The sequence below is a fragment of the Ambystoma mexicanum genome, chromosome 4q, assembly GCF_040938575.1.
Source record: "Ambystoma mexicanum isolate Mex_15411 chromosome 4q, UKY_AmexF1_1, whole genome shotgun sequence".
Lineage (NCBI taxonomy): Eukaryota > Metazoa > Chordata > Amphibia > Caudata > Ambystomatidae > Ambystoma > Ambystoma mexicanum.
Genome location: NC_090928.1, coordinates 553,589,743 through 553,878,100, shown reverse-complemented (window position 1 = coordinate 553,878,100; position 288,358 = coordinate 553,589,743).

The following is a 288,358-nucleotide window of genomic DNA, read 5'->3' as shown; positions in this document are numbered from 1 at the left end:
CTTGTTACAGAGTTTATACCATCTGAATCAGTCGAAGGAGTGGGAGAGATGCTGGACTTTGATGCCCAGTCCAGTGAGTGTTGCTGCGTGTTTGTTGTGGACACGTGTGTTTCACTTGTTTGATGTGTTGTGCATGACTGCCACTACATGTCACGTGTACATGGTTCTGATGTGCAAGTAATGCAATGCTTTCTGATGCATGTCTGCTCTGCTGGATGGTGGACATGTGGAGTGGACGGGGACTGTCCGCATCACCACTAATGCACGCTACTCACATGCTGGTCACCAGGATGCCTCTGAAGTCCATGTTCCAGCTCACTGGCCCTTCTGCATTTAGCGTGGGGTGACCTTCCTCGCAGCCCAGGGACTATGTCATAGCATGACTGACGTGCATGTGTCCTGTGCCTGCATGCGGGTACTCCGTGTAGGCATGCTCGTTTGCCCCTCCACCCCCACCTCTGCACCCCAATTCCACCTTAACACTGGTATGCTTCAATTTTGCCGTTGAGTACTTCCCTGTTCATGCGTCCTGTGTACATGCTAACTTCCTGCAGCCAATCTGCCAGACATATGCTGTGTGGTTCATCCTTTGTACTTGATGAAGGGTGTCTCACTTGGACTGTGCACAGGCCAAATTCCCACCAGGGACATGAGTGCTCATCCATGCTCCATGTGTACTCCACTCATGCCCCTATGTGTCCTTGACTGGATGATCATTGGTAGTGGGAGTCCAGGGGGACCTACATTGCATGGCATTTCATCAGCCTTCCCATTTCCGCTGTGGCTCAGTCCTACGTCACACACATGTTTAGGGTGTGACAGTCTGTGTGGGTCACAGGCCTCAGCCTGTTTAATGGCCAATGACTCTGTCCAACTGGTGTAGTGTCTTCTTCCCAAGTGTGTGTACTCCAGAAGTTTCATCATGTGTCCTGCTTACTGTCCCATCGTCATTTGCTGTGTTGTCACTTGACTCACATGATGCAGTTGATGCTAGTCAACACTGTCAATACACAGGTCTATGTTCAGCCTTTTGATACCATGCTATGCATCCCTGCATTTGCACTTGGGGGGAGGGTCAGTTTGCTTGTAGACATGCTACCCATTGAATGCACATTGCAAGTGATTCCTGAAGTTGACCTTGCACTGCCTTCACATTTTCTGACACACATCATGAAGTTCTTGTACATGTAGATAGTGAGTAACGTACATATTTGCTGCACTGCATCAACCCACTTCAGTGCAAACTGACACCTTTAAACATGCCTAATCACAGAAGCAACTTCAAGTTGACCCAGCATGCATGGCAGGTTCTATGTTGTGTGTGATATGTCTGCTGGATGTGTTTGGTGTCTGTGTGTGTGTGGTGTGTGCTTCTAACATGTGTAGTGACCTTTATTCTCTCTACTTTTCAGATGATGACGCAATGGAGCCAGAGGATGGTGTTGTCATGCCAGGCACAGGGTTGTCATCACTACAGCAACCCGGCACAAGTGGGGGTTGTGCGGTGGTAGGCCACGAAAACGCACATGTGCTACAGTCCATCTTGTCTCTGGCTGGCAATGAGTCCAGCCCTGATGACCACTCTGACGTCCATGTCTTGTTGGATGAGCATCAGGTCCATATGTCAGGGGTGAGTGATTCTGATGTGGACACTCCTCTGTCTGCGACACCTGCACTGAGGGGTCAGACAGTCTTGGGACCTCCGCCTGTGGTGGATCAGGACGCAGAGTCACCCTCCGCACCAGTCACTGATGTACCTGGGCCATCACGTCAACGGGGGCATGTAGTCGTGCAGCCGCGGGCGGTGCCAACACAATGAGGACACCCAGTGCTTGGGTCCTGCAGGGGTCAAGCCCAGCAACGCGGTCACCGCGCGCAACCGCAGTATACTGAGTGGGAGCAAGACATGACTGCCAATTCTGAACGGCAGGGGGCAGCAATGGAGAACATCGCTTAGAGCATGGAGCGTGTGGCCCAATCCCTGCTCCCCCTTGCTAGGCAGGTGCTTCTCCAGCAGCAGGCGGCACGGTCCAAGGCCCGCTCGCTCAGGCTGGGCATGACGACCTCAGACAGGGCACGCCAGGCTGAGATTTCGTCTCTGCGTAAAGCAATTGCTGCTCACGCAGAGGCACACATGGAGGCCCTGAGGCAAGACTATGCTTCCCTCAGATCCACTCTGGGTGTCCTTCTGATGTCCCAGAGGGAGCGGGCAGAGGAGAGGTTTGCGCAGCTTGAGCGCACCATCTCGGTTGAGCTACATGCTTGCCGGAAGGTGCAGCAGTTGTCCAGCTAGGCCTTGCAGGATGAACTCCGTGTTACACGTGCTACCCTGCAAGAGGAAGCACGTGTATCACGGGAGGTTCTGCATGCAGACCTACGTGTGATCGCCGCACAGAACCAGGCTCACCCGTCCGGCATACTTGCTGCCGACGAGGGGCAAGCTGCGGCTAGGCGTGGTCAGGCTCCTGTGCCACGTCCTCCTTTCCAGGAAGAGCCAGACTCGGACGGCAATCTATCTCCCACATAGGTTGGGCTGTGCAGGCGTTCCGCCCATGGAGGTTTTTTTTTTCCTCAACATCATCGCATGTGGGTGTTGAGCAGCACCCTGTACCTCCCCCCTCCTGTGTGACCCCCCCGGGTCGTATGTGCAGCATTAAACTGCTCCTGTTACCGGACCTGAGAGTGCAGAGGCAGGAGGCCAGCACTCACCCCAGAGATAAGTTTCTGTTTGTCTTCTATTTGAGTAATTTGTTACTATGTGCTTGATTATCAGGTTTGGTGTACTTGTGTATGTGTTAATGTGAGTAGTACAGTTTTGTGTATTTCCTACTTTCCCATGTGAATCCTACTCCCCTCTCCTGCCCCTCATTCCGGTTATCCAGTATAGCAATGCCTGTCCCGACTGCATATCCCTTACCCTCCTTCCCCACCAGGGTCTCATACGCCTGTGTGAGTTTGACCTTGCAGGCACCCAGCCACGGTGGGGGTGGTTGGTTTGTGCCACTCCTGCACCTGACAGTACACATCAGTTTGTGGTGCATTATTCTGTGTTATGTACCACACATGGTACACATCCTGTTGTGACATTGTTTTACTGTGCTACCTTGGTTGTTACATCATTGTGGTAGTACTTGGGCTTTGTGACGTACTGCTACTTCAAGTCATCTACTGGAGGGTCTTCTGGTTTGTTTTGCTGCCTGCAGGCTTTTTGCTTGGCTTCTGTGTTGGCCTGCTTTGAGTTCTCTTTGATGTGGTGTTTTTGCAAGTCAAGGTGGCCTCTGAGGGTGCTGGACACTTTTTGCACACAAGGTGGGAGATGGTGACAAAGGGGAAGGGTGATCCTGTGGCCAGGTGAACTTCAAGGATGAAGGCTAGATAACCCAGGTGCAGTTGTTCAGTGGGTCATGGTGATTTGTGATGGGGGGGGGGTGTTTTGTTGTTGACAGTTGCCTTGCCCTACAGTGTGATGCACACCCTGACATTGTAATTGCATTATCCTATGTACATGATGTATTATGCTGATCAATGCCTGTTCATGTGTTGTGTTTACCTTTCAGCTGTGAGGGAATAGTTGTGACTTGACATGCTGGGGTGTACACATGTTGGATGTTCACAAGTGATGTGTAGAGGAAACTGATGGTCACTTGATTGCACATGCATATATTGAGTGCATGTCCTTACTGACCCACACACTCGCTCTATGATCCACTACATGTACAACCACCCTTCCATGTCCACATGTACACTCTGTTTGCCTTCTGGTGCCCACTGTGTCCCTGCAGCACATGATCTATGACCAATTGTGGATCCTGTACAAGCGTAATTTGATTTTTGATGTAGTTTGTCGCTTGGATGTGATGCTCAGGGTGTGCGTCACACATAATGGCTGTTCACTATGCTGTGCACTGAGCAGTGTGTTGCATGAGGTGGGCACGGCACACAGAAGCTGCAGTGTTGATTTTGCAATGCACAATGTCCATGTAGACAGGCATTCGTTGTTATGTTACAACTACAACTGTTGGAATGCATTTGGGTATGACTTCTTTTGGGTGGGAGGTTGTTGGTCAGACATTTCATCTGATTCCATGTCAGGCATCATTGTGTGATGCCACTTTACATTTTTCACATGTCAATGTGTACCTTATTGGTACTGCGTTGGTGTATAGCTATTGCTTGCCATGTCATGTTGTGGTTTGGAAGGGTTTGGGTGACATAGCAGTGATAGTCATGGCCTGTTTTTCAGGTCTGTGTGATTCACACCTTGCATGTGTGCCTTTTGGTCACACAGGATTGGTTATGTTTAAGTAGCTAGGGATGCACACAATGTGGCACTTCCATGGCAACATTCTCAGGGTGGTAAGGTTGTGACAGTTGACTGTCTCTTTGTCATCATCGATTGTCACCTGGTTTGTGCCAGGCCTGTGTGTAATCCGCAGGGGTTGGAGTTTAGGTGAAAAATGTGGCCACAAGCTGGGTCCGGGCTGCCTCCCCACATGCCCTGTCCCCTCCCATGGGCAGCGCCTGTGCCTGTGGTTGGGGATGTGGGGGCACCACCATGTCCACCGGTACGCCCTGACGTTTTTGCAACATTGTGCAGGACATATGCTGCCACAATGATCCTGCACACTACTGGGGATGCATAGAGTAGCTGCCCACCAGAGTGGTCAAGGGAGCGGAAGTGTGACTTGAGCACTCTGAATGTGCGCTCCACTATGGCCTTGGTTGCAATATGGGCAGCGTTGTATCTTACCTGGGGTGGTGGGCTTCCGGATTGGCGTCATCATGTGGTTTCTCAGAGGGTAGGCACTGTCCCCTGGAGAGGTGATGATGGTTGTGATTATTGGGGTTTGTGTATTTGTGTGTGTGTGTGACATGCATGCATGTGCACAGGCATTTGTACTCACCTAGGAGCCATGTGTCGCCATGCTGCCCAGCTTCCAGGGCCCGGCTCAGGGCGGACATTCTGTATATGAAACTGTCATGGGTGGAGCCAGGGTAGTTTGCATAGACAGAGGTGATGATTCCCTTTGCATCGCATACCACCTGCACGTTGATGGAATGCCAGTGCTTGCGGTTTCGGTAGATGTTCTCAGTGGCCCTAGGTGGACGTAGGGCCACATGGGTGTAATCTATGGCACCGAGCACTTTGGGGAAGTGTGCCACCCTGTAAAAGTCCTGGACAACGGCCTGCCTTTCTGCGGGTGTTCTGGGCATGTATATGTGCCTGCGGACTCAGGGGCGCGCTGTCGTGATTGCCAAGACCTTGTGTAGGCAGCGTGACTGCGTGGCATGTGAGACCCCCCCCACTATGACAGTAGTCCGCTGAAATGACCCAGTGGCCAAAAGATGCAGGACATTGAGCACCTTCTCCGAGGGGCTCAATGCTTGGGAGCAGAGGATGGGGGATGCAAGGTCGTCTTCCCACTCCCTGACCAGGTCTAGGATGATACTAGGTGGAAACCTATACCCGCCGTAGACCTGGTCGTTAGGCATCCCAAAAAGGCTTGTCCGGGGTGAAAAAATGCGTGCCCTGGCTATTCTCCTCCTCCTGCAGTGTCCCACGATCAGTGCTGCGACAAATGGGCATTCATTGTAACGGTATATACGTGTTTGTTGTTTGTGCGCACTTTTATACTGTGTGCGGGGACGCTTCCGCCTGCCTTCCTCTGGCGGAGGCATTGACGCCTATGCGCGTCTTTTGCCGTGCACAGGTTTCCCTTATTTGGATCCATGAATACGGGTTGTTAGCGTGCGTGTGGGCGTTCCGTGTAGTTCCCTGCAGTACTTCCCCAGTTATGCCTTCTTTTTCACACGTTATTCCCCATTCCGCGTGTTACGCCCACTGTTCCTCCCACTTTTGTTGTGTGTGCCGCGCTATGAGCGCTTTCGCTGTGCGCATAGCTTGTATACCATTGGTTGTGCGCCAAATCCATGCGCATAGCGCACAGCGTTTGATGACATGTGTGCCCGCGTGCGCCACGCATGGATTTGGCGCACAACCAATGGTATACATGCGCAGCTTCTTCCTTGAATCGCACGCGTGCGCTTGCTTACTCACGCTTGCGCCACCTTGCGCTTGCTTGCGCTGGGATTTTCGGCGCACGTTTGTTCCATGAATCGGCCCCGTGGGACTTTGGAATTGAGGGGGAATAAATATATTCTGGGGTAGTGGGCAGACGAAATAGTACACGTCCATTAGATAAATGGACACAATTTCATACCTGATGTTAATATTTGATGTTTGGTACAATGCACATTAAGAGGTAAAATATCCGACTTGTCTGTGTTCAGTTTGTATCCCGAAACAACAGAGAATTGTGAGATAATGTCTAAAATATGTGGCAAGGAAGTATTGGGATCTTTAAGTAGTAATAAGACATCATCAGCACATGCTGCCAATTTAATTTCTAAATCACCACATCTTATACCTTTTATATTAATATTTTGTCTTATTCTTTCCAAGAAGCGCTCTAGGGCCAACATAAACAGGAGAGGGGACATAGGGCACCCTTGTTATGTGCCTCTAAATAAAGGAAAATAAGGTGATATATGTCCAGTAAATGAATATGGAGGTCATCTGAATAGAGTAAAGAACTCTGACCATTGCTAAGAATGGAGTTTCATGCCATTTGAGAGCTTCCAACATATAGTTCCATTCAACCCGATCGAAAGCTTTCTCAGCGTTAAGGACAACCACTGCATAAGGATCTTTGGACCCAGAAATAGAGTTAAAGTGTCTAGAACCAATGTTATGTTAGAAGAGAATAATCTACCTTTAATATAGCCTACTTGATCCTGTTTAATTAGTTTAGGTAGTACCAATAGAAGTCTGCTGGCTAAGATCTTCGCAAAGATTTTATAATCTGTAATGATAAGGGAGATGGGACTGTAGCTTTGGGGAAATTCAGGATCTTTACCGGATTTGGGGAATATTATGAGCATGGCTTCCAAAAATGATCCCAGAGCCCTACCATCTTGGATAAATTGAGGAAAGAATTAATTAAGTTTAGGTTCTAAAATGTTTTTAAAGTGTGCATATTTATTTATTTATTTGTTTATTGTTGTTTTCAGTTAATAATAAAACTTATACAACAAAATACATTCATAAAATATCAAACTTTCTTAATATTTCCATAAATATTCATTGGAATATCTGTCAGGTCCAGGAGCTTTGCCTTTCTTGAGGTCTTTGATGGCTTTATGAATTTGACTAATGGATATGAGAGTATTGAGCGACTGAAGGTTAGCTAATTGATACGTTGAGTGAGGTGTATCATGAATGTCCAAATGAGCTCATTATTAGGAGATGTTTTGGAAGTATATAGTTTCTTATAGAAATCAGAAAAGACTTTGATAATTTCTTTATCCGAAAATGTTCTATTGCCTATGCATTCTTTAATAACTGCAATTGTGGCTTTCCCTTTTTTAAGTTTCAGGTAAGAAGCTAGGGACTTACTCAATCTATTAGAAAGTTGGTAGATTTTAGCTTTGTATTTTAAAAGGTTATCAGAGGTGTATTGGGTTGCGATTTTATTGTTTTGAATTCTAAGTTTAATGATGGAATTTAAGAATTTTTCAGTGTTGGCACGTGAGTATTGAGATTCCAGGGCTTTAAGTTCTTTCAAAAGCAACCTTTTGTATTTGCTACAAAAGGAAATAATGGGGGTCATTACAAGGTTGGAGGTAGCCATGCCGCTATTATTGTTCAGTTGAACTAACAATGGGAGTTCTAGGAGCTTCATTAGGAGAGTATTAAGGAACAGAATTGCATCATCTCCATCAATACCTTCTGGCAGTCCAACAATTTGTAATTTGTTCCTTCTGTTGCAACTTTTTTTAGTTTCGGTATGCTTCTGCAGGGATTTAACAGTATTCCTAAGCACTTGAACTCTACCTGTAACGTCTTCCGTATTACTAACTGGCTGCTCAACTTCAGAGATCCTTGCTTTAAAAGCAACCATTTGTCATCGATGTGTTGTAATTTGACATTGGTTGCCTCCATAAAGGGTTTCAGAGCTTTTATTTCCATAAGAATGGCTTGCATGGTAGAATCAGGAGTGCCGCTATTAGCGGCATCGCTACCCCCTTACTGGGTACCGGGTCTGGGTTCCTTAAATGAGGAATTACTGGGCCATTCCAACCTTGGAGGACCTGGTAATTCCTCATTTAAGGAACCCGGACCCGGTAGCTCCCCATTCCCATTCGAGCCCGCATAGGGCTCAATGGGAATGGGGAGGGTGCTAACAACGGGCCTGTTAATAATGGGCCCATTGTTAGCACCCTGGTCTGATCATGGGACCCGCTAAGGGTCCCGCGAGCAAACCTCGTAATGCAGCTGTAGGGGTTTAACAGAGTCTGCAGCTCTACCGGCCCTGTTAAACCCCTACCACCAACCTTTTAATGACCCCCAATGTGTCCTCGAAGGACCAATTTGTAGCAGTCCCAGATATTCCTAAAATAAGATATTTGTAACTGAGGTGTCTTGGCTTAAGTTTTCTGAGAAGTAGTTATCATGCTGTTGTGTTATGAAGGGAGTAAATGCCTCTTCTTTGAGGAGGGCTTAGTTGAATCTTCATCTATTAGAGTTTCTAGACTTTTGGGGAGAAGATAATTGAATGTGAACGAGTGCGTGATGTGATAATGCCATAGAGTCAATTTTGGCATCCAAAAGTCAACTTGCAAGGGGTTTAGATATGGGCCTCATCACGAGTCTGGCGGTAACCCTTAAATGCCGTGGTAGCGCTATTACTGCCGCATTTAAGGGTCCGCCAGATCATGGCTTTGGTGGAAGTCCGACGCAAAATTGCCGATTTTTGGCGCGATTACCGAATAATAGCGCAAATTTTCCCCATTGGGCCCAATGGGGAATGAGGAATTCCCGAATGGGCCCAATGGGGAATGGGCAATAACCCTTCGGCCAAACCCGTGTTCCGGCGCTAATAGCGCCGGGGGGTTTGGCGGTAGGGCTATTAGCGCTGGTGCTAATAGCGTTGGCGTTACCGCCAAACTCGTGATGAGTCAGAAGGATGAATAATAAGGCCTAATTCTGTAATAAATTCGGTGAACTGCATATGTGATTTGGTGAGTTTATAGCAAACATTGTATTTGCTATACAAGAATGGGTCCATTATCTCATTGCAGTCCCCACAAACAATAAGGTTGTTAAGATTAGAGAGAAAGATGTGCTTTTTAAGTTGCACCCAAAAGTAAGGATCTGGCGATGTAGGTCCATAGATGTTGAGGACAGTAAATTCAGTGGACTTAACTAAAAGTTTTACCATTACCCATCTACATATTTCTTATTAGAGTTATAACACAATTTGTCTTCCCATTAGCGGCGCTCGAGAGGACTTGACCAACCCAATGACGCTTAAGTTTAGGCGCTTCTGCGTTAGAGAGATGAAATTATTGAATACAGGCAATGGAGGGTTTGGTTCTGTTAAGATGAGAAAGACTTTACTGTCTTTTAATAGGGTTATGTAACTCTTTAACATTCCACGTTATTACATTGAATGTAAGAAATTACAGCTGGATAAGAAACATGAAATAAAACGTAGGAGTGCAATAGTAATGAATAGTACAAGAAACGCTGTAGGAGTTATATTGAACCAAGAACTATATATTGTTTTCAAAAAGGTGGTAAACTTCATGAGCACACTTAACAAGGACACATAAGGAAGGATACATAAGGGAAGTGGGGGGACCAACATGATCAACATTGATAACATCAAACCAGAGAAAAAAACATTGAAAACAGTTGTGGCTAACAGGAGGTTGCCACTCCAAACCATGCTGAGTAAAAAGAAGAAAACGGGGGTGGGAGAGCCTCTGAGGAGACAGCCATTCTCACACCCCACTCCGGTGGGGAAACATTATGGTGAAGATCAGTACATAAGTAGTAACGATCAAGTAGGTGGCCTCGCCGCATCCACATCATATGTCCTCTGACTTTGGATTAAGTGTCTTAAGGCAATTGGGCCTTGAAAGATGATGTGTGGCCATTAAGAGTCACTTTAAGAATGGCTAGATTTATGATGTCATATCTCACATTTAGCTGTTTAAGAGCAGGTCTAAAAGCAAGTAGTTCTTTCCTTCTAGCCGCTGTAGCATTGGATACCTCTTGGGCAATGAAAATCCTTCTACCGTTCCATGCAAGTTGTTTTATTGATTTGGTTTTCTCCAAGATCAGAAGCATATGAGTGTAGTCCAGTAGAGCAAATATGATGGTTCTAGATGAATGTTTGCTAGTACTGTTGGAGGGCTATATTAAGTTCGTTGGTCCAATCCGGTGAGCCCTCTGAATGTTCAGATTAACTAACAATGGGAGTTCTAGGAGCTTCATTAGCAGAGTATTAAGGAACAGAATTGCATCATCTCCGTCAATACCTTCTGGCAGTACAACAATTCGTAATTTGTTCCTTCTGTTGCAATTTTCTAAAGTTTCGGTATGCTTCTGCAGGGATTTAACAGTATTCCTAAGCACTTGAACTCTACCTGTAACGTCTTCCGTACTACTAACTGCCTGCTCAACTTCAGAGATCCTTGCTTTAAAAGCAACCATTTCTCATCGATTTGTTGTAATTTGACAATGGTTGCCTCCATAAAGGGTTTCAGAGCTTTTATTTGCATAAGAATGGCTTGCATGGTAGAATCAGGAGTGTCTTCTTTATGTGTCAGTGATTCACTTTTCTGTCTCTTGTTTGATGGAGGGATAGGTATTTCTTTAACTTTGCTTTTCTTTGATGTAATATTGAGAAAGTAAACCAAAGGCACACTTACGATAACATTGTACACTTGCACTCCACTTGTCTTTTGACCCGATTCTTATGCAAGCAGGTATCTCTTTCCCAGATACATTGCCCAAAGGCAATAGTATGTCATGGCAAATGCTGAGCGAGGGAATAAAGGTATTAGTCTTAAACAACTAAGCATGTAGTATTCAATTCTCTATGCAGCCTTGGTGAATGAGTCAAGATGAAAGAAAGGTAGTCCGCTAATGTTCAGCCACAAGTTCTTGAAAGCTCTTAACGGCTGTATTTGAAAGTAGCAGTTGTACTTTTATGAGAAATAATTACATTCCATCAATTGCTCATTAAATTGTTAAAGATACCTTCATATCAGGTGAGATGTCAATTCTCAAGGCTGTCCTGGTAACTGTGCAGAGTTATAAGAAAAAGTAGCCAGCTAATGTTCAGCCATATGTTCTTGAAGGTGTTTTACTACTATATTTTAAAATGTCAATCGTGCTTTAATGTGAACTAATTGTGATTTACCAATTGCGCATTAAAATGATATGATACTTTTAAAGCAAGCAAGTTCTCAATTTTCAGTGTTGCCTCACTGCCTGTGCAGTTATACAACAAAGTAAGCAGCAAAAGTTCAACCATGTATGCTTAATATTAACTGCTATAAATTAAAATAGCAAATATGCCTTTATGTGTGGCAATAATATTTTACCAGTTGTGCCTTAAATTGTAGTATATACCTTTAAATCCAGTGAAAAGAGAGGGTTGCAGAGTTACATTATGGAGCCAAGTCTGTGTTATTAGAGAAAGAGCCTGACGCTCTTTCAGTGTGCCTTGCCCAACACACAAACCCAAACAGCTGACAGGAACATCTGCGCTGAAGTTACAGGACCTCTCAGCTTTTAGGCCTGGCCCCCTGCATACGCAGGACATCGAGCACAGCCACAGCATGGCAATCAGGATACCCCACGGACTACCAGAGGTATTACCAAGGTAATAAAGGCATTTTACCACAAGTGTAAGGAATGTAGGATAATTTAGTGTGTTTTTGGAGTGCAGCGTCACTGCATGTGATCAATGTATTGCTATAATGCGGTACAGCAACCCATGTGTTGCCAGTGTTTGAAACAAAAGGAGTGGCGTCCTGCCACATATATTTATGTCAATTGTTCTTTACATTTTCATTTGCTGCAAAGATTATAACATTACGCATGCTAAGTATCAGAAGAGCTGAGTACTCATAGTTGGTAAGGGCAAGGATACACAAGAGAATGCCACAGGTGACTGTTGGCTTATTTATTCAGCTGGTGTCACAAATGATCTGGGATTAATTTTCCTTAGTGTTAAATAGTTTTTTTGAACAACACTTGCCTAAAAGTTGGCAGACATATTGAAAAGAGAACAGATAAAGAGCAGACTGAAGCCACAATTCAAATTCTCATAACATGGTCATAAATTTACTAAAACATGTACATAGAAGCAGGGTAATTTTTCAGTAATTATGTACAAAAGAAAACAAATAGAACGTGAAACTGTAGTTGGTGACCCGGAGTTTAGTCTTCACAAAAAAACCTCCTGATGGTTGTTTCCAGTGTTGTGCTGGATATTTTGTGGAGATAACCAAGTCTTTGGTCTACGTCTAGATATTTTTTCAGATGGTGTGAGGGGACGGGCATGATTGGCCCTGATGGAAAGATGGTCCTGTGACCTTTCGTCGTGGAACGCCTTCTTCAAGGGTCTTGACCCGGTCTTCCTAAATGGGGGAATCAAGTGAGGACGTAATTAGTGTGGATAAAACACTGCAGTGTTGTGGCAAAAAAACGGGATACTAGCATGTACTAAAACCAAATTAAAAACCCCCTGGGGGTGAAGAGTATGGAAACCATGCTCTCGCTTGTGTGCTTGTGCTGTCTAGTGACTGACCTGGAAAGTTAGAAGTAGGTGATGGAGATCGACTTCCAATGTCATTGTAGTGAATGGAGCCTTGCAGCAGTTGTCTGGGGAGCAAGGCTGTGCTCAGGGCATGTGTCTAAGAATGGGAGAAAAGAGACAGGGGAACAGATATTTGTTCAAGGCAACTAGAATGCTAGAAGTGCATGAGATTGCACGAGAGAGTATGCTGCCCGTGTAGGCAAGCATTGATTTATCATGAGCAAAATTACCTGATCTTCTGCTTTGATGTAGATCAGCTAGTCAAAGGCTTGTGGGGGTGTTGTGAGCCTTTGGCAGGATGCTCACAAGGAAGTGGAGCTCCGGGTTTTTAAACCGGTGGCGGCGGCCGTCTAGGAGGTGCAACCACAGATATGTGGATGCAGGACAGACCGCTGTATAAGGAGACAAATGTGGGGGAGAATCTAAGCTTAGCCAGGCTCAGCCGTGTGGTGGATAGCTTGCAAAAACAAGATAACTCGCAAAAAGAACCCAATCTGCGTGGTTGGGACTACGGGAGGAGAGAGCGCTGCGAAGCCAGCGTAGTACCTGCAATAGAATCGAGGTCAAGAGAAGTATGAATCAGCTCTGAGGAGGCACGAAGTTGCAGCGTCAGCTTCCCATGTCAAGCAGGTAGAATACTGCTGGAGCCGGCATATGACGCTGGAGAGAGCTGTGCGCCGGGTATAGGAGCGCATGCGCGGGTTGCATATGGGACCCACAGGCTCCTGGGCGGCAAGAGAGAGTCCTTGTGCGCATGCTTGTGGACGCGCCGCTTGGTAGCTAATACGCGCTGGTGCGCATGCGCAGGCGTAAAGTGTGAATCCTAGAGCGCATGTTTGTGGATGACCCGCTTGGAGGTTGCCTGGGTGATGAGAAATGAAACGGTGGAGAAGCACAGCAATGTAGGTGGGAGCGTAAGGGAATGTGAAGAGTGGCCGCCGATCAAGACCCTTATGTATGTGGTGTTGGCATACTGGTGTCAGTGTGTACAACAGTAGAGTGCAGGTACAAGAAATAAAATAAATTTGTTGCCCGGTCAATATGGGGAGACAAACCTAGATTTTCCTGTGGCAGCACGGCTTGTTTTACCCCAAAACCAGGGCAACATAATGAATGCCAAAGGGTGTTTGTTAACAACAGACAAAATCCACTTTTGTTGTTACATAGTCAATGGATTATAAATCAGATGGCATACTTAGTTATAACATTTAGCAAATGTCAACAGAGAAATTTGAAACATTAATGCAAAGCATGTATGCAGGGTACATGAAAAGATTCAGGCAACAGGCATGGAAAGGTGTCACATCATAATTGCATTGAGGTAGTCTAGGCTGGACCGATTTGGGAGGCAAGTTGATTAATATCCTTACCCAAGGAAGTGTATAGGGTTGGATGAGAAAATGCTCAGCTGAAGGTGCTGGGCATCGCCTCATTGAGGCCCATAGTGATAGATTTTAATTTAAAAATCCACCAGGCTTCCTTGTAGTTAAGGGCATTGGTGGTGTTGGTGTTGTTTAGGATAGTGTCGACCACCCACCATTTCATGTCATCCACTCCATGTTGGTGTTCTATGTAGTGTGTTACCAGGGGCGCTGGTGGACCCTGCACCGGATGCGTGACCTATGCTCCCCTATCCGTTTGTTCACTTGGCATTTCGTCTGGCCCACTTATCTCATCCCACATGGACATTCAATTACATAGACGACGTTTGAGGTTTTGCAGTTAGAAAAATGTTTTAACTGCCAGTTCTGTTCCCCAATTTTATAGGATGTGGTTCTTTTTGTTAATTTGCACACATTGCATGCACCGCATGAGTGGTGTCCCACAATCTCACACATACTCCAAAGCTCTGATCTTTGTGATTTCTTGTTGAGTCTGGAATGGGTGAGTATGTCTTTCAGGTTTTTTCCCCGTTTCAGTGCCATACGTGGCAATGGTTCATCAGGTAGGCTAATCTGTATCAAGGGCCAGAATTTCTTGATGGTGGCCTTCAGACGGGTGGTGTCGGAACCAAAAGTGGTTACACAAGTTATCTGTTGTTCTTTGTCCGGATTCTGTGTTCTGGGGGAGAGAAGGGTTTCTCAGGGTATATACTGCACTCTTTTCCTTGTGTTATTGACCAGTTTTCTCGGGTATCCTCTGTTCCGTAGTTTCATCTGTAGTATAGATGCATTGGCTTTGTATTGTTCTAGCTCCGTACAGTTGCACCTTAGCCTTAGGAATTGTCCAAATGGTAAGTTGTTTCTTAGATTGTTTGGCTGGAAGCTCCTATAGTGAAGCAGAGTGTTGCGGTCAGTTTTCTTTCTAAACAGGGAGCAGATGAGTTTGTCCTCCTTAACTGAAATGGTTAAGTCCAAGAAATTGATGCCTTGGTTACTCTTCTCTAGAGTGAATTGAATTTCACTGGTTTGTCCATTTATCCATTCCAAAAAATCGTCCGAAGATGTTTCATTGTCCCGCCAGAAGAAGATAATGTCATCGATGTAACGGAACCACAGTGAGATTTTGTCTTGAAACGGGTTATTGGTGTTGAGGATGAGCTGTTGTTCGTATTCTGACATAAAGATAACTGCCAGGCTGGGCGCAAAGGCCACGCCCATTGCGGTCCCGCTTACCTGAAGGTAAAAAGTTTCATCAAAGGTGAAAAAGTTGTTACGGAGGACCAGTTCAAGTAGTTCTACTATAAAGTTGGTTGGCACTCGGGTCTCTTTCATATTATGCGTCAGATGGTGCCGTATACATTCAATAGCAGACTCTTGTGGAATACTTGTATATAGGCTGGCGATATCCATTGTTACTAGTAGTTCTTCCGTTGAAGAAAAGGGCTGGTTTTCAAAAAGGGAGATTGTTGCCATCGTGTCCCGCAGATAAGTGGGTGTCTCCTGGCTCAGGGGTTTCAAGAAGTGGTCCACGAACTTGCAGATTGGTTCGAGGATTGATCTGCATCCGGATACAATAGTCCTCCCTGGTGGTTGGTGTTGATTCTTGTGAATTTTGGGGAGTGCGTATAAAGCGGGTATTCTGCCTTCTGATGTGGTGAGAAATGTCTCCTCTTTTTCGCTGATCCATCATGCTCAGAGGCAAAGTTCACCGTTTCTTGAATCCTGGTCTTGATTTCCATTGAGGGATATTTTTTCAATTTCTTATAGTTAGTTGGAACATCCAGAAGGCACTTAACCATACTCTTGTATTGGTCCATATTTTGGATGACTATGCCTCCTCCTTTGTCCGCTGTTTTTATAACAATCTGTTTATTCGCGGAAAGGCTTTTCAATGCTTTTTGCTCATCTATTGATAGGTTTCTCCTCTTTTGTTCTTGTTCGTCCTGAAGTTTGGTCATCTCCTTATTGATACACTTTTCAAAGGTTAGGATTGAGGGTGATATTTCATTCCCTCTTGGGTTGAAATTGGAGGGTACCCGAAGCCCTGAGACCTCTTCTCATTCCATTGGATCCTTATACTTAAAGTAGAATTTGCGTCGTACTGTTCTAAAGAAAATGGACAGTTCTTGATTGAGGTTAAACCAATTTGTCCTATTCGAAGGTACAAAAGAGAGACCTTTAGCTAAGACCGCGGTCTCGGCTTTTGTAAGCTCTAGGCCTGATAGGTTAAAGATTGGAATACTTTCTAGTATCTCCACTGATTGCGTCGTCTCCGCATCGGTGGGCCCCACTGCTGGTAGTTGTAGGGGTAGAAAGGCATAGGCATCGACGCTGACGGGCCCCAGTACCGTCCTCTGGGGCCCCCGCCCTATAAAAGGGACCTGGGGGGGTGGTGGTAGGAGTTGACCTCTGAGTTGCTGTCTTCCTGGATTTTGAGATGACCCATCAGAGGACCCTGAGCTGGAGGTGTCAGAAAATGTGACCCGTTTTCTTCTTCCTCTGTTCGGGGCTACTTTGCTGGCCGCTTTCTCTCTGTCTTTCCTATCCTTGTAGTCTGGTGCCAAATATGGATACACATTCTTAATCTTGAAGTTTTGAATGTCTTTGGCTAATTTCTTATGCTTTTTCTCCAGAGTTGCGGCCATGAATTGATCAAAGCCTGTGTTAATCTCCTTCAATTTGTCGCGGGCATTTTGTAGATCTTCATTAGTGAGGAATTTTTCTTCCTCAGTTGCCAGTGTAACATATGGACATGCAAATGTAGACAGGTTACACATTGTAAAAGCACATCATTTTTAATGGTGTAACATATGGACATGTAAATGAAGACAGGCTACACAGGTCAAAAACAAACCATTTTCTCATTTAAAAAGCACACCATTTTTTCTTTTCTCACCTGAAATGCCTCTATTGCAGGAGACACATTAGAAAATTAATGAACTAATATAATTAACAAGTACTAACACGATTTTAACTTCTTAATATTGTAATGTGTTCTCCATGTGCAAAATGTGGCAGGCTGAGGCTCACTTTAAACATGCATTCAGATTTTTTTTCTTTCTCTGTGCTTTTCACGGTCCTTGCTCAGGAAACAAAACTCGAATAAGCAGGAAATCAATTTTGTTACAGTTGCTTACTGTAAAAGTGAGCTATTGTTTAAAGAAGGAGGGTATGACATGATGGATTTTTATTGGACAGGCGTCACGTTAGGGGCTGTAACAGAGGTTTCTTGGTTCACCTCGAGGAGGGAGAAAGTCAGTGTCCATTTTGCATAGCTTCGGTGAGGACTTGGCTGAAGTGGCTGTGGGGTGGCCTGGCTGAGAGGCGTTGTTCCAGTGCACTGTTGACCTTCACAGGCTGGGGATTCTAGTCGATGAGCACCGGCTTGAGAATAGAAGATTGCAGATTGGAACTGCATGTCCTTCTGCATGTTCTCGCGGGGGTGCTCTAAAAGGAAGCCCTGAGCCATCTAAACAAGCGACCAGCCCAGAGATTTCGTGTGCTGAACAGCTACAAGTTGCTGGTAATTATCTGATACAAAGTGAGAGTGCGGTGTGTGAATGAAATCTATTTCAGGCAGGCAGCGTAGCAATAGTTTCCATTGAAGAAGCACTGTATTTAAACTCTACACTCTAAAATTGCCATCTAAATGCAAGTCCACTGATGCATTGTTTTCTTTATTGTTGCAAATAATCTAATGAAATGCCATGTATGTTGCAATTGTTTCTCTTATGTTTATTTTAGAAAAGACTGCCTCACAAAGCTGGTAATGTATGATTTTTGAAATGAAACTGATGTGAATCACAACCTGTGTAAAGGCTTCTTTTTGCTTCTGTTTTCTCTGGTGCAGTTAGCGCATATCACAGGATAAAAGGGGAGGTTATTAGGTAATATATGCCAAGCATCCTATGTGGAAAAAGTGATGTTATGAGTAATTATAAATAGCTGTGTGCGTGGTTCCACTCAGTGTATATGTGTGTGTGGCTTCTGAGTGGAGCACAATCCGATAGTCTGCTGGGCGTACATGAATCAGCAGAGAGAGAGGCCTCTGGAAATAGTTTCACTAATGTAAATAAATTAGTGACTATACCACATGTTATTGTGAATACTTTATGGAAGCATAGCTCGCTGGTGTAGATAAATCAGTGATAACAACCATAAGGTGCACTCCATATAAAAATGTGGTGTCATTGAATAATGTAGATCCTGAGGCCTCTAGAGATCACAAGAACAGTCTAAACAAAAGAAAGTGGTTTTGTATGTTGGGGCCACAAATAAAACAAAGAAATTATGCTCATCACTATACCACAACCAAATGTATACCAACTGAATGTATCTGTGAACTGAAATAATGCATAGCTACTATACCACTAAATACCAAACCTAATCTAAATACAAGGAGTGGTTATTACTAAACTATTTTTGTTTTTGGTGGTAAGAAAATACCGCTAGGCCCCAAATCTACACAAAATACCCAACATATTTATGGTGCGTTGCAGGCCGGGAAAGTGATCATAGAGCACCTACTGGGCGTGGCAAGTGTGTCTCACACCGCCATCTTTACATTAAAGGGAATCCATTTCATAATAGCAGTGTGTCACTAAAAACGAATTTCAGAATGTCTCAAAGGGAAACCACATTCTCAGACCTAGTGCAATATTTAGAGGCAAAGTTATTTGCACATGGGACGTGGTCATCGAATAGTACCTCAGAATGGCATGACCGCATTCATGGTGAGGTGCAGAAAGAAAAACTAGACAATATTTTTGCAGAAGGCAGCATAATTCAGGTGTGCCTTCTAAGGTTATTAAATGCAGCCGATAAAAATACAGAGAAAAACTGTTTGATACAGCTATGCCCCAAAATCTGGTTTATTTTGAATAGGTCTCTGCGAATGCAAGAAAATGACACCCAGATAATTAACAGGTTAAAGACTGACTTAGATGGGGCAAGTAAAAAAGAGGAAATGTTAAGAGCAGAATTGGATGTATGCCAAAAAGCATGCAGTTAAAATGCAGAGATTTTGATGTTCAATCGTCCAAAAGCAAGAAACAGTTTGAGGACAGTGAACAAGAATTGGTACACTTAAAAGCATTGGTGGACCACATTAGACAAGATAAAGATGAGGTTGTGTCAGAAATGCCGATTTTACAAAAAGAACATTATGCGAAAGAAAGTGACCTCCAAAATGCGGAACAAGAAATTGTTAAAATGCTTCAAGAAAGAGACAAGAGAAATAAAGAATTTAATGAATGCCAAATCTTTTGACCTCAATTCCAATGAGTTTAAAACTGCCTACTTCTATGGGCTACAGAAAGATATCATATCCCAATTAGTCCGTGAATTTGACCGTGACAAGTCCCTGGAATGGATTGTACACCAAAGCACAAAACTATATGAGGTACTCTATTGTCAGGGTAGAGAAAGTGATAAAATGAAAGATACTAGACCTAAATCTAAAGAACCCTCAGCAACAGTGATGGAAATCAGGTCAGCCAAAATGTCCCTTGAGTCTGCTCAAAGTCCAAGTAAAAATAATTTGGCACCTGAACGGAGGGGTAATCAACAAAGGTCATCACACCCTGCACCAATGTTCCAATCACATGATCCTAGTAATAGGGAGAGCTACATCAGCCCCAGGTACTATCTCCTATATGAAGGTCCTTATCAGACATTGGGCACACAAAGCAGATTTGATCCCAATACCATGATATATGGTAATCAGGATAGACCCCGATATGTGGATCGATTTGCTGATAATGGGAATCAACATAGGGGCCAGTACCCACAACCTGAGAGAAAGGACATGAGGCAGAACATGAACTACACTTCACGTCAGTACAATGATTCCCCACCAGGGGACTACAACCAAAGGGTGGGTGCACCCCGCTCCCCTCCGAAAATGAATCAAGAGTTCGGGAACCATCCTAATAGAAATCATTCTACTGAGAGGTATCAGAATAGATCCAATCAGGGAGAAAATAACCAATATCGATCTAGGCCACAGAGGGAGGATTCTATAGAGATGGAAAGATTCCAGTGCCTCAAGGACCAAGTGAAAATGTTAGCTGAGCAAATAGGAAAGCTCTGTACAGCACAAAAACAGTCATCAAAGAAGGGGGCAGAAGGCCATAGCAATGACCGGGGGGCTTCTGAAAAGTACTTATGATACCTGCAGCGCCAAAAAGACAGTTTTCTCTGATGTCATTTTGCATAATGACTCTGAGATGCCTAATGATTAAAAAGGGAAAATACCAGTACATGAACATGTAACAGAAAATGCAAATACTTCTAAAAGAGAGGTACGGTTTAACCTAGAACTAAATCAACTATTGGCGATCTGTACAAATGAAATAGGAAAACCTGAAAATCCAAAAGAACAAAGAGACAGGTTTAAGAAAAATGACTCATGCATGGGGAATACCAGTGAACTGGGAGTAAGTGGCGATGCTATAACTCCTTCCCTGGGCAATCAAAACAATGACCAAACACAGGCAGGAAAAAGAAATGCTCAAAAGGAGGGTACCGGTCAATCACCTGAAGAATTCTATGAACCACATATTTTTGAAGAGGTTAATAGGGCTGGTACCATACTGAATAATCACAAATGCACAGAATTAGACAATGACAAATTGCCAAGTGATGTTGTTACACATGTTCAGTTGGAGGGTTGTAGTGTGACCTCTGATGATACCTGGATGGATGGGCGAACGGTGGCCACACTCCAAAAAACCTCTGAACATGGGGAAATGAATAAAGTCTCTCACACAGGAATGAGCAAAAAGGAGGGAAAAATGTTTTTCCATTTACCAATGTGCTTAGCCAAAAGTGAAAAAGGCCTGAGAAAGGTGAGCCCTGAAATCAGTAAGAATTCACATTTCTTATGTGTGTTAGAGGAAGTTGAAGACCGGTATTATGCTCCCATCATTGTGGAAGAAAAATGCCATACATTTGCAATGATTGACACTGGCGCACAGGCCACAATTATGTCCAAAGAATTAGTAAAGAGTATCAATGAAGAGAGATCCCCGCAGAATCAGATCACAGTGAAGGAAAATCAAGGTCCAGTGCATAACTTTAACGGGGAGGAGGTGCTTATTATAGGCGTTACCGAGGTTGACATAAAGATAGGTAAACACAGAATGAAACAGGAGGTATTGGTCACATCCATTTGTGAAATACAATTTCTGATGGGAACAGATTGCCTAAAAAGATTGTCTCCTCTAATAGATGGGGTGAATGGAGTACTGTGGTCCTTAACTAAAAAAACATTGAGACCTAAGAAACTAAAATCACAAAACAGCAATATAAATGAATGTCACACCGTTGCAAAAACAAATGATGCAGTGGAGGTGTATCTCCAGAATAGTTGCATACCTAGTGGCACTGTTATATTAATGTGTCAAGACAAAATGCAGAGTCAAAATGGAAAATTACCTGTACAAATATACTTAGACCCAAGGAAAGAATGGCAAACTGCCATAGATGAGCACACCTTACGTTTTTATTTAAAAGAGAAGATATGCAAACAGAATACTGCTCCTAGTGCAGGTTCAGAAAAACAGATTACCACTCTTGCTGAAATACACATGGAAGATGAACAACCATGGGTTCATGTTGGGATAAATGACTATTCTAAAACAATAAAAGCCACTTTAGCGCTTGAGCAGGAAAGGAGCTTCATTAATGAGAAATGTTGCAAAAAAAAATGGAAAGGGAGGAGATCCCGAAATTTAGGATTAAAAACCAGTATGTCTCTGGTTTGGTCAGTCCAGACTTTGAAAACCGAATTGCAGGTAGATGCATGCTGAAAATTAACATTGGACAAAAAACAATTTACCATAATGTTTGGATAGTGAGTGGAACCCAAAATGACTTTTACATGGGCAATGACATCATGCACAGAATGGGTATGGTGTTAGATTTCCTTAATCAAAAGATATGGTAACGCATAGGTGGGCCGGCACCTGAATTTGAAGACAAAAGAAGGGCTTATCATTGCGCACAGCTGGTCCCTTATGCAATTGAATTACAAATGAGGAAAGATACTATTATCCCTGCATTCACAAAGCAGTTTGCAATGACACTGAAATGCAAAAATGGACAGCAGATGAAAGATTCTGATGCATTTGTGTGTCTGAATGAATCCATAAAACAGCAAGGCCTGGATTATGAATACATTCCATTGGTAGATGTGGGTGAAGATAATAAAGGTTGTCAGGATATTCATTTAGAGGAAAACTCCCCAATAGGAATGGCCATACAAAAATCACATTATACAGCAGATCTAAATACCATGGTGATTGGAAATATCCCTGAAAAGTATGTAGATGCTAAGGGTGAATTGCCAGAATACCTGGACTCTCAGCCCAACGGGTTATTTAAGATTCATTCTGTGTACCCTTATGATTCAAGCGAGACAGTGTGCTGTCATCAAGAGGATTGCATAACATTTAACTTAAACGAAAATGAAATAGAAAATCAGCCCATTGAAGTGGAAGCTGATATGCCAAAACATTTAAAAGTGGCAGCTTTACAAAGAGACACAGCCACCCAATTAGAGGAAAGCGCCGAGATTCCCATGCCAGAACATTTTCCAGAATTCTCCAAAATGGTAGAGGAGCAGATTTTATCAGCGGATGCATGTGACAACGATGAGGATAGAAATTAACTGAGGAGGATATTTATGGAGTTTAAAGATGTATTTGCAAAAGATGCTTATGATTGCGGTCTAACTGATTTACATGTGGCCACGCTACCGGAAGGGTGTAACATAAGTCCAATATTTGCACACCAGTATAGACTACCATTGGCGTGTTTAGAATCATTGGCAGAGATTATTAAAAATTTGGAGTCACAGGAAATTATCACGCCCATTCATAGCACATCTAATACACCTATTTTAGGTGTGTTAAAACCAAATGGTCAATGGGTTCTGTGTGCAGATTTGAGGGAGTTAAATAAAAGAGTGCCAGTATCCAGATGGCCACTGCCATTCATGGATCAGGGATTAGCTCAGATTCATGGTTCAAAAGTATTTACCACATTAGATCTCACCTCTGGGTATTGGTGCGTGCCATTGGCAGAGGAGATACAGAATTTATTTTCCTTTTCATTTGATAGGACTCAATACGCATGGGTTAGAACTCCATTCGGGTACATCAATAGTGGGAGTGAATTTGGCATATTTTTGAGAAAAGCTATGCCTGATGCAGCAGAAAGAGGAACCATAGTTTATGTGGATGATGTGCTGATAAAAAATGAAAGCTTGAAAAGCCATTTTGATGAAATAAGACATGTGCTTGGCCAATTGCAGAAGGCAGGCGCCAAAGTGTCTTTACAAAAAGCACAATGGTAGAAGAAAAAAGTGAACTTTCTAGGCCATGAAGAGACTGAACATGGACTAAATGCACAAAAGAAAAAAATAGAGGCTATACAAAAACTAAAAGACCCTAAAAATGTGAAAGGGGTAAAAAGTTTATTAGGAATGACAGGCTATAACAGAAAGTTCATTGAAAATTATGCTGAAATCACTCAACCATTGACTAAACTGCTTAAACTGAATACACCCTGGAAATGGGAAATAGAGCAGTCTGAGGAAGTGGCTAAATTAAAGGAATGTCTTGTAAAGGCACCATGTTTAGCATATCCCATAAAGGACACGGATTTCTTTATAGAAATAGGTTTCTCTGAACATTATATGTCAGCAGTGTTATCACAAAAACATGATTTGAATCACAAAACCATTGCCTATGCAAGTAAGGCATTTTCTCAAGTTGAAATTAAATTCAATGAATGTGAAAAGGCCCTATTAACCACTGTGTGGGCGCTACAACATTTCCGCCCCAATGTTGAGGGAGAAAAGGTGATTATTGAGACAAAACATCAACCTTTGCAGTTTTTAGAGAGTAAAAAAATTAGGTCAGGTAATCTAGCGCAATCCAGAATCACTTCATGGACGCTGGCATTTCAAGGCTTTCCTGTAGAAGTGAGATATGGCGAAAAATAAGAGAAGCCCAATTGCTCAAGGTTTAGCAGATTTACATGACCGTGCAGCTGAACAAGTATCAAACGAAATGGAAGTAGAACCTAATTTGCAGGAATTTGAACAATCACCACACAAAGCTTTTGATGAAAAATCATGCAAGGACTTGCCAACTGTATATGTTGATGGTTGTGCTTTTCACATTGAAAATGACAGTAATAAACAATGTGGGGGTAATTCATAGAATTCAGCGCACAAGTGGCGCACGCGGCTGGCGCACAGTGTGCGCGTGCGAATCCCTGCGCCAGCCGCGTGCCCTAAAATCCATTTCCGCGCACAGCGTATTCATGGATTCCAGCCACCAAAACCAGCCGTGGCGCACAGTGGCGCAGCGACCCTGCAGCAGCACCAGTTACGCCCCCAAGAACGCCTCTCGCGCAGGGAAAAGCCATCAAAATCCCCAATCCAGCGCAAAGGGCTGCGCTAACCCTGTACCAGCACGGCAAGCGGGCTACGTGTATCACTGGGGTGCGCAGGAAGTATCTCAAGCGATTGGTCCCGTGCGAGCAGGGTACGCGTATTTCATGGGTGCGCGGGAAGTTCCACATACGACATCAGCAGGGTACATGTATTCCAGGGGTGCGTGGGAAGTTCCACACACGATTACAGCAGGGTACGTGTATTTCGCGGTGCGTGGGAAGTTCCACACGCGATTACAGCAGGGTACGTGTATTTCAGTGTGCGGGGGAAGTTTCACACGCGACATCAGCAGTGTACGTGTATTCCATGGGTGCGCGGGAAGTTGCACACGCGATTTCCGCAGGGTACGTGTATTTCAGGGGTGCGCGGGAAGTTCCACACGCGACATCAGTAGGGTACGTGTATTTCAGGAGTGCGCGGGAAGTACCTCACGCGATTGGCCCCATGCAAGCAGGGTACGCGTATTTCAGGGGTGCGCGGGAAGTTCCACACGTGATTACAGCAGGGTACGTGTATTTCGGGGTGCAGGGAAGTTTCACACGCAACATCATCAGGGTACGTGTATTCCAGGGGTGCGCGGGAAGTTCCACACGCAATTTCAGCAGGGTACATGTATTACAGGGGTGCGCTGGGAGCACCACACGTGAATTGCACGTGTGGGTCCTCCCAGGTGTTCCCTCTACACCCTCCACGGCCCCTGCAGGTGGCTCACACCACAGGGGCCTACCCTGTACATGTCCTGCAGGCACCCCATCCACCATGGCCATGCCCCCCAGCCAACCCACATGTCAACTTGCACTACTGCCCACCAACGCATGTCCCCCTGCACCCCCAGCCACCAGGGGCAGCCTCCATCAGGCCCCCACTCATGTCTACCACCACCCCCACCCCCCAGCAGTGCAGGGGCAGCCTCCACCAGGCCCCCACTCATGTCTCCCATCACCCCCACCCCCAAGCCACCAGGGGCAGCCTCCACCAGACCCACACTCATGTCCCCTATCACCCCCACCCCCCAGCACTGTGGGGCACCTGCCAGCAGGCCCCCACCCATGTCCAACTCATGTACCCCACCACCCCCACCCCCAGCAGTGTGGGGCACCTGCCAGCAGGCCCCCACTCATGTCCCCACCACCCCCACCCCCCAGCAGTGCAGGGGCAGCCTCCACCAGGCCCTCACCCATGTCTCCCACCACCCCCACACCCCAGCCACCAGGGCACCCTCCACCAGGCCCCCACCCATGTCTCCCACCACCCCCACCCCCCAGCACTGTGGGGCACCTGCCAGCAGACCCCCACCCATGTCCAACTCATGTTCCCCACCACCCCCACCCCCCAGCACTGTGGGGCACCTGCCAGCAGGCCGCCACCCATGTCTCCCACCACCCCCACCCACCAGCAGTGCAGGGGCAGCCTCCACCAGGCCCCCACTCATGTCTCCCATCACCCCCACCCCTCAGCAGTGCAGGGGCAGCCTCCACCAGGCCCCCACCCATGTCTCCCACCACCCCACCCCCCAGCACTGTGGGGCACCTGCCAGCAGGCCCCCAGCCATGTCCAACTCATGTACCCCACCACCCCCATCCCCAGCACTGTGGGGCACCTGCCAGCAGGCCCCCACTCATGTCCCCACCACCCCCACCCCCTAGCAGTGCAGGGGCAGCCTCCACCAGGCCCCCACCCATGTCTCCCACCACCCCCACCCCCCCAGCCACCAGGGCACCCTCCAACAGGCCCCCACCCATGTCTCCCACCACCCCACCCCCCAGCACTGTGGGGCACCTGCCAGCAGACCCCCACCCATGTCTCCCACCACCCCCACCCCCCAGCACTGTGGGGCACCTGCCAGCAGGCCCCCACTCATGTCCCCACCACCCCCACCCCCCAGCAGTGCAGGGGCAGCCTCCACCAGGCCCCCACCCATGTCTCCCACCACCCCCACCCCCCCAGCCACCAGGGCACCCTCCACCAGGCCCCCACCCATGTCTCCCACCACCCCCACCCCCCAGCACTGTGGTGCACCTGCCAGCAGGCCCCCACCCATGTCCAACTCATATTCCCCATCACCCCCACCCCCCAGCACTGTGGGGCACCTGCCAGCAGGCCCCCACCCATGTCCAACTCATGTTCCCCAGCCAACATGTCATCACAATCTAGATCCCTGGTCCCTATGGTCAGCCTCCAAATGCAAAACACCCATCCGAGTATTGCATCCACCCACTCATAATTGGCAATTACATGACAGAACACCATTTCTGTTTCTTTATTTTTGATTCTATTTATGTTTCTTTTAAAACATATTTTTTATCGAACTTCAATGTGTAGTATCTCATTGGTTTCATGCATATCATGATATGGGTTTTGAGATTCACTGACACACATTGGGTGTATGTGAGGGAAATGTGTTTGTTTCGGAACTTGCAATTGGTGTTCTGTCATGTAATTGCCAATTACGAGTGGGTGGATGCAATACTCGGGTGGGTGTTTTGCATTTGGAGGCTGACCATAGGGACCAGGGATCTAGATTGTGATGACATGTTGGCTGGGGAACATGAGTTGGACATGGGTGGGGGCCTGCTGGCAGGTGCACCACAGTGCTGGGGGGTGGTTGGAGACATGGGTGGGGGCCTGGTGGAGGCTGCCCCTGCACTGCTGGGGGGGTGGGGGTGGTGGGGACATGAGTGGGGGCCTGCTGGCAGGTGCCCCACAGTGCTGGGGGGTGGGGGTGGTGGGGTACATGAGTTGGACATGGGTGGGGGCCTGCTGGCAGGTGCCCCACAGTGCTGGGGGGTGGGGGTGGTGGGGAACATGAGTTGGACATGGGTGGGGGCCTGCTGGCAGGTGCCCCACAGTGCTGGGGGGTGGGGGTGGTGGGGAACATGAGTTGGACATGGGTGGGGGCCTGCTGGCAGGTGTCCCACAGTGCTGGGGGGTGGGGGTGGTGGGGAACATGAGTTGGACATGGGTGGGGGCCTGCTGGCAGGTGCACCACAGTGCTGGGGGGGTGGGGGTTGTGGGAGACATGGGTGGGGGCCTGGTGGAGGGTGCCCCTTGTGGCTGGGGGGTGGGGGTGGTGGGAGACATGGGTGGGGGCCTGGTGGAGGCTGCCCCTGCACTGCTGGGGTGTGGGGGCGGTGGGAGACATGGGTGGGGGCCTGGTGGAGGCTGCCCCTGCACTGCTGGGGGGGCGGGGGTGATAGGGGACATGAGTGTGGGCCTGGTGGAGGCTGCCCCTGGTGGCTGGGGGTGGGGGTGATGGGAGACATGAGTGGGGGCCTGGTGGAGGCTGCCCCTGCACTGCTGGGGGGTGGGGGTGGTGGTAGACATGAGTGGGGGCCCGGTGGAGGCTGCCCCTGGTGGCTGGGGGTGCAGGGGGACCTGCGTTGGTGGGCAGTAGTGCAAGTTGACATGTGGGTTGGCTGGGGGGCATGGCCATGGTGGATGGGGTGCCTGCAGGACATGTGCAGGGTAGGCCCCTGTGGTGTGAGCCAGCTGCAGGGGCCGTGGAGGGTGTAGAGGGAACACCTGGGAGGACCCACACGTGCAATTCATGTGTGGTGCTCCCCGCGCACCCCTGTAATACACGTACCCTGCTGAAATCGCGTGTGGAACTTCCCGCGCACCCCTGGAATACACGTACCTTGATGATATCGCATGTGAAACGTCCCGCGCACCCTGAAATACACGTAGCCTGGACATTCGCGTGTGGAAATTCCCGCGCACCCCTGGAATGCACGTACCCTACTGATATTGCGTGTGAAACTTCCCGCGCACCCCGAAATACACGTAGCCTTGACATTCGCGTGTGGAAATTCCCGCGCACCCCTGGAATACATGTACCCTGCTGATATCGCGTGTGAAACTTCCCACGCACCCCGAAATACACGTAGCCTGGACATTCGCGTGTGGAACTTCAAGCACACCCCTGTAATACACGTACCCTGATGGAATCGCGTGTGTGACTTCCCGCGCACCCCCAAAATACACGTGCCCCACTCGCACAGGCCCAATTGCTGTATATTGCCACTTTTGTAATGCGCAGGGACGCTACTGCCTGCCTTCGTGTGGTGGACGTGTTTCGGCTTGTGTGTGTCTTTGGCTGTGCGTGGCTTTGCCCTATTCGATTCCATGAATACGTGTGGTTCGAGTGCATGTGGGCGTACTGAAGTGGGAGAATGGAAGAACAGGCTCCCGCCCATCCCCTCTCGCGCTTGGCCTAGAGGATCACGGCCTAGACACCCGCCACGAGAGGAGTTTGCCTATCTACCAGACAACGAAATACCCTGGTACAGGAACATACGGATGTGCCCACCTACCTGCCCAGCAGCCCGCCCTGTCCATGCCGACACCTGCGGCATGGATCAACTCGACTAAACCTACACGTCGTTAGAGATGCCATGACGACCTAGCCAACGGTCAGCACACCTGTGCAAACATGCACACCGGACACTCCCACACCAATCCACACGAAGAACATACTCAGTGCTATGACGTAGGCGACAGACATACCCACGGACGTGCATCTTTATTATTTTCCACATAGGCTCTCAAAATGCAGAAACGCAAGACGCATAATGAACTTATCTAAAAAGGCTTGTTCACGCTTCTTCTAAGAACCATATACCATAATGAAGAATATAACGGAGACACGATACTGAGGATAGAGCAATATGATACCGTAACCTAAAGCGCTCTGCATCAAACGGTTCCACCTATGCACCAGGCCCAAGTAGGCCGCAAGCAAAAGCTTCCATGAACATTGAATGAGCAAGAGCTCGGTTGCTGACCCTGCAGAATGAGCCCGGCGAAAGCACACCGCCAAAGGCACGATGTTGCAATCTCGCACGCCGCAAGCCAACGCCAAGGTCGCACCTGCAAGATAAACCAGGCACACAGTGGGAAAAACAATATTAATTGTGCTGAATTTTGCCTCAAACACGGTCCCACCTCACGTGACAAAGCCAAACCTGACAGGATGCCAAGCCCAGGAGGAAGGAGACGCCTGAATCCCATGTTTCAAGACACAGGCAGATACAATTAAAAGACTCATTGGACATCTGCAGCAGTGGGAGTAGTCGACCTCCCAACATATGAATAAATCCTCACATTGTTTACACCTACCCATAGTAAAACATTGTTGCAAATGACAGGTGCACCGCGAGCTGGGAACAGCGATAGTCTCAGACTGGGAGGCTCGCGAGCGGACCAATCAGAACATGGGGCTCTTATCACTGACGCCATTAACATTGACCAATCCTCAGAGGTCTTCATGTAACAATTTTCATGTATCAAATTGAAGGGACAGCCCAAGTATACCACCTGACTAACCCTCAACCACTAACACCGTTCTCTATATGTATGCTATACTAACCCTACCACTCGAGTAACCAATCCAGAGTGGAAATAGGTTTTTTGCTAAACTTTCTAAGGTGACGCAAGTTGCGCGTCATACTAAGGTAAAAAGGGCCTGCGAGCCCCACAATTGTGTGTGTGTCAGGACGGACGCGTACGATCCTTGACCCATCCCTGCCGTTTTGTCTAATAAACAGCAGAGTCACCTTGCTTCTTGCGTGTGTCTCATATTCTATCTCTTTTGGGATATACGGGAGGAGTTGGGGCCTCCCTGCCCGGAGGTCTACGGACGGCCCGGCCGACCCCGGCAGAATTTCCCCCCGACAAGTTGGAGGCACTGCTGAGATCTGTTTAAGATCTGCTTTTTTATTTTTATTTTTCCAGGTACTCCCGTTGCGAGGAGGCCCGGCGGCGCGGCCCCCTCTGCCGTTGCCCCCTTCTGAGGACTACAGGACCATCTCGGAACTGCGAGAAGACCGGACAGCGCAATCCGGATATTGGCCTTCGGGAGCCGGTTGAGAAGTATCCCGCCCGCGGTTGGCGAGTGTCCAGACGTGGTCCAGACGAGGGGAGGTGGCGAGCCGCTTGGAGGGGTGCACGCAGTCGAGCGGCCCCGCATCAAGAGAACTTGGTGAGCATGCCACGCACAACAAGCAATGTGAAATTGTGAGGGAGGGGGGAGGAATTAAATACGGGAGGTGGGAGGTGTTGCACAGGTGCGCGGCGAAGGTTTGACAATTTAGTGTAGGCAATGAAATGAATGGTAGCCGAACGAGTGCGAGAGCAGTCGGCTACGTTACGCGAGAGAGGGAGGTGGAGCACGAAAACATCACGTGCGGCAGCTCGTAGACACTGATTGGCCTAGGTCGCGACTACGTGTAAGGGTGTGTGTGTGTGGTTTCCTACGATTTGGCGTTTATTGATCAATGAGTAGATGAGGATCCCTATTGTTCGAGCAAGAAACTCGATAGGTAGATGACGTTTCCCTGTAGGCGGTAGGTAGTTAGTTGCCCAATACGGAAGATAATTGGCTGGTTAAGCCCTCCTGTCGAGGGGCGTATCACACGCGAGGCGACGCAGTGTGCGCAGTCCGATTATATTATTGATTACCTTGTTCCAGGAGTGACAGGAAGACAGCTGTGAGGTTAACGGGGGTAGATTGCAAGTGTATTTTGGACTTAAAGAATATATGAAGAACTTACCAGTAGTTCGAAGAGATCGGTGACGTCACCAGTAGGGCTTTCATAGGATATCCCGAGCACAAGGCATTTTTCTTTCTGAGAGTGGTGGGGAAGAGAACTGTGGTAAGGGAGTGGAAACGGAGATAAACGGTAATGAGTTGATCGGGGAAAGGCGAAACGGGGGACGTGGCTGCGCACGGAGAACGCCGGCCACGGCAAGTGTAGAAGAAGGAGGAGGAGCAAATGAAAATAGGACGACTGTATAAGAACGTCACAAGGGGTACGCAGCTGCAGGGGGCTACGTGCGCCTCGGCCGCAGGGGGCTGTAAGGGTGTTGTGTAAAGGAAGAAAGAAAGAAGAAAATATACAAATGTAAATACTATATTTTAATAATTTTCCTTAGCGGACTATCGCAAGTCCCCAAACTTACGGGGCCAGGTAAAGGTATAAGGCTGTGTATTGTAAGTGTTAGTAAGATAATAGCTACCAAATAGGGGAAGGATAACAAGTGAAGCGCTACTATGTCATACGGGACAGGATCGGGAGGGTGGGGGAACACCCTCACTACCCCACTACAACACATATGTACAACACTGTCACCCCATAGGGAGAAACTGATCAAGTATAGCATAGAATGGACACAGGGGACGGACAACAAAATGATAACACCATGGCCGCCTAATGGTAGCTTCAATCCATATACCCAACATTCACTATTAAACCATCTGCATAATACATACAAAGGGAAGAAGTTGACACACCACGTGGAGGTGTTTAACTTATGGGGGATGTTCCAAGGGTCCCGACCAGGACCAAATGGAATGTTCACTGTGGGGGAAATACCGGAAGAAAAAGAGATTAAGGAGGAAGGAGAGAATGGGAAAAAGGGGAGTGAAGACCCAAAGAACACGGGGAACGGACAAGAGGGAGGAGAAAAGAATAATAACTCAAAAGAAAATGAAATAAAAAAGGAGCAGAGCAACGATATACCCCTAGCAAAGGTAGTGAAAACAGAGGGAGGGGGGTTCTACCCTTTAAGAGAATTAGGAGAAATATAAAGAGGACAGTTAAGGGCGGCTGAGGGGTACTCGAACCCGGCATACAGCCCGCCACCATATGTGGCTCATAGGAAGATGCCAGCAGGGGAGGGGAGGACTGGAGAAGAACAAACTGTGGAAATAGGACATGATGAGTGGGTAGCTGCGCAGATACTATTAAAATTACGAGGTTCATTAACAGGAGAAGAGAAGGAGGTAGTAAGGAAAATAGATGAGGATAATACCAGGGAGAGTGGAATGCGAGGGGAAGAGCTGTTACGACAAAAGGAAGAGATTTTGGAGGAACGACTAGCAGAGTTAAGGGATGAGCAGAATGAACTGATCAAACAGCTCGAGAGGGAGGAAAGAGAGAGAGCGAGGGAAAGGAAAGAAGGTAAGAACGAATTGGAAAAAATAAGGGAACGAACTGAGGAGCAAAGGAGAGAAGCTGAAAGGGTAAAAGCAGCAGCAGAAAGGGTATCAAGAGCAGTGCTACGAGAGAGGAAAAGGGAAGAAGAAGAGAAAGAAAAAGAAATGGCAATGTGGAAGAAGAGATTACTATTAGAAACGACTAAGAAATACGAAGAAGGGAGGGTGATAGAGAGTATATTAGAAAGGGAGAGGGTGAGATGGGAAAGGAAGAAAGAGGATGAAAGGATATTGGAAAAGGTGAGTAGTGAAGTAATGGAGGAATTAAAAAGGAAAAGGGAGGACATTGGTAGAGATATGGAGGAGAGAAATGAAGGGGAAAGAGAAGATAGGAGAAGGGAGAGTGAAGTAAGGGGGTATGTATATAGAGACACCGAAGTAGCAACAACATCAGCGCAAAGGGGAGCGGTTGGTAAAGGAGAAAAGGGAGGACCGGACCTAATAGACTAAAAAACAGTAACAATCAAGGGGAAAAAGACAGAGTGGGGGCTGCCGTTTATGAATGACTTTTGTAGTGAGGAAGAAGAAGGAATGGAGAAGGAAGAAACAGTGAAAGGGAAAGCCTAGATAAACTATACACCACCCGGACCAATACAGACTCACCATGGATCTGTAGGAGAAAGGATGAACTGGAGAGAAGTGAGGAGGAAGAGCAAGGAATAGCGGAAAGACAGACACATGAAGCCACACCGTCACCATCACACCCTCTCCCATCCCACCCTACATGCTCAACCACCTCACGCTCATTATGTACAATCAAACTTGCGCCCTTCACAAACGAACTGACACCCTATGCAGGTCGGCTTAGAGACCTCCCTAGACGCAGGCAGGAAGGACGAATACACACGCCCACATTAAATACAGGAAATGATGGAAGAAGGGGAAAAGATGGAGAAGAAAGAGTTACGAGCAGGGGAAATACGGACGAAATTGACGATGTAGGAGAGAGGGAAGAAGAGGAGGGGTGTGAGGACTCGATTTTATGGAACCCAAGGGGTAAAACGAGACACAACTTAATGCCACTTCTGGAGAGGGGAGGGGTTAGACCACAGTACGTCCCTTGGAAGCATACAGACAAAGAAAATATAAAGTGCAGGCTCCCATCATTAAGTGGAGGTGCGGGTAAATGGATATATGAAATGGAAAAACACACCGCAGGACAGAAACTGGCAGTGGGAGATGTAAAGGGCCTTCTAATATCGATATTAGGGGATGCAGCGGATGACATTTGGAAGAGAGTGGGATTCCCTGGGGTAACAATAGCAAACACATCGCACGATGGGGCACCATTCGCAAACTGCAGACATGCACTATGGCAGGCACTGAGGGTACAGTACCCAGACACATCAGACATAGGAGCAATTACCTCACGCAAGATGCGTGAGAACGAAGATCCTGTTGAGTATATCCGGGAAATCCAAGAGAAGTGGCGCATGGAAACTAGAGAACAATGGGACAAAACACCAGCAATATTTTATCATATACTAGTACAAGGGCTCCCAGAAGGAGTTCAGAAACAACTGAAGAAAGTAGTGGGAATGGAAGCAAAAGCATGGCCAGAAATACAACTGACAATAGTGCATCATTGCAGGACATGGCAAGGAAAAATGAAACAAAAGGAAGAGGACAGGAAAACGGAAGAGGCTAAACTAGTACAGAAAAAACTTACTAAATACACAATGGAAGGGGCTCTAATAACTACACCTACAACAATGACCCAAAGCCCCACACAAGTAGTGGCTGCACAAGATCCCTACCAAATACCACCCTCACAGACTATAACACAACAGGTGCCGCCACTCCAACCATACACGACCAACATGGGAGGAGGATACTCAATGCCAGGAGCTGGGTATTATAATTACAACAGGGGAAGAGGAGGAATTATGAGAGGGAGAGGATACGGATATAACACACAACAGCAGGTGGGAGGACTTAGAAATTCCTACCCCACCGGGCAACCAGTATACCAGGACAACGCAGGAAGCTTTCCATGGCAGAGTAGGGAACCACCGGTGCGTTGGAGTTGTGGATTAGTAGGGCACATGTCACGCACGTGTAGAGTAAGACCAGGAACACCAGCATGGAGCAAACAGGGACAACCAAGGCCCACACAGGAACAGCAGGGCATACAGCAACAGCAGACTTTGCAACAGGGAAATGAACAGCAACAACTAATACTAATAACGCAACAACAGCCACAGACATATTCACTGCCACAACAACAGGTAGCGATAACACAACAACCCCAAGCACAACAAACACAACTGGGTAGGGTGACGGTCCTGGGACACAACCCTTACACAGGAAATGGTCAATCGTTGTACCCTCAATAGGACAGCCCACAGACGGCCTTGGTGTGTCCCATCCTGTCGGTAACACCTAATAGTGCGGAGGAACCACGCATAGAGGTAACGATAGGTGACAAAAAATTATCATTCCTTGTTGACACCGGGGCGACCCGGTCTTGCATAAGGGAAGGTAAATTTAAGATGTCGGGCGAAGCCATGAACACCCAAGGATTCTCTGGGGCTAGAGGGTTGGTTCCTTTTACTGATAACATTCCCTTATCTATAGGAGATTATGACATGTCAGTCCCACTTTTATATTATAGTGCCTCACCAGTAAATATACTGGGGAGAGACATCATGAACAGGTTGAATATGACGATCTCCTTTACGGAGGACGGCATAATTTGCTCTACTCCAGGAATTAACATGCTCACAGCACGACAGATCATGCAAGCATACTGCGGACAGACAGCGATTAGGGCTGAGCCAGTAGATGGCAAACTCTTCCAGTACGGGACAGACATGGCATTTGCATGGATGCCAGGGATAGAGGGAAAGATCTGGAGGAGGCCAGCAGCCTATTTGTTCAGACCAGAAACACCAGTCAATGAACCAGAAGGAAAGGTGGTTCCAGTGGACATTGAGAGCATTATAGCAACAGCTGATTACATTGCTGTACATGCCCAAGACAGAGAAGGAAGAGCATGGAGGGCAGTGATAGCACTAGCAGAAGGATGTAGACTCACCCAGGTGTTAGATGAGGAGCTGTTCTCAGAAGAAAAGGAGGAAGGTGAAATGGTGTTTATGATGAGTGTGGAAATATGGCTAATAGTGGCGTACAAACAAGTGGCACAGAAAATTGCAATGGCACTTGAGGCACCCACATCCACCCCAGTTCCCTTCTTTGAGGAGGATATGACAAAAGTACCCACATCATTATGGACTACTAGCCCCTATGACGTGGGGTGCATAAAAAGTATAGGGGGAGTAAGGATAAAATTGAAAAAAGGTGCAATACTCCCCAGAGTGAAACAGTACCCACTATCAAAAGAGGCAGATGAGGGCATATATGAAACCATAACGGCCCTTATAGATAATGGCATATTGGTCCCCTCAGAATCACCATGTAACACGGCTGTATACCCAGTGTGCAAGGCTAGAGGGGGGTCTTGGCGCTTCATACAGGATCTCAGGCCCTTGAACAACATAGTAGAAGCAGAATACCCCATAGCCGCAAACCCGGCCACAATATTGTGTGGCATTCCAGCAGAAGTATCACGATTTACAGTGATCGACCTTAAAAATGCTTTTTTCTCAATACCATTGCACCCAGACTCACAAGATCTGACAAGCTTCACTTACAGAAACACAAAGTGGAAACACACCAGATTGCCACAAGGGTACTGCGAATCACCCTCAATCTTCAACAGAGTAATACAGATGGATTTGGGTAACATTGAAGTGGAAAGCACAGTGTTGCAGTATGTCGACGACATAATAATTTGCAGTACAAACGAAAGAACATGCAGAGAGGACTCATTAAAGATGCTGACAATATTGGCTGAAAAAGGTTGCAAGGTAGACATGGAAAAGTTACAGTACTGTCAAGAACAGGTACTTTACATTGGTCAGCTCATATCCCAACATGGAAGAAAGATTGCACCACAAAGAGCACAGGCCATTTCAAAAACGCCAGTGCCACAAACAGTGAGGGAACTGCAGCAGTTCCCGGGTCTGTGCAACTACTGTAGAGCATGGGTATTTGATTCCAGCTCATACATAGGACCCCTGCTTGAGGCTTTAAAGGAAGCTAATAAAGGGGAGAAAAAGTTGGGGTGGACAATGGAAATGAAAGAGGCTTTTGATGAACTGAAAGATGCGATATCAACTGCTCCGGTACTGGCAACCCCAGACTATGAGCGACAATTCTTTATATTTTCACATTGCGACTCAGCAGTAATGAAAGCAGTGTTGGCTCAAAAAACAAGCATGGGCTACAAACCAGTAGCATTTTACAGCGGCCACTTAGATCCTGTGATGTTAGGTCATTTCCCTTGCGAACAAGGTCTCGCCGCAGCTGCTTTTGCAGTAGAGAAAGCATCAGCAATCACCATGGGGTGCCCAACTACACTGTTTGTGGAACATGCACTATTTGCAATATTGAATAAACCTAAGTCCACCCTAACCACGCAAAGGGCATCAGGTTATGAGATCATCTTATCCAGAGCTGAACTATCAATTGTTAGATGTAGCACGGTCAACCCTGCAAGGTTCCTAGCAGAAGTAATTGAGGAAGGAGATTATGCCCACGATTGTACGCAAATAACTGAAATGTACTCATGTACTAGAAAGATTGAAGAGAACGCACTAGAGGGAGGTGAGCTCCTGTTCATTGATGGGTCATCAACTATCGACCAAAGGGATGGTATAAGGAGGACTGGGGCAGCAGTGGTAAAAATGATGGAGGTACCGGTGTGTGTGGCAATGAAATGTGTACAACTACCACAGCATTATTCCGCTCAAGCAGCAGAATTAATTGCACTAATCTTGGCGTTGAAGGAAAGCTTTGACAAACGAGTGACCATATATTCCGACAGCGCATATGTTACATCCACTGTCCACTCAGGGCTGTCGAAATGGAGAAGAAGAGGGTTTAGGAGAGCTGATGGCACTCCAGTGCAACATGCCCTCCTATTGGCTGAACTAATTGAAGCAATAAATGACCCCCAAGAATTAGCTTTGGTCAAATGCACCGCACACACCAATGGTGAAGACCACATTTCAAAAAGGAATGCAGCAGCAGACGCACATGCGAAGTATGCTGCATATATTGGTGAGATATGGAACCCCCCAGACTCAAAGAGAGGGAGAGGGAGGGAAATGGCTAAGGAGATGTTGATAAGAGAAGGGTATAACCATCTCCCAGCCACACAGATAATGGAGCTACAAGCGGCTGCACCAATGGCAGAAAAAGAAATATGGGTAAAAAGAGGATGCACAATGTCACCAACTGACGCACTATGGCGCCAGGGTGACACTGGAAAGATTGTAATACCACTGGCACTATTGAACACCGCCCTGAGCCAACTACACCACCCAGCCCACACAGGCAAGGAAGTAATTGCAGCACGAATTAGGGAAGACTGGTTCTGCCCCGAGTTAAATTCTCATGTGTCAAATTTTATCAGCAATTGTCTCACATGTCAACAGTTTACGGCCGGTCACACTCTGAAGGTGATAAGAGGTACTATACCCCGGCCAGAGTGACCCTTCCGACATCTCCATATTGACTATGTTGATATGATCAACGTATGTCAAGGAAATAGGTATATGATTGTAGTAGTATGCCCATTCTCGAGGTGGATTGAAGCAGGGCCCTGTTCACACCCAGATGCATTCAGAGCAGCTAAATTCCTAGTGAGGGAGGTCTTCCCCAGGTGGGGAGTGTGCGAGGTACTGCGGTCAGATAATGGCCCACATTTCGCAAACGAAATGTTCCAGCACATCACATCCTTACTGAACATCAAGCATAAATTTGCATGTGCATACCACCCACAGGCCAACGGTATATGTGAACGCCTGAATGGCTTATTAAAGGATGCAATTGCAAAAATACAGCAAACAACAAAGAAGAGTTGGTTGTATTGCCTTCCACTAGCCCTATTTGAGCTAAGTAATAGACCAGGTTCCGACCACCACCTCACCCCTCACGAGGTGGTTACCGGACGTCAAATGCGCCTTCCCCTAACGCCAACATCAAGACCATTTACCGACCACGAGAGTACTGCAAATGTCCTTGGTGATGAAATGTACCAATATGTGTCTTCTTTGATTACTAGTGTAGTGTTTGTGTCTCAACAGCTCGAGCGCACGCGGGGCGGGTCTAACAGCGATCAACAAGAAGACGCGGATAAAGAATTGGAAAAGGAAAGACTGTGCAAAGTTGCTAAAGGTGACCACGTACTACTTCGCAATTTCAACAGAAAGTGGAACAGCCCACGCTTCACTGGCCCCCATCTGGTAGAGGAGGTATCATTGAGAGCAGTAAAGCTACAGGACAAACGTGCCTGGAACCACCTACACGACGTAAAGATCTACAAACTCCAGACCCGCCCCAGCGCCACCGACAGAACCACTGGAAGAACAATAACAGCGTCACCAACGGAGGAAGAGACTTCTACCACAATTAACGGCCTAAGTGTCCCCATACCCTGCCATCCCTCAGATTCCCCAGAGACAACTACTAGAAAAGAAAGGGGTGATCCCCATACCGCCCACCCCATGGTTACACGATTAAAGAGTAAAGAGACTTCCGCCAGTTGAGCCCCAAACCCTCTGCCCATTGACCCCCTACCCACTGTAGTAATAACTGAACTGAAGGACATTGTCTTGCACATATACACACGTAAACACCTGAATGTTCTCTTTCTTTTCTCTCGCACATGCAGGTACAGCGTATTATTGTACTACTAAGAAAGTAGATAACTAACCAATTCACTGCCCAGGAGTAGATGGTACCCTCAGACGATAATTACCTGGAAGAATTGTCACACAAATTTGTATATGAAATAAAAAGGCCAACGTACCTGAAAAGAAGGAGGGTACGTGTCTACTACACAGCATTCCTCTTGGCCATAGAACATTCAATGCCCCACCTCCAACCATACTTGCCTGCCCTAAGAGATAGATCGCTTAGATTGGCGTGGGAACAGCTCTTCGCCTGGGCACTGAATGACTACTTGATAGGGAGAACTTAAAAACGACAACTAACACTAATAACAAGCATATTAAGAATTTTCAGGCGGGCAACTGTAACGTCGCAAGAATAAGCTGCCGGACTGCAGCAAGGTAAGAGCAAAATGCCAGTGAAATTAGCATCTGTAATAAAATTGATAGGGATTTTAATGATCACCGGGTTCTTGGCTGCCTCTGTATGGCAGTACAGCTATGCTATCAATATTATTGCTGTACCCAAACCTAATACACCCCCACCCCCAGCTGCAACAGGTGTTACGTCAGGTGGTACTAGTAAAATCCCACACAAGGAAAATAGAGTTAAACGCAGCACATACTCAGATAATAAAGGTATTGACAACTACATACAAGATTCAGCACACATCTCAAACAACATATGGTACCAACACATGACCCACATAGGTAAGCAGACAACAGAAGACAGCTGCTACGTTTGCTCATTAATCCCATACGCCATGAGCGCTTCTCGAACATTTGTTGCCACGGAGATAGATGAAAAAATAGCACGATGTATAATATACCTGGCACTGTTCCAGACGAAAGGAAGATTTCAAGGGACAGTGGTGCAACTGGTGTGGAAAACACGAGATACATATCCATATGAAAACAACTTCCTCGAGACTTATTTGAGTTACCACAAGAGCAGTTTACATGCTTAAGTATTCAGATACATAACAAGTGGTCCTGAAAAAGGAGAAACAAAGAAAGTAACACTACAGTACCTACCATGTGATTGGTACACCACTGAAGTCCCTGGTAAAAACGAATGTTGGGAAAGACCACTGGTGATAATAACAGGGAAGGTGTACATGAACAACAAATGGGACATAGGAGTGGTTGGCAGCAACATGGTAACAAGAGAAAATATTTCAACTATTGAAGGACACAACCATAGATGTTGGATGACTTGGGTCAAGTACGTACCCATGCTCACGTGGATGGAGAAGGATGAAGACCCAATAACAATACTGCCGCTAACTGCGCCTAAGGTATGCTACCAACATAAAGGGGAGGTGGACGTAGGATACAACACCAACTGTGAAAGCGTGATGGAGTTACCTGAGGGGGGAGCAGGAACAGCAGTAGTAATGGACCATTACTGGGCCTGTGGAAAAAAGGCATACCACACACTGCCCCCTCTGTGGAATGGTATATGCACAATGGTGCACGTTAATGTACCATCACTAGTGGTACCCCAGAAACATGTCAATATGGCGAACTTCCCCAAAATGGATGAAGGGAACAAAAGGAAGAAGAGATCTGTACAACCTCAGAAGGGGCCAGAGAGCAAAACCGACGGCAATAATACTGTCCTGAATAGAAAGAAAAGACAAGGAGAACCTCTGACAGGAAATTACCTATGGGGAAGGTCAGAAACAGCACTCACTTCAATTCCACCAGACCACAGACTATTCAGCAGAGCAGCAATGTTCTTCTCCTCGATAATATATCCAGGACTACAGGCTTACGCAAACGCAAAATGGCTCCAGATAACTCGATGGGAACTAATGATGACTATTAATTCTACGGTAAATGGATTCAACGCAATAAAAGAGGAACTGCGAGCTGTGAGGATGGTAGCACTTCAGAACAGATATGTACTGGACCTCCTCACAGCAATGGAAGGAGGAGTTTGCGCTAAAATAGGACAATCATGCTGCACATTCACCCCTGCCAACGATGCTGACAATGGTACACTGACAGAAGCAGTTTTACAATTGGCCCAGATGCACTAAAAAATGATGGATGAAAGTAAAGGTGTGAAAAAAGATGAGAGCTGGTTTTCAATATTATGGTCATGGATGCCATCTTGGCTGTCAGATGGACTGAAGATTATAGTTGGATGTACTATTTTGGCTGGAGCTACACTGATCATAATAAGATTTTGCGCGTTGTTCGCCATTCCGCGCGTTAAGCCCCGTGTTCCGCCCACTTTCTGGTGTATGCGCCGAGGTTGTTCGCGTTCACTGTGCGCGTCGCGCACGCCTTTCGGGATGTTGCAGTGATGTGTGCGCCATGCACGGGTTTGGCGCACATCCCGAGGAAAACACGCGCAGGGACTTCCATGAATCGCACACATGCGCGTGCGCCTGTTTTTTTGCGGTTGCGCCTGCTTGCGCAAAGATTTTCGGCGCACGTTTGTTCCATGAATCGGCCCCTTAGTGTCAGGAATAGGAAATGTCTGGTTGAAATGTGAAGGCGTCCCTAGTATAGGGATGAGAATTGGAGCTAGGAGCAGTCAAGTAACAGAACTGGCAGCCATTTATAAGGCAATTGCTACTGCAGTTAATAATAAATTCAGTGAAATTGTCCTTGTGACTGATTCTGACTATGCACGAAATAGCTTTGTGGAATATTTACCTGGCTGGAAAGCGAGAGGCATGACTACATACAACAAGAAACCACTTAAACATGGAAAAATGATACAAGCCATAGACAAATTGGTGTCAGAAAATGATTTAACAATATACTGGAGAAACATTTGTGGGCATTTAAAAACACCAGGAGAGGATAAGGAGGGGAATGATAAGGCAGATCACCTGGCTAAAATTGGGGCCGTGATGGGAGAATTGCTACCTATTGAACATTTACTTGGTGAAATACAAATTGATGCCGTAACACATTCTAAAGCACCAAAGGAGGTAGATCAACCAGTAGCCCAATGCAGTTAATATACACCAGACCAAGATCTGATTGAGGCACAAAAGGATGATCTGATTTTGGGAATATATTGTAATCATTTAATAAACCCTGAACAAAACCCTTTAACAGAAAATGATTGTATAGGAAAAGAAGAGTTGAGGGTGCTATTAAAGAATAAAAAACGAATTAGACTGCAGGATGCACTCATGATTAGAGAGTCCATAACAGGACAAATACAGTGGTTGGTACCCCTTTCATTCAGAGGGTTAATGCTACACCATGTACATGATGCAATAACTGCAGGCCACAGAGGTTCACAAAAAACATTGGAAATACTAAAGGATTATGCTTACTGGCCACATATGTCCCATGATGTGGAATTATATACTAGAGGATATCTAGTATGCGCCCAATTTAAACCTGCTTCACCAATGCATAGAGCTCCATTAATGAAAAGAGGCCTAACTCTTCCATGGTCAGATTTGCAAATAGACTATGTAGGGCCTGTAAAGAGGTGGAGCAGGGGGAACCGTTATATTTTAAGTGTGGTGTGTTTGATTTCGAAATGGATTGAGTGTATTCCTGCAATAGATTGTAGTGCCCAAACGGCAGCCACATTACTGGTGAATCATGTGTTTACAAGGTTTGGGTTGCCACAAAGAAAGGAATCAGACAGAGGAAGTCATTTCACAAGTGCTCTAATGAGTAAGGTATGTCAAATACTGGGTGTGAAAAGGAAACTACATATTGCATGTCGGGCGGCTTCTTCGGGTGGAGTTGAACGCAGTAATAGGTCTGTTGTGGACATATTAAAGAAATTTGTGGCAGAAGCAGGTTCCAGCTGGGATTTACGTTTACCTTTGGTTTTGATGGCAATCAGATCAACTCCTGCCAAAGCAACAGGTATTAGTCCCCATGAGGTTTTAACAGGTAGGAAAATGGTGTTACCACAACACCTTCTATACATAACACATGAGCAGACACTTGTGAGTGCATCCACAGTTCATGAATACATTGATGAACTGAGGAAGCATTTACAACATGCATTTGCTTTTGTACAGAGAAATCTAGAAAGAGCTGCTGACAGTGCAAAGTCATATTATGATAAAAAGACATCAGTAAAGGAATATTGTGTGGGCGATCAGGTGTATAAATTTCATTTTGTAAAAGGTAAACAGAAAAATTCTAAATTTCTAGCAGCCTGGCAGGGGCCATTTCAAATTATAGATAAGGTCTCTCCTGTGGTTTGTAAAATTTTGAAGACTGAAGGTGAAACAGCAATAGAACAGTTTGTTCATGTGAATCAAATTAAACCATGCCACCCCAGACATGAGATTAAACAACTTGAGTGTGTAGAAACAGATAAAGCCCTTGAACATAAAAAGGTAAGGTAAATGGGTCTAGTCAGAAAGCAGCGGCAGAGAAGTTCAATAAAGATGGTTAATTATAATGGAACATAAACTCTGTTGTATATGTATATATATATATATATATATATATATATATATATATATATATATATATATATAAAAAAAAACAACAAAAATGGAAGCTAAAATTTATGGAATTGGTTTGCAAAATGAAAATATATTAAATATTGAATGTTGTTTTATGTATGTTTGTTTTCTCTTTAAGCTGTGCTTAAGTTCAGAAGGCGAAAGAAAAAGGGCAAAATGTTTTACAAAGCATGTTTTATTTTTGGCAAAAGGGTGAAGTTAGTATTGTGCTATGTACTTAATTTGTTTATTTTCTATTTGATTTAGAATATTAACATACATTTAGTCAGAGGTTCCGCGACCGGAGGCCACAGGAGACGATGGAGTACTGGAGTCCCCTGGATGAAAATCAAATGATGCCTGCCTCCGGGTGGAGGTGAAGACAAAATAACCGGAATGCCAAAGAAGAGATGACTTCTATGGAAAAAGGATCCAAGAGTGCCAAGATGAAAGAGCACTCGAATGAACCAAATGATGTGACATCGCCGGTCGGGACATATCAGAGGCAGACAAGTGTCCTGGAGTATGGAGTTCCACGAATTTATTATTTTAATTAATTATTTTAATCTGTTATGTTAATTATTTATTTAAACTATTTGTTTTATTTTATTGTTTTGTGATTAACTTCAAGTATAAAATTAAAACACTGGACTATGGACACTTCCATTGGGAAGAAATATGTAAAATATGTGATAAGAAGTGATGGACTCAGAGATGAATTTTGATATTATGATGATTGAACAGTAATTTTTCAATTTTCATTTTTCACATGTGAATATTCATTTTGTTGGATTTCCACATTTTAAAAGAAGAAAGGGGGCAAGTTGGATTTCTTCCAATTGTGGCTTGGACCATGCCCAAATTCTCAGAAAAAGGAGGGGATATGTAGGATTATTTAGTTTGTTTTTGGAGTGCAGCGTCACAGCATGGGATCAATGTATTGCTATAAAGCGGTACAGCAAGCCATGTGTTGCCAGTGTAACATATGGACATGCAAATGAAGAGAGGCTACACAGGACAAAAACAAACCATTTTCTCATTTAAAAAGCACACCATTTTTTCTTTTCTCACCTGAAATGCCTCTATTGCAAGAGACACATTAAATGATTAATGAACTAATATAATTAACAAGTACTAACACGATTTTAACTTCTTAATATTGTAATGTGTTCTCCATGTGCAAAATGTGGCAGGCTGAGGCTCACTTTAAACGTGCATTCAGATTTTTTTTTCTTTCTCTTTCTCTGTGCTTTTCACGGTCTTTGCTCAGGAAACAAAACTCGAATAAGCAGGAAATCAATTTTGTTACAGTTGCTTACTGTAAAAGTGAGCTATTGTTTAAAGAGGGAGGGTATGACATGATGGATTTTTATTGGACAGGCGTCACGTTAGGGGGTGTAACAGAGGTTTCTTGGTGCATCTCGGAGAGGGAGAAAGGCAGTGTCCATTTTGCATAGCTTCGGTGAGGACTTGGCTGAAGTGGCTGTGGGGTTGCCTGGTTGAGAGGCGTCGTTCCAGTGCACTGTTGACCTTCAAAGGCTGGGGATTCTAGTCGATGAGCACCGGCTTGAGAATAGAAGATTGCAGATTGTAACTGCATGTTCTTCTGCATGTTCTCGCTGGGGTGCTCTAAAAGGAAGCCCTGAGCCATCTAAAGAAAGCGGCCAGCCCAGAGATTTCACGTGCTGAACAGCTACAAATTGCTGGTAATTATCTGATACAAAGTGAGAGTGCGGTGTGTGAATGAAATCTATTTCAGGCCGGCAGCGTAGCGATAGTTTCCATTGAAGAAGCACTGTATTTAAACGCTACACTCTAAAGTTGCCATCTAAATGCAAGTCCACTGATGCATTGTTTTCTTTATTGTTGCAATGAATCTAATGAGATGCCATGTATGTTGCAATTGTTTCTCTTATGTTTATTTTAGAAAAGACTGCCTCGCAAAGCTGGTAATGTATGATTTTTTAAATGAAACTGTTGTGAATCACAACCTGTGTAAAGGATTCTTTTTGCTTCTGTTTTCTCTGGTGCAGTTAGCCCATATCACAGGACAAAAGGGGAGGTTATTAGGTAATATATGCCAAGCATCCTATGTGGAAAAAGTTATGTTATGCGTAATTATAAATAGCTGTGTGCGTGGTTCCACTCAGTGTATATGTGTGTGTGGCTTCTGAGTGGAACACAATCTGATAGTCTGCTGGGCGTACATGAATCAGCAGAGATAGAGGCCTCTGGAAATAGTTTCACTAATGTAAATAAATTAGTGACTATACCACATGTTATTGTGAATACTTTATGGAAGCATAGCTCGCTGGTGTAGATAAATCAGTGATAACAACCATAAGTGGCACTCCATATGAAAATGTGGTGTTATTGAATAATGTAGAAGCTTGAGGCCTCTAGAGATCACATGAACAGTCTAAACAAAAGAAAGGGGTTTTGTATGTTGGGGCCACAAATAAAACAAAGAAATTATGCTCATCACTATACCACAGCGAAATGTATACCAACTGAATGTATCTGTGTACTGAAATAATGCATAGCTACTGTACCACTAAATACCAAACCTAATCTAAATACAAGGAGAGTTATTACTAAACTATTTTTGTTTTTGGTGGTAAGAAAATACCGCTAGGCCCCAAATCTACACAAAATACCCAACAGGAAGTAATAAAGGATATGATGACAATGTGCCTGAGCGCAGGGATTAGGCGGCCATCTTGCACGGCACCTAGCCACACCTCCAAAAAATGTATATATTATGAAATCAAGATTGGTATGGATTAATCTTCCCTTCATATTGACTATGCCATTACCCCCTATTTCAGTGGATGTCTGTCAAATTGTTTGGATGGGATAGTGTATCTGTTTTATTTTCTGTCCCTCAAACTCAATATTGTTATTTTCCTATTCAGGGGTTCTTCAGTATGGATTCCTTGTGTTTTTAATGCCTTCATTTTTATTAATGGTTATTCTTTATATTATTTATTCTTTTATTTCAGAGGTTTCAATCCACTTTTGGAAAGGAAGACTTTCAGACTTCCCTCAACAACCAGATATTTGGATTGACATAATTCTTACCCCTCAAAGGTGGCTGGCAAATTATTTTCTTATATTCAAATTAGCCTTTCACATTTTATTTTGTTTTATATCAAGGGATAAAGAGGTGTTATGTTTGGTCTGCACCTGAGTTTCAGCAAAATCATATACTTTTTGTATTGTGTAAAAGAAGTTCACAGCATTGTTTTCCATATTCTTTCCATATTCCCTCACATTCATCTTCCCAATGTGTGGTTTTGCTTTGAATGTTTACTATCCATCAGGGGACAACTTCAATGGGTGATTCAAGTTGTGGAGTGTCTAGGGCAGCATTGCTATTTGCAAATGCTGGTTTAGCCCTCAGCATTTCTCTAACACTGTGAGTGAACACTGCCCCCACATTTCTGAGTTATTGAGAATAGGTCCCTCTTTACAACTAGATTAATCAATGTAGGAATTAATTTCCACCCTGGTGGGTTAGTTTGGGTAGCTTTGGTAATTACAGGATATCAGATGCTTTCCTTAATAATAAATATGACCCAACAGCCTCATAGGATATGTAGGTAGTTTCTTCTGCAACCTAGCAATACAATCTTCCTTAATGGGACAATCCAATGCAATACTGATTGTTTATTTAAATCTCAATGCAGTGAAAGTAGCTTCCACATTTACTGCTGTCCATTCTCTTGGCTTACCATTGTACTGCTCAAACTTTCAGAAGTATGCTTTTAATCAATATTGTTATGTAAAACAGTAGTTAGTTTAACATGCAAAAAATATTTAAGAATAAGCCCCTTATTAATCACGGGCATGTGGTAAATGTTTTAAAACAGTTTCCTTTCAAATGGGCCCTAGCCATATTTGAAATAGGCCATACCTTGACCTAAATAAAAGTTTATTATTTTGGTCAAAGAATATTAAGTCTTTTTTTTATTTCTGTTAAATTGAGACCACATCATTTGAGGGTCATCTAGCCATTGATTCTTAGCCTTTGTTTTTTGTGCCATGAAGGAAACAATGGATGTATAATGCGGTGTCTTCCTCTGTTGCCACAGTATGAAGCTGCCCTCTTTTCCACATCAGTTTCTCTTTTTTCCTTGGGTCCTGTCAAATTCCCTGTCCTGCGCCTGTTCCGGACCCCTTGTCCTTGATTTCCCATAAAATGCCTCAAAACAATAATAGAGGGCTATCCAGGAGTTCAAGCTGTACCAGGGTCCAATTCGTCTGCAATTATAACATTCACAAAAATAAGAACAAATAAATCGACATAAAACATAACATGATAACAATAGCAACCCAGGTTTAAAACATCTAGATGTGCCATGGAGGTAAATTCAATATAATGTATTCAACAGGTACAAGAAAGATTAAAAAAGAATATTCCATCAGGAATTCATAGCGCCAAGGAGTATATCAACCCCATAGACAATGACATACCAAACATCACAACACCGCCTGTGGAGCCACCACCTTTTTGAGAAACACAAATAAACGTAAGCCTACATTTAAACAATTAACCACGAGTCCACCTATAGCTAAATCATGAAATAAAGCATAGATAGGAAAAGTAATTGTTCCAAGTATACTCTCCTATTAAAGGTTGGTTAAGTGATGTTGCATTCATTTTAGTCGCATGCAGTTACAAATATGGCTTGCTTCATAGGCTTTAGCCCAAATCATTTCTACTTAATTTTTCGGCTGTTGTTGCCTTTTGGTTTAGGGCTCAGGCTTTTTCAGGATGTTTACACTATTAATGCAGGCATCATGTAGAATGTCTAGAAGGTTGAGCATCTGCTTTTTTAGTGGTCTGTGGAGACAGTGTTGACATTACCAGCTTCACTTGCCAATAGGTCTATATTGCACATCTGTATTTGTTATGTAGCGTACTAGCATCTCTTAGGGGGTGGCTGTATTGGACCCAATGCTGATAATCCCTTATCAGAGTGGATATGTTTCAGGCATCTCATATCCATGGAAAACCAACTAAAATGGTGAGCATTTGGTGGTCTTTGTCAAAAGGACCAAGGCTCAGCCTACATAGGCTTAACACCTGTACCCCATCCCTCTGAGTCCCATTTCTTTGATGGTCATTTGAACCCCTGTTCCAGCCCCAATTTAGCATGCAGGTCCACCATGCAAAATGCATGTGTGCCTATTTTTGGCCCTACCTTTGTGTCATGTACAGCCTTTCTCGTCTTCATCATGTCAATGTAACCACATCCCATGGGTGGCGTCTCTGGTGGGTAGCCACCGGTGTACTGCTTCTTCACCCAAAACACATTTTTAACCTTTATATTTTGCTGAACATGCCCGCACTTCTCCCAAACATTACTGAAAAATAATGACTCTTAAAGAAGATTTGGACAGATATGGGTTACAAGAAAAAACACGGGATCACACAAACTTACCCAAATCTAAGATTTGTGCGAGCCTGCAGTAATTTTTAAGAAAGTTCACCCAGGCTTACCTTTGAGATCACATATACAGTTTATGCTGGCAGTCCCTTGATCACATAAATATTGAAATAACTCATGTCAAATTAGTTACATTAAATAGTCAATTTAGAGATAACACTTACCTTTATTGATCTCCATTTGATAGTGTCAGTGGACTTACTTTGGAATTGCTATTTGTTTAACACAGAATTGCTGGGCTCAGCTTAATATGGCAGGGTTGATAGCCTGCTGGTCCACAATTATCATCTACTGCTTCACTGATTTGCATTCTGAATAATGTGGCCTACTCTCTGCAGAGCTCTACGTCTAAAAGGTGATGGAACAGACTTGCTTAGGTAAACATAGCTCTGTCTTGGGCAAGTTTGCATCTCACATGTGCTTTTATTATTTTGTAAATACTTAAAAAGCACACTAATCCAACATGTATAGGGATGGCCCTAACGTTGAATCATTTCATCAGTCCATGAGTTAATTGGAATAATACTAATATTATTTCTCAATTCACTTTGAAGACTTCTCAAATATGCACCAACAAAATCACTTTCTTGCTTAAGCCTGTGAATTCACATAGTAGGGACCTCCTTTGTGCTCTGTAGCACTGCCTTTTGAAAACCTACATCTTTGTGACACGCAGGTTTAACCTATAGTAAATGAAAATCTACCCATCTCAGGCTTATTTACATTAAAATATTATTGGTGTTCTGTTGCCCCTTTAGTAACTGAAATATAACCATATTATTCCTCAATGCAATTGATCACTTCACTTTGGAGACCACTCAAATATACACAAACAAAATAAATGTTTAACTTCAGCATGTGAAGTCACACAGCAGCAGGGGCCTCCATTGTGCTCTGTAGCACTGCCTTTTGAAAACATACTACTTAGTGACATTGCAGGTTTAACGTTTAATAAATGAAAATGTACCAATCTCAGGCTTCTATAAATTAAACTGTTTTTGATGTTCCGTTCACCTTTTACTAACCAAATTATGTTGAGGTTTGTAAGATTTAAAAATGTTTATGTAAGACTGCTGTACATATCTAAACGGTATGCACAAATCATTCAAATATTGCATTAATTTCAAAGTTCTTATTTTAACTATCCTTACTATGTGGATCCTTAAAGTGCAATCTGCATTACTACCATTCTTTCAGACCATGATGTGGGCATTTGAATAGAATGAACATTTGTTTCAAATGTTTCCTATGTTTAATTACAAAAGTCCAGCTTTACAATCCATTGTACCAGTGGCTCTATTAAATTAAGCGTTTAGCTGCAAATGTAAATTTGATAACTCAAGGCCGAGTCATGGTCACTAATGTGAGGGCGCCAAGCATCGGGTAGGGCAATAGCTGGAAGCCAGTATGGTGTTAATTAGTCCTAGAATCATGCTTTAAAAACAAAGGGCCTCATTACAAGTTTGGAGGCAGCCATGCCCTTCATAAGGGCATGGCTGCCTCCAAACTCGGGTCTGGGTTCCTTGAATGAGGAATTACTGGGCCATTCCAACCTTGGAGGACCCGGTAATTCTTCATTCAAGGAACCCATCCCCATTTGAGCCCCTATAGTTAATAACAGGCCCGTTGTTAGCTCCCTGGTCCCCTCGGCCCGCAAAGGACGTCTGGTCTGACCAGACGTCCAGAGCGGGTCCCACAAGGGACCCTCGTAATAGGGCGGAATGGGTTTAACGGCGCCGGCACTTTTACCGGCGATGTTAAACCCTTTCCGCCTGGGTCGTAATGAGGCCCAAAGTCACTTAAATGTATTTCTAAAGTCTTCCTGGAGCAGCTGAATTTATGAGGCAGTAAACCAGGTGCATATCAGGCAAACCCTTGCTCCTGCTGATGACTTTGGCACTGCAAGTCATACACTAGTTCTCTCTAAACTGGACTATGGAAATGCTTTCCTCACTGGACTCCTCAACAACATCATTGCCCCTTGCTACCCATACAAAATGCTACAACCAGACTCATCCTTAACCTACCCAAGCATGCACACATTAGCCCCACTCTGCCCTGCTCCACTGGCTCCCCATACCCCAGAGAATTGCCTTCAAAGGACTCTGCATTGCATTCAAAGCCATCCACCTAAAAACTCCATCTTTCTTTCAAGACAAACTCAAACTCATCAACCACACAAACACCGGAGAAGCCAGCCAACACCTTCTACACATTCAACTCTGCAAAACTCACATGTACACAAAAACAAGCATTTAACCACAGGGCACACAGGGAATGGAACACCCTACCTCTCCACATACGCACTGTATCCTCCATCACCACTTTCAGAAAGCATCTCCATAACATACCTTTTCCCCACACATAACCCTGACCTCCTTCACTGCTATCACTTGTCTATCCTAATCTTCCTATCCTTTCATGAAAACGTTTTGTTACTTTATTTTCAACTCCCACCTTTTTAATATTTGAATCATGTAAGACACTCCAAGACCCTCTTGGTAGGTCTAGCAGTAAACAAACATTCAAATAAATGAATATCTGGTAAGTGTAGTCATCAGTCATTCGAGGTCAAATCCTGTATTGATCACCCGTTCACCCGTTGGCAAACATTATTTCATTCCACTGCTCCAGAGCTCAAGGCCCAATATGGTGTTCAAACCGTTTTAATGTTGACAGACACATAAACAATTGACAATGTTGGAATTCCACATTTACATATGCTTAGCACATAGCATACTAAAGCTATGCTGGCTCTGGCAAATAAAATTCCAACTTGAATCTGTATGATCTTGGAGTTTCTGTACTTCTAGACTGATATGTTGTGGAAATTTCTCTTCTGTGAAAGGATGGTGAGCTAAAGACTCTGGTTGAGACTCTAACCCGGGATATAGGCCGGTAGTAGAGAAACTCACAGAACCCCCCTTGTTTTTACATATTAAGTATCTTTGGGTTTTCACCCTAAATTACTAGGGTAATCCGGACGTGGAACCCTTGCTCACTGTTCTTAGAGAGGCACAGCTCCACCTCACTGACGAGGTCCAACCAGGCCGAAACACATGCCTGGGGTTGCTGTTGGTACTCTTGTTCAGAAGAGAATTACCAGGCATTTTGGTGCTGGACTACCCTTGGGCAGGACAAAGACTGATATGCAGTGGACATTTCTCTTCTGTGAAAGGATGGTGAGCTAAAGGCTCTGGTTGAGACTCTAACCCGGGATGTAGGCCGGTATTAGAGGAACTCCCAGAACCCCCCTTGTTTTAACATTACATGAACACATTTTTTCTAGATGACACGTTTTATACAAAATAATCACATACAAATGAAAGTACTATCCATATCCATTCTGATAGTGTAGAATCTACAAATTCAAAGTGTGGTTAATATACAAAAAAAAACCAGTTACTTATACTACATAATTACATTTAGAGAAAATAAATTAAGATTCAAAAGTAAATATGTAATTATAGATACAGCAATTGCATTCATAATACTTTTAGGCATTTAAAAAAAAATGAATTGTCATTCAAATATAACAGATTTAATTCCAAAGAACATACATGCGTATATACTATTCTTCTTTATAAAGGTGTCTGTATGTACTTATATGTTACAGTTAAAGAAACTAAGACAAACTGCAATATACTGTGGAAGTAAGATATACGTACATATACTGTATGTAACGAAGCAGAGTTGTCATATTTCAAAAAGTTATGAATCAAAATAGCGAAATCAGTGAATTCATGTATGATGTCATTAGTGATACCACCAGTGATGTCATCTACTATGCAATCAATGTGGTCACACGAAACGCAAAATGGGGCACAAAGTTAAGGTGGATTTGCTTGAACTCAGAGTTCTGAATTTCAGCGTGTTGGTTGCATTACATCTAATCACCTTAATGTTCTCTTAACCAAGGTTTTTTCACTGAATTGCAAAGATTGGCGTTGCTCTGTATTTTTCATGTTAAATCTGACTGCCTTAACTCTCTCTTAACCAAAGATTTTTCACAGAATTTCAAGAGTTGTGTTATGCTATAGTTTCTTTGGGGCCCACTGGCCATGATCTTCATCCTTGGCCATTATACATGTTGCAGCAATAGGTTTCTATGGGGTCCACTAGCCCTGGCCTTCGGTAATGGCCAGTGGCTGCGACTTTCACCTTTCCTAGTACATGTTGCACCAATCGGTTTCTTTGGAGCCGACAAACCATTGCCAAGGCCATGGCTACTGTATATGTTGCACTACTAAGAGGCTTCATTGGGGCCCTCTAGCCCTGGCCTTGGGCCATGGCCAGTGCCCATGGCCTTCGGCTGTGCCCACTATACATGTTGCACCAAAAGGTTTCTTTTGAGCACATTACCCATGGCCTTCAACCATGGTCCCTGAACATGTTACACCAATAGGTTTCTTTGGGTCCACTACCCATGGCCTTTGCCCATTGTCATTGGCCACAGCCTTTGGCCCTGGTCACTCTACATGTTGCACCAATATTTTTCTTTGGGGCCCACAAGCCACAGCCTTTCCCCATTGGCAGTGGCCATGAACTTTGGCTGTGGCTATTGTATTTGTTGCACCAATAGATTACTTTGGGGCCCACCGGCCATGGTCTTTGGGTTGACCATTGGTCATGGCCATTGGCCATGGCCTTCGGCTTTGCCCACTGTACTTGTTACACCAATAGTTTTCTTCAGGCCCACTAGCCATTGGTTTCAGTTGTGGCTACTGTGCATGTTACACCACTAGGTTTATTTGAAGCCCAATAGCCAGTGATCAGTCAGTGACAGTGAGCAACCCCTTTTACCACACAGATCTTTCTCCTCCTAGCACTCCTGGCCTTGTAGCTCAATAATTAGCATAAGCAGTACTGCCGTTGATTGGCTTGCTAGCTGTAACTGTTGGTTTGCTACCTCAGGATATTCTGTGTTTTTGGTGGCCTTATCTGCTGCATCATTGACAATTGAGAGAGGGTTTGTATTTTGTGAGTGGGCGGTGCATTTAACCACTGCCACTAGTGTTGGACAGGACAAGGCACAATGAATCTCTCCATCAAGGCTGCATGCTGCACAGGCATGCCATCTGACCTCCTAAATCCACTTCTTTTTCATCTGGACAATCTGGAATGTACAGTGGTGTTCACGTATGTGGAGTCAGAGTACATGGTCACTGAGCATCATTGGGATGATTCAATTAATGCAATCAGTTCTGCTGTATGGACTGAAGTGTGTGTTTGTAACCTCTTCTGAACTACAACCTCATGTTCCCCATCCAAAAGGCACAACACTTCTGCACCTGTGTGTCTCTGGCCAGTTTCCTGATCAATCGTCAATGACCCATCAACTAAGAGGACCTCCCCTTCTTCAAGAGCATCTTCGCTTGCTCGTATTAAATCATCATCAGGGCCTTCTTATTTAACACAATCAAGCATTTCCTCATATTGCTGGACAGGTATTGCAATAAATGTGGTGGTGTTAACTGTGCCACACCTCACAATGTGAATGGACACACTTGATAAAATCACTGCATATGCAGAGGCCCTTTGCGTGGTCAGAGTGGATTTGGATCAGTCAAGAATTGTAAACATTTCATACTCTACATATAATATCACTGAGCATCCGATAGTCATTGTTGTGGATTTTTCAATGGCAAAGGGTGCAGTGGCCAGTGCCTGTTCACAAGGAAATTGACCCATCATCACTGAATCTAAAATCCCACCATAATATGCTAGAGGTTTGTGTCACATGGATGTTTGCTGAGCCAACACTGTGGTCATGACCTGACCATTAGAATGTGAAAACAAATACAATTATTTTGTGTAATTTGCTTTTGCTAGTACTGGCTCATTGCTAATGGCATTTTAAGTTTCTGGAAACATGAAATCATTTTTCCTGTCCAAGTGAGTTTTCCTATCCTTTTCTGTGCTCCGTTGAGTTCCTGCAGCAGAGGTTTTGTGTAACTAGAATAGTTGAAAACCCATGCCCTAGAATAGTCACAGAAACCCAAGAATTGTTGCATTTCCTTAACTGTAGTTGGCTCTTGGTGTGTTCTGTATCTCAATTGCTCTTTCTGGGGTTAATCGTTTTCCTGCAGATGATATTATCCGTCCCAAATACACCACCTTCTTCTGACAATATTTCATTGTTTCCATATCCACTTTCTATCCTTTTTCTGCAAGCAATGTAAGCAGTGTTACTGAATCTGCTCTACAAACGTCTTCTGTTGTAATGCACAGGGGGTCATCTAGTTAGTGAATGACAGTCCTTTGCACATGTATGTTACCCGAATCCATGTGGAGTACTCTTTTAAAAAAGCTGCAGGACTGACAGTACCCCTGAGGAAGTCTGGTGTCATGGACCCTTTGCCCATGATAGGTAAGCGCAGTAAGACATTGAGAATCAGGGTGAAATCAAATGGAGAAGAGCACATTCTTCGTATTGATGACAGTGAAATGTGTGGCCTCAGTAGGTATATCGCAAAGGATCGTGGCAGGATTCTATACTACTGGGAACTCAGCTTCTACAATATTATTCAAGTGGCATAAGTCCTTTATCCTCCTCCAAACTGACCCTTTCACTTTTTGACATGATATTTTGCTGGATACACAGGGACTCTGAAGTTACTATAATGCCCTGCTACCATAACGCCACAATTGTCTCATGTAATCGCTCATCTTCTTCTCTCGGCCATGGACACTACCACACTTGGGTAACACTGCTCCCTGCTTCAACTTGAAATGCACTGCTTCTATACTTCTCAAGAGCTATACATCATGGGGATTGTCAGTACATAAGGTGCTGGGTACCCTTAGCAAGTCCTCCTATAGATTTGCAGGCATACATTTAGCAATACGTATGAGACAACGTACAATCCTATGCTGGATCATTATTTGAAATGGAATTCAAATCTCCAGTATAATCTCACCATCATTATTAGCATCTGATACTCCACTCAGGGCTGTGCTGGGTCTGTACACAATATTGTACCCCACTCATGTTTAAAAATGAAATAAAGGGCGCCTGGCTAAGCCCTGATATACCCAGAGGGATAGCTCTTTGTGTATCACAGAAAATCAGGGTGTGAGATCGAACAGCATGTTTTCTTAATAAATGTGTTTAATTTTACACAAACATTACATTTGAATACTTTCTCATCTTAACAAACGAAAAGACAGCAATGGACAGTATTTAGCTTTCACAAGGTGGGGGTACTGCTGAGTACCTTCCTCTCAAATATTGAGGGCATTTCCTCACAAATGTACACAAACTCTTTACAAATCATATATTTTTAGTAAAAAGTAGATGAATGGGTGTTGCCTGGGACCAATGTTGGTGCCTGGGTCTCAAAAACATAGCACACAACAACATGTGAGACAAGATAGTGGGACAAGATGTTGTGTCATACATCGACACTGTAATGTTGCGGCCAACAATAGCATTTTATTGAAGCTTGTTGGTGGGTGGCCTTCTTCAGAATTAGGGTGAGGGAATCTCTGTGTCCGTGTGGTATCGTCAGAGAAAAGTGGCAGTGGCGGGAGAAAGTTACTGGCTAAACTGGTGGGGACACAGCCATGCTCTGATTCTTGTACCCCACAAACTCTCTACCATTGGTGGGGCACTGTGTGCCATCTCTTTTCCCTGTTCCTCATCTGTTCCTGATGCCTCTTCTGCTACTCTTGCATCTATATATTAACCAATTGATTTGTAATCTAAAATATCTGAACATTGTAATACTTCTCAATCCCTCTCACCGGTGCAGCCATCATGCTTTGTCTCAGAATGTACTTCCCTAACAGTGATATTATCAATTTTGAAATAAAATATCACACACTCTCCAGTCATCAGTACCTATTGGCACCCTTTGCCCTTCTCCTGATTCTATCATTACCAGCACAAGCTCTGCCTCTGGGCTTCGAAGCGCTGATCCCCCTCACTGGTGTGGCCATCATCTTTTGTCTAAACATGTACTTTCCTAATCACGGTACTGTCAATTTGAAATATAATATCACCTGCTCTCCACTCATTAGTACAGATTGGTGCCCTTCGTCCTTCTCGCATAAGGTCTGCCTCTGTCCTTCGAAGTGCTGTTTCTAAGTTTCTCCGTGCTCTGGTCTCAGTCTCCATCACTCTGTGTGTCATGCATGGCATTCACTGCTGAGGGCTTCTGGATGTTTTTGTAGGTGGAGGGAGCTGTCTGCTGCGAGGCTGCATTGGGCACATACTCTGGATCAGCATAAACTGTGACTGCTTGCATGGGATAACCCCCTGTGGAGGTGGCAGGGCTGTGAGGGTTGTAGGTGTATCACAGGATGCAGAGGTTTGCAAGGTGTGGGGGTGACACCGGGCACCGGCATTATAATTCCTCCCTCTTTAGGCTCCTTGTGGACATCTTCCAAGTCCTCAACCATTCTCTAAAGCTAAAGAAAGCCCTTCCAATTCTTCAAATTCTTCCCCTTATATTTTGTTGCTAAATAAGTGTACCTGTGGCCCAGAACCTCCGTATTATTTGTTCCTTCTTCCGGTCAAGGTTTTATGCATCACTCCTCTGGTGTCAGTGACCCACTCATGATAGCCCTTCATTATTTTTTCCCGGTACAGCGGGAGGGCTGTACAAATGCATTTGAGTGGGGTAAGGGTACTGATAATTATGTCAGATTCTGCACTTGTCATAAACATTTATTTCCTAGACACCGATACAGCAACACTGATCTACTCTGTCCTCCCAACACTGCTCACACACTCCATTTCCCTTCCCCATTCCCGTCATTACCTCACACACTTATTACACCACACCTCACTCAACACAACACAACAACCACCATGCCACACTATATCAATTCCATTAAACACCTTAAACCGCAAATCAATAAAACACAATTATATACATGCTGGTGTGGACCCTTCCTCAGCCCCCTTTGAGACAAGGGAATTTACCTTCTTACTTCCCCTTATGCCGGGAGAAGGGATCTCAGGTCTGTCATATAATGGACCTACACTACAAAATTGCACTTATTTCAACAATGGTTTAGACCCTTCTTCTGTCCCCTTGCCCCAGAATGACAGAATTTTTCCTCCTCACACTCCCTTTTGCAGATTGGAGGGGACCCAGGTATACTAGACCTCTACTTTACTTGCAGCACAACCTTTTCTATGCAAAGAAGGAGATCCCATTTCCTCTCTCTTCTCTTTTTCTGACACTATACTTTCATGGCATCACCTTCCCTCTAATGGAGGTGATTCCTCTGGCCACCTCTGTGTATATGTATGTATATGTATGCAGTAAAAATAATCTAAATGATCACTGCACAATTTTGCAAGGGAAAACAAGTTTTATTGCATTCAAAAAAACCTCCTGGATGGTCCCCTAGAAATTAACTGACATGGAGCTTGTCACGCCCCAAGAAGTTACAGGTTATAAAGCGGAAAACTGCAAATCAGCATACATCGGTTACAATGCCATCCCACCACCCTCATGGGCTACCATCTATAGAACATGCTAATACCGTCCTATATTCCATGGACCAATTGGCCAGATGTTATCTAAACCCATTCCCCTATTCACATGGGACACTACATCATCACTATTGAATTCAGGTAGGAGACTGGCTCTTGAGTATATCGATACACGAATAAATCATGACCATCACATGGTGTACACCCTTCTGATGCAGACATGTTCAAAGTAAACTGACAAAAAGTGCATACATGCCTGTCTTCCCTCCAACAAAAATGTAGTTCCCACCATGTTCAGGCCCTGCAGCTGGATACAATTGGTGTCTATTTGCATACGGTGGGTTCCTCTGACCTTGGCTTCTCTTGCGGGGGACGTGAAAGGGATTTGTCTTGGGGATGAGCTAAACAGAGCTGCAGCTTCACATCAGGGCTTGCATTCCATTCTGTTCATCGTGTACTCAGCCTTCAAATCCAATATGGCGGCCCTCCTACCATGTTAACATCCTGTCCTTGCTCCTATCACAGTACTTTTCTGACTCCATCTTCCACCTACTTCACTCTTTACTTGTACCGTACCCAAAAACAAACCTTGGTAGACAACAACTAAACACAGGGCCTATAACACCCTATAACAGGGCCAATATCTATCACCTCTACAACCACAACATTGCTATAGTTGTTGCATCTAATATGTGTCAACACTAACTACAAGCGATACCTGTGCCTTCTGCCACACAAAACTCACACTGCTTACACTAGGACACGTGCTAATAGGCTTTTCTCAGCACCCCTACAGTGTTAGATGCAAATTATTCTTTTACAACAGGAGAAAGCCTCTGACAAAATGGCTTAACAGTGCTTTTCTATAAACATTAAAAGAAGATTCTTGCAGCTCCCTTAGCAACAGTTTTTAACAATTCTACTGCAACCAAAAGAATTTTAGCTTGAAAGAGGGTGTCCACAGTCACATTACTCACTGGCCCTCATTACGACCCTGGCGGAAATCGAAAAACGATGGCGGAAATGCAATACCGCCATCGAATAGCGCTCGGTGCGATTATGACCCGTCACCGTAAAGTACGATGCCATTAGCGACACCGTAGTGAACGCCAACGCTAACTGCACCAAGTACGCGCACGCGCGCCATGCCAAACCGTAATCACCACCATGGTGCAACGGTACGCGAATTCTGACCCTAGCGTACATGCACCTAACGCCATCAAGCATGGCGGAAAGTACCATTCCGCCATGGTGAGAAGTACGCCTGTACACCACTCCCTGGCCACATTGCACAACTCCTCGTAGGTGCAATGAAGTCACACAATGCAACCAGTGAAATGTACAAGTCATCCATGCCTGCCAACGAACAAATGAATCTAGGGGCTCCAAGTGCCTTGTGAGTGGCCATCCATATTTGCCATGGCACCATTGCCGCACTGATGCAGCACAGGCATGTGAAGGGTCAAGTCCAGCAACATGAACAGAAAAATGAGACTAACAAAAACAGGCCCCCCCATCGACTGACACCAGTGTAAGGCAACATTCAAAGCAGTATCCTGAGTGACACTGCACCAGCCCTGTACTCCTGCCAGTAAACAAACCAACCATCAGCATAAGCATGCACCACACAAGTTGGCAGAGTGACTGAGCAGCCAGGCTCATCTCAAGAGGGGCCAATGGGAGCTGCAGGGCACAGATGGCACGAATACAGAAGCCATTCAAATGGACATGACCTCAGTCTCCCTCCAAGAAACGCACGCAAACACAGGCACCTGTGACCAGCCATATTCTGATAATCACATCATTCCACCAATCCACCTGGCTGACCGGCATCTGTTACACAAAAGCTAATCCCCCGCCCCTGAGCATGACATCATTAAAACAGTCATAATGGCAGCCCCTATCCCTGACCTCACTGGGCTTCGTAGGCAAACGCGCCCAGTACAGTACCACGCAACTATACTCCGAAGCTGGAACCCAATGCAGATCTCCTCACAATACATCGCTCCACAAATAGGAATATGCTACATCACTTGCAAAGAAGAACGCTACACGGTTCACATCAGAATAGAAATTTAATAAACAACAAAATCACCAAGCCCATACAGACATTAGGTCATGAACTCCAAAATATATTTCATCATTGTGGGCTGCATCCGCAATAAATGACCAGCTTCTTCTTGTGTGACGCCCTGTTCCTTCATGGTACACAGGGGCTACATTCACGTTCAAAAAGGCAACATGGAAGCAACATGGAAGCGCCTAGAACCGCAGGGCCGTCCCATTAGGTAGGCACTAGTCCAGCTGAAAGGCCGAAATGTTGCTCCTAGCCACTAGTACTGCGTAAGGGCATGTGGCCCATTGGCGATCGTCCCATAAGATCGTAATGGTGCTCCACTGATTAACACGAAGCAGCAGGTGTCGGGAGTAAAATCCATCTGCAGGAGTGGCATACAGATGGCAGTGGCAAAAGGGGAGGAGATACCTGTCACCCAAATGAAATGAAAAAGAATAGTATGGGCATCAGAACTTCATTTGAATTACTCACTCCAATGATCACACTAAATCCACAGCCATATGCATGCTAGCCCACTCCAAAGGATTATTTCCACCCAAAAACCACTTGCGAATCATAACTATATATATCGAGGTGAAAACACTATTACAAACGAGTGTTATTGTGCATGCGTCTGTTAAAACAGAATCCATTAGATGGGATTAGTAACGTGCATAGACACAAGTGTCTGAAGGCGCGTTGAGACAGGGAGGGTTCAACAAGGCCAGATAGACGATGGTCCCACTATGGCAGCTCTGCATCACATAGCGCAGGGGAGGTGGATAGATTCCAAAAAGCCCTGTACATGGCAAACTCCGTATTAAATCATCTGTCCATGCATCCATACATCATTCCCTCATCCCGTAATGAAAACGCCTGATTTCATACTCACATAACATGTGAAATTTCCATTGAGTCTGTGCGTAATGCAGTCTGCAAAATCCACTGTGCTCCAGCCCGTTATTCCAGTGTTGTGAAGTAACATGTATTTGGGAACGTCCGGCCTCATCGTCCACTACGCTATTGCGCATCCCATACTATTCATATCAATCATTGCATTCTCGCCATGGCCCCTGTCCCAAGGACATTGAACAATAGAACGTTATATTTGCAGTCAGACCTGTGGGCGTCTCCTCGCCGCTAGCTGAAAACCGAAAGCGCTGTCCTTCGAATTCCTCATTTGCAACATCACGTCGAAAAGGCATCTGTGACCGCTTGAAATCACAAATTCATCCATCTAGTGCGGCAGTGTGTGAAAATGGCAACTGGCTTCACTCACAAATGGGACGCCCCGCCCGTCGGTGAACCTCGGTACAGTGCTGCATGAGGGTCCACCGTTAATCGAGTACTACATTCCACTGACCCAACACAAGTTTGTTCGCGACTGCAAAGATAGTATGTGAAACAATGGGACCATAGCAGAATGAACATATGAACCAATATTTCACTGCCATCGGGAACAAATACATGATTGTAATAGCAAGATGCCATTCGTCGAATTGCAGCGTTGTGTGCGGGACGTGCTCGCCCAAAGGGGATAGCAGCTTGCACAGGTGGAATGAATCACCACAGGTGGAGGCTATACAGCCTGAAAACACATAAATTGCACACCCAACCCCCTCCCACAACCACACCCACTCCGAAATGCTACCGGCAGGACTAGCGATGTTGGCCCTGGGGGACCTGATAGCACTGCAAGTACTCCAACTTCAAGAAGAAGACGAACACCAACTACTACAACAACCGGCCGCACAGAGGAGACGCAGGAGGAGGAGGAGGGCAAGGCAGGGCCAGCAAGGGCCGCCAGCACAGCCACTACCACCACGCAGGCAGCCCGCAATCCCACGCCTCCGAGCACATCCGTTCAACCTCACTGCTGAGCAGATCCACACCCTCTACCGTTTGGACCGGGACACCATAACCGCCATTGTGGACATGACACAGGCTGACCTTGTCAGCATGATAGATAGCCCAACCGCCATCCCACCCCTACTGAAGGTGGTGTCTGTACTCCACTTCCTGGCCACAGGCACCTACCAGCACACAGTCGGACAGTTGCATGGCATTTCACAGCCACTGTTCTCACGGACACTATTGCAAGTGCTCGATGCCCTCCTGAGGCACGCAGACGACTACATCTCTCTACCACGCTCGGAGCAGGAAATTACGAACACAAAAGTGGGATTTCATGCACTTGGCGGCATACCGGGTTGCATTGGTGCCATCGACTGCACCCATGTGGAATTGGTTGTCCCACATGCCATGGAGGCCCAGTACCGCAACCGAAAACAATTTCATTCTCTGAATGTACAAATGGTGTGTGACTCCAAAAGCATCATTACACATTGTTGTGCCCGATTTCCTGGATCAACCCATGATTCTATGGTCTTGAGGAACTCTACAATACCACGCTACATGGAGCGACACGCAGGGAACAGATCCTGGCTACTCGGTGAGTCTCATTTCAAGCATGATAATGTGGGGTATGTGATGCGGCAATGACCTGGCAGGAAGGGGGGGGTGCGTACGTAGCAATGTCATTCCACAAACATCCTTTATTGTCCACATACAGGTGATGCCGGGTATCCACTGAACAGATGGCTCCTTACACCACTCCGGAACCCACAGAACCAGCATGAGGAGGACTACAACCATGCACACTCACGTACCCGTGTAGTCATAGAACAGGCATTCGGCCTACTGAAGACTCGTTTCCGCTGCCTCAGCAGGTCTGGCGGGGCACTCCTGTACCGCCATGAGAAGGTTGCAAAGATGGTCATGGCATGTGTCATGCTACACAACATGTGAGTACGTAGAAATGTGCCCATGCCCCCTGACGCAGAACTGCAAGCACCTGAAGATGGTCATGATGAGGGTGGGGATGTGGCAGCACCTCAAGGAGTCTGCGAGGCACAGGAGGGCCGTGACATTCGTCAGCATATCATAGATGCATGCTTCTAGCACTCACGCCTGGTGGCTGATACATGGACACGGGACTTGTGGCACTGTGTGTGTCTGGAACATGCACAATATGGACTGTACGCCTATAATGGCCTCGTACACAAAGATCAATGTCCACACATCTCATTGGATGATCGTGCATTGTTTATGGCATATGTGAAATTATGTTACACACCCCATCGACCCGCCACCCAAGTGAGCCCAACACACCCCCTCTACCCTCCTACCTCCCCCCCGAACACCAGTGTCCAAAGATGCTCATTGTCAGTGGGCAGTCGCTATTGCAAGCCCCCTCTCGGGGTATCAGGGGCACCTCTGCCTGTGGAGCACAGGTTCCTCCCAGATCTACGTTGGGGGCTGCCCTGGACGGAACTTGCAACGGATGATGTCTCTGCCTGCTCACGTCCATGCATGTCCCTAAGGGTTTGTGAGAGCTCAGTGAGCACACGGCGCACAGCGGCAAGTTCAGCACATACGTCTTTGGACGTCGCATGCAGTTCCCCCCTCAGGCTCTCGGTGCTTCTCTCCATTTGTACTCTCAGGCTCTTGGTGCTTCTCTCCATTTGTGCCCTTAGTGTCTCTGTACTTCTCTCCATTTCTGCCCTAAGTGTCTCAGTTGATGTTTCTATGGCTGCCTTAGTACCCCCACATTCATCAGCATGGTCCTTGAGGAGCGTGGCCAGTTGCTGCTGTTGCACGATCACCTGGTCGAGGGACTGTTGCCTCTGCTGTGCCATGGCCATTTGCGGTGGTGTCACAGAGGGGCTGGTCACCTCATGTTGCCTTGCCACAGGGCTTGTGGGGGATGGCCAGTCGTCGTCTTGTGGGTGCCCCTGCGTGGTATCCTCATGGTGTACGGGATGGAACAAACAGGGGGATTGAGACAGGTCATGGATGGATCCTAGATCGACATCCCCGTTTTCTGTGTCAGAGCATGCTGCCATTAATGCAGTGTCACCTATGGTGCTGCTGCCACCAGAAGCAGTGCCTTCTGTGGCATCCATTGGGGGGACCTGTGGTGGTGCTGTTGTGGGCATGCTGGTTGCTGGGGTGCCTGTTGAAGTTCCCTCCTGTGTGCTGCCACTTGATTTGTGCTGCTGCCGTGTCTTGATGCGTGCAGCTGAGGTGGAGGGTCTTTGGCCGTTGGTCTTGGCCCTCTTTGCAGGTGTGCTGGTAGGGGTGTCCTGGAGCTCGTCGTTTGAATCGGACCCTGTGGTGGAGTAAAGGAGGGCGAGCGTTATTAATGGGTCTGTGGAAATTGGAATGGCAATGTATCACATGCATTGGGGTGGTACCTGAGGGTGATTTGGGTTGGGGCCCTGGAGGTGGTTTCATTTTTGTGTGGATTGAGGATGCAGTTGTTTTGCAGCCTGCAGTTAGGGTGTGCCTGCTGCACGTGTAGAGGGTGTTTTTAGGATTTTTAATTATTTATGTATTTAATGTGACTTTTAAAGTGTGCTATCAGGCCTATGTATGTGGACGTTCTCCTGGACATGTGTTACTGTTGCACTATGTGGACACATGGTACTTCACATGATTGGACATTGTGGATTTAGCATTGTTTTATTTGGCCCACCTACCTGATTCTTCGGATGTCTGCACTCCTTTCTCCATCCCTCCGACTCCCTCTATACTCTCCATTCCAATGGTGGAGGCACAAATTTCTTCCCAGGGGGTCAACTTGATGGGTGATTCCGATCCTCCCCCGGTAGCTGTGGCAATGTTACGGTTGGCGGATAGTATGCTCCGTACGCGTATCCGCAAGTCGTCCCATCGCTTTCTGCATTGCTGTGGGTTGCGGGGTGCGGTCCCCACCGCACTTACCCGCTGTGCCACCAGGGCCCATATGGCCTTCTTATTCGCAAGTGCCGTCCTGGTCATTTGCGTCGAGAAGACGACGGCAGCATTCTCCTGGAGGGTCTCTGTGAGCACGGTGAGTTCCTCACGGGAGAAGTGGACCTGCCGCTTGCGGTCGCACGCTTTTTTCGCTACTTTTCCCATTTTTATTGGTTTCACTAGGGTGGATGACGGGTTGGGATGAGTCTCAGGGTAGTATTTTTAATGGTTGTGTGGAAATTGTGTTTTATAGGTGTACGGCGTGCTGTTTCCCGTTCCGGGACCATGTTTTGACTTCCGTTTCTGTATATTTACGGTCACCGTACTTTCCGATTGCCGCTCATTGCGGTGACCGCTATGATGGGTGGCGGAATTGCACCTAGGGTGCCGTACGGCGGCGGTGAGGGCCGTTTTGGGGACATTTCCGCCATCACGGACTTTGCACTTCCGCCATGGCGTAGTGCTCGTGCCCGATGGGTCGGAATTAGCCGCACTTTGCTCCGTCGTGCAATGGCGGAAACGCTATTTACGCTATGGCGGTCAGGTCAGTCACTTTCCGCCAGGGTCGTAATGAGGGCCACTGACTTTCCTCCTCAGACATCATACCGACTTGGTCAAAAGTTGTACATGTAAGGACACGATTCAGTCCGCCCTCCACTTTCTGTAGAAAGGCAGTCTCTTTGCCCTATCGCTCTTTTGTTGTACAAATAGCAGTAGTGGGTGAGGCAGTACCTTCCTGCCTGTAGGAGACCCCCTGTCGGAGAGTCACACATTTTGTGCATATGGCAAACCCTAACAGCCCCTCCCTACCATGAAAAGGACAACCCTTAATATCAATATGAATAAGAGATGCCTGTTTTGCCCTGGTTCTATCATCTCACTGTGGCACAATGCCTTGTGGAGACATCGTCCAGAGACCCCTACTAGCAAGGAGCCAGAGGGACTGACACTTTGAGAAAGCACTGTCATTGAAATGCCCATGCTAACCTGAAACACCCTTTCAGTTACTGCCAGCATGGTGCTCTTAACCTTCCTACAGCCGCTACACCATCTTTAAGCCAAGGTTCTGCATTTTGAGAACTCCACACACCACCTTCTATCAATTATTCTCATTGTTTCCTCATGAAGAACTCACTGCAGAGCTGCAGCATCACTCTGATACAAAAGTCGTGGTGCCACTTCAAAACCTGGGCCTTTTGAGTTGGGGTGGGGGTAAGGTCATTTTGGCCTGTTTAAGAAGGGGCTTGTGGGATACATCAGGGTATACCTCTAATGGGAACTAGCAGGGATTCTGTCTGCTGGCCCGACCCAAGTGTGGAGGTTTTATGGTCCCTGCCTGTCAAACGTCATCTTACCCTGCCCAAGGTGGCTCTCATCTTCACAAACAAAAGCAAGCCACTGAGGGAACGGGTGTGGTGGGTGTGTCCCCTGCATTGGGAGAAGGAAGCAGAGGGCCGCACCAAGGGAATGATGTTTCGCTGCAGAGCCGACACTGAGTCCAAGGAACCGAGCTTCTGTGAAAATGGCCTCAGGGAAACAACATAGAACCCACCACTGGCCTAGCCATTAGCAATCAAATCTATGCAAACCATGACTAATCTCTCTTCTTTAGCCCTACCACACCCCCCACATCAGCCGCTAACAAGACTCAACATGTTATAGTCTATTAGAACTTGTGCTCTTCGGTATTGATACTCCCAGGTTTCTTTGCCAAACCCATAAAAGCAGATTGACATACAGGAACTGGGTTCTTCTAACCTGGAACCAGAGGTTCTGCAACTGCCTCTCCCAATAACGCACTAACAAATCCTCACTTTGCTTACAGAACCAAGCACAGCAGGGCCACTAATAATGGCAGGAGGGATCTGCAGAAGACCACATTATTTTTTAAAATTTAGATAATATAGTCAACAAGACCATTTTAACATTAAAACATATATTACAATATATACATCATGCCAAATTTGAAAACAATCCCTGACAAAGGTTTATACATCACAGCTTTATATAAGGATCATCAGGCTAAACAATTAAGTCATCCAATATTGTTTTGATGTGGTCCTAAAACTTTGTGAAATGGAATATCAAACTTCAATCAGTACCAGTCATGTAATGTTCCCAAATGTTAATTGGTGTCAAGTGGAATGTGTATAGATTACAATAGGCCAATTAATCCCAAACTTTCAGATTCAGTTAGAAGATGTGTGGTGGATTCCATTACCTCGTCCCTATGTGCAAGTGCGTTCCTCTCTTGGGATTTTCTGTCCATCCCCAAATTATCTCACATGAATGAATGAATATGTTTATTTCGGAACCATTGTTCCATAAAAACACAAGAGCAACAACATGAGCACTAGAAGCATCATCATTGTTACAGACCATATCGCTATACCAGATACATTTGTATGAATCACAATTGTACGTGCAAACACAAAAGTCTGTTTAGAATTTGCTAGAGCTTGAACTATTACAAAAGAAATGTCATCCTGTGCTAAGATCACTAACATCACATATCAATATAATAAAATAGTTAATTCATGACTTATTCATATCAGCCATAGAAGGAAATACAATATGGAAAAACACACATTCGGTAACGAGCTTGACTTAAAAAAGGGCCATAATTGATCATCACAGCACACATATCTGGCATTTCATTAAATGCTAAAACCACCAGATTCACATGAGTATAATAAAATGATCAGTTCATTGTGCACTAAAATCACCAAATTCATATACATTTAATAAAATGATTAGTTCCTAAGATGCGAAATCCTCCAAATAAAAGAAAGTTATCATTTCATTAATAACAGCCCAACAAAGGAAATACAATACAATCAACACATATGCAACTATAATCTTAAATCGAAAGGGACCCATAGTTGAGCATAAATATGCAAGTGATTAGGGGTTGCTTCTCAATGAGCATAATATCATTTTAGGACTCCAATTCGCAAATAAATACGTTTTAACAAGAAAGTAGGGAATTTTGCCAGGCAGCCTTGACAATACTTTTTCTCACTCTTTAATAACACACCAAGTTCCTCCGCTATCAACATTATCCAGAATCCTTGTGGCACCACAACTAACTAGCTAGTATCCCTGTGACTGGGTAATGAATCAACAAGAACGTTCTTCTTAGAAACTGCAATAAGCACCAGTTAATGTTTGGTGTATTGGCGCATAATAGATACCTCAGCGTTGGGGGACATTGTGTGAATTGTCCCTCTCTTAGTATAGGGATTCGGGTTCTGGCTCTTCTGTTTCTTTATTATGGGCAGAGCAACACAAAATGTAAAAGGTCCTCTTCTGTTTCTTGACCGAAGGGACAACATTTTCCCTCTGTGTTTTTTTGACCATTGTAACGTGATTGCTTTTAAAGAGTGACAGTGGGCCTCATTACAAATCAGGCGGTCCGGAAATAACAGTGGCGGTAAACCCGCCACCACCGTTGTTTCCGGACCGCCTGATCCCGACTCCTGCGGGCGGGAGGTGATGATCCCGCCAGGTCTGACCTGGCGTGTTTAACACCTCCCACCTGCAGGCGGACGAGGAAACACCGGCAGCATCACGAGATGCTGCCGGTGTTTCCATGATCCCCATTCCCTTTGAGTCCTATAGGACTCAATGGGAATGGGGATTAACACCATTCCGCATCCGTGATTCCCGGGAAACCGGGGTTGTAATGCCCCGGTAATTCTGGGAATCATGGAGGCGGAATAGTAATACTAGTCTGGCGGTAACAAGGCGCTTTTACCGCCTCGGTTACCGCCGGACTCGTAATGAGGCCCAATGAGATCTCAACCTGGTTGTGAGTACTTCCTCATTCGGGTTGTTTGCCCAAAGCAGATATTTGTGAATTGTGACTGAGGTAAGAATTGTGAGTCTTTGGGTTACTATCTTTTGGTTTTCACATGATTCCCAAGCATCCTTGATGACCAATAATAACAGGTTTTTTAACTGAGTCTCAAAAGGTAGGTTCAGCAAAGACAACAAATAAGACTATGCATTCAATTTGAACAGTTGTGTCTTTATATAGGACAACCAGGGGTTTCTGTGTGCACTCATTTTACCAGTAATACATGTAATGAGAGCCTGGGTCAAAACAGCGTTAGTGTTAATAGAAGTTCTAAGCAAATGCAGAATTGGTTTGGCTGCCATATCATCTGCCATAAAGCATGCCAAATTCAAGACGAGTGCCATCATTTGGAGCTGACAAAACGGTCTTGAGAAAATCATTTTCAATCACTTTGGATCTCATGCGTGCTCCCAGAGCCCCATCACATTGCTCCATATGTGACTATTCCTCCTGCTTGACTGCAGTATACTTTTTAATTAAATCTAGTGGTTTCTCTTTCAACATATTCATTGTCATCCCGCCTAATATTCACTAAAATGTAATTGCCTGCTTTGCCAAATGCACAGTTGGTTTCAAGACAGAGGAGAAACGTATCCTCAAATAGTCACATGCATCAACTCCCATTATTATCACATTGTTGTTGTAAATTTTGCCATCCTGGGGTTAGTTCCTCGTGGATGGCACACCATCACTACAGACTTAGTGCCATCGACTTTAAGATCTAAAATACTCATAAACTCTGTGCAGACCATAATTAGGTCCTGTAGGGATCATGGAGTGTGAGCAATCAGCACCGTATTATCTGTGTACGCTATGGCAGTTGTCTCTCCCCCAATTTGGGAACACCTGGGTTATCCTGCAACAGGGTGTTATAAAGCCCATTGAAATACTGCGAAACAATAAAGGGGCCAGTACACACCCTTGGCATATACCTACTTTCACTTGAAAGTACTCTGTACAATGTCCTTCGGTACCACTCTGTACACAAGTGTTTGTGTCATCGTGTAGCATGGACAAGTTAACAATGTCTGTGCGACCAGAACCAAGTCAAATTTTATTTTGATGTATTTCCACAGTATGTTTTTGTTAGGAAAAGAGTTCAGATAAACTGGTGTGTGCATTTCTAATTTAGATTGTATCTAATGGGCACTATAGACCTTAGTAGATAAATCTACAGTAACCTAATCTACATCAGATAAAGTGTTACTAATCTGTTTTAGTGGGCATATTTACGGTTCTCCTCTGCTACCAATAACCACAAACTCCAGAATATTATTATTTATATACTGATTCTTTTTAAGAAAGAACATTTTGTAGTACTAACATGTGAAGTTTATTGAAGTAATATACAATGACTGGCATTTACACATTACCAGTGAAAATGTAATCGTTGCACGAAAAGTGTAATACTGAGCTGACATAGCATTCCACAGAAACATACTCAATAGGGGTAAAAGTAGGTAATGTGAGTAGTGTTTTTAAGCATTTGCTTTCTATGGATTCTAAGGCGTTATCTTGATTGGTGGTCCAGACTTCCACTCCACAAATGGGCTTGATTTTGGTATGATATGCTTTAAATATTGCATTAGATGCATAGACTTGCTGTTTGTATGAAAAGGCTCTAAGAACTGCTGTTTTTCACTTACTTACAGAGTCTGTTTTGGCATTATTAAGGGTCCACTTATATACCCAATCAGGCCGATTCATGTAATACCTCACAAAAGTGTTGCACGCGGCTGGCGCACAGCGTGCCCGTGCGAATGTCTGCGCCAGCCGCGTGCAATAAAATCGATTTCCGCGCACAGCGTATTCATGGATTCTCGCCTCCAAAAGCAGACGTGGCGCAGAGTGGCGCAGCGAGCCTGCAGCAGCGCCAGTTACGCCCCCAAGAACGCCTTTGCGCAAGGAGAAGCCATCAAGATCGCAAAACCATCGCCAAGGGCTGCGCCAACCCTGGACCAGTTCAACGGACTGGCAAACAGCAAACGCAAAGCGGGGAACGAGTATTACGGGTTTCGGGAACACACGTGTGCGAGAAGTCCCACATGCGATTGGGCCTGGGGGAGCGTGTGCATGTATTTCAGGTGTGCGTGCGAAGTTCCAAACGCGATTGGCCTGGGCGTGTGTATTTCAGGGGTGCGTGAGAAGTTCCACACGCGATTGGCCTGTGCGCGTGTATTTCAGGGGTGCGCGAGAAGTCCGACACGCGATTGGCCTGTGCGCGTGTATTTCAGGGGTGCGCGAGAAGTTCCACACGCGATTGGCCTGGGCGCGTGTATTTGAGAGGTGCGCAAGAAGTTTCACACGCGATCGGGCCTGGGGGAGCGTGTGCGTGTATTTCAGAGGTGCGCGAGAAGTTCCACACGCGATTGGCCTGGGCGCATGTATTTCAGGGGTGCGTGAGAAGTTCCACACGCGATTGGCCTGTGCACGTGTATTTCGGGGTACGCGAGAATTTCCACACGCGATTGGCCTGGGCGCGTGTATTTCAGAGGTGCGCGAGAAGTTCCACAAGCGATTGGCCTGGGCGCGTGTATTTCAGGGGTGCGCGAGAAGTTCCACACGCGATTGGCCTGGGCGCGTGTATTTCAGAGGTGCGCGAGAACTTCCACACGCGATTGGCATGGGCGCGTGTATTTCAGGGGTGCGCGAGAAGTTCCACACGCGATTGGCCTGGGCGCGTGTATTTCAGGGGTGCGCGAGAAGTTCCACACGCGATTGGCCTGTGCGCGTGTATTTCAGGGGTGCGCGAGAAGTTCCACATGCGATTGGCCTGGGCGAGTGTATTTCATGGGTGAGCTAGAAGTTCCACACGCGATTGGCCTGGGCGCGTGTATTTCAGGGGTGCGCGAGAAGTTCCACACGCGATTGTCAAAGGCGCGTGGATTTCAGAGGTGCGCGAGAAGTTCCACACGCGATTGCCCTGGGCGCGTGTATTTCAGGGTTGCGCGAGAAGTTCCACACACGATTGGCCTGTGCGCATGTATTTCAGGGGTGCGCGAGAAGTTCCACACGCTCGCAAAACCATCGCCAAGGGCTGCGCCAACCCTGGACCAGTTCAACGGACTGGCAAACAGCAAACGCAAAGCGGGGAACGAGTATTACGGGTTTCGGGAACACATGTGTGCGAGAAGTCCCACATGCGATTGGGCCTGGGGGAGCGTGTGCATGTATTTCAGGTGTGCGTGCGAAGTTCCACACGCGATTGGCCTGGGCGCGTGTATTTCAGGGGTGCGCGAGAAGTTCCACACGCGATTGGCCTGTGCGCGTGTATTTCAGGGGTGCGCGAGAAGTCCGACACGCGATTGGCCTGTGCGCGTGTATTTCAGGGGTGCACGAGAAGTTCCACACGCGATTGGCCTGGGCGCGTGTATTTGAGAGGTGCGCAAGAAGTTTCACACGCGATCGGGCCTGGGGGAGCATGTGCGTGTATTTCAGAGGTGCGCGAGAAGTTCCACATGCGATTGGCCTGGGCGCATGTATTTCAGGGGTGCGCGAGAAGTTCCACACGCGATTGGCCTGTGCACGTGTATTTCAGGGGTACGCGAGAATTTCCACACGCGATTGGCCTGGGCGCGTGTATTTCAGAGGTGCGCGAGAAGTTCCAGAAGCGATTGGCCTGGGCGCGTGTATTTCAGGGGTGCGCGAGAAGTTCCACATGCGATTGGCCTGGGCGAGTGTATTTCAGGGGTGAGCGAGAAGTTCCACACGCGATTGGCCTGGGCGCGTGTATTTCAGGGGTGCGCGAGAAGTTCCACACGCGATTGTCAAAGGCGCGTGGATTTCAGAGGTGCGCGAGAAGTTCCACACGCGATTGCCCTGGGCGCGTGTATTTCAGGGGTGCGCGAGAAGTTCCACACACGATTGGCCTGTGCGCATGTATTTCAGGGGTGCGCGAGAAGTTCCACACGTGATTGGCCTGGGCGCGTGTATTACAGGGGTGCCGGGGAGTCCTACATGTAATTTGGCAGTGTGGGTCCTCCCAGGTGTTCCCTGTACACCCTCCATGGCCCCTGCTGGCAGCCCACACCACAGGGGACTACCCAGCATCCCTGGTCATGTCCCGCAGGCAGCCCACCCAACATGGGCATGCCCCCCAGCAAAGGCACATGTCTCCTTGCACTAATGATCACCAACTCATGTCCCCTTGCACCCCCACCCCCAGCATTGCGGGGCACCTGCCAGCAGGCCCCCACTCATGTCCCACTCATGTCGCCCTGCACCCCCACCCCCCAGCATTGCGGGGCACCTGCCAGCAGGCCCCCACTCATGTCCCACTCATGTCCCCCTGCACCCCCACCCCCCAGCATTGCGGGGCCCCTGCCAGCAGGCCCCCACTCATGTCCCACTCATGTCCCCCTGCACCACCACCCCCCAGCATTGCGGGGCACCTGCCAGCAGGCCCCCACTCAGGTCCCACTCATGTCCCCCTGCACCCCCACCCCCCAGCATTGCGGGGCCCCTGCCAGCAGGCCCCCACTCATGTCCCACTCATGTCCCCCTGCACCACCACCCCCCAGCATTGCGGGGCACCTGCCAGCAGGCCCCCACACATGTCCCCCAGCCAACATGTCATCACAATCTAGATCCCTGGCCCTTATGGTCAGCCTCCAAATGCCAAACACCCACCCGAGTATTGCATCCACCCACTTAGAAATGGCAATGACATGATAGAACCCCAATTGCAAGTTTGGAAATGAACACATGTCCCTCACATACACCCAATGGGTGTCAGTGAATCTCAAAACCCATATCATGATATGCATGATACCAATGAGATGATACTACACATTGAAGTCTGATGAAAAAAATGTATTAAAAACAGCATAAATGGAATTAAAAATAAACAAATGACAATGGGAATAAAAAACCAAAAGCAGCATGTCCGTAAAATAATGAAAAACCACAAATAATAATCCAAAGGAAAGGTGTCCAAAGTCACAGTTCAAGAAAGTAAATCCAAGGTAAAAACAAAACCGAAAACCATTGCTCCATGGGTAAATCAAAAAAAAACACAAAAATCCAACAGTCAACTACATACAGCTAAACAATCCAGGGTCCATGATCCCAACTGAAGAAATTAAACCAATATAAAAATCCTACCTAATATAAAAAGTATTTACAAAAATGTGGTCCATAGTCCAAAAGGTCCAAAATAAATAAAAAACCAAAGGAAACCTAACGCTAACTACATAACTATTTACAAGGGCAGAGGGCTAGTCCGACGGCTCACTGGTTGTTGGCATGGGCCAGGGCATCATCGAACTCCTGTTCAATGGCTTGGAGGCGGGCATGTTCCCTGGCCCCGAGGTCTCGCAGGGATAATGCAGTGTCCAGCTCCAACTCCCTGCGAAGACTCTCGAGGCACTCAGCCCGCCTCAGCACCCTCCGCATGGAGTCCTCCGCCCTGACCATTGTGAGCCGTTCCTCCTCTGCCCGCTGCCGCTCCGCACCTATCTGCTGGCACAACCGCTCCCACACGGAAGCCACTCCCATTCCAGGGTTCTCCTGCCCTCCGGCCGATGCCTGCACCCCTGATGTTGATGGCCCCAAGCCATGATGCCTCCCACGTTGAGCATGCTGCTGCCTCCGACGCAACTGCCTGTGCCAGCACGACGGCATCCAGGCTGATGGAAACCACCAACGCCATCGTGCACGTGCCCTGCCCGATGATGCCGTCACATCCTCCATCTGCTGGGGTCCAGTTGCTGGTATGTCCACCCCTGCTGGACCTCCGACTCCCGACTGTGGCAGAGATGGCATCCCCACCCAGGTGGCTGCATTGGTCGGGGCAGGTCCACAGGGGGCCCTGGTGGCATCTGGGCCGGAAGACGGCATGGAGTACGACTGGCGCATAGCCTCCACAGAGGAGGAGAGGGTCGCCAGAGTGCCCGACACATGTACGAGACCCCCGACCATGACCGCTCCCAATTGGGCCACGTTGGCACGGTGCTCTTCGTGATGATGTGCGTGCTCCCCCCGAGAAGCACGCACCTCATCACGAATCACAGCCGTGCGCAACGCGACACCAATCAGGACCTTCTCCATATGGCCAGGGGTCCCCTCGTCCGCAGGTGGAGGGGAGTCAGATGACATGGACATCCCCCCTACCTGCGGACGGGCCTGGGATGGGGCATCCCTGCTGGTGCATGGTGGTGCAGTCACAGTGTCAGGGACAGTGACATGCACCAGCACCTCCACGGCGACCTGTGCTGCCTCCTGCGCCTGCCCCTGGACTGCACCACTTGCACCAGCAGGGATGCCCCCACCAGGCCCCATGTGCGGCTCAGTAGCGGCCTCCTCCTCCTCTGTGGAAACCACCAACCTGGATGGCTCCACACCGTCTTCCGCCATTGCAAGCCCCTGTGGGGGCTCACCCACCCTTTCCGCTGTAGCCGTGGGCGCATCCCCGCCGCTTAGCTCCACACGCCGTCTCCATCCTCTTCTTCACTTTGCGCTGTGTAGAGGGAGACATAGAACACAAGCATCAGGGTACTGTACAATGGTCCCCTAGACAGGAAGCAATAGCAGATGAGTGGCACTGTCAAAGATCACTTCCATCATGTCCCTCCACAACACATGGGTCAGTGCAGGCAAAACACATGCAGTAACAGGCATGGCGCATGCCATGGACATAAGCAAACATGTCCAAGGGACTCTTGAGGCATACAATGTTGTTTTGGACTCACATGCATCATGGGTCATGCCTATTACATGCACACACTTCAACGTACTTTCATCCATCTGGACTCGTACACCCCAGACACAGTGGATGCAAGGATAACTAGGCTGCATCAGTGAATCTGAACATTGTCACAGACATGTGTCATGCATCCATGGCATTCACAAGTCACAGACACGCAGGTCAGAAACACAGACATGGACACCATACATGTACATGGCATCAGCACCCATCCCTCACCCACACCCATGTCCAGGAACAGAGACTGCCATGCTCTCATGTGTCCATTCCGCATAGGCCTCCCCTTGTTACATTTAAACACATACACCAACCGTGTGCTTCACACATTACTGGTCTCACATGCATGACCATGATGTCCCTGCACACACACACGCGTACATGGCCTATGTCACACATACAGGCAAGTATCAGACAACCAGCACGCTGCAACATGCCCTGTCTCACACAGCAATGCTTGGCCACTTACCGCTCGACTCCAGACGAGTCTGCCTCTCAAGGATCTGGGCATGGAGCGCTGGGCGTACGCGTTCCAGGACCCTCAGCTGGATGGTACTCATGCTGCCCCGGCCCCTCTCCACGAGGCGCCAGGCCTTTATGAGGGTCCTGGACCTGAAGTCCTCCCAGCGCTTCTTGACTTGCTTGATGTTGCGGGTTGCCACCCCCTCCGCGTTGATGGCAACCACAAAGTCGTCCCAGATCCTGTCCCGTCCTTCCTTGTTGGCGCGTGGTGATCCGAAGAAGGTGGTGGCACTCTGCCCCTCTGGCTGGGGGTCGCCAGTGGTCTCGGATGGTATTTGCCCCGACATGGCGACTCCCGAGGCAGGCGTGGGTGGGCAACTGGGTCCTGGGGCTGGGCTGTGGAGCGATGGTATCCCAGTCGGGAGTCTTCTGTTCTAGCAGGGGTGGACACAGCAACTGGACCCCTGCAGATGGCTGATGTGCAGGCACCAAATGGCAGGGCACGGTGGCAGCAGGCAGGCAGCAGCAGATGGCTTGTGGGAGGCTGCTCAGGGCTCTGGGGGGCAATAATTCAGCCTTTTGGGCAGGAGCATGGTCTTCCGTGTGCTTACGCGTGGCCAGCTTGATACGGAGTGATTTGGCAGGTGAAAATTCTGCACGTCAGCGTGTAATTCGAGGAAAGGCCCTTAGCGCGTAAGCGCGTCAGCACGCATACGCGATTCCATTGGACCAAAGGCCCTTAGCGCGTATGCGTGTCTGTGATGTATCGCGCACGGGCGTTGCTTTTCGTGGGGTGCGGTGCGTGTGTTTTGCAGGAGTTGGGGTTCACACGCTATCACTTCACAGCGGGTGGGTGTTGGCTACGCGTTCTTCTACACGCAAGGCAGACGGTAAGTGGTACCCTGCTCCCCCAGGCTCGATCGCGTGTGAAACCACCCGCGAGCCCCAGAAATACACGTACCCCGCTCCCCCAGGCCTGATCGCTTGTAAAACCACCCGCGAGCCCCTGAAATACACGCGCCCAGGCCAATCGCATGTGGTACTTCTCGCGCACCTCTGAAATACACTCACATGCTCCCCCAGGCCCAATCGCGTGTGGAATTTCTCGCGCACCTCTGAAATACACGCGCCCAGGCCAATCACGTGTGGAACTTCTCGCGCACCTCTGAAATACACGCGCCCAGGCCAATCGCGTGTGGAACTTCTTGCGCACCTCTGAAATACACGCACCCAGGCCAATCGCGTGTGGAACTTCTCGCGCACCTCTGAAATACATGTGCCCAGGCCAATCGCGTGTGGAACTTCTCGCGCACCTCTGAAATACACGCACACGCTCCGCCAGGCCCAATCGCGTGTGGAACTTCTCGCGTACCTCTGAAATACACGCGCCCAGGCAAATCGCGTGTGGGACTTCTCACGCACCCCTGAAATACACGCACCCAGGCCATTCGCATGTAGAACTTCGCGCGCACATTTTTTTCCTGCGCAGGGACGCTACCGCCTGCTTTCGTGTGGCGGACATGTATGGGCCTGTGCACGTCTTTGGCCGTGCGCTGTTTTTCCCTATTCCATTCCATGAATACGTATTGTAGGCGAGCGTGTGGGCGTTCCGCGCACTTGCCTCCTGTACTTCCCCCGTGACGCCCACATTTTCACGAGTTGTTCCCCATTCTGCGTGTAACGCCCCGTGTTACGCCTACTTTTGTTGTGTGCGCCGCGGTATGTGGGAATTCGCAGTGGCCTTATCGCACGGCATTCGATGACCTGTGCGCCAGTGTGCGCCGCGCACTTTTTCAGCGCACATCCAATATTTTTCTCGCGCACGGACTTCCATGTATCGATGTGCACTGGTTTCCCTGCGATTTTCGCACTTGCACTGCGATTTTCGCTCTTTCACTGCGAATCGCACGTTTTCGCACGCGTGCGCCGTTTTTTCGGTGCACATTCATTCCATGAATCGGCTTGTTTGTGTTTTGCAATACCTGGTTAGAAGGCCATTGTCTTAGATGTATCCACATTTATTTTTAAACCATTTTGTAAAGCAATATGTGTTTAATACGCTGAGTTGTATAGTTTTAACCCATTTGGGATATTGTCCATAAGGACTAAATTGTCTGCGTACCCTAGCTACTTTATGTCCCTGTCCTCTATTTTTGGAGGATGAACTCTTTTTGAGGCCAGGGTCTTTGGAAGATCACATGTTGAATACTGTGTGGGCTAATATACAGCCCTGCTTCAACCATAAAGTCAGTACCGAGTCTGTTACAGCACCAACATTATTCAGCCGGATTCTGACTCTGGTACTAGAGTGGAGGGATATGTATGATGATGTTAATAAACCAGATGGGATATTCCAGTCCTGAACTTTCTGCATCAAATGTTGAGCAGAACTTGATGTAGGCAATATATATGGGCTGTTTACGAACGTTCCAGGCAGTCGGCACAATACTGATTAGAGCAAATATGTTGTCTAAGATGCTTGAGTTTTTTCGGAATCACGTTTGATTGTGAGGTATGAAATTAAACTCATTAATCCAGTTATTTAGTTATTTTAATAAAACATGAGAATACAACGTGGTGGGGGCATCTAGCATTAACAGGGTTTTATAGTTGGTCAGTTTTATCACAGGAACCTTTTTTCAAAAACTGTACTATAATGCTGCCTGTCCAGGTACAAGGGAGTATTCCTTTATGACTGACCATATTGAATATCCTGTGTAGTGCTTTGGCCATAAGGAGGGGTTCATTCTCACTAATATGTTGTAAATACTGTGAGGGCCTGGTGCCCAAGAGGATTTGTAACTTCTAATGATGGAATCAAGTTGGTTGACTGTGAGCGAGTGTTCCCATTTATATTTACCTTGCTTGAGATTAGTATGTTCATTGGAGGCGAGACATATAGTTCTACTAATGCGGTTAAACCAGTCCTCCTGTGCAACCCCATTTATTGAGGATTGTGTGGATTTAATATTGTTGTGATAGACCAAAAAGCACAATTATCCCCTAGAATTGGCACAAGATGTGAACACTGCCTCAGTCGCAAATCAAGCTCTCGGAAGTGCCCTCCAAGCCATTTCTGAAAGATTGCCCTCCTCACTCGAATTTTAAGGGTGAAATCTAAGGCAGACAGGTTTATGTGGGAGATAGTCTGTAGGTCATGCATCAGCAATTATTTTGCACAATGTATTTTCTTATCAAACCTCTGATAATAAATGAGGTTTGAAGTAATGACAGTTTATCACAGAACAGTTGGATATATTGCTCATACTGGTCTCATATAGGTTAATACATTCAAACGCAGCACCTATATTTCCAGCTGTAGGTATCCCACCATCTTGCACTGAGTGGTCCACAGCTGTGTGTTATGGTGCAATTCTCCTTAGCAAGGTTACCCAAACACCAGATGGTGTGATTAAAGTCAGTATTAATATTTACTTGGCCTGTACAATGTAGCTTATGTTTATGTATCCCATGTGTAGAACAATGTTTAATAGGAAGTGATCACTTTCTTCTGTAGACAGAACTATCATGCCTGCTACTAGTTGGAACCAGCGAAAGCATAGTCAATAGTTTAAGCACTTTTGCCTACTATTGTAGTATATCTTCCATGACTATCTACAGGACATTGTACATTCAGCATTGTAAAGCCATATTGTTAGATCTTCTCAACAAAGACATTTTTGATCTGCAATTTTCCAGGCAGTGGATGGCAATGTACATTCAGTGCAGTGTAAATCATAATCTGGAGGAATTCATCACCATAGAGGAGTGTCAGTGTGGTTTCATATAGATCTAATAATGTACCTACAGTTCTAAGTATATTCAGATGATCACTACTATATTCAGGATTATAGACATTGATTACTTAACAAGGTCCTCGAAACACCTGCTGGCTCCTGCCAGTTTAGTACTCCTGCCAAGACCCAGTCAGAGCTGCTGCCAGTAATCTTGATTGAAATTAATTGCAAACACTAATAACAAGTCCCCCATTCGGTCTCTCATTTTGGTCCAGAGGTTTGCCTGCCATCAATCTGCAAATTATTCATCAACCAGGTTTCGTGTTGCACAAACACACTGTATTTGGAAATATGATCTAACAAGCCTTCATCTGCAGTATAGTGTGAGAACCCACATGTGTTCCATAACCACATGCATTATTTTACTTTACTATTGTTTAAGCCAGCCAAATACCATGCCTTATGTGCTTCTTTTTTATGTATAGCCCTATTGAATCAAGATGGAAAAATCTTCAATACAGTCTTGGCAAGACACTTGGAGGGGTTCTGCTGGCCCTTATTTGAGGAAGTCAGGTACGCTTTTTTAAAGAAAGGTATACCTTTGATAATATCCGTAGATCACTGCTCCTTTTGGACTAGCCTGAAAATAAAACATTCCACTGTTGGCACTAGAAGCTGAAAAAAACATTTGATAGGGTGTATTGGCAGTTAATCAGTCGTGAATATGTATCTATTTGGTCCCAAATGTTTAAATCGTGTGTTACCACATTATCATTCTCCTATCGCATAAATCAGGATACATAAGAACATCACAGATTCCAAAAAATGAAACACTTATCCCTAAACAAGGATACCCTCTTTCCCCATTAACCTTTATTTTTGCTATGGAAACATTGACCAAGAAAAGTAGGGTGCATCTGCAGATTAGGAGCTTAGACGTGGACAATCAAAGCATAGCAGCATGTGTGATCAGCCTCATGAGCAACATATACAAAACTCTTTAATATGTGTAAGGAAAGATTAGGATTATGATGAAGTTTTGGGCTTTGAGCTCAATTATTAAAAATCTCTGGGACGAAACATAATGACTGACGTTGCCAAAATTCCACAGCAATCTGGGGATCGCCTACTAGGGTGGCATGGGCAGTGAGCCACTATTTGTTTTCACAGAAAATGAAATCTTATTTTTTTTAGCTGACATTCATTCATGTGGAACACCGAAAAATATATTATTCATGTTTTCTCACATGTTTGTTCCCCATGCATGATTAGGCAGCATAGCCCAGGGGTGCCTGTTTGACTTGTAGGGATGGCTGGCCCCACTATATGGGTGAAGTGGGGCGAGGCTTCTAAAGAGCCATCCCCACCTCGAATGGATGCCTGGAGGAGTTAAAATCGAAATGCACCAAGGCACAGTTTGCATTTCACCATGTCTCCTCTCCTGTTCGTCATGAAGGGGGGTGTGGTTTTGCCATTTGCTGACCCCACACATATTAGGTAAGAAACATGTAGGGGGGCAGGGCCCAGAGAGATGATGGCATATCTTGGCATGAGCTGAGAGACGTTCAAGGTGGGATTTGCTCTCCAGTCCATGACTCTAACCTTCGTCAGCTTGTTACATTTGTTGTTTTGCTTAAACCATGCTTTGCCCAGAAGATTCAGGTGAGGGAAGAAGCAGGCCTGGAGGATTCAGAAGGGCAACTTCTTCCACCCCCACCGTCATGCATTCTCTTTTACCTCTGCTCTTCCTCATCTGCTCACTCCCAAGAATGTCCTGCTGCGGCGTTGTGAGGTTTGTTTGCACCCACAGGTTTCTTAAGATTTCTACTTCATGATGAAGCAAAAATCTTAAGACACCTCCGAACCTCACCAAGCAGCACCATTTATATTAATTGCCCAAATTGACCACGTACGACGGACCCGTTTTGTAGTGAAACTGTACATGTGATTGTCATGTCATGAAGGCACTATTTGAAATATTGGGTACCAAGCCAATTCAGGCATCATACCATTGTATCTCAAGTTTGCTCTTTTCAGAACCGGCTGTTATTTAGGACAGAAATGTATCTGAAGTTTGCTTTATTTAGAGCTGGCTGTTATATATGACAAGACGTCATTGTGAAAGACAGTGATATGTATATGCTCTAAAAACTAATGTTCATATTTTTTCTTTGAAAAGGAATGTGTTATCCCTAGATATGCACTTTAGAGACAGTGAAATGTTGGACACAATTTATGCAATTAATTAAACTCAGCACTGATCACATGCTAACATTTTGTCAACATTTTCTTACTATCTGGTATTGGATGGGTGGAGTGTTGAGCGCGGCAGAGGTGAAAAAACATTTTTTCGTAATATTTTTTACAATGTCAGAATATTGTCAAATAGTGGAGAAGGCATCATAAATAGTCTTTGAAAAATGCTTGTCATAGACAGTGTTTTGAAAAATGAATCTTTTTACACCATCATTTAAGAACCCCCAGAACCCTCCTTGTTAGTTCTGGCTCCCTTGCCTGGCTTGGTCATTCCACAAATTCATGGAAAATGGTTGCTCCCCAGCAATTACAAAGTCATCCAGCCAATGCTGACAGCAAATTCCCTTTTAAAGGGAAAGAATCATGCATCAAATAATTTTGCATCAACATCAGGGCACGTCCTCTTTATTGAAACACAACCTGCCTGTATTCATTTGGTGAGCATTTCAAGTTTAAATGCTCTGGGAAGAAGTAAAATTATCATGGGTGGTTGGAATGGCCTTTGGTAAGATTAGGACTCTTCTACACTTTGTGAAGATTGACCAGGTCTCGTCACTTCTCCCCAGAGGGGAGTCCGTTCATAGGAGGCTAGGGAAGGGAGGCTGCTAGCCAATAATCACCCCAGGGGTGGTAGTATGTGGGTGGACCTCACAGGGAGGGACTCCGCCCGAACATCCACCTGAGAAAAGCCTTCCTAAAACCCTGTCACATAATCTCCTACCCTCATAGTCACCCTTTTCTCACCATTGATAGTGGAAATATGTGTTATTGTAAAGCCATGACTGTGACACATGTAAAACATACTGGGCTGAAGAAGAACATGAGAAGCATAGGGACTAACCATATGTAAAGTAAGCTAAGTATTGTAACAAGGGTGCTCACTGGAGGCATGAAGAGTGTCAAAGAGACTTTCCAAATGGTGTTGACGTTACGCCAGGTCGGAGTCAACAGTATAAGGTAGAAAGCAAGAACAGACTAAGGGTATCTCACCGCAGAAGCCAGTAGTATGTAAAGGAAGCCCGGGAAGTTCCAACTCGGAACGCTGCAGCCCAAACAGTCGTGTCTTTCCAGTGGGGGGACAGGAAGAAAAGGACGTTGCTGGAGCATCTTAGGAGCCCGTAGGGGAGCGACTCAATTGGTGGTGGCTTAACTGCAGAATGGTGGACCATTGGGTCCAGAAATGAGGCCAAGACCACCAGCAGGTCATGCAGCCACAAAGGAAGCAGGAAGGAGGAGGAGAGGCCACTGTGACACTGTGAAGAACCTGAGCCATGTCCCCAAAATACTGCAGGTAATGGGAATGGTGGGAAGACTGGATGGGGTCCGGGAAGATGCCCAACTCAAACAGAGTTCATATGGAGTCACCTCCCTCATCGCAGTGGTCAGGCCATTACCACTGCCCAAGCAGAGTCATTACAATGGTTTATCCAACACCTCTGAGCAAACATCCTGTGTCATGAGTCATCTCCCTCAATGCAGTGGTTCACCCACTACCGCTGCCCAAGCAGAGTGGAACGGGAGCCATCTCCTCATCAAAGTGATTCACCAAATACCTCTGTTAAAACAGAGGGTATTGTGAGTTGTCTCCCTTGTCGTTTTGGGCCAACAAATGTTATTGGAAAGTCAAAGAACTATGGGACACAATCCCTTCATTATGATATAGAAACCAGTAGCGAGGCATACAAAAGAGCTAAAGAGAACCCCGGAAAAGATATCCATCATCAGAGAGTTAAATGGAAGCCAAATAAGTCTTTGAGTTTTTCTACTTCCTCGAAGTGCTTAAAGACCACTGTTGTGAACCTATATAGAAGGACCAAGGGAAGGCAGTCATTCCTGTGTTCCCTTGTGATGGGACATTGAAGGAGTTACTTCTACTTGAAGACTGAAGCATCCAGGAGAAGGAAGTCCTTTTCCTGGTGAAGGAAACATAAACTTCACTTCAGTTAAAAGGCTTATGTTTATACTTTTAGGGTTAGATTAGTTGGTTTTTGACAAGGATGGAGAACATTTATTTCTGATGGACATTCTGACAGCTTGCTACATTTTTCCTAGGTTGAGGCAGGGCAAGACCTTAGAAGTAGGGAGAGATAGGTCTTCCTGAGTTGCATAATAAATGTTTATAGCCACAAAATGACACTGCATTGTCAGTCACCTTCTCCTACACCCTCACAACTTGCAATATGTTGTTCTGGCTCTCTCGATTAAAACTAAGCTAGAGAAAATCATATTGATCAAGACAAAATGTATGTAATTTGTATTGGCTAACAAATATCCATGGCCCCCCAAAAGGGTGTTAACCTGGTCAAAGCAAAGGGTGGGCTCCACCTGCCAGATATAGAAAAATATCTGCTTGCCTCACAATTGAGGGTACTAATTGGATGATGTAGACACCCCAGGTTATGATTGAAAAGGGTGAAAAGGGAGGAAAGTAAAAGTGACTTAAAAAAGCTACACTGACTAGCTTCCCAAACTTCAATACTTAACATCTCTACATTACCATCAAATATTGCCACCATGTTTTACTGACATTGAACTCACAGGAAATTACCCCACGCCCTAGTCTAGGAGGTGGATGGTATTCTGCAGGTGAGAAAACCTTTTCAGGATGCTCTGTGTGTATCCATTGGAAAGGTCAAGGATAGGTCTGCGATAGGGCACAGCAGATATTATAAATATGTACAATTATGAGATCGATCTGCCGAACAAAGAACTCAGATAGGCATAGAAGGTATCCCATAGATTTTGAATATTTAATGTTATAATCACCAAATAAATAGATGGTCTCACTATTTCACAAAGACATGGGCATAAATAATGCACTAGGGCAATTCAGTTATAAGCCTCTGAACTAGATCTGGGGTTTGATAACCCAGGTTAAAATGGAAGAACATTTGCTATGGAGCAGCTGCAGCATCCTCTTGTGTCGAAAACATGGAGAATGATTAAAAAGAATAAATATAGGTGGTGTCATACCCCACAAAGTGCATTGGTACTTCTAGAGCTGTGTTGTAGGCTCTGTGGAGAAGTAGGCTACACGGGATGCATTATTGGCATTGCCTTATATTGGAGACATTCTGGAAAGAAGTCCTGTCTCTACTATAAGAGATCACTAGTTCAAATTAAATGAGGTTCTATTCGACAATTGTCATGAACTCCTTGTACAGTATCCTTCACCTTAATACTAGGAATTTTAAAAAAAGTATCATAACGAAACACATGCTAAAAAAGATTGATAATGAATGTTTTCCTACTGATGAGTGGTGCTTCTTGGTGTTCATGATGACAACGGTTCTTATACTATATGTACACTGATTACCACATTAAATGCAAGTCTATGCAAAAAGGATGAGCATACTCGTCCATGAAACTTAAGGGGTTAATTGCACGTATATTGGTGATGCCTTATATTATAATTGTGCCAAAAAAAGGAAGTAACTGGAACCACTTGTGGTTGCATGTTGGTGAGCTAAGCTGTGGGATGTCCACAAACATGGAGAAAATCACTTCTATCAATAAAGAGGCACTCCCTAAATTTACACAGATTTGCCAACTCTTCATTAAAATTGATAATGATAGGGATGCTCTCTACTGAGTGAAGAGGATACACCATTTGACAGGATACTGTTTTTAGTTGTGTTAACTATGTTTGGGTTGGCTCAGGTGGTGTGGCTGGGTTGGGTAGGCCTTGGCACTAACGGGTTAATATGATGAATGCTACATCTCCGATTATTGAACTATAGAAATTAGCATTTGTAAGTCTGTTCAGCCTATCCCATCCTTCATCACACCATCAATGATTTGAGAAGTAGAGTTTTTTTATTTTTTTATTTGGTTGGCTGACAGAGTCAGCCTTTCAAATACTATATCTTACAGTTCATATTTACAGATAATTCATATTTACAGAGAGTTTGATGACACTTAAAACATTCACATGTATTAATAAAAGTAGATTAATTAATTGGACCAACGGGAAAGCTAAACACAAAATTAGGAAAAGGAGAAAAAATTAAAATATATACTTCGGTGAGAAGAAACATAGTGAGTTCTCCAGTCTGCGATTAAGTGAATAGGTTGCCACTAGTTACAGTCTTTTGATAATTATTTTGGTTACTTGTTTGTGGTAAAACCATATCCAGAAACTTTACTGAGGCAATTTTGACTGACATTCTCGCAGTTGTGAAAAGAGCTTGCCAAATTTCATCACTAGTATCAATGCATGTTAGAGCCATGAGATTTTTTAAATGCAGTTCTCGTTCTGGCTTCAATACCAAACAGTCTACTACCAAATGTTGCGTGGTTTCTTTATATTTAAGGTCTTTACAAAAGCGTCAATGACTCATTTCCTTGGGTATTATTCGTCTTCTGGCACGTATTTCGTTTGTGGACCATACGTTCATCCTAATTCTCAAATACTGACTGCGAATATGTGGGGATGGGCAGCGCATTAAATAATCCACCATCTGTCCAAGCCTTTTGTGACCAAATATTAGGACATTGAAATCTCGGTATGAAGTGCATTTCTCTCTTGTACAAACCCAATCATATCTATACAATTTGAGCTTGAATTTGTCAGGGTTAGTTAATAACTCATCGATTGATAGGTTGGCAGAAGTGATGATATCTATTACATTATTTCTCCATGTAGTTGGAAATGTATCTATTGATGTCAACAAAAAACAAGCCACAGTACTTAAGACAGTTTGCGATTCAACACCCAACATGCATTTTCTGAAAAAGGCACATATTCTCCAAGCCACCTGTGTAGCTAAGGAGACTGAGCCTAATTCGAACCTCACCAGGGCCATAGGTACACAATTGGGAAGTTTCAAAATGGCCCTCCAAAACCGAGCTTCTATTGTCTCCCATTTAATGGGGGTCCACGTCAACATAGATTCCCACCCCATTTGTAAGAGTTGGTATGACTTTTTGTTGGAAGAACATCATAATGTGGGAGTATGAAAACTTACCATATTTAAAGGCTAGAATCTTAGCTTGTGAGGTTAGGTGTGTAAGTTTTGATTGGAACACCCAAATATGTATACTCCTCTACGACCATTACATTCAAATGATGTAGTTTCCATTGAAATGTGTTTGATTTCTTCTCCACTTTGCACCACATATAACAACTTGAGTTTTCTCTGTGTTAATCATAGGATTGTTGTCTTTTGTATACTCCTCGAGTTTTGAAAGCAGATTCTGCAAATCCTTGGGTGTTTGTGACATCAGAACTAAATCATCTGCATATAGCAGCCAGGCCAGTTTTTGTTGGGCGAATTTGGGAACATCTGCTGTTGCCTCATCTAATTTCCACCCAATATCCCGTATGAAAAGATTAAACAGCGTGGACGCCAGAATACAACCTTGACGCAAACCACAATATGTTTGTACAGGGGATGACAGTAAGCCCTGTAGAGTGAGATGCACTTGCAAAGAAGCACCTGTGTGTAATAGTGTTATCAGAGTGAACAATGTGGGGGGACATTTATAGGAAATTAGTTTATTAAACATTTTCTGTTGGTCAATTGAGTCAAAGGCCATGCAGAAATCTACAAAAGCCATGTATAGTGGCTGTTTCCGCACAGCCCCCTTTGCTCTTAACATATTGGGCATCATTACAAGGTGGGCGGTAAGGGTTAACGGGCACCGGTAAGGAGACCGGTGCCGCTAAACCCTTACTGCCCTATTCCGAGGTCCCTTAGCGGGTCCCGCTGTGGGCACCTGGTTTTACCAGGTGACATTGCTAGCTCAACTTCCAATCAAAACTTACACACCTAACCTCACCAATTTAGCGGGAGCCGCTAAGGGACCAGGGAGCTAATAACGGACCCGCTATTAGCGAGCCCGTTATTAGCTCCATCCCCATTCCCATTGAGCCCTATGGGGGCTTGAATGGGAATGGGGATTGGTTCACGGAATGGGGATTTACCGGGTCCTCCAAGGTTGGAATGACCCGGTAAGTCCCTATTTCGAGAACCCGGAATATGGTAAGGGGGTAGCCATGGTGCTAAAAGCACCATGGCTACCTCCTACCTCGTAATGAGGCCCATTGAGTGTTATTATATTGGGAATGGTGCCGAGTCCTGCCACAAAACCTGTCTGAAAGGGTTCTCGATTACCAGAATCTATAGTCCATTGATTTAGTTGTTTCAGCATAATACGACTATAGATTTTCCCTGGTGTAGAGTTTGAACTTGTAGAGAAGTAGAGTTTGAACATTAATAGGCTGAATGACTTAATTGAAAATGTGTTAAATTCATTGACATACAAGGTATAAAAAGATGCCAGCTTTTACTTGTGCATTCTTTTTTTGAGTGGGTTGGGAGTTATTCATGTGATGCAAAACTTCCCTCCATCTTCTGTTTGATGTTTCTATAAGGTGGGTTGAGCAGTCTTCTCCCACTACTTTTCTTTTTTTATATTCGTTGTGTTGCTGGAAACTACAATGAAGAAATTTGTAAAAAGTGAGAAGCAGCGTGGGGTCCAACTGGATCGATAAAGTAAAGAGCTGTACTTCTTTTATGTCCCCGACTCTGCTTCTGGTACCTTTCACTAACGGCTATCAAGGGCCGAGCAGAAGGTACTAAAGAGGAGTCAGGCAATTTATTTATTTATTTATTTATTTAAATTTGTAGAGCGCACGGCAGCCCGCAGGCATCGAGGCGCTATGTCAGAGTTTAAGAAGGCTTGATTAAGGGTTACAAAGAAGCCGCCCAGTTTTACTTGTTACAGAAAAGTTCAGAGATAGTGTTTACAACGTAACACAGAGTACATGCAGGTGCAGATAGTCCTAAAGTCCAGGTTGAAGTCAGACAAAGAGGTTAGTTTTGATGGCTTTGCGAAAGGCAGAGTGGGATTCAATGGATCTGATGTGTGGCGGTAAGGAGTTCCAGAGTCAAGGGGCGACTGCAGGGAAGCTGGAGCCGCCTACTCAGGCCTTGCGGGTTCTAGGGACAGCTAGGAGGTTGGAGTAAAGGGATCTGCAAGGTCTGAGAGAGGCGGGTTTGGTGATTCTGCATGACAAGTATGGGGGGGCAAAGTCGTGAAGGCACTTGTGAGTCAGAGACAGAGCTTTGAATGTGATCCTCTCCTTGACTGGGAGCCAGTGGACCTGTCTTCTAAGTACTGAAATGTGGTCTTTACGCGTGAGGCCGGTGGCGGCTCTAAGCGCATTGTTTTGAACGATTTGGAGTTTGGCGACATTCTTGGCAGAGGTGCCAATGAGTAGTGCATTGCAGTAGTCAAGCCTGGAGCCAATTATGGCCCTGGCGATGGAGAGACAATTCTGTTGAGACAGGAATGGTCTGACTGCATTAATGAGTTTAGAGTGATAGGCAGATGAGGAGGCTATGGCATTGACCTGCCTCTCCATGGTTAGGTCTGGTTTGTGGTAAACGCCTAGTGTTTTGATGGAAGGTGATACGGTGATGGGTATGTTGTCAATGGAGAAGGTGGAGTATTTTTTATCCAATTTGCTCAGGGTGGAGGGGAACCAACTAGCAGTAGTTCGGTTTTCTCACTATTGAGACATAGCCAGTTTTCTGCCATTCAAGATTGGATTGTTGTGTAGATGGAGTTGAGGGTGTTCTGGTCAGCCTGGTAATCCCCTGAGAGGAGGATGAGTACCTGGGTGTCATCAGCATAGTTTGTGTATGAGATGCCCAGGGAATCCAGGATTATGAACAGAGGCCTCGTGAAGAGGTTGTAGAGGGTGGGAGCTGTGCAGGAGACTTGTGGGACCCCACATTTGATGGTGCTGGGGTTAGCGCTGGAGGAGTCAGAGAAGACCTTCATTACTCGGTCCTTAAGGAATGAGTCAATCCATTTGCAGGCTCTGTCAGAGCAATTGGCTACTGACGAGAGGTGCTGGCACAGGGTTTTGTGGTCGACCAGATCGAAAGCTGCTGAGAGGTCCAGCAGCAAGAGAAGTGCATGTTTGCCTGCATCTCTGAGATCATCGATTTGGTTTTTGAGGTCAAGGAGAGCCGTCTCAGTCCCATGACGCAGTCTGAATCCCGATTGCCTGAGACCTAGGAGGAGGTTGTCTTATAGGAATTTCTGAATTTGCAGGTAGGCTGCTTTATCCAGAATTTTCAGCAGGAATGGGACGGTGGTGATAGGCCTGTAATTCCCTGGGATGGAGGGGTCGAGGGAGGTTTTTTTTAGGAGCGGACGAACCCACGCTTCCTTGAGTCCCACAGGGATGTAGCCAGAACGGAAAGAGGCATTGATGAATGCTGTGATTATAGGGACTAGGGAGGGGGCACAGTCCTTGATGACTTGTGCGGGGCAGTCGTCGCCTTTACAATTTGATGGTTTGATGGATTGGAGAAGTGAGGAGACCTCCTTCTCATTCATATCTCTGAAATCAAACATGGGGGAAAAGGTGGGTTTGTCTCCTGGTGTTGGATTAGTTTGAGTACTAGAGATCAGTTTAGTGAGCTCTCGTTGGTGTGCAAGTATTTTGGCTTGCAAAGTTTCCAGTTTGCTTAGCATGGCAGACTGAATGGCGTTACACCAGGCTTCATCCTTCACTATTGGAGATGGGGAGAGGTGGAGGTCTCGAGTTCTCTGAAAATAGCAAATATTTCTCTACTTCCGGATTTGGCATTGGCTATCCTGGTATTGTAGGAAGAGGCTTCAGCATTGGTTATAGCAATTTTGTATTCTTTAGAGATGGATTTGAAGGCGATTTTGGTGGCTTCAGTGGGGTTATTAATCCATATTTTAAGAGCAGTCCTTTTTTCCCCACGTAGTTTTAGGAGATTCTGAGTGTACCAGGTGTTGGAATGTTTGGACTTCTTAGCTTTTTTGAGGGTGAGGGGTGCCACAAGGTCAACAGCCTGGGTGATTGCGGTCTTGAAATCATTGGCCAGGCGATCAGGGTCATCAGTGAAGGGAGGTAGTAGAGCGGGTACCCTGAGGTGCTTAGATAGGTTGTCGTGGGTGAGCAGTTTGGAGCTACGGCGATGGATGCAGGAAGAGTGAGGGTGGGCGGTGGAGGACCTCTGGAGGTAAGGATGTTGAATAGAATACAGTGGTGATCAGACCAGGGTTGTGGGATGATCACCGGGTGGCTTAGCGAGCAGTTATGGTGGGCAACCCAGTCTAGGGTGCGTCCTTTGATATGGGTGGGGCTGGAGATGGCTTGCACGAACCCCAGGTTGCGCAGTGATTTGTTGAGGTTTTTCGATTGTGGGTCTTTTGGGTCATTGAGACCTAAGTTAAAGTCCCCTAAGAGCAGAATTTTGGATGAGTTTTTAAGGTTGTCTGAGAGTGAATGTGTTAGAGCATATTGGAAGTCATTGGAGGGGCCGGGCGGACGGTAGATGAGGTGGATGGTATAGGTGCAGTTGTTTGAGAGCTTGAGCTTGAGTAGGAGGTAGTCGGAGTTCTGATCAAGGTCCTTCTCAATGGTCCTAATGGATAGGGAGTCCTTAGCGATGACGGCGACACCACCCCCTCTGTGGGAGGATCGGTCTTGCCTATAGATACTGTACCCCTCAGGTACTGCCAGGGTGAGGGCGGGTCCGGAAGACTCTGATAGCCATGTTTCGCTAAGGAACAGGAGGTCAAGCTTGTTGCTGGTGACCAGGTCATGTATATCTAGTGCATGGGCTGGTAGGGAGAGAGAATTAATTAGGGCACATTATTTGAGGTAGGTTTCGGGGTGAGGGGGAGGGGCAGAAGAGCTGGGGGAGGGTGGAGCGGAAGTACTTAAGTGGTTGAGGTTGTCTTTACATGATGGTCTGGCATGTGGGTTAGGTGTGAGTACATTGCAGGCAGTTACCACATTAGTGCATGATGTCAAGTCACTGCGACATCGTGGTGGGTCAATACAGGGCTCATACAGGTCAATATTCACATCATTGCATGGAAGCTGAGCAGTGCAAGACACATTAGCAGTAGGCAGGGTATTATGGTGAGCATTGCATAGCAGTGGGGTGCTTGGGGAAGGTGTGGTAATATTGCAAGTGGTGTTAGCAGCCGTGCATAGTAGGGCAGTGCAGGCGGCAATGGTACAGGGCATAATGAAGGTAGGCAAGATATTGTTTGAAGACACAGAGATGTGTGGCACGCAGGCCACTGTGATAGGTGTGTCACTGGTGGGAGGTACATAGTTGGGGGCAGAATCATTGATTTCTGCTTGGGTGACGTTCAGTGCTTCCTTCTCTCCCAGGAAGTCAGTGATGGGGAGATGAAGCGGTGAGGTTGCCTGCGGTGCCGGGGGTACACCCGTGGGCGGCGCAATATTTTTATGCAGTAATAGGTTGATGGCAGCCGGACGGACACCTGTCCTAACGTGCTGCGTGCCATGGGGCTTGGTGAGGAGTTGGTTAAGGAGGGGGGTGTATCCTTTGGTAGTGGGTGGAGTCCAGGGGGGACTGTGGATGGTCTTGGAGAACGCTATGCATGCAGGGCGATGCATGCAGGTGTTCGGCAGCAGTTGAGGGGGTAGGCAGGGCACTGAGTGGTTGTGCAGTCTTGCTCTGAGGCGAGATAGCCTTAATAGACTGCTTGGGCAGAAGGTGCTGACTGTTGACCTGATGGTGCGCACGCGCCATCGGTCATTTCGCATTGCTATGCTAGGAATACAGGCAGCTGGAGCTACCAGGAATCGCTTACCTAGTGATGAGCATAGAATGGTGGCCCTCTGCGCCCTCGAGTAGCGGAGAGCTGCAGAGAGTGAGCTTGGCCTTTTCTCCTGGCCTTCGCTCCTCTGCGGCTTCGCCTGGCGGTGTGCCCCCCCACCATTAAAGGCAGGAAGGGAGGGGCTGGCTGAGCCAAGGGACCAATTGCAGGCCCCATCAGTGGCTTGTGTATTCATGGTTGCTATGGCAGCATCAGCGGCTGCAATGTTGTTGATAGGGTGTGGCATGAGGGTCAAGGCTCACCATCATCACCCCAAAAGCTCAACCTGCTGTTTGGGCCACATCTCAGCTGTACCTGACATGAGGGTGTAAATTTTTTATTTAATGAAGAAACAACATGTTAAAACTTTCGGGGTATGTTATAGAGTTCATGTAAAGCATTAAGTTGACACCTATAAAAACCAATGAGTGAACCTATGTGCCTCTATCACCTACACACCCTGTGGGTGTTTGTCTAAATCTTATTAGCACTACAATCAATTGGGCATGTTCTCAGGTCGTCCCTTGAATGTTTGAAAATAATTAAGGAGTCATGGTTTTGAGGCCCACCTTATACTGCATGGTAATTTCACCATCACATACATAGATAAATGAATAGCAATGGAAAATACCACCTGTTAACAATACTAGGACATTGAAGAACATGATCTGAAGAAAAAAAGCTGGGTCGTCTGATTCAGCATATTTTTATTCTTTTGAAACAAGCCTGTAAATTAGGTGCTGGGTGTGAAAAGTGATCGGTGGCTTGTCGGTTTTACATGGGTTTTAGAACATTCACACTCAGCTGTTATTGCACATGAAGATTACTGGTGTGAAGCTGAAGGGAAAACATTAGCTTGTGTGCTTATGTCTGTACATGATGCATATTGCAAATACAGAAAGCCAGGTGAGTGGAGACTAATGAAATGTGTTTATCCCATGGGGCCAGGTTCACATATATGTAGACCTCTTCCGGAGCCTGCATGTGCATGTTCTTTCTGCCTTGTATTCGTATGCAGTCTATAAAAAAAATACAATTGTGTTGAGTAATAATGTAACATCTGTTGTTTACAATGTATTAAAGCTAAAACGTTGCCTTCATTGAGGAAACTAAGCATGGGGTGTTAATGTGCACCCCCACAATGTCCACGGATTTGTCTAGGTAGACATCTTCGGGCTTTCCTGAGGTTTCTTTCTATCGTGTTTAATATCTGGCTATATAAAGGAAGGTGAGTAAATGCCACTTTACCTTCATTTTTTCAAAGCCACTCCTGATTCTTTTGTGTGTCGTTGAAAACCATATTTCAGATTCTGATACTTTAAGTCATAGCAGCTGCTTTGAAGGCTGTTATGCATAAGGCATGCTGATCTGTTAAAATGTCATGGGCCCTCATTCCGAGGTTGGTGGTAGTCATGGCACCATGACTGCCACCAATAACGGTACCGTGTCCGGTTTGGTGAAATGGGGACTTACCGGTCTAGTCAGACCTTGGTGGGACCAGTAAGTCCCCATTCACCAAACAATACCCCATTCTCATTTGAGCCCCCATAGGGCTCAATGGGAATGGGGAGGGTGCAAATAACGGGCCGTCGTATGCCAAGCCCGTTATTCGCACCCAGGTCCCTTAACGGGTCCCGTCCATAACACCTGGTCAGACCAGGCATTAAGGAAGGGACCCGCTAAGGGACCTCGTAGTAGGGCGGTAAGGGATTACCGGAACCGGTCTCCTTACCGGTGCCCAGTATCCCTTACCGTCCTACTCGGAATGAGGGCCATGGTCTGCCTTCAAACTAGAAAATAAGCATGCATAAACATGTGCATGATGGTATATGCCTGGAATTTGATAGATAGAGGAACACTGTGCACATGCAGGACTATTAGCCGAGACAGAGAGCAATGTAGGCTTCTTTTGGGGAGGCATTCTGTCTGTATTTTTCTTTTTTTTAGTTGAAAGGTTTTATTTTATCTAGTACCAGAATAAACAATTGAAATCTGAGTATATAAGAGCTAGCAATTGTATGACATAACATTTCAGATAATTACAATACATTCTGTAATGTAATAACTAAGAACAAATATAGCACAAAATTCAATAACTTTGAAGATATTTTGTAACGTAATAACTAAGAACAGAATTAGTATGAATTCATGAATATATGCGTAAATTACTCAGATTGATTGAGAGGTGAAGAGGGATAATAGGGAGGATGAAAAATAGGAGGGCAAAAAAGAAAAAAGGGGAAGTAGTTTTATCGTAGATAGATGTTAGGATAAAGCGAAAGAGCCATACAACTGTAGATAGAATTAGCAATAGAGGTAAGCTTAAACATTATTTTGTTTACATAAACAACAACAAGATGCAATCTTCTATCACGTCTGTAGGAGAAAGAGAGGGTGAGTTAGCGATACACTTCTCCAGTCTGTGGACATCACATATATAGTTCCACAAACCTTTTATGGAGATTTTAGTGAAATCTTTCTAGTTTGATGTAATTAAGGGTATTGCCAGAAGCATAAACAGAAGAAAATTCCAAACTTAGTTCCAAAAGGTATTTACCAAGGGACAGTCAAAAACATATGTTTAAATGACCCAGAGGTTGAATGACAAGACCAGCATAAATCATTATCTGCCAATTTAGATAAAAATAATATCTTGGGGGTGATAAATACTCTATGCAAGAAAAAGTAAAGGGTCTTGGTTATGTTCGTAAATGTGGATATCATTTTAGTCTTGGACCAAATCATGTACCGCAATTCATTCCCAAAATGAATTCCACAGTCTTCTCCCCATTGCAATTCAGATGACCATAAATTATTGAGAGTTCTTTCTGACCTTGTAACCTTATAGAGGTTGGATGCTTTGACTGCATCAGGGGATTCTATGATACATATTCTAGCAGGGTCTACAAGTAATTGCAGGGAATTGTATCTACTGCTAGCATCTAAACATGCATTCATTAAATTTAAATATTGACTCAAAGGAAATGTTGGCAATAAGGATTTGTTTTTAAATTCATCTGCAGACAGGATATTGCCATCCACAATTATTTGATCAATGAATGTAATTCCTTTGCTAATCAAGACTTTGCAGAAAATAGGTTTATCATTTATGGTTATAAACTTATTGGGCCTCATTACGAGGTAGGAGGTAGGCATGGTGCTGTTAGCACCATAGCTACCCCCTTACCGCATACCGGGTCCTGGTTCTCTGTATGGCGACTTACTGGGTCATTGCAGCCTCGGAGGACCTGGTAAATCCCCATTCTGAAAACCATTCCCCATTCCCATTCGAGCCCCCATAGGGCTCATTGGGAATGGGGAAGGAGCTAATAACGGGCCTGCCAATAGCGGGCCCGTTTTTAGCTCCCTGGTCCCTTAGTGGGACCCGCTAAAGGACCTTGTAATAGGGCGGTAAGGGGTTAACGGCAGTGACACCCTTACCATTGCTGTTAACCCCTTACCGCCAACCTCGTAATGAGGCCCATTGTACCAAATAAAGGGAGAGAGGGCCTCAGCCAGCTTGTTGATTTGATGAAACAGAAAGTCCTTCAATTAAGAACTAGTGAAACAAATTGTTTTAGAAAAGCCCAATTTGGATCCATTGAAAAGATATATTGAATCTTTGATATCAAACAGTGAAACAAGAAATGTGTCAACAATTAAACAAGTAGGTGGTTTATGACTTCATTGACAGGGAATCCATTTTTGGCTTGTTTGAGAATGAAGCCTCTATGAGGTTTTTAAAATTTGGGAAATTGACATCACCATTGACACATGGATAACTTAGTTTGCAAGCAGCCATTCTTTTCTTTTATCAATGGATTTGAAAAATGATGCTTGCAAAGGAATGTGAAGCATTTGTAAATAGTATAAAATGACATGTGTGAACATCATTTTAATGGCCTCTAATCTTCTGTACCAGCACAGTTATAAGGGTGGCCATTTGTATAGAAATTCATTTAGCTTTGATTGTAGTTTGGGTTTTGTAGGTTAATTTTTATCATTTGAAGAAGTGAAGAGGCAATCAAACTACCAAGATAATCAATAGAGGTAGGATTCCAGCAACGACGAACATGGACCAAACCTTCTTTAACACAGTAGGCATTAAGCAGAAGCATTTCTGACTTATCCTTGGTTAACCTGTACCGGGAGAATTGAGAGAAAAAATGTATTGAATCTAGGGAGTGTTGTGGTCGGATTATCAACGAAGATTAATATGTCGTCTGCATAAGCAACTAACATAATTCAGATCCCCCACATCTAATGCCAGCAATATGTTTATTTGGTCGTATTAATTCTAATAACAATTGCAGGGCCATTACAAATAAAATAGGTGAAAGGGGACATCCTTGTCCAGTACACCTATGGAGGGAAAATCTAGGAGAGAATTGATTATTAATACAAATTGAGGTTTTTGGGTCTGATTATAATGGTTTAACTAACTTAACATAAGCATCTCCAATCCCATGTCATTTTACGGCTTCAATTAATAAATCCCATTCAATGCGGTAAAAAGATTTTTCGGCATCTTGTGCAATTGCCATATAGGGTTTTTTGGGGTGATTCGTCTTATGTATGTAATGCAAAAGGTTCATAAACAGTCTGGAATTTGCTGAAATAATTCTGCCTTTGACAAATCCTACTTGATCAGGATGAATTAATTTATACATAAAGGATTCTATTCTGCTGGACAAAGTCTTTGCAAAGATCTTACAATCAGAGTTAATAAACAAAATTGGTCTATAGATCTTGGGTAATTAACTGGTTTTATTGTGTTTGGAAAATAGGATCAGAAGTGCTTCCATAAAGGAGCCCAGTGTCTTATCTGCCTTAGAGACAAATGTATAAAGTGATTCTAGTTTAGGTGAAAGGTAGAACAGAAATGTGCAAAAAAGTCCAGAGAGAACCCATCGGCCCCAGGAACTTTGCATTTTTTAAGATCTGTTATGGCCTTAGTGATTTCATTGATATGGATAGAGACGTCTAGGTTACTTAAATCCATATCAAGGGTGGTTGTGTTTTAAGTGATCAAAACATTTGTTGGAATTAATATTAGTATGAGTATGATCAGAAGTATATACATTTTCATAGAACTTAGTGAAATCACCCAGGATATCTGCATCAGAGGTTACTATTTTGCCAGAGACATTTTTAACAGTAGATATCCTGGATCTTTCCTTTTAGATCTTAAGATTCACAGCCAAAGCTTTACTGGCTTTATTGGATGATTGATATTGTTTGGATTTAAATTTCAGCTCCACACCATGAGCTTGTTCCATGTATTTTTTGTAAATAGAGAAACAAAGAGTTAGGATTTGTTTAAGCAAAGCATCATTTGCTGTAGCATTGTATCTTTTCTCTAGAGCTCGTAATTCATTATATAGGGCATTTCAATCTTTTCTGGCCTCTTTCTTCCCTTTGGCTACAAATGAGATGATATTTCCCCTTATGGCGGCCTTATAGGCATTCCAGTTACTGGCCGGATAGGTATCGTCATCTTTGTTAATATGAAAGAAGAAGTGGTGACATTCGAGAAAAGATTTTTGAAAGTTGCTATCCTGAATTAGTGAGTTGTTAAATCTCCATCTGCTTATGGGATTTTAACGTATATTAGTAACTACAGGAGAATGGTCTGAGATTAGTGAACATTCAATAGTGAAGTCAATTATTGCACATGCTAAGGATTTGGTGACACAAATGTAATCAACGCGTGATAGCGAGTTATGTGGGAATGAGTGAAAGGTGAAGTCCAGATCAGTAGGATGTGAGAGCCTCCATGTGTCAACAACTCCAATCTCTGCTAAACATTGTACATTCATTGTGTGATTTACTACATTTGAATTGACATGAGGATAATCTATCAAGCAAGGGGTCAATAACATTATTACAATCTCCACATATTATCAAATTGAGAAGGTCTGATTGTAAAATCATTTGTTTCATTTCTCTGCAAAACTCAGAATCAGGATTAGTCGGCTCATACACATTAGAATTGAAAACATTTGAGAGTTAATGGATAATTTAGTTAAAACCCATCTACCACTAGTATCTGTGTTCTTATGTGGGACCCGATAGTTTAGGATAGCCAATCCATTGTGTTTACCATCTGCCAGACTAGCTAATACCTCACCTACCCAAAATCTCTTCAATTTCATGGATTTCTGTAATGATAAATGCATTTATTGCAAGCAAGCAGTCGTTGATTTAAACATATTGATGTGAGCTAATGCCCTTTGTCTTTAAATTGGGCTGTTAATTCCCATAATCTAGAAAAGAGTAATAATACTAATATTAACACAAGGTAAACATGAAAAACTCATCCATAGTCAAAGTGCCTTCTGGTTATCCAGAGATTTACATATTCTAGAACAATGCTAGGGTTACACAAAAATAAAAATAAAAGGGCCAACATTGCAACATGCGACAGTAAGGTTTCATTGAGTAGGAACTTGTAGCTTGATGGTGATCGAAATATTCCCAACCGGTAAAAATGAGAAAATTAGATAAAGCAAAATTAAAAGGCGATCAGAGATGCCATGCCAAATGCCATAGGGGGGGTGTAGGCACATTCCACAGGGGGCGAAACAGCGAACTAAAACCAGAGAAAAAATCATCTCCAGAAGGTCCTTGGGTTGACAGTTACAAAGGGATAAATATTCCAACAAATTCCTCACAAAGTAAGTAATGAGGCAGCAATAGTGAAGAATGACAGAGAATTTTGTGTGACTGGCGTTTCCTGTATCCACCACTTCTGAATTTTTGCAGTCTTATGTAGTTCTTTAAATCAGCTGTGTCCTCAAATAAAGATGTCTTACCATTAATGGTGACCTTGAAAGTGAATGGGTGGATCAAACCATTTCTGGCATTTAGCTACTTAAGCGCAGGGTCATATGAGAGTAGGTATTTTCTTTGTTGGGCTGCTGTTTTGGAACCATCTTGTGAAATAAAGATCCTGTGACCATTCCAGATTAGATGATGCATCCTTTTAGCATGCCCTATGAATATGAAGGGCAATGGGCAGCTGCAGATTCAAAATGTTTGGAATGTTTTTTTTAAGAAAGAGAGCTACATCTTCCCCTTCCACTCCTTCTGGCAAGCCAAAGACACACAGATAGTTCCTATGATTTCTGTTCTGCAAGTCTTCATTTTGTTTCTGAATGTTATAGTATGGATTGTTCCATGAGAGCAACTCCAGAAGCCACATCTTCAGCTACTCTCACTCTTTTTTCTACTTCTTCAACTCTATTATCAAAACTTACACATCTTTCATCTAATTGCTGGATTTTAGTATTAGCGGTCACCATAAAGAGTTTGATTGCTCTAATTTCAAGTAAAATAGTTTCCATATTTGACTCCAAAATTGTTTGAGTAGGAGTAGAGAAGTCAATTTTGGGTGTTTCTAAGGTGGCCGTGGCTGTTTCTTTATAACCACATCCTTTTGATTGACTTTTTTGTGAGGACATCTTGAGATGTAGTTCAGGGCAGCAACGGGGTCTTTAAACTGCACCAGAAATGCCAAAGTTTATTGAGAGCTCAGGTCGCCACAGCATACAATAGCACATTGTTGGGGTGAAGTTCTTTGCAGAGGACCACCTTTAACTCAATAGAGGATGTGCATGGCACAGAAAGGCACACTCTGCAACGTTGATCCCAGAAGACCAGTTAGCTACCTCCTTTATATGAAAACACTGGGATTTTTCTTATAGAATATTCATTTATTCATTGGATATTCATTAATTCAAATAATCAGTTGTGCCATAACAATTCCTGGATAAAACTGATAGGAGCCTTAAGCAGTTAAATGTCACTTATTGAATGTTTTAAAACGCTTACAATCTTGAGGAGACATTTCCACTTAAGAAGCTGATAATATACTTGATTATGATATTGAAAGTGCTTAATTGTAGAAAAAGTTGTTATTCTTGTAACAGCCTGTGTTGTGGAGGAATTTTGTTTCCCAGGCAAAGAGCAGACCTGTGTGTACTGGCGCTATCCGACATCATTGACAGGAAATGCAGCGTCTCTAACTGCTGGGCACCGGTGCTTCAGGCCTTGTCGCCTCATCCCTCAAAATTGTGAGCTCTAGTCGGAAAAACGCTCCCCATATTATGGAGGACCAGGACTTCAAGGCGCATGAGGAGGAAAGGTATTTATTAAAGTCAAAGTGCCTCCGAAATTGAAATATTTAACACGGAGCTGGAGCTCTGATTTAAGCTGCCATTTCGCGCCTCGCTTGGCCATGCCCCCTGCCTTTTTCCTTACACCTGCCAAACCTTGTCAAAAGTGAAACTCTGAACACTACATTTTTGTGTTTGGGAAAACACTGCATCTGAATAGTTAAGGAATGTTTTTGTGTTAGGTGCCTCAAGTCATTATTATTAGCTCGAGTGTAGATTATAGCAGTATTCATTTGATAGTAGGACCTAGATTGAATTAGAGAATTAGCTTATAAATGTGTGGATGTTAGGGTACATGATTTAAGATAGATGAGCATCACAGCAATTAAAATATAACTCACAGTAAGCATGCAAATGATTAGGGATACCCAAAGTGGCTCAGTCGCAGGTGACAGAACTTGCAGCTCTCTGTCTTGGTTGCAGAGGTCCCAATCTGTGCAGGATGTTTACAACTTTTACACATATCACATTGCCTGTTTCAAAACATGTTTTAGATTAGCTGCACTTTTAAGGGGTAAAGCAAAAGTACTATCTTTAGGGTTCGGATTAAATGAATATATATTTCTGAAGAATGGAGATTCAGAGTAGGGGTTCCATTGAATGGGTGATGAAAAACGATAATGCCCATTTCCCTCCCAAACATTACCACCCTTTCAATGAAATTTGGGAAATCAAACATTCATATACACGGTTCATTACCAAACCATTGACAAATTACATTTACCACAATCAAGGCTGACCACAATTGATAATGGACACCAGTGCTCTGTCCTTCTATACCCCTGTTACATGAAGTTCGACTTAAATGACGAAAAAGATTCACAGACAGATCATGGACAAAAATATTGTGTATACAATTGAGTTATGGAGCGTGGATACGAACTACAACCAAAAAAGTGATGGGTGGAAGATTTTGAATTAATCTGAACCACTGCTCTGGGCAACATTCTACACCACCATTTTTTAGCCATTTTTATATATGGAATTCTCTCTTTCTACTTGATAAGATGGCAACAAAAAAATGGGGTATATGACTGCATTTCCCTGCAAAAAGACATTTCCCACGGAAATATGTCAGTTTTGCTCTGAAGAACATGTTTTCATGCTGTTAGCATCCTACAGCAATATGAGGCAGCAGTGCCCTGTGAAACATGTTTTCATGTTGAAAGTGCCCAACAAGAATATCTGATAGTCGATAAGATAGCTCAGTGGGTTCAGCGCTTGCTGCTGTGATCTTTGTGTGATCTGCAGGTCGTTGGTTCAAATCCCAGCAGGGCCAAACCATCCTTCCAAGGTCGATAAATGAGTACCAACTTCTGTTGGGTTATAATTCTATGTAAATATGTTCTTTGTACATCGCTTTGACGAAAGCGCTATGTAAATAACAAATCAGCACTGGTCTCCAAATTAAGGGATGCTTATGGTGGTCACTAATTTATGCCTCTGTGTGCACAATATGCTCTGCTGAGCCCTGTTATCATGTGGGAAGATCCATGAATTCTCAGGTGCTTCTCGAAACCCGGGGATTGTAACCTAAGCAGTGATGTGTGAAGAGTTCTGCTTATTAAATGAGAAGATAGATTGGTAATTGGGGTGCTGCTTATTGTACTTGGTTGTTAACAGTGCTGCTAAGGAAAGCAACGTGGTGTGCTAAATTAAAAACACATTGCTGGTTAAAGCACAGGTGTGTTTCGTTGTGCCTATATGATCTGTCTCAAATTCTTTGCTGCTAACTGATGCACAGAAGTTACGGGGAAGCAAATGGGAGCTGTCTGATATTCATGAGTAGTGTTTGGCGTTGTGCGATGAGCAGCGCAGTCTTTTATGCAGAGTTCTGTTTGACGTTCAATGTGTTCAGAGAGATGCACAGGATGTGCCTGAACTACAAGGATGCTGTTGTCAGAGAAACCAAGTTCACTCATTCATTTTGGCTAGTAACAAGTCACGGACAGTTTTATTTCTTCTTGGATGACAAAATATAGAAATAACTCCTCCTAATGGGACTTAACACAACTACTCCCGGCCTTCCATTGAAGAGCAACAGCCCATTTTCTGTTTTATGCTTGCATGCATTATTGAGTTGAGCTGACTGCCAAATTCTTTATCTCTAAAGTAACATAATTGTAAATTCACTTGGAGGGTACATGCACGGATACACGCTATAGACCTCAGTCCACGGTCAAAAAAAAAAAAACTAAACTAATTAGCAGAGATCCATGCACACATTAACACTTGGCATATCAGGCAAGAGTTAGGTACCTGGTGGTCCCAACCAGAAAGCTCTGCATAGATGCAAATCACAATAATGAGTTTAAAAGTAAATAATATTTGAATGTCCAATTGATACACATAGACAGCCGGCACGTGTTTTGACCTCTGAAAGGTCCTCATTAGGGATATGTAAGGATATTTGGCGTGTTACAGCACAGAGTACAGCACTACTGCACAGGTAGCATTTTTTATGCAGCACCACTACATGGATGTGGTGCATTGCTATATGTGTTGCCAGAGTAACATGGACATATAAGTAAAGACAGGCTATTCAGTCAAAAACGATTTTTACACATAAGATGCAAATCCATTTTTACAGTTAAAAGCACACATCTGCACATTCAAAATGCACACTATTTTTCACCTGAAATGCCTATGTTGCAAGAGACACATTCGAAAATTAATAACTAACCTTATTAACAACTAACCTGACTAATAAAACTTCATTTAACATAACCCACTAATAAAAATGTTTCTCCACTGCAGAATTAGGCCTACTCTGAAAGTGAACTTTTAAACGCACATTCATTTTTTTCTCTGCTGCTCTGTCCACATAACTACAGGAAGCAAAGAGCTCGAAGGAGCAGGAAATCAGTTTGTTACAATTGCCACTGTAGAAGTGAGCCATTGTGTAGTGAGGGAGGAGATGACATGATTGATTCTGATTGGAGCAGCGTCATAGCAAGTATCATGCTAGAGGCTGTGATTAGAACTTTGCTGGGGAAGCTTGAGAGGAGGGGGAAGAGTCGACATCTGGCAGAGCTGGGAGAAGGATCTCTTTCCTGGCTGGGGCATTCCTGCTGCAAAAGCTGAGAGTTCCATGCAATAACCCCGGTTTGAGAGCGGCAGACGCTTGTTCTCACTGGGGTTGATCTTCAAGGGAGCCAAATTCAGAAAGAGAATAGCCGGAGAAAACTCATGCTGAACAGATAAGGTAATTACAGAAGCGAGTGGGAGCTGTGCGAAAGTGCGCGAAGCTGTTCAGTCAGTGTATTAGAGGGAGTCTCACAGGCCGATTCATGGAATAAATGTGCGCCGAAAATTCCGGCGCAGAGGGGCCAATACGTGCGCTGCGCCGAAAATTAGCGAAAAGCGCAGGGAAACCAGCGCACGTCGATTCATGGAAGTCCGTGCGCAAGAAAAGCAGAGGACGTGCGCTGAAAAAGCGCGCGGCGCAGGCCGGCGCACAGGTCAACCAACGTCGTGCGCCACGGCCACTGCGCTATCACTCCGAGCGCAGCGCACAGCTCTAAAGTAGGCGGAACACAGGGCGGGACACTCGGAATGGGGAATAAAATGGGGCACAACACTCGGAATGGGGAAGAATGTGGGCGGCACGGGGAAAGTATAGGAGGCAAGTGCGCGGAACGCCCACACGCTCGCATACAACACGTATTCATGGAATAGAATAGGGCAAAAAAGCGCACGCTCAAAGCAGCGCACAGGCACAAACAGGCACAAACACGACCGCCACAAGAAAGCAGGCGGTAGCGTCTCTGCGCCTGCAAGAAATGTGCGCTAAAAGGTGCGCCAACAAATAGCACCTATATACAGACATGATCAATGTCCAATACTGTGGCCCTCCAGGACAAATGACGTACAAAGGGGTACCCACAAACACAGACACGCGCTGAGAGAAAAAATAAACGTGTGCGTGCATACCGGGGTGCGCGGGAAGTTGCACACGCGATATGGCCGGGTACGTGGATTACAGGGGTGCGCGGGAAGTTCCACACGCGATTAGTCAGGGTACGTGGATTGCAGGGGTGCGCGGGAAGTTCCACACGCGATATGGCCGGGTACGTGGATTTCAGGGGTGCGCGGGAAGTTCCACACGCGATATGGCCGGGTACGTGGATTTCAGGGGTGCGCGGGAAGTTCCACACGCGATATGGCCGGGTACGTGGATTACAGGGGTGCGCGGGAAGTTCCACATGCGATATGGCCGGGTACGTGGATTGCAGGGGTGCGCGGGAAGTTCCACACGCGATATGGCAGGGTACGTGGATTTCAGGGGTGCGCGGGGAGTTCCACACGCGATATGGCCGTGTACGTGGATTTCAGGGGTGCGCGGGAAGTTCCACACGCGATATGGCCGGGTACGTGGATTGCAGGGGTGCGCGGGAAGTTCCACATGCGATTAGTCAGGGTACGTGGATTTCAGGGGTGCGCGGGAAGTACCACACGCGATATGGCAGGGTACGTGGATTTCAGGGGTGCGCGGGAAGTCCCACACGCGATATGGCCGGGTACGTTTATTTCAGGGGTGCGCGGGAAGTCCCACACGCGATATGGCCGGGTACGTGGATTTCAGGGGTGCGCGGGAAGTTCCACACGCGATATGGCCGTGTACGTGGATTTCAGGGGTGCGCGGGAAGTTCCACACGCGATATGGCCGGGTACGTGGATTTCAGGGGTGCGCGGGAAGTTCCACACGCGATATGGCCGTGTACGTGGATTTCAGGGGTGCGCGGGAAGTTCCACACGCGATATGGCCGGGTACGTGGATTGCAGGGGTGCGCGGGAAGTTCCACACGCGATTAGTCAGGGTACGTGGATTTCAGGGGTGCGCGGGAAGTACCACACGCGATATGGCAGGGTACGTGGATTTCAGGGGTGCGCGGGAAGTCCCACACGCGACATGGCCGGGTACGTGGATTTCAGGGGTGCGCGGGAAGTTCCACACGCGATATGGCTGTGTGCTCCCAGGCATTACCTGTACACCCTCCACGGCCCCTGCAGGCAGCACACACCACAGGGAACTACCCTGCACACCTGCTCATGTCTCCCACCACCCCCACCCCCCATCCACCAGGGACACCCTCCACCAGGCCCCCACCCATGTCTCCCACCACCCCCACCCCCCATCCACCAGGGACACCCTCCACCAGGCCCCCACCCATGTCTCCCACCACCCCCAGCACTGTGGGGAACCTGCCAGCAGGCCCCCACCCATGTCCAACCCATGTCTCCCACCACCCCCACCCCCCATCCACCAGGGACACCCTCCACCAGGCCCCCACCCATGTCTCCCACCACCCCCAGCACTGTGGGGAACCTGCCAGCAGGCCCCCACCCATGTCCAACCCATGTCTCCCACCACCCCCACCCCCAGCACTGTGGGGAACCTGCCAGCAGGCCCCCACCCATGTCCAACCCATGTCTCCCACCACCCCCACCCCCCATCCACCAGGGACACCCTCCACCAGGCCCCCACCCATGTCTCCCACCACCCCCACCCCCCATCCACCAGGGACACCCTCCACCAGGCCCCCACCCATGTCTCCCACCACCCCCAGCACTGTGGGGAACCTGCCAGCAGGCCCCCACCCATGTCCAACCCATGTCTCCCACCACCCCCACCCCCAGCACTGTGGGGAACCTGCCAGCAGGCCCCCACCCATGTCCAACCCATGTCTCCCACCACCCCCACCCCCAGCACTGTGGGGAACCTGCCAGCAGGCCCCCACCCATGTCCAACCCATGTCTCCCACCACCCCCACCCCCCATCCACCAGGGACACCCTCCACCAGGCCCCCACCCATGTCTCCCACCACCCCCAGCACTGTGGGGAACCTGCCAGCAGGCCCCCACCCATGTCCAACCCATGTCTCCCACCACCCCCACCCCCCATCCACCAGGGACACCCTCCACCAGGCCCCCACCCATGTCTCCCACCACCCCCAGCACTGTGGGGAACCTGCCAGCAGGCCCCCACCCATGTCCCCCTGGCCCCAGGTCCTGACGATACACAATCATGGCAGTAATGGCCAGCATACCCAGCACAAACACCCAGGCAAGGATTGCATGCACCCACATAGTGAATGCAATCACATGACACAACCCCAAAGGCAAGTATGCAAAAGAACACATGTCTGTCACACACACATACACAATGGGTGCAAGTGAATGTCAAAACCCATATCATGACATGTAAGAAACCAAAGAGAAAATAACACAAGTGTAAGATAATATAAAAATGTATTAAAAACACAAATCAAGTAAACCAATAAAACATACAACTATGTGGCAAAGTAAATAAAAGGTCCATGTCCGAGAACAAAAATGATAAACCAAAAAACAAAGGATTAAAAAATCAATAGAATTTGTCCAAAGCAAAACCATGTAGTAGGAAATCAAAGAAAAACCATTACGTCATGGTGTAAACAATAAAAAAATTAAAAAATGTATCTCCCAAAATATAACAATATATACAGGAATGTTCCAGGGTCCATGAGCCCAACAGCACAAATGAAACCTAATACTAACTAATAAAATAAATATGTACAAAAAAGTGGCCATTGTCCGAGCGGTCCAAAATAATAAAAATAAATAAAGGAAACCTAGCACTAACTAACTAAAAAACTATATACAAAGGCAGCGGGCTAGTCCTGCGGCTCACTTGGTGATGCTGGCCAGGGCATCCTCGAACTCCATGTCAATGTCCTGGAGGCGGGACTCTGTCCTGGCCCCGAGGTCTCGCAGGGACAACCCCATGTGCTCACCAAAATCCCTGCGAGCCTCCTCGAGGCACTCAGCCCGCCTCAATGCCCGATGCATGGAGATCTCCGCCCTGGCCATGGCGAGCCGCTCCTCTTCCGCCCGCTGCCGCTCCGCACCTATCCGCTGGCCAAACTCCTCCCACACGGAACACACCGCCATGCCAGGGTTGCCCTGCCCTCCGGCCGATGCCTGCCCCTCTGATCTTGATGGCCCTGAGCCATGATGCCTCCCACGTCGAGCCCGCTGCTGCCTCCGACGCCACTGCCTCTGCCAGCACGACGGCATCCAGGCTGATGGTAACCACCGACGCCGTCGTGCACGTGCCCTGCCCGATGATGCCGGCACATCTTCCATCTGCTGGGGTCCACTTGCTGTGTCGTCCACCCCTGCTGGACCTCCGACTCCCAACTGTGGCAGGGATGGGATCCCCACCGAGCTGGCTGCATTGGTCGGGGCAGGTCCACAGGGGGCCATGGTGGCATCTGGGCCGGAAGACGGCAAGGAGAACGACCGTTGGATAGCCTGCACAGAGGAGGAGAGGGCCGTCAGATTGGCCAACACATGCAGGAACCCCCCGAACATGGCCGATCCCAATTGGGCCACGTCGGCACGGTGCACATCGTGATGACGTGCGTGCTCCTCCCGGGAAGCACGCACGTCATCACGAATCACAGCCGTGCACATCGCGACCCCAATCAGGACCTGCTCCACGCGGCCAGGGGTTCCCACGGCCGCAGGTGGAGGGGAGTCAGTTGACATGGACATCCCCACTACCTGCGGACGGGCCTGGGACGGGGCATCCCTGCTGGTGCATGGTGGTGCACTCACAGGGTCAGGGACAGCGACATGCACAGGCACCTCCACGGTGACCTGTGCTGCCTCCTGCCCCTGGCCCTGGACTGCACCACTTGCACCAGCAGGGATGCTCCCACCAGGCCCCATGTGTGCACCAGTGTCGGCCTCCTCCTCCTCTGTGCAAACCACCAACCTGGATGGCTCCTCACCGTCTCCCGCCGTAGCAGGCCCCTGTGGGGGCTCACCCACCCCTTCCGCTGCAGCCGTGGGGGCATCCCCGCCGCCTTGCTCCACAGCGCCGTCTCCGCCCTCTTCTTCACTAGCCGCTGCGTAGAGGGAGACAAAGGACACAAGCATCAGGCTACTGTAAAATGGTCCCCTAGACAGGAAGCAATAGCAGATGAGCACCCCTGTCAAAGTACACTTCCATCATGTCCCTCCACAACACATGGGTCAGTCCAGGCAAAACACACACAGTAACAGGCATGGTGCATGCCATGCACATTTCCATGCATGTCCAATTGACTCTTGAAACATTCAATGATATGTGACTCACATGCATCATGGCTCATGCATATCACATGCACACACTTCACCTCAGTCACATCCATCTGGCCCCAAACACAACGAACACAGGCGAAACAAGGGTTAGTTGGGTGCGTCACAGAATCTGTGCATTGTCACACACATGTGTCATGCATCCATGGCATGCACAAGTCACAGACACGCAGGTCAGGCACACAGACATGGCTACCATATATGTACCTGGCCTCAGCACCCATCCTTCACCCCCATCCATGTCCAGGTACAGAGACTGGCATGCTCTCATGTCCTAAATCTGCATAGGGCTCCCCATGCCACATTTCAACACATGCAACAACCATGTGGGTCACACATCACTGGTCGCACATGCATTACCATGATGTCCCTGCACACATACATGCATACATGGCCCATGGCACACATACAGGCAAGTATCATAGAACCAGCACACCGCAACATGCCCTGTCTCACACAGTAATGCTTGCACACTTACCGCTCAACTCCAGACGGGCCTCCCTCTCAAGGACCTGGGCGTGGAGCGCTGGGCGTACGCGTTCCAGGACCCTCTTCTGGATGGAACTCATGCGGCCCGGCCCCCCTCCACGAGGCGCCGGGCCTTCACAAGGGTCCTGGACCTCAAGTCCTCCCAGCGCTTCTTGATCTTCTGGACGTTGCGGGTTGCCACCCCCTCCGCGTTGATGGCAACCACACAGTCGGCCCAGATCCTCTCCCGTCCTTCCTTGCTGGTGCGGGACGATCCAAAGAGGGCATCATATTGCCCCAGGACATGCTCCACCAGGACACCAACTTCGGTGGCAGTGAAGCTGGTGCCCCTCTGCCCCTCTGGCCTGGGGTTGCCACTGGTGCCAGATGTCGAAGTGCCCGACATGGCAACCCCAGAGGCAGGTGTGGGTGGGCAACTGGGTCCTGGGGCTGGGCTGTGGAGCGATGTAATCCCAGTTGGGAGTCTTCAGTTCCAGCAGGGGTGGACACAGCAACTGGACCCCTGCAGATGGCTGATGTGCAGGCACCAAATGGCAGGGCACGGTGGCAGCAGGCAGGCAGGCAGGCAGGCAGCAGCAGATAGCACGTGGGAGGCTGCTCAGGGCACTGGGGGGGCAGTAACTCGGCCTTCTGGGCAGGAGCGTGGTGTTCCGTGTGTTTTCGGGTGGCCAGCTTGATACGGAGTGATTTGGCACGTGAAATTCCTGCACGTCAGCGTGAAATCCGAGGAAAGGGCCTTAGCGCGTAAGTGCATCAGCACGCATACGCGATTCTATTGGACCAGAGTCCCTCACCGCGTAAGCGCGTCTGACGTGATCCGCACAGGCGTTCCCCACTCAGCACGTGATGACGGAGCACACGTGGAAATACTGCACGTCAGAGTGTCATCGCGTGTAATTGGCCAAAAGTGCGCGTACACGCGATTGGCCAATGTACGTGTATTACATCGCGTGTAATTGGCCAAAAGTGCGCGTACACGCCATTGGCCTATGTACGTGTATTACAGGGGTGCGCGGGCACTTACACACGCAAGTACGTCAGCGCACCTGTATGCCTGCTGCGTGGGAATTTCCACACGCTATTGGAGTGGGAACTAGATTCCAGGGGTGCGAGGGTCACACGCTCGCCTAGAACACGCGCAAGGCATTAATTTGCGCACTTATCAATAAACAAGCCAGATGCCAGGATGAACATACCGTTCCTAGCAGCAGTGGCAGTGGGCTACCAGAGGAGGAGGAGAGTCAGGGCCAGAATATTCACACCCAGAACCAGCCTATTCGGGATGCCTGATGACCAGGTGTATGGGAGGTACAGGTTTCCAGCACACATCATACTGGACCTGGTCAGTGAGTGGGAGGATGACCTCACATCACCCACCCTGTGCTCCCAAGCACTCAGCCCCCTGCAGAAGGTCCTGAATGTACTGCACTTCTTGGCCACTGGATCATTTCAGCGGACAAGTGCCATAGTGGGTGGTGTGTCACAGGCCACGCAGTCACGCTGCCTACACCAGGTCTTGAACATCATCACTGCACGGCCATCAGTCCGCAGGCACATATATCTCCCCAGGACTCATGCAGAAAGGCGGACGTGCATCCAGGAATTCTATGGTGTGGCTCAATTCCCCAAAGTGCTTGGTGCAATTGACTGCACACATGTGGCTCTACGTCCACCCAGGGCAACAGAGCACATCTATAGAAACCGCAAGCACTGGCATTCCATCAACGTGCAAGTTGTATGCAATGCCAAGGGAATAATCACATCAGTATATGCCAACTATCCCGGGTCCACCCACGACAGCTTCATCTACAGAATGTCTACACTATGCCGGGACCTGGAGGCTGGCCAGCATGGAGATACATGGCTGCTTGGTGAGCATGAATGCCACTGCACATGCATGCATGTCAGATACTGGGTCATGACACAACACCACTAATGATAGCCATCACCACCTCCGCAGGGGACAGTGCCTACCCTATCAGCCCCCACATGATGACCCCAATCCGGAACCCCACCACGCCACCCGAGGTAAGGTACAACACAGCCCACATTGCAACACGGGGCATAGTGGAGCGCACATTCGGAGTGCTGAAGTCACGCTTTCGCTCCCTTGACCGTTCTGGCGGGCAGCTGTTATATGCTCCCCGAATAGTGTGCAGGATCATAGTGGCAGCATGTGTCCTGCACAACGTTGCAACACGCCGGGGCCTGCCCGTGGACATGGTGGTGCCCCCACATCCACAACCACATGCACGCCCGCTGCGCATGGGAGGGGAAAGGGCACGGGGGGTGGCAGCCCGTACGCAACTGGTGGCCAACTTCTTCACCTAGGAATCACAGCGCTGGCTAGTGCACACTGCTCTGGCACATACCATCTGACAATCAATGATGACACTACCTGACAATGTCACAAAATTACTTGACAATAAACTGTCAGATACACATCAGCCTGAGATTGTTAACATGGAAGTGTCACTATGTGTGCACCCCTACCTACACATACACCAGCAATGCATCACAACGAGAAGACACAACTCCATCAATCAAATATGCATTGCCACAGGGGATTCACTACATGACAACATTGCCATGTCACCCATTCCCTTCACAGTCCCGCCACTGAGGACACCATGTCATGGTATGTGAGAGCAAACAAACTGGCCATCACAACATGACACCGGTGTCACAAATAGCAGTGCCCCAAATGGAACATAGCCGCACTTGAACAGCTAACCGCGCTGGAGCCACTACTACACACCTGTGTAAGAGTAATTTCAATCAAATTACACACCAACCCACCCTGAAGCCCACCCAAACAAGACACAATGCATGTAATCAATGGTAGTCTCATTACCTGATTCTGCTGGTATGTCCTCACCGTCCAGATGTACAGTGATGGCGCCACACAAAAGTGTCAGTGCACATCTACCGACATGTAGTCTGACTCCAGAGAGTATGCCCGTGTGAAGAACTGTGTGAAATACCTGCAAAACATGAGCAACATATGTAAGTAGAGGCACATATCAAACCATCATGCATAGTTAGGTGCAACAACAATGTACACTATGAATGTCTACACAGTATTGACTATGGACTGGCCAACAGCTCATGGGAGTCCAATGTCACCGTGTAATTTGCTGTCACTTGGGCACACCCTTTGCAAGCCCATGGAAACGGAAGCAGGAGGGGTGTGGATGTCTGCTACCCAAGCATCTAAACCAAACTCAGGACAAGCCTGCATGTGCCCAGCCACAATACAGTGTATGCCCAGGTACCCACACAAGGCAACACTCTTGGAAAAGAAAAAAGAAAATTGAGAAAAAATGGCCATGAAAGGGCCGGCGGGGGGGGGGGGCACCTATGAGGTCCGAGGACAGGATGCACGCCACAATCCACCTGTGTGGATCATGGGAAACTAAAACACCCCATAGGCTCGTGGCCCACACGGCTACTCTGTTGTGGGAGATGAGTCGCTATCGCTCTGGCCAGACCCTGCAGCTGACTCAGGAGGTGGGGGAGCTGCCTCAGAAGATGGTGTGACAATGGGAGGCAGCCCACGCAAAGCACGAGTTTGCTCCTCCATGGCTGCAAGCAGGCGGGTCTGGTAGTTCTGGTTCTGGGTTATAATCATGCGGAGGTCCCCATGCAGTAACTCCCGGGATGACCTGACCTCCGCACGAGTTGCCTGCATCTCGGCCGAGAGCGTCCGTGTCAGACGCTCCAGCTGCTCCTCTGTCCTTCTATGGGATGAAGCCTCAAGCTCTAACAGGGTCGACCTGAGGTGATGGAATTCTTCCCTCAGGCCTTCCCTGTGGCGCTGGGACTCCATGGAAAGTGATTCCCGCAGAGTCGCCAGTGCCGCCCGCCTGTCCTTGTTGGACGCCAACATATCCTCCCTGTGTGCCTGGCAGATGGACTCTGTAGCCTGCTCCAGTCGCTCCATCAGCCTTTCTGGGGGGACAATGGAAGTGGCCACCCTATCCATGGCCTGTGCAATCATCTTGGATGATGCTGCCTGTTGGTTGGCCATACCGTAGATGGATTGCTCCCAAGCGGTATTGCCAGGTGGCATACGGCCACCACGTTGACGGGCACCACACCTGCCTGGGGCAAGGCGGACTGCGCCTTGCTGTTCCGGCAAGGCCTCAGGCTGCAGGACTGCATTCCCTCTCTGATCTGCAGCCCCAGGAACAGGATCAGAGATTGTGTGGTGTGGCCCTGCATCCGTAACCACCGGAGGCTGAGCTGCCGACACTGACATCCCCATTGAGGGCAATGGCCCGGCTGCAGGTGGGTCGGACAGAGGAGATTCTCTCCCAAGAACACTCACCTGCGACTGCACATAGGTGTCATCCTCCGAGTCTACACCTGAATACTGCTCGGGGGAGGAACCCCCAGAGACACCCCTCGACAGCACGACCTGCAGCACTTGTTGTTTTTCACCCACAAACACACCACGTCCCTCACTTGTGGAAGGTCGGCCCGGGTTGCCCTCCTGGGACGGCTCAACCACCACATCCCCAGCATCAACAAGTGCTTCGTCCCCTGCAAAGACATGAAAGAGAAAAATGGAAACAGGCATTAGCACCATGGCATGCAACAAGGGCTGATGAACAACAGAGGCAGTAGTTCTACGACACATGTCCCACATGACTGGGAGACCTCCTATGCATTCACCATCACTGGGTCTGTAGGGGAGGCTCAGGGCATACAATGTACAGATTGGAGAGCAACGCCTGCTCACCATGCTGCCTAGCACTGCCATCACACATTGGCCGGTGATTGCCATGTCAAAGGCACATGCCATCACACACATGGCATGTGACATAGCCACCAAGTGAAGAGGGAGAGGAGGGCAACTTTTTAGGATTTCTACCACTCTGGTCCTGACATTGCATCATCACATCAATAAGTTGACATGTTGTACATGGATCTGCTAGTCCAAATTGGCCACGATGCACAGTGCCTTGTCTACATCAACTAAATGCAGTAAACAATGAGATTCCACCTCCCCATCACCTGTAAAGGAATCATATAGCATTCGTGAAGCACCGGTCCAGAAATGTATGAAGGTACAGCGGAGCACTGAGGGGTGGTGGGGCAGTAGGGGATGCCAGTCAACAATCCTACTGGTGCTGGTGTCATTCATGTCACGCAAGTGCAGGGGTGGGTGGCACAATGAAGTGCAAGGGGAAGTGGCGGCTGGAAGTGCTGTACAAGGTAAGTAGGACTTAACGTCAAGGGCAGATGGTGTTAGGCGCAGACAAGTGCTGGGGGGGGTGGCCTATAGGGGTACAGAGACAATCATGCAGTGCTGTGGGCTCGGAGGGGACAGGGGAGGTACACACTGCATCTGGCTCGGCAAGGTCCTTGCAGATTTCTATGTGTCCTGCAGAGTTGTCACATGCCGCAGATATGTGCCCTTGGATTGGGGATCTCATCTTGGTGAAAAGGGTGAGGCGCTATTGCCTTTGGAGCATGTGGCAGGCCAGTTTGCCAGAGGATGAGCATGATGCAGGACATTCCCTCTCTGCCACCCGGCACCTGTGGTCTGGGTTCACAAGATCCGAGTCATGCCAGGACTCTGCATTGGCATGGGGCTTCAGACAGGTGGTCATGACCGTGGCAAAGACATCCAGTGTACCTGACATAGAGTGGAGCATGGAGTGGGCCCTGTCAGGATGGGAGTGAGCCTAAGGGGGAGCTGGATGGGGGGGAGATTTTGGCAGCATGAGCCTCGACTGACACACACTTCATGGGTTGGAATACCAAGAAGGTGTGTGACAGTGGTGAGGGTGGCTTTGCCTGTGGTGTGGTGAGGGTGAGCTGGGAGGAGAGGAGAATGTGATCACTCCAGGAGAGAGGAGTGCAGAGATGGACGGAGAGGGGAAAGTCAGATGAGATCAGAGCATCAAGAGTGTGCCCTGCAGAATGAGTAGGGACAGACGGGAGTCTAGAGGGTGAGAGGGAGTTGCTGAGGTCACAGAAAGGTCACGTGGGGGGGTCAACAAGCATGCAGGTGGATGCGTACAGCAACAAGGAAGAGGATTTCTGTGTCTGGGGACATGAGTGAGGAGGAGAGGTGAGGACACTCAGAAAGGAAGTAGTACATTTGACCAGTTTTCCCAGACACAGTACGCACAGTTTGTGAATGTCAAGGTGTGGTAGAGAGAGATGTCACACAAGCCATTCCAGAGTGGAGTAGGTCTAAGTAGGAGTGACAGTGGCAGGAATACCCTCAGGGAAGCCAAGGGCACACCCCCCCTGCACAGTAGTGGCGGGCCAAGGAGAGGGTCTCCTGAACATCAGGTAGGAGTGTGTGAAGGATGCAGACAGAGCTGGCCGTCAGACATGTTTCCATGAGACCAAGGATGTCAAGGTGCATAACCTCATGTAAGTGACAGATATCGGAGGAATGCCTGATGCAGCCGCAGTGAAAGGAGTGTAATTGTGGAGGAGGTTGACAGCCTTGGAGGACTTACGGGGAGTGCTAGAGATCAGAGGTGCAGCATGTGTAGGAGTTGGAGTGGGAGGCGGAGAAGGATCATGGGAGGGTGCAGGGAGGCAGTGCAGGATTGATGAGGAGAGAGGAGGGGGGACAGCAGGAGAGGAAAGGAAGTTGATGAGATGTGGCTAGCATTTCTCAAGGAGAATGAGGTTGGCCTAAGGGCCTTGGACTGAGATGCTCCCATTACCATGCACATCAATTGTGGCCTCTGAGGATTGGAAGGAGGCCAGGAGTACACCCCAACGGGTCCCACCATTGATGGTGGAAGAGGAGCAAGGAGAGAGGACAGGGACCATGTGAAGGGTCTATGGGACAGGCAAAGGCATGTATGAGCAGATGTCAGTGAGAGTTGGCTTTGAGTAGGCTCAGATGCACTTGTCAGCAATAGGGTGGGTCGCATTGGAGGGCAGGGTGCCCTCATTTGACTGTTAGCAAGCAGGTGTCATGAGTAGGGCACGATGGTCTGAACTGTAGAAGTCAGGGAAGATAGACCATGAAGAGCAGCATGGAGTGTGAGGGAATGGGGCTCGAAACCAGACGGTACCAAAGCACACAGGTAGGAGGTGGATGTCAAGGCAACATCCACAGTATGACAGCATGTTGGTTGGCATTTATATACAGAGGACACATTAGCATGTGGTATCATTGCATGTCAGGCATGTGAAGATGAAACTTGATTGGCTGGGGGAAAGTATAGGAATGGTATGTAAGACATCAGATGAATAGACAGGGGAGTATGAGCAAAAATGTAGTGACAAAATGACAATTCAAGGGCAACTTCCATGGTGTAGGGCCATATGTGCACTGTTGCCAGTTGGGATAGTGCTGTGGGCAGATGGTGTTGCACTGAACATACTGGATGAGGCACATGGGTGCCACTATCTACTCTGCCACACACCCCCTTGACAGGCACCCAACATGAATGCTTCACACACACACCATGCACATGGATAATACACACATGCATGTGCACTCACCGGATGATGCCTCGTAATCAGGGAGATCTCCCACACCTTGGAGTTGTCCCTCGGTGACGTAGGATCCAGCTACGGACTCGTGTGGTGTGAGTTCTATTTCCTGTGCTGGGGACCCACCTCCAGTCACCAAGGTTGCGGCATGACTTGAGGCCAGCTTATCCTTTGCCCTGCGCTTAAGGTCATTCCAGCGCTTCTGGCAATCACTAGCTGTGCGCCTCACTACTCCAAGGGCACTTATTCTGTCAGCAATGGTCTGCCAGTGTGCCTGGCGTCTGGCATGTGTGGTCTTGGACCCTGCAACGATGACCATTTCCCTATCATGATCTGACACATACTGAACAAGTGCATTCAGTTCGGCGTCTGTGAAGCTTGGCTTCCTTGATGGGCCGGACTGTGCAGCCGTGCCTGGGGAATCAGCCTGTGCCGGACGTGCACTCTTCCTCTTGCGCTTGGAAGGGGGTGGGGATCCAGAGTGTCCTACGCCGCTGTGGACACTAGGGGCAGGAGCCGTGGTGGACTCAGTACTGGGTGTGTGGGATTGCACACTCAGCATGGGAGTAGGTGCAGGCATTGGGGGTAGTGGGATGGGGTCAGGCCTGATCTGAGGTGCATGAACTAGGACCGACACAGTCTTGGCAGGGTGTATGAGAGGTGGGGTGGATGGAGCCACACCCTGGCTACGGGGGCCAGCAGATGACCTATCTGGCATAGATGCGCGTGCCCTGATGACACCAATGTGCACCGGTGCACGTGCAGTGGACCTGCTGACCTGGATGTCAGCGATAGGATCACCCTCGGACAGGTCTGCTGCCACAATGGGCTGGTCCAACAAGGGCTGATCAGGGTTGGTATCAGCCACATGACCCTCAACTGGGGGGGGGGGGCATGGGTATCCCTGACTGGTCCTCCAGACTGGGGGGGACAGGGGCACCCTGCAAGTCACAACCACGTCCCCTAGTGGATCCTCCACGGCCACCACGTGTGGCTCGGCCACCTTTGCCACCCTTACGGCTTGCACGCCTCCCAACCATGGCACTGATGTTATTGTGCGTATGGGAGTCGGTGTGCACAATTGTCCTGGGCAATTGGGTGTCAAAGGGGTTGGGTACCAGATGGTATTCGTACCCTAGTGCAGTGGCAAGGCTATATGACACCCCTGGGGAAAGATGACGGGTCACGCAACGCACAGGCACCCCAGAAAAGTTAAGGAACGTGCACAATACCCCTCCTAGACCACGTGTGCTGATGGAAAACCCTGCACTACGCTGTGGCATCCAGTAACACAATGAACGTATGCGTGTCACACGCAGCCTAGAATGACCTCTGAAGGGGTAGGCTACACACGGGGCAAGCACAGAAGTTAGATACGTGCGTGACTCACCGTCTGCCAGGTAAAAGAGCGTGAAAAATGAGCGCGTTTGGTTGGCAACACCCCCCCCAAAAGAAGATGTGTACGCTGTCTGAGGAGACAGGACAACAGTAGAAGGGGACACTGTTTGAGGGAACAGGCCCAGGTAAACCAGTACAAGAGGAAAAAGAGAAAAAGCTGTCAGAGGTAACAGGGAGTACGAACTGGAAACGCCGTGAAGTAAATCGCGTGTGAAACGACAAGAAGTACAGAATTCACCCACTCGCTCTCCACGAAAAGCACGTACAAGGAAATGGTGTTCAACACTACCTTATATACAGGCCCACACGTACAGCGTCACTTACGGCGTGTACGTGCTTGGCCCATGTTCACCAATCACACGCTTTGTCACTTCTGCGTGTGGATCCTTTTTCACCAATCACACGCTTTGACACTCCTGCGTGTAGCTCACTTTTCACCAATCACACGCTTTGTCACTCCTGCGTGTAGATCCATTTTCACCAATCACACGCTTTGTCACTCCTGCGTGTAGATCCATTTTCACCAATCACACGCTTTGACACTGCACGTGCAGGTAACTATAGACGCACATATGCTGGTGACGGGTTTTCGCGCGATTCGCTGAGTGTGGGGTTTTCACGTGCAAAATCACTCCCTATCAGGCTGTCCACGCGTTCAAACACGAAAGAGCACGCTCCTGGCCAGGAGGCCAAATTACAGTCCCCCAGAGCCCTGAGCACGCTCCCACCTGCCATCTGCTGCTGCCTGACTGCCTGCTGGCCACGTGCCCCACAGTGCTGGTGGGTGGGGGTGGTGGGAGACATGGGTGGGGGCCTGGTGGAGGGTGCCCCTGGTGGATGGGGGGTGGGGGTGGTGGGAGACATGGGTGGGGGCCTGATGGCAGGTGCCCCTGCACTGCTGGGGGGTGGGGGTGGTGGGAGACATGGGTGGGGGCCTGGTGGAGGGTGCCCCTGGTGGATGGGGGTGCAGGGGGACATGATCAGGTGTGCAGGGTAGTCCCCTGTTTTGTGGGCTGCCTGCAGGGGCCGTGGAGGGTGTACAGGGTACACCTGTGAGGGCCCACCCAGCCTATTTGCGTGTGATAATTCCCACGCACCCCTGTGATACACGTACCCTGGCCAATCGCGTGTTGAACTTCCCGCTACCCCTGTAATACACGCACCCTGGCTGTTCGCGTGTGATGATTCCCGCGTACCCCTGTAATACACGTTCCCTGGCCTATCGCGTGTTCTACTTCACGCGTACCCCTGTAATACACGTTCCCTGGCCTATCGCGTGTTCTACTTCACGCGTACCCCTGTAATACGCGTTCCCTGGCTGTTCGCGTGTGATAATTCCCGCGTACCCCTGTAATTCACGTTCCCTGCCTAGTCGCGTGTAGTTCTTCCCGCGTACTCATGATTTGAAGATTGCCCGCTTTGCTTTCCTTGTTTGCCTGCCCTGTGAAGTGGTCCAGGGTTAGCGCAGCCCTTAGCGATGATTTAGCGATTTTGATGGCTTTTCCTTGCGCGAGGGCGTTCTTGGGGGCGTTACTGGCGCTGCTGCAGGCTCGCTGCGATTCTCTGCGCCACGGCTGGTTTGGGAGCATGAAATCCATGAATACGCTGTGCGCGGAAATCAGTTTTAGCGCACGTGCCTGGCGCAGACTATCGCAGGCGCACGCTGTGCGCCAGCCGCGTGCGCTACTTGTGCGCTGGATTCTATGAATTACCCTGTCAGTCTCTTATCAGCATATTTAATGTTACCAATTGAATATATTCTCGCAGCTCTCTGTTCATTTTATCACAAATAATGTTGTACCATTTTATTTATTTCTGTAAAAAAAGTTAAACTGTGTTTAAATGAAATTTCTATAATACAAAAAATATTTGAAAACAGATAGCTAGTGTGTATTATTTTTCTCTTTCATTTTGCATGTGGAAAGGTTTAAACGTGGGTAGATTTTTAAACAGTGCAATTGTCATTTTAAAGCAGATGTGTGCATGATTCTATTCAGTATGGACAGTTGTGAGTGACTGTTTGTAGCATAGCCTGTTGGAGGTACATGAGTCAACGGGAAGAGAGACTCTCTGGACATAGTTCCCTACCGTATATGAGGTAGTGGAAATTACCACAAAAATACCACAATTGCCCATGGTGGCACACAACACTAACACTGAAAATGTGGTATCCCTAAAATGTAGGCCTGACGTCTCTCTAGTGATCAAGAACAATCTAGATAAAAAACAAGGGATGTTGGATATTGGGGCCACAAATAAACCAACCACTATACCAACCAACCACGCAAACTACCGCGCATACCATCTAAATAGGTCGGAATTCTGAAATAATGCAATGTATTATTGTCATGTGTGACCCAATATTAATACAGAGAGTGATTATTGCTAAAGGTATTTTGGCGGTAAGAAAATACCGCAAAGCCCCAAATATCCACAAAATACGCAATAGATATAAACCTCTTACAACACAAACAGGTATTTTTATATATGAAATGCAATTATTTGCTCCAGAACATTAAATACAGATGCAAATTCACCAACATGTCGGTCCAAGTAATGTGGTTGTCCCTATTATTAACATATGAAAAAAGAATAATATGTATACATTGCATTGGCATATAAAAATGGATTAATAGCCACATACATTGTTGCAATAATTGCCATGAAGGTGAAAGCATATATGATATTCCACAGTTTGTTACCCAAAAAAACAGGTGGATGGAATCAACATGGGGGAAGGGAATGAAAGAAAATAAACAAAGGGAAAAGAAAACCCATAAAGAGTATATTAGAATCATATACAGGTTCATCATATTATTGTTCATTTAGGGTTATAGCTTTATGTGTCTAGGTTTAGTAGTGCCAAATTCACCCCAACACCAATGCCAAAATCACCCCAACACCAATCATGCTTTTAAGGTGTTTTCAGCTTTATGTGAAATGGACCCAGTATTTTCAGATTCCTTCTAAAATGGAATTCTCTAATCATTCGGATTTACTCAAAGAATGTTATGACCAGGTGGTAAGTCTGATGCTACATTGGTCAGTGTGCTTGTGCCCTATATAAAATAGTGATCTCTAACCCACCTAATCTAAGTGTCAACCGGTTAGTCGAAAGATTTGGTGCTTGGTGGTCCCTGTTATGGACAACCCTCATTCATATCGAACTGGAATTCAATATTAAAATTAACCCATATTGGAAAAATATCAAACTTGTCGGGGTATGTTGCTGGGGATCAAACGGTGCTGTCTGAAGTACAGATGTCTTCTTTACTGTACAAATAGTCACACTAGTTCTGGCTGTGAAGGCTAGTCCCTGTTTACGCACACTCCAGAATAAAGACAACCCAATAGGGAAATAGGCCAGGAGATAGCGTTGCAAAGATAACAAGGTTTAATTGTACAAAATACAAATATCAGCAAAGGACTCTGCTGCTCGAGACTGCTCTAACTATTACAGTCACAAACATGGGCTTAAAAACCCAAACCCCAAACATGTCATACATATGGTACAAAATGGGTGCCACTGATTGGAAGCACCCTACACATGAGCCTGCTCCATAGGGGATGCCAGGCAATAATTGGTTGGTTCTTTCCCATCGATCTGGTTCCACGTGGGTTAGCTGGGCTCATCCTCATGGTGAAGGTCTGGTCGCACATTGATACATTGTTCCTATCTAAACTAAACATCCTAAGCCTGAATATTAACTCATTGTGGCAGGCACATGGGCGGCACAGGAAATGGTGCCAGATGGAAAGGAGGATAAAATACAGTCAGGCTGACCCACACATTCAGGGCTTCATTGATACTGGAGTTCCTGCACTTAAGGTCTCAACCCTGGGGTTTGAACTTTAATGTATCCCTCCTGGTACCCTGTGTTACATGGGACATATGTTGCTGCTAGGAGGAAATACACCTGCACATGTTTAGATCTTGTGCAGACACTTGATGGGTGTTGGAACCAGGGGGTTGCGTGCCTCTCAAGGAATGCAAAGGTGTGGTGGTCGAGTCAGTGGTGTGGGGCTTGGTCCGTCCTGACTGGTTGGAGTTTAGAGGCCTAATGGCAGTTTAGTGGAGATCAATGGATGCAGCACAGAGCTTGGTGTTGTCTCACGCTCTTGCAGTGCACATTCCGTTGGAAGATACAAAATATTCCCACCACTGAAGGGACAAGGGGGAAGTGGACTTCTGTGGGAACAGAGCTCTTGTGAAGCCAGAGTATTATACAGAAATTGGGCCTTGTGAACCAGGAATGTAAACAGTGCAAGCCTGCAGCTTATCCCTTCTGGACGTAACACAAAATGGAGTTGAGGGTTATGAGCTTTCCTAGTGCCATGCATCTACTTCTAAGCGCTGGAGGGCTCTTACATGTTGCCCGATAATGTGGATGGCTCCCCCCTTCTATTTTATATAATCTCATATGGTGTTCGCCTTACTTGCAAGTGCCTAGGCGAGTGGGATAGGCTCATTTCCATCCTGGCTGTCAGCTTACATTTCACAGGACTTTTTAGCACCTGAGCGGTGCTGAGTTGCAGAGTCATACATGCTGAGTTATGAAAGTTCAGATCAAAGGGAACTATTTTATTAATTCAAGTGTTGTTTGAAAGTCTGCATGTAGTTTAAAGAGCAAGGATGCTCGGTGGAGGGGGCGAAAGGCTAGAACTCCTAGAATTGGACAGCAGGACAAGGTCATTTGTTCCAGTAATCATTCACAGCATGCAAGGCCAGTGTAATTTTTAGAAATTCGAAATGCAATGATCAGAAAGTTTTTTAATTCTAAATATTTCTCCCTGACAAATTGAATATTTTGCTAAGCGAACAAGTATAATACTGTCTTAATAGCATGCTTCTGGAACAGAAGTGATTTAGACCATGCAACAATAGATGACTGTAGAATGATGAAGGGATTACATTTGGACCTGGAGTTTTGTGCACTGTGTAAGAGGAGTTTCAGGCTTATGGGAGACACCAGGTAAACTCTCAAGAGAAAGAAACAGGGATTCTGACCCCTGCATGATCATCTGATGAACAACTGACAGAAACAATCTTGTGGCTACACCAAATTGACACAATGCACACCTACTTGTCATGTGGTAGGAGAAACAGTAGATTTTTAAGGGGAATCTCAAGATGTTACAATAATTTAATAATCAATTAATTAACTTCAGGTGCAGGAGAGAGAGACACAACCTTGGCATCTAGGTTGTCATTATAACAGAAAGAAAGTTTCCAATGATGGAACTTGAGTCCCCTGAACACTGTCTTATTACCTAGGATAGGAAAGTGGTGATAGGTAAGTGGCAAAACCGGTCCCTAAAGAGGACACACTGTTTGCTACTCATAGGTTAATTGAGGTTAAGTGGATTTATGCATGAAATTAAAACAAGTTTTCTAGAGGTATCATAAATTTAACATTTGTCAAATGTAGTAAAACAGTACAGTAGTCCATCGGTTTATCAACAATTTTAATTCACAGATTGCCGAATGCGTTTCGAGTAAACACTCTTCATCAGGGGCTTCTTATCAACAGATCACTACAAAAGACATGAAATCAGTTTTTCTATGGATTACTTTGGAAATTTACACTGCAATCATTAATTATTACCATTTCATTATTAGAAAAATTAGTGCTTCATATGCATAATAGAGTTTAGCGTAAAACAATGCTAAACAGAGGATTAGCCGATAGAATGTCTAGCTAAACTTCCAAATTCCCCAAATGTTATATGCTCTCATCGGAGATGCCAATATTTCATTGAAACCTGGGTGTGCAAATGCATGTGATAATCTGCACATACACAAAATTGGATTAACTTTCAAGGACATCACATAATGCTGAAACCAGATTAAAGTAAATGTTCATTCTACTACTATAACTCAGATGTGTGCTCAGTATGTCTGTAAGAGTATGCGAGGGACTCTAAAGAACAATGGACTCCAACAGGTGACTAAATAACAAGAACAAGAGTTTTTTCATGAATCCAAACCAAATCTTACCGGAATGAGCTCCTGTGAATGCAAAGAATTTCAGGTCTAGGTTGATCCGTGCCGTCAAGGAACACTTACACCGCTAAATTAGCCTCTCAGTCTAATGGTCTATTCACTGTGTAAAAAAACAATGTGACCTGGTTACCTGCAAGTTCGTAATGAAGAAACCGTAACACATGACCTCTAACGGTCTGTTTGATGGATGCTTAACTAGAGAGCTAGGAGCTGTGAGACCGTTATAATGATGTAAAATGTATGCCCTCAGTTAGATGCAGAGCAGGATGCCCAAACAGAGCACTGTCTCAAAATAAAGAAAGACAAAATGGTTAATTACCTGAGGCTGTGGCACTCGGGAATTAAAATGAAAATGAAATAATGAGAGGACACTTACATTAGTAGGACAAGCTGGAATAACTAAATGCGGTCGGGTAGGAGGGCTATTGAATTGTCTTCTCATGGCTGCCAGGGCTGCTCCTTGAGTTTGTGTGTCACTCTGCTGTCAAACAGAGGAATACATGAGGTTATTCCCCTGAGTGCATAGATGGAGAAATGTAAGTGATGAAAACAAGGATATACAAACATCTTACCGTGGTTCAATGTATAGTAGAATTCAAATGAAGAGACAGGCCGTGATCGCTGTCTGTATTAATTTATTCATACATGCTTCACTACGTAGCAACGTGTGTGACATCATATGTAAACAAAACGTTTTAAAAAAAAGAAACGAGAACAAACTTTATAATGATGTCCACAAACGGTCATAAAACTGAAACGTAGACAAAAAAATGGATCGATCAATTGGACAGGTGCTGTATGGGAACTCATGATATGGTATCCATAATAGTGCGGGGAACCATCTTGTGACCAGACAGGCTTTTCCCTGATGAGAAAAAGCACCAGCTGTGCACTGAGAATAGCATCTGAGTAGGTTATCGTGAGGTTGGAGACTAAACCCAACCTACCAACCTACATACTAAATAATCCGAAAGGGGTCCCTGGGGTCTTCATATCACAAGCAGCCATTTCTCTGAATCTCTGAAACAAAGGTTCTTGCCTCTCAAAACCCTTAGCACCTAATGATTGGACTTCACCGGCAGTCCTCTTCCCACATCTGCCAATTCACAGATCCTTGAAGCACATACTCTAAAATGCATCAATGACAGAGAGAGATGGAGATACAGAGGAAGAGAGAGAGAGGAGAAAGACAGACCACCAGATAGACACGGTCTGACAGTGCCAATGTGAGAAATGTTCTCCCCATTGCAATTCAGATGACCATAAATTATTGAGAGTTCTTTCTGACCTTATAACCTTATAGAGGTTGGATGCTTTGACTGCATCAGGGGATTCTATGATACACATTCTAGCAGGGTCTACAATGCATCCATTAAATTTAAATCTTGACTCAAAGGAAATGTTGGCAATAAGGATTTGTTTTTAAATTCTTCTGTAGAGAGGATATTGCCATCCACAATTATTTGATCAATGAATGTAATTCCTTTGCTAATCCAGAGTTTGTAGAAAATAGGTTTATCATTTATGGTTATAAATTTATTGTACCAAATAAAGGGAGAGAGGGCCTCAGCCGGCTTGTTGATTTGATGAAACAGAAAGTCCTTCAATTAAGAACTAGTGAGACAAATCGTTTTAGAAAAGCCCAATTTGGATCCATTGAAAAGATATATTGAATCTTTGATATCAAACAGTGAAACAAGCAATTTTAAACAATTAACCACATAGGTGGGTTTATGACTTCATTGATGGGGAACCGATTTCAGGTTTGGTTGAGAATGAAGGCTCTATAATAGTTTTTAAAATTCGGGAAATTGACACCACCATTGACAAATGGATAACTTAGTTTGCAAGCAGCGCTTCTTTTTTGTATCAATGATTTAAAAAAGGATGCTTGCATAGGAAGGTGAAGCATGTGTAAGTAGTATAAAATGACATGTTTGAACATCATTTCAATGGCCTCTAATCTTCCGTACCAGCACAGTCATAAGGGTGACCATTTGTTTACAAATTCATTTCGCTTTGATTGTAGTTTGGGTTTTGTAGGATAATTTTAATCATTTGAGGAAGTGAAGAGGCAATCAAAATACCAAGATAATCAGTTAAGATAGGATTCCAGCAACTACGGAGAAGCATTTCTGATTTATCCTTGGTCAACCTGTACTGGGAGAATTGAGAGAAAAAATGTATTAAATCTAGTAAGTGAGTAAGTGCTGTGGTCGGATTATCAAGGAAGATTAATAGGTCGTATGCATAAGCAACTAACATAATTCAGATCCCCCACATCTAATACCAGCAATATGTTTATTGGGTCGTATTAATTCTAGTAACAGTTGCAGAGCCAGTACAAATAAAATAGGTAAAAGGGGACATCCTTGTCCAGTACCCCTATGGAGGGAAAATCTAGGAGAGAAATTATTATTACAAATTGAGGTTTTTGGGTCTGATTATAAAAGTTTAACTAACTTAATATAAGCATCCCCAATCCCCAATCCCATGCCATTTTATGGCTTGAAATTAAAAAATCCCATTCAATGCGGTAAAAAGATAATTTGGCATCTAGTGCAATTGCCATGTAGGGTTTTTTGAGGTGATTTGTCTTATGTATGTAATGCAAAAGGTTCATAAACAGTCTGGAATTTGTTGAAATAATTAATAGCACCATGGCTGCCTCCAAACTCGGAATGACCCCCTATATCTGAATAGTTAAGGAATGTTTTTTGTGTAGTTAGGTGCCTGAAGTCATTATTATTAGCTCGAGTGTAGATTATAGCAGTATTCATTTGATAGTAGGACCTAGATTGAATTAGAGAATTAGGTTATAAATGTGTGGATGTTAGGGTACATGATTTAAGATAGATGAGCATCACAGCAATTAAAATATAACTCACAGTAAGCATGCAAATGATTAGGGATACCCAAAGTGGCTCAGTCGCAGGTGACAAAACTTGCAGCTCTTTGTCTTGGTTGCAGAGGTCCCAATCTGACCTGAATTGTGCAGGATGTTTACAACTTGTTCACATATCACATTGCCTGTTTCAAAACATTTTTTAGATTAGGTGCACTTTTAAGGGGTAAAGGAAAAGGATTATCTTTAGGGTTCCGATTAAATGCATCTATATTTTTGAAAAATGGAGATTCAGAGTAGGGGCTCCATTGAGTGAGTGATGAAAACACTAAGGAGAAGATTATTTTAATAGAAATGCACATTTTCCTCCCAAACATTATCACCCCTTCACTGAAATTAGGGAAATCAAAGATTCATATACATGGTTCATTACCAAACCATGGACAAATTACATTTACCACAATCAAGGCTGGCCACAATTGACAATGGACACCGATGGTCTGCCCTTCTATACCCCTGTTACATGAAGTTAGACTTAAATGACGAAAATTACTAGACAGATCATGGACAAAAATATCATGTATACAATTGAGTTATGGAGCATGGATACGAACTACAACCAAAAAAGGGATGGGTGGAAGATTTTGAATTAATCTGAACCACTGCTCTGGGCAACCTTCTACACCACCATTTTTTTGCCATTTTTATATATGGAATTCTCTCTTTACACTTCATAAGATGGCAACAAAAAAAATGGGATATATGGCTACATTCCCCTGCAAAAAGACATTTCCCAAGGAAATATGTCAGTTTTGCTCTGAAGAACATGTTTTCATGCTGTTAGCACCCTACAACAATATGTGGCAGCTGTGCCCTGTGAAACATGTTTTCATGTTGAAAGTGCCCAACAAGAATATATATGATAGTCTATAAAATAGATCAGTGTGTTGAGCACTTGCTGCTGTGATCTTTGTGTGATCTGCAGGTCATTGGTTCCCAAATCCCAGCAATTCCCAGCAAGGCCAAATCATCCTTCCAAGGTCGATAAATGGGTGATCATTCTATGTATATATGTTCTATGTACAGTGCTTTGATATAAGAGCTATGTAAATAACACATCATTATCATTATAACATTGCCCCAGACATGCATAAGCCAAGAGGTAATAGCAATGGTCTCCAAATTAAGGGATGTTTATGGTGGTCACTAATTTATGCCTACGTGTACACAAGATGCTCTGCTGAGCCCTGTGTCCATGTTGGAAGATCCATGAATTCCCAGGGTGTTTCTCGAAATCCGGGGATTGTCACCTAAACACTAATGTGTAGAAGGGTTCTGCTTATTAAATGAGAAGATAGATTGGTTATTGGGGTGTTGCTTATTGCACTTGGTTGTTAACAACTTTGCTAAGGAAAGCAAAGTGGTGTGCTGAATTAAATACACACTGCTGGTCAAAGCACAGGTGTGTTTCTTTGTGCCTACATAATCTGTCTCAAATTCTTTGCTGCTAACTGATGTACAGATGTTATGGGGAAGAAAATGGGAGCTTTCTGATATTCATGAATAGTGTTTGGCATTGTTTGATGAGCAGCGCCGTCTTTGATGCAGAATGCTGTTTGACGTGCAATGTGTTCCGAGAGATGCACTAGATGTCCCTGAACTACAAGGATGCTGTTGTCAGAGAAACCAAGTTCACACATTAATTTTGAGTAGTAGCAATTCACAGACAGCTTTATTTCTTCTTGGAAGACAAAATATAGAAATAACTCCTCCTAATGGGACTTAACACAATAACTCCAGGCCACCGTTGACTGGTATGCTTTTTCTTTTTTTTCTGTTGTATGCTTGCATGCGCTTTTTGACATCAATTTGCAGGTATCTTTTACAAAATGCAATTTCGATGGGCTGTTATTGAGTTCAGCTGACTACCAAATTCTTTATCTCTAAAGTAACATAATTGTAAATTCACTTGGAGGGTACATGCACGGATACACGCTATAGACCTCAGCCCACGGTCAACCAAAAAAAAAACAAACTCAACTAATTAGCAGGGATCCATGCACACATTAACACTTGGTATATCAGGCATGAGTAAGGTACCTGGTGATCTCAACCAGAATGCTCTGCATAGATGCAAATCACATTAATGAGTTTAAAAGTAAATAATATTTGAATGTCCAATTGATACACATAGACAGCCGACACGTGTTTTGACCTCTAAAAGGTCCTCATCAGGGATATAAACCTCTTACAACACAAACAGGTTTTTTTATATATCAAATGGCATTATTTGCTCCAGAACATTAAATACAGATACCCAGTTGCAAGTTCACCAAAATGTCGGTCCAAGTAATGTGGTTGACCCTATTATTAACATATGAAAAAAGAATAATATGTATCCATTGCATTTGCATGTAAAAACAGATTAATAGCCACATACATTGTTGCAATAATTGCCACAAACGTGAAAGAATATTTGATATTCCAGTTTGTTACCCAAAAAAACAGGTGGAGGGAATCAAGATGGGGGAAGGGAATGAAAGAAAATAAACAAAGGGAAAAGAAAACCAATAAAGAGTATATTAGAATCATATACAGGTTCATCATATTATTGTTCATTTAGGCTTATTTCCTCATATATGTAGGTTTAGTAGTGTCAAAATCATCCCAACACCAATCATACTTTTAAGGTGTTTTCAGCTATATGTGAAATGGACCCAGTATTTTCAGATTCCTTCTAAAATGTAATTCTCTAATCACTCGGATTTACTCCCTTTATGACTCTTGCCTCTCCTCGGCTAAACGCTTCTACTACTCTAACCTTCTTCAAGCCCAGGCCTCCACCCCACCGCATCTTCCAAACTCTCTCTCGTCTTCTCTCTCCTCCTACCCCTGATCCCTCAACCTCCTCCCCCTATCTCCCTCTGACTTTGCAAACTTCTTCTCCTCCAAGAGTCTTACCCTTCGAAAAAAAACAAATCCTCCTCTTTCTCCCCCTCCCCCTTCTGCCTTCTCCCCCTCTGCCTGCATGACTGACTTCTCTCCTTTCTCCCCTTCTGATGTCTCCATCCTCCTTTCCAAAGCCCACCACTCCACTGCTCCAACTGACCCTTTCCCCTCCCTTCTTATTCCTAAGATCTACCCTCTTCTTATTCCCTACCTAACTTCCTTCTTCAACACCTGCCTTTCCTCGGCCACCTTCCCCTCTGCTTTCAAGCATGCCACTATCATTCCTGTTCTGAAGAAACCTTCTGCTGATCCCCTGCTCACTTCGAATTTACGTCCTATCTCACTTCTCCCATTCCTCTCCATACTTCTTGTGCGTCTCGCCTACTCACAGCTCTCAACCTTTGTCTCTAATCTCTCTCTCCTTCCCCCTTCTCAATCTGGCTTCCGCCCTAAACATTCTCCTGAAACAGCCCTCACTTACATCCTTAACCCCCTCTTCTCGCTCGACACTCTAAGCAATCCTCTGTCCTTATTCTTCTTGATCTCTCAGCTGCCTTTGACACTGTTGATCACCCCCTTCTTCTCAACACTCTCTCTTCCTTCAGATTCAAAGGCTCCGTACTCAACTGGCTATCCTCTTACCTCTCCTCCCGCTCTTTTACTGTTTCCTGGGGAGGCCGCTCCTCTCCAGCCCAGCCTCTGGAATACGGAGTACCCAGGGCTCGGTGCTTGGCCCTTTCCTATTCTCACTCTACACCTCCTCCTTGCCCCTGTCATCTCCTCATTTGGCATCTCTCACCACTTCTATGCTGACGACACGCAGCTCTTTCTTTCCTTCTGTTCCTTCTCTCCTGACCTCCACCTTAAACTCTCTTCCTGTCTTACTGCCATTAAAGACTGGATGTCTTCTCGCTTTCTTTCTCTTAACTCTGACAAAACTGAGGTCGTTTTCTTCCACTCCAACTCCCTTCCCACCCTATCCTCCTCCTCTCATTCATTGTCCTCCCTCTAACCTTACTTTCTCCCCCCATGCTCGCAACTTAGGCATTTACTTTGACTCCTCTCTCACTTTTTCCCATCATATCTCTCTCACCTCTCGTGCCTGTCACTACCACCTCTGTAATATTCGCAAAGTCTGCCCCTCTATTACTTTCAATACCACTAAACTTTTAATCTCCTCACTAATCTTCTCTCGTCTCTTCTACTACTCCTCCTTACTCTTTGGTCTACCTACTTCACATCTTACCCCCCTCAAATCTATCTACCATTCTGTCATCCGTACTCTCTGTCTCCTCACCTCCCTAGATTACACCTCTGCCTCCTGTAGTATAATTTAGCGTGTTTTGGAGTGCAGCGCCACTGCATGGGATCACAGTATTGTTGTAATGTGGTACAGCAAGCCATGTGTTGCTAGGGTAACATATGGACAGGTATATGAAGACAGGATATTTATGTTAAAGCACACAATTTTTCTCAATACTTAGTTTAAAAGCACACCATTTTTTTTCTCACCTGAAATGCCTCAATTACAGGAGAAACATTAGATACTTAATTAATTAACTTGATTAACAAATACTAACACGATTTTAACTCCTTAACATTATAATGTGTTCTCCATGTGCAAAATGAGGCAGGCTGAGATTCATTTTAAACGTGTGTTCAGATTTTTTTTTCTCTCTCCTTGCTCTGTTCACGGTCTTTGTAGGAAGCAAAATTCGAATAGCAGGAAATCAGTTAGATACACTTGCTTACTGTAAAAGTGAGCCATTGTTGAGGAAGGAGGGTAGACTATTGTGTATTTTGATTGGTGACACGTCACCTTAGGGGCTGTAACAGATGTTTCTTGAAGCAGCTCGCGTAGAAGGAGAGGGAGAAGACATTTTGCGGAGTTGCAGTGAGGTCACCTTTGTTCTGCTGCTGTCAGGAGCTGGACCACTGACCTTCAGAGACTCGGGTTTCCTAGTCACTTGGCACCGGCTTGAGAACTGCATGTTCTCGCTGGGTGCTTTAAAGAAAGAAAAAAAAAGAGCCCTGGGTCGCTGCTCAAAGACGACAAGCCAGGAGACTTCACATGCTGAAAAGCTACAAATAGCTGGTAAATATACAAATGGAGTGAGATTGCTTTGACTGCCGGACAAATGATCTACTATTAGACAGGCAGTGTGGCGATAGGGAATTCTCCTGTGTTTAAATGCACTTTATAATGTTGCCATCTAAATGACTGTTCTTTTTATTTTTGCAAAGGTAAAATGAAATGCCTTGTATTTTTGCACTTGTTTCGCTTCTGTTTATTCTAGAAAAGACTGCCTCGCAAAGCTGGTAATGTATTATTTTGAAATGAAACTGTTATAAATCACAGCCTGTGTAAAGGTTTTTTTTTTTTTTGCTTTTGTCTTTCTCTGGTGCATTAAGCCCATATCACATAATAAAAGGGGAGGTTATTAGGTAATATATGAGCCAAACTTCCTATGCAGATGAAGTAATGTTATGAGCAATTATAAATAGCTGTGTGCGTGATTCCACTCAGGGTATGTGTGTGTGGCTTCTGAGTGGAATATAATGCAATAGTCTGCTGAGCGTATATGAATCAGCAGAGAGAGGCCTATGGAAACATAGTCTCACTAATGTAAATAAATTAATGATAATACCACATGTTATTGTGAATACTCCATGGAAACATCATTTCACTAATGTAAATAAATTAGTGATAATACCACAGGGGTTGGCGAATGCTATATGTGAAACTTGTGGTATCCATAAAATGTAGGCCCAAGGTCTCTCTAGTGATCACACAAACAGACCAAGCAAGAAAAAGGGGGTTTTGTATATTGGGGACCACCAGTAGAACAGAAAATCATGCTCATCACTATACCACAATGAAATGTATACCAACTAAATGTATCTGTGTACTGAAATAATGCATAGCCACTATACCACTATAATACCAAACCCAATCTAAATGAAAGGAGTGATTATTGCTAAAAGTACTTTTGTTTTTGGCGATAAGAAAATACTGCTAGGCCCTAAATCTACCCAAAATACCCTACACTCCCTATTCTCCCTTGCCTGGCTTCCCTTTCACTCCCAGCTTAAATTTAATTTTCTCTGCTTAGTCTTCAAATCTCTCCATGATCTCACTCCCCCTTATCTCTCTTCCCTTCTCTCTTTCTACACTCCCTCTTGCCCTCTTCGCTCTGCTGACCACTTCCTCCTCACTGTTCCTCCTTCTCCTTGTGCCGCCTCCCATTTCCGCTCTTTCCAACTCCTAGCTCCCCTTCACTGGAACTCCTTACCTCTCTCAATTCGCTCTATTCCTACCTTTTCCTCATTCCGCACATCCCTTAAATCTCTCCTTCTTCATTCCCTGCCATGATTCCCCTCACTTCCCCCTCACCCTATCCCTCCCTTCCCCTCTTTACCCCCATAATCAGCTCCCTCCACTTCCCCCTCCACTCTATCCTCATCCCTTTACCCCTTCCGTCTGCCTCCTCCTCTTCCTTCCCATCCCTCCCTCTTCCTCCCAGGTCTACTCCACCACTCCCTTCTGTCTAATTGCTCTACATACTGTTTTGTTGGTCTGATTCAAAATTATATTTACTTCTACTGTTGATGTTATTTTTGTTATTGTTAAATGTATCCTGTTGTTAAAATGTGCAGCGCTTTGGTGTAAAGCGCTATATAAACCTAATATATACAATACAATACAATACTCAAAGAATGTTATGACCAGGTGGTAAGTCTGATGCTACATTGCTTAGTTTGCTTGTGCCCTATATAAAATAGTGATCTTCAACCCACCTAATCTAAGTGTAAACCTGTTAGTCAAAAGATGTGGTGCTTGCTGGTCCCTGTTATGGACAACCCTCATTCATATCAAACTAGTATTCAATATTGAAATTAACTCATATTGGAAAAATAACAAACTTGTCGGGGTATGTTGCCGGGGATCAAACGTTGCTGTCTGAAGTACAGATGTCTTCTTTACTGCACAAATAGTCCCGCTGCTTCTGGCTGTGAAGGCTAGTCCCTTATTACGCACACTCCAGAATAAAGACAACCCAATAGGGAATTAGGCCAGGAGATAGCGTTGCAAAGATAACAAGGTTTAATTGTACAAAATACAAATATCAGCAAAGGACTCTGCTGCTCGAGAGTGCTCTAACTATTACAGTCAGAAACATGGACTTAAAAACCCCAAACATGTCATATATATGGTACAAAATGGGTGCCACTGATTGGAAGCACCCTAAACATGAGCCTGCTCCATAGGGGATGCCAGGCAGTAATTGGTTGGTTCTTTCCCATCGATCTGGATCCACATGGGTTAGATGGGCACTTTGTGGTGAAGGTCTGGTCGAACATTGATACATTATTCCTATCTAAACTAAACATGCTAAGCCTGAATATTAACTCATTATGGCAGGCACCTGGGTGGCACAGGGAATATTGCCAGGTGGAAGGAAGTATCAAATACAGTCAGGCTGACGCACACATTCAGGGCTTCATTGATACTGCACTTCCTTCACTTAAGGTTCCACCCTGGGGTTTGATCTTTAATGTATTCCTCCCAGTACATTGTGTTACATGGGATATACGTTGTTGCTCGGAAGAAATACACCTGCGCATGTTTAGATCTTCTGCAGACACTTGATGGGCGTTGGGACTGGGGGTTGTGTGCCCGCCAAGGAATGCAAAGGTGTGGGGGTCGAGTTAGTGGTGTGGGGCTGGCTGCGCTCTGACTTGGTGGGGTTTAGAGGCCTAATAGCAGTTTAGTGGAGATGAATGGATATAGCACAGAGCCGGGTGTTGTCTCACGCTCTTGCAGGGCGCATTCTGTTGGAAGATACAAAATATTCCCAACCCTGAAGGGACGAGGGGGAAGTGGACTTCTGTGGGAACAGAGCTCTTGCAAAGACAGAGTATTATACAGAATTTGTTCCTTGTGAACCAGGAAAATGAATAGCGCAAGCCTGCAGCTCATCCCTTTTGGACCTAACACAAAATGGAGTCATGGGCTATGAGCTTTCCTAGTGCCATACATCTACTTCTAACGCTGCAGGGCTCTTACATGTTGCCTGATAATGCAGATGGATCCCCCCTTGTAAGTTATATAATCTCATATGGCGTTCACTTACTTGCAAGTCCCTAGGGGGTGGGAGAGGCTAATTTCCATCCTGGCTGTCAGCTTACATTTCACAGGACATTTTAGCACCTGAGGGGTGCTGAGTTGCAGAGTCATACATGCTGAGTTCTGAAAGTTGAGACCAAAGTGAACTATTTTATTAATTCAAGTGTCTGTTTGAAAGTCTGCATGTAGTTTAAAGAGCAAGGATGCTCGGTGGAGGGGGTGAAAGGCTAGAGCTCTTAGAATTGGACAGCAGGACAAGGTCATTTGTTCCAGTAATCATTCACAGCATGCAAGGCCAGTGTAATTGTTAGAAATTAGAAATGCAATGATCAGAAAGTTTTTTAATTCTAAATATTTCTCCCTGACAAATTGACTATTTTGCTAAACGAACAAGTAGAATACTGTCTTAATAGCATGCTTCTGGAACAGAAGTTATTTAGACCATGGAACAATAAATGACTGTAGAATGATGAAGAGATTACATTTGGACCTGGAGCTACGTGCACTATGTAAGAGGAGATTCAGGCTTATTGGAGACACCAGGTAAACTCTCAAGAGAAAGAAACAGGGATTCTGGCCCCTGCCTGATCGTCTGATGAACAACTGACAAACACAATCTTGTGGCTACACCAAATTGACACAATGCCCACCTACTTGTCATGTGGTAGGAGAAACAGTAGATGTTAAGGTGAATCTCAAGATGTTGCAATAATTTAATAATCGATTAATTAACTTCAGGTGCAGGGGAGAGAGACACAACCTTGGCATCTAGGTTGTCATTATAACAGAAAGAAAGAAAGTTCTCAATGAGGGAACTTGCGTCCCCTGCACACTATCTTATTACCTAGAATAGGCAAGTGGTGAGAGGTAAGTGGCAAAACCGGTCACTAAAGAGGACACTTTGTTTGCTACTCATAGGTTAATTGAGGTTAAGTGGATTTATGCATGAAATTAAAACACGTTTTCTAGAGGTATATATTTAACATTCGTCAAATGTAGTAAAACAGTACAGTAGTCCATCAGTTTATCACCAATTTAATACACAAATTGCCCAACGCGTTTCGAGTAAACACTCTTCATCAGGGGCTTCTTAGCAACAGATCACTACAAAAGAAATTAAACAGAAATTAAATCCGTTTTTCTAAGGATTACATTGGAGATTTACACTGCAATCATTTATAATTACCATTTCATAAATTCAAGAAAAATGAGTGCTTCATATGCATAATAGAGTTTAGCGTAAAACAATGCTAAACAGAGGATTAGCCGATAGAATGTGTAGCTAAACTTGCAAATTCCGCAATGTTATATGCTCTCCTCAGAGAAGACAATGTTCCATTGAAACCTGGGTGTGCAAATGCATGTGATAATCTGCACATACACAAAATTGAATTAATTTTCAAGGACATCACATAATGCTGAAACCAGATTAAAGTAAATGTTCAGTCTACTACTATAACTCAGATGTGTGCTCAGTATGTCTATAAGAGTAGGGACTCTAAAGAAGAACAGACTCCAAAAGGTGACTAAATAACAAGAACACAAGTTTTTTCATGAATCCAAACCGAATCCTACCGGAATGAGATCCCATGAATGCAAAAGAATTCTGTGTCTAGGTTGATCCGTGCCGTCAAGGAACACTTCCACCGCTAAATTAGCCTCTCGGTCTAATGGTCTATTCATTGTGTAAAAAAACAATGTGACCAGGTTACCTGCAAGTTTGAAATGAAGAAACCGTAACACATGACCTCTAATGGTCTGTTTAATGCATGCTTAACTAGAGAGCTAGGAGCTGTGAGACCGTTGTAATGATGTAAAATGTATGCCCTCAGTTAGATGCAGTGCAGGATGCCCCAACAGAGCACTGTCAAAAAATAAAGAAAGACAAAATGTCTAATTACCTGAGGCTGTGGCACTAGGGAATGAAAATGAAATAATAAGAGGTCACTTACACTAGTAGGACAAGCTGGAATAACTAAATGTGGTTGGGTAGGAGGGCTATAGAATTGTCTTCTCAAGGCTGCCAGGGCTGCTCATTGAGTTTGTGTGTCGCTCTGCTGTAAAACAGACGGATACATGAGGTTATTCACCTGAGTACATAGAGGGAGAAATGTAAGTGATGAAAAAAAGGATGTACAAACACCTTACCGTGGATCAATGGATAGTAGAATTCAAATGAAGAGACAGGCCGTGATCGCCGTCTGTATTAATTTATTCAAAATGGCCACTCATAAGTAGCAGAATGTAATAGTGACTTCACCACGTAGTAACGTGTGTGATGTCATATGTCAACACAACGGTTTTAACAAAAAAAGAAACTAGAACATACTTTATAATGATGTCCACAAACAGTCATAAAACTTAAACTTGGACACAAAATGGATCGATCAATTGGACAGGTGGTGTAAGGGAACTCATGATATGGTTTCCATAATAGTGCGGGGAACCATCTTGTGACCAGACAGGCTTTTCCCTGATGAGAAAAAGCCCCAGCTGTGCACTGAGAATAGCATCTGCGTAGGTTATAGTGAGGTTGGAGACTAAACCCAACCTACCAACCTACATACTAATGAATCTGAAAGGGATGTCTGGGGTCTTCATATCACAAGCAGCCATTTCTCTGAATCTCTGAAACAGAAGGTTCTTGCCTCTCAAAACCCTTTGGACCTAATGATTGGACTTCACCGGCAGTCCTCTTCCCACATCTGCCAATTCACAGATCCTTGAAGCACATACACTAAAATGCATAAATGACACAGAGAGAGCTGGAGATACAGAGGAAGAGAGAGAGAAGAGACAGACAGGCTACTATATAGACAAGGTCTGACAGTGCCAATGTGAGAAATGTAAAGAGGCTAGTGTTAGGAGCATGGGAAGGGACCACATTACAAGGAATTTCCATGTGTTTCTTTGACCTCTAATGTGTTATGAGAATGTTCATGCCTCTTTGCATCCCTTAATATGTGTGGAAGGAGGACACTGACACAGAGGTAGTATTTTTTGGGGTAAAGACATTTTTTTAAAGAAATGAAGAGAAAATGAAGAGAAAAAGAGAAAAAACTTTAATTACCTAACTCTAAGAAGGGTTTCCCTGCCCCAACTTAACACTAAGCAAAATGTCAGAATGTCCAGAAATAATGAGTCCACCATCCAGTGTCAAAATCCTACCTCTATCCCTTAACCTTAAAAAAAACTAAAGAGGTTTAGTGTCCTCTTAGTCCAAAAGAATGACTCCCTTCTTCTGGACAGGCCCAGTTCCATATAATTGTCAGTTCAACTAAGTAGCGGGAATGTCTCCCTTCCCCTGGCCTTTCTCAGGCTTGTCTTCACAGTTCCACAAAGTAGGCAGAGTGTCTCCCTTGACCTAGTCTTTCTCGTGCTTGTTTTCATGAAGTAGGGGGAATGTATCCCTTACCCTGGCCTTTCTCAGGCTCGACCGGCCCAGTTGTGCTGACCTGGTATACCCCCTGACAAATACTTCCTTGGGTTCCATATCCTTTCAATATGTTCTCTAGTGCTCTTTCTATGAGCCCCTCCATTGGCTCAACAGGCTGTCTTGGTGTACTCCCTTGCTAGTTACTGCCTTTGGTCCGAGACTCCTTCAATATGGTTTCTCATTTTTGGGCCCCCAAACCTCTTTTTCTGGATTCTTGCACTCTGGTCCCAGACACCTTTTATGTTAGCTTCTTGTTCACGGGTCCCATAATCCTTTATATTGGCTTTTTGTTCTTGGGTTCCATAACCATGCTCCTTGTCTTTTCATGCCCACTCAAGGTTCATGGGCTTCCCCTTTACCTTCTGTATGGAGTCCCATTCACTTACCTCGACTTCAGGATTCTCTACATTTTCCGATGTTTCTTCATAGTTGGCTCTTGTTTGTGTGTTGTGTTCGTGACTCCCCAGCACTACCTGGGAGCCGGGCTGCACATACCTTCTGAACCGTTCCCTACGGCGCTCTTCCACGCCATGAGTGTCATCCTCTTCCGGCTTCAATTCCACAGTCTGTTCTGGAGCAGGCAGGGGCTCTGTAACTTCTCCAGCCATGTCCCATCAGCAGCTGCAGGATCAGCTTCACTGTCTGTGGTATTCAAACTTTGCTCACATTGCCGCCAATGACGGACTGAAAACATGGTTATTACCTCTTCCATTTTGATGTCCCTTCTCACAAAAGAACTAGACTGTTTATTACAGTTGCCTTGAGAGTTTTCCAGGGCTCCAAGCCTCTTCTTTGTCTCAAAATGGCTCGATGACAGTTCAGTCGAGTCAACCCTGCTCTTCCTCATCCCAGTACCACAGGTACTATTGGTCTGGCATAGTTACATAGGAGAAAGAGAAAGTACCAGAGACCTGGTGCTTAGGAGTTGCTTACCCCTCACTACCCTCATTCAGAGCGGGGTTGGATATATTGTTAGTCACACATACATAGGGTTATATGACGACAAAAGAAATTATTGTCAATAGCACAAAAAACCAAGGGTAGAGGAGAGAGAGGCATACAAGCGAATAATTTTAATTCACAATCTAAAACATTAAAAAACTACAGATAAGCACATCAATCACATACAAGTCAAGTGAAAGGACACAAATAGAAAAAATATAAAATTAGTGTCAAACAATTATATAAGGCAAGGCTCCAGATGACAAAAAAAGCCTTAAGGAAAAACAAACACAGGCGAGGTGAAATAATCCACCTTCACTTCCTGATACAAAAAATGTAGCAAAATGGCAAGAAATTTGGCATTTGCTGAGATTCAGAATGTCGACACTAATTTTATATTTTTTCTATTTGTGTCCTTTCACTTGACTTGTATGTGATTGATGTGCTTATCTGTAGTTTTTTAATGTTTTAGATTGTGAATTAAAATTATTCGCTTGTATGCCTCTCTCTCCTCTACCCTTGGTTTTTTGTGCTATTGACAATAATTTCTTTTGTCGTCATATAACCCTATGTATGTGTGACTAACAATATATCCAACCCCGCTCTGAATGAGGGTAGTGAGGGGTAAGCAACTCCTAAGCACCAGGTCTCTGGTACTTTCTCTTTCTGCTTTGTGTTCACTTTACCCAATTGCGAGTTTGCTCCCCCGAAAACAAAAAATATTGGGTCTTGGCCTTATTTGCTAATACACTTTTTGGACAGCCCTTGGCTGGAAGGCCTCATTGATAGGCTATTTATCTATACTTGAGAGAGAAACACATGGTACACAGTGTTTAAGATCAAGATGGATAGCGTCAATATTTTGACATTCTCTGAAGAACATTACCAGAGACTGATGACTTTACCCACGGTAGTGGCCACAGATACAACCAATGCCTTTCCAGTCGCCAATACCGATGATCTGGATCTATTGTTACAAAAAAAGAAAAAACTGATCCGTACAGAATCTCACGGACAGATGATGCTAGCCTATTTAAAAGCAGGCATAATACCCGAAGGATTACAAGTCAAAAATATCCCAAGGGTATTTTTAGATAACACCAAATTTAAAGGACAATTTAGCGCTGTTGGCAATAAATGCTCACGTGACTATTTGATTTTGATCATCGATACCTCGGTAGAAGAGTCCACCAAACAAAAACTGGAAATTGAAACTCTTGAAAATAAGATGAAAGGTGACAACCTCATAAAAGACATTAAAGAAAAACTCACTAAAATTGAAGAAGAAATTGTGAAATTTAAAAAGTTCACTCTAGATAAAAAAATTTGGAAATATAAAAAAGATACGGAAAACTATAAGGAAACTATCACGTATCCATATTTGGTGGCCTCTTATTATGAGGATCAAAACAAACAGGCACAAAGCAGAAATAGAACGACAGGCCGCCCGAGGAATAAATATGTGAGTTTCTCAAACACCTCCAATACCACGTCAAGTAGCGACTCGGACAACCCCGCAACCTCGAATGAGCCTAACCCTAATAATCAACCTTTTTTTCGAGGTCGAGGGAGGAAACCACGTCAGTGGCAACAGGGGCCCCCACGGATGCAAACCCGCAATTGGAGGGGTCCTCCCCAGAACTGGTGATTCCCATTTTTAATTTATCAAACCATAATCTCACTGAGGCAGAAGCATCGGTCCTGAAAAATGGACTGAGTTTCGTCCCTACCACCATAGCCCAAGACTTTGACACTCAGGTTGAATTACACAAATTCTTTCGCCTGATCCGCTTAAAATACTTCTTCAAAGATGGCCTGTCTTCTACTAAAGCACCTAGTATTACTGGCCTTAAAGCTCCTTCACACTTCACTCCCACGAATGCTATGGTTAGCCCGGCTATTCTAGCATTTGAAAATAAGATCTTAGAAAAAACAAAACATCTTCTGAAAGATAAAAACCATCATAGAGATAATCTGAGCAATAGTGAACGGCTGGCTCTTGATGCTCTACAAAAGAACACGAAGTTTTTAATAAAACCCGCTGATAAAGGCGGAGGTATTGTTCTTTGGGATACTACTCTATATTCCACAGAAGTGATGCTCCAATTGAACAACCCCGTCTTTTATCGTAGACTCAACCATGATCCTACAGCCTCCATCGCTGAAGAAATCAAAAGCCTGATGGACCATGCTTTACATGAAGAATGGATTGATCAGGATGAACATCAGTTTCTCATAAAAACATCACCTGTTACTCCTGCATTTTACCTTCTTCCCAAGGTTCACAAAAATGCATGCGTTCCACCCGGAAGACCTATTGTATCAGCCATTAACTCGATTCTAGAGCCACTTTCCATTTATGCAGACTGGTTCCTTAGACCCTTTGTGCTACACATGAATTCCTATGTCAAGGACACCACCAGTATGATTAACCTTGTCTCTGAGATCCACCTCAACACCACCGATCTTCTAGTTACCCTAGACGTGACGTCCCTTTATACAAGCATCCCACAAGGAGAATGCTTGAACATTATGGAGATGTTCTTGAATCGACGGACTGATACATTGCTAAAAGTACCCACACCATTTATTATGGAATGTATTAGAATTGCCCTGACAGAAAATTTCTTCTTATATGAAGGCACCTTCTATAAACAAATCCATGGTACAAGTATGGGGGCCACTTTTGCGCCAGATTTGGCCAATTTATTCATGGATCATTTTGAAAATACATCCATCTACCATCCATCTAATCCTTTTAATAAAGATATTTTTAAAATGGTGCCGTTACATAGACGACGTGTTCATGATCTGGCAAGGGGATCTCCCCCGCCTGCACGTTTTCCTAGAATGGCTCAACAATCATAACCCATACATCAAATTCACCATGACGTCTAACTCTACCACCATTCCTTTCCTGGACCTTCTTATTTCAAAAACTGAAGAGGGTACTCTCAGCACGACCCTGTTCCGTAAACCCACTGACAAGAACACCCTGCTCAGATACAATAGCTTTCACCCTCGGAGTCTACGTGAGAATCTACCTATTGGGCAATTCCTGAGACTCAGAAGAAATTGTACTGATCTCGGAGATTTTACTAGAGAAAGTAGAGCTTTGAAACAGCGGTTGTCTGCTAGGGGGTATCCTAATAAATGCATCAAGCGAGCATATAAAAGAGCTAAATATGCTAACAGAGCTAGATGCCTCCAGCACGAACCCTTGATAAAAGAAGACAGGATTACGTGTGTTAGCACGTTTAGCCCCATTAGCAATGCTTTGCGCAAAGTGATTAAACAACAATGGCATATCTTGACCACGGAAGATTTCAGCCCCAAACAACCTAGGTTTGCCTTTAAGCGCCAAAAAAACGTTAAAGATCGGTTGGTCCACACTTATCCTGCCATACGTCCTTTCTCATCACAATCCACTTTGTGGAATCTTCCACCAGTAGTGGGCCACTTTAAATGTGGCCACTGCTCAGTTTGCGACCTAACAGACAATTACAAGTCTATTGACCTGAACGGCAAAGTTTGGAATTTAAGATCTTTCTCCAACTGCGCTTCAGATTGGCTTATATACGGAATTAAATGCCCGTGTAACCTACTATACATAGGAAAAACTAGCCGCACTGTTCGACTCAGAATCTGTGAACACAGGTCATGCCTGAAGAATAAAACTGAGAACAAACCTTTGGTCTCTCATTTTATTACAGCTAAACACCATTACACGGATTTCAAATGGTTTGTGATTCAAAAAATACCCCCTTTACCGAGAGGAGGAAATAGAGATCTGTCTCTGAGCCGCGCCGAACAAAGACTAATATATACTTTGAACACGGTCAATCGGGGGCTCAATTCCTCGGTGGAATGGAATAATCTGATCACGTGATGTGGTCAGAACCTCGCAAATAACACAGTTTCTTGACCTGCTAGATCCCTTGGGCTCTGGGATTTAGATGTCATCCATCACCCCTTTTGCTGGTGAGGTTTTGATGCCAACACGCCGTGGTTCTAAATTTGAGCGCCGCGTTTCATTAGATCGCGTGCCAGTAGGTCCTCCCCACATGCGCACACATTTCGAAGAGGACGTTTTGAGATAAATATATTTTCCCTCTATGACACCCCCCTATCGTTGCCACTCCTCGGTAGTGGATATTTGACATGCTGTGCATGCATCTCCCTAGAACATTGGCATATTTGGACAAGAACATTCCAATGCATCCTTGTGTAGGAGTTGGGTGTACGCACTGCACCTTTAAAGAACAAAGTCTTTACCTGTTGTCACGTGATTTACACACGTATTTAAATTCTCCTTTCACACTACCGCTTCGACCATTTGGTACACAGCGGCGGTGATGAGAGGTTCTCCTTGGTGCTGCCTGCAGCATGTTAAGGTAAGCATGGGTTTTCCATTGCGCCCAGAGTCACTCGCTCGATTCGCATCGAGCCGCCAAGTTTTAACTGGTCCCTTTTGTATTGTGCAGAACTTTGACTGACCAATTGTCAAACTACTTTGGAATCACTTGGCAATAGATGTACGTGATTCTGCAACGCTGATACAATCGCGCCTGCCGTTCGCTATAAATCGCCAGGGACTTGTGTTCCGTGTCAACGTAGGCACGCGTTTTGACATTTCCTTTGGAAGGGTAACTGTCCACCTCCGTAACAAACAAGTTTGTTGTCCTTTTTTTTTAACTATAGATGATTCGTCTTCGCATGTGACACACTTGTTTTTTCAGTTGCTTTGCATCATTTAGATGATAAACACTTAAGCAATTATGTTAGAGTCCGCCTACATTTAGTGTTTCTCGGGCTGGGCTAAAAAGAAAATAAGTTTACCCGACATTGTTTTCTAACTTGACGTTTTTACCGTTATCCTGGTCTAACTTTAGACACCGTCACAAAATTATATTATAAAGAGTTTCGGGTTTAGAATGGCACATAATGAAAGTATTGTCCTGTCATCTTCGACTCAACTAGAGCACATTATTAATCCTCCTAACGATGACTGAAGTAATCATACTGTGCTACTTTTCTGTTCGCGCAAGAGTCATTTTTTGTCTCTTTTCTTTATCACACCCTATACAGTAGCTAGTGGTAAGGGTTGGATTCACACACATTTTTTTATGTCATATAATGTTATGTCTCTATCGTAAAATGTTCTGGGCATGATGCTCAGCATATATACGAATTTGGTTGGTTTATGTGGCACAATTGTAGGATTTAAAAGATTGTCAGGCTATTCCATCAGCCGACATAAGAGATGTTCAAAGACTAGAGGCCACATTGTCACTGTCATTTAGTTTCAATATAGATGTAAGTGTGTCTATGCTGTATAATTAATTGTATATATATGTATATTTTTCCAGATCTGTGTGATGCCAATATCGAATCATTTATAAGGCTGTGTTTGAAGAAATGTCTTGTCCTGATGATGGCCACTACAACTGCATTCTATATGGACACTTGAGAAACTGTCCAATATGAACATTGGCCGAAACATGTCGACATTCTGAATCTCAGCAAATGCCAAATTTCTTGCCATTTTGCTACATTTTTTGTATCAGGAAGTGAAGGTGGATTATTTCACCTCGCCTGTGTTTGTTTTTCCTTAAGGCTTTTTTTGTCATCTGGAGCCTTGCCTTATATAATTGTTTGACACTAATTTTATATTTTTTCTATTTGTGTCCTTTCACTTGACTTGTATGTGATTGATGTGCTTATCTGTAGTTTTTTAATGTTTTAGATTGTGAATTAAAATTATTCGCTTGTATGCCTCTCTCTCCTCTACCCTTGGTTTTTTGTGCTATTGACAATAATTTCTTTTGTCGTCATATAACCCTATGTATGTGTGACTAACAATATATCCAACCCCGCTCTGAATGAGGGTAGTGAGGGGTAAGCAACTCCTAAGCACCAGGTCTCTGGTACTTTCTCTTTCTGCTTTGTGTTCACTTTACCCAATTGCGAGTTTGCTCCCCCGAAAACAAAAAATATTGGGTCTTGGCCTTATTTGCTAATACACATAGTTACATAGGGAAATTGCCAGGAGAGGGGGCGTTAAGGTGGAGGTGTGAAAGAGGAAGGTAAATGGGGAAAATACTGTGTCTGGCCATGATGTCCTCCCTGTATCCTGGAGGGGTAATCCCTCCCCTTGAGCAAACAAGGCTCCCGTTTGGAACAAAATTACTCTATGCTCTTGACAAAGAACACTTAGAAACTGACCCCCACACATAGGGCTGTTTACTTCCTGTCTGCAGAGATCTACGCAACAGCAACGTTATCTTGTAAATGGCACCAGTATAGTGCTAAACAAAATACTGTGGGTATTAAACCAAATATTTACTTTACATCCAAAGCAAAACGGTTGGTGTAATGGTAGGCAAAGATGTATATCCTTCCTTACTAGAGGCTGACGGTTCAAGGATCACATCTAGTCCCTTGGTACAACCATGGTCCTGTGTCCAAATATGTTTGGGGATGGCACCCGTCTGCAGAGTCGTACTTTGCCGGTCCGGTAACTATGGTGCTGGTAGGCTTACCAGCGACGTTGTTACCGAACCAGCACAGTCAGAATGAGGACCTATGTCTCACGACAAACTGGAACATTTGTTATTTGCATTTCCCTGCTTAAGCTGGATATATTATGATTTTGGCACTACCAGTCTTCAAGCCCAGGTCTCCAATGCCACTACCCATTAGGTCCTGACTTCTCCCCACCTATGATAATAGCCTATGTGTAACAAAAGCACTCCTGTCTTGAAAAACCTGTATAGAGTCCCAATTGTTTCTCCCAGTCAGGGATGCACAATGTGTTGAAGAAACAGGGGACCAATCCGCTGGTCGATGAGATAATTTTCCTATGGGTATAAAACTTCAATTCACACTGTTTTAGTGCATTTTATGATTTTTGTTTTCTTTTCAATCATTCTTCACATGAATTTTCTTTTCAAATTTTCTTGATAATCATGTTCTTATCAACAACATTATGAATAGCAGCTGCAACATGTTGGTTGTTACCACTATTTTAAAGGACAGCAGCATTTCCTTTTCTTCCGTGCTGGCATTCTGATAACAAGCAGATATTGATATTATTCAGTTACTCCTGTTAAACGTCAATTGTGAAAAATTATTGTTAAAGACATTATTACCTGTATAGCATGTATGAACAGGTATCTGTAATATACAAAACAAATATCAAATAATGATGCATTCTACCATCTGCTTTGAAAATCTGTAAGGACGTGAACCATGAGTTCTATAAAATCTGTAGAAATGATTGATATTTGTAATGATGGTGAGGGGTGAAAAACAGTTCTGTCAGTTTGAACCTTTGCATACATGTCTGATGGTATTATGCATCCAGGGTATGGCAAGAGGCAACACCCTCATCCATTATCGGGCAAAATGTCTAAATAATGATCTCCCATGGCTTAGGAAATACCAGCAGTACACTGTGTGGATCTCCGCCATTGGGGAGATGAGACCTTTAAATATATTTTCGTGATCAACTAACATCAAGATAAATACATTAATAGCCTTGGATGGCAGGAGGTGGTTGAGTGGAGAATTTACAATATTAGAAATGATGACCTACATGAAAAGGAGCTGTGCAGATGCCTTCAAATCAAAGCGCTGTGAGAATTTTAAAGGTAATAGAATAATTATAATTATAATTTATAGATTACAAGAAAATGTATTGATTATGACTGAATGATCAAGGTTGATGTCTAATTGAATGTTTTGTACACTTTGAACTGGAAATTCTAGTTATGAAGAGGTTAATAACATAAGATGGGCCAAGCAAACATTTTATAAAGATCAACTCGACAGTGCTGGGAATGTACCTAAGAAATCATTTGTAATACTACAGCAACTTTGCAATCCTACCGCTTGTGCAAAGCAACACCTGCCTCTATCGAATGGTATGAATATTTAGCCACAAATAACATAAATCCAAAATGCCATAGCCGAGAAGACAAGTATAACCACTTGCAATAGGGATAATCCTTTCCACTACACAAATGCATATAGGGGCTGTTTTCCTCATTTTAATTTTAAACCTGTCACCCCAGAACAGGTCTCAGCAGTCATTACTTCTATGAACCCGACAATTTCTCCAGGAGGCCTATATCCCTCTAACATTCTTAAACTGTGCAGTCCCACTGTCACACAGTTCATTACTCATTATATCAACAGGTCTTTGTCATACATTTTTATTCCCAAAGAAATAAAAAAATACATGGAGAACCTTGAATATTAAGAAGAAATCCTTGGATCCCTTTGATACCAGCAATTACAGGCCAATTTCCAACTGTCCCATTTGACTAAATTCTCTATAAAATAGTGTCAATACAACTCCTGGAGAATTTGGAAAATAATTTGATACTCAGTGATTTTCAATTTGGCTTAAGGCCTGGCAAAAGCGCTGAAACCGCCATGTTATATGTGAAGGAACAGCTCCTAAATATCCTGGATGATGGATCATCCACCCTCCTGGTGTTACTTGACTAATGCAGTGTTTGACACACTGGACCATGCTATACTGCTGGATAGGTTAAATGAAATATCAAATATGTCTGAAAATACCCTAAGGTGGTTTAATTTTTAACTGATCACACGACATGCTGCAGGATCAACAAATTTGTATTTAATACTTACTCTCTGGAATGTGGAGTCCCTCAAGATGCCTGTCTTTTCCCATTATGTTTTAATATCTACCTTCAATATTTATTTGACTGGCTTCAAGATAATTACACTATCTTCCCGAACTATGCTGACTATCAACAACAATTGTTTTGTATGCTACCTCTGGAGACAGATCGAGTCTATGAAAATATAAATAATACTTTGAATAGCATTGAATCATGGATGGACCAAAATTGGCTTTGTCTTAATATGGATAAAACCGAATGCCTCAAATAATTCTTATCCACCATGTCAAAGCAAACCTTCTCTGTCTATGCCCCAAGACTATGGAACCTCCTTCCTGTCAGTATTAGACTCGCCCCCACGCACCTACAATTCAGAAAAGAACTCAAGACCTACCTCTGCAAGGAGTCTCTCCGCCTCAACACCTAGGCCATCAAATGAACCCTGTACCACCTGACTTGATAGATGCTGTCCACCCCTCGCCTCCCCACCACTCTGTACAGCTGTACCCCTCCTATGTGCCTCTCTGTATCCTACATACTACTGTATATCTGTTCTGCTGTTACCTCTGAAATGCGCTCTGTTATGCATCGGTACTGTTGTATACTACTGTAAAGCATTCCATTGTGTATCTGTTTTGATGTACACCTCTGTAAATCACTCGTTGCATTCCAAAGCTAGGTCTGCACTCAATAAATACCATCATAATATCAAACTAATAATGATAATTGGGACAAGCACCTACAGTTCGACAAAGCCAGCATCATATGTTTGTAAAAAAAATGTAAGAGTCTATCTAGATCAACAACTTTCCAAAGTTCATCGTGTGAACAAATGAGGCAGCATGAATAATTACTACCTTATGATCCTAAGGAAAATTAGACAGTTTAAGGCAAATTAGACAATACGTATCAGAACAGCATGCAGCTAACATTACTTGTGCTGTCATAGGTTCTTGCATGGACAATGTTAACTAGCTATTACTTGGTGCCACTAAATATGTTTTACAAAAAAATACAAATTATTCAAAATACAACTGCTTGGGCAGTAGTTAGCCTCACATCCAATATGTAATGGTCACCTGCTTTGAAAAAGCTTCATTGGCTTCCAGTGGTGGCAAGGATTTGGTTTAAATCTTTAATGCTAGTCTTCAAAGCCCTATAGAACATTGGCCCAAGAATTCCAATGGCACTCCCATCATGGAAGCTATGCTCATCTCATACATTCTTTCTGGTTGAACAGCTATTTAGGCAGTCAAGAGCTATGGGGAGATCCTTCCAAGTCCTTATAGCTAAGCATTGGAATGCCCTGCCCTTGATCTGTTGGGCGCCAGTAGCCTTTTGACTTTTAGGAAGAAATTGAAGACTATCTTGTTCATCTGACTGACCCATCTATTCTAATGTTGTAAACAGACCCAGGACATCACTTTTATGGCTCAGCCAAAAGCACAATGTAAGCACCACAGTCACGTTCATAGTCATAGATACACAAAGGGCACATTGGCTAGGCACATAACCTCATCTCTCTATGTTGCAGCCTGTTAAATAGAAAACAAAGAAAGCTAATGAATCACCTAGGTGAAGGAATTCCTAAGCATATCTATATGAGAGGATGTTGCAGTCAATAACACTTGGGTCCCATGCAATCTGGGCCATAACATCCGGGTCACAAATAAATCTGGGTGAATATTCACAGCAACATTCTGATTGAAATAGAAAAATGTGATTATTTTAGAGAGATATAGATAACTGAAACATAATAGGTCATCATTTTGTAACTACTGCTGACTACTATTCCTAGGTAATGAGAGATTTCAAGTGAGCAACTTGCACATACACACAAATGTCATTTCTTGTCTGTGATGAGAGAGGGAAAAAACAATGCACCAACTGTTTGGAAGCAGGTGAAGAAAACATTCAGTGGCTCTAGTCCAACATCCCATACATTTGTGATTAAAGGAGAGAAAATACTATTTGCTGAAAAAATATCATAGACTATTTTGGAGGCAGGAAGACATTTAAATAATTAATGAGTACTTGATGCAGAAACAAAGTCCTAGCATTTTTTGAATGCATGAGGCTATTACATTCAGTGGCTCTAACTCAGTGCCCCAATCTTATTAGCAATTGAATCATACGTGTCACAGAGAAAATGTCTTTGCATTCTTAGGAGGCAGGAGGAAATTATATTCAGTGGTTGGAGCTAAGTGTGCAACCTTTATTTTTAACAAATTAGAGACTACGATTTGAAGAGATGAAGCCTGAGATCCTTTGGTGCCAGATGGACTTGATGTGCTAGAGACTCAAACTACTCTTCGCTAAAGATGTCCAAGGAGGCTGAAACCTATCTGGAGTTTCTTGTGGCCTCATATAAAAGGGATGTGACCAAGCATTTTAGGATGTACTTCCCCTTTTGGGTGGGATCAAGCCTGATTTGCAAATGGTTTTTTCCATTTCTGTAATGGCCTGGTAGGCAAAGATCGATGGTCTGGAGGGATGCCCAGATGGATGCCGTTGTTAAGATTCATTTTAACCTTCCAGCCATCACTTCCTTTGTTTTGCTGATGTCACCATGAATGGAACAGTTATGCACAGACGTGGGTCCCGCTCCTGCTGGGCCTAGAGACCCAGCTATACCTCACTGAAGACACCCAATGGGGATGACCCATGTCCAGGGTTGCTTGTGGTCTCGTGCAGAAGGGTTGAGCTCAAACAGCTTGGGCTGGACTTCCCTTTTTGGGGTGAGTCCAAGCCTGATTTGAATATGGTCTTTCCCATTTCTGTAATGGATTGGCAGACAATCAATGATGATCTGGAGGGTTGCACAGATTGATGCCGGTTGTTAAGATTAATTTTAACCTTCTAGCCATCCCTTCCTTTGTTTTGCTCATATCACCAGAGTAGAACCATTATTCCCAGACGTGGGCCATGTGCCTGCTCGGTCTAGAAACCCAAGCTGTACCTCACTGATGATGCCAAAAATGGTCTCAAGTTGCTTGTGGTCTTGTGCAGAAAGGTTGTGGCCAAGCAGTTCGCAATGGACTGCCGCTTTTGCATATGGTCTTTCCCATTTCTGTAATGTTATGTTGAATTGATTTATATGTGCACTCCTGCCTTTTTCATGGACTACAGGTGCTCACATGGCTCTGTAAGGTAAGGTGGGTTGGGTTGGTTAATGGAGAGAGAGGGATAGGTCAGATGTTGTGCTCGTCTAATGATGTGTGCAGAACCAGGTGGAACTGGGGTATGTGCATGTGAGCATTCTGGGTGTGCTTTTGTTTTGTGCACTGGGGCCTGTTATATCCTGAAGGGTAGATTTGAGCATTTGAGTTGTTTGGTGTCTGAGGTTATTGGTTTTGTAGTTTGGCTAGAGAGTGTTGTGCAGTTTGAGAGTACTGTCAGGTTGTTTCACTAGCCCTTTTGGGCACCCCCTCCAGCCTACTTCTGCAGGAGTCTGTCCTGATACATTCTAGTTTGACCATCAACGTCTTATGGCCAATGCTGGACTTGACTTTTATGCACTTCATTGTTTCACGGTGCGTTACCCTTTCTCAGCTCTTATGCTGGACTTCCTTTGCATCTTGTACTCATGGTGGTCCTGGATCATGCTGTTCCCATCTTCATCTTGTGTCCTGGCTTGCAACATTATGTGTTACTACTGACTTCTGCAATTGTATTCACTCTCCCCTCTTGCTTCGCCACTCTTTTTGACTGCTTACTCTCTGTTCTCTCCTCCTCTCCCTTACTCCCTTTCCTATCTCCTCCCCTCCTCCGCTTACTTTATTCTTTCCACTTACTCTATCAGAATTGTCCCTGGACCTAGTATGATAGCAACCTCATCTGTCGCCTCCCCCTTATTTATTTCCCCCCCTCCAGCACTATCTGAAATGTCATCAGGCCTAGTATGATAGTCGCTTGTTTGGTCCTCCCCTTCCTTTCTGCACCCCTCTCCCTCAACTTTTGTTGTTTTTCTTTGGCTCTACCAGAAATCTTGTCAGGCCTAGTACTGTAGTCGCCTATCTGTTTTCATTTCCTTCCCTCTCTCCGCCTCCCTTCCTTATCTTTGTCTTAGCACTTGCACTATCTGAAATGTAGTCAGGCCGAGTACGATAGTTCATTTCACATCCTTACTGTTCGTGGTCTGTAAGAATGTCATTGTATTTTCCCTTCTTCCCTCCCTTGCCTTGAAGCTCTGTGAAACACATAGTGTATAGGCGCTATATAAATAAACTTTCATATCATATCATGACAGGTATGGAAGAGAGAAAGAGGGATATTTAGTGGGTTTTTAGGTGGTTTCTGGGTATTGTGTAGCCATATTATTACTTCTTTCTGCAGGTATTTATCTTTTGTTTTCATTGTTCCGGTAATTACCATTTGTAGAAGTGGGCATTATAAGGGGTTGAAAGTGGTCCACTCATTGTAGTGGATGTTGTATAGTTGGTCTATGTTTATCTCAGTGTGTTGAATACCCAGGTTTTTAGTCATTTCCTGAAAGTTAGGTGGTCTTCTGTCGCTCTTATGTCCTTCGGGAATTGAGTTGCTCAATTTGTCTATCAGATGGGAGAAGACGGTTCCTCTGAATTTTATTTTCTTGTATAGTCTCATATCTATTTGGCAGTCAGTTCTAGATTTTAAATCTCTTCTTGGTTGGTATCGGGTGATTTCTGCTTGGAGGGATTCAGCTCCTTTTCCATGTGGGGATTTATGGAAAATTCAGAGGACTTTGAAGTTGATGTATTTCTTTTCTGTCAGCCAGTGTAGGGCCGTTGTAATGTGGTCTCTTCTATTTAGTCTCAGGAATAGCCTTGATGCAGTACTGGGGATGATTTGTAGTTTTTGGTGAGGCATTCATGCATTCCCAGGTAGAGACTATTTTCATAGTCTATTCAGGATAATACCTAGACAATGCGGCAAATGTTCTGTGTGAGAATTGCAGAAAGGCAGGTTCCCTCTTATTAATCGTAGATGGTAAAAGCACTGTTTTCTATTGCATTGATTTGCGGTTCCAGAGTGAGACCATTGTCCATAAGGATTCCCAGATTTCCTCTCACTGTTGATGTCCCCAGTTGGCTTCCCATTCTCGGTGGCCAGCTGAGGGATGTCTGTGATACATTGTTTTCTCATGGGAAGATCATTTTTTCAGTTGTGTTTGGGTTTAGCTTACCTTTGTTGATTGGCATGCATGTATTTGAATTGGAAAGGCGTGCCAAAGTTGTAGATGGTAGTTATCTTGATGATGAGTTGGGTGTCACCTGCTTAGCTATAAGCTGTTAATCCATGGATTTGAATGAGATTAATTGGGGAGAGGTCATGTAAAAGTTGAAGAGGAGTGGGGAGAGGCTTGATCCTTGTGTTACGCTGCAGGTGGTCTTTTTCGTGCTTGATGTAAATGATGGTAGGTTGGTTCTTTCAGTTTGGTTGGTGAGGAAGGATTTCAGCCATTGTAGTGCAGAGTTTCAAATGCAGGTTTATTTCTGTCTCTTGATTAGAGTCATGTGTTTGATTCTATCGAAAGCAGCATATATGCACAGTAGTATGAGGACCGATTGAGTGTTGTTATCTGTGTTTATTTTTATGTCAGCCCATATGGAGAGTAATGTTGATTCAGTTGCTCTCATTAGTCTGAAACCAACCTGGGATTTGTCAAGTTTTCTGTTGCTGTCTAAATGATTGAGTGTTGTTTGTACGCGTGGTTCTCCTGGATTTTCGCTTGGTATGGCAGGTTTGATTTGGGTCTGCGGTAGGGTGAATTAATATTCCCATCTTGTTTTTAGGAGGGGATTTATGCATGCTGATTTGGATGATTTTAGTTCTATTCCGTATTTCAGGGATAGACTCATTAGTAGCCAGGGGTAGTGGCTGGTGTTTAATGGTTGAGAAGCGTTTTGTGGAAATCCAGTGGTCAGGGGTCGCTGGGAGATTCAGCTTAGTTGGAGTAATTTATTAGGTTGCTGAAGATTTCCTCACAGATTTAAATCGGATGAGTGTTGTGCTGATTGTTGGGGTATTGGTTTCTGGAAAAATGTTGTTTGTTGTCCTGCGGCATGTGTTGATGGCTTGTGGGATTGCTTCTATTTTTGCACTCAGACCATAAGATGTGTGAGGGTATGATGTTGTTGCACAAAGTTGTTTTTGTTATTTCCTTGATGATTCTGAACTTTCATAATGATAATGGCTTGACAGGTGAATAACAATGGTCTGGAGGGTTGCCCAGAGCAATGCCAGAGGTTAAGATTAATTTAAACTTTTCAGCTATCACCCCTTTGTTTTGCTTTGGTCACCCTGTGCATGGGAATGGTATGCCCATGCATGGGACCTGTGCGTGATAGGCCTAGAGTCCCGAACTACACCTCAATGATAATGCCCACTGAGGCCAAAACATTTCTGTGGTTGGTTGTGGTCTCATGCTGAAGGCGCGTGACGAAGCAGTTCAAGCAGGACTGCCCCTTTTGGAGTGGGACTAAGTCTGATTTGCATATGGTATTTCTATTTTCTGTAAGGGTTTGGCAGGTGAAGAACAATGGTCTGAAGGGGTGCCAAGATCAATGCCATCACCCCTTTGTTTTGCTTTTGTTGTAGCTCAGTTCACCAAGAAATATTTTGATCCTTTATAGGCAGACCGGGTTTATACTCAGTGGATGTAACACAATGTAATATTTGTGTGACAAAAAAAAAAAAAACTAAGCAGAGAGAAAATGATTTAGAATTCTTTGAAGAGAGGATGAAATTATGTTCTCTGTCTGTACACTGTGCACCATATTTTTCGGGTAAATGAGAGAAAATATTAGTGTCAAAGAAACAGCACTCAGAATTCTTTTGATGAAGGGGGTGGTGATATTCACTGGCCGCAACTCAGTGTGTCGTCTGTGTGGGACTAATAAGGGAACCACTAGCAGCAGAGAAAACATCTCAACATTCCTTGGTAGCAGGAGTCTATAATATTCAATGTCTCAATCTGACAGAAAAGTCCATGACATGAAATTCTTTGTATGGAACAAGATATTATATTCAGTGTCTGTAGCTCAGTGTGCCATGTTTTGTAGATGAATGATGGAAAATAATAATTGTGGGCAATACTTTTTAGAAGGTTTTGTGCGAAAAGCATATCATATGCAGTAAAATGTACTAGTGTTGGAGAAACATATCTGAATTCTTTGGGAGCAGGAGGAACATTTATTCAGTGGCTGTAACTAAGTGAAACATTTGTTTAACAAATGAGCGAAAAACACAGCTGTATGTTAAAATTCTAGGAATAATTAGTGGAAGGAGCAGATTATATCTGGTGGCTGTAATTCAGTGTGACATATTCTTCAGATGAACAACAACAACATTAATTATTTAGGGGAAAGATTCTTAGAAAACCTCATTAGCAGCACTATTTCATATGCAGTGGTTGCACCGTATTTTCCGTAATAAACTCGAGGAGATATTAGTTTCAGACCAATATATATGGATTGGCATGGAGGCAGGTTGGAATTTTATACAGTGACTATAGTCCAGCGCACCATCTTTTTGTTAGGAATCTGAGAAAATACTTGTTGTAGAGAGAAATATATGGTAGTCCTTACAGGTAGGAGGATATTACCTTTTTTTATTTTATTTTATTCATTTGTTACACGCCCCAGACCCTAGGGTATCACGGCGTGGTTACAGACAGCTTTGATAATTATAATACAATTGTACAGATATGCATAAAGTTATTACAGCGAGAAGAAAAAATACAGGTAGCTCAGAAACATAATTTACATTTGGGTCTGGTGTACTAGGCTCTAGTATTGGTTGAATAACCAAGTTTTTAGCAGTTTTCTAAAGCCAGGAAGCGAGGTTCCCCCACTAGCTGTTATTATGTGTACCTTTACTTTGTGATGAATGAGTGAGATACTACTTGCAGGTATGAAATCTTAAAAGCCTTTCTAAGTAGGAGGAATATTTGCTGGCTGCAACTCAGTATGCCAGAATTTTGTGACCGAAAAGAAATGTTTTTATTTGTAGGGAAATAGCTTTGCAATACAAAGAAGACAGTACGATATTATATTCGGTAAATGTTTCTCTTTGCACCAAGTCTGGTCCCTCTAAGCTGTGCGCATGTGCGCTTGCCCAACTTCCTTCTGGGTGCTGCTCAGAAGAATTTCAGCAGCGCACTCAGACAATTCCCACATATTCAACAAGATTTAAAAATGCACACGGCACAGCAGGTCCCTAATATTTGCTTTCTCTCAAAATGAAGCTAAATTATATGAACTAGTATTTATATTCTGATCTAGCTCATTTACATTGCACTACTATGCAAGCCTGACCTTAAAAGCCCCCAAACCCCAAATGTAGAATACATCCACAATAGGTTAAAAACTAATAAGAAAAAGTTACTGCATGAACAAAAGATATAATTAAGAGATGTATGCATACATTAACAAAATTATCTCCCCTCCCTATCAATGACTCCTATACTTTACTGTACCACACTTATACCTTATGACTCTAACTTCCGCTGCAGGCCTCATTCAGATATATTACCAGGCAAACTTGGCTCTACAAAAGGTTACCAGACTTGTACCTACATCCACTTGTTTTATGTTTCTAATATGAATGACGTTTAAGCACAAGAATTTCTGTTACTCATTGGGCCCTTGGCAAAAGCGTCACCAAGACTATATCAGATACTGAGTGCAAGTAACCAGGCTACCTGAATGTGCAACCTCATCCCATGATTCCTATTCTTTGTACAAATGTCACACAAGCACTTTGAAGCGCCCCCGATTGCAGGTTAATGCATTCTAAAACTCAAATATTAATTTGCCCCCTAAGGATTTTTTGTAGGCAAATGTCATGTCTACTTTATAAGCGGAGAGCTTGCAATATCATTTAACTGGCCTGCAAGGGTTAAGGGGTATGGACTATGTTTGCCATTATTCGTATATAGTATTAGAGCAATGGCTATACAGATTACTAGAATGCTTTTCACACAAACTGACACCTTTCCAAGTTTTCAAAGTTCCATGGGGCATAGACCTTAACAAATGATATGGTAACTCGCTGCTATGCAAAAAACTGTTTCACTGAGCATTTTTATAATCCTGCCGAACAATCTAAAGGTGTGCTATGTTGCAAACAATGTTGTATACACTTTATAGTAATTGGGAACCTTCATGCATTTTCTTCAACTGCACATATTGTCATGGTGAGGATTTAAACATGTTTTGCATTACAAAGTACTGTGGGTATGCAAATATCTCAGTTAGTGTTTTACTGCTACAATCCCCCACTTTTTACAGAGCCCTGTCAACTGGTATTGGAGGCTAGCACAGGAGCCGAGGTGGGGCACAGATGGAAGGGCACAGGAGTACACTCCTTTGGGGTGAAAAACCAATCAGCAATGTCCAAAAACCAAATCAGATGTTTTGGCAGAGCAGTAGAGTGAAGGAAATGTGTTTGTTTTCTGAAGGCTAGGATACTCTAGGAACAGTCTAGTAAGCTGTGCCTTTGGTTTCTTTCTCTGCTCAGCTGTTGAGGATTTTTTAATATGATAATGTTTTTGCGTTTAATGCCTCTAGCATCCCCATGTCTGTTGTACAACTGATAACAGCAAATGTCATAAGAGGGGTGTCTAGTTAAAGAAGAAAGCACTCAATCTGCTGTACCTATGAACATTGCTGCTATTGACTTAAAAGGCAAATATATGTGATTTTCTTCAGCGGTGCTCCAGACAAAACCTCAGTAAGACTCTTGTGGAAATGTGTCTAGGCTGTAGTGAGAAAGGATGGGCAAAACTGTAAGCTGTATTATGTATCCTGTCATATCACTTCTTATGTCAGGGTTACAACGAATGCTCTGATATGATCTTACTCCCTACTTTGAATCAAATGAATTTTCAGGGAGTAAGAAAGTAATTAGGTTTGCCAGTAGAGATATTTCATGTTTATTAAAAATATGTTCTTTCCCCTTAAAATTCCTCTTGAGTTTGGGCAGTAGTATTATTTGAGTTTCTACCAATGCCACTGCTCTGCAGGGAAACTGATTAAAAAAGATATATCACTGGAACTTTGTGGTTAGAAGCTGGGGGTAGGTTCCTATATGTTCATGGTTTCCCCTTTTTGTTGGGCACATTTTCCTGTTTTTAGGGAGTAACAATTGATCGTGCATATGCCTCTTGCCTGTAAGGCTGGTTTTGAGCAAATGTCACAACTCACAGGACCAAGTAATGTGGATAGCAAGCAGAGGCCCAGGAATTCTGATTATCATATTTTGCAGTGCAGTTACTCAAATGCAATTATTGTCCTTACACACATTTTGAGGCATGTTCTCCTGCCCCTCGAATTACTTCATTATTCCTAGTTGCATGTTTTCTGACACATTCCTTTTAGTTGCCAAATTTTTCATTTGCAAAAATGTTATCCTGTCTGAATGTTTTGACAGCCAGATCAGTGATAAGTGATATTTTCTTTTTTGTAATAAACATGAGTATTTATTTTGAATGGTTTTACACACTTTCTGCATTGTCTCTAAGCAGTGTCGATAAATGAATAGCCACAACTAAACCTATTGTTTATCCCAACCATACAAAGCTTTTTTGTGCATACACATTTTATTCTCTGCACATGAGTAATTTTGGTAAGGAACTACGGCATATCTTGAAGTCTTGGACTGGTTGATGAGCTCTCCTTATATCCACATAAAATATTCCATTTTTATTAAGCCTATATATTTGGGAAAATTGTTTCAATATGCACCTTTTACACGAACTCGTAAGGAATCTCAGCGGTTGGCAAGGAGCAATTCCATTCAAGGTCTTTGGAAATGGTAGCTCACCCACTACACATGCTCACAAAGTAGTCTACCTCGTAATTTATTTGCGCACATAGAAAATAAGGTGTGCACGAAAGATAAGCATTTCTGCACTTAGGGAAAAATAATTAGAAGGAACATTGGTTGCTTCGTGTGTTCCTTAATACTGCATGCATCTGGGGCACCCAAGGTTTTAGTGCCGCAAGAGGTACCCCAGTAGAGTCACAATGTCTCATCCACCTTGCACTATGTAAGATAAAGGACACCTTTCAGGCATGCACAGTTAAAATGAAACTTCTCCCACCAGACGAGAGGAATTGCAAAAAGGGATCAAAGGACATTAAATGTTTCAAAGAACCATTCCTGATTATAGATGGCGCAAGCTTTGCAGAAAACAAGTGGCAAAAATCAACCTTTATGTGCAAGGCATAAGGGCTCTGTGGCCTTTCCGATGACAGATTGGACTTTGTAGAAAGGACATGTGCACAAATATGCACAGAACAAATCACAAAGCTAATGTGGGTCAAAGCTCTTAAAAAACAATCAAGGTCCAGTAAGCAAGAAAATTATGTACTATGTTTCAATGGCTAAGGAAAAGTATATATGGGTTCTAAGAAAACATTGCAACAGAACCATCATCATCCCAGACCTTCAAAAAGGTACTGCAGCGCTGATGGACTATTACTGGGTTTGCGGCAAAAAGGCACACTTGCACCTCCCATCATCCTGGAGGTGCAATTGTGCACTTGCAACACTACATTCAGCCCTGTTGGTCGTACCTGAGAAACACCTAAAGGGGGGAGCTATGCCTGCAGATCGACAAACAGCACAAAAACCAACAGAGACGCCATCCACAGCACCACCCCCATCAACCGAATACTGTCAGATAAAGAGCCGCATGATCACCTGTTCCAGAGAAAACAATCCTCGAACTACCTGTCTCAAGAATCACCTGATCTACTTGCAAAGATTCCAAAAGAATACAAACTTTTCAATTCAGCAGAGACATATTGCGTCCCTCGTACCCAGCATCCAAGCAAGAGCAAATGCCAAGTGGCTTCAAATTGTCAGATGGGAGCTGATCCAGTTGGCAAATGACACTGAGGAGGGGTTCAACATCATCAAGATGGAATTGAGAGCACTCTGACTAATGACAATGCAGAATCGACATTTCCTCAACCTCCACACAGCCATGGTGGGTGGGGTTTGCAAAAAGATCGAGAGTTCATATTGCACGTTCGTACCTTCTAGAGATGCTGAAAATGGAACACTATCACATGTGATAGCAGCTGTACATAAACTAAGTGTGAAAATGAAAAAGGAACCCTGAGTGCAGGAAGATGACTGGATCAACATGGCATTCGGCTGGGAGCCCTCATGGCTTGGAACAACTATGAAGATGCTGATCCCTATCATTATATTCATCTTGCTGATTTTCTGTTTGTGCCAGTTTGGTCTCTGATGCTTTGCAATAGCAGTACCTAATAGTGCAATGATGATGGTGACCTTTGGGAATATAAATAATAATAAGGTGCCTCACGATATACAGGAAGCACAAATACAAACAGGAGAAAGCGATGAGCCCAAATACCGCATGGTAGCTATATGCCTCACTGGGGATGAGGTGGACACTTATTATCACACAACTATTGCACAGCCCCAGACCTTGAGAATTACAAATAAGTATGGGTAGACATGGGAGGGGATGGGGGATGTTTATGTATGACCTGCACCCTTGACAAGTATGCACAATGTGGGGAGAGCTTGAGAAGTGGGTGTCGAGCATGGATACCCATAAAGAGTGGCCCTGCGTGGGATGAAGCAGAACGAAGGGCTAATGAATGTAGAAATACTGGGGTAGCGTATTTGGTACTGTAGAAGTAACAAAAGGGGGGAATGTTGGGATGGAAATGTTCTTCCCCCACCCTCCTAGCAGCAGTGAAAGTATGTAAAGTATATAAACTCCATCAAAGCTAAGGGGGGAAGTGAATAGATAAAAAACATATGAATGGCAACATGAAGCCTTGTTCATAAGAAAAAGTAAACAAACAAAAAACGGAAATATATGACATCATCACGTCTAGACGTGATGATAGTAATAAAAAAGTGGCCATTTTGTTTTGGTTTTTTTTGCATTGACTGCGTGGAGAAGGACATGCACACTGCATGCTGCTTGGGATACCCTGAAGGTGAGCATTACTCTGGAATTCTACACCAAAATCCAATAAGGACAGTATAGAACTCACTGTACCTTAACTAGACAGCCCATTAACAGACATACTTGGTCTTGTTGCAGATCAGGCAAGTACACAAATCGAAAGCAGAGCAACAGCACACGCCATTGGCCAAGAACATACCCCAGAGCTACTAACAAAGATTGTGTGAGACATTAGGTAAGAATTGTTGAGAGGTACTATATAGGCATCATATTAGTGGAAATGAGTCAGATGTACCTCATAGTGATCTTTGCTTATAGATCGAACCGGAGAATACCAAGGACATATACCGGATGAGAGTACCCGGAAGGGATTTCATACTACACACTGCCCGGATCTAACAAAGAGTGGAGTACCTGTTACATTGATCTACAGGTACACCCAACATTGTATTATATTGATCAATTATTAGAACTGATTGGAGTAATGAGATAGAAGTGATTCTAATAGTTTTTAATTAGACATATCCTCCTTTACATTTTTACCTTCCAGTAAATACACATCCCCATCTTGGAAGACATTGTGGATCATAGACCAGATGCAAAAAACAAAAGAAGTTAGGAACTCCAGATCACTTAATTTAAGAATGAATCAAGAAACAAACCATCTTCCAGGGGATTATATCAGACACATGACAGAATTATGTATACAATTGGAATAAGATCAAGAACCACTAGCTGATTATTGTATATATAATTGTTTCTAGATAAAATCAAATGCAAAGACCTATATGGAATTAAAGAGCTCCTGATGAATGGAACATATTCCCAAAACGCGTTGAACACACTTTAATGACAGTTCAACATTGGGAGTTAACCATCTTACCCAAAAGTGTTATCTTAAGCAATTTGGATTGTTTGAATAACTGTTGATAATTGCTTGAACACGGAATTGTCCAACTGGACGATAAACAATATATTTTGTGTTGGATGTTGTGACATGTATTATAACGAAAACTGGAATTGAACATATGATGCAATATTATTCATAATTCATGTACTCTATGCAAATAGTAAAGCATACATTTTCATTTTAAACTTGTGTAACCTTTATTTCCCCATAGGGAATAATTTGTATGTGTGTATATGGAGATAAATATATATACATACAAGTAGGAAATACAAATTTCAATATATCTAATACTATTCATAGTTAGCTAACACAAACTGGGTGTGCATGGGATGGGAGAGTTCCACAAACTTTGTGGACATCTGTTGTTTTCTCGAGGTGTGTAGATTTAACAGTTATGCTTAATATGCTGCATAGCTTCAACAAATATGCACGTAACATTTAGATATGCTCAGAATTCTAAATAAAAATTAATATGCATAAAGCCAGTAGCATACTCTTAATATAACAATATACAACCTATCCACATTACTGTAAGCACTAGTGTACCATACATACCACTATATACAAAATGTTAATACAAATGTAAACAGTAGCATCAAATGTCTTTACAATTATAACATGCAGGTGTATATAGTAAACAGCAGAACAGTTTATATTTTAACAACGTCTTCTTTTTTACAAGGGAAATATAAGCTTTACGAGAAGATGAGAAGACAGCAAAAAAGAACACAAACATCATCATAAATCTTGGAAGTATAATATAGAATAAAAACATGTAAAACATTCACCAACTTTACATTTTTCACAAACAATAAAAACACAATTGTATGTTAAACTTAGAAATGTAAAAAACATATACAATCTTTTAATAAGCAATGTTTCCTGTTATCTAATTGCATTAGAAAAACACAGGCATGAAAAGAAAGAAGAAAAAAGAAAACATTAAGAAAAATACCACAAACATTCCTCACAAAAGAAACATAAAGAAGAACATAAAAGCACACATTTTTTTATTTTATTTTTATTTTGATTTAGTTGATTAAATCAACTTTTCAAAAAAAGAAAATTATTTCACATTCAAATTTTCACATAGATTAAACATGAAATAATTTATACATAATTAAAATACATTGTTTATACAATGAACTTTCTTTGCATTGAACTTTTTATATTTTATCAGTTATATCCTAACATATCATTACAACTTGGTTTCATTTGGTATAATAACTTCGAGGAATTGCACTAGCGCTTTTATCACAGTGAATTTTGTACTTGAAAATAATATATCCCAAATCTGCTTTTCATCTAATACGTGATTCAGGCTTAGCAGTTTTGAAAAGAACCTGATGCGCTGTTCATTCAATTTATCACAAGATATCACAAGATATTGAAGCATTTCTTTTTCAGTAACAATCTTACAGTAACAATAACATTTCATGTCAGATGGCATAATGTTTCTCCTTGCAAGAATTTCTCTGGTCGGCCATAAATTTAATCTGAGACGTAAGAATTTATTTCTTATGTTCGGGGAAGGACATTTCAATAAGTAGCTTGTTATTTGACGTAATTTTGTATGGCCAAAGTTACTGGTGACAAAGTATTCATACTTTGATCAGGTCTCTTGATTTTTTATCCAATCCCATTGGTAGAATTTGATCTCAGCTCGCATAGGATTTTCAAGTAGGAGCATTACCGTTATGTCAGCTTCAACCAGAGCATTCAATACACAATTGGCCATGTTAGAGGGAAGGTGTGATTGGATGAGGACAAGTAGTGAGCCACAGTGCTCAAAATGTTATTATTTCCCAAACCCAACAGACACTTTTCAAAAAAAGGTGCACAGACGCCAAATAACTCATCTAGCCAATGAGGTCAGACCCAATTCAAATCTCAGGATTGGCATAGGAGTGCAGTTCGGGAGGTGTAATACCTTTTTCCAAAAGCAGGCCTCCAGTTTATTCCACATTTTATCATTGTTTTACAGCTTAGATTCTATTGCATAGATCAATATGGGAATTACTTTCTGTTCGTAAAAAAGAAGTAAATGTTTAAGTGTGAACTTTCCAAATTTGAATAACAAAATTCTTGCTTGCGAGATCAAGGTTGTGAGTTTGGACTGAATGTTAATCAAACATAATTGATCAGTAATGGTATTCTGTATTATGATCCCCAGATATTTATATTCAGATACAGTTTCCAAAGGTTCATTTTGTAAAGTCCAGATATAGTTGTTAATTTTAGTTTTACCAGAATTTTTGCAAACTAATATTTGAGATTTTTCCAAGTTAACAACTAGACTGTTCATTTTAACATGCGTAGCTAGTGAGGACAATAGATTTGGAAGTCCCTTTGGATTTTGTGACAACAAGACTAAGTCATCAGCATGCAGCAAACACGCAATGCGCTGACCTCCCAATTCTAGAGCATCTGAGACAACTTTGAGAAATGATTCAACCATATCCAAAATAAAGCAATTAAATAAAATAGATGCCATAATATAGCCTTGTTTAAGGCCTCAATAGGTACTAAATGATGTTGACAAAAGTCCCTCCAAGGACAGACGCACCTGCATGGTTGTATCTGAATGCAACTGTATTATCAAAGCCAGCAGAGAGGGAGGACAACCAAAGGATTCCAATTTTTGAAATAATAAAGTACGGTCTATGGAATCAAATGACATCTGAAAATCAATGAAGGCAAAATACAAGGATTGTTTCCGGACGGCATATTGGGACTTTAGCATTTTTATGGTGATCATGATGGGTAAAGTACCAAGCCCACTGACAAATCCAGATTGGAAGGGGTCCCTCTTGGAGTATCTGTTAGACCAGTCATTCAGATCTCTTAAAATAATACGGCAAAAGATCTTCCCGGGAGCATCCAGCAAAGAGATGGGTCTATAACTGGCTGGAATTGCTCAATCTCCCTTCTTGTAGACTGGAATAGTGATGGAGGGCTTCCATGACGATGGAATTTTTTGTGAGGAAAGTATATCATTAAACATGATGTTCAGAATATCAACCCATATGTCGGGAAATTTTTTCATTGACATATTCAACAACCCATCTGGGCCAGGCACCCTAGAGCGACTAGCTTTATTAATAAAATATATAATATCTTCTTTATCAAACCTTAGATGGAAATCAATATCTCGCATGGGCTGAGAGGTACTCAATTGAGAATTGGATGCAGAATAGAGTTTTGTATAATACTGAATCCACGTGTCCTGATTCACGTTGTTGGATTGGACTGCTACCTGTTGACCTGCAGTCACTTGGTTAATAATTTTCCAAGAGTCTGCAGAGTTTTTGCTAGACAATAGTTTCAGGATATTGCTACCATCGCTTTGATATAGCTTTGCTTTCATTCCCCTCGTCCAATTCCTATATTTAGTTTTAATATGGGTTAAAGCTAAGACTCGTTTATCGCTAGGTAGCTTTAAAACCTCTCTCTTTTCCGAACGAATCAGCGTTTTCATATTTTTTAAATCATGATTAAAAATATGTAAGTGAGGTGTTTGTCTTTTTCTATGCCTGAAAGATCTGGCTGGAACAGTTGCATTAATTCAGGATAGATTACTGTTGTTTTTTGTTTTCCAGTATCTTCATAATTCAGCTGCGAATCATAACAAAGTCTAAACGCTTCCAATTATGTCTCGGTCCAAATTAATCTGTTCCTAGTAGTGTTAACCATTGTAGAACCTTGAGAGTATTGATAATTCCCTTGAGTCGCGTTGAAGTTTAATGTCCAGGTCACGTTTGGTATGTTATGATCGCTCGCTTCAGAATTAAGAACTTGAAAAGATTGAGTTATATTCAACATATGTTTATTCACATATATATAGTCAATGATTCCATTGCTATATGCTCGATGCCAGGTTACCCTTGGGGGAAAATCTGTAGGGAAGGATTCATTTAGCATGAATAAGTTTCTGGACTCAACAAAATGCGACCATTTAACTAGTCATATCATTTCTGTTTTCCGGTTTGGTCCTAAACAATGGAAATTTAGGTCTCCAGCTATAATCAGATAGTTGCTTTTACCGTCTAAAGTCATTTAATCCAGTGCCTAGTTCATGCAGTCCAAAAACCCATCATCTGTTATACCCAAGGGATTCCAATATACATTGATAAGTGCATAGAAGATGCTATCTCTAGATAATCTGAGCATTTGCACAAAAGGATTTGGACATTACCATTTTTCTGATTTTAGAAAAGAGCTCTGCTTAGTGGCAGTTAGCAAACCTGATACCGGTCGCCCGGCTATGCCCTTTATCGCTGGGTTCAAGAGGATATCAAAATTGTTCCAAGAAGGGGTAGACATAAACCAGGTTTCTTGTAGCATTATTACGTCATAAGACTGCAAATTGGTTACATTGTTATTTATTAGATGCTTATATCCTCTTGCGTTCCAGCTGATCAAGGACAGCACATTATATTGATCCACAGGTAGCTAACACTGGGTAACTTATTGATTAAAATTGCAAGCATGAGAGGATATGGTTTGCTTTTGTGTTGATTGATGTTGCACAAATTGAGTTGGTGTATCAAGGTAGATACTGTCAAATGGGTCCGGCCCTGATAAAATTACAAAACCAAGATCAAAGAGCTGTGATTTTACAGCCCAGATGGCATTGACTACTACCCTGGAATTTATCCACAGAGTCACTGATGACCGGTTCAAGGCATCAGTGAATTCTACCTGTTCAATATCGATGGTGCCAATATCATCTAAGGCAGGGATCTCACTAAATATAGATAGCACAGAGGCTCTATTCAAATTGTCGCTGGAAGGGGACGACATATCATAGTTAATGAATGAACTGCTGGACGTTGGTTGAGTCAAAGTTTTTAATTTCCTAGAATTTTCAAAGGAGTTTAAATTTGGCTTCCCGGTAGCAGCAATACAAGACTCTTTTCCAATTATAGATGTTCTTTCGTCTAAAATCTTCGATATCGTAGATTAGATCAAATTCTCTATATCAGAGCTAGAAGGAAGTTGGTTTAGCTGCTCATTTCATTCTTTGTTGTTCCTTAGTCAAGGCTTGTGTAGATTGTGCACTGCAGGCGTTAAAGTACCTACCCGCAAAAAGGACCTCGTAGTAAGGCGGTAAGGTTTTACCAGTGCCCTTACCGGTACCGGTAAACCCTTACCGCTGTCCGTGTAATGAGGCCCTTAGACTCTCAAGGGCTGGTTTAGAGGCCATATATTCATCAACCGCTTGTCTAATTTTTCTGCGGCGATCGATTAAACCTTTATCTCCAGATTGGTTGTAAGGTTTCTTCATTTTGTTTTTCAATACGCTCCGAAGAGACATCTGAAACAGCATTCACCAAAGCACCAAAGCATTCAAAGGGCTATGCAATTGTTTGCTCTTGTCCTAGAAAGCCTTGCTCTTCTTCGACTGTGTTTGCAACATGTATTTTTTGCAATGGCCTTGGAGGCAGTATTGGCTGCTGTGGACGAATGGGAAATATTTTTGACAAAAGGCTTAGTTTGTGATCACAACTTCGTCTTAATCTTGTTTATGTTTTTGGATTTCTTTGATAAATCAATCTTATTTTGTCTACTTTTAGCATCCAAGTCAATTACATTTGTACTTGCACCTTCAAAAAGAGCATAATTCGTTTTTTTTGCATATCAGTATAAAGTTCATTTCCATTGTCTCAAACAACATCATCTCTTGTGTTACAAGACAAGTCAATGATAGGATTTAAAATAAATGGAATATTATGGCTTTTCTGCATTGGCTCTTGTGTTTGCAAATTAGTTTTACAACTTACAGAGACTTTCAAGGTGGTAGGAATAGATCTACCATTTTGTTTCTCTAACTTATTTGAAATGGTTTGCTGCCAGGCCAAAATTTGATTAAGTTGTTGCGAGTGATTATCAGATTGGTTAATGTCTCAAACAACTTAGCTAAGGAAAGAATTGCAGAGTTCATTGAAGTCAGTGCAATTTCTGTTAAACCATTTGTATTCTCCACTTGTTCAACTCTGACCGGGAGGGTGTGTTTAGCCCAAGTTTTCCGTGGAGTAGGGGCTATAAAAGAAAGTTTCTCCAATGAATTCATATCACTGATATTTGTAAATAAAACCAGTGATTTTGACAAATTATCAGACATTGTATGCGAGGAAAAACATGATGCATTCGTATCTAGATCTATTACTGCCAAATCAACAGAGGTACTTATTCTAGGCAATTTGGAAACAGAGATGTCAATGTCAGTTCATGTGTTCAAAACAGGCATTTTACCGATAGTTATACTGGGGCCAGTTAACACATTTTTCAATAGGATGCTATCAGTTAACGAAACATTTTCCTTTGCAAAAACTCCTGATGTATTTGCAACACTAACATGTTTTACCTTGCAATATTGTGTTTTCAGATCCAAAAAGACCTGTTTTCCAAGTTGTTCATCTAGAGGGCCATTTGGTGGGTGACAGACCATGTCCGCTGTTGTTGTTAACGGTGGATTTAAAGTGGCAGATGCAGCCTTGGTGCTTAATTTGGGCTTTACTAGACCCGTACGCGGTGTGGAACTTAGTCGCGTATCTTTTTATTGGGCATTGCAGCGAGTTTTGAAAAGAAACAACACCTTTAGTGTGATGGACAGCCGTCACTACGGGCATCCCCGATTTCAGTGAAGTTATGTTTCGTTTCATATTGTACACCGATCACCTTAGAACACTGAACAGACTGCTAAAATACGTTGGGCTGTACTGGGAAGCTCTGCTACCAGGCCGTGACCCGCGACAAGCGTGGCAAAGCGGCCAAGCAGTACTTTCCGGTACTTGCCGAGGTGCGCGGTGCGCGCGCGTTCTTGATTTTATAGCTCCGCCTGTTCCAGGAAGAGAATTGCCTAAAGTGGAAGAAAGACAGGTAAGCGCCACTAAAATAGTATAATATGGATAATATAGTAAACAAATAGTATTGGGGCCTGATATAAAGTCACGTTGTGGGCAATGTAGTATAGCCAAAGTTTTCCAAGGAAGATGAAAATGATGAAAAGTTCAATCCTCAAGATAGAAACGCGGCCAAGTGGTACTTTCCAGTACTTGCCGAGGTGCGCGCCTATAACTAGCCACCAGGATGTTCAAATAAACATTCCCACTGAAAACATTACAACTATACCAACTATTGGTAATCGCACAGAAGAAATAGTAAAACATGTATTTTTAAAGGAACCTACATCAGAAACAACAACATTTAATGCACCAGTTGAATCTTACCATTGGTATCAACAAGTCCTTTAAAAAATGTAAAAGAAACCACAGAAAATAGTAATACACATTAAATTCTCCAGTTATTACCATTGAGACTACCTGCACCACTTCTCATTAATTAAATTATCCATACAAAACACCTAAAGTTAACAATTCTTTTGTTTTTTGTTTTTTTTATTGACATTTTTCTTCAGGAAAACGCTGAAAAAATGTATCAAAACTTGTTAACTTTCGAAATTCTCTCTTTCCAGCATGCTGAAACCACTTCTGTTTGTTTGTTTGTTTGTTTATTATTTATAATGCGCGAGCGTACCCGAGGGTATCAGGGCGCAGCCTTTACAAGGATTTGCGAAGCTTGGTTACAGAAGTCATAGGGTATACAAAGAGACAGTAAGGTACACCGATATTATATACATATCAGCAATGAGGTACATGGATATTATTACATGGCCACGGTAGTGGCCATGTAGTTATGGTTAAGTTGGTGTTTGCATAGGAAGAGCACTTTTTGGGCGGCTTATAACTTCGCTCTCCCTGAACGAATCCTAATCAAACTTTGCAAAAAAAGTAGTTGGGTCACTCTGAATTTTTCTGCAAAGTTTGGTGAGGATTCGTCCAGGGGGGCAAAGTTATAGGGGGGTCCCAAAACTTTTTTTTCCTATAGACTGAATGGGAAAAAACTTTGCGCACGGCTACAGCCCGAACCGCTGGACGGATTTACACCAAATTTGCGGCAGGAGTGGCGGCCTGGTCCCAAAAGCGTGCTTTTGTAAATTTGGTGTAAATCTGTCCAGTAGATTTTTAAAAAATGACTAAAATGTAAGGCAAAAAAATTAGTGATATCTGCGTTCGCTTCGCGGACGGACTTCCCTGTTCGCTCCGCGGACAGCACCCTGATTGGCCCATGGGCTTGCGTCATGTCCGCGGTCATGCGACGTGTTCGCTGATTGGACGGCGAGGGGCGTGGAGCGTGTCAGATTTTCTGTGGCGCCCGCCATCTTGTATTCGCAGTCGACCGCGTACAGCGCAGTGAAATGTGGATAAAAAATTGTATTTAGCGCCGTGTGTTGGTGTGTAAGAGTGTTTGGGGAGGGTGGGGGAGTATGAGATAGGTTCAATGCTTTGTTTTTTTATGTGCTAGACGTTTTGCTGCGTTCGATTTGTCCGCGGAGAACACGGCTGTTCTGACATTTTGTAAATAAACTAAATGGTGGGGTGTTTAGAGGACAGAGTATGTGTCATTTTTGTTCGCAAGGAAAGTAAAAATGAGCTATGAACACTTGCGGTGTACTTAATTGTTCGTAAATACACAAACTGGGGGTGTCCTCAGGACGCTGTCCGTATTGTAATCTGTCTAGTTGAATGTGTTCTAAGAACACTCGCAGTGTCCCAAAATGGTTGCAATTACACAAAATGGGGGTTTTCTGAGAACATTGTTTGTATTGTTCGTTGTCAGGGTGAAAGTGTTTTAAGAGCACTCCTTTTGTCCGCTAATAGTACAATTTCCTAGGGGCGTCAACCGACTTTTTGTCCACTAAAGAAACGATAAATCCGGCTGGTGTGCGTCGACATTATGTGATAATCCTATGATTGGTGCTATTGACCTGGCTGACTTGCTTTTGCGACACTAAATCATATCTCCCGCCACTAAGCCTGATATTATCAAAGCATTCATATTCCCCGCCTCTCTTCGTGATGTTACAGGGTGCGTAATGAAATGCGCCCAGTCGTCTCCAGTACTACGTGACTTTACACAGAACCCGGAAGACAACACACATTATGTCACAACACAGCGCGCCACAATTCAGAATATGAAACTGTGATTTAAAAGCAAAGAGCAAGATTGTAAATGTTGTAAAGTACATTTATTTGACATCAAGGGGGTAATTCATAGAATTCAGCGCACAAGTGGCGCACGCGGCTGGCCCACAGTGTGTGAATCCCTGCGCCAGCCGCATGCGCTAAAATCCATTTCCGCGCACAGCATATTCATGGATTCCAGCCACCAAAACCAGCCGTGGTGCACAGTGGCGTAGCGACCCTGCAGCAGCACCAGTTACGCCCCCAAGAACGCCTCTCGCGCAGGGAAAAGCCATCAATATACCCAATCCAGCGCAAAGGGCTGCGCTAACCCTGTACCAGCACAGCAAGCGGGCTACGTGTATCACTGGGGTGCGCGGGAAGTACCTCACGCGATTCCATCAGGGTACGTGTATTTCGGAGTGCGCGTGAAGTTCCACACGTGATATCAGCAGGGTACGTGTATTTCAGGGTGCAGGGGAAGTTAAACACGCGATTTCCGCAGAGTACGTGTATTTCAGGGGTGCGCGTGAAGTTCCACACGCGATTGCCCTGGGCGCGTGTATTTCAGGGGTGCGCAGGAGGTTCCACACGCGGATGGCCTGGGTGCGTGTATTTCAGGGGTGCGCAGGAAGTTCTACACGCGAATGGCCTGGGTGCGTGTATTTCAGGGGTGCGCGGGAAGTTCCACACGCGATTGCCCTGGGCGCGTGTATTTCAGGGGTGTGCGGGAAGTTCCACACGCGATTGCCCTGGGTGCGTGTATTTCAGGGGTGCGTGGGAAGTTCCACACGCGATTGGCCTGGGCGCGTGTATTTCAGAGGTGCGCGAGAAGTTCCACACGCGATCTGGCCTGGGGGAGCGTGTGCGTGTATACCAGGGGTGCGCGGAAAGTTTTACACGCGATTTCAGCAGGGTACGTGTATTTCAGGGGTGCCTGGGAGTCCTACATGTGATTTGCCAGTGTGGGTCCTCCCAGGTGTTCCCTGTACACCCTCCACGGCCCCTGCAGGCAGCCCACACCACAGGGGACTACCCTGCATCCCTGGTCATGTCCCGCAGGCAGCCCACCCAACATGGGCATGCCCCCCAGCAAAGGCACATGTCTCCTTGCACTAATGATCACCAACTCATGTCCCCTTGCACCCCCACCCCCAGAATTGCGGGGCACCTGCCAGCAGGCCCCCACCCATGTCCAACTCATGTTCCCCACCACCCCCACCCCCCAGCACTGTGGGGCACCTGCCAGCAGGCCCCCACCCATGTCCAACTCAAGTTCCCCACCACCTCCACCCCCCAGCACTGTGGGGCACCTGCCAGCAGGCCCCCACCCATGTCCAACTCATGTTCCCCACCACCCCCACCCCCCAGCACTGTCGGGCACCTGCCAGCAGGCCCCCACCCATGTCTAACTCATGTTCCCCACCCCCCTACCCCCCAGCAGTGCAGGGGCACCCTCCACCAGGCCCTCGCCCATGTCCCATCCATGCCCCCCTGCACCTGGGTCCCAACAATCACCAATCATGTCCGTAATGGCCATCCTCCCCTGCCAAAAGGCCCAACCAACTATCACATCCACCCACATATCAAAGGCAATTACATGTTACACACCCAATGTAAATAATGCAAATGAACACATGTCTGTCACACACAATGGCTGCAAGTGAATGTTAAAACACCCAACATGACATGCATGAAAGTAATGAGATGATACGACACATTGAAGGATGAAAATAAAAATGTATTGAAAATCAACTTGAATGGAAATGAAATGAGAAAAACCACAAAGCAAAACAACAAAAAGAAGATGAATGTCCATGAAAAAAATCCCAAAAATTAAAAAATCCATTGAAGAACTATTTACAAGATAATCCCGGGTCCATGAGCCCAACCAAATGAAACCTAACTATGACAACTAACTAAAAACTGAACTATATACAAAAATGTGGCGCATTGTTCAATTGCAACCAAATAATAAAAAAAAGAATTTAAAGGAAACCTACCACTAACTATATAACTATATACAAAGGCAGCGGGCTAGTCCGACGGCTCACTGGTTGTTGTCATGGGCCAGGGCATCATCGAACTCCCGTTCAATGGCTTGGAAGCGGGCATGTTCCCTGGCCCCGAGGTCCCGCAGGGATAATGCAGTGTCCAGCTCCAACTCCGTGCGAAGACCCTCGAGGCACTCAGCCCGCCTCAGCGCCCTCCGCATGGAGTCCTCCGCCCTGACCATTGTGAGCCGTTCCTCCTCTGCCCGCTGCCGCTCCGCACCTATCTGCTGGCACAACCGCTCCCACACGGAAGCCACTCCCATTCCAGGGTTCTCCTGCCCTCCGGTCGATGCCTGCACCCCTGATGTTGATGGCCCCGAGCCATGATGCCTCCCACGTTGAGCTTGCTGCTGCCTCCGATGCAACTGCCTGTGCCAGTACGACGGCATCCAGGCTGATGGAAACCACCGACGCCGTCGTGCACGTGCCCTGCCCAATGATGCCGTCACATCCTCCATCTGCTGGGGTCCAGTTGCTGGTGTGTCCAACCCTGCTGGACCTCTGACTCCCGACTGTGGCAGGGATGGGATCCCCACCGAGCTGGCTGCATTGGTCAGGGCAGGTCCACAGGGGGCCCTGGTGGCATCTGGGCCGGAAGACGGCAAGGAGAACGACTGGCGTATAGTCTCCACAGAGGAGGAGAGGTCCGCCAGATTGGCCGACACATGCAGGAAACCCCCAAACATGGACGATCCCAATTAGGCCACGTCGGCACAGTGCTCTTCGTGATGACGTGCATGCTCCTCCTGGGAAGCACGCACGGCATCATGAATCACAGCTGTGCGCATCGCGACCCCAATCAGGACCTTCTCCATACGGCCAGGGGTCCCCTCGTCCGCAGGTGGAGGGGAGTCAGATGACATGGACATCCCCTCTACCTGCGGGCGGGCCTGGGAAGGGGCATCCCTGCTGGTGCATGGTGGTGCACCCACAGGGTCAGGGACAGCGACATGCACAGGCACCTCCACGGTGACCTGTGCTGCCTCCTGCCCCTGCCCTTGGACTGCACCACTTGCACCAGCAGGGATGCCCCCACCAGGCCCCATGTGCGCCTCAGTGGCGGCCTCCTCCTCCTCTGTGGAAACCACCAACCTGGATGGCTCCTCACCGTCTTCCGCCGTAGCAGGCCCCTGTGGGGGCTCACCCACCCCTTCCGCTGCAGCCGTGGGGGCATCCCCGCCGCCTTGCTCCACAGCGCCGTCTCCGCCCTCTTCTTCACTAGCCGCTGCGTAGAGCGAGACATAGAACACAAGCATCAGGGTACTGTACAACGGTCCCCTAGACAGGAAGCAATAGCAGATGAGTGCCACTGTCAAAGTACACTTCCATCATGTCCCTCCACAACACATGTGTCAGTCCAGGCAAAACACACACAGTGACAGTCATGGTGCATGCCATGGACATTTCCATACATGTCCAATGGACTCTCGAAACATACAATGTAATGGTACTCACATGCATCATGGGTCATGCCTATCACATCCACACACTTCACCTCAGTCACATCCATCTAGCCCCGTACACCCCAATCACAGTGGATACAAGGATGACTAGGCTGCATCAGTGAATCTGTACATTGTCACAGACATGTGTCATGCATCCATGGCATTCACAAGTCACAGACACGCAGGTCAGGCACACAGACATGGATACCATATATGTACCTGGCATCAGCACCCATCCCTCACCCCCACCCATGTCCAGGAACAGAGACTGCCATGCTCTCATGTGTACAATCTGCATAGGGCTCCCCATGTCGCATTTAAACACATGCAACAACCGTGCGGTTCACACATATCTGGTCGCACATGCATTACCATGATGTCCCTGCACACATACATGCGTACATGGCCTATGTCACACATACAGGCAAGTATCAGACAACCAGCACACTGCAACATGCCCTGTCTCACACAGCAATGCTTGGCCACTTACCGCTCAACTCCAGACGGGTCTCCCTCTCAAGGACCTGGGCGTGGAGCGCTGGGTGTACGTGTTCCAGGACCCTCATCTGGATGGAACTCATGCAGCCCCGGCCCCCCTCCACGAGGCGCCGGGCCTTTATGAGGGTCCTGGACCTCAAGTCTTCCCAGCGCTTCTTGACCTTCTGGATGGTGCGGGTTGCCACCCCCTCCGCGTTGATGGCAACCACACAGTCGGCCCAGATCCTCTCCCGTCCTTCCTTGTTGGCGCGGGACGATCCGAAGAGGGCATCATACTGCCCCAGGACTTGCTCCACCAGGACACCAACTTCGGTGGCAGTGAAGCTGGTGCCCCTCTGCCCCTCTGGCCGGGGGTTGCCACTGGTGCCAGATGTGGATGTGCCCGACATGGCAACCCCAGGGGCAGGAGTGGGTGGGCAACTGGGTCCTGGGGCTGGGCTGTGGAGCGATGTTATCTGAGTCGGGAGTCTTCTGTTCCAGCAGGGGTGGACACAGCAACTGGACCCCTGCAGATGGCTGATGTGCAGGCACCAAATGGCAGGGCACGGTGGCAGCAGGCAGGCAGGCAGGCAGGCAGCAGCAGATGTCACGGGGGAGGCTGCTCGGGGCACTGGGGGGCAGTAATTCGGCCTTCTGGGCAGGAGCGTGGTGTTCCGTGTGTTTTCGCGTGGCCAGCTTGATACGGAGTGATTTGGCACGTGAAAATCCTGCACATCAGCGTGAAAATCGAGGAAAGGCCCTTAGCGCGTAAGCGCGCCAGCACGCGTACGCGATTTCATTGGACCAAAGGCCCTTACAGCGTAAGCACGTCTGTGACGTTTTGCGCACGGGCGTTGCCCTGGCAGGACTTGGAGATCCCGCGTGCCTTTATGTTCTGTACGTGCTTTTCGTGCAGTGCGTGTGTTTTCCATTCGTTGGGGTTCACACGCTATTACTTCACAGCAGGTGTTGGCTACGCGTTCTTCTACACGCAAGGCAGACGGTGAGTGGTACCCCGCTCCCCCAGGCCCGATCGCGTGAAGAAGTTCACGCAAACCCCTGAAATACACGTAGCCCGCTCCCCCAGGCCCGATCGCGTGAAAATGTTCACGCGAACCCCTGAAATACACGTAGCCCGCTCCCCAAGGCCCGATTGCGTGAAGAAGTTCACACGAACCCCTGAAATACACGTAGCCCGCTCACCCAGGCTCGATCGCGTGTAGAAGTTCACGCGAACCACTGAAAAATACACGTAGCCCGCTCCCCCAGGCCCAATCGCGTGAAGAAGTTCACGCAAACTCCTGAAATACACGTAGCCCGCTATCCCAGGCCCGATCGCGTGAAAATGTTCAAGCGAACCCCTGAAATACACGTAGCCCGCTCCCCCAGGCCCGATTGCGTGAAGAAGTTCACGCGAACCCCTGAAATACACGTAGCCCGCTCCCCCAGGCCCGATCGCGTGAAGAAGTTCACGTGAACCCCTGAAATACACGTAGCCCGCTCCCCCAGGTCCGATCGCGTGAAGAAATTCACGCGAACCCCTGAAATACAAGTAGCCCGCTCCCCCAGGCCCGATCGCGTGAAAATGTTCACGCGAACCCCTGAAATACACGTAGCCCACTCCCCCAGGCCAGATCGCGTGTGTGACTTCCCGCGAACCCCCGGAATACACGTACCCCGCTCGCACAATTGCTGTATGTTGCCACTTTTGTAATGCACAGGGACGCTACCGCCTGCCTTCGTGTAGCGGACGTGTTTCGGCTTGTGCGTGTCTTTCGCTGTGCGTGGCTTTGCCCTATTCGATTCCATGAATACGTGTGGTTCGGGTGTGTGTGGGCGTTCCGTCTGCTTCCTTGCAGTACATCCCCAGTTACGCCCTTGTTTTCGCGAGTTGTTCCCCATAACGCGCGTTACGCCCCGTGTTCCGCCCACTTTCTAGTGTATGCGCCGAGGTTGTGCGCTTTCACTGTGCGCGTCCCGCACGTCTTTCGGGATGTTGCAGTGACGTGTGCGCCATGCACGGGTTTGGCGCACATCCCGAGGAGAACACGCGCAGGGACTTCCATGAATCGCACGCGCGCGCACCTGTTTTTTTGCGCTTGCGCCTGCTTGCGCGAAGATTTTCGGCGCACGTTTGTTCCATGAATCGGCCCCCAAATATTTAGAGAATATTCATTTGCATTTGTCTTTGTTGTCGATCCGCAAAAGTTCATGTTGAGACACGCGATGTTCCTTTGCGGTACAGAGAGTGTTAGATCAGGTTACAACTCAGTGCCCCACAATTCGGAATATGAAACTGTGGTTTAAAAGTATACAGCAGGATTGTACATTTGGTAAAGTACATTTATTTCACATGAAATGTTTAGTGAATATTCAGCGATTTGCTATTGTCTCTGCTGTCGATCAGCAAAAGTTTATTTGGAGCCGCGCGTTGTTCCTTTGCGGTAGATAGGCTGTTGGTTTATGATAAAAGCAGTAAATGGTCTCTCTGATAATTGGAAGGTTGCTCCAACAACGAGCCATTAGACCACCATATTGGTTGGTATGTTGTTTGCAGCCGTTAGTACTGCGTAAGGGCATATTGGTCCTTGGCGATTGTCCCATAAAATGGTGAGGGTCATGAAGTTGCATATTTGGACTTCCACCTGGCAGTTGAAGACCCCATCCGCTGGAGTCTGTAAATCATGACATAGACAAAACGGGGCCACGTACCTGTTTTAAAAAACATAAATTAGTCTCACCAGCCGATCTTCATTAAAAATCATCATTTTATTTATTAGGGAGTGAAACTATTTGCTATTGAAGATAGTGCAACAGAGTATGTTAATAATAAAATAATAATATTTTCCCATTCATATAGCGCTAAGAACCGTGAGGTATCTAAGCGGTGCTTATTATTAACCACGGTGTGTGGTGCTCATTTATCGACCACGGAAGGATGAAAGGCTGAGTTTGGGCTTGCCGGGATTCGAACTTGCGTTAGCAAGCTGTGCACGGATGTCAAAGCGAGCGCTGTACTCGCTGTGCCACTTGAAAGGCTACAGTAAAGTGGCACAGCGAGTAGAGCGCTTGACCGCCTATAGACCGGTTAAATTATTTCTATTAACCCACTCTGTGTCGTCTACCTTTTTCAGAGCCCTCTAAACGACAGGGGATCAATTCGGCGGTGATAGTACGCGGTAGAAAACATTATGCCACTTTCAACAAACAAGTTCAACTTCAGCGGTCTTTAATGCTACGCTATTGTAATTATATTTGGTATAAAGTAATGTAAAGGGTTACTTACAGTACAATTGCAATTTCCATTGTCTACGAGTGGTGCAGTCCAAAAATACGACTCTGCGTGTGCCAACGATCTTTCGCCTAGTGATATAATATGTAAAAGTGGTTTCGTTTCAGAAATTTCATCTTTATCTTCTCTTATGTTTTAGCAACACTCCTTCAAGAGAAGTCTATCATCACAATCTCTGTCTGTCAAGGTCAAAACACAATACAACCTTATAGTCTGCTTCGTGAGCCTCTCCGGGGCCCGAGAAAAAAATGAAGCAGCTGACCTTCACTGTGAACGAGCATAAATTCTTACTTTGCAACATTCTGTGTAAAGCCATCTGTAGAAGTTGGTTTTTGCACGCCATGTTTGTATATTGTTTGCGTGATATTAAAAAAAGTTTGTTTAAAGGACGTTATGGTTCTAAGTACAGCCGAAAGACCCCTGAAAATAGCAAGTTATGGTAAGCTATGAAAAATAACTCGCGCCAACACCATGCACTGCTAAGACTAACACCCAGGACATCAAAGATGACATCGCAAATGTCATTGATGAAATCACTGATGACATCACATGTGTATGTACTTTTCATGGAATTTGTGTACTAGGGATTTTCATTATAATGTTCCGAAAAAAGTGTCAAGGATATTGCAATAAATATCATACCGTTATTAGTGCTTTGAACGATGCATTTATATCAATAAATAGCATTGTATTATGGGATTCTATGTAGTATACTGAGCTTCTAATGGAGAAAGATAGCATTGTGTGCAGAGTACAAGATAAAAGTATAATATTTGTAATGTTAATATGTAGAATAATGAAATGATAATTGTCCTGAAATGTTCGAAAATTCACAAAATGGGGGTGTTCTGAGGACGTTATTCGTATTGTGTGATTGCTTAGCTGTATGCAATGAGGGAATGGTACAGAGAGTAAAGTGGACGCCGTCTGCGGACACCGCGGCTGTTCGTGGACAGGGCGTGGTAAATCCGGGTTTTTCCAGGAAATCCAACATGGAAAGAAGACTGTACGGATCAGCCAATCAGATGTCGAGGTTGTGGATTTGTGTTGAAAGAGACTGTGTGTGGTGAAGATGGCAGAAGTGGAGAAAGTCAGGGTGTTGGTGCTCGGAGATATGTTTGTGCATGGTTTACAGCAGTACGCTGAATGCAGGCATGTTGCAAAGAACTTTGATGTCAAAGGAGTGGAGGTGGTGTGGAGAGCACTGTGCCTGATTTCAATGTACAGGGAATTGTACAAGTTTGTGCGGATATGGCCACGATGAACAGTCCGCATGTGGTAGTTTTGCACTATGGTGCTTTCCATTTGGGCAACGTCAGTGCCCCTACTTTGTTGGCTGATTTGGAACGCTTGGTTAAAGCCGTAGTGAAGATCCTTCCAATTGCGAAAGTAATTTTTTCTGGATTACTACCTAGGGCAATATGGGACAATAGTTCAGTTTTTTGTCCTCAGCAAAACATTGCTAGGTGTGTCATCAACCGAGGCATGTGTGCCTTCATGCTTAGAGCTGGTATGTTCTTCTGTAACAATGAGAATATTGATGCCAGTAATGCTGTTAATTTTAAAGAAGATGGCATTTCTTTATCTTTTACCGGAAATGCCTTTTTATTTTGGAATGTAAGGGTTGCTTTGGAGAAGGTTATGTGAAGATTTTAGGAGTAAAGTAAGAAAAAAAAAACAAGAAAAAAAATATAAAATAACAGGTGTCTGTCAAGCATCTGTAAAAAAAATAAAAAAACGGCTCTTTTTAGAGCCAACTTCAAAGGGGAAATGGGGCACACTATTTAAATTTACATTCACCACGCTCAGATTTTCGATGTGTCCGCGGACATGGCGGTAGTCCGCGGACATGAAAATCACTACGAGGGGGTTAGTATGTTCTATGTTACATGTCCGGAATATTATGGTTAAGTTGTGTTACTAAAAACCTATGAAATTCAGTGAAAAAACTTTGTTAAAGGGACGTTATGGTCCCAAGTAAAACCGAAAAACCCTTGAAATTCGCCAGTTATGGTAACACTAACACCCAGGACATCAAAGATGACATCACAAATGTCATTGATGACATAACTGATGACATCACATGGCTGGCTCTCCCTTTTTATCCTTTAGTGACATATCGAAGCCACATAGTTTTCTACAGTAACAGTCAGGAAGTAAAAATTGAAAGGTACTATATTTGTAGACTTGGGTTCCTGTCACATCATATATGAAACATGTACGTAGCGGAAGATACAGGCTTGAAAGAGAGGAATCCTTTTTGTGCATGAAGATAATCATTATGGCATCAGCACTTTATCATAGTTTTATTTTTATTACTCTACCTTCCCTCTATATGCTCATATTTGTATACATTATAGTCACTCTCCATAGAGTGAATGGGAAAAAAATGTTGCTCGCGTCTACAGCCCAAACCGCTGGACGGATTTCCACCAAATTTGGACCAGGAGCAGCGGCTTGGTCCCGAAAGCGTGCTTTTGCAAATTTGGTGAAAATTTGTCCAGTAGTTTTTTTTTAAAATGACCAAAAAGTAGGTCAAAAAAATTAGTGATATCTGTGTTCGGTTTGCGGATACACTTCCCTGTTCTCTCCGCGGAAAGTGTCCTAATTGGCCAATCGTCTTCCGTGATGTTCGCGGATATGTAAAGTGTTCGCTGATTGGGCGGCATGGAGCGTGAAGCGCATCAGATTTTTCGGTAGCGCCCGCCATATTGGATTCGCGGACGTCCCGGACAGCGCGGTGAAACTTTGTTCAAAATGTGTATTTTGTAGAGTGTGTTGGTGTGTAGGAGTGTTTGGGGAGGGTGGGAGTGTGTGAGATAGGATGAAAGTTGTGTTTTTTATGTGTTAGACGTTCTTTTTGTGTTCGATTTGTTTGCGGGCATCACGGGTGTTCTGAAATTTTCTAAATAAACTGACTAGGGGGTGTTCTAAGGAGTCAAAATGTGTCCGTTGTGTGAAACTGTTCTAAGAACACTCGCAGTGTCCGGAGAGTGTTCGTAGGTGGTGTCCTGAGGACGCTGTCCGTATTGTTCTCTGTCAAGTTGAATGTGTTCTAAGAACATGCGCAGTGTCCTGAAATGTTTGCAAATAAACAAAATGGGGGTGTTATGAAGACGCTTCTAAGAACACTCGCGGTGTCCGGGGAGTGTTCGTAGGTGGTGTCCTGAGGAGGCTGTCCGTATTGTTCTCTGTCAAGTTGAGTCTGTCCTAAGAACACTCGCAGTGTCTTGAAATGTTCGCAAATAAACAAAATGGGGGTGTTCTGAAGACGCTTCTAAGAACACTCGCGGTGTCCGGGGAGTGTTCGTATGGGGTGTCCTGAGGACGCTGTCCGTATTGTTCTTTGTCAAGTTGAATGTGTCCTAAGAACACTCGCGGTGTCCTGAAATGTTCGCAAATAAACAAGATGGTGGTGTTCTGAAGACGCTTCTAAGAACACTCGCGGTGTCCGGGGAGTGTTCGTAGGGGGTGTCCTGAGGACGCTGTCCGTATTGTTCTTTGTCAAGTTGAATGTGTCCTAAGAACACTCGTGGTGTGCTGAAATGTTCACAAATAAACAAGATGGGGGTGTTCTGAGGACGTTTTTGAGAACACTCCCGGTGTCCTGGAATGTTCGTAGGGGGTGTCCTGAGGACGCTGTCCGTAATGTTTTCTGTCAAGTTGAATGTGTCATAAGAACACTTGCGGTGTCCTGAATTGTTCGCAAATAAACAAGATGGGGGTGTTCTGAAGACGTTTTTGAGAACACTCCCGGTGTCCTGGAATGTTCGTATTGTTCGTTGTTAAGTTGAAAGTGTTCTAAGAACTATCGCGTTGTTCTGAAATGTTCGTAGGGGGTGTCCTGAAAACGGTGTCCGTATTGTTCGCTGGCAAGCTCAACGTGTTCTAAGAACAGTTATGCAAAGGTAGCGGGCGCCCCTCTCTCGAAAGAACAGACTTGATAACCTGTTCAGTGGTTATTAACCACTTGAGAGTTCACAGCCACTGCTTTTACTCGCTGTGCCTTTCACAGATGGGAAATATCCATTTGCATATCAGTCTTTGTCCTGCCCAGGGGCAGTCCAGCACCGAAATGCAATGGCAATTCCAACCTGAACGAGAGTACCACCAGCAACCCCATACACGTGTTTCACCCTTGTTGGGGATCATCAGTGAGGTGAAGCTGATGCCTCTCTAAGCACAGTGAGAGGGAGACCACGTTTGGTTGCCCCCAGGAGACCTAGGGTTACCAATCCCAGGTTCCTTGAAAAATAGTTATGCAAAGGTAGCGGGCGCCCCTCTCTCGAAAGAACAGACTTGATAACCTGTTCAGTGGTTATTAACCACTTGAGAGTTCGCAGCCACTGCTTTTACTCACTGTGCCTTTCACAGATGGGAAATATCCATTTGCATATCAGTCTTTGTCCTGCCCAGGGGCAGTCCAGCACCGAAATGCAATGGCAATTCCAACCTTAACGAGAGTACCACCAGCAACCCCATACACGTGTTTCACCCTTGTTGGGGATCATCAGTGAGGTGAAGCTGATGCCTCTCTAAGCACAGTGAGAGGGAGACCACGTCTGGTTGGCCCCAGGAGACCTAGGGTTACCAATCCCAGGTTCCTTGAAAAATAGTTATGCAAAGTTAGCGGGCGCCCCTCAATGTGGTTAATAACCACTGAAAAGGTTATCATGCCTTGTTCTTTCGAGAGAGGGGCGCCTGCTACCTTTTTTGTATTTTTGAAAAGGAACTTGGGTTTGGTCACCCTAGGTTACCTGGGGGCAACCAGACGTGACGTGGACTCCCTGCTCACTGTGCTTAGAGAGGCTCAGCTTCACCTCACTGATGATGCCCAACAAGGCTGAAACACGTGTATGGGGTTGCTGGTGGTACTCTTGTTCAGAGAGGAATTGCCATAGCATTTTGGTGCTGGACTGCCTTTGTGGGCGGGACAAAGACTGATATGCAAATGGATATTTCCCATCTGTGAAGGTACAGTGAGCAAAAAGCAATGGCTGCAAACTCTCAATGTGGTTAATAACCACTGAACAGGTTATCATGCCTTGTTCTTTCGAGAGAGGGGGGCGCCTGCTACCTTTTTTGTATTTTTGAAAAGGAACTTGGGGTTGGTCACCCTAGGTTACCTGGGAGCAACCAGACGTGGACTCTCTGCTCACTGTGCTTAGAGAGGCTCAGCTTCACCTCACTGATGATGCCCAACAAGGCTGAAACACGTGTATGGGGTTGCTGGTGGTACTCTTGTTCAGAGAGGAATTGCCATAGCATTTCGGTGCTGGACTGCCCCTGTGGGCGGGACAAAGACTGATATGCAAATAGATATTTCCCATCTGTGAAGGTACAGTGAGCAAAAAGCAATGGCTGCGAACTCTCAATGTGGTTAATAACCTCTGAACAGGTTATCATGCCTTGATCTTTCGAGAGAGGGGCGCCTGCTACCTTTTTTGTATTTTTGAAAAGGAACTTGGGGTTGGTCACCCTAGGTTACCTGGGGGCAACCAGACGTGGACTCCCTGCTCACTGTGCTTAGAGAGGCTCAGCTTCACCTCACTGATGATGCCCAACAAGGCTGAAACACGTGTATGGGGTTGCTGGTGGTACTCTTGTTCAGAAAGGAATTGCCATAGCATTTCGGTGCTGGACTGCCCTTGTGGGCGGGACAAAGACTGATATGCAAATGGATATTTCCCATCTGTGAAGGGACAGTGAGCAAAAGCAATGGCTGCGAACTCTCAATGTGGTTAATAACCACTGAACAGGTTATCATGCCTTGTTCTTTCGAGAAAGGGGCGCCTGCTACCTTTTTTGTATTTTTGAAAAGGAACTTGGGGTTGGTCACCCTAGGTTACCTGGGGGCAACCAGACGTGGACTCCCTGCTCACTGTGCTTAGAGAGGCTCAGCTTCACCTCACTGATGATGCCCAACAAGGCTGAAACACGTGTATGGGGTTGCTGGTGGTACTCTTGTTCAGAGAGGAATTGCCATAGCATTTCGGTGCTGGACTGCCCTTGTGGGCGGGACAAAGACTGATATGCAAATGGATATTTCCCATCTGTGAAGGGACAGTGAGCAAAAGCAATGGCTGCGAACTCTCAATGTGGTTAATAACCACTGAACAGGTTATCATGCCTTGTTCTTTCGAGAAAGGGGCGCCTGCTACCTTTTTTGTATTTTTGAAAAGGAACTTGGGGTTGGTCACCCTAGGTTACCTGGGGGCAACCAGACGTGGACTCCCTGCTCACTGTGCTTAGAGAGGCTCAGCTTCACCTCACTGATGATGCCCAACAAGGCTGAAACACGTGTATGGGGTTGCTGGTGGTACTCTTGTTCAGAGAGGAATTGCCATAGCATTTCGGTGCTAGACTGCCCTTGTGGGCGGGACAAAGACTGATATGCAAATGGATATTTCCCATCTGTGAAGGTACAGTGAGCAAAAAGCAATGGCTGCGAACTCTCAATGTGGTTAATAACCACTGAACAGGTTATCATGCCTTGTTCTTTCGAGAAAGGGGCGCCTGCTACCTTTTTTGTGTTCTAAGAACACTCACATTGTTCGCGGACATTAAAAGTTTCCCATAGATCATAGTTGAAATGTTTGACTCTATGGATGTGATATGCTGCGGTGGTTGTTGCCAGGGCATAGAGTCTTGGGTGCATGGCCATTTGGCCATGCACCCAAGACTCTATGCCCTGGCAACAACCACCGCAGCATATCACATTCATATTTGTTTATAACTTTGGGTGAAAAACAAATGTATAAGGAACAAAGGTATTAGATACTATGGATGTGATGTGCTGCTATGGTTGTCCTTATTATTGTATACTTACTGTTTGGTCTAGTAATGGGAGTCCATGTTTTTTTTCTTCATTTCTGTGATAAAAGAAAATATCATGTTAGTATTAGTATTTTGTAATGACCTATTACATTGTATAAGCAATATACTTTTATTTTTTTTCGACCCTCATATTTAGTAGAGTACAAATCAGAGTACTGTGCAATTTGCTCAGTTTCTGTATTTGTTGCTAAAATAATTGGGTCTGTGGGAGAAAAAAAAATCCATGTTGGATTTAAAAAAAAAACTTTTTCTGTTATGCTACAGTTTATTTGTTTGTTTGTTTTCAGTGTTCACTTGTTGCTTCTGGCTAATGCTTTATACTTTGCTTTGTTGTATTTCTTTTGGAACAGTAACATATTCTTCATTTGTTTTGATATTGTAAAATTTTGGAGCAGTTAGATACCAATTGGCGTATTCTAACTGTCTATTTTTTTAAATATATTGTAGTGGTTTTCATTTACCTATTTGGATATTGTTAAATTTTGGGACAGTTAGATACCAATTGGCGTATTCTAACTGTGTTTTTTTGGCCTAATTTAGTGGTATTCATTTATCTGATTAGTTGTTGTAGAATCGTTGAGCTGTTAGATAGCTTTTGGAGTATTCTAACAGTTTATATTAATTTAACACACATTTATAATTTTGGGACAGTTAGATACCAATTGGCGTATTCTAACTGTGTATTTTTTGGTCTAATTTAGTGGTATTCATTTATCTGATTAGTTGTTGTAGAATCTTTGAGCAGTTAGATAGCTTTTGGAGTATTCTAACAGTTTATATTTTTGTAACACAAATTTACTTAAAGGTTTAAATACAGTTTATTTATCAAATTTTGGTTTTAAGAACATCAAATAAGCGTTTGTAAGATTTGCTGGTAATCTCTGCTTTAGAGTAATGGTACTATCATTACATTCAAACCATCCACATTTCTTTTTTATGTATGCAGTGTAGTGCCCTGAATTGGTTGTGGCTCCTGCGTGGTAGATTATACCTATTGTTGTGAAGGTTTTCTTACCAAGTGATATTTGACCATGTGTGAATCCAGTCAGCTTGCAGTTGTTTTTGGTACCATCTGCATTGTAACGTAGAAGCATTAGTATTACGTATTTACTATGTATTTGTATTACTAACGTGGAGCGATTATCTGAATTGCAGGTAGAGCATAATCTACCATGGTTTGCATTTTGTACAAGTTGCTGAAATGGAATGGATTCACAATTTGGTATTGATATATATATGAAGCGTTCATTGGGGATTTCTTCTTGTGTCACATTGTTGCAGAGAGTGCATGTATGTTTCCACACGTATGAAATCTGAAAGATTTCATTTATAGGTATGTTTTTGTTTTCCAGTACTTGTAGTAAGTACATTAGAAATTCTTGTGGATCTTCCTGTGAGTTTATAGTGAATTTCACCATTCCAGCACAGTAGTCCAATTGTCGTCTTATTCCAAAAACACTATATGTGTTGTCAGGATTGTTTGCTGCATTTCTGTGAAGTACTAACATTTGCAAACACAATGGGTTTGTACTGTGTGAGTAAATGTTGTCAACAATTGGTGGTAATTGAAATAGAATATTCATTGCTACATTTGCATAGCAACTTACACCAACTATATTTGAGAATTTAAATGGTCCAGGTAGTTCTGTATCTAACTGCTTTTTTTGGAGTTTGTCTTCCTTCTTTAAAGAAGTACCTGGTTTACTTTCTCTAATTGATTCTTTTTTGTTTGTGGTACTTGATGGAGTATTAGTTTCTTTTACTCTCTTTGGAGGATTTCCAGTGACGTCCTGTTGCATTTCAGTTTGATTTAGTTTTCTTTTACAACGTTTTAGTTTTTGTATAACAGAATATGTGTTTAGATGGGGAGTGTATAGTGAGCGAAGTCTATTATATTCTAAAATGCAAAGAATATCAGCGTTTACTTTACTTGCATCAAAGTTGATTAGAAATAGACCGTCAAGTGTACGTAAGCGTGATAGTGCTACGTAGCTCATGCCTTCTTTAAAGACTGTGTTACCAATATCTATCATTGCTTTGTCTAGGGTAAGACCTTGTGATTTATGAATTGTGACTGTGTATGCAAGAGTTAGAGAAAATTGTTCTCTGCGTACATACATATCTTTGAAGAGAAGGAATCTAGCTGTTGAGCGTCCTATCCGTTTTACTTCTGAACGTTTGTCAAAGAGTATATTGACAAACTGAATTTTGTTGTCACGTGGGTATGTTTGAAAGCCAACAACGGTACCCAGTGCTCCATTAACTAGTCCTTGGTCCACGTCAAGGTTACGTTTAAGCATTACTCTGCTATTTAAGGATAATTTTAACATCTTTTCTGAGCCTGCTGTGTTTGAGATTGATTTTTCTAAATTATTTAGTCTTGTTGTGGCTTGGTCACACATGGGTAGTGTCATACCATGTACATCTAGTTTGTCTGTGGCGCTAATTTCCATTATTGGTTGCATTTCTTTACTTAGCATGATTTCATTGAATTTGAAACAGCTTGCAAGAGTTGGCATTAAGGCCATACAATTGACATTTTTGTGGGCTAATTGTTCCATAACATCTGTAGCACATGCATTATCGCCATAAAGTGCATTAATGTGCCGGGTTTTCAATGTTGCTTCTGCTTCTTTATCAAGTATACCAACTCTCAAACTTTTTAAAATGTTGGCATAAGTGAGATCTGCAGATTGGTGCATGTTTTCTTTTAATTCTCTGTATTGGAAATGTTGCCAAAGGTTGACATTTCCAATGCTGCCAACAGTTTTACGGCAGAGTTTGTGCCCTAATGTTTTAAAAATAGGTTCACCTTTTACTGGTGTTAATTGAAGCAGATCTCCAAAAACAATAATGTGTTTTCCTGCAAAGAGCTCTTCATAGTCTGTTTTGAGTAAATCTTGTAATCTGAGGTGAATCAAAGCTAACATCAGGTTGGAGACCATGCTCACTTCATCTATTAGTAGCATTTTCATTTGTTTCAATACTCTGCATAATTCCATTGCAGCTTTTGCAGAAAGTTTGTAATAGTCTAATTTGTTCTGGTGTTCTACTGGTAATAGTAGTAATCGGTGTAATGTAACAACACCTATGTTGTAGGCAGCTAAACCTGTGGGGGCAGTGACAACAGCTGACAGTTTGTTGTTTGTCAATTGTTGAAGGAACTTACTAATGATTTTGATTAGGAATGTTTTGCCAGAACCAGCTTCACCACTGACGTACAGTAGTATAGGTTTATAATTATGGCAGGAACATTCTTTATTTTCATATTTTACACCATGTGCAATTTGTTTTGTTACTTCTTGAAAAATGCTACTTTGCTCATTGTTTAGTTTTGATTGTAGTATAGTTAAGTCTTCCTTATCTTCATACTGACACATGGTGTTTTCTACTTCTATCATAGCTAATTCTGCCTCATTTGTTATTAGTGGTTCTCCCAGTGGTTCTTGGCTTCCTGTTACAGAAGGTTGACTACTGTCAGGAGTATCCTTATCTAGTTGAGCTTGGAGTTCTTCTTCATGTTGCTGTTCATTGTGCAACATTGTTTTGTATTGTGTAAAGTTTACATCAGTTATAGTGCTTTCATTTGCTTTGAAAGCATCCTCATATGAGTCATAGTTATCTAGTAATTGTTCTTCTTTTCTCCATGGTTTGAAGAGTTGTAGCAGGGACATGTAATGTACTTCTTTATGTTGAGGAGTCTTCAATGACAATGTGATATGATTAATTAAATTTGGTTTAGTGAGTTTAACTAAGCTGCCCTCACAGTCTGTCACTCTATATTTACCTTTTTTTTCATCGGGTTTCATATTATTTTTGTACGTGTAGTTTTGGGCTATTTGGTATAGACACGTTTTCCAAAGTATTACTTCTGTTTGGGTAGTATGTGTCCAATAAATTGTTTTTTAAAATGTCTTGGCTGTTGGAATCATGTTTGGCTATTGTTTCTATATCTTCATATGATTTTAGAACTCTTTTTCTAGATTTAGCTGGACCAAGACTTAGCCATACTATATTTTCAGATTTACCATACAATGAAGTACCAGTTAAACGATCAGCTGCTTCATAAGATCCACATTCTCTATGGGTGAGCATTTTTATGCCCAAGCTGTATAATTTCTGAGATACTGTTTTATCTGATGACAGGTCATTCCAGAGGTCTTGGAGCTCTGTCTTTTCTGCTTTAGTTAAGTATGCTGTGACATATCGTGCAACTGCAGTAGAATTGTCTGCAATGCACTGCACATCTATGTTTGCATTCCATAAGTGGGCAATGATTGCATTATAATCATTGATATATTTTTCTTCTTCTTTTCCTTTTATGTAATATGTATTTTTAGGTGACTTTCCTTTAACAGTATGTCTAACTGAAGACATGAGGTTGTTTACTTGACCTGTATTTGTAACTGGTCTAGGGAAACCAAATCGGCATTTGGTGTAGTATTTGCCTTTCTTTTTGTATTTGCGACGACAATATTTTCCACATTTGTGTCTTTGAAATTGTAAAATTTGTGCACAAAGATCACTATTTGTGGCTTCTGATGGAATTTGACAAGTGACATATTTTTCAATAAACTATAAAACAGTGGCATCACTGTCTTGACCAAATTTAGGAGCATCTTTAATCCATAAAAGCATGTGGATATGTGGTGCTCCTCTGGCTCGGTATTCTTTTCTCCAAAATAAGTGTTGCACTGTCCAAGGGGAGGAATAGTTTTATTACAAATAAAATGTAGCATAGCAATGAAACGATGGTGAAAATATCATGAAACATTACCAGGATCCAAAGAACAAAGTTCTCCAGGTGTTAGAATATCTATGTTTGTTTTGTTTTTATTTGATATGCGTAGGAAATCATGTAAATCTTCCCATGCATATTCTGCACAACTTAATGTAACAAACCAAGTGGGTGGGCCAGGGTTTCTGATCATACAACGTACATCTCCATGACGTCGAAACCAGTACTCTTTAGTACCACACATATTTGCTAATAGATTTGTAATATTTGATTGTAAAATCTCATCCTTTTGTTGCATTTTCTCTAATAATTGTGTAGCTGTCATATTTTGAAAGTGTGATCCTGATTTTAATATGTGTGCAACTCCGTAACATAAAGTTGCTAGTTCACTTTCAAAGAGTAGGTGGAATATGTATTCCACATTTTGTCTAAATCTGGGATCTTCAGAATACATCCGTAATGAGTGGTATTCTGAGCTGATATTTGAATAGGTCTATCATCATATCTTCCTCCTTTGCCAGTTGGAAAGAGTAGAGGAAAAGCACGTGCTTCTATACTTTTTTCCCATATACTGATTGGCGATCCTTTTGTTTGACGCATTTGGTAAGTTTCCAGTACATCTTGTACGGTGTCATTACAGTGCAAAGGATGAATTGTATACTGGTCTAAAGTATTTGATATTGTAGCAGGATCTAGTAGCTCAAATTGACCAGCTTCTTGTGTTTCTTGAATTATTTCAGTTGTATCTTTCAAGTTTTCTTCAATATTAATTTCTTTGTAATATTCATTATTCTCTTTAAGATATTGGAAGGCTTGTCTAAATTTATATAAATCTACCAGCTGTTGCCATATTGTTTTGTCTTTTGTAGGTACTCCATTTACTAATATAATTAAAGATTGGTGCATTGGACGTTGCACTCCTAGAGTATGCACATTTTCTTTTTGATTTAATGGTAAATAAACTACTTTTCCACGAATGCCTTTTACCAATTCAGAAGGAGGTAATTTTGCTGTTTTTGGTTGAAGGCGTATTATTGCTTGAAATGGGTGTACTGTTTGAATTATGATGCTCTCATATAAATTAAGTTGTTGTAGAGGTTTTGGTACTGGGTATAATTCCAAATTATTTGTGATAGAACGTGAAGGAGTTTGGTTGTTGTCAAGTTTTGTGGTGCAATAACTGCAAAGTATTAAGGGCTCAGTTATTTCATATTTGTTTTCTGCTAGAAGGTAGAGAGCTAATTCAAACCATTTAGAATCTTCATTGTCTTCTATTTTGTATGATAGGTCCACAGTTTTTGTGTTACTTTTATAAAAAATTCTACGGCAACATACACATACATGGTTTGGTACTTCAGCTGATGTACTTTTAAATTTTAGTATTTCTTTTTTGTATGTGTTTAGCAAAAGGTTGCCATGTGTAGAATCGTTGCTTAATTGGTTTAAAGCTATTTCATTCTGTAAATGGCTTTCACTTCCAAAATATTTTTTCTGGATATAGTGAATTTCTTCAAGTAGGTCTTTTGCTGTACCATGTAGAAGGATGTTATTTAACTTTGCTAGTGCTAAAGCAGGACTTTTAGCATAGTACAGTTTATAGACTAGATTTCTTATAGTTGAATGATGTGTTGATATATTTTTGAGATCATGGAAAGTGGTTTTACAAGTAGGTCCTGTAATGCAGGCCAATGAATGTGCTTGTAGTCCTGTGTACTTGCGCACTGGACAGGATGCTATATTTTGCAGTAATTTAATTTTGATTTTGTCTTTACTTTTTACATATTTATTGAGGAATTGGTGTAAAGATTTGAAACATTGTTTGGGAATGTTACACATTGACGTTCATGGCCATTTGTACACAAGACGTTCTGATTCAGTTGAATGGAGGGGTAATTCTAAGTTTTCAGGGCATATTTTTGTAAGGAGTACTTCTTGTTCCATTATGGTATTATTCACTTTTTCATAACCTCGACCACTGCTATTTATGGCAATTGTATTTGTTTGCTTTTGCTTGTACGCTTCTTCATTAAAATATGGTTCTGTGCTCGTAGTGTGATTCCATTCACCTCCGCAGATACTTAAGAAGTTCTTTCTGTTGACATTTCGCTTATTGAGAAGTCTTTTTTGTAATTTAGTTATTAGTTTTGTTAGTGGTTTCATTTTGTTTAACAGTAAAATAAATACATTTCTTTTGAGAAGAATTGCACTGTCCATCAATGCTTCTAAGATTAATTTCCTACGATAGGTTTTAAGCTTTGAACCTGATTTCTCTCCTGTTTTTATAAGATTTTGAAGGACTTTGTGACGGTATATTTTGGCTAAAATACTTTTCTTGGTATGCTTACTTTGCACTATATTAAAATTTGAAGAAGTAGTTTTATCTGTACTGATAGCTGATTTTCTGTTAATTGTTTTTTGGTTTGTTTTACATTTTGATAGAGGAAGCGAAGTTGTTGTACTTGAAACTTTTTGTGTTTCACTAAATGATTGTATTAGCTGTTTTGTTTCTGGACACCTTTATTTTCATTTGCTCTAATTTTGCGTTGCTTTCTATGGAGTTGTCTTTTGGTAGGCATTCTTTAGGGTCTGTTGAAAAAAATAAAGAAGATATGGGTTGGGGTGTTCTGGAATGTATGTGTGCTGTGTGCATGAGTGTTTGAGTAAGATGATAAAGATGTATGTAATGGTGTGTGATTGTGCATTGGGAACTAAAACTAGTAGGGGTAGGTATTCTTGAATTTATGTGTCACTAAACTGGGGTTCAGATGACAAAAAAAAAGTAAGCTAGTGGTGTGGAAAAGTACAAATAGTAAATGTAATGTATACAATTAAAGCTGTTGTTTGTTCTATAATATGAAAATTGTAGTGGTTCAGTTGGCTAATTTGTGTGTCCAAAAATAGAAATTTGTGCGCCATTCTGGTTGTAAATCGCTGTTTACGACATGGACATTTTTGGACAAAATTGTACAAAATCTCTATTTTAAGAAACCAAAATAGCTGGTATTAATGTTATAGTATATTTGATTAATAATATAAATAATATGGTGATATTTTACTTACTTTTTCTTTTTTTAAATAAACAGGTAACTTCTTAGTTTTTCTTTCTTCTTCGAATTCGGCTGCTTCTTTTCAGGAAACTGGTCTTCACTGCAACTGTGAAAGCTTCAAATTAGTAACTTTGTTTGTATATAGCACTGTTTTTAATTTAGAAATTGATTTTTTTAATTGAAATCCTCAGTGCGTTCTGTAAAACTATTAAACTAATTTATTTACATAAGATACATTGCATCAGTTCAGTGTATATGATATGTTCTTAATGAACAAATTGTATTGAATGACTAACTGTAGCAAAAATACAATATCTTTACTATGTCTTGTGAAATTTATAATATATTAGTGAATACCACTATTTCTGTAAGTAAACTGTTCTAGGTAATAGCGCCACAATGTCATGTCTAATTTAAAGTAATTAAGTAAATAAATAAATAAAAACAAAAAATATGAAATTGTATAAGTATTTTTATAAAGGTTTAAACATAGATTGTATTTGCATGCAATTTTGTTTGAATATATGTAGTCTATATATTTCATTTGAAAAATGTTAGTTTAACATGATTTGAGTGTGTGTGTTTAAAGAAAATAAAAAGTATAAAGGTGTATAAGTGGTAGTTGATTTTAGGAAATTGAAAAAAGTACAGTAAATTCATTTAACAGATTTTACAAGGTAAAAGTCTGTTTGAAAATGTGTTCATCTACCATAGCTCTCAAGTCACACGCTTTTGGCGGGTGTCACACGCCTTGTAAAGGGCAGACTCACCCGCCAAGCCTCCTGCACACCCATTCATTCCAATGGGCGTCTCACCCGCTAAAAACAAAATCGGGTGATTTCACCCGCCTGTAAAACAAAAATGGTTGAGAGCTATGTCATGTACTATACAGAAAATATGCATACCTGAAGTTTGTGTTCATGCATATGGATATGCTTGGAGCTGCAAGTAGAAATCTTGAAGACTTGTACAGTATTTGTGGTAGATGCTGCTTGCCAATGATATGACACTTGTACTCAGAGAGATTCAGAGTACATTTTCAGTGCTGATCTATGATGATGCAGTTAGATGTAGAGGTCTTGAATGTGATTGGTGCATGGTCATGTGATTTTTGAGGTACATCCAATGAGGGAATGGCAGAGAGAGTGTAGTGGAAATGGTAGAAGGGCTGTTCATGTTACGATATGTCCGCGGACATGGCACTAGTTCCAGGACATCGGGAGTTACATCCGGGGATTTTTGGGTTCAGAAGTCATGCAAATGAGAATAAGCACTGAAAGGGATTGGTCAGGAAAGTTTGGTGGGTGTGTTGTGCCAGGAGAGATTTTTTGAGATACTCTTTTTGCTGAGAGAACAAAAGATAGCTATGGCTGTGTGTTTCAGAAAACAGATTGTTGGGATTTTAGGATACATTGGTTGAAGGTGCATGCAGAAAGCTGTGGAGTAGCTGTAGATCTTGGATTCCCACATGTGGAAGTACACTGGCATGGAGTACGTGGAATGAAGTGGTTGGATTTGCTACCTCTCTGTGCTACTTTGGAGACAGAGCAACATCCAGACATAATTGTAATTCATTGTGGAGGGAACAGTTTAGGGCATGTGACTGGAATTTTTTTGCAATTTGCTATGAAAGAAGGACTGAGGAAGGTTATGGACATGTTTCCTAATTCGCAAGTGATATTTTCACGGATTGCGCAGAGACAAATGTGGCTTCGTTCTTCTACATTTGGTCCACAAAAGTGAAAAAGCAAGGCGCAATGTTAATAAGGCTGTTTGTGGCTTTCTAAGAGATTTTGGCATGTCTTCTTTTTACAATGAAAATATTATGTTTTGTAGTACATACATTTTTCGCAGAGATGGAGTCCATCTTACTTATGCTGGCAATCAGATTTTTCTGAGAAATGTACAAAATGCATTGCAACCTTTTTTGGAATTACAACAACGATTTTGAAGTAGATGTTAAGCATTTACAATTTTTGACTTACAAACACCACCCAAAGGCTCTTTTCAGAGCCACCACTTCTTTCCAGAGAAAATTACAATGTTTGTGATGGAGTAGTAACCCAATTTTTTTAATGTTCGTGAACTGTTCGCGGACTTCTAAAAAATACAAAGAGCCCTGCTTCATTTATTTTCACTTCTATTTTTTAACTGGGAAAGGCGGCTCTGAAAAGAGCCTTATTTTTTTTGATTTTTGTAATTTTGTATTTTTTTTGGTTTTTCAGACACGATACAGTAGGAGAGGAGGGTAAAGGAGAAGGGGGGACACCACCCACAGGGATAAGAAAGGGCGAGCTGAGAGAGGAAGATGTAGAGTGGGTTTTATTTGGGTAGTGAGCAGGTCTTCTCGTGCTCTGAGACGATAGTCTCAAAAGCACTCCGAAGTCGCTCCCCCCTGCAGAGTACTGTGTCACAGTACATACATACAACTGTGACCCTCGAAAGGTAAGGGTCATCAGCATTCTGTATGGCCTGTGAGGCAGCTTCAGAAAGACGCTGTCCCACAGAGGTGGTCCTTGTGGTGACAGGATCAGAAACAGAGGATGAAGTAGAGGAAATCAACCTGCTACGTTCTTCGCAAGGTACAACCCTGCGAATAGCCCCAGAGTGAAATGACCTCAGGTGTCGCTTCATAGTAGTGGTCCCAAAGCTGTAGTTACCGTGCTTCCCGCGACTGAGTATCATTTTGCACTCATTGCAGGAAACATGGTTCGCACGAGCCTTAGGACCATTCCCATGAATGGTAAATAACCGCCACACCCAAGACTCACGCCTAGTGCGGGTAGTAGGGATTTCATCTACCTCATTCTCATCATCCTCTTGTTCCTCCTCCGCATCCTCACTCCTGTTCCCCTCTTCAGGCCCTTGGGTAGGTGGTGGTGGTGGAGGGGGTGGTGGTGGTGCTGAAGCAGGTGCAGCACCAAGTGGCAGTTCAGCAGCCAAGGATGCCATGTCGATGATGGTGTAGTCTGCAGCAAAAATCACTGTGTTCTGAAGAATAGCCAGAAACACAATGGGAATAAGCTCTTGGGCGTGGTCTTTTATAGGGGTGCTTGTGCGCGGTCCGCGGACATGCGCACTGTACGCGGACAGATTGAACACAAAAAAAGGATCGGAAAGTTTCAAAACGTATATAGAAAGTCAAGATTGCTATGTGGGACTTGTGGCATGGTGAGATTTTATTGAAAAATATTATGGATTAACTGAAAATGTACTTTTAAATTGTTCGGGGAGACGAACAGTGTCCGCATTTCAGGACACACGATGAGCGTGGGCGCGGTCATATGATCTGTTTGCGAACTAGTCTGCGAAGGAAGCGCCTGTCCGCAGGACACCAAGTGCACAGAGATTGGTTAGCACATGCGCATTGATGTCCTACGGACACTGTTCGGGTTCTGAAGTAATTAAAAGTGCGTCACACATGAAACGAATATTTCAGGACACCGCGTGTGTTCTTAGAACAGTTTAAACTTGGTAGCGAACAGTAAAGACAGATATAGTGTTCTTCAGGACACGTGTAATTTAGTTTATGTAGGAACATTTCAGGACACCAATTGTGTTCTTAGAACACTTTCAATTGGGTAGCGAACACTACAAACAGTTGTACTGTTGTTCATGACACATCATTTTCGTGTATTTAGGAACATTTCAGGACAGCAATTGTGTGCTTAGGACAGTTTTAAGTTGATAGCGAAGAGTACAAACAGGTCTGGTGTTCTTTAGGACACCTCCATTTTCGTTTATGTACGAACATTTGAGAACACTCGCACTGTCCGTGGACACTTTTATTGTTTTTAAAAAAAAAACGGAAACTGTTCACAATACAATATAAAAATTAAACTTTATTTAACATATATTAATAATTTATGACAGAGAAGGTGAGGCAGAAACAGAAACAAAAACAGGAGAATTTGGGGTTTCAACATGATTGGTATTAGGTGAGGAAGGGATGGAAATCTCATCAAAACGTTTTGGAGAGGGTTTGGGGATAATTGACTGGGATATGGTGAGGAGGGACAAGTACATGTGGGGCAATGGTATGACGTTTTTGTTTTAAAATGATCTTCAACAAAAGTTTTTAAATTATTAAAATTGGTCAACAGTAAATCAATTTTTTCTTTTATGTTGTCAAGCGTGTTTTCCATAACAGCTTCTTCAGAGGTAGTTTCTATTTTGTTATGCTCTGTATAAAAAATATATATATATATGTTAAATGTATACAAAATAATAATATTTAAATGGTTTATATTATAAAGTGTTTACCATTAGTTTCACTATCTTGTGACATTTCTTCATGTGGGAAATTGTCCTCTAGCCATTCCAGAATACTAGACATTTCTGTGAGAAAAAAAAAGAAAAGATAATATATTTTTTAATCTAATACAGAAAGTTTATAAATATATGAGTAACATGAAGTACACTTACTATTTCTGGTAAGATAAGTCCTATGTATTCAGTGGGTCTGGTCTTGTTCTCAGTTCTGTTGTGTCTGTGAGGTAATTATGTTGGAAGCCAATTTATGTTCTTATGGTATATTCCATTTCAGAACATATTGTATTTAAATGAATGTTTAGTGTGTTACATATATGGGTTACATTTCTTATGTATTACTATATATAATGTGTTTGTGTGCTGCTTTTTGAATTTGTTAAATGTTCTTATATTATGATATAACAATCAAACATACCCCCCCCAAAGTTTTTAGGTAGTGGTACTGTTCTCCGAACATGTCCGCGAACATTAAATAATTTTGCGGACATCAAGTTCATAAGAAGAGATCTAGTCAGTTCCATATGACATGTATATAAAGTGAAAGTCATTATTGTTAAGTTTTGCTACTAAAAACCTATGAAATTCCGTGAAAAGACTTTGTTAAAGGGACGTTATGGTTAAGTTGCGCTACTAAAAACCTATGAAATTCAGTGAAAAAAACTTTGTTTTTTTTAATAGTGGAAGTACCCAAGATTGTTTCAGATTGGTGGGGATGGAGCCAGAGGTGAAGGAGGCATTAATCAGTTTTGTGATGAAGGGGGAGAGGTCACGGGCGGCATCCTTAATGAGCTGTGCTGGGCACAGGTGTCCCTGAGAGTTGGAGGGTTTCAACTTCTCATTTTGTGGTTATCGGTTCTGTAGACACAAATATGCAATTCAAACCCCGATATCTTTTTAGAGAGGCAATTATGTCTCTCTAATTTGTCGAAATATTGCATCAAGTAAATTCACCATTGCCACCGTCCATCTCGTGGTTTCTACAGATATTAAACGGTTCCATAGATTGTTTTCACATAACATCCAAGGATTCTCGATCAGCGGTAGTAGGTGAACTGCTCTGTGTTGTCTAGTGTTCGGACAATCTATTACCAGATGTTTCAGGGTCTCGGTCGCCTCCGTCATTTTACACAGTCGGCATTCTTTTTTGTCTCAAACACCCCTGATGGTTAGGATTTCCCGAGTCAAGAGAAAATTTAGTCCTGCTTTCATAAACAGTGTTCTTTTTCTTTTTTCTGGAAATCTGATGCAATATTTTAGCGGAGATTTCACTTTGTTGAATGTGGCGGGAAGATGGGCTAAGAGTTTGTTCTTTGCAGCAGCCTCAAGTGTATGTATCCAATCCACAGTTTCCATTTTTTGTTTAATTCTGTCCGGATTTTCTTTCAGCTCTTTTTCTGTACCTGTTATTTCCTGCAGTTTCTCTTTCCTCTTTTCCACCCATCTGTTCAGGGCTGCGCACTTGCCACTTTCCAGTTCGTCTTTAATAATGTTGAAGGCTGGCAGCGACTCAGCCAGTATTATTTTCCTGAAGAAGCTCATGGTGCTTTGCTCTACCATGGATGAGAGGGATACTAGACCCAACTCTCTTCTAATGGCCACCATAGATGTTGATTTGGGGACTCCTAGGACTGCCTTCCACACCAGCCCCTCCATTCTGGTCCAGATTGTGTGTGGGATGCACAAAGAGACTTCCATTCCATACGTCAGTGCGGGAACCACTTTTCCCTTATAGAAGTTTATTGCTAGTGTTAATGAGAACTTTCCAAATTTTTAATCAATGACTCTCATTTGTGATGTTGGTCTTTTTGCTTTGCCCCAAAGCGTCTTTTGCATGGCGATGTCTGTTCCTGAGCTGTCGATTTCGACACCCAGGTATTTGATGTTTTTCACCGTTTCGATTTTGGTCTTTTCAAGGTACCAAGACATCTTTTTGGATTTTTTGTTTCTCAATCGTCAAAACTTTCGATTTGTTTTTATTGATTTCGAGGTGGTTTGTGTTAATGTCTTTTGCAAAATTTGCCAGTTTTCGTTGTAATCCAATTTTTGTCTGATCGAGTAGAATCACATCATCTGCGTATAAGAGTCTTGGTATGATGGTTTTGCCCAGTTTCGGCGGGAAGCTCCTGACTTCAGCTTTGGAGCTTTGAAAGTCACCCAGGAAAGCGATGAAGAGGGCTGGTGCCAAAGGACAGCCCTGTTTGACCCCTCTGTTTACCTTGATTTCCTCAGATAACGTTCCTTGCTGACTTAGTTTCACTCTTATGGTTTTCTTTGAGTGGAGGGCTTTAATTGGAGCAAGCACCGATTGGGGGCAATTCCAGGAGTGTAATTTCGCCCACAGCATATTTCGATCAATTTTGTCGAAAGCTTTAGATAAGTCAATAAAGGCTGGATGTACCTTTGGGGCCCCTTTCTTCACCTTGGCTTTTAAGATGTTTATTATCATGATGTTGATTGTGGTACTTCCATTTTTTTGGAACCCCGTTTGGAGGTTATCTTTCGACGGGCCGCTTTTCTCCCAAGCTCTTAGATGGTCCAAGAGAAGGGATGCGTAGATTTTGCCTATGATATCAAGCAAGGCGATTGGCCTGTGGTTTTCCGGGTCCTCACGACTCCCCTTTTTATAGATCGGCACAATCACAGCTTTTTGCCTGGGATTTATCGTTTTGCCTCACATTCGGCAAATATCTTGCTGATCACAATCGACCACTCGTTGGGAAACTGTTTGAGTGACACGTTCGTCAGACCGTCAGGACCTGGAGCTCTAGATGCTTTTAGCTTCTTCATTTTGGCTACGATGTCTTCAGGGTTCGTGAGATTTATCCATCTTGAAATCGGGTTATCCCCCTTCATTGCCAGTGGTTCCTTTAAAACTTCAAATTCCGTCGTTAGGTACCTTGTCCATTTTTCCTCCAAAACTGCGTTGATCATCGTCATATTCTGTGTCGCAGATGTACTTTTTATCAGTGACCAGAATTCACTCGATTTCTTGGATAATAATCTGTTCATCATGTCTTCAGCGTCATGTTGGTATTGTATTGCCCTTTGTTGTTTCTTCCAATTGCAAATTAAAAATACTAAAAACCACTCAAAATAAATAAAATAACATTTCTCCAATACAAGCTTTGACTACAGAATTATATATACAACCATCAGTGTCTATTCATAGTTCTAGAACTGCTTTAACAATTGAAAGTGCTAATACACCACTAAAAACAAAACATACCTCACCTAATAATATATATACTACTATTCCAACTGTAAAAAGTCAGCAAATCCCAAAAAAAACAGAAATACATTCCCTACTAGTACTACTAAAACTACTACTACTAGTACTATTTTAACAGTGCAAAATACTGTTATTAAACCAAAAATAACCTGCATTGTAGTACTTTGACTTCTTCATTTTCTAAAAATAAAACTTCCTATACCACTTAAAGTAAAACAATGAATGTCCCAATAGCAACTCCTATAACATCAGCAAAAAGGCAACTCAAAATGCCTCATTTTTAAGTAGTAGTATTTTAATAAGTAAAACTAGCATCGCCTACAAAACAAAAAAGGTAATTTACCTATTAGTACTACTCCTTTAACTAATACATCAGAATGTTCAACAACTCAACAAATAACACAACTAAATGGTTGGAGTACTGGCAGTAGAAAAAGCATTTCAAGTGGTAGCACTAGCAAAACCAAAAAGTAACATATGAACAAAATAATTACCTCTGGAATGATTCCATATGGCAAATTAAGATCTTGGATATGGGACAACTTTAAAACTCCTGCACCAGATGATGTGTGAAATGTAACAGAAGTAAATTTCACCATCTGAAAATCAAAATTAAAAAAGGGTCACCCTTACAAATACCATTTGGAATTTCAGCATGTTAGCACATATGCAAAATAAACGTTAGCAGATATATTTCAGAAATATTTATAAAAATCAAACAAATTGAACAATCTTCAATAAAAAACCTAGTTTCACAGTACTTAGGACAACTAAAACATAGAAACTAAAAGATAACATATAGAAACTGAAACTGTAGGAAAAGGAAATGAACTAGTACCTTCGAAAGTTCCTCAAATATATCAAGTTGGTGACTGTGTGTCACTTCCAAATGTACCAAATATTGATCCAGAGTATGCTTATTGTTTTTTGGGCTGTTTCAAATGTGGAACAATAATTGCAGTAGCAGAAATAAACTGCATAGATTAAAATGTCGTCAAATAAGACATGATTTTAAAAAGTAAATATTTATGAAAATACATATTTCTTATAAAATAGTGTACATATAAAATGTATTAATTTCCAATGTACACTTGAATTTTAGTGTGCATTTAAAAAGGTGGCCCATTGTTAATTATTAATAATTCATGCAATGGAAAAAAATATAATGCTTAGAAACCTCTGAGTAGTAAGCGTGTTATAAATAACTAACTATATATAAACTAAATAAAAATATTTAAAAGTAGCAACATAAATAAAACAAAATAAAAGTTAAACAAATATATGTTGTTTTAATATTAATATCATGTAAGTCTATGTTTACATATCTCCCCCTGGCGATTTTTGTAATGAGACCTTTAATTGGTATTTTTTTAAAGCTATTATTAATATACAAAGTCAAATTTGAATGTTTAAAATTTCAAATTTGGTATTTTAAATTGGACTCTTTTCCAAAGGTTCTTAATAAAATTGCAGGTAAGGGACAGCTTTAAGGGGTGATGTGAAGGCTGTCACAAGATTATGTTTAATTTTTTTGCAGATGTAAATGATTTCAATTTTACACATAAAAATAACACAATTACAACAAGCATTCACATATCTCAATGCAATGCATTATAACAAAATAATTTATAAAATTACATAATTCTTAAAACATTTTGCAAACAATTAGAAACCCTTAACAAAACACACGCAATTATTTGAAACATTTTGTAGAAATCAGTTAAGGCTAAACAAACAAAAAAGTAAAAGTCTACAAACAAAAGAAAGCATAATACTAAGGTAACACCATAATACATATTAGCAATACATTAAAAAAAGAATATATTTAAATTAAATATCATGGTAACCATAACTCAATGATAAACATAAAACATAAAATATTATTATATAATAAATCATAGTATACGCATACAAACAAATCATGTTTTCCTAAAGCGAAAGTAGTAAACACTTAATTAAATGTACACCCTTAATGTTATTTTCTGGTACATTATGTTATGTCATGTGGCATTTGTATATCATCTACTGCCATTGGTGTGGCCTCGAAGCACTGTGGGAATGAATGCCTTTCAGATGGCTGTTGTCAGAGATGTCAGAGATGTGAGAGGTGAAGAAAGAATTTATAAATAGCCTATAGTTATCAGGTGAGAAAATGGGTGCTGTGACAAATTGTTAAAGGATTAGGAGTGTCAAAGGGCTCAGATTATGTGAACAGCCAGTCCAAATTAGGCATGGGGCTAAACTGTATTCAATAGGAGGTGGTCATGAGTGTTTTGGGGTTGTGTAGTCTAGTAGTGTTTATTGCAGAAGTATGAAGGTTGGTGGGCTGAGCCAGGCGGGATATGGTTGAGTTCTGTTGTGATGGAATTCTTGACCTTTAAGCGAGGAAAGACTGGCACCTAGTTGGAGATGGTCTTGCAGAGCTTATCATAAATTCCTGACTGAGATGCCTGCAAGGTGGGGGGTGTCCGATCACCTTGTCGACTCCTCAGGTACTGCAGCATTCCCATCATGGGGTGAGTAATAGTTAATTCAGGAGGTGGGCTGTTGGGATGTTGAAGGGAAGACAACGGTTTTGAGAGCCTGCCTGAAGGCAAGGTGATCTTCTATTTGATGGATGGTTAATGGGATCGAGTTCCAGACAGTGGGTGCTTGGACTGAGAAAGATGTTGATTTTGTCTCTGGAATAATGAGGAGAAGTGCAGTGCCTGTTCTGAGGCTTCTGTTAGGCCAGAACTGTGTACATGTATGCATTTATGCATTGAAGGTGGATCATCACCTGATCGAAAGCCAGTGAAGCACATGGAGAGCGGGTGAGATGTGTCCTCTTAGGCCTAGACCTGGAACAAGACTTGCAGCAGTGCTTTGTACCCGTTGGAGTTTTCTTAGCTGTGATGCGGGGGCCTCCATATATGGGGTGTTAGGATAGTCTAAGCGTGAAAGGATGATAACAACAATCGCAGAGAATCTGTGTGGGAATGTCAGGTAGGGAAAATGTCATGAGAGAATGCAAATGTGTAGGTACCAGCTTTTTTGTGACAGAGTTGATCTGGTGTGATAGGGTCAGGTTCACATTGACAATGCATCCTAGGATATTTACTGTGTTCTAGGTGGTGGGTGGTGTACCTAGAGAAGGCGGCCTCAGGGTGTGTTAGGGGAAGAGGGAAGTCTTCCCAAAGAGCAGGATCTCAGTTTTGCCTGTGTTCATTAGGAGGTAGTTAGCCATTGTTATGCTCGATTTCTGAGAGACATGTTGCATGATTGAGGGAGGAGGAGGGGCCCTTTGGCATTTGGAAGATGATGTGGGTGTCTGCATTACAGCAGGTGAGTCCATGGGAATGGATGAGTGCAGGAAGGAGGCTTAGGTAGAGGATAAAGAGCAGTGGTTTGAGAGTACCACACTCTGGCACCCTGTGGGCAACTGGCACGGAGTCGAGGAGAAATGAGGCAAGTGTACAATTTGGGATCTGAATGAGAGGAAGGTGGATATCCACTTCAGAGCTGTGTCCCTGATGCCGAGAGAGCGAAGTCTGTCAGTGATTTTGGAGTGGCTATTGGTGTTGAAAGGCAGTAGAGAGGTCGAGTAGGATTAGGGTGGCACAGCCTTCCGAGTCTGAGTGTCCTTTAAAATCATCCCAGATGGAGACTAGGCACGATTCAATTCCTCTTAAGGGTCTGAAGCCGGATCGGAAGAATTGAGAATCTGGTTGGTTTCTGTGAAATGGCATAGTTGTGAGTATGCTGTTTAGTCGGTTAGTTTAGCTATAAATCATTTGGTTGAGATGGGTCTGTAGTTGGACTGGAAAAGGGGGTTTGCTGTGTGTATGCAACACTTATTTTTAAAAATGAAATACTCACCACATATACTTTACATGAAAATGTAACTTTAATATCTAAACAAAAAACAATATATACATAAACATTTCAGTTTTATAATTGATATTATAAAAAATTGCAAATATTTGATTCAGTAACAATAAACATATTGTAAAATATAACATATAGTACCCATAAACGTAAAACATACACTAAATTACAAAAAACAATTACAATATATTGAACACTATTTAAAATGATGTATTTCAATAAAAACATAAATATACGAAAACATATATAATTTAAAAACTTAGTAACATATATATTTTAACACTCATACTTTACAGAAATGCAAAAGCAAACACCCAAATTCAACTAAAACACAATAACTAAATAATGCGAAAGGTATATAGTTACAAATGCAGCCCAAATGTAATACACATTAAAAGCATAAAACAGTCAAAATGGTTTCCACATTTTTATCAAAGACAAACACAAATTTATAAAACAATTGACATCACCTTCACTGAAAAAAAAGGTCAGGACCCAAGCTAAATATTACAAAACAAAAACAATTAAGGTATCATGGTGTTTGATTTATATAAGTTTTTTAAAAATGTATTGGTAATATATTTTATGTTGTTACATTAATGTTATGATTTGTTTTGTTTGCTGACTTTTTATTGGTTTAATGTTAACTCATTTGTACATTTTTTCAAATAATAAAGAATTACTTTAGAATACACTTTTGCTAACGATTCAATCAGTGATATAGGATCATAATTAGATGGAATTCCAGAATCACCCTTTTCGAAAATTGGAAGGATTGTTGCGCCTCTCCAGCTGCTGGGGTTGTTAAGTCAACATTTTATGTGATCAGAAAATGTGGTTAAAAAAGGTATCCTTTCGGCAGTCTCAATCTTAAAAAGTTCAATTTGGAGATTGTCAGGGGCCGGAAGTTTGATTGTTTCATTGCGATAGCAGTGCTCTCCTTACTTCCCCTACTCTGAATATTGAGGGATCATTTGGAGGGGAAGTCTTAAGCACCAAGGTAGAGACTGTAGCACTCCCGTAGTCGTACTTATTGAATACAAATGGAATATATCAGTTTGTAGTGAAAGATAGAGTAGTATCTGCTCAGGTATTTCAGGTAGTTTAAAAAGAGAAGGAGGAGGTTCTAATCACTGTTTATTTGGTAAAAAGGTAAAGGGCACTGTAACGGTTTTTATGACATGGCACACTCCAGCCAGGGATGTCTTCCACTGACAATGAATGTGGCGCACAATAACATTTTTATTTTTATTTGAACCCTGGGTTCTTGGTTTGAGTAGGCACCCAACCCGTCTCACACCCACCTTAACAAATACCCTGTGTCGCAATGGACTATGAACCAGGCCAGTGTGTAACAATGAAATATTTATACATTTTTAGAATTCACAGAAAATCAAGCAAATCAAAATTAGGGCAGCAGCCACCACTGTGTGGCTGTATATATGCAGAAATCCCCCAATGCAGTTACTTCACACTCCTAACATAAGATTATTAACCTTTAATAGATACAGAATCAAAATTACTTTTCTTCAAAATACAGATAGCACACAGGTTAAACACTCCCCCTGCAACACGTCCCCCAACACCTGCTGACTAAATTCTTTGTGGATGGAAATCAGTGGCAAGGAGTCAGAAAGAAGAGGGAAAAATCAGATTTAAACTTCAGCCCACCACCCCAAGGTGGGAGGCCAGAAATGAAAATGAAAACCTTCCAAAGGAGCAAAAGGGCATACTCGGATTTTACTTGTTACCTGTACTTCAGTTTACAATTGCAGTAGGATAGCTATGACAGAAATGTGTGTGGCTGCACTGAAGAGACAAGGAAGCTTACAGACTACTGAGCAGGGCACCAAAGCAACGTGAACATAGGTAAGAATATAGATTTTGAAAGGAAAACAATGCAGAAGAAAACACAAGCGGCAGAATTGCAACTCTTACTTTACACAGGCTTTAAAATGAGACGCAGCTAAGAAAAGGGGCTTAGCTGTCAAAATCAGAAATCGGTTTTTGGATGAGAAACAAAGGCACACAACAGACAGGATTTTGACGGAAAGGGAATATTCTTAATGGGATTATGTTTGGGTTTTTATATGGGAAAAAAGTATATCGGAATTTAGAAAAACGCACAATCCATGGGCAAATTTGGCTTTTGTTGCACAATGACAGGTTCTACTGAGGCTATATTTTAATGACTACATTATTAAGCAAAGACACTGCATGCAAGGGGGTTAATTTTGAATTTTAACCAGCTTGTACTATGTACCTCCTTATAGGGGAATTCATTAATTTATTTCAAAATGATACTAAGGACTTACACAGATAACTGAAATAATTATAAAAGGAATACACTAACAGATATGGACTGATACAGATTCTTTTACGGAAAGGTGAACAGATGATATTGGCAATTTTGGATTTTGTATGGGATTTTAATAGAATTTTAATAGGATGCAAGGATAAAAGAGCAGGATATGCAGTTTCTGGGTACTGGGTGATATGATACTTACAGGATAAGCTTGAGTTTAGTAAAGGGGTCAGCCAGCAAGGTCTCTGGACAGTTGGGCCTAGGTTCTGGTCACTGGGACAGTGGAGTCAAGAGATCTGGTCACTGGGTAGCTGGGCTCTCCTAGATAGGATCACCTTGCCAAGGTCTGGTCACTGGACTTTCCTAGATGGGATCAGCTGCCTTTCCTCTTTTCTCTCTGGATTATTGGGTATGGCTGGATCTGAAGGTGTGGTTCTGCTTGGATCTGAATGGTCCTGCCTGGATGGAATCAGCAGCCTCTGGATCTGGTTTCTGATTTTTTAATTCTTGAATCTATCTCTGGTGTCTCCCTGTGTCTTGCTTATATAGCCAGAATGACATCATAGAATTTTACAACCTGGGGGAAGTATTCTGGACTTACCCCTCTAGTGGGATAGGCCAGGCTACTGGTGTTTCCTCCTCCCTCTGGGTTGATTGGTTCAGGGGACATTACATCATTTTATGTGTGTGCATTTATGGCTTCCTTTATTTCCCAAAAGTTACTTTTTACAAAAAAAAATGTATGGAGCAATTTCCAAAGCAGTGGTGGACGTATTTGTGCATGTGCGTGTGTTTTGACTTGCGTGGGTTTTCCGTATTCGATTCCATGAATACATGTTGTTCATTTGCGTGTGGGCGTTGAGTGTGTTTTCCAGCAGTACTTCCCACGTTACGCCTACATTTTCATGCGTTTTACCCATTCCCTGTGTTCCGCCCCCTTTTTAGGTGTGTGCGCGAGAAGTTGTGCGCTTTCCCCGTTCCTGTTGCGTACGCATTTGGAAAGTCGCAATGACGCAGAACGTTAGCGCGGATTTGGCGCACAACAGATTCCATATTTCACCGGGAATCGGATAGTCCAATCGCCAACTCTGTGCTAGATAGCATCGCTTTTGGGGACAATTTCGCTATTTTTAGGAGAAACATAATATTTAAAATCCTGCAAATGACTACACATATCCCCACTACTATTTTGCATATTTTCACCAAGTTATATGTCTGTGTCATTTATACTTCACCCACAAATGTCTTATTCCTGCCATTCCAGTTCCCCAGGTGCTAGCAGCATGCACTGGGTCCCATTTTGCTTGTTTAAAAATCACATGAAAACTGTCATAATTTCACATTGCTGCTTTTTCAGATTGTGGGGAAAAATGTCTTAGAGTATACATGTCCTTTATTGTCAATGGGGGCAGTGCTACAAATCCCCACAGCAACTGTCTCTGCCAAGCTTGGCTGTCAACAAGGAGCTTTTATGATGTCTTTTGTAGTTGTTGACAGTTCCCCCTTCAGAGGGATGCTGGAGGAAACCGCACCTCTGGGTCAAAACACAGGGCCAAGTCACCTCCTTTGCATTTGCTGGCAGTCCTGCCGGCCAGTCTAGTAGGACCTGTAGTTATCACACCCTCAGCCCCAGCACATGTCCTCGCAGCATCAGTTCACTTGTAGGTGCGAAAGTGGGAGGCAAGCCTTCCTGCCAAACTGGTTTGACTGGAATTCCTTGGCCTCAGCCAGGCTGATTGAAGTCTTGTTCATAAAGATACTATACATTTATATATCAAGAACCCCCACCCAGCAAAAGCTGTCATCTGACATTCGACTTTTAAAACAGCCTTTTCCAGATTTTACAAATAGCAGATTCACACATGTAATTCCCTTTAATTTCCAGTTTACAACTGGTTTCTGCAAACCATAGTTTAATTTCAATTAATCTTCTGAGTCTTTTACATCTACAGCTGATTTATGGACACAAAAGGAGGTTGCACAGGATTTCCTTCAAATTGACATGGGAAAAAGAAACACCACTTTGTTTCTTTCATTTTACTGCAATTTGAGTGTGATGGTTCACGGAAACAGAAAACAAAAGCCGTGTTGGAAACAAAAACCGAATTCCTTGATTATCAAGTGATTCAGAGGCAAAACAATGCTGTTTTTGAAATGAATGGCCTCTCTTCTTGGTAATTAAAAGAAATAAAACGCACAGGGTGTGTTTCCATGAAGCATGCACATTGTGGTGTTTTAAAATGAAATGGAGAATGAATGTCCGAACCAACACCATCCGGCACCAGTGGCAACCCCACATCAGAGAGGAAGAGGGCTGCCAGCTTCAGTGCAAATGAAGTTGGCATCCTGGTGGAGCAGGTCCTGGGGCATTAGATGCCCTCTTCACACCATTGCGCACCGAAAAGGAAGGATGGGAGAGGATCTGGAAGGACATAGTGGGTGCCATCAACGCAAAGGGGGTGGCACCCTGCGACATCAAACACTTCCAGAAGCGCTGGAAGGACTACAAATCCAGGACCCTCAAGAAGGCCCGGTGCCTCTTAGAAGCAGCGTATGCAGTGGGGCGCCAGGGCCAGTTTACACCCAGCAGATAAGGGTCCTGGAGCGCATTCGCCCAGTGCTTCACCACCAGATCCTCAGGATGCAGGCCCGTCTGGAGTCGAGCGGTAAGTGCCCATGCATTGCCATTTAAAACAGTGCATGTTGCAGTGTGGTGGTAGTTAGCTACTTGGCTGTATGTGTGACATTGGTCATGTATGGATGTATGTGTGCATGGACATGATGTTGCTGCATCTGAGTCCAGTCAGGCGTGACCCACATGGATGGTGTATGTATTACTATGCATCATGCAGAGCAGCATGCGGAATGCACACATTTATGCATGTCTGTTTCTGTACTTGGACATGTCTGGGGTGTGAGAGATGGGTGCTGCTGTCATGGACATGCATGGTGTACATGTCCGTGTGTCTGAGTAGTGTGTGAGTGACTGGTAAATGCCATGGATGCATGACACATGCCTGTGACGATGTGTTGATTCACTTCTACAGCCTAGTCATCCTTGTATTCACTGTGTCTTGGGGTATACAGGGCCAGATGCATGACCCTCCGGTGATGTGTGTGCATGTGATCAGAATGTCCCATGATGCATGTGAGTTTCAACCCACCATTGGATGTTTCTATCGTGCCTTGGACATGGATGCAAATGTTTGTTGCATGTGCCATCCCTGTTCCTGCATGTGTGTTGCCTGCACTGACCCATGTGTTGTGGGGGGACATGGTAGAAGTGACGTTTGACAGTGCCACTCATGTGCTATTGCTTTGTGTCTAGGGGACTATTGTACAAAACCCTGATGCTTGCGTTCAATGTCTCCCTTTAGACAGCGGCGAGTGAAGAAGAGGGCGGAGACGGTGCTGTGGAGGAAAGTGGCAAGGATGCCTCCACCGGCCGGCAACACAAGGCCCAGTCACCCTCCCAGGAAATTCCATCATCTGGGAGCGAAGGGACTGGTGCCGCATCCGCCACTACGGCCGCAGCAGAAGGGGTGGGTTAGCCCCCACAGGGGCTTGCGATGGCGGAATACGATTCGGAGACATCCAGGTTGGTGGTGTGTACGGAGGAGGAGGTGGCTGCATCCAAGCTGCACATGGGGCCTGGTGGGGGTGGTACCTCTGGTGCAGGTGGTGCAGTCCAGGGGCAGGGGCAGGAGACAGCACAGGTCGCCGCGGAGGTGCCTGTGCATGTCACTGTCCCTGACACTGACACTGTGACTGCCTCACCATGCACCAGCAGGGATGCCCCGTCTGCAGGTAGGGGGGAGGTCCATGTCATCTGGCACTCCACTGAGTCGGGTGCCTGCTGGCAGGTGCCCATCACTGGGGGTGCAGTGGGGGACATGAGTTGGGGCCTGCTGGCAGGTGCTCGTTACTGGGGGGTGTGTAGAGGAGACATGAGTCGGGCTCCCAAGTGCATGGTGCCATGTGGCCTGCCTTCGGGGCATGGTCAGAGTGGATGGACTGCCTGTGGGGCAAGGTCAGGCTGGATGAGCTGCCTGCGGGGCATGGTCAGAGTGGATGGGCTGCCTGCGGGGTATGGGGAGAGTGGATGGCTGCCTGTAGGGCATGGTCAGAGTGGATGGGCTGCCTGTGGGGCATGGGGAGAGTGGATGGTCTGCCTGCGGGGCATGGTCAGAATGGATGGGCTGCCTGTGGGGCATGGGGAGTGAGGATGGGCTGCCTGTGGGGCATGGTCAGAGTCGATGGGTTGCCTGCGGAGCATGGGGAGAGTGGATGGGCTGCCTGTGGGGCCTGGGGAGAGTGGATGGGCTGCCTACGGGGCATGGTCAGAGTGGATGGGCTGCCTGCGGGATATGGGGAGGGGTGTAGTGTGCACCCCTGTGGCGTGGTCGGGCTGCACGGGGTGCATGTGGCTTCTCACCACACTGCTGCGTGAATCTGGGGATACGGGAGTGGGAATTACACGTGATTTCACTGGCGCGGGCGGGGTACGCATATTCCATGGGTGCACAGGGAGTTTTACGCGCGATTTCGCTGGCGCGAGTCGGGTACACGTATTCCAAGGGGTGAGCGTGGAGTTTTACACACGATTTCACTGGTGCGAGTGGGGTACACGTGTTCCAGGGGGGCACTGGTATTTTTACACGAGATTTTGCTGGCGTGAGCGGGGTACACGTATTCCGAGGGGTGCACGGGGAGTTTTACACACGATTTCGCTGGTGCAAGTGGGATACGTGTATTCCAGGGGTGGACAGGGGTTTTTACACACAATTTCACTGGCGCGAGCGGTGTACACGTATTCCGAGGGGTGAGCATGGAGTTTTACATGCGATTTCGCTGGCGCAAGCGGGGTACATGTATTCCGAGGGGTGCGCGGGGAGTTTTACACATGATTTCGCTGGTGCGAGCGGGGTACGCATATTCCAGGGGTGCACTGGTATTTTTACACGAGATTTTGCTGGCGTGAGCGGGGTACACGTATTCCGAGGGGTGCGCGGGGAGTTTTACACATGATTTCGCTGGTGCGAGCGGGGTACGCATATTCCAGGGGTGCACGGGGAGTTTTACATGCGATTTCACTCATGCGAGGAGCATACACGTATTCCGAGGGGTGCGCAGGGAGTTTTATATGCAATTTCACTGGCGCAAGCGGGGTACACGTATTCCAAGGGGTGCACGTGGAGGGTTACACATGATTTTGCTGGCGCATGAGGGCTGTGTGGCGTTTTTGGCATGTTTTTGTGGTTGGGGGCTGTATGCTGGTCCACTGGCCTTTACGCCATGTATGGGATTTGTGCAATGTTTTTGTCGCACAGGGCGGGGTTGGGGATGTAACTGATGCTGCTGCAGGGTCTCTGCGCCACTCTGTGCCACGGCTGGTTATGGATGTAAGTATCCATGAATACGCTATGCGTGAAAATGGGTTTTGGTGCAACAAGCTAGCGCACGCTAGTGCACACTCCCATTCTGCGCTGTCTGCCTGCACTGTTTCTGCGCTAAAATCTATGAATTACCCCCTTAGAGTTCTGTCTCTTTATTTTGGAATTGCCTCTTCCGTCTCAAGAGCAGCTAGTATAGCATTTGAGCAGTACACGTACACGTTGTATGTTGCATGGCAAACCGCTAATGGATGAAGGCTCAGGTGAAGAACGTTGAAAAACCTGTAAATTGATAAACAGATTTTCTGCTGCACTTTTACCTATGCTAGTCTATGTACAAGCCTGCCTTAACTGGTGGGCTACTATTTTTCTTCCCTCAAGTTGTTTGCTCATACGAGGAGCTGCTCTCTTTTTCTTTACCGTACTGCTGCTGGAGTCTGTAACACATACTACAGGGAGTGCAGGGTATAACCCTTTCACCTGTAGTCAAGTAGTTATCACTTACTTAATCTACTGTATTCCTGGCATAATCTGTTGTTACAGTAATTTTCTACTAGGTGATATGACGAAGGACTCAGGCTACCCCACCTTTTTCGAACTTTCCTGTAGTATTTCACAACGCTAGGTAACAGATAATATAATTTTGTCTGTACACAAGTTATAGATCACCAATGTTACATTTATACACTTAACATCTTTATTTTCAAGTATTTCATAAAACCCTGCTTAGGCTGTTATACATGTGTTACCATGTTAAACTAAATATATTTTGGTATCTTTGCAAATGTTTTCATATTAAACATTCATATCACAAACATTTGCAGATGAGTTATTTGGACAGTGAAAAGTTAGTTCTGGTGGTGACTTAGAGTATGGTCCCCATAACCAAACATATATCTAGTCGACACTATTGGTGTTTCTAGCAAGAACTGGTGGTATAAACGTTCTAATGCTGTCTTCAGGACTGTTGGGAGAGGCTGTGGTGTCTCTCTTGCCTTGCCTCGTAGGTAGTGAATCAAAAAACGGGAAAGTTAGAACATTAGAACATGGGTGTCTTTCTTTATGCTTACGGCTGCCTAAGGTGTGTGTAAAAAGTCCTACCTGAGCCGAGTACTTTAGTGCCTCAGGTTGAGAGAAGAAAATCTGTATTCTTCTCTAGCAGTGCCTTCTGTGTGCCGTGGGTTAATGGAACCTCTATGTGTATGCTGTTGGCTTCTTAGATTTCTAGCTTGTAAAGCTGAAAAAGAATAACAGGGATTTAGCAATCCTTGTAATGCTCTCTGGCATTATGATTACACTAATCCAGCTGATACTATGAGATAGTATCTTGTCTGGGGCAGGCAGCCATTTTGCCAGCTTTCCCCGAGTTAGCCCATGCTGAAATTCAGCTAGGGACATGGAGATCCGTGATATCTGTTTTCTAAGTGATTATTTTCAGACACTCCTATAATGAGTCCCTCGTCTCTGCTTGGGAACAAGCAAGGACAGTAGCGGGTTTGGAAATCATTCAGTCCGCTCGCTTACCTGCGATCGTGCCATGCTGTGCTGTTCGGATACAGCGGTAGTGCTCCAGAACATGAGCGTGCGCGCTAGTGCTCTGGCCTGGCTCATATGTCTAGCTCCTTTGTCATATCACCTGGTTCCACACCCTCATGACACAGGCCCCCCAGTTCAAAAAAGAGGGCCCCAATACACCCCACAGACATTCAAAAGTAATTTTTAACTGTCACCCATTGCTACTGTTACTGTTTACATATTGTTTGCTTGTTACATATTGTTTTCTACTCCCACAGAGACTGCGAGGTAAGCACCCTTTGATCTGTGGGTTGAGCTAAGAATCTGCAATCTTTTTTAGCAAACAATAATAAGTTATTTGTTTTATGGAAATCCTGTATCTGATACTTTTAGATATACGGAGGGATGAACCATGGCCTCACGTTGTGGACTTCAAAGTCAGTATTACAGAGGAAGCACTTAACGATGACACCAGTGCTCTATTCAAGCCAGTCAGACCTCAATGGCATATCCACCTCACCTCCCCTACTGTGTCTGCACTTAACATGGTCCTTAATTCTTTTGTCAGTCTTTATGATAATTTCTGTGATGAAGTTAGAGCACACACTTTAATTATGACTGCAATGCACATTCAATTGGAAGGTTTGGAATTACAAAAACAATGACCTTCTTCGGATCTTTATCCTTCTTCCCCTTCCACTGTTGCCCACAGAGTTTGAAAACAACATTCCAATGTTGATCTCTGAATATTCAGGAGAAGGAGCTTCTATTGCCCCGACCATTAATATCAAAAGATATAAATCCGAGGTAAATTGAGATTATGAGGGTGGGCCAAACAGCAGATTTGAATCACCCCACGCTTGTATTGTCCCTTCATTAATAAATCTCAGAGGAGGCAAGATTTTAACACGCAAGTTTATATCGGAGACCTATGAAAAGAAGAAATCTAAAAATTTAAAGTTGGTAAAAAAAAATAGAATGCTTTCTCACGTACATGTCTGAGAAATTTAACAATTACAGAGTCACTGAGTGGAACAGGCAATAGAAGAAATTAGTTGCTCCAACACATGACTCCAGTACCAGAAAAAAGTTACAATGAACTGAACACCAAAGTAGGATTTCAATGTGATTCTCTGCTTAGTCCCGCTCTACACTTGGGAACAGTGCTGGTCATTGACAACTTGGCTCGCGGAATTGGAATTGAACCAGTTTTGGGTCTAGAACTGGTCAATGGCCCTCCAGACCCAATTCTTAATAATGTTGTGCCCAACCAAAAAACCTTTTTAACATCTGATGTAGGGGCCCAAACTAACTTATTACCCGGTCATCTGATGAGGGAGGAGGAAACTGTGAATCAGAACTTAAAGAACACAGCTGTTTTGTGCAATTTGTCTGGCTGGAACATTCCACCTATCGAGGGGTCGCCTACCCTGGTCAGTCTAATAACAGTCTCTTTTAAATTGCCTAATGTTAACAGTATATTGGTACCTACCCTCCCTCCAATCTGTCTCGTTCCTGTAATTATTTTGAAAAAATTGCATATATCCAACATTATGAGGGTTCAACAGTCTTTGCCACCACCCATTATAGATAACCAATGTAATGACTCAAGAAACATTGTCCCTAATGAAATATTACATAGGATTGGCAATCCGGTTGAGGGTACATCCAACGGTGTGTGTAAACAACATAGCAAACCCTTCAGCATTTTACGGCATGCAAGGACCACAGATGCAATGCCAGGTGGGTTACTGTGAGAAAATAATACAATACACAGTAAACCCAGATTCCACCACGAGGAAAACACCTCTCTGAATTCTACTGTGTCAAATAAATTAGTGGTGACCAGTTTACTGGGCTAAAATGTTCCTGTGTGTCTAAATAGAACCAACATACTGTTGATGTTCTTGGAGAAATACCATTTATGTATTCTTCATTGCAGGTAAAGACTGGTGAGGGAGTTAGTATATTTGGAGCAATTGAAACTAATTGATCTTGGTTTTCTATTGATCTCTGGAGGGAAGAAGTAATTGAAACAGATGGACCCTCTAGTGGGGGTAGTTTTAAAATTATTATGAATATTGATTTTACTCGCCCATGAAAAGTGAGAGAATGCCCTGACGATAAACCTGTGATTAAAATTGACTGGTCAGGAGTTGCATCGACTCTGTGGTGTAGAGCAAAACTATGAGCAGCTTAAAGGCAGCGCTCTTGCTACTAGTAAAGTTGTATTGTCTCTAACATCATGGAATTCGAGGTGCCGTTCACACCTGTTTTCTAATGCAGTTGCAATTAACTTTTTAAAAGAGTCTAATTCTATATTCCTTCAGGAAACATGGCTCATCGCTTCACCTGTAATTAATGGGTTTTGTGTATTTTCTCAGTCATCTAAGCCAACATGTGGAGGCAGGGCCTCAGGGGGCTTGATAACTGGCATCAAATAAGTACAAGGTTTGAATGCAGAAATGATTTCTAATCTTCAGCATGGTGACTTGGCGGTTTCATTGCCCACCCTTGAGGATCAGTTTACTCTTCCTTTGATGAATATTTATTGATATAAGGCAGTTGGTGCTGTGGATGATTTCATAAGTAATATTTTGGATTGTGTTTTTGTTGGCACTTAAAGGTAAAACAATTGCCACATTGTCTTGGCTGGAGATTTGAATGCTAACTGTTTTCCGAGCGACCTGGAGGAAGATCCTTGGGATGTACCATCCAACATGTTGGCCCCTGTAAAGACTGGAGGGGGAGTTCTGTGCATCTGCTCTCTATATGGTAGAGGAGAGGCACAGAGGACCACCGCCAAGATTCTCTATGCAGTAGCTATGGTCGAGCAATCAAGGCCTAGCTTCTCAGGACGTGATGCAGGCTGGTTCTTAAGTACAGTGTAGTCCCCAAAGCCCCAAAGAGGAATGTCCACACACTGTATTAGTTAAAACACAGTCTTTATATAATTAATATTCAAGGTTATGTACACTATCACAATAACTCACTTTGTGCTCAGAAAATCAACAATGGTAAATATATACAGTTCTAAAGTGGTACCACAATTATTATCAGATTCCATTAAAGTGCATCAACTATAATGTCAAAATGTCGCACAGATCAATAAAGAGGAAACCAGCAGTAGAGAGAGGAAGGAAAGCAAGATGGTTGAACAATTGGCAGAATACTGGCCTCTACCAACTAAACACAATTCTGTTTGGAGATCCCCCCCACCTGGGCAACCTGTAAAGCAAAGATGTATCACAAGCCCAGTCCATATATTGCTCTATGAGTCTTATTTCCCTCTACAATAGTTCTACAGCCCCAATGTACCTGGAATTGTAGCGTTCGTCGATGGGAAATCTACAGCCCTTCTTGAGTGCCCTCCCTTTAAGGCAGAAGTCACGGGTTGTCGAACGTCCGACAGAGAACAGGGTGAACTGCGGCGGTGAAGTGGCAGCGTCGTTCCTAGTGGTGCTCATTGCCGACGGAGCGTTGGTGTCCGGCAAGGAAGAGGCGTGCGGGGCACCTCGGTGACTATAGTTCAGGACTGCAAAGAGATGTTGAAGAACTATGGCGCAGCAAGTGCGTCGAGTCGTCGGCATCTCTGTGGTCTTTAGGTGGCGGGAAACCCACCGGCGGATGCTCCTCGGCGCATCGACGGTCGGTCCTTCTCCAGCAGGATAATGCAGGCGGCGATGCAGACGAGAGCGTCTGTGGATCAAATGAAGTTCTGAGGCAAACGGGAGCATGGCGGCTACAGTCGGCGACGGCGGTCGTCGACAGTGGCGGACAACAGTCCGGGCGCTTCTCTTTGGGATTCTGCGGCAGTCCCAGTCTCCGGTCGGCAGCCTGTCGTAGGTCTGTCTACCAGGGAGCTTTGGCAAAGTTGCACGATGGTCCCTCGTAGCTCGGGAAGAGGGCGCCTTACCAGGTCCTCTCTGAGTCAGTTCTTGGAGACACAGCAGCTTTCAGATTGTGAAGGAGAGCAAGAGCAATTCTTCTCTTCCACCAGGGCTTCAAGGTTAAGCTTCAGTTTCACTCCAGTTACTCTTCAGCTTCTGAACATGAATTCTAGCAGTGAGAGGCCCCCAGATATACTAGTTGATCTCCCATTCATTCTGCTGGGTCACACTCAGGCAACCAATCGGTCAGAATGGAATTCATGCAGGCAGGCATCCAATCAGGTGCATAGTGCATTCAGGCCATTCACTCCTCTCCAGACACTCACAACAAGTTATGTATATTGGGACAAGTACCCAGCCATTCAACAATCCACACTGCATTCATACCAGTTTCGGGCAGGGCTATCTCAGTCATTGTGTCAACCACCAGATACTAGACACCCACAACACAGAATGCGTATTCGTCACACACTCCATTCACCCAGGTCCCACCCCCAGGGTGTACCCACAACATACAGTCGCTGGGAAGGCTCCAGTCAGTCTGGCCTGGACTTCACAACAACACCATATATGGAACTTCCACCCAACAGCCGGTCAGGGGGAAGGGACAGAGTAAGGGCTTCCCAGGACTTTGGGAAAACACGGTAACAGGCAAGAGGCCACGGGGGCCATCTTTTTTCCTATCAGGAATCAACTGACTCCAATGGCAGGGACTGGGTATCCCAAAATGGAGGATACTCAGAACACCTGCCAAATTCAGCAGGGACCTGCCACCAGCCCATACCCTGCTCTGTGGGCCACACACAGGTGCCCAAAAACATACAATAGGGCACAGGGTTGTACCCCCACCCATGGGTGCCATAAGGGTATCCCATGGGTCTGTACACCAAACCAAAAGAGAGAGCTGCACCGCCAGGAGTCCCACATGAACTCCTGAGCGGAAAACACACTAGAACACAATATAAAAAGCAGAATAGGACAAGGATGCAGAGGCCCTGTCCCTCCGATGCATTTCCAGCATCACAGTCTCCTCCCCCAGACTGAGGTTAGGGTGGCTAATCTCCCACGAGATAGCCACCCTCATCCAGACGGTCAATATACCTTCTGGAAAGGCCATCTGCATTATTGTGACTCTTCCCTGGTCTATGCTATATGGTGAAGTTTAGCCCTTGCAGGATAATGGAACACCTGAGCAATTTCAGGTTTTTACCCATCATCTGCATAAGCCACTTCAGGGGCTTATGATCTGTTTGGACCTTGAAGGTAGACCCCGTAAGGTAGGGCCTAAAACGCATAAGGCTCCAAAAAATGCTAAAACATTCCTTTTCAACAGTAGCCCACCTAAATTCTCTACCCTTGAGTTGTCTACTGATGAATATGATAGGATGTTCCCTCCCTTTGTCATCTAACTGGGACAAGACAGCTCCAATTCCGGTGTCGCAGGCATCCGTCTGGACGATAAAGGGTCGGCTGTAGTCAGGCGCACACAACACAGGTGCCCTACGCAGACTTTCTTTCAAGCCATCAAAGGCCCTCTGACAGTCTTCAGTCCAATTAACCTTCCTAGGTTGTTTGGGTGAGGTCAGAGCTGTCAGGGGTGCAGCTATGGTTCCATAGTCTGCCATGAAATTGCGATAGTACCCAGTGAGGCCCAAAAAGGCCCTCACCTGGGTTTGAGTAGTGGGAGTCTCCCAGTCATCTACATCCTGTACCTTACTGGGGAGAGGTTGGATTTGACCCCCTCCTACCTCATGACCAAGATATGTGACTTTCCCGTGAGCTATCTGGCACTTGGTGGCCTTGATAGTGTGGTTAGTCCTTTTTAAGGCCTGCAACACCTTATCCAGGTGTGTCAAATGCTCTTCCCAGGTGCAACTGTAGACGGCAATGTCGTCTTGTTAGGCCACACAAAAGGCTTCCAGCCCACTGAGTGCATGGTGGACCAATCTCTGGAAGGTGGCAGGGGCATTCTTCAACCCAAAAGGCATGACCCTAAACTGGTAGAGTCCCTCAGGTATTGAGAATGCTGTCTTTTCCTTGGCATGGTACGTCAGAGCTATTTGCCAATTGCCTGCGGTAAGATCAAAGGTGCTCACGAATTTGGCAGCACCTATGGTGTCCACGAGCTCATTAGCCCGGGGCAATGGGTGCGCGTTAGTTTTGTTGACGGCAATGACTCCTCGGTAGTCCACACAGAACCTCCAATCCTTGGTACCTGCCTGGGAACTTGCCTTGGGGACAAGGACCACGGGACTGGCCCAGGGACTGGTTGAGGGTTCAATTACACCCAGATCCAACATCTTGGCAACCTCAGCCTGGATGTGGTTCTTAACAGTATCTGACATACGGTAGCACCTGCTTTTGACAGGCACACTGTCACCAGTGTCAATCTCGTGCCTACACCATGGTGTAAGGCCTGGTGTCAGTGAGAACAGAGAGGCATACTGCCGGAGCAAAGTCCTGCAGGCTTTCTGCTGCTCTGTTGTCAGATCGGGGGAGAAATTTACTCCCTTCACAGAGCCATCCTGAGGGTTGCTATGCAGCAAATCAGGAAGGGGCTCACTCTCATCCTCTTCTTGCTCTGAAGCTAGCAAGAGACATGAGACTTCAGCTCGCCTGTGGAAAGGTTTGACCCTGTTGACATGGAATACGTGTGGGGCTACCCCAGAGGCTCCATTGTCAACCAGATTATTGACCTTGCCCATCTTGGAGATTATCCTGAAGGGTCCAGTCCACTTATCTGCCAAAGCCCGAGGCTTGGTAGGCTCTATCACGAGGACCTCCTGTCCCGGAGTCCAATCCACTTGCGATGCTTTAAGGTCATGCCAGTACTTATTCAATTCCTGGCTGGCCTTGAGATTCGCTGTTGCCTGACCCATCATCTCTGTCATCCTCCGTCTGAGGCCTAACACATAGTCCCCCACTTGCTTGGCGGGACCTTGAGGAGTGGCCTCCCAACATTCTCTGATTAAGGCAAGGGCCCCCCTCACAGGATGTCCAAAGAGTAACTCAAAGGGGCTGAAACCATCACCCTTTTGAGGTACCTCTCTGTAAGCAAACAGCAGGCATGGCAGGAGAAGATCCCTCTTCTTCCTTAGGGGCTCTTCCAAAGCACCTAGCATGCCCTTGAGAGTTTTATTAAATCTCTCAACCAGACCATCGGTCTGAGGATGGTAAGAGGTGGAGAATGTATAGGTTACCCCGCCCTCTTTCCACATGGTTTTCATGTAACTCGACATGAAGTTGGATCCTCTATCAGAGACAACCTCCTTAGGGAATCCAACATGGGTGAAAATGCCCAGGAGAGCCCTGGCAACAACCTTGGCACTAATAGTCCAAAGGGTTATAGCCTCAGGGTACCTGGTGGCATGATCTACCAAGACCAGGATGAACTGATGTCCACCTGAAGTGGGAGGGTCAAGGGGACCGACAATCAAGGGGATGCTCACCCTCGCAAACGGTGTGCCAACCACTGGCAACGGCTGCAGTGGGGCAATGACACTGCCTCCAGTCTTGCCAGACAACTGACATGTTGGACATGTCCTGTAGTGGGACTCCACTTCTACTCCCATCCGGGGCCAGTAGAAATGGGCAGAGAGCCTCTGCTTAGTCTTCTTGGTACCAAGATGACCAGCCAAGGGCAACTCATGCACCAACTGCAGCAGGAAGGGCCTGTAAACCTGGGGTACCACCAAACTCTTGAGGGCAAAAGGTTCAGGCTTAGTGGGCTCACTAACAAGGAGCTCACCCTCCCCATAAATCCAGAAAGTCCTAGGCACTTCGCCTTTTGCCTGGGACAGGTCCTGTTTCCTCAGACCCTCCAGAGGGTGGCACTCTCTCTGTCCCTTACAGAAGTCCGCCCGGGAGGGTCCCCCTTCAGCTAACAAGCATTGAAGGTCGGGATGATCCTCCGGGTCGAGAGCCTCTCCCACAGGAAAGTCTTCTGGCTCTTCTCCCACAGGAATTGAGACGGGATTCACCACTGGACCCAGCCCGTCTGGAGCATGGATCCCAATGGGTGCTGTCGGACCAGCAGGAAGAGCAGGGGCTCCCTCCACAGAGGTGGCTTTCTTACTTTTCCGTTTCCTTCGTGCCTTGGGTTTCCCCATTGGCAAGGATACCGGGCTCGCAGCCGGACCCTGTGTGACCTGCGATCAGGTGACTGCCACAGCTGTCATGGGTAGACCATCCGTGATCATCCCCAACTCGACCAAATCGTTTCCCAACAAAATGTTTGCAGGCATGTTGTCCTGAACCAGGACCGGAAGCTTGGCTGTCTTGTCTCCAATCGTAATGTTGACTAATGCTACAGGTGATCATTTGGGAGGCCCCCCAGCTAACCTGGTGGTTCTCAGAGGAGCACCTACATAGTCGTCTGGCTTGAGCAGGGTCCTGTCCACCACTGTCATGCTTGCCCCAGTGTCTCTCAAACCAGTAGAAGGCTGGCCATTCAAGAGGACACTTCTCAAAAACCTACGAGTGTTCTGTGGGATAGTCGCCAGTACTTCTGTGTACTGGTCCCAGGCCCCAAGGGACACTAAGGAAATTTCTACGGGAGCACCGAAGGTGATCCCAGTAGAGGATCGGAGGACAGTGGCCTCCACCTCAGGTACGGAGTATGGGTAAGTCAGGCTGACAGCCTGGACTCCAAGTGCATTACCCTTACACTTAGGGTCACCCCTTCGGTGGTGCAGAGCCCCACAATCCCAACATGTGCCGAGAGTGCTGGGTACGGTACTAGAACCACTGGGACCCTGCATTGCAGCAAGCGGACCACTACTCTTACTCCCACCCACAACAGACTTATCCCCACTAGGTTTTTGGGTCTTCAGAGAGGCAGGTTTTGCTTTACCCGACTGTGACTGCTTTTGGGACTCCTCAGATTTCTGAGAGGCCCCCTTTTCTTTGTCCTTATCCATCCCACTGCAGTCCTTAGGGGACACCTGGTGAGAGACCCACTTGTCAACCAAAGTAGCCAGCTTAAAGGGGTCCAAAATGTTCTGGTCAGCAACAAACTGACGCAGCTCTGTTGAACAGGCTTCCGAAAAATGCCCAAAAAACAAAAGGTGGGACAATTCAACAAATGTTTTCACTTTGTAACCATCAATCCACCCCATCATGTTCATGTGCGCAGCACTCACCCAGTCAATCTAAGACACATTGTGCCTCATTCTGAGTAGGGCGGTAAGGGATTCCGGGCACCGGTAAGTAGACCGGTGCCGGTAATCCCTTACCGCCCTACTACAAGGTCCCTTAGCGGGTCCCTTCCTTAACACCTGGACTGATGAGGTCTTAAGGACGGAACCCGTTAAGGGACCTGGGCGCAAATAACGGGTTTGGCATACGTCGGCCCGTTATTTGCACCCTGCCCATTCCCATTGAGCCCTATGGGGGCTCAAATGGGAATGGTGAATGGGGACTTACCGGTCCTGCCAAGGTCTGACTAGGCCCGTAAATCCCCATTGCACCAAACCGGACAGGGTACCGTTATTGGTGGCAATCATGGCGCAAATAGCGCCATGACTACCACCAACCTCGGAATGAGGCCAATTTCCTAATTTCTTAAAATCTCTGAACTGTTTAAGGTATTGGGTAGGCGTTTTGCCAAACTTGGCGATTAAAGCAGACTTCATGCACTCATACTGACCCCTTTCTTCCACACTCAGTTTCAGAATACAGTCATATACAGTTTGAAGCACTCTTCTTAACAAACACTTAGCCCAATCTCTCTTATCAACATCATGAATTGCACAAGCCATCTCAAACGCTTCAATCCATTGGAGTATATCAGAACCCTCCGCATACACACCAACCAAATCTTTCATAAACTTGGTCGCTGGGGACCTGACACTCTCAACTGGTTTAGCTGTGGTCTCCACTCGAGCTTTCTCTAACTGGATTTGCTGACATTCAGTGTCCTTGTCTTTGAGTTAAAGATCCGTATTCTTAAGTTCCGCTTGCTGTGCCAGCTCCTCTTTCTTAAGCTCAGCATCTATTTCCAACTTGCGATATTCAAAGACCAATTTCATCCTTAATAACTCAAGCTCCAAGGAATTGCTGGGGTTTGGAACAGAGACAGCAGGAATGGTAGCATTCCCAGAATCAGATTCAGCGACAACCCTTGGGGTAGAGTCCTCATTGGTTGCATCCCCCCTTCAAGAGTTTCACAATCGATCGGGTAGTCCACCAGGGCAGCAATCAGCTCAGCCCTAGACTTATCCACAAAGTCTAACTCCTTGGCTTCACAAGTGCTCTGGAGAGCCTCTAAGCTCATCCGAGTCAATTTACCATTCACAATAGATTCCATTGCTTGTAATGCAGTCATCTTGTACACAACTAAACCTTAATTTAAGAAAAGTGAAGATATCCTTTGTAAGTGGCACGGTTATACACTGATTCTTAAATCCATAAGCATCCCACCTCTGCCACCTGTGTAAAGACTGGAGGGGGGTGTCTGTACTTCTGCTCTCTATATGGTAGAGGAGAGGCACAGAGGACCCCAGCCAAGATTCTCTATTTGGTAGCTATGGTCGAGCAATCAAGGCCTAGCTTCTCAGGGGGTGATGCAGGCTGGTTCTTAAGTACAGTGTAGTCCCCAAAGCCCCACAAAGGAATGTTCACACACTGTATTAGTTAAAACACAGTCTTTATATAATTAATATTCAAGGTTATGTACACTATCACAATAACTCACTTTGTGCTCAGAAAATCAACAATGGTAAATATATACAGATCTAAAGTGCTACCACAATTATTATCAGATCCCATTAAAGTGCATCAACTATACTGTCAAAATGTCACACAGATCAATAAAGAGGAAACCAGCAGTAGAGAGAGGAAGGAAAGCAAGATTGTTGAACAATTGTCAGAATACTGGCCTCTACCAACTAGGCACAATTCTGTTTGGAGATCCCCCCCACCTGGGCAACCTGTAAAGCAAAGATGTATCATAAGCCCAGTCCATATATTGTTCCATGAGTCTTATTTCCCTCTACAATATTTCTACAGCCCCAATGTACCTGGAATTGTAGCGTTCGTCGATGGGAAATCGAGAGCCCTTCTTGAGTGCCCTCCCTTTAAGGCAGGAGTCACGGGTCGTCGAACATCCGACGGAGAACAGGGTGAACTGCGGCGGTGAAGTGGCATCGTCGTTCCTAGTGGTGGTCGTCGACAATGGAGCGCTGGGGTCCGGCAAGGAAGAGGCATGTGGGGCACCTTGGTGACTATAGTTCTGGACCGTAAAGAGATGTTGAAGAACTGTGGCCCAGCCAGTGCATCGAGTCGTCAGCGTCTCTATGGTCTTTAGGTGGCGGGAAACCCACGGGCGGATGCTCCTCGGCACATCAACGGTTGGGCCTTCTCCAGCGGGATAAAGCAGGCGGTGATGCAGACGAGAGCGTCCGTGGGTCAAATGAAGTTCTTAGGCAAAAGGGAGCCTGGCGGCTCCAGTCGGCAACGGCGGTCGTCGACAGTGGCGGACAACAGTCCAGGTGCTTCTCTTTGGGATTCTGCGGCAGTCCCCGTCCCCGGTCGGCAGCCAGTCGTAGGTCTGTCTACCAGGGAGCTTTGGCAAAGATCAGCTGGTGCACGATGGTCCCTCGTAGCTCAGGAAGAGGGCGCCTTATCAGGTCCTCTCTGGGTCAGTTCCTGGAGACACAGCAGCTTTCAAATTGTGAAGGAGAGCAACAGCAATTCTTCTCTTCCAGCAGGGCTTCAAGGTTAAGCTTCAGTTTCACTCCAGTTACTCTTCAGCTTCTGAACACAAATTCTAGCAGTGAGAGGCCCCCAGATATACTAGTTGATCTCCCATTCATTCTGCTGGGTCACACTCAGGCAACCAATCGGTCAGAAGGGCATTCATGCAGGCAGGCATCCAATCAAGTGCATAGTGCATTCAGGCCATTCACTCCTCTCTAGACACTCACAACAAGTTATGTGTATTGAAACAAGTACCCAGCCATTCAACACTCCACACTGCATTCATACCAGTTTCGGGCAGGGCTGTCTCAGTCATTGTGTCAACCACCAGATACTAGACACCCACAACACAAAATGCGTATTCGTCACACACTCCATTCACCCAGGTCCCGCCCACAGGGTGTACCCACAACATACAGTCACTGGGAAGGCTCCAGCCAATCTGGCCTGGACTTCACAACAACACCATATATGGAACTTCCACCCAACTGCCGGTCAGTGGGAAGGGACAGAGTCAGGGCTTCCCAGGACTTTGGGAAAACAAGGTAACAGGCAAATAGAAAGCAAGAGGCCACGGGGCCATCTTTTTTCCTATCAGGAATCAACTGATTCCAATGGCAGGGCCTGGGTATCCCAAAATGGAGGATATTCAGAGCACCTGTCAAATTCAGCATGGAGCTGCCACCAGCCCATACCCTGCTCTGTGGGCCACATACAGGTGCCCAAAAACATACACTAGGGGCACAGGGTTGTACCCCCACCCATGGGTGCCATAAGGGTATCCCATGGGTTTGTACACCAAACCAAAAGAGAGAGCTGCACTGCCAGGAGTCCCACATGAACTCCTGAGCAGAAAACACGACAGAACACACGGTAAAAAGCAGTAAAGGACACGGATACAGAGGGCCTGTCCCTCCGATGCATTTCCAGCATCACAGCCCCTGACCTTAAAACTCAGGTGGGTAGGAAATGTTTTTTAGCGATTACATCGATTGTTCTCCAATTAGTGACCGGCAATGTACAGGGTAATGAACTTCGCCAACATACATGGCACAGAGGTTCCAGCAAGTCTACTCTAGATTATATTTTTGTGGATAACTTGATCTATTTATATCACTCACAGGTCATCCTCACTCTGTATTTAGACAGTGTCACCCCAAAGTGCCATCATGAAAACATCCAACACATTTCCTTTTCAAACGTCTTTCCACAATCACCATATTATTACTAAAAAAAAATGTATGAGTAACCTTCTAAAAGGACCACAACCAAACTCTTTTTTTCTCACTCATTCTTAGGAAATGTACTCCAATACAATCCGTTCTCTGTTGTGGTGTCCCTAAATCTTGAGGCAGTCCCCCACGCATAGAATGAAACACACACGTAGGACCTTGTGCCCCTCTTTTCACCCACACAGCTGCATGGATATGTTTGGAACAGTAGTGCACATAGTACCACAGGAAGAATCCATTTTATTACTGCTTAATTGGAAGAAGTAAACATGCATCTTTTAATGCGTATAAATAACAAGACAAAGCAATTCTAATTACAAAAACATTTCCTTTTTCCAGTTAGTTATTTTTCCTCGCTTATAAAATATTTCCTTCAGGAATTTTACTTACATTTTCACCGCCTAAAAAGTCATGTTACTCCAACTTCAAAATCTTATCTGGAGCACTGACCACAGATCTACTCCAATGGCTGAGATACAAGTGCTTGAACAGTACAGCAAGGATACTTTAAAAACCCACCAGTCTGTGTCTTCCTAAACAAACAAATATGTTTTTCTGAAAGGTGCCTTTAAAAATTCTGTTTTTTAAGGAAAATCTCTTATTGAATTATGTATAATATTTACTAATTCAAAGAAATCACCGTAGTTGTTGATCCTGGAGATGTGGAAAACAACCTCATTGTCTATTTTGCTTGTCAAATTTCTTACTATATTATGGAAGCCCTTACCCTGTAGAAAAGTGACTCATCAGCCCCTAAAATTAATTAATATTTTGTAAAACATTTTTTGAAGATTGTTTTTCCTCCAAAAAACAAAACTTGTCCCTGAACTAGGTATGAACCCACCACTGTCCAGGTCTTCCTATTTGGCTGCCAACCAATCCTATGATCTTCAAAACATTGCCGGATCTCCTTAAGGATGGATCTTGAGGACTGTGACTGGGGACACGTAGGTTCTGATAAGATGATTGATCAGTAATCACATATTCTTGATGTCATCCAATAAGCCTGGTTTTAGCAGTATAGCCTTTTGGGGCAGTCAGTACTTCTGGATAGAGACCAGGGAACCTGTTGGTGCAAGGCTATGTGTATGAAGAACGAAAACGAGGCTGGAAGAAAAAAAAACATTAAAGAAGGCTGCAGAGCAACCTACACTCTGCAACATTCATTAACTCGATTGCCCTTCCAGTTGTTTTAGTTTCCAACATGGTTTGCTCAAATATGGGATTGATGCCTTCATTCCAAACCCTACCAGTGGTACCCTACACTGTAAACGTTTAAGACCATTTTCTCAGCCTATATTCCACCCTTGCCCTTTGTTCTCCATCCTCATCTTACTCAGCACCTAGAAATAATTTATTTTGTAGTGTGCACTATATAGGCAGTTAAATAAATAATCAGGTCTCATATAGTTTTGAGTAGTAAAGATTCTACCATTCCTCTCCTTCACACACAAAACACTGGTCATCATCTCCCTCATCGTGTCTAGGATAGACTACACCAACAGTCTACACCTCGGAATGCCGTATTATCTACCGATGAAACTGCAATGTATACAGAACACCACACTTCTTCTCAAACTGTCCGGAAGGGACCACATCACTCCAGCACTAAAGATGCTACATTGGCTGCCAGTCAAAAAACTCAGATCCAGCGACAACATCCGCCTCGAACCTAAACCTTACACAAGGAAAAGACTTGGTGGATCAGCATTCTCTTGCCTAGCTGGTAAAATTTGGAACTCCATCCAGAGAGAAATTTGAAACATAAACGGCCATCTAAAATTCAGAAAACTCACAAAAACCTGGCTCTTCAACTCAGAACCAGATGAAAATGAATGAGCAATACTCACACCCCACCAAATAAACACTGGCAAGACGGCGGATTAGGCCAGACCACGACAAAGTGCAGGGAAGTAGAGAGACCTCTGAATGTGAGGGAGACCCAGGTGCACCCGTTCCCAGGAAGGGCCCTACCAGAAACTAAGGAGAGAGATAGGAACATCTTAAGTAGAACCCCAGACCAAGGGCATTAGAATTGAAGGGGAAAGAGTGGTGACCGAACAGAGAAACCACAAGGGACATGATTTAGGGGTCACCAGGGTTCACACCTGTGACCCATGAGGTCTCATTTGCTACCCCTAAAAAATTGAAGCTCCTTCCTGGGCTGTGGCCTGTGCCATGTGGCTCTTTATTTCTGGAGTGGCTGTATTTCTTCTTCAAGCCTATTAAAAAACAGGGGGTTCCAAAAGTGTAACACTTTCAGCAGTGACCCTAAATAAGAAAGAATAGGAATAACAAATAATTTGTCTTTCTGGAATTCTATACAATAATTGCTAGGCTCATTAAAGGTTTATTTCAGGCACACTTCAGGGTGTGAGTCACTGATTTAGTCTGTTCTTAAACACCTGAAATTCACAATGCAGCCAAAAATCGTTTAGTGTAGAATAAGCATCAATTTCAGACTATGGTCTTGATTCATGGTATTAATTGCACAGTAAATCGGGACATTGCGTGCCAAATCTCTCTCAAATGCCCATTTGCTGATTCATGGAATCAACTGCATGGGACTTTTTTGTACTCTGTGGGGCCTTTGCGCAGGCTTGGCACATCTCTGCGAGTGGCCGAGTGCCTTGCGCGAGACACCTTGCAGAGCGTGGGCATGGCCTACGCATAGAACATTGTAGGGGGCAGAACTTGCAAAAAGAGAGGAACAAGTGGAAATGTGGGCATTACGAAGGATGGCCCATTGGAAGTCCATTGCATGCCCACAAATGTACCTTACCAAGCACATTCATGGATCTGTCTCCGCAACCTCTGATCAAGGAAATGGCCACACAAAGCACTCAGTCAATCTGCCACCCGAAGGCAGGCATACAGACACTTGCGCATAAGATTCGCAGCACGGAGGTGAGTTTGCATGTCGGATTCAGGGGTGTGTGAACACAGACATGGTTCCGATCAGATATAAGGGTGCACGTACATAGCGTAGCGGGGTACAGGGACAGTTCACAGAGGTTCGCACACAGTTTGACCGAAATATGACATGAGTTACAGGAAATAGAATGCATGTTCTCGGGGTGCCGGTTGAAGTTACGGGGACACTGTGCAGTGTCTCTACTGTGCTGGTTTGGTTGTGGGGACCCCACTCAGTTTTCACAGGGTGCATGTGCTGCAAAGGTAGGTGAATATGGTAGTTTTGGCTCTGTGTGGTGGGGTGTCAGGGTGTTCCAGCTGCAACTTGCGGATAGACCTACTTTGAAGGAACAATTCCATGAATACACAGAGCGTGCAGATTTCGTTCTGCGTGCAGGATCGCGCAGAGTCGTTCTCAGCATGCAGGCTTTGCGGGATCTCTGCACACTTTTCCATGAATCAGGGGCTATGTATGTTACTTTTGCAAATTGCAGTTATAGCATGTTTTTTTCTGCCGTTGTCTCTGTTAAGATCATCACAGGGCATTGCATCTTGGTGACCTCGTTCACTTGAAAAGATCATTGTGCCTAAAAACTTGTGTACAGTGTAGAAATATTGGACCATAGCACATAAAGTTGCCTTTGATTTAATTGTGCCACAATCAATGCTTTATTGTAATGTGTCTATCTTTCATATCTCCGTGGTGTGCTGTTCACAATGTTTGTTTGCATGTATGAGGTAAAAAGGGCCCAGAACACAGGATGCCATGTGAGTGTGCTGCTTTCCCTGCGCTACTCTAAATTCTTTAATGCACAGTAATGAACCCTTCCAATGGTATGTATTTTGTCAACCTCAAAAGCCTGAAAAGTAGGTCCACACAGGCTTGACATGTGGCCAACTTTGCACCAGACCTGCAGATGACCTGCCTTCTGTTAAATCTCAGTTACAAGTTTAATGATAGTCAGAGTGTAATTTGATTTCTGATTTTGAGAACATTCAGACATTTAATTGCTCATTTTACTATAGCCGGTAAGATCGCTATAGCTGGTAAAATAGCTCAATGGGTTGAGCGCTCACTGCTGCGATGTGTGTCTGATCTGTGGGTTTCAGGTTCGAATCCCGGCAATGCCAACTCTGCTTTTCATCCTTCTGAGGTTGATAAATGAGTACCAACACAGGTTCGGTGATATTGTATGTATATTTGTTCTATATAAAGCGCTTAAGCGTAAGTGCTATATAATAACACACGTTATTATTTGACCGTGGACATCTGCTTGCTTGCACAGTCATTTGGTAATATGGGACTATCCACACTGATATTTACGATACATATGTTGATCCATTCCTGTATGAAATGTACATCACATTACCGTGATATTGTAACCATATTGTTCGTAGTGTATTTATGCAACAATGCTATTTGATGCCACTTCAACAGGTAAAAGGTCATTTTCCATTGCTTCCCGTGATGTCACTTCGGGCTGGGTTCAAATGACATTATTTCCTGTAATTGCATCATAGGTCAAGGGTCATGTGATGTCACATCTGCTACCCCTGGCATTTTGGTCAAATGACATCCCTATAAACCGCAGGGCCCACAGAGCTCAAGGGCACAGGGAAGAGACCCACCTCAAGGAGCCCAGGGAGCCAATGGTGGCTGCACACCAGGATATGCCAAGCAATAAAGCAGTGTATACATCCATTATTCTGAACATGCGGGGGGCGGACGAGACATCACCACTAAAAAGTCCTGCTAGCAACCCACAACTCACAATATAGGAGGCAGACCTACTTGCACACTACAATGCACAACACTGTCAGGGATATGTGCCACAGGTGGCCAAAACTGAGGGAGTACAATAACGCGCCACCACTAACCAACCTCACTAACAAATGTATCCCTCTGATTACACCTCTCAATATCTAAACAAAACACATACCTATACAGCAAAACAAACTACATGCACCTTGCTACACTGCAACAATGAAACAAACCACAAATAGCCTCACACAACAGCACACGACAACTACCGACTGAAAATTCACACCTACGCTCAACGAATGGTGTAAACTGAAATTAAGATGCCAACCGCACATCACAGCTCTCTTGTGCTTTTTGCCCACTCAGTCCTACTAACTTACCTTAAACTCTTGCTTGTCAGATCCGCCAGAGCACCAGGGGACCACTCAGGTCGTGACAGTGCGCAGTATAAATATCTTTTAACATAGCATAACATAACATAACTGCCTGTTTAATTGCTGTAATGCCATGCATGTAGGTACGTTATGTACAAATCTGAGAATTAATGGAGTTGGAAATTCCAATCGGTGGACGGCACAGAATATAGGTGCGCTGCATGCAGACGTTAACAGGGTTATGAAAAGTACCACCTTGGAATGGAAAATGGAGGTGTTTAATGTTGACCAGTTTGAATGTTTTATTTCTAAAATGATGGATACAATTTCAGGGAATCCTGCAGTCAGGCCCAAGGGTGGGCCGGTGGGGTGGTAAATGTTACCATCATAAGTACGATGAGCGGCTTGCTTTTGAAAAACGGGCCATGAGGAAAAGCATCAGAGAAATTAAACACTGAATTGACCAAAAAGATGTTAAACTGGAAAAACTCAATTGAGTAAAACAAAGCTATAGACATTTTTTTTAAATTTCGAACAGCATTTCTTATACTGGATGCAGCGTCCATGCTACATACTCTCTTTAAAAAGGATGTGGGAACATTTTGGGCCCTGGTGAATCCGCCAGATGCAATTTTCAGACGTTGTTCAGTTAAATGCAGTCTCTGAATTAGAGTGGGTCCAATTTTTCACAGACCTGCATGCCATTCCTTCCAGCGGTAAGGCCCTTCTTATTCTCCCAGTAGGAAAGAGCTCAGAGTCCCCCTGGTCTCTTCATGTTGAAACCAATAAGATTTGGGAAATCATTAAATCCTGTAAACGGTCAGGAGTTACAAGCCCAAACTGGCTAACAAATAATACTCTAAAGTCAGACACATAAAATTGTGCAAACGTTCTAATTATACTTTTTAAGAGGGGAAATTTCCGATTTCGTGGCAGAAAGATTTTGTTATTCCTATTTAAAAGTGGAGCGCAAGGACCGAAACAAGTAATTATTGCAGATTTCACTAATCGACTCAGAGAGTAAGTTCTTTGCGACCCCGCTGCTCCACCACTTGTTCTCGGTAAATAGGCTAAACAAATTGCAGACTGTTTTTTTTGTAAGGGCCATTCAACCAACATATCAATAGACCTCTTGGCAGCCTTCCACAAAGTGGATCGGAGAAGACCTTGGTTGAAGTTAGAAATGTGGAGACTGCCTCAGGGTCTATTGAGCCTTGTTATGTGCGTATGTGAAAATGCAGGTATAATTGTATGCCTGAAAAAGGAAGGTGATATGTCATGAAGATAAACACAATCTGGCTTGAGATGTTAATGAACATCTAACATCATCTTCTTTTCTCCTCTATAAATTGGGCAAGCTAAACATCCCTTGGATCGCCCATGCAGTCTGTTTCTTGCTCTTTGATAACTCTCAGGTCAGGCTGCAGAGGATTCTGTCGTCCTTCTCGGTATATGCAAAGGACAACGGTTTATTAATTAACCCGTTGAAAACCAGTATTCTTACCTTTTTGAAGGGTAAGAAACCCAGCCCTTTAACTTGGTTACTTTAGAAGACTGTAATGAGAAGTTCCACGAGTATTATTTATTTGATTTTTTACTTTTCGGCTCAACCTGTTTATGGGAACATTTGACATGCACTCACTCAGAAGACTTCCATCTTGACTAACCAACTTGTAAAAAGAGATTGGAAATTGGGCCGCTTCTCTAAATGTTATGATGGGAAGGTAGTCCCTAAATTAATTTATGGATTGGAATTGTTTGCAGCAGTGTCAATTAGATGGTTGGATCTGTTGGTTTGCTTCAATATGGAGGTGTGTACTTAAAGTTCCAAATGCTGTCCCTGTTTCGACGATAAGATTTAAATTAGGTATTTTGTCTTTGAAGGTCCATGTGCAATGTTGATCGCTGTCATTATTTCATAAATTAATGTCCCCATTAAATGACTCACTGTATGATAAAATGAAAGTATACAAGCAATGTAATGCTACATTGGGAGGTGGAAATGTTTTTGTAGCTCATGCGAGAGGGCAGTGTTGGATGTTATTATCTGAACGAAGTTCTCTCTTTGACAGGGATTGGATCCACACAACAGACCGATTACATGACTATCCCTCAATGAAGCACTTGGTACATGAACACAAAAAGAGAGGCTCCATTGCCCCATGTTTATTTCAGTTTGCGAACTACAATTATAGAACTTTGTTTTGACGATTTTTTGGGGGAATCTTTTGACCAAGAGAGGGAACCAAGTGAACAAGGGAGGGGAAAGGTTACGGCTGATGTTGCAGAATGCAGATTAAGTAAAAACAATGATGTGGTGGAAACTGTTAAACACTTTTTATTGCAATGTAGCGCTTTGAAAGAGCACAGGGTGGCTTACTTGGACAGAATACTGGGGACAATAGAGGGGTATGATGACACCTTATGGAGACAGTGTTTGGGTAGCAAGAATGTGCTGGCTGTAGCAGCTTTTCTGAAAATGTTAGACTTGACCATTTGATTTTTATATCCATTGAACTGATACTTATTTGCTATTAAGATGTGGAGCATCCCTCATGAATGTTTTCTGGTCCATATTGATAGGTTGTTCTCTCTTGTTAGTAATTCAATATGTTGTTTTTATTAGTTTTAGGTGGACAGATTTGAAGGATAACTAATTTTGTATAGCCTGCCCATTTCATATTTGATGAAATGTATTGGAACCTTTTTGAAAACATGTTTTATTATCTATTTGTCTTTTGTAAAGGTTTTTTGTAGATGATGCACAATAAAAATAAAGATGTGAGAACAAGTGGATTTTTCTCTTCAGTATGGTTTATGAAAGTATCATAGTCACATGTTATCAGTCACATATGCTGACATAGGCCAAAATGTGTTCCATTAAACTGATTTCAAATTAGCTCCATTAACTTCTATGAATAGCTTGAATCATATTTCAACATATTTTCACTCCTAACTCTGCACACATAGGTGCATGTTCCAGTGTATTTATCAGTTGAATTTCATTAAAAAAATAATAGACTGTAATGAGGCTCCAGCTAAAATTGTGATACTCTAGCCCAATTGAATAGCCAAGCCACCAATATTTTGGCACTAGATCTCCAGCTGCCATTTTCCTATTTTCTTTTTCCATGCCACATTAGTCACATACAAGAGGGTAGAATGGTGCTAAGGCAAGAGGTGCTAAAAACCACAAGTGATATGAGGAGCAAATAGAGATCAAGAAGCACAAACGTGTATAGACTGAGGGAAATAAACATGATACTCCTCCAAATTTGGTATAGGGGGAGAAGAAAGCTCCAAGGACTGGGGCTTGCGGACCAGGAGAGGATGTCATGGGAGAAGTGGTCAGAGCTTTGCCAGTACTTTTAAAGGATCGATCCTCCAGGTAGGAGGTGATCAAGACAAGACAAGATTTGCAAAACCCAAGATCCCGGAGAGCGAGGAGGAGAGAGGAATGTTTGACAGTGTCTAAAGCCGCAGAAAGGTCCAAAGGACAAAGTTGGAGACATGCATGAGTCCAGTCTCGGTCGAGTGTTTACTACAGAAGCCAAATTAAAATGGATTTCCATGGCTATAATCGTCAAGGTACTTAGTGATCTGATAAAAAACCACCCGCTCCAGGAATTTTGAATAATGGGGAAGGAGAGAAACTGAGTGATAGTTTGTTGTGACGTTTGGTTCATCAGAGGTTTTCTTCAATAGTGGAAAGACAGTTGCAGATTTGGAAAAGATGGGGGAAAAGTCCATAGAAGAGAGAGAGGTTAAAGAGCTCAGAGAGATATGGGTAAGTGATTGAGACTAAGTCTTTCACTATTTGGGGAGCAAAAGAGTTCATAGAAGCACAGGATGGGTTGACACTGTGGAGAATGTCTGCCTATTCATTTGGAGATGTAGGGTAGATCAGTTTGGGGGAGAGTAGTAGGCAGAAAGAGGGCTGAGAGATATGAGAGTGTCACCTATTTTAGAGATTTTAAAAGAAAAGTAGTAAGCAAAGTCACTAGGAGAAAAGGAGGAGGTGATGGATATTGGCTATGGAGGTGTGAGCAAAGAGTGGGGTAGTTGACATTTTGTGTGGGTGATTGTGCAGGGAGGAGATTAAGTTTGTGAAGTAGGAGGATTTATCTAGGACAGTGGTTAGGGCAGCAGGTACATTGTTCAAGGCTAGGTGTAGAGTAGGTGTCTGTCGTTTGTGCCAGAGGAGTAGGAGACGGGATCCAAGGCTGCTGACTGGGACATGGAAGTGTGAATGTGCAGGCAGGATGGGGTTGGCCACATGTAGTCATAAGTGCATAGTAAAAGTCAGAGGAGGCATGGTCAATGGAAATAGCATGAATATGGGTAAGATACAGTAGAGAGGTCCTCACATGATCAAAGTAATGAGCAAAAGAGTAACATTGCAAATTACTTAGCGGAAGATGAAACGTTTGCAATTAGTAAGTTGCTTCCACTGCAATATGTTAAGGTGCCTGCATTTCATATTAATCATCGAAGAGAGGCTATGAGGAGTGTGATTTAGAGAGAAAGGCAAGGCCAAGAGATTTCCCACAGAGTGAATAGGCTGGTAGTGGAAGGAGTAAAATAAGTGGTCAGATAGGAGGGAGTTAAGTTCAAGGCAGGTGCTGCACAGGGCTTCGGAAGGTTAAAGTGCACCAGCATGACAATGAGGATGTCAGTAGAAATGGAATCAATTCAGGTTCATCGTCAAATCAAGGAGGGAGTTGAGAGGGGATCAATAGAGAGCTGGACCAGTGAGAGGAATACAAAGGAGGAGTTAAATAGTCACATAATCAGCATATAAAGAGTTAATATCAGATAGGAGTAGAGGGTCAGTGTTGATGGACTTACTGAAAATGAACCCCACACTGCCACCCTTCCCATTAAGTTCAGGGAGAGTGGGAGTAGATAGCAGAGTTAGCATGGAGATCTGCTAGTGTAGCAGAACCATAAAGGAGATATAGGTTTTGCTGGTAGTAAGAAGTGAAAGTTGAAGGTAATTAGAGTCAAAGTGGTCAGTGATGTTGGAGGGATTGAACATTCCAGAGGCTAAGTGAAAGTGTAACAGGACGTGGGGGATTGGAGTAGGTGTTGTGCAAACATTGATGGTTATAGATGATGTTGAAGATCCTGGGAACACAGGAGCATTTTATTAGAAGGATGCTGGAGAGTGATTCAGAACTTAGACCAAGATCAGGCTGAAGTCTACGAGCGAAGGAAAGGAGAGGAGTGAGCAGAAAGAGCAAATGAGTGAAGTCAAGATGCAGAAATAGGCAAGAGAAAACAAGAAAGGAGACAGCTCAAGAGAGAGAAAGAGGGTAGGTGTGTGATTAATAAAAGGGAATGTGTGAATGATTGGCTGTTTGTTCTGAGTTGGGCTGGAATGGGGCTACAATTACTAAAAGACAGTTTAGAAACCCAAAACAGCAATGTTCCTTGGTCTGTGAGGCAACAGGTTATCGTACCAGAATGTCAAAGCAATTTGTTTGAATCTCATAACAATGTGTTTTTTAAACACATTTCACTAAAATGTAGATGGGGTTTGTCTGCCAGAAAATGTGGGGGGAGATTCCCACACCCCTGCCTTCCACCCTTACTGAGTCCCACCAACTCCCCCATCCAATGTTGCTTCATCGTAAACCTTTGTTTATTTTAGCAGTAAAAAATTGTAAAGATATTAGCAGTAAATTAATTGTCAGTAAATTTGGTCAGTAAAAACACTGTGCACCATTATGTCATCAATGTCAATGTACCTGAATATACTGCGGTGGAAGCAATTTACCAATTGCAATCTTTTCAGCTGCTGCTAAGTACATTGTAATTTTTACATACAATCTTTACTTGATCAGTAGTGGCAATTCTAACTTTCAGATAAACCATTCTGCTGCCTAAGGTGAAAACATAATCAACACCTACCCAAGGTCTGATCATGTTGTGCAATTACTGCTAACTGCCAACATGACAAGTGATATGTCCTAAAACAATTATTGGTGACCTTGAGGAAAGAAAGAGCAAGCGTCATGGCAAATAAAGTACCCGGCTGGCTTTGTCATGGATATCTTCCTGGAAGAAATATGAATCTGAAACCCATTCCTAGAGAAGGCACATGTTAAACTTTAGTCCCAGTCGATGTATCCAGCATTTCTAGAGCCACATTCTACACTAATACACGGAGGAGCCAGATACAGATATTTCACACACAATCATTTAAAGGTACATTAAACAGTAAGGCCTCCTACATGCAACTGTAGTCCTCAGTGATAGTATAAGCACGAATGTACAGAAATTGGTTATCCAGTTGATATAAGGAGAGTGAAATTAAAATGAATATGGATAACTTTTGACTATTCCTCATTCAAATTATTCTGATTATTTGCATCTTCAGAACATGCCAATTATATGTGTATGTTATTATATAACTGGGTTGTGAAAAGCTTGTACTTGTATTGCATTATCTCCTGTATATAACATGATTATTCCAACATGGACACAAGGCACTGTAGGATCATTTAGCGTTTTTTTGGAGTGCAGCGCCATTACATGGGATCAATATATTACGTGTTTTTGGAGTGCAGCATCAATGTATAGCTATTATGCGGTACAGCAAGCCATGTGTTGCCGGTGTAACATATGGATATGTAAATGAAGACAGGCTACTCAGTCAAAAAAACACATCATTTTTTTCACTGTTACAAACGCACAATTTCTTTTTCTCACCTGAAATGCCTCTGTTGCAGGAGACACATTAGAGGATTAATGAACTAATATAATTAACAGTACTAATATGATCCTAACTTATTAATATCATAATGTGTTCTCCAAGTGCAAAATGAGGCAGGCTGAAAGTCATTTTAAACGGACATTCAGAATTGTTTTTTTTCCTTTCTCTTTCTCTGTGCTTTCAGGAAACAAAACTCGAATAAGCAGGAAATTAGTGGATACAGTTTCTTACTGAAAAGTTAGCTATTGTTTGAAGAAGGAGGGTATGACATAGTGGGCAGGCATCACATTAGGGGCTGTAAAAGAGGTCTCTTGGTGCATCTCGGGGAGAAAGAAAGGCAGTGGACATTTTGCACAGCTTTGGTGAGGACTTAGCGTAAGTCGCTGTGAGGCTGCCTGATTGAGGGGCGTCGTTCCAATGTACTGCTGACCTTCACAGGCTGGAGATTCCAGTCAACTGGCACCGGCTTGAGGACCAAAGAGTGCAGATTGGAACTGCATGTCCTCGCCAGGTGCTCTAAAAGGAAGCCCCGAGCCATTTAAAGGAAGCGACCTGTCCAGATAGTTCGCGTGCTGAACTGCTACACTTTTGCTGGTAATTATCTTACACAAAACGAGAATGCGGTGTGTGAATGAAAGCTATTTCAGTCAGGCAGCGTAGCGATAGCTGCATTCTAATGTTGCCATTCAGAAATGCAAGTCAACTGATGCACTTTCTTTTTATTGTTGCAAAGAATCTAATGAAATGCCATGTATTTTGCAATTGCTTCTCTTATGTTTATTCTAGAAAAGACTGCCTCGCAAAACTGGTAATGTATGATTTTTTAAATCAAACTGATGTAAATCACAATCTGTGTAAAGGCTTCTGTTTGCTTCTGTTTTTTTCTGGTGCAGTTAGCACATATCCCCTGATAAAAGGGGAGGTTATTAGGTAATATACGCCAAGCATCCCATGTGGAAAAAGTTATGTTATGAGTAATTATAAATAGCTGTGTGCGTGTTTCCACTCAGTGTATATGTGTGTGTGACTTCTGAGTGGAACACAATTTGATAGTCTGCTGGACGTACATGAGTCAGCAGAGATAGAGGCCTCTGGAAATAGTTTCACTAATGTAAATAAATTAGTGATTATACCACATGTCATTGTGAATACATTATGGAAGCATAGCTCACTGGTGTGGATAAATCAGTGATAACAGCCATAAGTGGCACTCCATATGAAAATGTGGTGTTCTTGAATAATGTAGAAGCCTGAGGCCTATAGAGATCACAAGAACAGTCTAAACAAAAGAAAGGGGTTTTGTATGTTGGGGTCATAAATAAAGCAAAGAAATTATGCTCATCACTATACCAGAACAAAATGCATACCAACTAAATGTATCTGTGTACTGAAATAATGCATAGCCACGATACCACCATAATAACAAACCCAATCTGACTGCAAGGTGTGATTAGTGCTAAATTACTTTTATTCTTGGTGGTAAGAAAATACAGCTAGACCCCAAATCTACACAAAATACCCTAGATATTTATGATGCCTTGGCCCGGAAACGAACCCGGGTCAACTGCTTGGAAGGCAGCTATGCTCACCACTATACCACCACTATACCATGGACACAAGAAGCCCCTGTGAGAAACAACTATTGCCAAAAATGGAACTAAATGCCCCAGGTACCAGACTACGACTAACACCAAAACAGCTAGTTGAAATATCATTGCAATACCAACAAACTCACAAACATGACCTTGAAAAGTTAAACTACTAATGAGTTATTATAATAAAGTTCCGAGAAGTAAGGCTATACAGAGACAAATTCATAACCATCAGTATAACTTACAAATAAAGGAAAGGAAAACAGAACTTAGTGAACTCTGCAGATCCTTACAGAAACACAAAACTGAAGAAAAGCAAAGGTTAACAACAGCTGCAAAACATAAATATAGAAATTGGATAAAAAGCCATGCAAATATCCTTTTTCAAAGAGATGCAGAATTAATGCTCCAATGCTTAAAATCTAAATACACATGATTTATGGTCACTTTTGAATTCCACATATACAAGACAACACCAGATGATACAAAAGGTATCAGAGTATCAGTGGATTGAACATTTGTCCCTTCTATATAGCAGTAGACCAGGACCAATTGCTACAAACGGTCCTACTGAAACTACATGGAAAATAATTAGGACAAAACAGGATATCCTAACAATCATAACCAAACTAAATGGGTCACAGGCACCCGGGCCCGACGGTTTGTCTAATGAAGCCATTAAGAAATCTCCGGAAATATGGAGTGATTTCATGATAAAAATTTTAAGCATAATTAACCATCTTAATCAAATACCCACAACATGGACACTGGCAATGCTGATACCCATACACAAGCAAGGTGAGAAAGAAAATCCAGCAAACTATAGGCCCATCGCTTTATTAGACCCTCTTGGGAAAAGTTTTGCGGCAATGTTGATGAAAGACCTAACCGCTTGGGCCATAGCAAACAACCGTTTCCAAAAAGACAAACAGGTTTTGTCCAGAACGTAGGAACAAATATAAACCTATTCCTATGTAATATAAACAAACAAGAAACTATTGCAAGTAAGTCAACAGTATGGAATGCTTCAGTGGACCTGCATTTAGCTTTCGACATGGTAAATCGTCAATTATTGTGGAATACATTTCATAAATGGAACTGCCCAACACCTATTTTGTAACCAATCAAATTACTGTACTCAAATACGAAGATCTGAGTAAGACTTTCTGAAGAGGGAGTTCAAACCGCCTACATCGAAACATGGAACAGCCTGAAGCAAGGCTGTCCTCTTGCTGCTATGCTGTTTATCTTGTTCATGGATGACCTAGAGCTGGAAATGTTATCACCAATAACCAATCCTCCAAGAATAAATTCAAACACACTGCTGCTAATGTTATATGCAGATGATATTATACTTCTTGATAAGACCCCACAAGGACTACGACAGGCTTTGGATTTGATGCGCTTATATATGAACAAAAACAAATTAAAGATTAACATACCTAAAACTAAAATCATGACTATAAAAAAATTGAACCAAAAGATTAAGATACCAGTGTTACGCATGAATTCTCTTCCTCTAACTATGGTATCCTCTTTTAAATATCTAGGGGTTACAATAAATTAATCACCTAGTGAACAAGAATGGATGTCACAACTACAAAAAAAAGTACAGTCTTTGGCCCGGCAGGGATATGCATTGCATGGTAAATATGGAAAGTTTTCATTCAGTCCCATTGTAATATTTTACTGGAGCAAAGTAATCCCATGCTTGGCATATGGAAGTGAAGCGCTTATCAAGCTGCCTGTAACCATCTGGCCAAAACTCAAAGCCTTTTTTTGGTGGAAAATAATACAGCTCCCACCGTCTTTTCCAGTAGTAAGAATTCGTTCTGAAATGGCTAAACAATCTTTGGCCTCAATTATAAGATGGAGAAAATTGGACTTCTATCAAAAGATCATCTCCGATGAGAAGATCACAGCAAATGAGATTTTGAGGCCCAAATTGAATCCTATCTGTGCCCCAGTTCTAACGGCATGTAAAAACCAGATGACTCAACTTCTTGTTCAGGAAGATATCACAAAAGAAATGTTAATCAATCACCCCCAAAATGCAAAACGGAAAATGATGTAGAACGAATGGTTAACTATGATGGACGAGAAGGCGAGATATCACGAAAATGTAACATGCAAATTGGAAATGAGAGCAATCAACCAATTGCCGACATATCTGAAGATTTTCCAGATAACTCTGTTAGACCACTATTTATGAGACTACGGCTTAATTTACTGCCGACCAGATCCAGACTGGTAATAATGAAACAACAAGATCCGGAAGTCCAGTATTGCAGATTTTGCCAAAATGAAGAAACCGTTGAGACTCTTTTTCACATATTCATAATATGTCTCAAATTGCAACAAGAACGAGACATGTGCCAGACTTTCTTTAACATTACTAAAAAGTCCCTTAGCAGAAAAGACAGATGGGCAAAGATACTTCTAGGTCTGGATAAAAAAAAATGCTATTCATTCTGACTCAATTCTGGACTAAGATAACAAACTCAGCACATCTGTAAAATGCAGGATAAACATTGAGGATACGATGAATGATCTGAAAAGTATATTTTAATTTTGTAAAATTGAATGATAAATATCAGGTCATTACAAATGAAAAGTTTCTATGCAAGCTGTAACATTTTAATTTAAAAAAAATAACATTATTATTGAAAGAAATTAAATTAAATGTAATCAGATGTGTGCAAGCGCTAGCGGCATGTACTGCATTCTGTTCCCCCAGCAATCGCCCCCCCCCCCACCCACAGTGTTCCCCTGGTTATGGGCATATTTTTAGGGGGTGGAGCAAAGTGTTTGACCCCCCCAACTTTCATGGCCCACCATTTTGCCCCCCTCATTTGGCAAGGGCCCCTTTTTTTAAGATGTCATGTGCCCGCAAAATTTTCTGCAAGGTTACGCCACGGTCCCCGGTGCCTTTTGCCTTCCCATGCGCTTTCCTCCCCATGTGATTTATGATCTCCTGGTACCTTACTTATTCACGATAGTACTCCTTTTACATCTGGTGGTCCTTGCCCTTCTCCCCCTAAATGCTTCTTGCTGCCCCCTTGCTCATTGTGTCAAGCAGTGCTTCCTAAAAGTATCTGCTTTCCTTCCAACCCCCGGTTGCCCTTTCCACTGCTTTGTGATCCTTCACCATCATGCCCTTCAACTACGAACCCTGTGCTCCATTGCCTGGCAATCTTGCTCCTTTCTACCCACCTGCCTTATTCCCACATGGCGTATACACTTGTGTATAACATATGCCCACTGCATTGCCGCTCTCTGCCCCACCTTTCAGTGCTACGCAGATGATACTCAGCTCATTTTCAGGCTCCCTTCAGCCACCTCTTCTCCTAAACTCCTCTCTGACTGTCTGTCTGCTATCCAGGAGTGGTGTGCCGTCAATGATCTCTGTCTTAAGGCCAGTAAAACTGAGCTTCTCCTCATCGGCACATCCGCTCCCTTCTACCCTGTCACTATCTGGCCGGCCTCGCTTGGTCCTCTTCATGCTCCCACCTGTGAGGCTAAAAACCTCAGGATCATCTACGACTCCGCACTCTCCTTCTCTCCTCACATCTCTGACATCTCTAACAAGTCACATTACCAGCTGCACCTCCTCAGATGTATTCTTCCTTTCCTCTCCTACCCCCAGAAGCTCACTGTCTCCATAGCTCTGCTTCTCTCTAGGATGGATTACTGCAACAGCCTCTTTCTAAATCTGTCTGCCGTGACTCTCCACCCACTGCAACTCATCCAAAACAGGACTGCGAGACATGTCCTGGGCCTCAAGCCCAGGGATCGTATCTTTCCAGGAGTGAAACCCCTGCACTGGCTTCCAATGGCTGTGAAGATTAAGTTCAAAACTCCCTACATTGTCCACAAGGCCTTCTGTGGCCTCAATACCTTCAACTCTCTCTTCCTAAATATCTTCCTTCTCGAGCTCTACACTCATCCACCTCCAACGCTCTCAGGGTCAGTCGCTTCTCCAAGAAACGAGTTGGTGGTAGATCTCTTTCTTCTGCTGGGGCCTCCCTCTGGAATAGGCTGCCTGCCTCTCTGAAAATTGAGGAGAACCATCCCCGGTTCCGGAAGCACCTCAAGACCTTCCTCTTTGCTTCTGCTTTCTCTCCTCCTTTCCCCTGCTGAACTCCTGGCTGAAACTGAAACTACACTGGTCACCTAGCTACCCTCTTTTCTTGGGCTCAGGTCCCCTCCCTGCCAGTTGCACACCTGCACTGCCCCCTGGCAACCTTTGCACTCTGGGCTGTCTCTGAATCCCTACAGCCCCCTACTAGTACTTGACGCCTGATGTCTACACTTACCTTTGCACCTGCCACCAGCTTTCTACACTTTTTATTTATTGTTCTTATTGTTTTTATTTTACTTTATGTATTTATTTACTGTTATCCTATGTACTGCACTTCCCCTCCCCCTTTTCCCTTGCACTCCCCCCCCCTCCCCTGCACTTGCGTGATCTCATTGTCACCTGGCCTAGTAAAATCGCTGTCTCTTTCTTCCCTCTGTCCCCCCCCCCCTTGCCTCGTTGCGCCTTGAAACACTTGTATATAGGCGCGTTATAAATGCCATGTTATATCATATCATATCATGAAATTCACATCTGCAGTTAAACGAGTTTCCTACCTTTGATGACAGTTTTGGCTTGCTAGATTATGTCATGTTCCTATTTTTGTAAGACTAGATAATCTCTCGCTTAATAGGTCAGCATCATGAAACGGTGTCCTGAGTAAAATGGATTGCTATGTTTGTGTTTAAATAATGCACTTCGAAGAAATACTCCGCTTTAATGTCTTCATTCGGATAGTTGCAATCTTCAGCCGGCGAAACCAACTATAGAATCAATTGTTATGTTTCGGTTCAATAAAATGTAAATAGGGGAACATTTAAAACGCAGACTTCTTCCTTAATTGTATGGAATTTGAGCCACTTGAGAATACCGCCAAACTTCACAAAAGCAATGCATTCATAATTTATGTAAGGGGATCGCCTCTTATAGGTTGGCAGAGCGAGAGAGCGAGAGAGAGAAGCAAACATTCCCAGCACATTTTACTTCCCTGCTTCTTTCGGTCTCTGAAAAGTAAAGTCTATAAATACATGCTGAAGGGGCACGATGCCTCAGTGGCTCGGGTGGAGGAAAAGTGCTTTGAATTGAAATCTATGATTAACTGTAAGAGCCGCAATGCGGTGTATCTCTTGCAGTACCCCTGTGGTCTACAACATGTTTTTCCGATTATCTACAAGTGTGACAGCTGCATAGCATGCTATGATGTATAATGTCATTTAACAAATGTGTTTCTCGTTTCACAGGACGGGTATAGTTACATTAGGATGACAGTTTAACTAAAACATCTTGATTGTCTGCTACAATAATAATAATAGTATTCATATTTTAGACAACATTGTGTTTCTATTCGTGAGATTACATTTTTTTGTTTTTTAAAAATCTTTACTTGGGATATGTTCCCATTATATTTATCCAGATGTTTCATGTTTTTCTTCTAGCTGCTTATCCACAGCCACTTAAGATCTGGTACATTATTAATGAAAGAGATATTTTGTATGTAAGTTACCTGGCAAGAAGATTCTAGTTTGATCCAACTGTTGTTTAGCAAATCATTGAAAATGAAATGATATATTGATGCGGGCAATGACGGTGTGGGTCTATGTTCTAAGCGGGTGCGGGTACATGTGTGACTCAATAACGCACGCTGCTAAAACGACTTCAAACGTAAATAAAATAAAATAAAATAAAAGACAGATCTAAGCTCTGGAAATCAAATGACACACAAGGAACAAAGTTGTGCGGAGGCATTATATAACCAAACCAAGGTATGCCAGTTAACTATAGTTATTGTTTTTAATATGGGAGGATGGAGGGTGTTTTCTCTTATGAGCCTCAGTTATGCATAATGAACCAAGAATTGGATCGTTGTGATTGGCAAAACTGTTCCTTCAGTCTCGGAAATGTCACCAACGGATTTTATAAAAATCTTTAGATGTTGTCACCATAATGTATTTCTAAAAGCTATACATCCGAAGCATGGTGCGCTATAAGAAGGCTTTCATAAGTTGGGTCTTCCAGAAGAGCGAATACCACCATTGTAGCTGGACCGGATGGTACACCAATCCAAACATATGAAGTTGATTTACTTATATTCACTTGCTACAAAAAAAAGTCTCTGGTCCTCATAGCGTGCATTAATAACAGCTTTCACACAGATGTTGCTTTTATAACTGCCATAACTTAAAATAATAAATCTACAAACGAGTACATGACGAATACACAAGATCTATCTGTATGCAGAATACAGAAGTTGTATTCCCATGTGGCATTGTAAGAATACTATATATATAGCATGAAGGGAAATGTAGGACAATCGTTCTTGATGTTTTTTAAATTAATTTTTGTATTAACAATTTTTGGACTTATCATAAACATGTGCATCAAAATTCAATACGAAAACAATATATCAATAAACAAACATACCAGTTTGTAATCCAAAAGTAGTAACAGTAAAACATGCCCATCCCTTCCCTCTCCACTTAAGCCTACAAACAAACACACAAATAAATAAATAAAGACGGGGACGAAAATACAACTCATCTTCCGGGTTTCATCTGGGCTCCTCCAAACAGCATATCGCTCCAAATCTGATTCAAGGCATTCACTCCAAATGTCATAAAATAGTTTGCCATTTTTCTGCGTTCTCATTGCCACCCTCTCAATGTTGCAAAGTGAGTACATTTCCTGCAACCACATATCTCTAGTCGGAAAAACTGCTGATTTCCAATTTTGTAAAATAATCCTTTTGGCGACCATCGTAGCCCTCAAGATCCAAGTCACCTGACGGTAAGCCAGTTCCTCCATATCTGTGTCCTCCCCCAAATCAAAGTTCCTAGGTCATATTCTCTGTCCACTCCAAAACTGTATTCCTTATCCTTGTCACATTGACCCAAAACGATCTGACCCTGTAGCAATCCTGTAACATATCCTGCAGCGCTCCTTTTTATTGCCACATCCCCAAAAGGCATCTGACTGGCTTAGGCCCTGTTTGCACATCTGTTCATGACTCCAAATAACCCTGTTCAGCAACTTCACTTAACAAGCCCTCTCTCCAACATTAATTGACATACAGGAAATACGTGTGCAAAGCACTTCCCATATTGACCCAGTCATTCATCGTGCAGGTCTTTCGGACCAGGATTCCAGAAGCTTTGTGTTACCCACCGAACCACTACTCATAGGTTTGTACATTGCAGATGCCATGTGATCCTGACCTCCAAAACCAACAATGGAATCCACAAGGTCAGGTTTCTTGATGACCACCACTAGCACAGCCGAATAAGGGATTGTTGCTCCCCATAAGTGCAGACCTCCAGGCCATATCTGACTTTCAAGTCACGAAACGAGAGACACAACCCCTCTTCAAAGAGTACTGTAATCTTCTTCACTCCACTCAAATACCACTTCGGCCAAAATAAAACTTTATTGTTCAGCTTTTTTGAAGGGTTCAGGCATTTCGATGCAGAACCCATCTGATGTGGGTCCATATTCAGGGACACTGCTATGTCTGTCCAGTCAGAATGGACCTCTCATTCCACCCTTTGCTTGTAGTGGATAGTAGGGGTAAAAGTGGCATTGATCAATTACATTAGGCCCACCTGTTATGAAGGATTTCAATGATTGACTCATTTTGTCAATCACTATAATTGTTAAGTATGTATGGGTTTGTGTATACAGAAAGGACTTAAGATAACCCTCCCTTTGAAAGTGTATTGAAACGATAGCAACACACTAAGTCACGGCATACTAACCTCACCAGACCTTCTGCGTAGGACAAACCTATAGAAGTTCTATATGAATGTTAATATGGAATTCATTGGCGCTCTGGAAAAAATTATGTTTTCAATGTTTGTAAGCATAAGAACTGTAGCCTGTGTATAGGCGCATTTTAAAATATTGCTTGATGATTAATACATTTTTTATTTTTTTATTTAACATGAGTCAATGATCTGCTATTGAAACACAGACCAATTAGGTTATCTGTAACAGTGGTGTACACCACACATACCTGCAGGTGTTGAAGGGAGGGGTAGCCTATGTCCTTTATGAATACACTTTTGTTTAGTCCCTCATGAGATAGGTCCCCCAAAAACAAAAAAGAGGGATCTTAGCCTAATACTTTATCTAAAATGTATGTGTTTGTATTAAGATTGTGATTGATTGAATTGTTGATATATTGTGTGAATATGGTATGTACAATTATGTTGATCAAGTTGTTGTTACACCTAGTTCTTTTATTGTTAGCATCATCATTTTTAACTTCTGTCTACTATTTTTATACAAAAAAATCCTTTATATATTGATTCTTAATCATACATTTTCTACTTCATTTTGAATTTAACAAGGAGCGAATTGAATCGTTTGTCTGCTTCACATGCAATTTGTAAGGGTCCCTGTACATTAGAGTATATACTTTCAGTCCTTATATACCTTCATTGAGGGTTCTAATGGACCCACCGTTCTCGCCTCTGCTATTGACCATTCATCAAAAGGCTACTGCAAGAATGGCAGAAAATGTGTTGACATATAAATGCCACATGGTATCTAGGGAAGCTTGGAACTCTCAAATCTCTGCTTCGAATTTGAAGCTGCAGTTTCCAAAGCTTGAGTCTGGATGGTCTGTGCTCCCATAGAAAAGACTGAATCATACTTTTCATCATGGATTTACATGGTGGAAGTGGGATCATACTCATCATGTAGGTGTTTTGTGGTGTCGCTGTCATTTTCAGTGCACTCACTCTAACCTCAATGATAGTTTGAGGGCATCCCAACAAGGCATGTCCGCTGAGAATTTCTTCAACACCGGTTTCAGGTTAACATCCATCATAAAACCCATTTTGCTACTCAGCCAGATGCCCAGTTACCTAATTTTCGAGGCACGTCATTTGAAGCCAAGGCTAATCAGAACTGTACCGTTCCAAAATCGTGAACATGGCAGAGCCTCCGACTTGAGCCAGTTCACTTTATAATTTGAAACCATACCAAATTCCTCTATTAAATCCATCAATACTGGAATGGACACCATTAAGTCTTGCAATACCAAGAGGAGATCTTCTGAATACAACCACAGCTTCTGCATCACCCCATAGAAGTTGACTCCAACTATTCTCTCCTCTGATCTGTTTGCAGCAGCTAGCAGTTCCAATTGCAGGACGAAGAGCAGCAGCGAGAGTGGACAGCCTTGGTAACTCCCTCTGTGTGAGTCAAACTTGGAGGACAGAGTACCATTAGTCAACACTTCAGCCGCATGTAACATATTGACATGTATTCTGGCCCAAAATTCATCTTTTCCAGCATCGGAAACAAAACCACCCAACATACTCTGTTGAAGGCTTTCTATGCATCGAACAAAAGCACTGCATCCCCCACCTTCAGCTTGCTGGACTCAGACATCAGCAACAATAACTTACTCATATTTGTCACTGAAATTCTCCCCTTTACAAAGCCAGCCTGATCAGGGTGTACCAGCTTCGGCAAACACCTTCCAATCTTCTTGCCAGTTCTTTAAAGGATTTTACAGTCTGCATTAGTCAAGCTTCCAGGATCTAGCGGAGGCTTCCTGGGCTTAAGAAGGACCGAAATGGTGGCATGTCTAAGGGATGGTAAAAATGCCTACTCTTGTCTTTGCAAATTGCTTAAGTGGTTTTCAATAAAGTAAAGACCCCCTCTGGCATTGCCGTATAGCACTGTGTGGGCAACCCATCTGTTCCTGGACACCTCCCCAAGTTTAGCACATATATGCCCCTCGTTGGCCCTTCCTTAGCCAACTCTCTCTCCAACATGGTCTTATCATCTTCCGACAGACATTCTATACACTGATTTAACAAAAATCATCCATCAAAGCAGAATCTTCCAGCTGTGTCTCCTGATAAAGTCTCTCATAGAAGCCCCTGAACTCACTGTTGATCTCTGTTGAGTCATTTGTAATCCGACCCCCACACTTCTCAATAGTGCAAATTGCCCTGCTCCCAGTACCCACTCCCAGACGATGCACCAATAACCAGCTGCATTGCAAAGCTCTTGGTCCTAAAAAGGTATTGCTCTGCCATTTCACTCATGTGCGTATTCAGATCATATTTCAATTTGAAAAGCCTCCTCTTTTTCCCTTTCTCTGGAAGCCTCATCCCCACCTTCGCCAACTCTTTCACAGTGGCACTGAAGGCAACCAGCTCTGCTGTCTTTTCCCTCAGTTTAATTTCAGAGAGTCTCATTAACACACCCGCATCACACACTTAAACGTCTACCGCACTGTATCTACAACCACCTCTCCATTCATATTCAATTCAACAAATTCCTATGCCTCCAATGTCAACATCTCCCTCAATGCCTCGTCTTCCAACACCAGTGGGTTCCGGTATATAGTGTTTATAATGACCAAAAATAGCTAATAGCTTTTTGAGTGAAAAATAAATAACAACAAAAATGTCAATTTTTGGTAAAAGTATATATGGGGATGGGGGAAGGGATTAAAAATGGAGGGGGTTTGAGGGAGGGATAATAAAGCTGGTGAAACAGGGATTTATGGGAGAACCCCCGAATAAAAATAAAAAAAATCGAAATGTTTTTGTTATTTTTCTTTCACTGAAAACATTTTCGTTATTTATGTGTTCATTATAAAGACATGGAACCACCTTCCATCTCCATGTGTGTGACCTGTTGGAAGAATAATCCAGAGATAAAACCATCACTATCGGGGCATGAACCAAAACCATGATATTCTCAATTTCACACTTACTGAAATTCTGTGAGATTAATCCAAAGGTTAAAATATTATCTATCCTTGAGTAGACATCATGTGCTCCTGAGTGAAAAGTACATTCAGTACCAGATGTTTGTTCCAACCACCATATGTATAAGAGACTGAAGTCATTCATAAGCAGACTCAATGCCTCCTTTTCCTTCTTCCGCCCATCCTGATACCTCATGCCACTTCTATCCAAAAAAAGATCAAAGACCACATTAAAATCACTTCCCAGCAAGATATTTTGTTCATTCATAATTTGCAAATGGTGCCCTACCTCTCCAAAAAAGGCTTCACTATTCAATGCTGGGGCATAAATACTGCAGATCAAGACAAGCATTGCCTGAATTCTCATGGTCATCAAGACTATTCGAACTTCCTTATCACTATGTGAGGCCAAGCCTACCCCTGCCAAATTCCTCTGAATTAAAATCATCACCACCCTGGAACTTGATGAATACGACAAATGGAACACTTGTCCTACCCAGCCTCTACACATATTATCTGCCTCAGTCTCAATAAGGTGTCTCTCTTGCAGGAGAGCAACCTCCACTTGTAAATGCCGCAAATGTGACAACACTTGTTTTTTCTTTATCAGGCCATTAATACCATCTACATTCCAAGATACAACATTCAGGGTATCCTTGACCATAGACGAAGCAACTACCATGGTTCCTATTTCCCTCCATTTTGAAATGCCCATATATTATTTATGAAACCCTGGATGAGTAACCCCACCCAAACAAACTAAAAGAAGCCAAAATAAATGGAAACCAACAAAAAACGAAAACTCTAACCAAAATACAACACTCCACCTTGGAATTGAAACTGAGTATCCCAGCAACCTCTCTATAGTAATAAGGAACCCCTCCAAGCGCCAGACCCCTAATCCATTACAACTTCCTATCCCCAAAAATTAATAAATAAATAAATAATTGATCATTTTTCAAACTAAACCAAAAGGATGCCCTTCATCATAGTATCTATTCCAATTGTCTCAACCTTTGATCCACTCCCACTGGATGCCCCAGCCCAAACCCAGTCTTTGAGAGAACTTTCTTAATGGCACGGCTATAAGCACCTCTTTTTCCAGTATGAAAGGCAGGGCCACAAACCTGGGAAATGCATTATCCCTCAGATTGCCCAGCTGGGGAAAAATCCAGTGCTTGTCTTGCAGGAACCCTTCCCTAGTTTCTAAACTGCTGGAAAACCCCTCCTCTAACCCTCACCCCACCCCTTTCATTACTGAAATGCAAGATCACAGCAATATTAATAGCCAAGAGTAAGGAAAGGTAAACATCCCTGGGTGTGTGAGGTGCATGTACATGTGATGGGTGGGGACGGGCCGGTGGGGAAAGGCAATGTAAACGTCCCATACGTGCACAGCCACAAACTCACTCGGAGCGTCAAGTGGGAAACCCTGTGCATCCAACATGTGTGAATGGTGGTGATTAATCTTCAAAAACCTTAGATACACCAACGGTTCAATAGCTATATAGTTATATAAAATAGGTCATATTCTCTCATGAATCTACCCCAGAGCAACTTCCTACAATGTGAATGTATCTATCAGAAAACACCAGTACTTCTTTACATATTAACCTGGGATCACATGAACACCTTTAATACGCACAGTAAATCAATGCAGATTACATCCTAAAACAGTAGCTGTGTAACTTTCCACGGTTCAGGAAGCTCATTTGAAATTCTCTGGGTTATTGACCTGCTTTGGCAATTTTCAAATCATTAGCCTTTAATAATCTCACCAGCTGCCCCCCACAACCATCCTTCATTCCTCCTATGTGCCAGAGGCCACAGGCATATCCCTTCCACTTATTACAGGAGTCTTCTGAGTAAAGGACCCACCGGTGTGATGGAAGCATCACTCATAGCTCCTTCCCCAGACGAGCCACACGATCAAGACGGAACAGTAAGGTTAATTAATAACAAGACCAAGAGCCTGCTAAACCGTCCATTGCTCTCAGCGCCATATTTATCCATAAACATTGAAAAACTTCAGTCTAAAATAATGAACTCTATGGGCACCTGTGCGCGCAGTTCTTGGGTAGCACTATTCAATGTCCAAACCAATGTTGTCCCATTTGTATAATGTGACTGAACTGTTACATGCATGTCCTACATTTCCATCACTCATATCACGAAAATGCTTGACCAAGTGGCAAGTCTGCACTTAATCAATGTACAAACAAACATCATACATCTATGCCTCATACTTAAAGGAATCACACACAGAACCATGTATACATACTCTGCATCTTGAAATCGGGTTAATCATAATGACCGCAACCTGTGGTGTTATTGGTTTAATGGGGAGCGAGCAGAGAGGGCATCAAAATATACCATGTTTACTCAAATATTTTATTAACATTAAGTAAATCCACCTTCCCCATGCAAGTACTAACATGTTATCCATGAAAAGTCCCAGAAGGCACAATCCGCGGAGCAAAACTCAGTGGGGCTAAGCGATAGGGACAAACCTATCCATTTAGTACAGGGAAGCCCCCAAATCTCTTTTCAACTTTACAGCCTCTGCCGGGTCCTCAGTCAGTTTAACACCACCTGGCAGATATAGCTTTATTATGGCCGGCTCAACCAGGGCAGCTTTAACTTCTTTTTTCCTTGACAATCTCTTTGCTTCTGTAAAGTCTTTCCTCTATTCCACCAAATCCTTCAAGAAGTCCTGGAATATGGCAATGTCTTCTCTGTTGTACTGAACTCGGTCCTTCTCCCTCGCTGCCTTCAGAAATGCCTCCCTTGAACTTTGTGAACACCAGCAACATTTTTCTGGGTTTTGTAGCAGTAGGTTTACCAACTCTGAAGACATTTTCCAGATCTCCTGTACACAAGGCACCTTGACCATAGATCCCAGTCAGCCCCTGTGAAACAACATCTTCTAGTGGTTTGTCCTCAGAAGCTCTCTCAGAGAAGCCTACAAGTCTGAGGTTCTGCAACCTGGCCTTTAAATCCATCTCCGTGTTTTCTGATTTCACGTCAGCCAGCTTAAGTCATTGTATGCCATGTAGCTACCAGCGATTTCTGTTGTTAGCCCTGCAGACTCCTTTTCTACCTGGCAGACTCTTCCCTTTCGATTAGGTACTTTGAGATTAAGGTTTGCCAAAGAAGACTTCATTTCACCTCCCTTGTTGGGTCACTTTCAGCTGTAGAGAATAAATGTCCTTGGCACTAAGCACCTCTTCCATGTCGGTTTTTGCCTTTTTTGGGAATGGGACATCCATCTTCTTTTTAGTGCTTATCGAAGTCCAAAATCCTTTACAATACCAGTGACCATGGGTGACAGGAGCTTCAAGTTCAAGCTGATGCCTGCTCAGCTAACATTCAGGAATTCTTATAGCATGTATGTTATATTGCTTCCATAACACAATTATCTTGGTAATTAATAAATGTGTCTCTGCTCCACTACAGGTCGTAGGGAAACACATCTGAGCTTCCTGCTTTGTGCTATGATGTTGTCTTAGATATTGTGCACCTATGCCAAAGATTACGAAAAACAATTAAGAACCCACCATACTTTTGAGGTTTTGGTGGTAAGAGTAAACGTTACGGGCATGATCTTATGTATTACTTGACCAACACATATATATCATTCTTAGAGAGTTAGTTTGTACTGAAGGTAATTGGACTCTAGATAAACAATTGATGAGGAGAAATTAGAGTCAATTTGTGGAACGTAAACCAAACTATTCAAATGGAAACATAAGTACTTCAAGTCTGCACAGGGCACTTGCAGACTTGAAATCCACTGCTGTAAAAAGAAAAGGACCAGAAAACAAGCCTTCTCTGCCTACGCACCAAGGCTTTGGAACCTCCTCCCCATCAGCATCAGACTCGCCCCCAGGCTTCTACAATTCAGAAAAGAACTCAAGACCAACCTCTTTGAGGAGTCTCTCCTCCTCAACAGCTAGGTTATCTCATCACTCTCGTGCCACATGACTCACTAGATAACTCCTGCCCCTCTCATCCCTGCGAACCAGTACAACTGTACACCTTCTCTGCGCCCCTCTGTATCATACCCCCGCTGGTTATCTGGTCTGTTGTCACCGCTGAAAAGTGCGCTGTCATGCATTTATACTGTTGTATACCTCTATAAAGCACCCCGCTATGCATTCGTATAGTTGTATACCTCTGCAAAGTGCTCTGTTGCTTCTCAAAACTAGGTCTGCATTCAATAAATACAATAATATTAATAATAATTGATAAGCATTAAAATCACTGCACTAAATGATACTGCAACAGTGGATTAGGTTTTTGAGAAAAATAAGTATTATATTCTTTTAAAATACTTCATACATTGCAATTGTGCCCACAATGTTCAAGTTATGTTAAGTTATTTGAGTTTTATTCTGTGCACATCAGCACAGTAGTGGTCTTAAAGCACCAAATATTGTTATAGAGGCACATTTTGTCCCTTCCAGGGTGGCATCTAGACCATGGTCAGTGTGTTGAAAGAGAATTTAGTAGAGGAGGAAAGGTGAAAAGTGGGAAAAGTATGTAGGGAAATTTAAACAGACGGGTGAGTGAAAGTGATTGTCAGGATAAATGTATAGTCTTGAGTCTTTTGGCCAGAAGAAATTGTAATGAACAGTAGGGATGAAAGCTTCCCTTATTCGCTGGCAGAACCTTTATGGAGGCCATTAATAGTGTGGTTGTGGTATTGTGTTAAGTCATTGGGCCTCATTACACGTTAGGCGGTGGACCAAGGTGCTATTAGCACCTTGGTCCCTGCCGGTAAATTACCGGCACCGCCTTGGAGGAAAGGGGAATTGCCGCCCTATTCCAAGGTTGGCGGGCGGTAATTCCCCCTTCCTCCATTGCCCTTCCCCATTCCCATTTTTGCCCCATAGGGCATAATGGGAATGGGGAAGGTGCTAATTACGGTACCGCAAATTGCGGTACTGTAATTAGTACCCTGGTCCCTTTGCGGGTCCCTACTTTAACGGCTGGTCTACACCAGCCGTTTATGACGGGTCCCACAAAGGGACCTCGTAGTAAGGCGGTAAGGGTTAACGGTCACCGTTAACCCTTACCGCCTTCTGTGTAATGAGTTGTGGGGGTTACTGAACAGGAAATGATATTAGAACTCCTGATGCTGAGACCCTGAGAGGGTTCTGGTAAATCTGAGTCTGAAAACAGAGTTGTCAGATCCACTATTTGACTCTGTGAAGAATAAGTGCTGGAAGGCCTAAAAGGAGAGTTTAACCAAAAAGGCAACCCCCACACCAACCCATATCACAATGGTCTTTGGTGGCGAAGTGAGAACTAGTATTTCCCTCCTTCATTAGAAAGCCTGTATGCAGAGGCTGCCTGGCACCTTATCCTTGTCTTCCTAGGTGCATCCAAGAAGTGTCCAAAGGAACAGGAGAGCACACACTCTTCACTATGCCTTGAAGTGCTGTGAACTGCTAGGTTCTATAGAAAGTAATTCTGGGGGAAACCACAGGCACTCGATAGGGGTCAAGACCCAAGACCGCCCGGTAGTTATTGTGACCTGCTAGGAGTGTTATGGTGATCATAATGGTAGTGTGGGAGTTTGGATTCCTCTTGGGGTGAAGTTGGGTTCATCTAGGAGTTCATCAACATAATCCAGTCTTGACTCCTCCTCTCAACCTGGGCTGAGGATGTCCCCTTTATAGAGGACAGCAGGGTAATATTAGATTCTTAAGAGTTAGAGGCTTTGCTTTTAAAGGTCTACTATGGGCAATGTGGCCTTTTGCTTGAACCGAGTGCTGCTAACATGAATTATGTAATTCCTTTGTGTGTTTGAAGTGCTACATGTCATCATACCACCACTCTAACTGCCCTTTTTGGCTTTGAACAAAGATACATGACATTGCAAATAAAACATAACTAAGCATGACCGAGTAGGGCATGACATAACCCAGTGTATTCTGATGTGTTCATATAGCAAAACCACAGTTATGTCCAACAATTGAAGGTAGAGTGGGATAAGTAACAATACATTTAGATAAAGTGAAATACAATAATACCATTGTCTACATAAAGTATTTGTTGCCAACAGTTGTAATTTCAGCCAACCGGCAATGGATCCTTTTCTGTGAGATGATGTCCTGGGTCTCGACAAGCCAAATCCCCCAAATCAATGATTTTATCCTAATGCATGCTGGGTTCCAATCTCTCCACAAATGATTTAGTTTTAATCAGTCACTATTTGGATGTAAAATGAATTACAAATGCAAAAAATAAAATAAAAGAATAATAATAGGGGTAGTAGTATATGTTCCATTGAAGACAAATGGTTGAGACTTGTGAGAGCTGGTTTGGAATGTGTCCTCTGGTTCTCAACCATTCATTTTCATTATGTTATAAGGTCTAATGTCTTTGATGTAAGTTGTTACAATCTAAAATTAAAATAACATATATAAAATAAGTGATCATTCACAGTGAAGTGCAAAACGGGATCATCTATAGGATCTGGTATCAATATTTAGTCCAGACCTCTGCTGTTTTTGCATGATGGTTTGTCACATGGGTTGTTTCACAGATGGATGTTCTGCAGGATAATTTTCTCACAATCACTATTTTGATACATTATATTCGTATATTGACTAAGGTGCCCCGCTAATATGGAATTATGTGTTGACCTGCAAAATGCACATTACTGATAGTGATGTTAGGTGTGGATTTTCACCTTTCAGATGGGTGATTTCTGTGTAACGGGAATGCAGAGCTCAAGTGCACCTGATTATAGAAGCATGATGTCTTGAATCCTGTACTCAACACATGACTAAATATGATAATTATAATCCCAACTTTGGAGCATCTCGTGGTCCGTTCTGCAGACACATAGGGTCTTTTGAAGATAACTTTTTTTTCTGTATTACAGCAAGTGGGCAATGTCACTGTTGATTATTGGTAGTGTACAATTTCTAAAATGATTAAGTACCAGAATTTTCCTCACATAGTCTTCCACCTTTCATCGCACTGGTGGGGAGAACACCCAGAAAATACAAGAAATAAGCATCAGGATGATTTAGTGGTCTAGGGTGTTAATAACATTGGGTACATTACACTTTAATATATATGAGAAATAACATTTATTATATATTTCTGAACACTGTCATTCTATTCTGATTCACCTATTTTTACTGTACTTGTAGGTGCCCATGTGATATCTGCCAACATTGAGTATTGAGGATGTTAATCAAAAGAATGTTGTTACAGCTGAAATGTCTATGTTCTCCTCTGTGAGATTTACATTGGAAATTGTGCACGTTCAGGAAAGTCAGACTTTACAGTGATTTGATGTGCAAACACATCCCTTTTTCCTGGTGCAAAATGTCTCTCATAAGGCATCTCTAAGGTTTGATGGTAGATCCACAGTACTGTACAGTACCTACTCAGTGGTCGACCAAGAGGAATCTCATGTTGTGGATGGTAGTGTAGGTCATGTTATACTATTTTCCATAATCCTGTGTCAACCATAAAATGACCTGATCCAACAATTGTGTTAGGTTATTGGCCTGAGTGAGGAATAACTCAACTCTACTTGTCATGCTGCATGTATGTGAATTGTTTATGTACAGTGCAATACAAGGGTTTTTGTTGTATTTTCTATGCTGTCACCTATCTTACATGACATGAATCATCAGAAGTGTGCATTTCACACACAAACACGAGATCAATACAGTCAAGGAATTCAGTTAAACACTCTTCAACAGTAAAATACACTTCACAATTGAATGGTGTAACAGGATTGTCTTTCGTAAAAGGGGCCATCTTTCATGTAAGCTATGTAGGGTATTTTGTGGAGATTTGGGGCCTGACGGTATTTTCTTACCGCCGAAAAATAACTTAGCAACAATCACTCCTTGTATTCAGATTGGGCCATGTACAACAATAATACAGTGGACATGCATTATTTCAGCACCCAGACATGCATATTTGGTATGCGTGGTTGGTATGCGTGGTTGGTGGTATTTTGGTGAGCATAATTCCCTTGTTTTATTTGTGGCCCCAATGTCCAGAATTCCTTATCTTTGCTTAGATTTTTCGTGTAATCACTAGAGGGACCTCAGGCCTACATTTCAGGAATACCACATTTTCAGTGTTAGTGTTAGTGTGCCACCATGGGCGATCTCACTGACTTATTTACGACAGAGAGCTATATGTGGTAATTTTGTGGTAATTTCCACTACCTTATACACGGTTGGGAACTATGTCCAGAGAGTCTCTCTTCCCGTTGGCTCATGTACCTCCAACGAGCTATGCTACAAACAGTCACTCACAACTGTCCATACTGAATATGATGATGCACACATCTGTCTTAAAATGACAATTGCACTGTTTAAAAATCTCCCCACATCATCAGCACTGTATTGGTAAATATAAAACACACCACCCGTCTGCTTTCAAATATTTTTCTGTATTATAAAAGTTGCATTTAAACACGATCTCACTCTTTACAGAAATAAATAAAATAGCACAGTAACAGCATTGTCTGTGATACACTGAAAAGAGAGTGGCGGAGAAAAGAACTCAATTTGCAACATTAACATGTGATTAAAGCACAGGAATCTCCTTTCCTACACTGACTGAATATTCTCGTACACACTCAGCCCCCACACTTCTGTAATTACCTTATCTGTTCAGCCCGAGTTTTCTTCAGCTGTTCTCTTTCTGAATGTGGCTCCCTTGAAGATTAACCCCGGTGAAAACAAGCGTCTTTCGTTCTCAAACTGGGGTTATTGCCTGGAGCTCTCAGCTTTTTCATCAGAAATGCTCCAACCAAGAAAACAGGTCCTTCTCCCAGCTCTCCAAATCCCGACTGACCTCCCTCTCTCTTCAAACTCCCCCCAGCAAAACCCTCATCACTGCCTCTAGCATGATACTTGCTATGACGCTGCTCCAATCAGAAATTAATCATGCCACATCCTCCCTCTCTACACAATGGCTCCTTTTTGCAGTAACCATTTGTAACCAACTGATTTCCTGTATCTCCGGGCCCTTGGCTTCCTAAGTTATGTGGACAGAGCAGCAGAGAAAAAGAAAAAAAAATGAATGTGCGTTTAAAAGTTCACTTTCAGAGTAGGCCTATTTCTGCAGTGGAGACACATTTTTATTAGTGGGTTATGTTAAATTCAGTTTTATTAGTCAGGTTAGTTATGAATAATGTTAGTTATTAATTTTCAAATGTGTCTCTTGAACCATAGGCATTTCAGGTGAAAAATAGTGTGCATTTTTGAATGTGCACGTGTGCTTTTAACTGTAAAAATAGATTTGCATCTTATATGTTAAAATCGTTTTTGACTGAATAGCCTGTCTTTCCATGTTAATCTGGTAACACATATAGCAATGCACCGCACCCATGTGGTGGTGCTGCATAAAAAAAATTGCTACCTGTTCAGTAGTGCTGTACTCTGTGCTGTAACACGCCAAATATCCTTACATACCCTCCTTTTGTTTTTAGAACTTGGCTACAATCCAAGCCAATTCCTAAAACAACTTGTTCTTTCTTTTTTCTTTTAAAATGCATGTGTATTGGGATATCTTTCTCTTCCTGACGTAGCTAGTAAAATCAGTAACATTTTCATTTTTACTGATAGCACAATCAACCATCCACCCATGATTAGCACCAGGACAGCCAAACCCACTATTGAGTGTTCCCCCCAGGTTCCCCAATTAAATCTTTCCACTTCTATTATCCCCAGATTACTAATTGTAATATTGTTTTTTCTCAAATTCATTTTTATAACATGTCTTTCTTTATGATTCAATAAATATTCCACATCCGGGTCTATTGGAAAAGTATCCCTTTGAAAAAAATCGATATTTTCCACTTGGCTTTCCCAAACATCATTTGTTACATGAAACAATGTTAACCCCCCAATTGACACAATTGTATCCTTTGGAACCTGTAAATAAAAAACATTATATTTCACCTGTTTAACCACGTATGTTCCATGGTTTAAATGTACTACCGTCATGTTCTTTAAACAGGTGCTGATCAACCATTTTCCTCTGACCATCTTAGCCTGTGCCATTTCTTCACTCCCCATATTGCTAATAATCACTTCAGATCCCTCTGATATACTTGGGTCAGATTTCAAACCACAAATAGCATCTGTGGCATCAGGAACAAACGGTTTACCTGGACACATATAATTTTGTTCTTTAAATTGTACACATGTTTCCAGGCTTGGTATTAAATAAACTTCAGGTTCCCATGACTGAAATGCCACCACTTCTGGAGTCTTAATCTTAATAAATTTGTCCTCTTGCCAAAATCCCACGTTGTGTACCCACTTCGTTTGATAAATAAGTTCAGGGGCTACATATGGGATGCATAGTAAAAATCCGATCTCTAGTCTTTCCAAGTCCACATATAACGGCATTGCATTACCCATTTCGAATGCAATTTTTACCTGTATTATATCAATTTCCCTCCTGGTCAATCTTTCTATCATTTGACGAATAATATCCTGTGAAACAAAATACAAGGGGATATGTCCTTGAATCAATTGTGAAACTGCAGTTTGAACTTCTCTCATATAATTCGTTAATAGTCTATCAACAGGACTCATTATGTTCAATATTTCATTTAAAGTTCTGTCATGCTTAAGTATTATTTTAGTCGCTCGTTGCATTACATCCGCTTGTTCATTTAGAATGATTGCAGTTTCATTTATGAATCTTACTTGTTCATCCAGTCCCCCTCAAATTCCATCTAATGTTTTTTGTATTATTTCTAGGTCAATACTCAGTTGTTGCGCTTTGGTACTCAGTGTTCCTACCGAAATAGAATTGGCTGTTGATATTGTGGTACCTATTATGGCTCCAACTATAGACATTACCATTGATATCGCGAGCATCACCGCACCTCTCTTTCCTCTCTTCTTCTTAATGTCTGCTGAATTCACAAATGTTTTTTCCAATTGCATTAATATATCTCTTATTGACTGCTTAGTGTTCTCTTTTCTTATTTCTAGCCACTCTTTAGTCTGTTCAATCTTAATTCCGGTATTGTTCAAGTGTTTTTCAATCAAAATCTCAGGATTCAATGGTATGTATATATTTTGGAAAATCATCCTTCTATCACTCATGATGAATCCTGGTGCCTCTTCCACCGCGATACCAGATGCTGGTCCAGGTTCAATGACAACCTGTGCTTCTGAATTCTTGAAGATCCCTCCAAATATCATCATCATTAACCATATCATCGGTATCATCTTCAATGCTGATCGCTTTGCAGCCTTGGTCTTCACCCCTCTTTGGGGCTTTCCCGGAATCCGTCCACGTGGGCTCCAGGACTCCATCCTCTCCCGTGGGCTCTGATCCCGGAACCTCCGACCAAATAATGTTAATTTTCTAAATCAAATAGAAAATAAACAAATTAAGTACATAGCACAATACTAACTTCACCCTACACCCTTAAAACATGCTTGGTAAAAATATTTCGTTTTTTTTTTTTTTTCTGAAATTAAACACAAGTTAAAAGAAAACAAGCACATATAAAACAGCATTCAATATTTAATACATTTTCTCTCTGCACACCAACCATGAGCTTCCATTATATATTTTTATTTATTTATTTATTTATTTTATATTATATATTTTTACATATATTACAGTGTTTATGTGCCATTATAACAATCAACTTTTTAACTTCTTTGTCACTGCCTCCTGATTGTACCCATTTATTTTCTCTTTTTGTGTTCAAGGGACTTTATCTGTTTCCACATGCTCAAGCTGCCTGATCTCATGTCTGGGATGGCATGGTTTGATTTGATTTACATGGACAAACTGCTCTATTGCCGTTTCACCTTCATTTTTCAAAATGTTATAAACTACAGGAGAGACTTTATCTATAATTCGAAATGGCCCCTGCCAGGCTGCTAGAAATTTAGAATTTTTCTGTTTACTTTTTCCAAAATGAAACTTGTACACCTGATCCCCTACACTGTATTCCTTTCCTGATGTCTTTTTGTCATAATAAGACTTTGCACTGTCAGCAGCTCTTTCCAGATTTCTCTGCACAAAAGCAAATGCATGTTGCAAATGCCTCCTCAGTTCATCAATATATTCATGAACGGTGGATGCACTCACAAGTGTCTGCTCATGTGTTCTGTATAGTAGGTGTTGTGGTAACACCATTTTCCTACCTGTCAAGACCTCATGGGGGCTAACACCTGTTGCCTTGGCAGGAGTTGATCTGATTGCCATCAAAACCAACGGTAAACGTAAATCCCAGCTGGAACCTGCTTCTGCCACAAATTTCTTTAAAATATCCACAACAGACCTATTGCTTCTTTCAACTGTACCTGAAGACGCCGCCCGATATGCGATATGTAGTTTCCTTTTCACACCTAGTATTTGCCATACCTTACTCATTAGAGTACTTGTGAAATGACTTCCTCTGTCTGACTCAATTCTTTGTGGCAACCCAAACCTTGAGAACACATGGTTCACCAGCAATGTGGCTGCTGTTTGCGCACTACAATCTGGTGCAGGAATGCATTCAATCCACTTCGACATCAAACATACCACACTCAAAATATAACGGTGTCCCCTGCTCGACCTTTTTAAAGGACCTACATAGTCTATTTGCAAATCTGACCATGGGAGAGTTAGGCCTCTTTTCATCAATGGTGCTCTATGCATTGGTGAAGCAGGTTTAAATTGGGCGCATACTAGACATCCTCTAGTATATAATTCCACATCTTGGGACATATGTGGCCAGTAAGCATAATCTTTTAGTATTTCTAATGTTTTTTGTGAACCTCTATGGCCTGCAGTTATGGCATCATGTGCATGGTGTAGCATTAGTCCTCTGAATGAAAGGGGTACTACCCACTGTATTTGTCCTGTTATGGACTCTCTAATCATGAGTCCATCCTGTAATCTAATTCGTGTTTTGTTCTTTAATAACACCCTCAACTCCTCTTTTCCCATACAATCATTTTCTGTCAAAGAATTTTGTTCGGGATCTATCAAATGATTATAATAGATTCCCAAAATGTGATCATTCTTTTGTGCCTCAATCAAATCTTGGTCTGGCGTGTCATGACTCCACTGCACCACCGGTTGATCTACCTCCTTTGGTGCTTTAGAACGTGTGACTGCATAAATTTGTATTTCACCCATTAAATAATCAATAGGTAGCAATTCTCCCATCACAGCCCCAATCTTAGCCAGGTGGTCTGCCTTATCATTTCCCTCCTTATCCTCTCCTGGTGTTTTTAAATGCCCACACATTTTTCTCCAGTATATTGTTAACTTATTCTCTGACACCAATTTGTCTATGGCTTGTATCATTTTTCCATGCTTAAATGGCTTTTTGTTATATGTAACCATGCCTCTTGCTTTCCAACCAGGCAAATATTCCACAAAGCTATTCCGTGCATAGTCAGAATCAGTCACCAGGACAATTTCACTGAACTTTTTATCAACTGCAGTAGCAATTGCTTTATAAATGGCTGCCAATTCCGCCACCTGACTGCTCCTATCTCCAATCCTCATCCCTATACTGGGGACACCTTCACATTTCAACCAGACATTTCCTATTCCTGCCACTAACTGTTTATTACTGTCATTTTCAATGTGAAAAGCACAACCATCCACATATACAGTTGGCAAATCCTTGCATGTTTTTTCATCAAAAGCTTTGTGTGGTGATTGTTCAAATTCCTGCAAACTAGTTTCTACTTCCATTTCATTTGGTATTTGTTCAACTGCACAGTCATGTAAGTCAGCTAACCCTTGAGCAATTGGGTTCTTTTTATTTTGTCCATATCTCACTTCTACGGGAAAACCTTGTAATGCCAGCGTCCATGAAGTGATTCTGGATTGCGCTAGATTACCTGATCTAATTCTTTTACTCTCTAAAAATTGTAAAGGTTGGTGATTTGTTTCAATAATCACCTTTTCTCCCTGAACAATGGGGCGGAAATGTTGTAGCGCCCACAAAGTGGTTAATAGGGCCTTTTCACATTCATTAAATTTCATTTCAACTTGGGAAAATGCCTTACTTGCATATGCAATGGTTTTGTGATTCAAATCGTGTTTTTGTGATAACACTGCTGACATACAATGTTCAGAAAAACCTATTTCTATAAAGAAATGCCTGTCCTTTATGGGGTATGCTAAACATGGTGCCTTTACAAGACATTCCTTTAATTTAGCCACTGCATCAGACTGCTCTTTTTCCCATTTCCAGGGAGTATTCAGTTCAAGCAGTTTAGTCAATGGTTGAGTGATTTCTGCATAATTTTCAATGAACTTTCTGTTATAGCCTGTCATCCCTAATAAACTTTTTACTCCTTTCACATTTTTAGGATCTTTTAATCTTTGTATGGCCTCTATTTTCTTCTTTTGTGGATTTAGCCCATGTTCAGTCACTTCATGCCCTAGAAAGTTCACTTTTTTCTTGCACCATTGTGCTTTTTGCAAAGATACTCTGGCGCCTGCTTTCTGCAATTGGCCAAGTACATGTCTTATTTCATCAAAATGGCTTTTTCAGGCTTTTATTTTTTATCAGGACATCGTCCACATAAACTATTGTTCCTCTTTCCGCTGCATCCGGCATGGCCTTTCTCAAAAATATGCCAAATTCACTCCCTCTATTGATGTACCCGAACGGAGCTCTAAGCCAGGCATATTGAGTCCTGTCAAATGTAAAGGAAAATAAATGTTGTATCTCCTCTGCCAATGGCACGCACCAATATCCAGAGGTGAGATCTAATGTGGTAAATACATTTGAACCATGTATCTGAGCTGGGCCCTGATCAATGAATGGCAGTGGTCATCTAGATATTGGTACTCTTTTATTTAACTCTCTCAAGTCTGCACACAGCCGCCATTGACCATTTGGCTTTAACACACCTAAAATAGGTGTATTGGATGTGCTATGAATGGGCCGGATGATTCCCTGCGATTCCAAATTTTTAATAATCTCTGCCAATGATTCTAAACATGCCAGCGGTAGTCTATACTGGCGTACAAACACTGGATTTCTGCTACACCCTTCTGGTAGTGTGGCCACATGTAAATCAGTTAAACCACAATCATAAGCATCTTTTGCAAATACATCCTTAAACTCCATAAATATCTCCCTCAGATTGTCCCTCTCTTCATTGCTTTCACACGCATTCGCTAAGGAGATCTGTTCTTCTACCATTTTGGAAAATTCTGGAAAATCTTCTGGTAAGGGAATCTCGGCGCTTTCCTCTAACTGTGTGGCTGTGTCTTTTTGTAAAGCTGCCACTTTTAAATATTTTGGCATATCAGCTTCCACTTCAATGGGCTGATTTTCTGTTTCATTTTCATTTAAATTAAATATTATGCAATCCTCTTGATGGCAGCACACTGTCTCATTTGAATCATAAGGATACACAGAATGAATTTTAAATATTCCTTTGGGCTGAGAGTCCAGGTGTTCTGGCAACTCACCCTTGGCATCTACATACTTTTCAGGAATATTTCCAATCACCATGTTATTTAAATCTGCCGTACAATGTGATTTTTTGTATGGCCATTCCTAATGGGGAGTTTTCCTCTAAATGAATATCCTGACAACCTTTATTATTTACCATAATTTTTACAGATCCTTCACCAATATCTACCAATGGAATGTATTCATAATCCAGGCCTTGCTGTTTTATGGATTCATTCAGGCATACAAATGCATCAGAACCTTTCATCTGCTGTCCATTTTTGCATTTCAGTGTTATTGCAAACTGTTTTGTAAATGCAGGAATAATAGTATCTTTCCTCATTTGTAATTCGATTGCATAAGGAACCAGTTGTGCACAATGATAAGCCCTTCTTTTGTCTTCAAATTCAGGTGCCGGACCACCTAGGCGTGACCATATTTTTTGATTAAGGAAATCTAACACCATACACATTCTGTGCATGATGTCATTTCCCATGTAAAATTCATTTTGTGCTCCACTCACTATCCATACATTATGGTAAATTGTTTTCTGCCCAATGCTATTTTTAAGCATGCATCTGCCTGAAATTCGGTTTTCAAAGTCTGGACTGTCCAAGCCAGAAACATATTGGTTTTTAATCCTAAATCTCGGGATTTCTTCCCTCTCCATTATTTTTTGCAACAATTTCTCATTAATGAAACTCCTTTCATGTTCAAGCGCTAAAGTGGCTTTTATTGTTTTAAAATAGTCATTTATACCAACATGAACCCATGGTTGCTCATCTTCCATGTGTATTTCTGCCAGAGTGGTAATGTGTTTTTCTGAATCTGTTTTAGGAGTAATATTCTGTTTGCATGTTTTCTCTTTTAAATAAAAACGTAATGTGTGCTCATCTATGGCAGTCTGCCAATTTTTCCTTGGGTCCAAGTATATTTGTACAGGTAGTTTTTCATTGTCGCTCTGCATTTTGTCTTGACACATTAATATAACAGTGACACTAGGTATGCAGCTATTCTGGAGATATACCTCCACAGCATCATTTGTTTTGGCAACGGTGTGACATTCATTTATATTGCTGTTTTGTGATTTTAGTTTCTTAGGCCTCAATGGTTTTTTGGTTAAGGACCACAGCACTCCATTCACCCCATCTATTAGAGGAGACAACCTTTTCAGACAATCTGTCCCCATCAGAAATGGAATTTCACAAATAGATGTGATCAATACCTCTTGTTTCATCCTGTGCTTTCCTATTTTTATGTCAACCTCAGTTACACCTATGATGGGTACATCCTCCCCATTAAAGTTATGCACTGGGCCTTGATTTTACTTCACTGTGATCTGACTCCGTGGGGGTCTCCCTTCATTGATACTCTTTACCAGCTCCTTGGACATAATTGTGGCCTGTGCGCCAGTGTCAATCAAAGCAAAGGTGTGGCATTTTTCTTCTACAGTGATGGGTGCATAATATCTGTCCTCAACTTCCTCTAATACACATAAGAAATGTGAATTCTTACTGATTTCAGGGCTCACCTTTCTCAGGTCTTTTTCACTTTTGGCTAAACACATTGGTAAATGGAAAGACATTTTTCCCTCCTTTTTACCCATTTCTGCGCGAGAGACTTTATTCATTTCTCCATGATCAGAGGTTTTTTGGAGTGTGGCCACTGTTCGCCCATCCATCTGGGTAACATCAGAGACCACATTACAACCTTCCAACTGAACATGTGTAACAACATCATTCATAAATTTGTCATTTTTTAATTCTGAGCATTTGTGATCATTTAGTGTGATACCAGCCCTTTCAGCCTCTTCAAAAATATGTGGCTGAAAGAATTCTTCAGGTGATTGACTTGTACCCTCCTTGTGAGTATTTCCTTTTTCTGTCTGTGTTTGGTCATTGTTTTGCTTGCCCAGGGAAGGAGCTATAGCATCCCCACTGGTATTCCCCATGCATGAGTCATTTTTTCTTTTGGAATTCCTAATGTTTCTTTTTCATTTGTACAAATCTTTACTGTTTTATTTAGCTCTAGATTAAACCGTACCTCTTTTTTAGAATTATTTGCACTTTCTGTCACAAGTTCATTTACTGGCACTTTCACATTTAATCCATTAGGCATCTCAGAGTCGTTATGCAAAATTATATCAGAGCAATCTGTCATTTTGGCACTGCAGTTATCATGAGTACTTAGTCACTTTTCGGAAGCCCCCCGGTCATTGCTATGGCCATCAGCCCCCTCTTTGGAAGGTTGTTTTTGCGCTGTACAGAGCTTTCCTATTTGCTCAGCTAACATTTTCACTTGGGCCTCAAGGCACTGGAACCTTTCCATCTCTCTAGGATCCTCTTTCTGTGGTCTAGGTCGATATTGGTTGTTTTCCCCCTGATTGGATCTATTCTTATACCTCTCAGGTGAATGATGTCCGTTGGGATGGTTTCTGAACTCTTGATTCATTTGTGGAGGGGAGCGGGTTGCACCCATCCTTTGATTATAATCCCCTGGTGGGGAATCATTGTACTGACGTGGATTGTAGTTCACGTTTTGCCTCATGTCCTGTCTCTCAGATTGTGGGTACTGGCCCCTAGGTTGATTTCCATTATCAGTAAATCGATCCACATATCGGGGCCTATCCTGATTACCATATATCATGGTGTTGGGATCAAATCTGCTCCGTGTCCCCAATGACTGGTAGGGACCATCATTTCTTTGATCTTGATTTTGTCTCTGGTTATTGTTCATACCTGCCATATCAGGCCGATATCCTACCCGGGGTCTGTCCCCTAAATACCTAGGGCTGATGTAGCTCTCTCTATTACTAGGATCATGTGATTGGAACATTGGTCCAGGAAATGGCGATCTTTGCTGATTACCCCTTTGTTCAGGTGTCACATTATTTTTACCTTGGCTTTGAGCAGACTCAAGGGACATTTTGGCTGACCTGATTTCCATTACTGTGGCTGAGGGTTCTTTAGATTTAGGTCTAGTATCTTTCATTTTATCACTTTCTCTACCCTGACAATAGAGTACCTCATATAGTTTTGTGCTTTGATGTACAATCCATTCAAGGGACTTGTCACGGTCAAATTCACGGACCAATTGGGATATGATGTCTTTCTGTAGCCCATAGAAGTATGCAGTTTTAAACTCATTGGAATTTGAGTCAAAAGATACATCAAAGCGAGAAAATGCTCTTTTTAAGTCTTGTAAAAATTGGCGAGGAGATGTATTAGGTCCAGCAGTAATTGTGTAAGCGACTTTCTTTGCCTCCTGCAATGACTGAAAAGGAGAAAAATGACGCCTAATTTCTTTTTCAAACTCCAACCATGTCATATTCTGCTGTTCATTTAATCCCCTTATGATGCTGGCCGTCGGGGCATCTAAAGTTAAATGAAAATATTGTCTGTACTGTTCCTTAGGTATCTGGAGTGCTTTAAAAATGTCATGCACCGCTTCTAAGTGATCCTCAATGCAGCATTCACCTCCCTTTTTAAATGGTTTGATCAGGGCTTTAATGGATTTTATTATTTTTATGGGGCTACTTGTTGCAATGCATGGAATTGCAATATTTTGTGATTCAATCCTGTTTTCAGGTGTATGAGATTGGTGGCTGCCCTCAATGGGAGTATCAAATCCCCCAAGGGCGCTGCAACCAAGTTCAGTCACAGGCCCAGTCACTGGAGCACTAGCTCTTTGGGCAGAGCTAGAATTCACCTCCACTCCATTGAATGTGGTACCCTGTCGCCTCTCCTGGGACCTGGGAATGCACATTTGCTGTTCTAAGTCCTTACACTTTTTAAGGAGTCTGTTGGCTTCATCTTGCAAATAGTTGTTTTCACCATTCATCTTATTAATCACCTCCTGCATGTCGCACATTTGCATTTGGCATTCATTGAACTCTTTATTTCTCTTGTCTCTTTCTTGAATCATTTTAATCATTTCTTGTTCTGCGCTCTGGAGATCACATTCTTTTTCACAATGTTCTTTTTGTAAAATCTGCATCTCTGAAACAACCTCATCTTTATCATGTCTAATGTGATCCACTAAGGCTTTTAAGTGTGCCAATTCTTGCTCCCTATCTTCAAATTGTTTCTTGCTTTTGGATAACTGAGTATCAAAGTCTCTGCATTTTAATTGCATGTCTTTTCGGCATACATCCAATTCTGCTCTCAACATTTCCTGATTTTTACTTGCCCCATCTAATTCAGTCTTCAACTTGTTAATTAGCTGAGTATCATTCTCTTGCATTCGCAGGGACTTGTTTAAAATAAACCATATTTTGCCGCATAGCCGTATTAAACAGTCTTTCTCTGCACTTTTATCGGCTGCATTCAATAATCTTGTAAGGCAGACCTGAATTATGCTGCCTTCTGCAAAAATATTGTCTAGTTTTTCTTTCTGCACCTCACCCTGAATGCGGTTACTCCATTCTAACGTGCTATTCGACGACCAATTCCCATGTGCAAACAACTTTGCCTCTAAATATTGCACTAGATCTGAGAATGGCAGTGTGAGACACGCTTGCCACGCCCAGTAGGTACTCTATGATCACTTTCCCGGCCTGCAACGCACCATAAATATGTAGGGTATTTTGTGGAGATTTGGGGCCTGACGGTATTTTCTTACGGCCGAAAAATAACTTAGCAACAATCACTCCTTGTATTCAGATTGGGCCATGTACAACAATAATACAGTGGACATGCATTATTTCAGCACCCGGACATGCATATTTGGTATGCGTGGTTGGTATGCGTGGTTGGTGGTGTTTTGGTGAGCATAATTCCCTTGTTTTATTTGTGGCCCCAATGTCCAGAATCCCTTATCTTTGCTTAGATTTTTCGTGCAATCACTAGAGAGACCTCAGGCCTACATTTCAGGAATGCCACATTTTCAGTGTTAGTGTTAGTGTGCCACCATGGGCGATCTCACTGACTTATTTACGACAGAGAGCTATATGTGGTAATTTTGTGGTAATTTCCACTACCTTATATACGGTAGGGAACTATGTCCAGAGAGTCTCTCTTCCCATTGGCTCATGTACCTCCAACGAGCTATGCTACAAACAGTCACTCACAACTGTCCATACTGAATATGATCATGCACACATCTGTCTTAAAATGACAATTGCACTGTTTAAAAATCTCCCCACATCATCAGCACTGTATTGGTAAATATAAAACACACCACCCGTCTGCTTTCAAATATTTTTCTGTATTATAAAAGTTGCATTTAAACACGATCTCACTCTGTACAGAAATAAATAAAATAGCACAGTAACAGCATTGTCTGTGATACACTGAAAAGAGAGTGGCGGAGAAAATAACTCAATTTGCAACATTAACATGTGATTAAAGCACAGGAATCTCCTTTCCTACACTGACTGAATATTCTCGTACACACTCAGCCCCCACACTTCTGTAATTACTTTATCTGTTCAGCCCGAGTTTTCTTCAGCTGTTCTCTTTCTGAATGTGGCTCCCTTGAAGATTAACCCCGGTGAAAACAAGCGTCTTTCCTTCTCAAACCGGGGTTATTGCCTGGAGCTCTCAGCTTTTTCATCAGAAATGCTCCAACCAGGAAAACAGGTCCTTCTCCCAGCTCTCCAAATCCCGACTGACCTCCCTCTCTCTTCAAACTCCCCCCAGCAAAACCCTCATCACTGCCTCTAGCATGATACTTGCTATGACGCTGCTCCAATCAGAAATTAATCATGCCACATCCTCCCTCTCTACACAATGGCTCCTTTTTGCAGTAACCATTTGTAACCAACTGATTTCCTGTATCTCCGGGCCCTTGGCTTCCTAAGTTATGTGGACAGAGCAGCAGAGAAAAAGAAAAAAAAATGAATGTGCGTTTAAAAGTTCACTTTCAGAGTAGGCCTATTTCTGCAGTGGAGACACATTTTTATTAGTGGGTTATGTTAAATTCAGTTTTATTAGTCAGGTTAGTTATGAATAATGTTAGTTATTAATTTTCAAATGTGTCTCTTGAACCATAGGCATTTCAGGTGAAAAATAGTGTGCATTTTTGAATGTGCACGTGTGCTTTTAACTGTAAAAATAGATTTGCATCTTATATGTTAAAATCGTTTTTGACTGAATAGCCTGTCTTTCCATGTTAATCTGGTAACACATATAGCAATGCACCGCACCCATGTGGTGGTGCTGCATAAAAAAAAATTGCTACCTGTGCAGTAGTGCTGTACTCTGTGCTGTGACACGCCAAATATCCTTACAGCTACAGCTGAAACAGCTGAAACATCCACTGAAAGCCCATAGATGGAGTGATTTCCAAGCATAGCCCATGTCCACAGTCATCCTCGATTGGATAATTGAAATAACCTTTTTTTTAGAAGAACTTGGTGGAGTGCTGGTCTTGCATGTGAAAGCATGTTATCCCTGCACACACATAACCTATGCATAAATGTGGCTAATGACCCAAAACTTTCTTCAGCTATATCATTCATGAAGAGCAATGCCTGCAGCATCTCAGGATTCCCTCTGAGTCACTGGACCTACATTTGATCAACGTGTTCTGGGCATAGTTAAAGTGTTATTTTATGTTTGTCCACAAACTCATGTAAAAGGCTGAGTTGTTGGAAAACGCAGCACAGTTTTCATCACAAGTACTTTCCAAGGGTTCTTTTCTGCAGAACCACTGGCCATGTAACAAAGGTCCCTGAACAGAAGTAGGCCACTGCGCACATGTTAGTCAGGATTCATGGGAAAGTGTTAGTGCCTCTGTAGTCATTTAACATAAAGGTATTAAACACCCCATTCCTCCCACACAGTACTAGATGCACAATGACACTAACTGGATCCAGTATAAATAATCTTTCATCACCCTAGATCATCACTATAAAATGTAGAGTTTGCAACATTATCAGCTGTTCAATTTCTGCACGCTGTATTGTGGTGACCAGAATAGACACAACTGGAGGTCAAAAGAGAAATTAACATACAGGGAACACGTGGGGACATATGTGCAGTTGCCAGTCAATTTTTCTAAATTAAAATGTTTTATTGGTTACATAATGTACAAAACAAAGATAATTGGATGAGAGCAAAACAAACAAATCAAGAAAACAGTATTAAACAAATTTAAACATAAGACTTTCTTTACCTCCATTTACTCTCTATCAAAATCATTGTGAATACGTAACCTTTAACATTAACCTTAAGCAAAACCAAGCTCCACAGCTTTCGATCTCTACAAATCAACATTAGGGGACATAGAGGCACGGGCGGGCCATTGGACCAATCCATCTCCCTGCTCTCAGGCATTCCCAATCCATGTTTAAACACTCATTCCGTCCGACTGCTTGGCTAATATAGCTTCTAGCATTTTCATAGCAGCCAACACTAGCTTAGTTTGATCTCCAATTATTGGCCAATTCAACCAATCCCACTTGGAGAGAGCAGCTCCCATAGATTAAAACTCACGCAAAAAGAAATTTCTGGTTTTGGATAGCCCGTCACAGATCGTTATCAGATGCTCCGGAGTTTCAACCATCAAACTGTCCATACAGTAGTGACAAGTATCATTTTCAACCCCCACAGCCCCACATACCTCCCTGGTATTTAGAATATTGAACCTACATCTAAGAAGAAGATCTCTATATATAGGTGATGGAAAATGTAAGAGAAATTTTGCAAGATGTTCATCCTGCCCTGCTCCAAAGTTAAAAGACAACCACAACCACAATTTTAAAGTTGCACAGTGATCGATTTAACTGATACTGGATTGTGCAGCAGCCATTCAATCTGGATCTCCTTTTACCGAAGGAAGGCTTCTATTTTAAGTTTCCATGCCTCTAACAATGACTCTAACAGACTTTTATCCAAAGTCAGTATTTGAAGAGGCTTTATTGCTTCTTGCATAACACATTTCCTGTATAGACAGATGGACTTCCAGGCCACCAATGATTCCAAGGATTGCAGCCTAAGTTTGAGTCTAATAATACAGAACGATAGGCTATTTGGGAGTTTCAGGATAGCTCACCAAAATTGGCCTTCAAACCTCTACCACCACTGCCAGGGTAAGCGGAGAGATGCCTGCGCTCCATATGTTAAGATTTGGGCTACCTTCTGTTTGTAGAAGGATAGAATAGGGACCATTGTAAATTTGCCAAACCTATAGTGCAAGACTTTCCCCTGGTTGATCAAGGGGACAAGTTTAGTCCGCAAAAAGTCCAATTGGGCAGCTTCATTGCTGTTCCTATTGATCGTAACCCCCAAATAGACCATTGTATCTAAAATCTCTAGAGGTATGCCCTTCACCCTCCAGGTAAATTTCTCCTTCTTTGTTTTTCCAGCCCGCTTCATGGGGAGAATTTTAGACTTTCTAACATTGATACTCATGCCATTAGCACTCAAATAGTGCTCAAAGGCTTGTAGTCGACGCTGCAGTCCTATTTGTGTTAAGTCTAAAAAGACGAGATCGTCAGCGAAAAGGATCCAAGGAACCTCCACCCCATTGATTTTGGGCGGAAAGGCCTGAATCACCATTTGAGATAGGGCCAGATCCGCAATATATAAACAGAATAGCAATGCAAGAGCGCAACCCTGCTTCAGACCCCGATAGGTATAGATCCTATGAGATAGAGATCCATCTTCACAAAGCCTAATCCTAATCGAGGTCCCTGTGTATAGTGCTTCAATAGCCTCAACAAGCTCCCCCGGGCAGCCCCACTTCCGCAGTTTAGCCCAAAGATGTTCCCGGATGACACCATCAAAAGCTTGTTCGAGGTCCATGAAGGCCATAAACACAGTACTACCATCAACAAGAGCCTTTTCCTTAGGCAGATTTATAATAAAGAGGTTAAGGGCAGTACCCACCCCCTTAACAAATCCCGACTGTCGGGGGTCCAAGATTCCACTAGTCATAGCCCAATTGCGCAGGTCCCTCAAGAGGACCGTTGCAAAGAGCTTGCCGATCGAGTCCAAAAGAGCGATAGGGCGGTAATATTTAGGGTCCGCCCTATCGCCAGTTTTAAAGATGGGCACAATATATGCCTCCTTTCACGAGGGTGGTATCCACCTATTCATCATAATCTTCTCAAAGAAGATCACCAACATTTTTCCCCAGGGGGCAATATTCTTTTTAAGCTCCTGACTAGAAAGCCCATCGGGCCCAGCAGCACGAGAGGAGCTCAGGTTGCTGATCATTGTAAGAGCATCATGTTCATCAAATAGAAAGTTCCATCTTGGCCCTTCATTTCTTTTTTCCACACCACTGACCCATCCAGGATCTGCAAATAAGATGGCATAATGATTGATCCAATCCCTCTCTGCAACCATGGAGATGGTATTGGCTTGTCTACAGGCTTCACCATTGTTTATAATCTCCCAGGTGCCTTTAGAGTGTTTAGAACACACTGCCCGAAGGATTTGTTCAGCATCATTTTGTGCACGCAGCACCTGAGTGCTTTTTCTCCAATTTCTATAGGCCGGGCGGACTTTCTTGATTCTTTCCGTTTTATTATTCTTTGCATCACCTTGGATCCCTTTCACTAGTTTTCTCATTATCTTTCTCCTTTCATCAAGTCCCGGATCATAGGCATGCTTTTGGATCCAGATGCCTTTAGTACCCGGGACCTGTTTCAAGGAGAATTCTTTTAACAAGTCAGTGTAATCGATGTTCAAGGGATCATGCGCAATCTGGACTTTGTAAGCCAAATTGAGTTTCCTTATGGACTCCCCTTTTAGTCAGAGTAGAATCCTGCAAGCAGCCAGGTGCACTTCAGCCATTTTCACCCTACATTCCTGCTCATACCATTTCCTCAAGTACACCGCTAGCAGATCATGACTTTTGAGGCCAGAGAGAAAAGCTCACAAGCCACTCATTGGTATTCTCTGAGATAAAGCAGTAGTCAATACAAAAGGTTTTATCACCGGAGCGCCAAGTGGGACAGCTCGGACAGTCCCCTTGCATTTGACCATTTAGGATACTCATATCTCTAACTTGCATATTCGACATCCATGCCAATTCTCTTTCATTCCATTTGTTCCTTTTTAACACGAGTCCCTCATAATCCAGGAGCTTAATATTTAAATCACCACAAATCACTATCTTCACTCCTTTCAATCTACACATCGCGTCGTCAATCACACTGGTGATAGATCTCAAGAAATCTATATCCCTCCTCATATTCAACCACCAATATACATTGATCACAATCAGGGATATGTCCAAAGGGTCCTTCTCGTGTTTTAGATATGATATCTGAACATATGGGTTGGGGCATTTTGTTTCAATCATCGACCAACCCAGCCCATTTTTCAGTAACAAGAGGCCAGCGTATGGACGACAAACACACCCTTTGGAGCAGGATTTAGAAAAGCCAAATATCCATCACATTGCGGTAGACTCCTCAGCCACGTCTCCTGGAATAAGAGAATGTCAAACCTTTCCAAGTCAGGTACATTTTCACAAAAAAGAGCAGAAAATCCTCTGGTATTCCAACATCCAATCATCAAATAAGAAGCACACTCCACCACTTGAGTCTAGCTTCCATCTTGGGATACCAAGGCTCCAGCCAGCCAGGCCCAAGATTGATCCCCAGATGGCACAGAAGAGGACAAGTTTTTCAGGCTATCCAAAGGTTGGATTTGATTACCAAGCATACATTTCAAGGCCTGGAGCTCCTCTTTACTGACGGTACAAGCTTCCTCCCTCCTAGGATTTGACTGTAGTTTTTTGCCTACTGCAACTTTTTTATCACCCTCTCCAACTGCATAAGAATTTTGATCCACCTCTGTGGACAGACTCCACTTGATCTTCAATTGGTCATGAAAGTCTGAGACATCATAACCCAGCCCCAGGAACTTATCCTTCAAAGTCAAGATAAGATCCTTTTTCGCTTGGGAGAATAGAGGAAGGATGACCCAGTCAGTCTTTCTTTCTTCTACAAATTGGACGATCTTAATTTAATTTGGGGTGAATTTCCGATCTGGGATGACACAGTTGAATAGCCTCATCACATTCCCTCTATTCAGCGTGATCATATTAGCATCCAACTTGATTCTTTCCAGACAGATCTTTGGGCTGAGCTCCACTCAGCTCGTTAAATGATCCCCTTGATAGTTCAAATGCCTTGCAGCATGCATCACTCTTGATTTCACGGGTGGTTTATGTGGGTCAGCTACTAAGGCCTCCGCTTTACACGGTTTCTCACTCCCCATTTTTCTCTCTTCCAGAGTTTCAAAGGTCGCAGCCATCTTTTGTGGGTCGCCTCCCTGCTTCTGAAGGGGCAACAATCTCATCACCTCCTTTATGTTGGATTTAACAATCCCAGAAGAGGGAAATGCCAGGGGGCCCTTAAAGCGCACCCTAGATTGCGCAATCTTCGGAAGTGGTGACTTCTTGGGGGAAGACACCACTGGCTCTCCCATGAGGCCTTCATTTTTTTCTCATTCCAAATTACTCACATCTTTCCAACTGGTGTCATCTTCCTCTTTCTCAAGTTCTTCCACTAGCAAACTTAAATCTCCAGCAGATAATGGAGAGTCCCTCCTATCCACAATAGCGACCGGATCCAACATTATTTCAATCCCACCAGCCTTCAGTGGAGGAAGCTCTTTCTGAGATTTTTTGGCCGCTGAATGATTAAGTGGCTCTGGGGGAGATCTGATGTTCGTAAGAACGCTCGCTACCCCTTTGCCTTTCTTTTTGCATATTTTTTTTTTCCTCAGTGGCTAAGAGCATTTTATCTGCAACCTTCAAGGGCCCAGCTATAGGATCACTCGGCGGCGCACTCACCACCACCTCTACAGAAGGGGGGCCTATTTTCAGATCTTTCATTACATTGAAGACTGAAAATACATTCTTATCAGCGGAACCATCCGATCGTGTTCCCAGACCCATTATTAGGTCAACCACCAGATTTTTAACAACTGGCCCCATATTTGCTGACACCAAGTTGCACCTTTTCGCCTTTGGAGAGACATTCAGCTCGGTCGCAACCTTCATATTCGCCCTCATCCATTTGCAATCTTGCAAGAGGGCTTCCATCATCACCGATTTGTACGAGGATTCGCGTCTTGCTAGATCACATAATCTATTTTGCCAATTGGTTGATGTTTCAGCTTCTTTATCCAATCTTTTGTCCAATCTGTCAGCCAACATCTCCAGGTGTAATATTTTGTCGGTTAGGGCTGTTATCGCTATAGTTTGTTCCTGTAAGGCACAATGCAAACTCTCATACAGCTTTGTAAAGGGAATGAGGGATGTCGAGACTGAGACAATCACCAATTGCTGCATATGAGATAGGTCCACCACAGGCTTAGGATACGAGTCCCTCTTTCTCACTCTCCTTCTAGAAGCTAGTGGGGGCACTGAATATCCTGACGAGGTAGACGAGTTAGCAGTGGAGGCCCCATCCGCCATAACATCCGCTTCTTCCTCTGTCTCAATCGCCCGATTACTCGGTTGGGATCTGGGGACGATGTGCTCTTCACTCACATTCGAAGACACTATTGGCATGGCCTTACATTCTGCCATTCTCAGTTTCAGAGGGGGATTTCTCGACTTGTTCCCTCTCACTAGCCAATTGCGTCCCATAGATAGCTCGCTCCTCTTTCTGCACCACTATATCCGCATTCACCAAAGATTGGTCCAGAAGCTTTAAACATTCATTGACTCTTGATAAGCTGAGTCTTTTTTGCCGTGAGATTTTCAGGGCAAGATCATCCAAGTCTTTAGTCAATTTATTAGTTCTTCATTCAAACTCACTACCGATTGCTTTGAGTTGGGGAAGGATTCCGGTGTTAGGTCTATCCCCGCCACCTTCTCACATAGTGGGGAGGCCTCCAAGGGCATTCCATCTACATCAAACACTTCATACAGACTGGTATCCAAATCCTTGGCCCCCGCACCGTTGGCATGCACCTGCAGGATTACCTTTATATCAATGGGAGGAGCAGAGTCTCCAAGCATGAGCTAGGTTCTCCGGCCTCCAAAGTCAATTCTAGCCAAGCTCCCCCCCTCTTTACCTGGAGGCGCATGCGTGCACTGGGAATGAGAGGCGTCTTAGCCCGCTCCGCCATCCCGATCCCAGGGTTCCGCTCTCCCTGCAAACTCCTGAAAACGCCACTTGAGAAAGTGAGGTTTAAGTCGGAGTGTTGGTTTCCTGAATGGAGGGGGGAGGGGCTCACCAGAGTACAACGCCAACAGTTTTCTTAAGGCGCCAGGCACACAAGCACTCGAGGCAGTAATCCAATGTGGAAAAATCTGAGCAAAAGAAAAAAAAAAAGCACAATCCACTCAGGAGTCTGCCCTCCTTCAAACTCCACTTGCCTTTGAGCCTTTGAGTCTTCAAGCCGATGACCAAAGACTCTACCGCCCACTCCGCAGCCGGGCCTGGCTATTAAGGTTGCCAATTACAGATGATAAGTGGAAGCGTTCACGGCAGAGGGTCAAAGATGTCTAGTCACGCCACACCAGCAGCATGTGAGCTGCAAACTGCTAGCCACTTAACCCCACTTCGCTCCGCTTCGCCAACCAAGGAGCTTTTGAGGTGGTGGCTCAGTGCAGGGGGGGCAGAGGATCACATAACTCCCAGCAGTCTGCCATGAATTAAAGTTCTAGTGCTCTCAGCAATGCAAACTGTCCCGTAGCAAAAAAAAAAAGCACTGCTTCAGTAGATAAATCAAACAGTGTTACAAAAGGCACAGCAGTCTCGTGCAAACTGCTAGCCACTTAACCCCAGTCAATTTACACAATAGATTCTGTGGGGAGCTTTCAAAATGAAACCATTATGTTTAAAGTATGGGTCAGCAGAGGATGGGAGAATGACATATCTCACACTTTGCATGTGTTGTAGGATGGTGATGCTGTCACATATGGCTTTCCCACAAAAGGTACTCAAAGGTGGGGTGAAATAAGTAAGTATATGTGATGTGGTCGAGGATATTTAATCATTTAATAACAGGGTAACTGTGCTTCTGTTCAAAGTGAAAATTGCAAAATTGCTCTGTGGGTTGTTGATTCACTTAAAAAGAGGAATGTGCTATTCTAGACATTCATTTACAAATGAGCATCTGTCATTGAAAGTGGTGCCCTGTTCTGTTAAACCTGCTTTTGTTTTCATGTGTGTCCAGGTATGCAATACAATCAGGTTATGCAAGGTTGTGCACCACTTGATGTTACTTGGAAAATTTCTGGAGGACCATGAGGAGGGAATAAAAGTGGCACACATGAGCCACAGGAGAAGAAGAAGATGAGGTGGAAGATTTTCCTGATATGTCTACCTCATCCACTTCCATGGGTACTCACACTAATTACCTCTCAGTTGGGCAGATAATTCTTCTTGTTAATTCACAACATATACAGGAGGCAGTTGAACCATATTTAAAATTATCAATTATCATCTGCATATATTGTGAAGTGCTCATTTTCAAAGGGAGCAAGTCAGAAGGTGCTTTTGAGATGGCATTGCAGATACAAAAACAGAATTGCCTCTCCCATATTAATTTATTACATCTTATGTGTCCAGGTTCTTCCCTCCTGCTGTCCTCAACCTTTTTGTTAGTGGCTGGTGTGAAGAAAATTACAAAACTTAAAAAAAGTAAGGGTCTTTTCAGAGCCACCTTTTCTATATAGAAATAAGCACATCTCATTTCTCCATTTGCTCCGCTTAGAGATGTCCATGGTCAAGCAGCATTGCCTGCAAAATAGATCATCAAAAAAAGAAGGAATTTTCACCAATATAAATCCAAAATCTATTTTGTAAACCAACAATCGTGGATCTTAAAAGATCCTTTTGGGCACCCTTTGCATCTCAGCCCGACATTCCATTAAAAGGGTTGAATGCAATATAAATATTACACAAAAAGCAAATTCCGAGGATCTATTAGATGTACTCCATTCTTTCAAAAACATTAATTGCATAATGTCAAATGTCAAATGCAGTGATAGCTTTATTCACAGTAGGTCTGGCCTTTTCAATTTGTGGACAAAATTATTTAAAACTATTCCCCACATGTTTTTCGAGTAATTCTGGAAAGAATGAATGTGGTTTGTGGAAAAAAGCCATTGAAATAACATATCCGAAAAGTATTACCTCCATAGTGAAGAACAATTATCGGTGTGTGTTTTCAATTCACCATTTACTGACACATTGGAACCCCAAGGTTCCACTTAATATGACAAACTCCATACCACAGCACCTCAAACATTTCAAAATCAAGGTAATGTGATTATATCTCCAACGGTTGTTTGGACTGCAGGAAAGGAGTTTACTCTGCTGACACTTTTTATAAGCATGAAAACTACAAGCTCTGTAATCCTGCCCAGAAGGAGCTGTTATGTACTATGAGAATTCACTTAGCAGCCATTGCCCTACAGATGCCCAAGGAAGATGACGCACCTGTATTAAATTTTAAATTAAAGTCAAAAACACTGTACTGGGACTGTCTTCAGTCAGTAGATAAGCTGACAATCAAGACAAACTATGTGCAGCAAACAATGCAGAGCTGTTCATCTGTCCAACCACGTAGCTACCTTACTAAGCTTTGTAGCTTGCTGTTGAAGTATTTTATATTATATACACACTTTAATTTGTTACCAGTACTAGAGTTTTCAGGGGCATGGTGGGGAATTCCGCTGGAGAGCAGACACTGTGACGGCTGTGTAACACGGAAGTGGAAACATCTAGCCACATATTAACTAGCAGCCCATGCCTCAATGAATATTAATTAAGGAGTTATGGACAATTCATCACCTCTCCCAATAGAATTTGTTGCAATCAATTTTGGGCGACAATATATTCGACTGACCCTTTAATTATTACTACAGCAGGATTTCATTTATGGGAAACGGTTTGTGTTAAACGGGCTGAGATATAGACAAATGGATGCATCTTGTTATTTGTTTGTGTTAGGCAGGCGTACTGGACTTATGAACTGTTTCTAAACATATATTTCTGTCATGTAATATTATATTTTATTGTTATTTAATTTGTAAATGATTTTGTTATTAATGTTGTGTGTTACAATTGAATTTAACAGCGTAGTGCAAAAGGTTTGAATTTAGCCATAGTCACTTAATAAAAAGGGAACAAAATTAAAAATATCTCCAACCAATGCACCCACAAAACTCCAATGACCCACAAAGTCTTTCTGCTGAGGTCCTTATGATAAGCAATGCACAGAATGAAAAGAACATCCAATTTGCAGAGGCTCCTGACGTTTGTCGGCCGCCCTCTTTCAATACAGGGTGTGAAAATGGCATTGAAAAGTTCCTGGATGTAATGTGAGGTCTGGCTGTGACCATTTGCATGTGTCCGCGGGCATGAGAGGGGTGCACATGATCCTTTCTTCTCTTTTACCCATGCATTTCCTCCAAACTCTGATTGGCTGGATTCAAGGCACCCAACATATCCACAAACCCACATCTAACTTTCTCACCTCAGCACAGCAGTTCAGATGTGTCTTTCAAGTCTAGGTGTGCACTTCTGCTGTGAATCAGAGCCTGCTCTGTCAAAATTGACTTTGCCAAACATTTACAGGTTGCCTCTTCCAGGACCTAGAGCCATCAACATCAAAGGAAAAATATTGCAGGTATGTTTAAAGTAATTATTTGGAAAAAATATGAAGTATGTTAAAACAATGCAGCAGAAACGTATAAACATGTACACTATACTAGAAGCAAAGTGCTTGATGTATGCACAATTAACCTTAGCCAAATTATAAACTGTAAATTCGAATACAACACACTCTTTGAACTTAAAATAATAGTAATTTGGAAAATAATTAATATTGGCTATGCATTTAAAACATATTCTTATATAATTATTTACATATGCGTGCGCTAACACACTACAATGGCGAGTGTAAATGTTAAACATGCTACCACATATGACAGTTGCTACGTTTTCACCATTTTCAGATGTCAAAATTAATACTATACAGTGTAAGAAAAAATATTTTTCATAGATTAACTGCACTAAATAAATACAAAAATATATTTTAAAATATACTATAAACAGAATTTTCAATTTCAAAACCTTGTTGGGGAGTACATTAATGTTGGAGAATATAGCCTACACCCAAAAGGTGCTTGCAAGTACAAGCTGTGAAAGTCCCTGTAAAAAGGCGCACATCATGGAAGCCAGCAGCCACACACACACAAAGAGATTTCCTTGTGTAGGTCCCCTAAAGCACAAGTGGTCATGCTCCAGCAAGCCATAGTACATTCACCTTAAAGTTGAACATAACCCAATGCCCTTAATAGAAACAGTAGCATTTAATATTAGTTAGGGAAACATAAAAGAGTATTCATAATGATAATGAGTGGACAGTAACCCTTTGCACTAAATTGAACAACCAGTACATGTATGCTTCAAGATCTAGTTAGACGATTCACAAGGATGACAATCTTCATCCCCCCACTGCAGAAAATATTAGCCTGACCCTTGCAAAGAAACGTACACATCCCAAGTTGCAACTCCTTAGAGCAAAATACTAAATGCTGTGCAGTGATAGGCTAAGACCAAGGGTTGCAAACGACAGAAAAAGGTCATGTAAAAACAACAAAGGGAAACATCCGATGTCGGAGCTAAGGAACAGAACACTGCACACTGGTCAAAACACATCGGCTTAGCTGAGTTCCCAAGCCAGTATTTGAAAGAGATAACCCAATTTATGTTCCTAAGCAATACATCAAAATGTAACATAACAAAGGTCACAACCCAGTAAGAACAGAACAATAAACTGTATCAAACATGCAGGCCATGACTAAATGAATGAGGCACAACACTACCCAACTGCTAAGAGAGAAGTAATGCAAAACCCTATTGCACACAAAGTAGAATTGTTGGGAATCAATGATTTTACAGTGATTTCCATATAACCTCATGGCATGAACATAATAGTAGTAAGGACCACTTTATGAAATCAGAAGGTGTATAAGAACATATATATACATATATATTCAAGGAAAGTATGTTAGTTCTAGGGACGTTAAGTTGAGCAATACATTGTAATTGGTCATTTATAACATGCTTAATACCCAGAGGGCTCCAATCGTGGACCCGGGGATCGAACCTATGTTGCTCTGCATCATCCTGCCTTCAAGGTGAGCGCATTGCCCCTGAGTTATCCTCATGAAATAACAAAACATTTGAAATTCAATGAAAGAAATTTAGTTGCAGGGTTGTTAAGGTGAGAATTTAACACAACAAATCCCCTTAACTTTGTGCCCCCTGTTGAACCACCTATCACTGCAAAGATGACATCACAGATCACATCTGAGGATGGCCTTCAGTCATGTGCAGCCAAATAGATGTTTACATATTTATGGGTACTAATCATGGCCTTCAGTCATGGACACTGGCCACAGTCTTCACCCATGTGCACTCTATATTTTAAAACAAACTATATACTTTAAAACACTATCTAAGTCATAAAGTTAAGTAAATGAAAACATATTATTGTCAATAATTATGTTTCTTAAAATGTGAAAAGTTTGATATTAAGTGAAACACGTGAATACATAAATAAATAAATAACACATATTTTAAAATACTAACAGGCCACCAAGTGTAGACTTTGGCCTTCACCAGTGTCTACATCTTTCAGTCCACTGTATGTTATGTACACGAATCAGACACTAGCCATGGGTTTTAGCACGATACGGGCTAGAGGCCCCAATCTTTGTCTGTGCCAACTATGTATTCAAATATATAAATTGGCCACTAGCCATGTCCTTTGACCATGAGCAGTGTGTACATCTTTTAACCATGTCCATTATATAATTTCAAAATACTAACATGCCATAAGTGACGGACTTCGACTGTGCCCACTGTACATTAAATACACTTACCAGCCACTAGCCATGGTCTTCAAAACAATACTAGGCAGTTGCAACGACCTTTGGCCGTGCTGACTGTATATTGTAACATATTAATGGGCACTAGCTATGGCCTTCAGCTATGGCCACTGACAACAGCTTTCAACATTGCCCACTCTATATTGTAAAACAGTGACAGGACACTAGGCATGGCTTTTAACAATGCACATTGGTATTCTGCAACACTAACCAACCAATAGCTATGGTGTTTGGTGATGGCTAGTGACACCGGCCTTTGTCCTGGCCAAGTCCACAGCCTAAAGTGTTATTAAGGTAATCAAAGTTTTCATGATCTACCTTAAAAAATTATGTTATTTCTAATTCCATTATTGATGAATCAGTTATATAAAATGTAATTGGTGTTGTCATCAGTGATAGCATTAGTGATGTGATGTGTAATGTCATCAGTGTTCTCCCACAACATGTAATTAGTGCTGTGATCTGTGATGTCATCATTGTAGTTATAGGCTGTGCAAGAGGGGGCACAAAGTTAAGGTGCCTTAAGCTGAAGTTCAGGGGTTTGTTGCGTTGGGTTCTCACCTTAGCGTCCCTGCAACTAATGATGATTTTCTTTAAATACAAAGGTTTTGTTTCTATGTATTGTTCACTTTAACGTCCCTGCAACTACAGTTTTTCTTTAAATTTCAAAGGTTTTTTTATTCCATAAACAATTGAAATTACTACTACAGAGAATTGGGCTAATGAATATGATGTATTATACAAGTGTAGAAAGTAAAATAAAAAGAAATTGTGCAAGCACATTCCCCCCAAGTAAACCTGCTCTTAAACAACGTTGCATATTTATCTAACTTTTTACATTTATATGTACAGTTGATGAATAGAAAATTATTAAAGTGTTACATTAACTGCGTACAAAGACTACACTCAATGTATCCAGAGATAAATCTTTACAAAACTACTGCCCGCATATATATTTACATTTTTTTTAACAGTTTTCTAGCTGCAGCTACCAAGATACAGGTGCGGCTAAGTGTGACAACGACTTGGGGGGCGGGCGGAGTTCCTGCAGCTTCCACAGGTCATGACAGCATCTATAATGAAATACATAGGGGTTTGTACTTTTTTGTTACACACACTGTATTTAAAGGATCAATTAAAGCTCTTTGATTCATATACACAGTATGTGTTTTTATTGTCTAATTTTACAACTGAAAAGTTTGCCCTAAAAAGGACCGTTTTGGGGAATAAGGAAAAAAGAAGGTAGTAACTGGGAAGGGAAAAACACTAGCATCATACATACAACAAAGAACAGTGTTAAAAAAAATGGGGACTTAAAAATATATGTAGGGTTGACAAATGCCCATATATTCTAAAAGAGCCCTGCTCAAACAGTCTACGGTGCAACCTCCCACCTCGATCAAGCAGCAACAGGTTTTGCACATCACAATAAAGTTTGAAAGATCAGGTGCAGGCAGGATGGACTGAGGTCAGGTGTTAGATTTTGGAAAATAGTTAGTAATCATGTTCGAACTCTCTGGCACAGATGACAAATACTGCTGTGCTGATCTTGCTCCATGTGCTTTTACCTTTTTTATTACAAAAGCCTTCCTATAGGCTTCATCCACATCATCCCAATGAGAACAAAAAAGATGTTGGATTTATGTCGATGTCCCCAAGCTTTGTGATGGCTTGTGTGAACGTCCCCTCTGCAAAACCATACCAAAACAATTACACAAGACTTCCTACCTCCTCAATCTCCTTATTGCTATCTTTGTCCTTTACACAGAAATATTGCCAACTGTCATAAATGTTTTTTTGGGCACATTGCTCCTTACATAGTAGTAAAGCTGAAGCCACACACACCACCCCATCATCACTGCTGGTCGTAGCATTTTGAAATGCAGGACTGTGGAGGAACAAATAAATACTGTAAAAATACACAACACAAAAAGAACGTTGCCACTTAATATCAAAAAACATTTTTGAAAAAATAACAGGCTAAAATAAAAAAAAATGACAAAGTACAAAGTACAAAGCACAAGACAAAAGTATAGGAAGAAGAAAGGTAAAAATGGAATGCATAAATCAAGGTGCTGTTTTTAAAAGTTCCTGAAGGCTTACAAAGAAGTTCACCCACCAAGACACAAAAAGCAAAGACAGAAAACAGGAACGAGGTGCTCCGGACAAGGGTATTACCACGGTTATGCGATAAAGGGAACCAGAATGTGTTTTTCATACACGCAGGTACGCTCAAGTGCAGTAACGTGTTTGCACCTAAATTATTGACAAATCAATGACATGCCTGCACATAGCTGTAGTCGCATTGAGGAAAGGCCCAATCCCTTTGAAAGCTACATTAACGCAGCTAATCGACTTCGTGCCTGTTTATAACAGGTAATTGGATCATGTAAAAGTTTTGCTTTTCTGCTATATCTTGAGTGTGTCCATTTTTCTAATGTTATCCAAGTAGACAGTTTAAAATACAATTAGTACTTGACAAGGGAAAATCGGATTGTTATAAACAATCTGATTGGCTCTTACCAGGTCCTCAGCATCCAGACAAGGCACCAGTTACCACTGCGTCCTTTGCTGTTCGTTCTGTGACTGGCTGCCATGGAAAGAGAGAAAGGACTACATGTACTCCCTTTCCCTTTCCATTTCGGCTATTTTCTTTGTTTTTCCTTCTATCTTTTTAATGGCTGCCATGGAAAGGGAGACAAGACTATTTGTAGTCACTTGTCCCGTTCCATGGCTGCCATCTTCTTTGTTTAGTTTTTTGTTTACTGTTTTAAAAAGCCACAATCGAAAGGATGAACGGACTTCATATCCCATTCCATGGCGGACATCTTTTTTTTTCTTTTTTAAGGTGCAAAATGCTGCAGTGTCTTGCAAACTAATAAAGACACAATTAGTATCCGGGATGAAGTGGCTGAAGACTTCCGGAAGATGTATTGCATAAGAAAGAAAAGATCCTGGGAAGGCCTTTTGGTCAACCAAGTGTTACTGCTGGACATAAGGGCAGCACATTTGTAGACACTTCATGAAAACCCTCTGTGA